This window comes from Ochotona princeps, chromosome 1 (genome assembly GCF_030435755.1).
Source record: "Ochotona princeps isolate mOchPri1 chromosome 1, mOchPri1.hap1, whole genome shotgun sequence".
Taxonomy (NCBI): domain Eukaryota; kingdom Metazoa; phylum Chordata; class Mammalia; order Lagomorpha; family Ochotonidae; genus Ochotona; species Ochotona princeps.
In genome coordinates this window covers 94,494,306-94,739,815 of record NC_080832.1, presented here as the reverse complement: position 1 = coordinate 94,739,815, position 245,510 = coordinate 94,494,306, and the positions used below count along the sequence as shown (strand labels likewise).

The window sequence follows — 245,510 nt, the reverse complement described above, 5'->3', positions numbered from 1 at the left end:
GAGGATCCAGGTGTTATAGATCTCTTACAGTTTTGCACAAGCAATATTAACTGGGGAACATGTTCTGACCTGCTAAAATGAAGTCATTAAATTACTCAGCACCTTTGAAATTCCCTGAAGCACTGAAACTCCAGTTACTGTTTACCTGAACATGATTGCTTTATACAATTCAATTTCAGTTAGATGTTTTCAACATAACTCAAGTATTATTTTTTTTTGTTATAAATGAAATTATACATATGGGCTGTATCTAATCTCACATTAATTTTTCCATTATAGAATTATAGTTCTAATTATAGTTCTGTAAGTCTATAATGGAAAAATTATAAATGAAGGATTTTGGAAAGACTCAATTTGAACAACCAAGGTTGAGCAAGGTAACATCCAAGTGAGGTCAGCGATTCCGAACTGTAAAAACTATAGACCGAACGAAGTCTAACTTTAGGAGAATATGGACTGCAAGATAGACCAGATATTGTATGATCCTCTGCAAATAAGAACACCTAAAAGTAAATCATATTTTTAAAAAGATATGTTTTTTATTTAAAAGGAAGATTCACAGAGAGGAAAGACACACAGAGAAAGATCTTTCATCCATTTACGCCCTAAACGGTTGCAATGGCTGGAACTGTGCCTACCTGAAGCCAGGAACCAAGAGCTTCTTCCAGGTCTCTCATGTGAATGCAGGATTCCAAGGTTTTGGGCTATCCACTGCTATTTTCCCAGGCCATAAGCAGCAAGCTGGATGAGAAGTGGGGCAGTCTGGACACCAACAGACAGCCATAAAGAATGCAGGTGCTTGAAAATCGATGATTAGCCAGTTGAGCCATTGCGCCATCTCTGCCCCCAGTAAATTTTATTTCTTACTAGTTTTATGGTTTGGAAGAATCTTAAAATTTCATGTCCCAATTATTTCAACGTAATAGTAGTTTTTTTTAAGGAGGAGCCTTATAAATACAAAAAAATGTTAATAGTTTTTAAATATATCTAATCTGGAATTATCATAATTTGAATAATTTAAAGTATATTTCTTAGAACTACAGACATCCTTAGTGGGCCAGAGAGGTGTCCCCACTTCAGTTAAGCTCTGCTCTGGCCATTGGAGCCATTTGGGGGTAAACCAGCAGATGGAAGAGCTTTTCTGTCTATCCTCTCTGTAAAAAGCAGAAGCAGAAGCAGAAGCAGAAGCAGCAGAAGAAGAAGAAGAAGAAGAAGGAAAAGAAGAAGAAAAATCTGCCTTTCAGGGATAAAAATAAATCTTTTTTAACAAAGAAAACCCTTTTATTGAGAATTCTAAATTATATGCAAAACCATTCAGTTTTGTCTCTTCTGAATTTTTCTTGATTGCCTTCTCTCTTTAATCATTTACTCCAAACCTGTCCAAAGGGAAGTTAAACAATTTGGAGTCATCTGTTGTCTCTGTTTCATACAGAAATATACTCAGTCTTATTTCTCCTTGGAAGGCATTTAGCATGGGAAGAATCTAACAGCTGGTTTTATATTACCAGTGATGAAAACCAAGCACAATCAGTGTGTGAAAAATCTGTACTTAAAAAAAAAAAACCTATTTATAAATTTCAGAATGTTTGCTCCAAAATCAATTTATCTTCTAATTCTACATTTCCATATACATTTTGAAGTCCCCTTGAATTTAATAAGAACAGTGTTTACAATCATATTCTAAGGTATGTGATATTAGTTAGTCTTCCAGAGGGAAGTAGGGGGTTGCAATATGATGATAGGGTTGATTGAATAAATATTTCCCTAATTCATTAACAAAACGACAAGGCAGTTAAAACTTATCACTACTGTTCTGTTTTACTTCCTTGGCTTCTCAAAGATTTAATAATGAGTTTGGTTTGACATAAGATTATTTTATGTTATCACATTATCTTGGAGGACCATTTGGAACTTGAAGCTGTGGCTGATGGCCCTTGCTTTCAGTTTTCTTGAGGGGGCTTAAATAGGTGAAGCTCTTCTGCCTTGCATTATAGAAGACCCTTTTAAAATCCATGATTCATGCTCATGTCTCAACCAGCCACCTGTGCCCACGTGGCCTTAACTCTCAGCCTTCACATGGCCTTACGATCTCAGGCTCTCACGACCTGTACCTTCCTGCCAGCTTCCTTGAAGTCACATTTAGCCCTGGAGATGGTCTTGATTGCTGCATTTATTTATTTATTTATTTACTTGCTTATTAGAATTTTTACTCCATTGGTTTTTTTTTATTTTATTCCATAATTTTATAAACCTATTCATTCTAAAAAAAAAAAAGTAGAAAAAAATGAGATGTTAAGGTGAACTGAAAATCAGGAATTTATCTCTGAGAGCCTGGGAAACTTCACTATTACTCTGATGTCTTGACTAATTCACACACAAATAAGAACACATAGAAGCCATATAACACTTCTAATTTTCTTTCTGTATGGCATAACCACAGAAAATCATTGGATTATTCTTTATCCATGTATGAAACACTCTCAAAAATAAAATCATGAAAGATTTGTGTTTTGGAGACCTGTCATCTCAAAACTACTTAGACTGATGCAATCCTTTCAACTGGAAAGTACTTCAGTGAGGAGATTCTGCTTGAAACAGTATCTTATGTCTCTTTCATACCAAAAATCATTATTTAAGAACCTGTACACTAACATTATAGAGAGAGTGGGAAAGAGAACACAGAAAATTTCTTTAAACATTAAGTGTAAAACTGGTGTGAAGCCGAAGTACTTACTGGGCTGGGATCGAAAACATATATGGTGGAACTCAAACTGTGATGCCCTAGAATTTTGGCAAACATTGCAGGGGTAATGTGCTCTAGTCTTTTGCAATAAAAATGGAAGAACGAGAAAAATGTGGTTATCAGTACTAAATGACACCTACAGGGAAGAAGAGCTTTCATCATCCCAGTTTTAGTGCTCAAACATTTAGATAACTTTCCACATATGTCATGTCTGGCTAACCTAAACAGATGGGAAGGATAGCAGAGAATTTGGAAACACTCTCGGTGGTTGGTCACTATAACAAAGTTCCACTGAAAGCAACACTGTTCTTACATGAATAAGTAATAAGCTCTACTGTATGAAAATAATACCCTGCTACAGGTGATGGATACAAGGCTTATACACTGAAATCAAAATGAGACCATAAGCTTATTTACCCAGGTGAGGGAGTCAATTCATTCCCTCACTAAATGTAAAGAACTCCAAAGCATAAGCTTTGGCATTTATGTTTCAAAATAAGATATAAACATTCATTTTTAATTTCATTAGATTTCTGTGATGTGCAATTTTTTGTCAATAGATACATAATATCTTCCCATTCCACGTAACTACTAAAACTATATCTGGACAGTATTTTTATCAACCTGTTGATATACTTTGATGTGTTATAACAAATGTGATTTTAATAGAAATCACATGACCTGTGTTATTCTTTGAAACTATATCAAGTACTGTTGAATGAGAAGGCAATTATATACCAATGACAAATATAAACAATATTTTGCATTATCTATACTTAAGAGCAGATATTCAAATATCCTTCACTCTCTATAACCTTTGCTTTTTGTCAGTTAAAATTAGGCATCAATTAGAATTTATAAGAATATATATGAGACAATGTCAAACTCAAATTTCACAATATCTATAGAACATTTTTGATGCAGTAAAGATATTTTCTTAATCTGAAACTCGATGCTTGATAGAAAAATAAATATAAAACTATCCAAGGCATATATTTTGGAACTAAGGACCTTACATCAGAAGTGATAACATCTAAACAAAACTGTTTTAAAAGGAAGTTAAAAAGATGCCTACTATTAGAAGAGTTTAAAAAATTAAGGCCCGAAGTTGTAGGATATGGATTAAAAATCACAACTACAGAGTTTTTTGCCCATGGAACTAATGTTTTTCAAGTTATTAATTAACTATAATAAATTGAGTATGTTATACTACTACTGCTAATTGGGAGCAATGATAAATTTGAGGGAGTTTTTAAATATTACATTCTAATGTGAAGCTCTCATCTAATATTCCTCAAGTATCCACTGAAAGGAAGTATATTGAGAACTGCAAAGTAAATATATAAGTTCAGTGCTGTAGAAGATACAGGAGTAGGATAAGATAATGAGAGAATTCAGGACCTTCAAGAGGATGATGAAGGGTAGACACAGCACAGACTAAGAAGCAACTGATGCCAGCCTTCATTACCAACAAGAAAAAAGACATAAAACTAATGTGCATGAGCTGGCATGGAGGCACAATCTTCAGCCTGCAACCTACATGGGCAACGATATGTGTTCTGGTTGCTCCACTTCTGGCCCGGCACCCTGCTTATAGAATGTGAAAGCAGTGGAGTTTGACCCAAGTCCTTGGGCCCTTGCACTCATGTGAAAGACTCAGAAGAAACTGGTGGCTTCCAACTTCAGATCCACTCTGCTCCAGACATTGTGGCCTGAATCAACGAACAGAGTTATCTCTTTATGTCTCTCTCTTCTTTAAATCTACCTTTCAAGTAAAAGTAATCAATCTTTTAAAAAATGTTCAATTAAAATGCTCATAGAAGCACTTGCCCTAATATAAACTTGCATTTCTTTTTTTACTGTGGATATTACAGGTAAAATGATGGTTTTTAATTTTGTTACAGATGAATATGAACACCTAAGTTCATCAAATGGTGATGTTAAATTATTGACTTGCAAAGTAATGAATCCACATTGATACATTTCCATTTGTGCATTAAGGAAAATTTGAAGCTAGCAAAATTCAGGGCATTGACCAGTGCCAGTAATTCAATACTTTAATGAATTTCTGCTCTTGCAGAAATTAAATTGTTTTTGGAGTGATGGCTTTCAAGTAAGAAAAAGACTCTGTTTTCCAATCCATTTTTATGAATTCTTTAGAAAATTGTGCTTCCAAGTGAAAATCTGAGAAATATTTTTGGCAAGGATTTTTTTCTTTGATGGAAAAATTTCTTTAGTAATAGAGTGAAACTTCGTTAGTCTAGGAAACAAAGCAAAACAAAACCATATGAAATGTAGGGAAATATGTTAATGAGTGTGCCAACCCACAAAAAGAGAAAAATTAAACAAAACAAAACAACATAGCTGTGATCAGGAACACAGAAAGTATAATTTCTAACAAATATATGAATGTTTTGATACACATATAATCATAAGAAATCCGTGCTTTAAACAATTTGTGAGAAGATAAATCTCAAGAATTGTTACCAAAAATAATTTCCCTCTGTGAATAACTTTTGGAGCAAGTCAATAATTTAAATTAAAATTTCAATTATTTACAAAGTTATAATCCATTCCAGAAACCTGGGTTGAAAGTTGTCAAGGGGGTGTGGCTTAAAGTAATATTTCCCAGATTCTACTGTCACAATCCAGTTTCTACCCAACATCTCTTCCATTTCACCACTTCCCCTCAAGAGTAGAAAACACTTTTATTGATTTGATTATTACTCCTTCAGAATCTTTTTCTTTTTCCTGCTGGTATAGATATTTCTGACTTTTGGTAATTCATTTTACCTAAGAGAATCTTAGAATACGCAAAATTAATAGAGTTGATAGGAATTATTTGCAACAATTGAAATGTCACCTTGCACTCAAGGCGTGTCTTAAATAATAGAATCACTCAGATCAGTGTTTGTTAACATAAAGATCCTTGATATTTGTGTTCTGATAATTCTTTGTGGTTGGGGCTGTCTTATTCTTTACAGGGATTTTGGTAGAATTCTTGGCCTCAACCCACCAGGTGCCAGTAACTTTACGTTCAAGATCATGACCAAAATTCTCTTCATATCCTGCTGTGGCTTCTGCATGCTAGCAAGCCTCTGGTTTAAATGAGGATGTCATGTTCACAATCTAATTGTGATAAGAAAGTTGATGATAACAGACATTTATTGAGCATTTTTCAAGTGATAGGCATCACTCTTAGTATTGAAAAGCATATTATCATGTATGTGAACAAAGCTGTGTTGTACTTTTGCTAAAGGAAAGAAAATCAGAGCATAGTAGAGTCAACTATTTTACTAATAATGTTAGTAATAAAAATGCCAAAATTCAAATCTAAGTAGACTGATTTCATAACCTATATTTAAATTCTCAGGCTTCATATACCTTGCTAAAAATTATAGGAACAAAGATCGGAATCCACAAAAATATTGATCATTTTAGGTCTCATATTTCAATTCTTTCTCATATTTCAATTCTTTAAATCAGAGGAAAGGCTCCCTTCACTTCCAAAACCTCTCCAGATTTTCTTATGCCCTTAGTTCTATGCATTGAACTGTTGAAATTCCTCCAAGAGTGCAGTCCCCAGGCAGATATTTAAAAATCAGCTCAAACCGTAAGACTCAAAGTTCACATCCAGACAACCATACCGTATTTATGAGACTCAAATATCAGAGGACAGCTTCCAGTTGGTACTACTCCACAATAATCCTTTAGATGTTAAGAGAATTTATTCTTTATAAGGAAGTATGAGAAGTTCTGAAGAATGTCCTTTAAATTAGATTAGCCCTATATCTCACAGCATTCACATTTCACTTTGTTTCTTTTTATTTCACAAATTCTAGGGAGCAAAAAAACCTTTTCAAGTCTTTTTTAAAATCAGATATGGCAGTGATAGTATAAAGGGTATTCAAAAATTGTATAAAAATGAATATTATGTCAAGACTATGCATGGATTTTTAAACATTTTGCGCCATGGTAAGTCAATATTTTCCATTAAAAATTTCCACAAAGTGCCTTCCTAGTTCTAAACAAAGTTAACAATAATCACAAGCCATAATTTATAAAGATTTTATTTTTTAAGATATTCTTCAGGAACTATGATATCCCTTACTCTAAATCCCCATTTTAGTTAGTGTCTATCTGTGCAAAAAAGGCTAACAAGAACATAGTCTAATAATTAAAGTTTTATTTAGATAAGCAACTAATCTGTAAAGCTTGAAATAAGAAGGTACTTCAAGCTTTCAAATAAAATGGAATTAGAATGCGCTTACTGTGGCAGATCTTACAATCCATGTATACTTTTCCTCATAATATGTAGTTTTTATAAACTTTTTATTTTAAAGATTTATTTATTTTTATTGGAAAGGCAGATATACAGAGAGCAGGAGAGACAGAAAGGAAGAATCTTCCATCCGATGATTCACTCCCCAAGCAGCCACAACAGCCATAGCTAAGCCATTCCAAAGCCAGGAGCCAGGAGCGTCTTCCAGTTCTCCCCCACAGATGCAGTTTCACAAAGCTATGGGCCATCCTCGACTGATTTTCCAGGCCACAAACAGGGAGCTGGATTGGAAGTAGATTAAAACTGGCACCCCAATTCTGTTAAGTCAAATGCCAGAACCACCTGGAAAGTGCATAATCCAGAAGTTGGCGTGGCCTAGTAGAGAGATAGTGGGCACTTCCCTCGTGGTTTATCACTCCCACTGGAGAGCACAAAAACCATGACAGGGGCAGGGGTGGCTAGAGAGAAAAGCACCTGCCAGTATGTGTGTGGGCTGGATAGTAGATTGGTTGGGTTGAACCAGGCTTCAATGCCCATTGACAAGTACGAGAGCTAAATGGGATGTGGGACAGACCCAACAAGTCTGCAGTACATACTGGCATGCATGGGAACTAGAGAAGGGAACAGGCCCAGTGGGGGTTATGGGGTGTTGTCCCAGCTAGCTGTAGCTCCCACTGGTTTGCGTGAGGACCGAGTATGAAGTGGGCAGGATCGAGCTGGAACACAATACCCATTGGTTCAAGTGGATGACAGGGCAGGAAACAGAATTGACCCAGCGAAGACCAGTCACATTGGGCAGGGCCATTGACATTAACAAGCATGCTTGAGAACCATATCAGGGGGAATATTCTGTGGGGGAAGTGAGGCCAAACCTTATGGAAATTCTAACCCCGTGAGTTAGTTCGAGAAATGGAGTGGTGATAGACTAAATGAGGTGTGACCAAGGAGCCTGCCATCAATCACAGATTAAAGAACAGACAACAGTCTGGACTGGTGAAGGCAGCAGTACCCGAATGTGCATCCTGAATAGGGTGTGGGGTCGGCTGGGCTGCAACGTTCACCAGCTCATGCAAGGCCAAAAGGAATGCCAGACTATGCCGGGCACTGGCCTAAAACCCAATGGCATGTATGAGAACTGGGTCTAGGAGGGGATCTAGTGGAGGAACTTGGGAAACTACCCTGGTGGGCCATAGTTCCGGTTGGTGAACAGGTGGTCCAGACCTGGGGGTCAGACAAGCTGGGCAAAGTAGCTCCGACGGCTGGTCAATGTATGAAATGGCATTGGAATGGGCATAATGGGAGGAACTGAGCAAACCTTAGCCCATATGTAAAGTTAGAAACCAGGATGGCGCACAAGACATGCCCAGCTAGGTTCTTGCACCTACTGATTGATCTACCTGAGCCACGGACGCTAAACCACAGTGTCTACAGCAGGGTCAGGACAGGTGAGGGGCTGTGCTAAGCTGAGTCAGAGCAACCAATAGCATGTGCGTGATCTATGGCTGGGAGCTAAGGCGACAACCTAGCTGGGTTGAGGTGCCCACCAAGCAGTGCATGAGCTGGAATGGGAGCTGCATTCTGGTCAGGATACAGTTGTAGTCCCCCTTGGCACAAGTGTGGACTGGATGCACCGGGCCAGGCCAGACTGTAATACCTTCTGGTGTTCTGGAGGACCAGGGTAGATGTGGGACTGACTAGGCTGGGTCTCAACCCCTACTGAGCCGTGTAGGAGGTGTATGGATGATCCGTGGCTGGGCTGAAACATCCAACAGCAAGAGCCAGATTGGGTTGAGGGCCAGTCAGGAAAAGCCACTGTTCCTACTAGGAGAGGAGGTGAACTGAGTAGTGCTGGCTCGTGGACCCACTGGTGTGCGCTAAATCTGGCATTGGGAGGAGTTCTGATGGAGGAGCCTGGGCAACTCCTCTGGCGGGATACAGACCCTGCTGGTAAGTGCAAGAAGCATGAAAGGAAACAGCCAGGAACAGGTCATGGAGGGAGTCCCACTGGCATACATTTGGCAAGGGTTGGGGGCAGACCAGGCTGAATCAATTCACGTCATCCACTGGCAAATCCGGACGCCAGAACAGTGTGGATCGGGCCACGTCCGGTCACAACAAAAGCAGTACACAATACGGAATGCCAAGGTGAGGTTGCCTGTGCCAGATGTGACCGCAGTGTCCAACAGCACATGTGAGAACCAGGAAGGGAGGGGCAGAGCCGGCAGGGGGAATAAGGGGTGGTTCCCTTGCTGGACAGCTACTCCCACTGGAGAGCGTGAGCTGGGATGGGGACAGACCAGACTAGGCAGGGCTTCAGCACCTGTGCGCCTCATGTGGACTAGATCAGGGAAAAGCCAGGCTGGCCTGATTGATCCTACTGGTGTAATCTACAATTTGTGTGGGCGAGGGTTGTTTGGGCTTAGCCACAGCAGAAGCTGACATTGGGGACTAATTCTGTCAAGTTCAACCACAGAACCACCTGAAGAGTGCATAATACGGGAGTGGGAGTGGCCTGGGAGGGAAATAGAGGGCTCCTCCCTCTTGGGTTACCACTCCCACGGAAGGGCACAAAAACTAGGACAGGGACTGGGGTGGCTATACAGAGGCAGCCAACAACATCCGTGTGGGCTGGATAGTTGAGCTGGTTAGATGAAACTAAAACTTTAAAACCCATTGACACGTACAATTGCCGAACGGGATGTGGGACAGACTGGACTGGTCTGCTGCACATACTGGCAAACCAGGGCAGGGGGCAGGCCTGGTGGGGGTTATTGTGGTTGCTCCGACTAGGCTGCAGCTCCCACACTGGTCTGCGTGAGGGCCGAGTATGTGCTGGGCAGAACCAGACTGGACTGCAGCACCCATTGGTTCCGGTGGAAGACAGGGCTGGAAACAGAACCAACCCAGCAGTTGCAACCACCAACTCACTGCAGCAATGATCTGTGCCGGGCCCTGTGCTTGCTAGTACATACAGGAATCTGATCTGGGAACACCTCAGACAAAGTTTCTTTGGGGATCCCTCCAGTTGAACTGCTGGACTCAGAGCCCTAACCATGAAAAGACAGAGGACAGAACAAGTAAACCACTTCAGCTATATGTTGGCGGCGAAAAACTGGGCAAATGGAGACTCCAAGATGGACTATGTCAATCAAGATTCTTCAACGACCTCATCATGCTTGGAGTGGCGAGATTGGCAGCAATTCATAACTGTTGAACTATCAAAACCACTTGAGAAAGATCCTCGGAGCATGCCCCACATCAGGGACTTGGAGGGGGAGACTGGGTGGGGCTTCTCCCTTAAAACCTGCTTTTACATCAGACATATGAAGGGAACAATATGGAAAAAAAGTTACAAAAAAAAAAAAAACAAAACTGGCACCCATATGGGATGTCGGTGCTGCAAGGTGAGGACTTTAGCTGGCAGGCTACCACGCTGGACCCACATAAAGTTTTTTTTTTGAGGCCTCTTATAAAAAACATATTTCATTCAATTTCAAACTTCTTGGAAAATTGTAGATACAATAATAAGAGGAAAACATACGTTTAACTTACATGTAGTGATTAGGGTTGATTCTCATGTTCCACGGACAATTGCAATAATTCTTAAAATAATAGCTCATTTTAATTGTCATAACAATTATCATGTATGCATACCTTTACTAAGAGAATTAAAACCACAGAGAAGTAAGCAGCTTAGACAAACTTACATAGCTAGTTGGTAATTTAGCTGCTTATAAATCCAAGCAATTTGGCAACAAATCTGTACTACTCATCGCTAATGTAAACAATTCTCCTAAACTATAGGAATTACTGTCAAGTAATATAATATACTGAATTTTAATAGCTTTGTGAATTAAATTACATATGTATGCCTTACATGGACATTATGTATAAATTTACTTGGTATATGTTAAAATTGTGTCACAAAAAAAATATTGGGCAGTGGTTAAGATTTTAATCAGTGAAGACCATTTTGTTATAAATGATAGAAAACCATTCCTTCGAACAGCTGGACTGTACTCCATGGAGTAGATGTACCAGTTTTTCTTTATCCATTTCTCTTTCTACTGTGGGCCAAATGTTAAGTGAAGTAAGCCAATTCCCAAAGTTTCTCTGCTACATAGTCTCACAGATGAACTATATAATGGAGAATAGCATGTTGATACATTTCAGTGGGTATCTCTACTCCCTAATTAAAGAGCACTTCAAGTGAAAGAGTGAAATGTACTTTGATAATATGACACTAGATTTCCTACCTTTACCATTGTTTTACCATTGTTGCAGGGAATATGTTCCAGTTTTGAGATTCTTTCTTCTGCCTCATTCATTCCATTACTGAGCCTTTCTACTAAATTTTAAATTTGCTCCATTGTGTTCCATATATTTCAGTGCACTTTTCAAAGACAACATCTTAGTGTAGGCAATAAAATTATATCATCATCCTATAAACTAATAAAGCCACAGAATATATTGAAAACTGCATTACTATTTTCTTGGAGTTCTTTTGCTGTCTATAAAATTATCACAAGCAAAGTAGCTTAAAACAACACACATTTAATACTTCATAACTTCCCTATGCTGGGAGTGTGGATATAGCTTAACCCAGTCCTCTTCTCAGGGCTTTACCAAGCTCCAGTCAAGGCAAGTGGCTTTACTCTCAGTTATACCCTTGGTAGGGAAATAATCCACGTCTAAATTAATTCAGATTGTTGGCACAGTCTATTTCTTTGTAACTCTGTGGATAATAGGAGTTCATTATGTGCTGGTCAGACTTTGGAAGCCACCCTCCCTTCTCAGCAGCCACCTGCAGTTCTTTGCCAGGTAAGCCTCTTCTACCTGGCTGCTTATCTTAGCGAGTCCCCAGCAGCGTCTCCAGTGCCAGTCAGCTAAGACAATGCTGCATTTGATGTGTTGCAACCACTGAAATGACATCCCACAACCTTTGCCTTAGTCTGTTCGTTAAAAGAGCAAGTCACAGAGTTGGCCCACACTCCCAGAAAGGGGATTGCCCACAGATTAACCACCAGGAAGTTAGCATCACCACGTGCTAATTAAGGATCCTGTAGTGACAATGTTAGACATTTTAAAAGGAAAAAAATAGTGAGATGATATATAATTTCACATTACTCCTATTATGGTGGTTTTAAAACACACAAATTGCTTGAAACTAATCCACTGAGAGGTCATGTCTGCCTGATTTCTTTTGGAAAAGCAGCCATAACTGACTCCTTTCTAATGCACAAAGTAATGAGCATAGTGACTTCTGGGGCTACATCAGGAAAGGCCTTTCAGTTTTACCTAAGTCTTTTCTATCACTCACTCTTGGACCTGCTCTTCCCCAAGCAGACACGCTGGGGCTCTGGGGAATCCACAGCTCCTGGAGAAGTTCCTTGTAGGCATTCCAGTCAGCAGTCTGAGCTACCCTTCCGGAGGGTGAGTAGGAACCATCCTACGTGGACTCTGGCTTTAGCTGCTCCAGCTCACAGCTACGTGTCAGTCATTCCAGTGGAAGCCCCCGATACAATGAGAAAAGCATGATTTTTCCACTTTGTGAGCTTTCTGAGTTATTGATCTACACAAAACATCATAAAATGGTTGTTTCAAGCTTCAAACACAGGCTCCAAACTCAGCAATAGTTATACAGAAATTATACACATATGTGTAACGATTTACTGAGTGAGTGATAGTCGGTGTAAGATTTAAGATCATAAGAACAGAAAACTCTTATATAACTCAGAATATCTCTGATTAACCTGCTGAACCAAACAGACTAAAAGTTTGTCAACTTCAATGATCAGCATCTTAAACTTGTCTTAAACACATTTATTCATGCACTTAAGTTGCATGTATACTTCAAGAAACATTTTTCTCTTACTTCTATAAAAGGTCAATTTTTCATTAGGCTATTATTTGCCAAGATAGTATTATTCATTTAAAACATCTGCAACAATTCCATTTCCTTTGTAGATATTGAAAATCAATGACGAATATTAAAACATACATAACCCATAACTCAAGCCAGTTATTAACTTATCAAAAAGGAAAAAAACAAATTAAATACTACCATCCAAATGAAAGATATAACATAAGTAAACCATTCTATGCTAAACAGAATGATTCTTGTGACCAGCAACCAATGTGGGTATCATTTGCTTTTGCACATTTCATTTGGATTTCATTTCAAGGTTGAGTTGTAGCATTTAGATGTTATGAATAATGTAAGATCTTCCTTGAAACCTAACATATGGAAGTGAAAAATATTGTCATTTTTGGCTTCAATTACAAACGGCATGTCAATATATTTACTAATATTTTAATCAAGAAACTCTTAAAAACATCTTGGCATCATGCATACTTTTCTAAAGTTCAAAATGTGATTCATCTATCAGACATCCTCTTTCATCATAAAAGTATGAAAATGTATTAAAAAATGGATAAATGTGATTTACAGCCACTATCTATAAAGACGTAGTTTCTTCCACAACAAGGCAGTTCTATGCAAGAATTAATCCCAGATTTTCAAAAATGCTGTTGAAAAGGTTACAGAAGTTGATAAGAGAAAACTGAAATACAAAATATATTAAGTTGTAAAAAGAAGAGATTATAAGAGCTCAGGGCACGTGGCCCAGAATATTGCAGGTCTGGATCCCATATATAAAACCAACAAACAAATTCCTGCACTGAATCCAAGAGCTTGGAGAAGTGGTGGAAAGGATCTACTGATGCTAAAAACAAAATGAATTACCCTCAAACTTAAGGTGATATGAATTTCAGGTACTATGATTGCTGAAATTATTAATGGTGGATTATCTATGACTAGAACATGAAAATGTTCATTGTTACAGGCAGAGCAACTTCACAAAAACAAATCCTCTTAAATTAACCTCATTTTTATGCAGCATTATTAGCCTGATAAAATAATTTTTAAACATAATTGTTGCAGATGTTTTAAATGTATTATGCTTCCATGGCAAGTAATGGCCAAATGAAAATTGACCTTTTAGGGATTTGAGAGAAAAATGTTTTTGAAGCATATATGCAATTTAAGTGCATGAGAAAACAGGTATATTTCATCTTAAGTGAAACGGCATATTTCACCTTAAGTGAAAGGTGATAATTTAAACTCTATGTGAAGATGATAACTAAAAGGCAAAGTTTATGGAAATCCATAATGGAGAATGGAGAAGAAAGGTCTGTGTGATTAAGATTAGAAGTTGGACCAGTGGGGAAAAAATAAGACAAAATTATAATGAAGATTGTGTTTCCTCAAATAAGACTACTACAGTCAACTAATCTGCTCATTTCAGGACATATAGGGTCCTAATTTTTGGTATGTTCAAATATAGGATGAAAATATATTTCAAAGGCTCAATCAGCTTTTACTGCCATTAGAGCTGCCAAATTTCCTGTATAAGTGCAACATATCAACATATCCTATAAAGATTTTGTCCTAATGTCTGTATAGCTGCTCACGTGATGCACTAAATGTCCTTAATGTTGCTTTGTGCAAATCATGAAAATACCACACAGCTATTACTGCTACAGGTAATTAGTGTTTAAATCATTTTCACAAAAGCATTTATTGAATGGCATACTCTCTACAAACAATGAACTAGACAGGAACTTCGAATTTCTCCTGTGTTTTTGACTGTGAAAAATCTATTGGAGGAAGGTGTGAGGATTAGAATTAAATTGTTTTTATAATCAAAGAGAGGAAAGAAAAAGCTAGTTTTGGCCCGAGTCTCCAGTCTTGACAAACAACTACCATTAAACAGAATGTGCTGCATATGTGCTTGATACCAACCAGTAACAATGAAGGACAAATGACAGTCCAGAACTCCTGAAACTCAGCCATGGACTGTTCCACATAGCTCCTAAGTCAGCCATTGTCTTGTGCCAATGACATTGATTTGGAATGTGGCTACTAGACAACAGTCTCCCCACCAGGAATAACCAAGTCAGGTGACAGTTCTTCAAAATGCGCTCTTCATGCAAGTCCACAAATCTCTAAACCAGGCTTTTCAAAACCTTATGGAAAATTAACTTTGACTTTGTTGTCATGCGTTACGAGTACAGCTGATTTCTGTAGGAAAATGCAATGTTATTTTTTTGCGGTAGATATCAAGCTCACTTATGATTAGATTCTGTTTACCACTCTTTTTCAGGATAGAACCAAATTGCAGTTAGTTGTAAGTTTTCTTTCATGGGTAATTGACACATTCTTGTGGCTGTTTAGTTATTAATGGATTCCTCTGAATTTCTGCCATCATTATAATTATCTATATATTTTTAAAAGATATGCTTATTTTTATTTGAAAAACAGTTTCACAGAGACAAGTAGAAATAGAAGCATCTTCCATCTGCTGGTTTACTCAACAATGGCCCCAACAACCAGATCTGAGATGATTTGAGGCCAGGAGCCAGGAGATTCTTCCAGATCTCCCACATAGGTATAGGGACCCAAGGACCCAGCATCCTCAATTTCTTCAGTCAATAAGCAAGGAACTAGAACTGGCACATAAACTAGTGCTCATATAGGACACGGGCACCTCAGACAGAGGAGCAGCCTGATAAGCCATCGAGCTGGACTCAATCATTAGCTCTTCCAAGAACCCATTAAGTAAGGGGTAAAATTACGGCCTAGAATGTAAAAGACACCCCCTGCATTGCCAGCATCTCATACTATTGCTAGTTCCAGTCCTGGCTACATCGCTTCTGATCCAGCTCAATGCTAGTGTTCCTGAGAGAGAAAGCAATAAAATATGGCCCAATTGTTTCTGCTCTTAAAACTCATGTGGGAGAGCAGAAAGAAACTTCTGGCTCCTGGCTTCAGCCTAGGACAGTCACATACTCTGAAACCGTCTGGGATTGGGGGGCGGGGAAGCAGAGAAGGTGGGTGAACCAACAAATGGAAGATTACAGATCTCTGCGTCTCTCTCTTTCTTTCTCTCTCTCCCCCTCCCTTAAAAATTAATAATTCATTCAGTGGAATGCAGATTATCTTTTTTTTAACTGCACTTTTTAGAAAATGTATTTATTTTTTATGAAAGGTCAGATTTACAGAGAGAAGGAGCGACAGAGAGAAAGATCTTTTAACCATTGACTCATTCCCCAGGTGGCCACAACGGCCAGAGCTGAGCCAATCCGAAGCAAGAAGCCAAGAACTTCGGTGTCTCCCACGTGGATGCAGGATCTCAAGCCTTGGGGATGTCCTCAGCTGCATTCCCAGGCCACAAGCAGGGAGCTGGAAGGGAAGTGGGGTATCCGGGATATGAACTGGCACCTTTAAGGTATCCCAGTGCTTGTAAGGAGAGGACTTTAGCCACTAGGTTACAGCACCGGGCCCAGATTATCTTTTAACAATAGGATAATGCAATGTTCGTGAAGTACCCTTTGATTTAAAAGAAATTAGTTTCAGTGTTAAAAATAACTGTAAAACATTGTATACTTTGAAGTGTCTAGCCTATACTAAAGAACAGCAATTATAAATGGTAAAATAAACTTCAAAAGGCAGCATTGTCATGTCATCTCTCATGGCTGCCATTAGTTATAAAAACTCATTTAAATTTTTGTGAATAGATGTTAGCAACTACTCTTCCAGTGTGAAAATAAATGAAATTGTGATGAGTAGTATTAAAAACAGAAAACAAAGTACCTTAATGCTTTTTTTGAAATATAACATTGCAGAATGCAAAAGCATATTAAGCCATGACAAATAGTATTGTGTATTTTTATAAGATTGTATTTAGAAACCAATTCTTTTATTCCTACTATTTTGAAAATTACCTCAGTATGTATTTTGTGTGCCAGAATTGAATGTTAATGCTGAGTTTTTTCTAAATATTAGAAAATTCATTAAAGAACAAAGTATTAGACATGATCATTGTTATACAAGTGTAAATGAACTGCCGTTATAACTAAAAATGATCTCACAGGCAATTGTCAAACAATAAGAAACAAGTATAACAAAAATATCAAGAAAATAATTTATAAAAGGCATGTGGTTTAAAAGCAACTTAATCAAGATATATAGCAAGTACTTTAGTATGAATCTGCTCTTCAAATGTGTAAACATTTTTTCTTGCAATGTACTATGTTTATCTAATCAGAACTAATTCTAACTGGGGATTCTGTATTATATATGGTAAAGCTGGCAATCCCAATTGCCTGAAATGACAAAATGTCAGTGCCATGTTGTAACAAATTAAGTTTGTTGTGACTATTGAGCCTGAAGGTCAGGTGTACAGTACCGCTCATCTGGGCCTGATTCAGCTGATCTCTTTTGATCTCCAGCATCTGGGTCCCCGAGGAGGCAGGAGCATCACTGTTCTAGGAGGGCCTCTCAATTTTTGTTTATCTGCCTATTTGTCAACCACAGAAAGAGAACTGTGAGACACAAAAGGATAATGGATCAGATGTGCCTCATTCTGTTTTCCAGCCAGTGCCCTGGCTCTGTTCCAGGCTCATTACCTGCCCCTGCCCGGGGATGGGCAATTGTCAGCAATAAAGTTTCTTACATACACTGAAAGTAAAGAAGAAAGAGACAGAGAAGAGACACAGAGAGAATATTGTGCGAGTAAGGAAGCCACATGGTGAGATATTCTGTAAGTTTGTGAGACAGCCTTAGTTTGTTTTTAAAGTGACTACGAACATTTCAGAGAGAAAATGTGCATGCACATAAAACATTTACACACGATCAACCCTAAAGCATTCTGTTAGCTCAAATGAAGTTCCCGCTTAACCCAAACTTTAGAGATAGGACATCTATTCCTTGAACTTACTGAGTTACATTGCAAAGAGCCTAAATACAGGAATGCATAGAGAATTGTACCATTTTGCAATTAACTTACTCTCCAGGAATGCAAGAAATCTAGCTCAAAAAATCTTTTTTTCCCCTAATGAATCAGATTACTTCATGACTATAAAATATTCTTAATTGAAATGTGAACTTAAAATAATTTAAGGTTCAGAAATATGAAATAGGCAAGTGAATCAGTGGCTGATTTTAGCCACATTTCTTAATTGTTACCTTTTATACCATTAATTTCACATATTAAATGAAGGCTAGACAATATAAATATTAAATGTGGTTTTCTGCATTCCCTTTTCAACCTAGAGTATTATAATTCATTTTACATTAATATTTTCCCTAAGACTTTGCTTACATTTTCCTTGAATGTTTGATCACATGAAAATAAGATATGTATGAGAAATAATATTATATTGGTGAACTATTTGCGTTGTCTCTAAAATGCTTCTCTCAGTATTAGCTATCTTGTTTTGCTAATTAAAGGTCACAAAGATTAAAATAAAACCTCGAATCCGTGATAACATTAACAGAAAGAGAGTTTGTAGGAAATGAAGCTAATCAGAGCTGGAATTTTATCTGAGTCAGTTACAAGGACAAATTTCATAGATTCCTATTTCCACGAATATTCAAAAATTAATGCCTGCAACTTTAATGGAAACCAGGAGCTTTTTCCAAATGTTTTAAGAATATTACCAATAAAAAAAGCACATTGCTGTCGCTGTGCCATGCATCATGTTGAATTGCTTGTATTTTCTTCCACACTTAAATACAAAGTCACTTGATCTGTCTTCAAGATTTTGGTATTTTTCTGTACTGCACTCTACATGATAAAGCACATAAAACGTAATGGAATAATCATATCAACAATTTAACAAATACTTTTATACATATTGAACAATAATCATGAGGAAGGGGAACTATTGGCTGCACCAAATAATGAAATAGAAAATGAATCAGATAATTTAAAATTCAAACATATGAAATTAGGGATCTCTGTGTTATATTAAAATTTCACTTCCTCCGCACAAACGCAGCTTAATAAGGCATAGCTGCTAATCTGTGCCTTGCATCAAAATCACCAGGAGGATCTATTAAAATGCAAACTGATAGCCTTAACTCATAAAATGCATCTATGGTGGTGCCTGGAAGTTTAAATTTTTTAAAAATTCCCTGGTATTGGTGATAATGTCACTCTGGGTACAGAATTTGGAAAAATTTTTAGTTGACAAGAACTGGGAAAAGAACATAAAAAGAATTCTACTTTGTTATTTTTAAGTCTTCAAAATACTTCTGTGGGTAAATTACCGCATTTTTCTGGAAACTATAGTGATTTTGATGAAAGTACCTGAGAATAGATGCTGCTATTAAAAATGACATGACAGAGAAATTTTTAGCTTTTTTCTTAAGCTAATATACTGACTTTAACTCGTTCCTTTTTTGGTAGTTTCAGATATTTGGTCATTCTTTTGAACTTCTTAAGGTTCATTTGAATATTAATTTATTTCATTTTTATTATTTCTATAATGAAATTATACAGAAGCTCAATACATATTTTGTAATATTTTCAATCATGTACACATTGAATAACATTATATCTACCTCATCAAGCTTTATCATTTCTTCATGTAGAAACATCCAAAATCTTTTTTATTTTTGCTTTTCATAAGTAAAAAGCAATACATTATCCTTATGTTCAGTACATTTTAAAGTAAAATATAGGGATATTCTTATGAACGGCCTTGCCAAATACATACATACATATATATCTATATATAGAGAGATATATAATTATGTTCATTTTACTTAAATATATAGCTTTAACTACTGTATTTGGGTGCAGAGTAACAGTTTTACTATTTTTTGTGTGCATTCAACAGGAGAATAGTCAAATTATGAGCAGCAAACTCTTCTCAGTGATATGATTTATTTCACCTCATAATTTAGAAACAGGAAATACTTACGCTTATTCAATCTTGAGTCACCATGGAAGGCAGCTTAGAGAAAACTGATGGCCTCTTTAGAATGCCCATCATTAATTTTATTACTTGATTACATCTCATTAGTCTCCCTTAATTCTACAAAAGCAAAACTTGCGCAGCATGTTTATGGTCCTCTAAAATCAATCATTTTTTTTATTCTTATAGCTTATGATTTTCCCCAGAAGAGTTTTGCTTTTTTATACTCGGGGCACACTAAAAAGCAACCATATAAGTTGTCTCCTGGTTCTTTCACATATTTAGTTAAACAGTTTTCTCAATTATAATATTGAATAATAATATAGTAACTTTATTCTGTGAGTACACATAAACGTTTTATTGATTCAATATCTATTCCTGTAGAAAAGTGGTGTTTTAAGTGTCTGGGGAATTTAGTGAGGAGAAAGATCATTCATAAAATTTGTTTCATCCATAATTTTCCAACTTTGTTTTTTCTTCTTCTTTAAAGGAACTCATTTTAGGAAAACTGCAGTGGAGCGAGGGAGTTGGCTCAGCTGCTGCGGGCTCCACCACCACTGAATGTTTTATATATAAAGCTCTTGCCAAGTTTCCTATTGACAAAAAACCTCTGAAATAAGAACCCTTACGTCAATTCATCAGAAAACAAATACTACATATAAATTAGTGTGCAGAGAAGAAACCAATGCATCCTCTTTAACTTCCACAGTCTGAAACAAAACAAACGCCTCCTGTCTTTGCCAGGCTGTGGCAAACACACATAATCAGCCGTATTTCATGTCTTAATATTGGATTTATATTTCCAGGTTAGTTTGGATATCTCTCATGCTTTTCAACTTTTCTAGATTCATATTTGTGACGTTAAGATCACATTTTTAAAGGATGCTGCATATCATTTCCAGAAGCTTCAGACTAAGGCAAAAACACTTCACTGTTAGTATATTTATACTAGTGGAATGTTTTAAAAGCACAATGAATAAACAATGGAATTTTCAAGGGCTATTGAGATATAAAGCCAGCAATTTTAACTTTTTTAAAGTTTTAAATCAGTGATAAATGAGTTGTTTTTCTTGAAAATATTCCAATTGGCAGAAAACTTATATTTATATAGTAATTATGATTAAGGTGATACCAGCAATGAAGATTTTTTTACCATCTATGTTATATAACATTATCAGTTATATTACTTATATGGGAGGCCTATTGCAATTTCTAAAGTTCCCATAGTGGGCACTAATTTCAAGTAGTCTAAGCTCTTTCTCAGGCATAAATTTCCAACAAACCCTTAGTATAAGTGATTCTTTTTAAACAATGAGGAGACTGAAGTATATGAAAGTCAATTAGCCAAATAGCATGAAAATGTAGTTTACAGTTTTTAATGTGCTGATATCAACTCACAGTGTGCCATGTGTGGTAGACATAGATCTACTGCCCAAATTCCATAGTGAAGAATTTGTAATCCCAGCTGCTCCAAATGCTGTTGCTAGACAGCCTTCAGCTGGCAACAGTTACAAGGATGCCTCTGGGTGGAGAGCTCTGCCCTTCCCAGTGGTGGCTCTACCCTCTAACTGACAGAAGCAAGAGTAAAAGACCTGGCCATTCCCTTCAAAATGGATGAATTATGGCTGTCTCAGCTCCAGAGACTCTGGGCACATTGCCATTGCAGCCTGATGGCCTCCTTGACTAAATCTTTCTTCCTTTCCCTCATTATCCTTTTAAATCCAGTAAATAAAGTACATGAAGTTTGTTCACTTATATAATTTTAAATTTCAATAAAAATATTTTGTACACCTATTTGTGTATACCATATACAACTCCAATGACTTTTTATACAATGTCTGTATTTATATAAATATATTTCTAAATATATATATAGATGTTGGCATAAAAATCAATATTCAAATATGTATATGTTTTCTATTTGATGGCTAATTTTGCTCAAGTTTAGGACTCATTATATTATGAAACCAGATATATGCATTCCCTATAGTAAAAACATTTTGCTTTGTAAGTTACATTGTACAAGCATTAAACATACATTCTTTATAAAACAGTATTTTCAATAAATGTGATTTCATTTTTAACAGAAACTCTGTACTGTTAATAAGAATAATGATTTTAATGTCTTTCCTTATTTTAAATTCAAGGCAAAATTATAAGGGTGGGACTTGAATAAGCTACCTATATGCAAAACAGTCAACTATAAGCATCGGATTTCTTAGTAAACCAGGTGTTGATGTATTCTTTGTAATGAATTATTCATATCTGTATAACCTTACAGTTTTTCACTAGGGAAGAACTTGTATAAAAATATGTTAAGATCCTGGTAACTTCAAATTTTTGGAAGCATCCACTTTTGTATAAGTATCTGTATAAAACCAAGATGCAGGACAGCCTTTCCGTGGCAATGCAGCCCAGGAACAGCCAGCATTCTATTTTGGAGAGAGAGAGAAACCCTGCCTCCCAAATGAATAAATAAATAAATAAGTCTTTAAAAAAAAGAAAAATCAGAGAGACATGAACTTTGTGCACATTCAATCTCATGATGGGTAGAAAGCTTCTGAGATTGGATACAATATTTAAAGCAATGAGTATCATGCCTGAACAATAAAATGTAGATGCTGGTTTAACAAAAACCATAATCATAGTCTTCCTCGGTCTGTGATAGACTTTTGGGACAGGAGATTTCAGTGCATGGCTTGTTCTGTGAATTTTGGCTGCTAGCTAGCTGAGAAACAAAATAGAATCATGCAAAGGCATGTCAAGGTTCTTCACATTACTGAGACAATCATGCCTTGCTTAAGCCTCCACATTTACAAAATTTGGTATTCGGGATAGATTCATATTTCACATGAAACATAAAGTGTATTATTTATAAAAATGGTAGAGGCAATTGCAAGCAGAAAAATAAAATAAATGTTTGGCAATTCGTTCCCTCACATGTGAACCACTAGTCCACAACAGTCTCAAGGCATATGTTATTCAATTTTATGCCTCACCAAATTACCCAGAAAAATTAAACAAACGTGTATTAGTGCCCAAACTCAAACCCACTAATAGAAGCATGTCTCTACGTTACAGAAACAACAAAAAGAAGCATTGGGCTACTTATTAATTTTTCTCAGAAATGAAATTTTCTGAAAAGCCTGAGATAAAAGGTATGTTTGAATAATCAGAGAAAAATTTTTAAGTAGATAAGATAGCATGAAATAAGATCAAAGATTTAAGTGACAATACTGTACCCATGAAATAAAAAAGAAAGTAACCTAAGGTGAATGCCAGAGAGATCTATGAAAAAAGGAAGATAACTCAAGAGTTATAGAGAAAACATTTGGGTAATTAATGTTCATTTGAGAAATTTAAACTTGGTGCAGCTGTATCAATGAATAACTGATGGTTTTCTAGCAAACTAAATTATATAAATAAACAGTGTTTTTGAAACAAAATCAATGAGCATTTCAGACCTAAGAGATAAAAATTTTACAGAAAGTATAATCAATAGGAAGCCATGAACTGACAAATTAAAATGGGCAGTCGCAACAAAGAAGAATGTACAAAATCTTTTAAAAGATCTATAATGTTACCAAAAGTTCATCATGGAGTTTGAGGAAGGACAAAAATGTCAAAAAATTAGATAGTTCAACAGTTTCTTCACCTGCCAGAAACATCATTCTGAGTAAGTTCGTAAATATAAACCTATAACAAATTTAGTCACAAATATCTAACTCATAGCAATTATACCTTTATTAACTTGATTTACACATATTGAAGCTCGACTTTTTCTAAGTTTTTTGTCTATATTTGTCATTACTTTCTTTTCTTGTCATTACTTTCTTTGACAGTAATGTGGAAAACAAACCTGAAGCCCATCTTTAGCAATACAATGCAGTATTAATGTGTAATGATAATATTAATTCAGTATTACATGGAACTCTCAGAGCATCAACCAACAACTGCATGCAAGATCATTAGTCAGATGACAATGTTAATAAAACTGATAGAGTCAGACCTTTGTTTAAAGTTTGTTTCTTTGTTTCATTGTGTGTGTGTGAGATGCAGTGTTGCCAAAACATCTGTTCAACCATGACATCAAGGAAAAACAATGCAATAAATGATGAGCAAAGGGAAAAAAAGAGAGAGACATTGTATGTTTGAAACTTCAGATTCCCTGAGTAAGTTATTGCTACTTGACTTTTCCACTCTTTCTTCAGGATGACTACTGTGAACCCAGCAGGTTTTCAAGACAAAGAGGAATTGGAGAAATGACTTGAAACATCTTATTGCTTGGGACCAGAAGTGATAAATGGCACGCCTATAAAGACTCCATCGCTGCCTTCCAACATGCTTACAGCTGGATGCCGACGATAATGAATGTGAACACATCAAAACTCTTTCCCGTGTAGATCAATCTGTTGATGTGTTTCCCAAATTATAAAGCCTTCCTTGATTAAAATAATAAGAACCCTTCTGGCTTATTGAGTAAATTATTCAGCCATATGTGGTCATATGTGGTACATTATTCATATCATGGAAAAAAAAGATTTCTCAAAGAAGAACTTCAGGCACTACAATGTTTTACTTCTCTTGCTCGCCACCTAACAGGCCCTTTTGTAAATAAAATTAGCACCATTTAATGTGCAGATGGAAAATGGCATCCTGCAAATGCAATCTGTAGATGAGCATTTCTATGCACTCCAAAAATTACCCAGGCAGTTTATTATCTGCTAAGGCGTGTGTGTCATGAGTCTCCAAGTAAATAAACCTCCAAATATAAAACACAAAATCTTCCTAAGGGAGAGTTGGATGTGGATATAAAGTATAAATTAAAAAAAAAAGTAGACAAAATACTTACACCTCCATTGTCTGGATAGATAATATTATTTGATTGCAATAGATTTTTAAATTGTCTAAAATTACAGTAAAAAAAATCACATGCTATGGCAAAAGAAATAGAAAAGTTAAAGTATATGAATATTTCCTAACAGTGAAGTTTATCTCATTGTCCATATCTTGCAGCACAGATAACAGGCAACTGAGCCCAGGTTTTGAATTATACGTGATTAAATGGCTATGGGAAATGCTGACAAGGTCAAGTTCCAACTTATGACTTAGTTTGAAGCATCACAGAGCTAGGGAATGCCAAACGTTAGTTATGACAAAGATCGGACTGTTACAAAGCCCTAACCAAAAGTTAGGGGTAATAAAAACTGCCTTAATTCTAGTGGAATATACCAGATAAAAACGAAACGCTATGTTTCACATAAATTCTATTTCTGTTTCTCTGGTTGAACTGGTATTCGTATCACATTACTAAGACTATGTGCTTTCTTTACAAAACGGATGAAACTGTCAAGAAGACACCATTCTTACAAGAGTCAATGTTGAAGGTAAATATTTGGCATCATTCACTGGGCATCTCAGCAGATTCCCTCTTTGTCCTTACTCCAGAGCTAGAGCAGAAGGAAGAAACAGCAAAGGGAGTACATGTGCTAGACAGAAGGCTTAAGAGGAAGAATCTCTTGCAGCTCTAGTAATACTGGCTATGGCTGGACGCAGACAAGGGTGACGTTTACTAAACGTGTCAGCAGAGACGTGGAGAGTAAGTTCTGAAGAATTGGTCATAGTCAAAGAAATGATTTCAGAAACTGCCCTCACAGTCCAGCTTCTCATCTAGTATTTGTCCTGTGACTTAGACATTAGTCTGATAAGAAGCAACCGAGAGTCCTAACATACTGTGTTAACTCCAGGAGAGGAGAAAATTCTGGTTTGAAAACACTGAAAATGTAAATCCTTGAAGCAGGACAGCACTGGCGTTTAGGGTGCCTTTGGGGTGCATTTTTATAACAGTTCGCTAATATGACTTAAAACTTCATATAGAACCTAAACCTACTCAGGCAAGCATAAAATGGAAGCCACCTCCAAAGGAGAACACAGTTGAGGAATGACTGAAAATATCTTAAATTACAGAAAAACATATTCTAAGCACTTTTAAAAAATTGCTATGTCAAAAATATTCTGGAATTATTATGTAGGGTAGACAAAAAAGTTCGGATAAAGACATGATGGAAGATCTATGAGACGAAGATGCTTAGTACAAATAATAACTAAAATGTTTTGTAATATATTCTTACTAAGAACACAGAGTTTAAGATTTCTACCTATGCTGCTGCAGCCCATGCCACTTTCCAGTATTGCTACAAATGCATGATTACTACAAATGCTTTGTTTCTAATGTAACAGCTTCACATCCTAACTCTTTGAAATTCATTTGCGGGTAAGCTAAATAGCTTATGGCTTAGTGCAAAGATTCATATTTCTTAACTTTAAGCAATGAATGGTTGCTTACAGGGATGTGTTCAACTACCACATGAGTGATACGCCTCTGGAGAATTCAGACAAAGGAGGTGTCTTGCATTCACACCAGGTACCCCATGTATTTTTCTCATTACAATTACAGGCAAAAATGGTATCATTTTAAAGTCTGTACAATAATGAGATAAATTTAGAGGCCAAAGTGATGAACTGTTTAACAAATTTAATAAAATGAAACAAGCACTATATAGAAGGTGCATTGAAAAGACGGTTCCTGGTATCATTATTCACTTCTGACAGACCCACCTGGGGTTCCACACAATATGGGCAGCCTCCTGCAGTGATATAAACTTTTAAAACCCTGATCCAGTTGTACTTCCAAAGTTAAAATATATATAATAATAAAATTACTTCTTCCACATAAACACTTTAAAAATCAACTAAGAAATGAAACAACTAAATCTTTATCTTTTATACTTTTAGCAGTATATGATATATATAAGCATATATTTAAGGAATTTCTCTGCTCTATGCAAACCTTTGTTAATCTCATTTAGATGTTTTAGTCACAGATTTAGTGTGCGTGTTTTTATTAGAAGCCACATCTAATCTTTCAGCGTCCTGTGTTCCTGCTAGGACAGTGAATACATTCTTCAAGAATCAGATGTGTATGTGTGAATGTGCTTGATTTGATTTAAATCTGATTTAAATTTATCCCATACACATATGTACATACAGCTCTCTTGGCAAGATTATTCAGTAAAGAATTCAACCCGAGCAGTTAGTCACAGCAGCGGCCTTGTGAGTCCAACGCCAAGGATACTGGGAATGCAGGTGGTGAGGGCACACTGTCAGTGTTCAAAGCATAACTGACTTTTTTAAAAAATTTCTTTATTCTTATTCTAAAGGTGATTTTACTAAGAGAAGCAAAAAGAGGAAGATCTTCCAACTGCTGGTTCATTCTCCAAAGGGCTGCAACAGCCAGAGCTAAGCCAAATCAAAGCCAGAAGCCCAGAGCTTCTTCTGGGTCTCCATTTAGTGCAGGGACCCAAGGGCTTGAGCCATCTTCTAATGCTTTTCCAGGTCATAAGCAGGGAGCTGAACGGGAAGTAGAGCAACCAGGACCTGAGCCAGAGTCCATGTGAGATGCTGGCGCTTGAAGGTGAAGGACTAGTCTGTTGAGTCATAGAATTGGTCCCAACATAATTGATTTTGTCCATTTTGCTGCCAACTCTTAAAATCACAAAATTTATCTTAAAGCATATGTAGCTTTGATGTTAGGATTTGACCCTTAAATTGAAAAAAATATTTCACTAGATTTTGTGTGTTCTGTATGCATGTATCAGAGAAAATAGACACTATTTGCCTTTTTGAGACTGATTAAGGTTAGTGGTTTCCAGTTGTACATATCTTGTTGCCAAAGACAGGGTATCATTTTTTATGCCTGAATAGTATTGCACAGTGTATATATACCATCTCTTCTTTATCCAATTATCAGTTGATGGACATCTGTGTTGATTCCATGTCTTAGCTATTGTGAATTATGTTTCAATAAATACAGGTGTACAAAGACCTTTGCTTTCATATTGTTTGAGTGAATTTCCAGGAGTGGGATGGCTGGGTCAAATGGCAGAGTTGTTTACAGATCTCTGAGGAATATCATACTGTCTTACATAATGGTTGGAATAATTTACATTATCATGACTTGTGGATTAGGGTAACTTTTTCCCCATAGCCTCACCAGCTCTTGTGTTTTGTTTCAGTTTGGGTTTTTGATTTTCACATAATAGTTATTTTAATTAGGGTAAAGTGATACCTCATTGTGGTTTTTAATTGCATTTCCCTGATAGCTACTGATCCTGGACATATTTTCTTATGGGTTTTTTTTTTTTTTTTTTTGGCCATTATTGTTTCATCCTTTAAAAATTTCTTTTACATGTCCTTTGCCCATTTCTTAATTGGGCTGTTTGTGGTGTTATTCAGTTTTGTGAGCTCCTTACATATCCCAGACACTAATCCTCTCTCAGTTGCATAATTTGCAAATATTTTCGCCCATTCTGTTGGCTGCCTCTTCACTTTGTTGACAGTTTCCATGGCAGTGCAGAAGCTTCTGAGATTGTTTTATTCCAGTTTGTCTATTTTCTTTTTAATTGCCCATGCTTCTGTGTTCTTTCCCAAGAAGCCTTCATCTTGCAGAGTTTCCCTGATCTTTCCCTCTAGCAGCAATTCAATGCTGTCTGGGAGTAGGTTGAGATTCTCGAGTTTTGTGCAATATGTAAAATAGATGTCTGTACACATAGATCCAATTTTCCCAACACAATTTCGTTGAAGATACCATCCTTTCTCCCTAAGCTGACTTGAAATTAGTTGGCTATAGATGTGTGGGTTAATTTCTGGAGTTTTTATTCTAAATTTTAATAAATCGTTTTTTCTATATCTGAGGAGGTTGTAGAAATTTTGTTGTGGATTATCTTAAATTCAAATTGCTTTTGATAGTAAGGACATTTTGATATTAATTCTACCAATCTGTGAATATAGAACATTTCCTAAGTTTTTGGTTTCTTGCTCTATTTTGTTCTTTAATGTTTCTATCATAGACATCCCCCAGTCCCTTGTTTAAATTTATTCAAAGTTATCTAAGCGTTTTGTGTTTTGATTTGTTTTGTTTTTACTGTTATTGTGAATAGAACTGATCTGACAACCTTTTGAGAACTCATTTTCTTGTTTCTGAAATGTCAGTGAGAAACCTGAGTCATTGTGTGGTTTTGCACAAATGCCTGGAAGAATGATAGGTGAAAAAAAAATCTGTTTTGATGTACTCTAGACATTGTTTTGTCTTAGGATAGGTTTCAAACATTTATGTAGTAAAACATATGAATTAAGTAATTTAGGGAATGAGGGAAATGGAAAATAGAAACAGGGGAATAAGTCAGGAGTACAATAAACTGTAAAGTTTTACCATATGGTCCTAAAGATTGTGAAGCACCCAAGGAAATTATATGTTTCCTAGCATACCCAGAAAAGACTAGGCAATTGCAATACTTAATAACATCTGAAAGATAATCATCCAAAGATTTTAGTTAACATCTAATCACTATGCAAACTCTAATTATAATTAGTAAAATTATTTAAACTATATTTTCTGATTCATGAAATAATTTTTACATGTTGCAAAATTATTTAATAAATTAAGAATTTATGAACACATACAATAATTCTTTCAGAAGTTCATAGGAATCTTAATTAAAATATAAATGTAATATATTTTAATACATGCATAGTTTTTTCGTGATGCACATTTTCCACCAACTTTTTGAAGCATCGTCTGTTTGCTGCCCTGCAGCAGTGGACTTGGTACATGGAGTCGATAATACACATGGATAACCAACTGGTGGTCAATAATCGAAGTTTATTAGTGGCATAAGCTTTTATAGACTGAGGTTCAGATAGGATAAGGCAGGAGGTTTTGAGACGTTTACATAGCTCCATAAGCCTGTATATGGAGCCCACCAATTGTTCCCACTCCTTGCCTGAAAATATCTCTTTGTTTTGTGTATCAATCAATTGTTCTGATTAAAATGCTGTCCAATCAATTGTCCTCATACAAATGGTATCTAATTTTCATGCAAATGATATCCAATCAATTGTCCTCCTACAATTCTCATGGAGGCCAATCTCAACAAAGGTATTCTATTTTTGTTATTGCTAATAGCATTGTCACCAGCACCAGCAACTGCAACTCCACTACCACTATTATTACCAAAAACCACAAATAGTAGCAAGTGACAAAATATGACATACATCAATGTGTTATATACAAACGGTTATGTATTTTCACACACATATTGGAAATACAATGCTTTTCTGAGGAAGGAGAAACAAATAATGGGATTATTCCATGGTTAGTATTGTTACTGTAAATATATAGAATCTGTACTTGATAATTGGCAAAAACATGAAAAGTTGAATTCCACAACTTTGAATTATTTCAGCCATCAGATGAAATATGCATAAATCTGTTATTTGGAGCCAACCACAGAAAAATATGTTGTAAAATGGAAGTAATTAGAATTTGTTTGTCTTAGAATTTTGTTTATTATGAGTAAGGCAATCACTCAATTCAAATAAAATTTATTTTCATATTTTTTTCATTTTTCCTACAAAAACTTAATTGGAATAAGGAATAACAGAGCTTTTAAAATTCATTGGTTAACAATAAGCAACATAAAATCACGGGTCAATATGAATGAACATTGAATTAACGAGGTTACCCGTTCTTCTAACAGTATATCCATTCAATGACTTTCTTCAATGAATCCCCTATAAAATGCTTTTGTGATAGAATCTCTCAATGTGGTCTTAGTTATAACAATATGATCAATCATTAGTGTAATTGGTTAGCTGTTTATATGTAAATACCAAAATGATTTCAAACTTAAAATGCTTTGATAGTGAAAAGTCTGGATTTACACAAAATTTTCATGTGCTGCAGCTTATCTGTGATCCTTCCTCTCTAACGTAACTTGAAATCCTCATAGCTGATGGTCAAAGGAATTTCAAGAACTTCACAAAACATATTCAAATCAAAGTTACTTGAAAACTTTGTCTACTCAGAGAAGCAGGGGCAGACTTTGCTTTTTTAAGTATTCTCCAAGCTATCACCAAATAAGGAAAATTTCATGAAGAATGGCTAGAAACACAAATTAAGACTGAGTTATGGGGCTTGGTACAATAGTTCAGTGGCTAAATCCTTATGTTGCACACACCAGATCCCCTATGAGCTCTGGATCCTGTTCCAGCTGCTGCACTTCTCATCCAGCCTGAAAAAGCAGCAGAAGATGGCCCAAAACTTTGAGACCCTGCATCCATGAGGAAGACCCAGAAGAAGCTCCTGGCTCCTAGCTTCAGATGAGCTCAGCTCTGGCCATTGGGGCCATTTGGGGAATGAACCAGTAGATGGAAGATTTTTCTCTCTGTCTCTCCTCTCTGTAAATGTGACTTTCTAATGAAAAAAAAAAATATTTTAAAAGACTGAATTATTGATTGTGTAATTCAGGGAAAATGTAACACATATTCTTTTAGACAGCTCCTTTCATTGATCTACAAGAAAAATTTTTATTCCTGTCTCATCCAATGAGCCGACCAGACCAGCTCATTTCTTCTCCTCCTGCCTCTTTCTTTTCTCCTTCTTCATCCTGCTTGCTAGCTGTAAATACATCTAGCTTTATTCTAAAGACATTTCCCTGAAAAGTCTCTTGTGGAGGTTAACACATACTCACATAGAAAATAATGAAACCCATATTCAGCTTGACTTAAAAAAATCATTCTGCACTGCCACATTTCCATCCCTGTGTCTAGCAATAAGCTTCCCTTGAGACAAAGGCCTTCATCACGCCAGGCCAAGAAACACAAGAGCGAAAAATTTTTAAGTAATCAAATGTTTATGTTGATTTTATTAAATCTAAAGCAGGAAAATAATTTTTGAAATCCAAAAGAGTTTGCATTTTTAAGAGCTAGGCATTGGAGAGGAAAGTATTTTTCTTATTGCCAAAAACGTACCTTCAAATAGTAATGAAAATCTCAAGCCACTCTATAGTTGGAAGTTAGATAATTAAAAAAGGACTTGGAAAAATGTGTAATACCTATAACTGATGAAATCACTACAGGTTAGAGAAAGAAAAAGATATTGAAAAAAACGAGCATGAGCAATAGAATTAAATAGGCTTTGCTGAGATTGCCTAAGAAGGAATCTTGTTTCTCATGCAACCCGCAATTTGAGCCCTTATTTTATAGCCAACAGGGACCTTGTGTGAGGCTGAAGGAAATCTACAGCATAGAAACCCTTCCTAGTGTATATTCTGAGACAGTCCACCTTCAGAATGGCACCATGATTAGAAATGGAACACAACACTTCCAGAATGAGAAGAGATGTGATTTAAAAACAGAGGTGGTCACAGAAGGTGGCTGGGAACCCGCATTTACTTTTAACATATTGGTTACTCATTACTATGTCAATTAATTCCATAATGATGTAAATTTTTGCTGATGGTATGTTGGAGCTTTCAATTGACTGGGATGATACTCTGCTGGCTCTGTCATCAGACCAGAGAGGGTATACCTAAGAAACCGTTGAACTTGACGGGACAGTAAGATGCTGGACTCTATGTTTGGTATACGCTTGCAATGGGGAAATCTCAACTGAACTTGAGCTGTGGTTATGCAATAAGGTGGAGGAATCCACCATGGTGGGAGGGTTTGGGGAGGGGTGGGGAGAACCCAAGTATCTATGTAACTGTGTCACATAATACAATGTAATTACTGAAGTTAAATAATAAATAATTAAAAAAAAAAAAAACAGTATGAAGGATCGTTAAAGTATTTTTCATTTGCTAAATAACATTGAATTTCTTTTTTTATTATTATTTATTTATTTCAATGGAAAGGCAGATTTGTACACAAAGGAGAGATGGAGAAAGATCTTCCATCCTCTGGTTCACTCCCCAAATGGCTGCATGTCCAGAGCTTTGCCAATAGGAAGTTAAGAGCCAGGATCTCTCTGCAGGTATCTCACATGGATGCAAGGTTTAAAAGACTTGTGCTAGCCTCCCTGTTCTCCCAAGCACATTAGCAGGGAGTTGAGTCAGAACTGGATCAGCCCAGACATGATCCATATGGCATGCCCATGATGTGCACCTATTAAGCCATGGCTCCAGCCACCTACTGCTTTTATTTTTAAGATTTTTTCATTTTATTGGAAAGCCAGCTCTACAGAGAAAAGAGTCAGAGAGAAAGATGTTCCACCTGCTGCTTCACTCCCCAAAGAGCTGCAAAGGCCAGAAATGAGTTGATCCTAAGCTAGATGCCAGGAGCTTTTTCCGGGTCATCCATGTGGATTCTGGTCCCAAGAACTTGAGCCATCCTCAACTGCTTTCCCAGGTCATAAGCAGGGAGATAGATGAGAAGTAACGCAGCTGGGATACAAACCAGTACCCACATTGGGTGCTGTCAGCTACAGGCAGAGAGCCAGGCAGCTGAGCCATTGTCACATCCCTTACATTGAGTTTCTCTTCGAAGAACAACAATGTGAAGTTTGCTGATGATAGGATAAAGGGAGGTATGTTCGTGGTGAGTATAGCATTTGTGTTCAAGATGAATGCCTTCAGTGTAACCGTAAACAACCAATTCTCCATCTCAGCAAAAGGATGCATGAGTAAGTGTGAACTAGGGATGTTTTTCCCATTTAGCATTCATACCTTTGAAATGATATAGTAAGAGACGAAGCTGAAAATTTAACTTGTCTCTGGCTTAATAACGAAGTTTCCATGGGGCATGCCTTGTTGCACAGGTCATTAAACTGCCACCCGCAGTACTTTGCTTTTGTCCATTTTATCTTTAGTTTACTTTTTGCGAAAGTATTGAATTACAGTCAAGTGTTATTATAGATAATCTTTCAACAGCATTTTAAATTTTTTAACAAGTTCCTCTTCCAGAATTCTCTGTTCCTATAATGCCACTCTTTTCTGTTTTAACTCTTAATTATACTTTGATTATCCCTTGAAATTTATTGTATTTATGTTCCATTCTAGGTTTAAATTCTTCTTAATATCCCTGTGGCTTCATATATTCCTTGACTCCCTGAAACCTATCTATACAATAACAGCACCCAAGTAATATCTCTTTCCAAAAACTCTTTTAAAATATTCTCTCCAAGCAAGAATTTTCATTTCGATATGTCCTTAAAAAGTGAACATTAACACATTCATAATGTTCTTTTTCTAAAGGTGCTCCTTCACTCAACAAGTATCTTCACTATGTAATTTATATCATGAGACATAAATCTAGATGCTATTCTTACCATATGCTCTTTCTCATATAAACCTGTATTTTCCAAACCTAGCACAATCGACCAAGGAAAAACTCAAATTCCACTCTGAGCATGATAGAAAATAATTGTGAGCAGCAATCGCTATTCATCAACAGGTGTCTTTTTAGTTTTCTTCCTCCGTATACAGTGTTGTATTGCTCATCTCCCTTGCAATTCAGTGAGGTAATGTGACCGAGATATTTGGTAGAAATTAAAAACACCATTTTCAGGCCTAATCTTTTAGATTTCTATGTATTCCATTCTGCTACACATCTGTAACAGATGTGAGCCAGTGGAAGATGTTGAGTCACACCAAAGTAATGGAACCATAACACTCAAGAAATCATGGCCACTGATGTGTGAATCATCACAGTTAATAATGCTCATTGAAACTGTGATGTGCTGAGGAATAAGCTATTATTGTGGTAAGCTATTGAATGCTTCTATTTTCTCCATTTAAAGGTGAATTGGAAGTTTCCAAGCATAGGAATGATTTTTAACCTTAAAAGGTTAGTATGGTGGGCTGGTACGTAGTGTGTATCTTTACCCTGTGGTAAAGATACACCTGTGGTGTCAATAATCCATATGAGTTCTGATTTGCATTCTGGGTTGTTCCACTTCTGACCCAGCTCCCTGCCAATGATCTGGGAAAAAAAACCAGAAGATGGCGCAAGTGCTCGGACTCTTGCCACCTGTGGAGGAGACTTGGAAGAAGCTCCTAGCTGTGGCTTGCTTCAGGCTTGGCCATTGTGACTGTTTGGGGAGTGAAATGGCAGAAGGAAGATTTTCTCTCTCTCTCTCTCTCTCTCTCTCTCTCTCTCTCTCTCTCTTTGTAATTGAATTTCAAATATATGAATTTAAAAACTACTGTGTTTTTTGGTAAAGGATAAGACGAAAATGGAGAGGAAGAAAGTGGTAAAAAGTTATTACAAAAAATTTCAACAAGGAATAATGGTTGTCTTGACAGTTTGACACAATGTTACCTGAAGAAATGATTAGAAGTGATCATATTCTTGATACTTTTCAAAAGAAAGGAATAGAGATTTGCTAGTGAATTAGCCAGTAACAGGGTAGCATGTGTGAGTGCAGTGAAAAGTTGTGAAAGCTCATATTTCTTAATTCCTATTTATTAAGATTAGGATAAAATATCAGTTTGAGAGAAGTAAATGAGACTTCAAAAGGTCTGACAAATTCTTGGATCCAAACTTTATCAGGAATTAATTTCTCTTCATCTTATTGTTACATATTTTCACTCAATAATCATTTTCATTTTCAGTAATACCCAAATTTTGCTTTCTTTTCCATCATGAATTTCTGTTCAAGCGTTTGTTCTCTTTTTTTCACACTTCAAAGAATAGTATCACTCTGATCATGATTTTAATTTACCCCAGCTTGAAACAACGCTTCTCATGCACACTGAGAGGAATAGGATAGAACCCACTGAGGGACATGTTTGATCATCAGTCACTTGGACGTGAGAATAGTATCGGTCCCATACAAGTCCTACAGGATGAGATTACAGTTGAAAAGTGAAGCTTATACTCTTCCTTTCTCTATGAAAGGACAATTCAGTCTGCAGAGATAGAACCAAAAAAAAAAAAAGTCTCAAATATAAAAAGTAAATGCTGAAGAAAATAACTGAGGTAATTGCTTAATTGCTAGTTGTCATGTAATGGAGAAGGGAAGCAATGCTGTTAGAAGTAGCCGATTTTGGGCCCGGCGGCGTGGCCTAGCGGCTAAAGTCCTCGCCTTGAAAGCCCCAGGATCCCATATGGGCGCCGGTTCTAATCCCGGCAGCTCCACTTCCCATCCAGCTCCCTGCTTGTGGCCTGGGAAAGCAGTTGAGGACGGCCCAGTGCATTGGAACACTGCACCAGCGTGGGAGACCCGGAAGAAGTTCCTGGTTCCTGGCACTGGATCGGCGCGCACCAGCCCGTTGCGGCTCACTTGGGGAGTGAATCATCGGTCGGAAGATCTTCCTCTCTGTCTCTCCTCCTCTCTGTATATCTGGCTGTAATAAAAATGAATAAATCTTAAAAAAAAAAAAGAAGTAGCTGATTTTTCCAGACCTCTCCTATCTATCCTACCTGTCACACTCTTCCTTTTTCTGTTCAAGAAGTATTCATGAAGCTAATTTTTCACTTTGTGGTTTACTTCTATATTTCAACTTTTCATGTTTTCAGATATACTGTTCTCGCATGTAGCAGTGCATTATCCTGAAGGACCATAGGCCTGTATCACTATTCTTCATGATGCTGAAATGGATGCTAGGTGATTCCTTCCTGAATACATATGAAAATTAATTTGCTTTACATTGGTAACAGATTTTCAGAAAAAAAATGTTTAATGCTACAGTTTAGCAATGTAGCTGCAAAATTAAACAAGACCATTCTTGGGCATTTTATTTTTCCTAAACATTTACGTATTTATCCATACTAAAATCAGCATTGCACAGAGAGGAAGAGACAGAGATGGCATTGAGGCATGAGCTAGGAGCCAGGATCTACAGGGTCTCCCACATGGGTGGCAGGAGCCCAAGCAGAACATTTCAGCGGCTTTTCCCATGCCACTCACAGGAAGCTGAATCAAGCAGCAGGGCATTTGCTGACTTCTATAGCTTTTTAGAAATACCACTCTCTGGACACATGCCGGAGTTAGTAATTCATTGATTTCACTACTTCCATGGACAAAATGGTGCCTAATATAATACAGGGGCAATTATACAAAATTTCTAAAACAAACACATCATGTTGGTGTTTTTACCTTGAATTGTTCCTCTCTCAGTTCAGGAATGAGTCAAGTCAACAATTGATTAGTGCCTCATGGAGGCACTTCACACCGTTGAATAACAAGTAATTAGTAATTTCTACACTCTATATTCTTTTTAACGTATTCTCATTGCTTTTCCTTTTTGCTACCTTTTATTTGGTCATGTGCTGTTAGTTACCTCTCTTCTTTCCATCTTGTATCTGCTGAAAAATTTTAGACTGTTATGATTGGTGTAGCTGTTCTTAAAATTAAACCCTAACTCAAACATTTTTACAAAGCATTTCCCAAGTCCCTATGAAATAACATTTATGAAGGGAACAAAAATGCATCTTTTAGTCATCTGTTTATTCTTTTTGCTGATATTATTCACCTGCTCAAAACATATTGACTGATCTAAGCATTGCTTCACTTTCATTCACAGACTTTGTATGACTCTCACCATCCTTTCAATGTTTGGAGGTTAAGCTCTCTTCATATTCTGTGTAAATCTTCCCAGAAACAGATTTTTTTTAAAATCATACACACTAAGGTTGACTGGGGGAAATAATTCAAACATATAAAATAGATAAAAGATCAATTTTATCATCTTATTAATGAAATGGTTCTACAGGTCGTCAGGATAAAGATCAGGGATCCGAAGGCTTATAAATATCAGCCTACGGCACAGGAAATACAAGTGAATATTATCCTGGGACAAATTAGATTTCATTTTTAATTCACATGGAAATTAATGAGCATTAAAACAAGAGGCACCACTTGTTTATTTAGACTCTGAGACTTAGAGATGTAAATGTTTTACAACCATGTTTAATAAAAAAAAATGTCTGGCACAGAGTAATCTTATACACCTGGTGCTCCTGCTAAAAGAAACAATTTATAGGGGAAAACTGGATACTGTGAGGGCTCTTTACAAAGTTCTTGGGAGGCCAGTGTTTGGCTTAGTGGTTAAAATGCACTTGGATGATGTGCATCCCATATTAAAGTGTTTGGGTTGAAGTCCAAGCTTCAGTTCTAATGCTGGTTTCCTGCCATTAGTACCTTGGGAAGTAGCGGTGATGACTCAAGTGGACTTATTCTTTCCACACATGCAGCAAAAATGGATTTAGTTACCAAGTCTTGGCTTCAGATTGGTCTATGTCTAGACATTGTGGACATCTGTGAAGTAAACTAGTAGATATACGTTGTTTGTCTGCCTTTGTCTTTCAAATAAAGAAATTTTAAAAGTAAACAGATAAAGACAATAAACCTAAATATTTTTATTAAATGTCTTCTCTAACAAAGTTGAATTATCAGGGCCCTCGGTTTCTTAGAGATGAACTAAATGGCTGATATAAACACTTACAGCATTGAAGTTGATGGAACTAATATTGAGAAATGAAATTTGTATTTTTTTGTATTTTGACTTCATTTTCTCACAACAGTTTCATTTAAAAATGTTATTCTTTCTGCATAAATGTAACAAACTCTTCGGGTCTGGATTGATGGTTCAGTGGCTAAATCCACGACTTGCGAAAACCAGGATCACATATGAGCACCGGTTCCTAATCTAGTTGCCCACTTCCTACCCAACTTTCTGCGTGTGGCCTGGGAAAGCAGTGGAGGATGGACGAGAGCCTTGGAACCCTGCACCCTCATGGGAGACCCAGAGGAAGCCCCTGGCTCCCAGCTTTAGATCAGCTCAGCTCCAGCCATCGTGACCACTTAGGGAGTGAATCAGCGGATGGAAAATCTCTCTTCTCTCCTTCTCTCTACAAATTTGCCTTTTCAAGAAAAATTAATAAGTCTATAAAAAGTGTTCTTTTCAATACTACTTATGATAGTAAAATATTATAAATCAAAATGTTCATGACCTAGGTACTTTTTGGATAAGCTATTACAAATAATAAACACAGAATAACTCTCCCAAATATCAGTAATTTAAGATTTAGCATGTGTGATAGTTATGTGGCTGGCTACCATCAACTTTTTTAGAGGACATACAGCTATAGGTATCTATCTATATAAACATGCACATCTAAAACACTTAGTAACAATGATTACCACCAGAAAAAGGAACTCAAGGAATGGGGTTGTAAATCGCAGAGAAAATGTGGCATATATGCATAAGAGAATATCACTAACTAATAGCAAAGAATGAGATCCTCACATATACAACCATGTGGATGGAATTGGAGATCACTATGACAGCAAAATCAACCAGATCTAAAATACAAAAATCAGATACTTTCTGTTAGTTTTGGTAGTTAAACATATAGAAACACCATAAAGACTGTGTGTATGTCACATCATTAGGTACATAGCTAGAAATATTGCCTCTCTGAATCATACTATGTAAATGACAACACACTTTTATTTGACACATTAAAAACAGACTCTAAGAAGGGAGGATAGTAACGACTCTGAGTAACCTGTAAAGCTGTTTTCTTAACTTGGGTGTTGGTCATGAGTGTGATCCGAGGTCTCAAAACTTATTTATCTATGCACTTTTGTGTTTGTCTTGCTATATAGATTGTATTTTAATTTTTAAAAAGCTGTTTTCAAAGTGTCAGATTTTTTATACATTTATTTACTTATTTCTTATTGGAAAGACAAATATACAGAAAGCTGACTTACTCCCCAAGTGGCTGCAGCGGCCAGAGCTAAGCCAATCCGAAGCCAGAAGCCAGGAGCCTCTTCTGGGTCCGCTATGTGAGTACACAGTAGCAAAGCTTTGCAGCATCATCGACTGCTTTCTCAGTCCACAAGAAGGGAGCTGGAAGGGGAGTGGAGCAGTTGAGACATGAAGAGTTGCCACGTGGGATCCCGGCACAAGCAAAGCGAGAACTCAGCCACTAGGCTATTGCACCAGGTGTTATTCTTCTTTTTTTAATAAAATTCAAATATTGTCACTTAACCCTGCATTTTTTATTGGGTTCCACAGTATGCAATTATTGCTAAATTTTCCTTGAATCAGAAATCTAAAGCTTAGCTGAATGTATTAGATTCAAGGTCTCCCATGTTACATGTTCAAATAATTAACCAAGACATTGACCTCTCAGAAGTGCATGAGGATTAAAAGATCCACATCCAGGCTCACCACGTAGGTATCACCAGTCCTTTGTGCTCTCCATCTATCATATGGAAACTGGTAATTACATGCAATCCATCTCATCTCAGAGAAAGTGGTGAGGAAAAAGGGACTGGGGGTACAATGAGGGAGACTTTAGAAAACTTGTCATGTCTTTATAAACTAAAAAAAAAATGCATCCTATCACTTCTGTCCTATTTAATTCATTTACAGTGAGTCAATATTGTTGAAACCATACGCAAGAGGGGAAGTTTACAATAGGGTCTGAATACAAGAAATGGGAAATCACTGGCGCCTCATAGAACCCGACTCCTATATTCTTTTAACCAGCTTTATTAGGCTATACACATATTTCAATAATGCAAGGAAGGTTTTGAAATCTTTAGTCACAATGTTCTTGTTTATGAGTTGATTTTCAGATACAGGCAAGTATCTTTTTAAGACATATTTGAAGAATCTAGTGAGTAATCAAGTTAGTAAGATTATTTTGTTTTTAAAGTAGGGTATGACTAAAGTAAGAACACGCCTCCTAGCTGAGTCATATGTTTTCATTCATCAAAAAACCCAGAAAAGAAATTTAAGTACACATATTTTATCAATTTAGTTATTATTTTATTTTGTGAACAGGAATATATTAGTCGGGTTGGTTGACTGATAAAGTAAGACTTAAGGGAGATTCTAAATCTGAACCAAGTAGTGCCCTCTCTTGTTGATTTGGCTAGCACATTATCTGCCTCCTTCCCCTGTTCCACAGCTCCACAGCTGTAGAAATTGCTTCCTCAATGAAAGCCAGCCAAAACTTTCCCTTTTATTTTCGGGAAAACCTCTTGGGCTTTTAACTGGAATTAAAACATTACTGCAAAATCATCTGTTTCCATCTCAGCTGGGCTACAAAAGGCTTTCGTGTACAATGAAATAGTTACATGAGGAAATTATTGAAATCTGTATTTCAAAATCCTTGGTGCAGCTTTTTCTAAAAACTCCTCTAGATAATGAATTGAACCATTCTCCAAATCATATTTTCTGAACTCTCAGATTTTTATTTTAAAGATAAAATAATATTAGGAAGCTTCGATGACGTCGGACAAATTAGGAAGCTTTTATTCATACAAGTTTACAAGTGATTGTTTTACAACCACTGCATGAGAAGCTACAGCCCCCTGGACTAGGACATGGGTTCTGAGAAAGAAGTCACAGAGAGAGGCAGAGAAAAGGAATCCCTGTGCTCATAACTCTTTTAACTCACAAGCTTTTCATAAACTTTGTGCTGTTCTGAATCAAACATGGACACCAAAGTCCCAACTGGATGTTAGAAAGCAATAGACCAAACATTGCATAGCTACCCAAATAGTTTTCTACAAAAGGTACCTAAAAAACAGCATTAATTCAACTGTACAAGATGTCAGAAAGAAAATCTTGCTTCAAGAACAAAGCAACTGAATACTTAGTAAGACATTCACCCTCTTCAAAGAAAAAAACATAGTTGTATATCCTTGAAGTATTAGTATTATATTCTGTAGATTGACTAAATTTGTCAAAATGCTTACTTTTTTAATGCCATAAGCAAATGCAACTGTAGTCTTTTTTCTCACTGCTTGTCATGTCAAAAAAAAAAAACAAGTTCCATGTTATTACATTTAATATTACATGTTAAAGGCTTGTAAAGATTAGAAAGTTTTTTTATTATTATGAGAGATCAGTCCATAAGTGATCATAAATTCAAAGCAAGACTGATTCACTTTAATTTAATCTTTTGTAACTAATGGACCATGAAGGACTCACCCAGATATTATTTCCAAAGTAATAATACTCAAATTATTTTCTCTAAGTTATCATCTTAAATGCTTGATTTACAGCAAAAGGAAAGAAATCCACTGCCTGGGAATCAGGCAGTTTAGAAAGCTTTACCAGTTAAACATTTCAAAATTTTTAGGAACATTACTTGTCAAAACAGCCTGGAGCACCTTTTAGCATGTGAGGAGAGCAGCAAAGACAGTGCAGTGGGCTCTTGTTTACAATGTCCTGTGTGGAAGTCAGAAAGCACTCACATTTCTTCTAGAGTTTCTTCCTTTCTTTCATAAGTTTGAACTTCTGAACACCATGTCCTTAAAAAGACTAGGTCATAAAAGTCATAAGCCAAGTTTCCATTAACCTTTGCCCTACCTTCTTAACTTTGAAGAAAGTTGTGCCTCGTGTAAAGATGAGCGTAAGAGGGTCTTCCCATAGAGGTAGTTCATATTCTTGTTGTCTGTGAGGGTGGCCTGCACATGGTTTAATATTTTATATTGAATTTTTATCAATATTTACAATTCAATGTTTTTATAATTTAATTTGTACTTAATGTTTGCATTTAATATTTAGAAGCTTTTCAATTTACTAATCACTTACCAAGAGGGCATTGTGAATCATCTATCATTCATTTGTTGTAAATGTTATTTTTCATTTTACTCATTTTTAAAGATACTTTGATTTATCTTAGAATGTAAGTTGGATTCATTTTATAAACACATTCATCAATGTTAATATTACAAATATATCTTTACAATTTTCTGAGAATTTACTACGTACTAGAGTTTATATTTATATCATTTAATCCTCTCAGTAATTCTTCAAGCCAAAACTGACATTATTATGTTCATTCGAAAGATAAGAAGGTTAGAGCAGAGGAGCTAAACAGATTATCCAAGGTTGTTCAGCTAAGGTACAGGATCATCTTTTTCACTTTAGAGTCTGCGTCCTCAGCTGCTATACATGAAGACATAAATTCCTTAGAAGGAAAGAGCCCATTTTGCATTTTCTGGTATCCATGATGGTTTGTTCACAGTGCAGAGTATAAAAATGAAACATGTGGCATGATGTATTCTAATCAAAGGCTAAGCTCCAACATACACACAATAACTTATTGGTCCACCAGTGTTCAAGATCATAGTAAAAGAAATTAAAACAGCAGTATTTTTACTAAAACATTCAGTCATATAACCAATGCTTTTATTAGCATATATTAAATATTATTAATAAGGTATGACTAATCTTGCATCTTGTATAATATATTCTAAATGGAACAAACATCTGTCTAAATATCCTTGCCATGCTTGGGGAGAATCTCTCTTCATGAGGTAGAATCCATTAAACTCATTTTTACTTTCTGGGTTACAACAAATGGCATGTGTGTGGCACTGAATAAATTAAGCTTTGATTTAGAAGTGAGTGAATTGAGCAACAAGGCACTGGGAGCTAAGCTGAATACTACTTTGAATTCTGGTTTTGAAGCTAAAATCCCATTGATAGCATGGCTGTTGAGGAAAAGCTGTTTTGGTGAACTACTAAGGAAACAGTAGGATGAGCAAACTCAGAAAAGAAAATCCATTTAATTGTTTTCTTGGCTCCTAGAGCTAGTTCCAAATTGTGGATGCTTAAATCAATTATAAATATCATGCCAATGATTTTTCCAGTTATGGAATGAATATGTTTTTCCTGGGTCCCAAATGGTTTAGTCAGTATTGTGCTCACAAATAAAGACTGGGCCCAGCACGACAGCCTGGCAGCTAAAGTCTCATGTTCCATGCACCAGGATCCCATATGGACTCTGGTTCTAATTCTGCACCACGTGGAAAACCTGGAAGAGGCTCCTGGCTCCTGGCTTCAGATCAGCTCAGCTCTGGCTGTTGTGGCCACTTTGGTGTCGGGGAATCTCCAAACCCGCGGAAGAAAACCCAACGCTGAGTGAATGTGTAAGAACTCTTTATTCAACCAGGCAGCATGCAAACAGGAAAGCCGTCTTCTCCCTCTTTCTCTACCCTCTTTCTCCCTCCCCTCCAAGACCCAAACTACTTATATACAACACCTAGCCAATCAGCCAAAAGGTCACCCCTGCACGCGGGAAGTGACCAATCAGCCAAAATGTCACTCCCGCACGCGGGACGCGTGGCCACGCTCCAATGGGAAAACACTTCCTGAAACTTGTTTACCGCTGCCCTCGCCAGGGCGTTGGTCCGTGGCACTGTCCTAGACAGCCCCATAGATCGTTAGGTGCTCTCAACACTTTGGGAGTGAATTATCAGATGGAAAACCTTCCCTGCTCTGTCTCCTCTGTGTACATCTGACTTTCCAATTAACATAAATAAAATTTTGAAAAGACTATGAATGACACCTCAACACCTTTGAAAATTTATTTGGGAAACAACTCAGCTAGATGAACAGATCTGACCCGTGTCAAACAAGTCTATTGTTAACCCTGACAAAATCTTAGTTTTATCCAAAGACTAAAGTGAGAGTCACTCTGCTCCCTCCACTTCTCACTTTGTTTTGAATGATATTCAAAATATCCAGTACATTATCAAAATCAGTAGAATTATCAAGGGAAAAATAATCTAGAATAGCACGGTGAAGAACAGATAGTACAAAACACATAAATGGCAAAACCTGTCATACAGATATTATATTTTCATTTTATTTGGAAGGTAAAGGTATCATTCATCTGCTAGTTGGCTCCTAAAATGCTCATCACAGAATTAGTTGAGCCACATCAAAAACTAAAGTCTGTAATTCAGTCCAGGTTTTCCAAGTTTGTATTTGGTACCCAAGTACTTGAGTCTCCACCTGCTGATTCCGAGGATATAAGTTAGCAGGAAACCTGCTAAGAAGCAGAAAGAATACTCTCCTTCTCTTTGAGTGTGCATAGAATTTTTTTAATAAGAGTGTATGTTCCTCCTCTAAATTTGCTGTGTTACACTGAAAAAGGTCTAATTCAGTTGTGGTTGAGATCATCAGAAAAGAGATCATCCAATGGGCCGAATTAACGTGAACTTTAAAGACTGATAGCTGTCTCTGCCTAAGAGAAGTAAGAAAGATTTGGAGCATTAAAGGGTAAGTTTTAGGGATGGACGTTTAGCGTGCATGTTATGTGCTTGTTGGGTCAATTATCTGGCCTATCAGAGTGCCCAGGCTTGAAAATGACTCTGGTTCCAATTGCAGTTGTGGCTAATGCACAAACTGTGAGGTGCCAGATGATGTTCGAAGTCGTTTAGGTATCTCTCCACCACTTGGGAGACTTGGATTGAATGATTAGCTCTTGGCCTCGACCTGGCTCGGCCCCAGTTGTCACGGGCATTTGTTGAACAAACTAACAGATGCCGTTCTTTGATTCTCTCTCTTTGACACTCTCTTCTTGTCTTCCTCCCTCCCTCTCTTCCTTCCCTCCTACCTTCCTGTCAAATGAAAAAGACATGATAATAATATTAGAAATACATCTTCGTTCTTCGGAGCAAGGAAAATCTTCCTGAATTTATGACCTACAGAACTAGGAGTTAATAAATGGACGTTTTTTATTCCTACAGCAATAAGAAGTTAATGAAAGATATGTCAATAAGTTTTGACATAAAGTAAAAGTTGAAAGAATTTAAAAGAGAATTAGAAGTTTTGGTTATACTCTTCAATGCTCCTCACTCTGCTCTTGTAGAACTGATAACTAGCAAAAACGCATAGAACCTGAACCTACAGATTCTTAATGTATCAATTCAATTTAAATTAAGTTCTTCAGTTTTTATGCTGGAGAGTTTGAGGAAAGACTACATAAATTCAACTACACAGGTTACCAATAGTGAATCTGAAACAAGAGTGAAAAATAAACTCTTGTGCCGTAAGCAGCTGAAATCCAGGTATGGCGATCGTGTAGCACTGCCTCCATTCCATAAAACCATCAGTACTGTACTGAGTGCTCACAAAATATTTATGTGAATATTAGGTCAGAGACTTCTCTATACATTCATAAAAGATGATAACCAGCTACTATAATTTGAAAACTATGTGGTGTAAATCAATGTAAAAGCATGCCCACACAAAAATCAAGTGGGGCTGGAATTATGGAATTGCTGGTAAAGGTACTGCCTGCAGTGCTAGCACCCCATAGTGGTATCTGTTAGACCCCCAGCTGCTCTATTTGATTCAGTTCCCTGTTTTGGCCTGGGAAAACACTGCAGGTTGACCCAAGTCCTTTATCCCCTAAACCCACATGGGAGATCCAGAAGAATCTCTTGGCTCCCTGCTTCAGACAGACCCAGCTTCAGCTATTAGGATCGTTTGGAAATTGAACCAGTGCATGCAAAATTTTCTCTCTGTAACTCTGTCTTTGAAATACATTAATAAACCCTTTTTAAAAAAAAATTAATGTGTGTATATTTATGTGTGCATATATGTTTTTTATTAGCTTAGGAATGTGGATAAACTGCAATAACTGAATGTTTTGTGGGATAGGACTACATGGCAGGAAGCAATATTAAAGTAAGAATTTCAGTGTATTTACCGTTTGAATTTTAAACCCTAATAATATGCTATATTTTCAATTATTAATCACTAGTCTCAAATTTTTAAACCCATTTATAGAAATGATAATGAACAGAAAAAAATAACATTATGTTTTGGAATTTGATTGTTTACTTTTTTGTACTTTGATCATCACTGTTTTCTATAATGAATCTAAATTGATATGGTAAATTTACATTATACAACTTAAAGTATTTTCCACAAATTGTTCTATTAAGAGTAAATCTTGAATTTCATTTTTGGTATCTACAGTTATCATGTTACCATTTTCTTAACCTATGTTCTTTTCCGCATAAAACAAGCTTCCATTACCATCAAACTGAAAACTGTTCTCTTCAGTTAAACATATCTTACATGTTTATTGGCAAAGAGCTCTGATACACTATGACTCATGGAAAAATTCTTTTAAAATGCAAATGTACTTAATAGCTGAAAAAGAACAACAAAGCTAAGCTAGGATGTGTTTGGTAGTTAACTTACCTAAAAGCTTGTTACTGCGTATTAGCATGAAAAATAACAGGTACTATTTAAACGTGTGCATAAAATAAATACTGTAGGTAGCTGCCCAGTATAAGAATGATGTATGGAACTCACATGTGGTGGAAGCGAAAGTTCTACTTGAATTTCCACTACACATTGTTCATAATTAGCTATTGTGCATTCCAAAAGCAGAATTGCTTGTTTACCCTTAGCAAGAACTTTCTGATCCTAAGTGCCTTTTACACATCAGCATGGAAAGCTGTCAACATTTTAAAAACTTGCTATCTAAATAAGATGACCTTTTCACCTCTTGCTCAGGAGATTAGAAAAAAGCAACAGCGATTTATTTATATATACATTATAAATAATACACAAGTTTCTTATGGAATGAGCGTGAAATACTCTTGCCAGCAGTATTTGAAAAAGTCTCTGTGCAGGGAAGCCTGTCTCCTCATGGTTCCTGCGTAAACAAGCACGGAAGCAGGAAGCTGAGTCTCCCACTGAGAAAACGGAAACTGAGACTCTCACTACAGTCAGCCCAAGTACTTGGTCTAGACGCAGAGCAAACACAATTTAGAAAGTTGTGTCTATCTTGACAGTGTGGGACCACAAGATTGCTGAGTTTGCAGCATGCATTTATATGGTGATCTCTTTCCCCTTGTGCTCCACAATTAATGATCCTAAAGCAAGCAAATTATATATATATATATATATAATTTTATATATATATATTTTTATATATATATAACTACTACACATTATAAATGGTGCATCATGATCCAAATGTGTTAACGCAAGCTGGGAAGAACACTTGAAATGAAAAAATACAAATAAACAAGTTTGTGAGTAAATAGCAAACAACTATTAGCAGAATTGAATAGGCAAATACAAATAAGTAAACAATTAAAATGCAGTTGTGATAAACCATTGTTGAAACTGCTGATATGCTGAAATTGAATAAACATACTGAAAAACTGCAAACTCTGTTTTGGTTATCATATAATTTAAGGAATGGTGATACTAACAAGAATCATGTTATGCAGTTTGGGGGTGGGTTATGTGGTTCAGCAGCTTAGAACACTGCTTGGGAAGCGTGCATCCCATATGAGACAGCTACCATGCTTCTAATCAAGATTCTACATAATACATTTTTGGAAAGAGCAGATGATAGCCCAAGAACTTGCATCCTATCACACAAATGGGAGACTCCTGTGACATTCTGGATTCTTGGTTTTGACTATTGCAGGCATTTTGGAAGAGAAAATCTCTCTCTCTCTCTCAGTCTCACTCTTAATTGCTATGCTTTTTTAAGTATACTAAAGTAAATATGTTTCAATAGGCATTTAAACGCAGCAGCATTATTAGTATTTATTTCACTGTCATTGTGTCTCAGCTACTTTACAAAATATTTTGAAAATGTTACCCCACTGAATTCTCACATCTAACCTGATGTCGTGGTCCATTTTGTTTTGTTTTGGGCATATTGTAGATGAAGAGACTGTGATTTTGAAATATTGATCATTACCTAAGATATCACAGATACGAAAACTCCCAGACACAAAAACCCATAACCTTAAATATTGTCCTACAAAAATTGTTGTTAGTACATACAAATGGAAAAGCAGTAAGATTCAGAATTTGGGCTAAAGAAGAGAAGTAATTGTTTAACAAAATTATTAACACCTTATAATGTTTGTAGGTGGAGATAATGTTTATACATTTACATTTGACAAACTCCTCTCCAGTATCACAGTTCTCACAGTCCTGATTCTCACTAGACTTCAGTGAATGAAAAGACAGTACCATTACTAAGTCTAACTTCTACTTTAAAAAGATAAATAAATAAATAAAAGATGATGAATGGCTTCAGGTATTTGGTCTAATTTTTGAGGCACTGGTAGTGACACTTGTTCCCACATTTGAGTGCCTATATTAAAGTGCCAGTGCCAGTTCCTGACTTCAATGTTTCCAGGTGACAGACTCTTGGAGGCAGCTGGTGACAGCACTTCCACTAATGAGAGACACTGGGATCTGTTTTACACTTCAGTTATCTCTCTGTGGGCCAGTGTTGTGCCAGTTGCAACACTGACATCTCAAAGGAGTGCTGTTCAAGTCCCAGGCACTCTGCCTAAAGTCTATCTCCTACCATTGTGCTTGAGAAGGTAGTGGAAAATGGTCTCAGGGCTTGGGTCCCTGCCACCTCTGTGAGAGCTCTGGATGAAGTTCCTGGCTCCTGGTTTCAATCTAACCCAGACCTGAGTATTCTGGTCATTTGATAATCAACAGATGAAACACTTTTACCTCTGCGTCTCCCTCTCTGTATACTCTTTAAAAGCAATAAATATAGGAAGAAAGGAAGGAAGGAAGGAAGGAAGGAAGGGAGGGAAGGAAGGAGAGAAGGAAGAAAGGAAGAAAAAAGAAAGAAAGGGGAGGAAAGATAAATTTCAGTTTGGCCAATCTGTGGACATTTTAGGCTTCTGGAAATGAAATAGCAGATAGGAGGGTTCTTTCACTGCTTGTCTGTCTCTCACTGTCTCTATAGCCTTGTCATTCTAAAATGAAATGAAATGAAATGAAAATGATTTTAAAATAGTTAACATACAGTGTAACCAATGAGAATAATTTTAAAAGCATGCAACAGAAAATCCCCAAATTTCAAAAAACAATGAAAGGATTACATGACATCTGTCAATTTAGCATTACTTCATCTTACTATGATGGTTCATCAACATGTATTTTAAATGAGCTAGGCAAGCATAATTTTGCTCGTCAGTGTTGCCTTTATGAAACTTTTCTCCCAATCTGAAGTTGTACAGATGTAAGGCAATGGTGGTGGGACTGTAGAATTGCAAACAAGAGTGTTAGCAAGGGTAATAGGACCTGAGAGGAAAACTCAGAACCTGGAGCTTTAAATGAGCTGAAAAGGAAAAAGTTAAGAAGGGACTTTTTATAAAAGGGTGATGTTGAACAGCTGCTTCTCTCTCTCTCTCTCTCTCTCTCTCTCTCTCTCTCTCTCTCTCTCTCGGGGGTTAGGGAACAAACAGGAAGAAAAAACAGGCTTCAGTTGTGACAAGAGATTTTTCAATTTGATATTTCCTAAATTGGCATAATAGCATCATATTCTTTGGGAAGCGGGAAAAAAATTCTATGTGGAAGTGGAAGAAATCCATGAGTAAGTCCTCAAAAGTATCATTTAAACAAAAATTCAGTCACACCAAAACTTTATGCAAGAGGAAAACAAAAACATTTACTTGTTCCTAAGAAGTATTTTTTTCTGTTGCATCATCTTGTAGCATGCAAAATAAATATTTTTGATGGGAGTATTTAAATCAAAAGTTTTGTGTAAGCATAAGCATCATCCCAAGGTGGAACAGGAGCACTGGAGAGGGTACAGAATGTGCTGAAAATCCTATTTACAGAAACGTCCAAGAATGGATTTTACACTTGGCTACAGGAAAAAAGAGAAATGGTAGAGGAAAGGGCATGTTTTGCCTGACTTATTCATATCCTCCTTTAATATATTGTTCCTAACACTATCTTGAACAAAGAAAGGTTTTCTACTTCAGAAATTTTTATAAATTTTCTTAAGCATCAGTGGCTATATTCAAATTGAGTAAAATACTGAATGATTCTTTTGTAAAGACTATGATATCTAATCATCATGATTCTTTAAATTTCAGATTCCTAAGGGTAAGTAGCAAGTTTAAATGAATTTTGGAGGTAGTACATATTATTGGCTTTTTATTTGTAATAATGTAAAGAGAACAGATTCCATTTATTTATTTTTCTCTTAATTTTTGTGCAAAAATTATTTTCAGCTTAACTTTGTTAGCCTTTACGTGTCCTAAATTTTATTACATCTGAATATGAAACAAAATGTTGTTATGAAATGAAAGTGTCCTTATTTTATTGCTTGTTTTCAAATTGTAACCTAATTTCATCATTTGTGTGTGTGTGTGAATTTGTGCTAATTTTTATGAGTACAAAATAAAATCAAAACATTTTGATTTTACTGTGAATTTTTGAATTGTTACCACAATTTTACAAATATTTCCCATTTCAAAATCAAAGTCTAAAGCTTCTGATCTTCAGCCCTTGAAACTGAAAAGTGAATGCTTCTCCAGCCTCCTACAGCCATTTTTTCCTAAATATTAGCTTTATGTGTTTGATTACTTCTACATATTTAAGGCATATGCTTTGTGAGAAGGCACACTACATATTTTTAGAATTTCATCACTCAAGGCCACAGCTGGTTAATACCAAACACCACTCATTTCCTAACTTTCAATGACCGCTAAAGTAAAAGTTGGTACGTCACGGAACACTTATGCTCAATTAACATACAGCATAAAAACAGGAAAATGTAAACAAAAAACAAGGTGCTACATATGTCAGCGACTGTAAACACAAGCAAAACAAACAAACAAAAAAAGACCCATTGGAAATTCTCATTCAATTCTCTTTATCCCTATCTTTTATTGAAAACATGGCATACCAAAACATTGCGAACATTCAAGCAGATGCCTTCCAAACTTTCAACACTACCAAAAATGCTTGGGGTTTAAGCCCATTCAACAGTCTTGCATTGAAGAAGTGCTGATAGCAACAGTGTGGTCCACAGTTCTCCCTTTTCCTCACCCGTTCTCTGTGACCCATGTCCAAGAATTTCCCCCTTATTATACATTTGCCTACACTTAATAATAGCAGTGCAGGGGCAGCAGAAGACCCATTGTTGTGCATAATCTCTGTAGTACTTGAATATTTCAGATAAGTCATAATAAGTTCCATATATTTTCCTTCAGAAGTGCATGAAATAAATAGTATTCACTAAAATTCTCCATTATACAAAATGTTTTAATTGTCCATGCTTTTCAAAAGCAAAAGCTTGGCATTAATAATAAAAATAGTTTCTTAACAAAAGCAACAGAAGAACAGTTCAAACTGCCTATCTTGATTAGAGTTAAGTTTGAAAGAGATGGTTCCCATATGCAGGTAAATGTATTGCCTGCTTTTGCATTTGCTTGGCACTGGAGATCTGTTTATTACTTTGAATACTTGGATGAAATGGCAGTTTGCACACAGTTACAATGGTGCAGGGAGGTGGATTCTAGTAAAAGTAATCATTACAAAATGCTTTTATTAGAAGATGTATTTATTTTTATTTGATTGGTAGAGTGACAGAGAGACACTAGAACCATCATGAACTGCCTGCTCAGCATAGTAAAAAGCTGGATACACAGTACGGCATAACTGGGACAATAACCAGGCACTCCGAGATGGGGCGTGGGCCTCCCATTCCTGCCACATCTCAGCTTCCACCACACAAAATACTTTCTGTACAACATCTTTTATCATGTGAGACAAGCTATAAGGAGAAATTCACTCCATTAAAAGTAAACTTCTGAAAACCAAGATTGGTTTTCTTGCAATTCTAAAAATACTTCATATGTACAGGCTACTGTTATAGAAGGGTTAAAAATTCAGACATTTTTAGATTAGAAATGCCATTTAAGTAGTTTATTAATTAAAATTTTCTGTTTTTAAGATTTTTTTTTTTTTTTTTTGGCAAGTCAGAGTTACAGGGAGAAGGAGAGAGAGAGAAAAATCTTCCATTCACTGGTTCACGCCCCAAGTGGCTGAAATGGCAACAGCTGAGCCAACCCAAAGCCAGGACTCAGGAGTTTCTTCTGCATCCCCTGACATGGGTGCAAGGTCCCAAGCCTTTGGGTTATCCTCGACTGCTATCCCAAGCCACAAGCTGGGAAGTGGAGGAACAGGATATGAACTGGCACCGGTATGGGACCCCGGCGCATGCAAGGTGAGGATTTCAGCCACTAGGCTGAAGCATACTAGGCCCTGAAGTTTTATTAAATGAAATACAAGAGGCTATAAATTTCATTTTGGACATCTAGCTATTACCAAGCTATTCTACAGTAACATATGTATTTTACCAAATGTCTTATTCCATTCTACTTACAGCTCCAGTTTATCATCCATTTAGCATAAGAGTGAAATTGAGCACAGACTAGAAATAATAAGTCTCAGTGCTGTTTTCCTCCTATTTAAAGCCAAGTCATATTTATTTCACTTGATTTTCACATTTACCCTATGAGACAAAAGTAGAAGATAAAGTATTTTATGTACCTTCTTGCCTCAATGCCCCTATCTACCATGAATAAGGATTTTTTGTTACTGTCTGATAATGACATAAGTGGCATGATGACTTGCCACCAGGCACTCAGTGAGACCATCATTGTAGCGATTACATTCATGCACACACTTCAGCATCCACATCCATCTCTCAAAACCATGCTGAAATCAACCACGCAACAGCTAGATTCATCAATAGCAGAGCAACTACCCGTAGGAAAATTTATTCACTACTAAACAGCAGGCTATTGGCACTTGAATGACCAACATTTGACAAATTTTAATTGTCGCTGAGATACTATTAACTAGTGGTATAAATACTTGACACTACCAAAAATATTTACTCTGGACAATTCCAAATTCATCTTTGTTTTTATCTTCCAAATTCTTATAACCCATCCCAATTAGCAATGACATATCAGCTACAAAGACTTTTGAACATGGTAACAAAATAGCCCAAACTTTGTGTTTCCATGCTTATCACAAAACCACAGAAAACCAGAAAAATTCAATGAAAGAAGGTACAGGGAATAGATTAAAAATAGGTTACTAATAAACATGATTTATGGTCATTGGGAGACTGACCTATGATTAATGAGCGGAAGTGAAGTAACAGTCAAATCGTACTGAAGTTGTTGGGAAATAGGCCCTATGAAATCTGATAAGCCCAGTGATACTGAATAACAAGAAACGGAAGTTATGAAGAAAATGGAATTGTTTTTCTATGCGATGCCATCTCATTATTTCAGTTATTTGGAAAGGGAGGAAGTGGTCTCATATCATTCAGAAAAAACAATGATCTCATTGAATTTCCAGTTTGTGATTGACATATATACAGCCTTAGGGGAAAACCCCACAACATTTCAAGATAGTTATCTTTATTAATCAATTAGAAAGTGGTTGGTTTGGAAGCTTTTTTCCCAAGTCTTTCTGGGCTGCTTAGGCGTAACTGGAGAGTCTGCGGCTCCTGTACATGAGAGTAAGGACTGTAATTAGACTGATACGAATCCATTACTATAGTCACCCAACCTTGACTCCCACAGTCTTTTTGTCCATGGGAGAAAGTTCTGAAGATACAGAAATGTCAACAAAAGACCCCTATAAGCTGATGCTAACCTTTCCTGCCAAATTTCTTTCCCTTGGACCAAGGGATCTATATTAGAAGAGATCCAAAAGGAAATTTGATGTGCTCTTCAAACAGAAAAAAAAAAAAACAATCAGAAGTCACGTATAAAGTGAAAAGCAGAGCCACAGACAGACTCTCGGGACATATGCAGTATTCGATATTATTAACATTTTCTACACTTTGACTATATTACTCCTGCTAGCATTACTAGGCTCAGTGCATGGCCGTCGGTCATCATTGTGGACAGGGGTGCCCTTGTGTTCCCGTGAGCAGTGCTTCTCTTGTTGCAATAGGTAGGAGACTTTGTGAGCCTCTTATTTACACATAGATTCTCATTTAAGAAATGCTAACGCTGCCATACAGGCATCACAGGCTCAGCACTACTGCTACGGGCAGTCCACACCAGCTTAACCGAAGGTCTGATTGAACAGCAACTTTCTTCCAGTGCCACAACAGTCTTTGGTAAATAAGATAAATATTTTGTTTAATTAAAATTCTAGGTTGACAAAGAATACGATTCTGAACTGATAGCATTATCACAGTGTAGGTGCTGAAATGAAAGTATGATTAATAAGTGCTGAGCCTTCTATCTCCAAGGTATACATTAAGCAGAATGAAAGATTGTTTCATAGAAGAATCTTCAAAGGGATTTATAGATCCAAAGACTGTATATCCATCCAGATGAACTTAATGAAAGATCTGGTTTTTTTCCTCAAATGAGTTTTAAATTAAATATCTTATTTTTCATGTTCCTCTCCCTATTCAATACCTACATATGTGACAGAGATAAATGGGAAAGAGAATTCATTTCCTCAAACACTGTGTGTAATGATGCCAGCAATCTTGTAAGTATCTCTGGGAAAAAATTCTGGTATAAAAACACATTTTTTTTTTATTAGAAAATCTCTGTCATCTTAAACCAGACCTGAGATGAGAGCCTCATACATAAAGCAAACCACAAAGTGTGTCTTTGCTGCATCATATGTGTTTTCAGCTCAGTTAACTGTGTCCCTTCCACTTCATTTACCTCATTGCCAACAGGGTTTTTGATTAAATGTCATATTTCAGATGTTAGTCCCCTAATGAAAGCTTCAGTGCTTTTGACTGGTTTGGAAAATAGCACATTCTTGTACTAACACAAAACTCAAACAAATTTTGGATTCAATATAGGTTCTAATTTACTTTCTTGATTCTTCTATGTTTCATTTCCTCTAATTCCAAAATAACATAAAATTAGTTGGAAAGAAATTTAGAAGTAAATAAGGTTAGATTTTGTCAAATGATCATGTTATGAGAAACAAATCTCCATTTTTCCCCACAAGTTACTTATTTTATTCTGCTTTTTGCTGGTTTTTATACTTGCTTCTTTTTAAAATTACATTTTTATTCAAATGCTATTGGCTTCTCTTTTTTCATAAGTTAAATGTGTTATCTGAATTAAGAAACATAAATTCAGTGGTGGCAAAATAAAATAAAAAGTTACAAATTAAAACAATGCCATGACATAGAGCAGTATGACGGAAGAACTCTGGACAACAGAAGGAAGGGTGAGAATAGCTCTCAAGCAACAAATCCTACTCTTCAATTTTATTATTTTGTTTGTCAATTCCAATTGACTACTACTGAAGTTACAAAATATAAAACAGTAACCAGCACTATAGCTCCACTGTATGGCACTCTATGGCATCCCAAATGGACACCAGTTTGTGTCCCTGCTGCTCTGCTTCCCACTAAGCTTCAGGTTTATGGCCTGAGAAAGCAATAGAGGATGTCCCAAACCCTTGGGACACTATACATACATGGAGACCTAGGAGAAGCTCCTGGCTCCTGGCTTTGGATTGGCCTAGCCCTGGCCACTGTGGTTATTTGGGGAGTGAAAGATTCTCTTTCTCTCTCTCTCTCTCTCTCTCTCTCTCTCAACTTTGCCTGTCTACATTTCCAATAAAATTAAAAGAGATTTAAAACATAAGCATATGAAAAACAAAATAATCTTATGATTCTATAACAAATGTGAGAAATTGGCAAATAAAAAGTATAAATCTGTTCATAGAAAGTCAACTATAACTTGCACATGGTCATATATCTTTCTAAATATACTTTGGCACAAATATGCTGTGGGTGGCTTTTTCCCAGACCGTGTCGTAAATATTTTCCATATGCAATCTCAAAACAATTTGAAAGAGTAATCATTATTTTCTCAGATGGAATCACTAAGGTTTGGAGAACTTACACACCGTTCTACTACACTGGTTGTCTCAGAGAGGAACAGGACGGAGAGGTAACAGGGAGCAAACACACAGCCAAATCATAATTATTAGAAATAAATCCAAACAAGGTGATCCAAAGGAGGAGCACGTAGCAGAGGCCCAGGTACAAGGCTGGGGCTCTTGTAACTGAAGATCTTCAGGTATTCAGAGGAGCGGCTGGTTCAGGGAGGTAGAGACGGTGGGCACTGGAGTAACTGATTAGATCTTGGTAGACCTTGCTCCAGCGCGCCGAGGTGGTTGGAAGAAATGCTGCAGGAGGGCTGTTCGTGGAAGGCAGTGCATTCATCAGTTAGACTGGTCTTTTGGAATGTAGCAGAGAATTGTAGCGGGGAGATTCCTAAGTGACTATTACAAGGTCATGACACTGCAGCTTGTGTCCTTATTTGCTCACTGTTCCCATCATCCTTTATTTGGCCAATCTTTGTTTAAAATTTCAAAAAACCTCTTCACCACCACAAAACTAACAGTAAGAATAAACACCCGGATCCACTTCAAAGTAAAGAATGAGCACAAACAAGAAAAAAATCATATTACAGTTTTACCAGTTCTTCGACTAAATGAAGCTTGCTTTCAAGCATGTCCTCAAGAAAGAGCAAAGGGTTGCCAGGGACTCCTTAGCAGCTTTGCCTCAGCTTTTTCATGTCTGGTACAGTATTGCAGCTTTGCCGTCACATTCTCCAAGGCATTTTGTGAGTTGGCTTATTCAGTTTAGTTCTCATAATAACCCTGGAAAGCAGATCAATTATTCCCAGTGTCAGAGGAGAAAACTACCAATCAGTATGGTTAAGCAGCATATCCAAAGCACTCAGAATTAATTAGCACAGGTCTAATTTGTTGCACTAAGTTTAAACAGGACAGCAAGTTGCCTCTCACTCCACTGGAGTCTCAGCAAATCACAGAAACATCAAATATCATCAAACTGACATTCCTCATCTCACTTTGCAAACTCCTGACTCGAAACATACCCTCTACTAAAATTATGACTGTACTTCAAAATGCTTAAGAAAATCTGTCGTATAGTTGGACTTAAGAATCTTTATATTTGTCTATTTTTTTTTCTTTCAGTCATATTTTAGATATCTGCATCAAAATGCTCAGTAAGTAAGTTGCCTTAATGATGGAGAAAATAATCAAATGTCTGTTAATGTTGGATTATTGTGATCCAAAGAATGAAGACCAGGCCACTTTTATTAAAAGAAATAAACTAAGATACATGATTTGGTGATCAAAAGACTTAGGATTCATTGTTTAAAAGATTCTATTTCTTCATTTGCAAGAGTTACAAGGAGAGGGAGACACACAGAGAGAAAGAACTTACAAAATGGTTCACTCCCCAAATGGCCATATTGTCACTGTGGATTAATTTCAATGTTGTTGAATTTTTAATTTATTTTACTGTTCTAGTAGATTAAAAATAGCAGCTATATAAGTTAAACTTTACTTTCTAGATTCTTTAATTCAGCATAATTGTTTTCAAAATCAGCCCCATCTGTGTCTTGGAGGATTCTCTGATTTCCTTCTTTCTTTTTCTTTCTTTCTTTCGTTCTTTCTTTCTTTCTTTCTTCCTTTCTTTCTTTCTTTTTTTCCTGTGATAAAACCCCACTGACTGCAACAGCTAATATTTTTCTATATTATTTTTATTTCTATAAAACTGCATTTAGAACGTGTGGTTTTACACTCATTAGGGAATGTCATCTACAATTTTGCTTTCTTCTCGTATTTTAATTTGCCTTTCATAGTAATTTAATGTTAGGCATATTGAATAAGAGATGGATATTGGAGAATCTGAACAGAAATAATACTGTTTTATGTTAAATATTTAGTAGATTTGCCTTTGAGGTCATTAGTCTTAATATTTTCTCATTGAGAAGCATATAATTCAAATTTTCTTTTGTATTTTCTGTGAAATATTGTAGTCTGTGCTATTTAAAATATTGCATATCTCATCTGATTTTATAAATCTGTCAGCATGAAATTCTTCATGATATTCTATTGTTTTTCTAATACCTGTGGCCATTTTTAGTGATGCTAATTTTTCATTCCAGACTATGAGATTTTACGCCTTCTTCTCTTTCTTTTTTACTCAAGTTAGTCTTACAAGAAGTTTATATCAATTTTAATGACAGTGACAAAGCAAATTTATAGGTGTTATTGATTTACTTCATTATTTAGGTTTTAGTAATTCATGTATTTAAACATACCACAGATTATTATTCTATTTATAAAGTATTTATAGTTTTCCTCTTCATTTCTTTTTTTCTTAGAGGTGAGTTAATATTCTATTTGGGTACTTTCAGATTTATTTCTGTTTATTTTTAATTGAATTCCATATTAACTAGGAAACACATTATGCATGCTTTTAATACTTTTGTATTCAAAGACAGCTATTTTACCTTATGATTCCTCATGGAATATAATGTGCATTCTGTTGTTTTAGGTGAAGTGTCTACAAGCATAAATTTAGTCAGATTGGTTGATAGTGTTATTTAAAGTTTCTGTATCAAAAATGAGGTTCTGTTATTGACTCAATTACTGAGATATATTAAGATCTCCAATAATAACTATGACTTTATCTTACTTGCTGCAATTCATAGTTGCTGTTTCATGTGTTTGAAGCTCTGTTGTAAACTTTAGCACTATTATTTCCTCTTGATACATTGATCATTTTATCTCTACAAAAGAACGTCTTTCTCCACCCTAATAATATTCTGTGTTCTAACATCCTCTTTATTTTATATTAATTCAGTAACTCCAGACTTATTTTGGCTATTGCTAAACAACACTTTTTCATTCTTTCAATTTTTCACATTTATTTTCTTATATTTAATACGTGGTTTCTTATAAGTAGCATGTTGTTGGAACTCACTTTTTTCTTCCACTGTGACAGTCTTTAAATTAAGGTTTGAGTTTCACATGATTTTTCCTGCACATGTTTGCAAATATCATTTAGTTATTTCAATATGTTCCTTTGTTATCTGTCATTTTACTTTCTACTACTGATTAATTGATTATGATTCTTCATTGATTGATTTATATTAGGATAGTATTTCAGTCAGTGCTTTAGAATTTATAGTACTTAACACTGTCTACATAAAAATTAGAGTATAGCATCCATATAGTAAAGGACCTTTAGGTGGTATATGTCTATTTCCTCTCTGTAAGATAGATGCTGTTGTTTCACACATTTTACTTAGTAAAATATTTACAAATGCCACAATACATTTTTTCAACAGTCAGCTATGTTAAAGAGGTTAAACTGTTTTTAATAGTCTGTATTTATCCCTGTAGTTATTATGTTTGTAATTTCTATTCCTTTTGAGAAAATTTACTTTTTCATCCTGTTTTATTCTTTCTCCCTGAAGAAATTTCTTTGACATTTGTTGAAGTATAAATTTGTTCATGATGAATTCTTTCATTGTTTTGCTTCCAAACAAGTGTTTTGAAATATATTTTCTATATATCTATTGCAATATTGAAATACTACACATTTCAGTATATGTATTAGCTGGATATATGATTTCTAAGTTCCTCCTCTCTAGATTGCAACTTGGACATTCTTAGTTGAAGTCCTCTCAAGGATCATCTTATCTTCTTTTTTTATTAATTCTTTATTTTATGATCACCTTATCTTTGAAAATCTGTGCTGTCACATAGAAAACCAAATTGAATACTGGCAATGGTGCAATCATACTATAGATTAAAAATAAAATTGTCAAACAGAAACAAGTGAAACACAAAGAAACTTCAAATTCAGATATATAAATATAGATGTATGAATATATGGAGATATAAGCAAAGTGCTTCATGCATTTTATCTCAACATCAAGAACAGAACTAATTATAATACTCCTATATGTAAATGTTTTATAGTAACGGCAAAAGCAGAATCTTTTTTTTAAATCTTTTTTTATTGGAAAGTCAGATTTTACAGAGAGAAGGATCTATCCTTCATCCACTGGTTCACTCCCCAAATGGGTGCATTGCCCAGAGCTGAGCAGACCCAAAAGCCAGGAGCCAGGAAATTCTTCCGGGTCTCCCTCATGGGTACAGACTCCCAAGACTGCTTTCCCAGGCCAGAGGCAGGGAGTTAAATGGGAGGTGGTGCAGCTGGGATTATAACCGCCTCATGGAATTCTGGCACATTGCAAGGCAAGGACATTAGCCACTGAGCTATCATGCCAGAACCACAAAAATCAATTCTATGCATAATGTCACTACCTCTGTAGTGCTTAGTGTATAGTATTGTATCTGCTTTCATGGTGAGCACCAAGTCTACTTATACAAACTCTGCTAGTTTTGCCACATTTAAAATAAATTAAACACAATGGTTTTCCAAGTAGCTTCCGTAATCTCATTTCTTTTACCAGTATACTTGAGATATTCCAAGTTCTAGAGGCATAATTCATTTCCTTTCTTTTTGTATGTTAATTTCTTCAGTTTATATACTAATACCTTCCCAGGTTTACACTCCAATCCAAATGCATTTGGGTGATTTCCTGTAAGTTAACAAAACCATTTTTAAATTGAAGTAAAATTGAAAAATCCTCTGCATAACTAATAATGGTCAGATTTATACCTTCAATGTAACTTACACTGCTGTTAAAATGAAAAACCTTGCCTTCAGGAAAGAACTAGCAATCCCATAATCATTGGAGACAAAACATATTCTATTTTATCTTAATCCAGCCAATAGAAAGATATTCCCTGTATATTTATGTGGCCTACATCAAATAAAAACATAGTAATCTAAGCAGAGTAATCACAGAATAAACCCATTGTTAATGTTGCTAATGTTAAAGAGGATGCCATGACTTGCAAGCATCCATGAGGTTAAACAGGCCATGAGGCTATGAAGTGCTGAGAGTGGTCATGTGGAGCAACAGGCCACAGGAATGCAAATCATTGACAAAGCCAAAAGTGGGGCTAGCAGGTGGCCTTGCCCATTCATCTGATGTCAACAGATACTTCAACTCGGGGACCCATTAACAGCTGGAATGGCCTACTATGGCTTTTAATTAAGTAGGATATAGACCATACCCTGTAGTGTTCATACAAGAAATCCAAGAGGCAGGGGGATGGGGGTACTACCTCTATCCTCGGAGGATCATTCTCATTATGTAAATACATATAAGCATTTACTTTTGATTGTGTAGAGGTTTTAGTTTCATGGATTTTTCAACATTATTTAACTATTTATAGAAAGTGCTTCCTTGGTTACTGGTGACTGACCGTATTTTAATGATTAATATTTTGTGCTTTTGAAATATGTCTACTTTAAGGAGTTTTAGAATAGAAATAACTTATCATTTTAAAATAAATTTGTAGAAGATTAACCTATAACAGTGGAAAGTGTCATGGTAAGGAATTAAGTCATATTTCGAAGTCTGAATCTGAAACCAAAACCATCTGTAAATGTAATTTTGACTGAAAGTGTATACATTCACAACACACACACACACACACACTAAATATTTCCAAGTTATGTAAAACAAGTCACTATGAAAAAGTATACTAACTACTACTCTTTAAGAGCCTCCTAATTGTGAAATCTCTTAAGATACTGATCATGTACAGATAATGTTTTAATTAGAAATGGCAGGGCCCGGTGCTGTGGCCTAGTGGCTAAAGTCCTTGCCTTGAATGCCCCAGGATCCCATATGCGCGCTGGTTCTGATCCCAGCACTTCCACTTCCCATCCAGCTCCCTGCTTGTGGCCTGGGAAAGCAGTCGAGGACGGCCCAAAGCCTTGGGACCCTGGACCTGCGTGGGAGACCTGGAAGAAGTTCCTGGCTCCTGGCTTCAGATAGGCACAGCACCAGCCATTGCACTCACTTGGGGAGTGAATCATTGGACAGAAGATCTCCTCTCTGTCTCTATTCCTTTCTGTGTATCTGACTTTCCAATAAAAATTTTAAAAAAAGAAATGGCAGCCAAAGTGGTAAAGATTTAAAGGCTAATTTATAAATTATTTACAAAAGTCTTATAACTTACTTTTGTCCATAATGTCCTTTTTCAAATCTATTAGGTTTCAAAATGAATTTTTCTTTCGAAGATAAAAGTTTTCACAAAACGGTTAAGTATTATTTTTCTTTTGAAATAACTTAAGCATCCATATGCAAATATTTCCAATCAAATGACTGATAAAAAATCAAGTATTTTAGGCCTGACACTATGGCTCAGTGACTAAATCCTCACTGTCAATTGCTGGCATCCCATATTAGTGTCTGCTCATGTCCAAGTGACTTCACATTTCTTCCAGCTCCCTGGCTGAAAGCAGTGGAGAATGGCTCAAAGTCCTGGGACCCTGTGCCCATGTGGAAGACCTGGAAGAGGCTCCTGGCTCCTCGTTCCTGGCTTCTGATCAGGTCAGCTTCAGCTATTGCAGCCATAAAACTTATCTTTAAAAACAAATCATCTATTTAATTAAAAGGCAGGGATGCAGAGAGATTGATACGGAAGGAATCTTCCATCCATTGTTCTTCCCAAAATGACAACGGTGTCCAGGGCTGGTACAAGTCGCAGCCAGCACTGAAAAATTCCATCAAGGTCTCCCGTATGTATGGCAGGGGGTGGGAAGGCACCCACTTTTGTCATCTGCATCATTTCCAGTTGTGTTAGCTGGGAGCTGAATAAAAATGAAGCAGCCAGCATTTGAACTAGCATGTGACAGCTTAATCTGTTGTGCTGCACATGAACCCACCACCAAAATAATGTACTTTAAATCTATATCCATATATGAAATATCTATTTTGAATACTTGCCTAATTCAAAATAGATATTCCATATATGCTTATAGGATGGATGGAAGGAAGGAAGGAAGGAAGGAAGGAAGGAAGGAAGGAAGGAAGGAAGGAAGGAAGGAAAGGTAGCAAATGGAAGCATAAGAGGAGGAAGAGCAGAAATAAATGAAGGTTTGAGGGTATTTCTGCAAGCGCTAAAGATGAATATCAATCTTAAATGCAAAATGTGCATATCCACAAAATAAACAGAGAAGGATGGAAAACTCTATTAGAAGTCCAAACTTTTAGGTAAAGTGTTCAGCATTTATTTTTAATTAATTATAATTATATTCAATACACATCCAATAAATGCTTATGAAAAGCAGTTGGTTTATTTTAAATTTTCTTATTAGTATAGAGAGGATAGATGTTATATGTTTCGCAGATTGAACACTGAATCATCCATAGTTCCCTGACACCAAACATATTTAACCCAATGCTATCTGGCTTTTTGGTAAAGTGTTAGTTTTCTTTGCTGATAATCCAACCCCACATACCTACGTGTTTTCACCTTGGATAGTACAGGAACCTTCTCAGTCTGTGCAAAGAACGGTAGTATTTCTTCTTCTGGATTCACTTACTTAATTCTCAGAATGAGTTTCTTAGTGGATTTCAACCTCCAGCATGTAGAATGCACATAAGGTATTATCAAGAAGCTCCGAAAATGCAGATGAGCTCTGATTTCACACCCCATTTAAAGGAAGCCTAGAAGACTGAACACAGATCTCTGTACTTTTGCCCTCTTTAAGGAAGTATATGTGCCTTTCACTGTTCCCTCTCTCCATGGAAGCAAAAATAAGCCACAAAATTACTTCTCCATGTATTATCCCACCATTGAATGTTTAACCAGTTAGTTACATAGATGTCCAAGTTTCTTTCTTTAGAATGTCAGGGAGTTTATCTGAGCTTTGTCACATTCATTTAGAATTATATGTTTTGACGCAACTACATTGTTATGAGCACTGTAATGAAAGCTGATGAGAGAACTATTAAATCGAAACTATTAAATGTGTTCTTTTGTGGCGCATACAACCTGCTGGAAGATTCAAGTGAGTGAACAGGCAATGTAGTTTGCTATTATCTGTAAGAAATATACAGAAGGTTATGAGTATGTATGAGATCAGGATCCAATCAAGGTTTCACCTTTAAGATGCAATGCCTCAGAATACTGATGATTAGTGTTGATTTTACAAATTAAATAACATGAGGAGACAATTTAAACATTTGCATTGCAGGCATTATTCATCTTCCATTCCTCAAGGAAGAGTTCAACTGTGAGCAAAATATGTTAAAAATTATAAAGCACTTAGAAAGATAGTTTCCTTCATCATAGGATTAAATACTACTGCTTTCACAAATAATATTTATGTTTAGGAGATAGAAATGTATAGAGAGTGTCTACAGTTATTTCCTGAACTTTGCAAAAAAATAAACAGTATCTAAAAACTAAACTCCTCACAGCCACTAGTATTTAGCAGGACTTGGGAAATGTTTTTCTGCCAAATTCCATTGGGATATTTATATCATCAATTGCAGATCATGCAAAATTATCAAGTTAAAAATTAACCTGTTGTTTGCACTAACCCACTGCTTGTAGTGCCAGCATTGCCTATGTGCATCAGTTTGAGTTCTGGCTGCTCCACTTCACATCCTGCTCACTGCCAACGCACCTGGGAAAGCAGCAAAGGACCACCCGAGTGCTTGGGACCTTGCTCCCACACGGCAGACCTTAAGGAAGTTCCAGGCCCCCAGTTTTGGACCAGCCTAACTCCAACCACTGCAGCCATTGAGAGAGTGAACCAGCAGATGTAAGATCTCTCTCTCTTCTGTGTCTCCCTCTTTTTGTAATCCTCGACTTTTGAATACACAAGTATATCATTAGAAAAGAAAATCAAGTACTGAGTTTCCTAAGGAATAAATACAAATATGTGTTTAGGCACTAGAGTCTGGGAAAATCAGGCAATGGCCACATAAAATGTAAGGCACTCCTTGATGGACATAAAAGTACCATGTATGGTCTATAACAATGGCTTCCCACACCATAACTCAGGTGAAAAATAAAATGCCACCCCAATCCCATACACCATAGAAAGGGAAAAAGGAGGCAGATAATTGGTGAGTCAAATTTACCTGGAAAATTTTACATTTCTGTGTCTGTGTTTCCTCATAGAGCTAATAACACTTTGTCAAGATTCAGATCAATGTGGAAAACAAGAAAAACAACACAAAGAATATAAACTTTCTACAAATAATAACATGGGATTGTACATATAGTAGATTATTCTCATCATGAATTGCAATACTAAGATTAAGTTTAAAATTTTAAATTTCAAGTTGATTCTAAATGGGCTTACTGAGAACATGTTGGCATATTAAGGATTTCAGATGTGCTGATATGATAATAAATAATCTAAAAAACATAAAATATGAAAAATTATCATAATAGAGCCATTTCTGAGTTTATATCTGATAATAATATTTATCTAATATGCCTTTTTATAAAATACTATATTCAATTCAATATGCTAATCTAACCTCTTAATGCTCCATCTCTACTTGTCTTTTTTTTTAAGATGATCTGTTTTTGTTGGAAAATCAGATATACAGAAAGGAGGAGACACTGAAAGACCTTCCTGTAGGCCTCCTGCACTGGGGTCCCAAGGTTTTGGGTTGTTTCAACTGCTTTCACAAGCCAAAAGCAGGGAACTGGACAGAAAGTGGGGTCACTGGGACACGAACCAGCGTTCAGCTGGGATACTGGCTCATGCAAGGCAAGAGCATTAGCCACTGGCTACCGTGCCAGGTCCTCTGATTGTCTGTCATATGTATTGTTACACAAGACTCTATTTATTTCTCACAGTTTAGCCATGATTGGTGGGTCATATGAACTGCTGAAAGTTGATTGATTAACATTTCTTCGTAGTGATCTTTATGGTGAATAGTCTAGAGTTGACTCTAATCAACATTAGGCTTTATTTATCAACCAAAAGAAGAATAAGAGGGTCAAGAGACTTCAAGTTTTATTCCAAGGATTTATTGACTTAATGACATTTTTTCCAGAAAAGCCAGGAAACTAGGACTTGAAGATGCAGAACAGAAAAAGAGAATGGAGTTCATGAATAGAAATTCCTACAAAAAATGAATTCTTAAGAATTGGAGTATCAGAGATTACAAGCTGGACAACTCATAAGATAGGAATAACTGCAGGTACTACAATTACAATACTAATGTCTAAACGTAACAATTCAACTAGTGAAAACTGACTAGAGAGAGAAAAAGGTGAATTTCACTAGAAGTGATTCCAAAATTATTATATATAACAAAACAAAACACTACTGGTATAATGAAAAGGAAAATTGAAAACTGTATCTGTAACCTATGTGCGAAAGAATTATAGTATAATAAGCAAATACTCCATCAAATTAATAAGGACAATAAAACATCTCAAAAAGGAATAACAAGAAAGAGCTTAGCCAATTCTCAAAATAAGAAATATAAGATATTAATAATTAATACAAATAATTATTTGAGCACATGAAGTATTAAATAGGCAAAAATGGCTGCAAATTTTAATATAAAAGAGAGTTGATTTACACTAATACAATCATTTTCATATAATACAAGTCTAATGGGCAAAGTATATGAACAGAAAAAGTTCTCAAAAAAAGAAATATCATCAGCCTTCAAAAAAGTTCAATTTTTCTAGCCATCAGGAAAATGCAATTCAAAACCACAGTAAGATATCACTCCAATCCTATCAGAATAGATGTTGTAAAAAACCAAGAGAACAAAACAGGCAGGGACGGATGTGGTGAAAGAAGAACTCGGAAACACTGTGTGGGGATATAAATTAGTGTCACTACCGTGGAAAACAGTATACAGATTTCTTTAGAAACCAGAGGTATACTTGACACATGAGCCTACAATCCCTCTACTGGGTATGTAACTAAAATGCGTGCCCTCAGTTTGTCAAAGAGATGTCTAATCTACCATGTAGCAGCATTGTTCATAATATCCAAAATACGGAATCAACCATGATTTCCACCATCAGATGAATGGATTTTAAAAAGGAGATATAGGGCCCTGCCAGATAACCTAGCAGCCAAAGTCATCACCCTGCATGCACCAGGATGCCATATGGGGGCCAATTCATATCCATGAGCCCCACTTCCCATCCAGCTCCCTGCCTGTGGCCTAGAAAAGTAGTCGAGGATGACCAAAAGCCTTGGGACCCTGTACCCTCGTGGGAGAACAGAAAGAAGTTCCTGGTTCCTGGTGTCAGATCTGCTCAGCTCCAGCTGTTGGGAGCCACTTGGGGAGTGAATCAGCAGAGGGAAGATCTTCCCCTCAGTCTCTCCTCTCTGTATATCTAACTTTCCAATAAAAATAAATAAATATTTTTGAAATGAGATATAGATAGAGACAATGAAATATAAATCAACTAGTAAAAAGAATGGTGTTCTTTACCTAGTGCAGTAGCCTAGCAGCTGAAGTCCTTCCCTTCCAAGTGCTGGAGAATCCCATATGGGTGCCAGTTCTAATCCAAGCAGCCCCACTTCCTGTACAGCGCCCTGCTTGTAGCCTGGGTGGGTGGTCAAGGATGACCCAAGACCTTGGGACCGGCATGGGAGACCTGGAGGAGGTTCTGGGCTCCTGGCTTCGGATTGGCTCAGCTCCAGCCACTGCAGCTACTTGGGGAGTGAACCATCAGACAGAAGATCTTCCTTCTCGTCTCCCCTCCTCTCTGTATATCTGACTTTGCAATAAAAATAAATGAATCTTTTTTAAAAAATGGACTTCTGTTATTTGCTTCAAAATGGTTGGAAATGGAGGACATCAGTTTGAGAAAAGTAAGTCACACATACAACACATAAGCTCTCTTATATGTAGAGAAAAAAGGAAGGAAGGAAGGAGGGAAGGAAAGAAGGAAGGAAAGAAGGAAGGAAAGAAGGAAGGAGGGAGAAAGAAAGGAAAAGAGCAAAGACCAGCACAGGAACTAAAGATCCATTTTTATCAGTTCCATTGCAAATAGAGTGCTTTGTCAAACTTTGATCTGTGTTTTAAAAATTAATATAAAATATATACTGCTACAGTTTAAACAACTTTGTGACCATTTTAAAAATGCATTTTTTGTAATTGAAATTAGACATCTTTTCATCTGATTGTTGCTTATAGCCCTGGCATATTTTTCTACTGGATTACATTCCTTTTGCTTTTTATTTGCTGAATTCTTCATTTAGTAAAGCCATTAAAGCTTTTGATTATAATGTAACATAAAATTTGCTACTTCAGAAAAGTAAATAATTAATCTTAGAAACATCTTCCATAAGTTCATCCATCTTTATTTACAGATGTTTACTTACAGAAAACAGCCTGTGATGTGATAAATCAGAGATTTCTTTGACTCAGAAGTGAATATCCATCTCTCATTATTGATTCAAAATATATGCATTGTATGCATCTGACTGTCAGGCAGTACTGATTTTGATTTTTGTTTCTATCATTTTTTTTTTTTTTTTTGCAGACAGAGAAAGAGTAATGGAAGAGAGGTCACCAGGGAGTACTTGCTCTCCCATCCCCTGATTCACGCCCCAAGGGTTTGAAACACCTAAAGCCAGGCCAGACTACACCCACAATTCCAGAATTTAATTCAGATCTCCTTGTTTGGGGCAGCCGGACCCCAACTACTTGAACTTTCACCTTGTCTATCATCCAGGGTGTCATTAACAGGAAGATAGAATTGGGAGCAAAATGAGAACTGTGCCATTAAGCAGTGTTTTAGGTACAGAGAATGCAATTCAAATGTAATGTATTCTCTTACAAAGCTAACTTTATGGAGAGCAAAATAAATAATACACAAGAGAAACACATAAAATATGATGATTAATGACAATGCCTACAAAAATTCACACAGTGACAATCCTTCAGTGTTGGTAACTAGGACTGTGATTGCTGTTAGAGACTTGAAATACAACCAGCTCAACTTCTAGCAAGAGAACTGGAGCTAGAATATGAGTTCAGTCATGAGGCTTGCATAGTGGAACCCTGAAAACAATACTGGACTCATTCAAATGTCTGGATTGGTGTATGAGATAGATTTGCTATGAGGTATCACAAAACAGGATTCCCAACCTTGGGGATGGAGCCTCTGTTTCCACTGCTGCCTGAGCCCCTTGTCTATGTGTGTCTTCCATTTGATTGCTCCTGATCTATATCCTTTATATAAAATTTTATCTTCAAATATGTTCTTTTTTGTGAGTTCCAGATGTCTCTGTGGCAATTAGCAAGTCTGAGGGGAGGGTCATGGGAGCCACAGACTTCTTACCTCAACAGACAGAAATGTAGAAGACTTTGAGATTTGCAACTAATGGTCTTACCTTCACAAGCATCTGTCCTCGATTTGTGAGTTCCATGCTAAATTCTGGTCTACTGAAGAATTCTATTGAATTGTAGGGTGTCTAGGTATATTTCAGGATAATATGTGTGGTCAATAGTAGGAACGTGTTATGTTTAAGTGAGCCCACAAGGGGTGCTGATCTGTCAATGTGATATTCAATTATTAGCTCAATTCTGTGTAAGCTGTTACCCCAAAAAGTGGAATTTTTTGTATGTATGCAGAGTAAATTTCACAAAAATTATGATAACTTTTACCAAAGCCAGGTTTCCAAAGGGTTTCCTTTCCTACCCACCTAATACGTAAAGAAGAAACTGTGGTTCAGTTCTTCCTCCCGCAGAGTAGAAAAAAATTGGCAAACGTCTAATAGACATGAGTAGTCTAAATGGTAAGCTTGGCTGATACAAAAGCAAACATTACTTCTTAAGACATCTTGTTTCATTGCTTACACATCTTTCTGGCATTAGTGCATCTTGACTTCATTTAACCAATTTATTCAGCCATCTATTAAATAAAAGTGTAAGGCTTCTACAAGAAAAAACTCAGAAAAATAAAATCCAGATATAAACAGTGTGCCTGCAGGATTCTTACAGCAATTCCAATTATAATGAAAGCAATGTTTTTAAGCCTTCTTGGCATTATGAAAATAATGCTCCCAGTATTCCAGAAGCTAGGAGTCTATTCATAATGATGTTGGCATCACCGCACTGAATCCTTAGCATGTGAACTGGAGCCAGAGAACAGAATCCAAACTACACAATGAAGAATGCCAATGCAAGTTTCTTTCCCATGTTCCAATGCATAATAAAGTTAAGAATTTAGAAAGACTAGCTAGAAATATCCTCATCTTTAAAACTTAAACTATGTAAAAATTAAGCATTGCTATTTTTTAATTTATTGAAGGACACTGGCCTAAAATAGCATTAAACTATTTGAAGCTGATTTTATTACAGGGAAAGAAGCACAACAATTAAAACTACTTGAAGAAATCAAGTCCACTGAAGCCTCGTTTCATTTTTTGCAAAATACACTGCTATTGAGAATTCAATCATTTCAAAAGAAGCTGTTATTTCATAAAAAGATCTAAGGATAAACTGCCAGAAAACACATACCTCCAATTGTGACAAAGGACTATAAATCTTGGATGGTAGAGAAACAGAACAGACTGCATTTTGTGACAATCACCAAAAAAAAATTTATATATATACAAAATAATGTAGCTCACTGAAGACATTCCTTTCCATTTATTTAATATTGTGAGCCTTGCTTTTATACATAAACAGCATTTACCCATTACACAAACTAAAATGTACCAAGTCTCAACTTGGTTTTGCCAGCTGCCATTTCAACTCTTGAGTTAGTACTAAACCACCATCAAATAGCTGTTTATTATTAACCGGGTTAAAATCTCTGAGGATTTTCATGATAAAAATATCTCATTTGCTAACAGTGCTAAATCTTTCCTTAGCCTCCAAATTAGCAAAGTTCTTTCTATACCAAACATGAACTCTGGATTTTTTATAGTCTTGCTTTCTTAAATATTACCTTTTATTTGCATTTTAAATTAGCTTTTAACAGATTCAATGTGATTTGTAGAAATAGTTGTAAGAACATAATGATATTTTTTTCATCCCGGTTTCCAACCCACCTTTTCTCCCTTTTTCTCTTTTTTTTTTTCTTAGCTTTTGAGCTAACATATTTTCCATTTACATTACAGTAAAAGGCTTAGTAGTTCACCAAATATAAACTTTAAACAGTAATCAAAAATACGTTAGTTTAGTAGGAACACAGACAATGTAAAAAAATAAGTGACTTGGAAAAAAGTGTCATATCACCTATATCCAGTGAAGTTGAAACAAATCACAAACTATTAAAACTGCAGTTAGAATAGCAATAAACTGTGTATCAGAGAGAGGCTTCTTTTTTATTTCAAGGGATATAGCAATACTTATCCTCCCCTGCTCAGTAGGCACAAAATTGATTAAAAACGCCTAAGCAAGTTTAAAAAAGCATGTCCCAACCGCCTCATGTGTCCAGTGAGGGAAACTGCAGGCCAACTGCAAGGTGAGGCAGATAAAGTCACAGCTGTGAAATTGAATATGCGCGTGCGTTGGTTCATGCCTTCCCAGGCCAATGAGTGTGAAAAGTGAACAAGACGATGGCTTCCCATGTAATCTTAAACGGAGTCCAACTATTATCATCTAATTTCAGCAGTAGACAGCACTGCAAATGGCAAAATGATAGTGGATAATGGTTACAGTAATCCATGGGGAAAAAAAAAAAGGCAGCTTCCTAATTCTGAGAATAACTCTGCCCTTTTTCCAGAACACCATGAATATTCCTCCCACTTAGCATATTTCTTTCTGTGTTGTTGAGTTGTATCCACAACATCTCTGTCCTCGGCAGATTGAGAAGCTGTTTTACAAGCTAAATCGCTTCTCCGCTCTGTGACCCCTGACTCATGCGCCTGCTCTTGGTGTGCAGCTTTGCTATGGGTTCCCAACTTTTGTCAGAGATGATTTGGCGATCTTTCCCCAATGGGAGAGGTGGTAATGATATTTCAAGTATTTCACGTTGGTTCACATTAGGTTATTTCTTCCTCAGCAATGATGGAGAAAATACAAGGTTAGCTTTTTCTCTGTAATTGTGAAGCTTAGAATTGATACATGACGATGACATGAAGATACTGAATTTGTTTGGTAGCATTCATTCTTTTTCGGGAGTGTCTTCTAGATCTAAAATATTTAGATTATTTCCTTTTTTTTCAATTTACCTACCTTGCCTTTACTATAATCCTTCTATGCAGTTCTGTTTGAATATGAATATTTAACCTCAAATATCTAGCTTTGTACATTTCTGTAGTTTTAAAAACTTAAATGACCTTATAAAATTGCAGTACAAGACAAATAGGTATTCTCACTCAAAAAATGAGACTTCCCAACTATTATTTATCTTTGAAGTAACAAACATTATTTGCATAACTCTCAGTCTTTTTCGGATAAACACATGTGACATCATTTAGCTTCAAAATATTGAGAGGTCTTTTAATAGTGGCCTAATATTTTCTGTTCATCTAAATAATATTTTATTGCGGCTACTAGAATCTGGCTAGATTAAATAGATAATCTTTTAGTTTTTAAGCTTAATATTTTTAAGTATACTTGTAGTACACTTCTGTACAATTGATTTTTATATAAGTAAATAAAATTTAACCTAACAAGATTATTTGAGTACTTAAAAAAATGTTTATGTTTTCAAAGACAAGAATACTTTTTAGGTACTGAAAATTAGAAACAGAAATATAATAAAGAGAAATGCTATATTTTTTTATTTTAAGACTCTAGCAATTCTGCAGCCACGAATAAGCAGGAATTTTGGTAACTGTATTTACCAAATCTATGTGGTAAATATATGTAGTCTCTACAAGCATATAAAAAGTTCTAACACAATATTTTCTTATTTGAGGAAAAGAGAACATTTACCTGTGCAGCTAACCCTAAATGTATCTAAATATATGTGCATATTTACACCTCAGGCAAGGTAAAAATATATATAACAATGTTATATTAACTTGGATTTAGTTGCCCATATTCACTTATCTTTGTTGCTTACTATAAAAACTTCTAGAAAAGTTACCAACTTTTCAAGAGAGAATAAAACATTGATAGACAGTTAACTTAACCAAACCCTTACCTAAAAATATTGGCACTACTCATTCCACGTATGTTAAACTATGATATCGCAATAGTTTTCCAACCCTAAAATCCTTTTGGCTACCTTTACTACCCCCACCTCATTCTCACCTTCTTAACCATTACTTTAGTATCTTAAAAAAAAAAAAAATCCAGCTTTGTCCATTCCCATTGACACATTGCCAAATCCATGTACTGATACATGTTCACAGTAACAATGAGTTTGGGTTTGTCTTCCTCTTGGTAATATTCTCTCACTATTTACAAGAACTATGGCTGGGCTAGGCCAAGTTAAGTGCCGGAAGCCAGGAATTCTACGCCAGGAACTCAAGTACTTTGGCAGTCATCCTCTGCCTACCAGGCAGATTAGCGGAGCACTTTAATTCACATTCAACATAGATTTAATTGAAAACATTTACCCACACACACACCAATACAACTATTTTGAAATTAAACACAATTTTTGACCTATAATTTGGAGTTGGTGGAAAACATACTTCTCAAAAAAACTCTTTGGAAACCTCCAAAATTACTACATATCGCCTGAGAACATGGAAATGGTTACCTGAGCAAAACGGCAATAAAACAAAGGACAAGATGTTTCATGTTATAAAAGTTATAACAGAAAGGATTTTTTTTCCAGATCACTTGAAAGGTCTAGTCACAGTGTTCCGTGTAGTATTTATGAAATTCTACCACAAAATGAAAGCCATTGGAAAAGCCATTGGCTGCTACGTTCAAAGGAGTTGGAAAAACTAACATATGTGATTGCCCATCTCCTTTTTGGAAAGAAGAAACATACACTGATACCTTTGAAAAGTGCTGTGATGAAAGTGCTTGTGGTGAGACCTTTCTAAAGTTTAGATATAAGCCTCCATTCATAACTCATCCCACAGGCCCATTTCATATCACCACAATGTTGCCTTAATGTCAGACCTCATACACTATAGTTCTGTTCAACAGTAATGCAGAGCCAAAATCATCCTTCTTAGTTTGAGACATGTTTAGATGTTTGATCAATGTGTTCTACACATTAAGCCAGCACAGATTACTTTGGTGAGACTCATTAAAGGAACGAAATGAAAGAGGGAAGGAAGGTTGGAAGGAGATAAGAGATGAGCAAATGGGAGATAAAAGAGAGATCACCTACAATTTATGAACTTTTACTAAAGAGTAAGGAACATGTTGAAACATGTGAACGACTACTCTGAAAAGGGATACTGAAAATGTTACATGTGTGTATTTCCATTTCCTAAAACTTCGAGGTCAAACAGTTATACAGAAAAATACACATAATAAAAATGATTGCTAATTCACTTACATGATGATTGACACGTCTTTAAAATAGTTTTAGTCTCCTCTGCAATTAACTTCACTATTCAACACTACTATTTCCTTTTTTCTAATTTATACAGTTTTGGGGCATTTGCATCGATAACATTTTTAATTTAATTTTTATTGCAAAATCAGATATATACAGAGAGGAGGAGAGACAAAAAGGAAGATCTTTTGTCCAATAATTCATTCCCCAAGTGACCGCAATGACCGGAGCTGAGCTGATCCCAAGAACCAGCAGCTCTTCCAGGTCTCCCACAGGGATGCAGGGTCCCAAGGCTTTGGGCCATCATCAACTGCTTTCCCAGGCCACAAGCAGGGAGCTGGATGGGAAGCAGGGCCATCATATGGGATCCCAGCATGTTCAAGGCGAGGACTTTAGCCACTAGGCCACTGCGCCAGGCCCAACAATACTATTTCTTAATTATGCTCGCTCCCAGGACACTCTGCTGCTGCTTATTTTGAATGTTGGCTTTATGCCTTGGGTACAAACACCTTTCTCTTATTAGCATTCAACTGAAACTCATAAATGCAAATAATCCTTGAAATCTTCTTACACAAGTAGATTGATTTGTATCTAGGTCATCTTTATGAATCAAAATGAGATAATATTTTTGAGTCTTGATACATAACTAGGAAATCATATAGATTTTTCACTGTATCTTTTAGTTTTTAATGATTTATTCATTTATTCATATGAAGGACAAATGAGAGACAAGGAGAGTGACAGAGAAAGAGATCTTTCATCCACTGGTTCACTCACCAAACATTTGCAACAGCTGTGCTTGGCCTAGGCCAAAGTCAGATGCCAGAGGCCAGAAGAGTCTTGAACGTGGGTGCCAGGGATTCAAGTACTGTAGCCATCATTTATTGCCTCCAATGCAGATTAGCACTTAAGCAAAAGTAAAGTAAAGTAGCTGGGATCCAAATTAGCATTCTCCTTTGGAATGTGACATTCCAAATGTCACCTTAGCCTGCTATGCCTCAAGGTCCACTCGTTCCATGTACTTTCCAGAGCAGGCAATCATCGCTGCAGGAGAAAGTATGAAATAAAATTCACAACAATTATGTTTGGACATATTACTGTTAACACACATCTGTAAAAAGCTATTACTTGAGAGCATTCTTCAAATTTATCAATCTTGGTCTGATATATTTTCTTGGATTTGGAAGATATTAGAAACTTCACTGGTTATTTGTCTTAAAGATACTAGTCGTTTAAAATTTGATCATTAAAAATTTATGACAAGTAAATTTTTTTCACTATTTGGAAAGCTGTTCAAGATTTTCCAAAATACTATAGTCAATTATCTTTTTTATTTTAGTTTGGAAGAAGGAAAATAAAGGCCACTTGGCCATTCATACAGTTGGCAAAGCAAAGGAAATTAGATCAAGATGCAATGTACAAATGAATGCAGTAATATGTTAAATGTGGTCCACTGCATGTCACAGGGATGCTGTAAATTACACTAGTGTAAAACACCACGTTGCAATAAGCAGCCCACCACATTTGACCTGTTTACTTGTGTAACCCCCACACTGATCAAACTGAAGCATGGATAATTCAGGGAATTTTCCCAAGGACAAAGAGCTGGAAGATGGAGTGAGGCCTTTGAATCCACTGATTTTCATCCAATATTCTGGTTCTTAAACTCTGAATTAGATTGTTATTTTTTCATTAATGCAGATTTCATTTGGGAAACCTTAAACATCTATTACCAAAAGCAGAATGAAAATAGTGTACAAAGATGAAACTGATGCATGCAGTATAAGCTTATGTAGTTTCCCTTGTTTGGCCTGTTTCCAGCAAAATAAAATGATTGATAGGTGATAGATAGATAGACAGATAAAGTAAAGTATCCCCATGTAATACCTTTGCAGTATGCTGCACAGATTGACGTAAATATAAATCCCAAATCTTCAAATTTTTAGTTGCTTAGGTTAGTACAGCTGCCTGAGATTTATTTATTCACATATAAAATTGTTTAGCTGTCATGGTAATTATGAGAATTAAATTGATTTAACTATGCAAAATGACTAACAGATAATAAACATTCAATAAATAGCTGTTACAATGCCAATAGTAGATGTTGTTAAGCTATTTCTATTTTCTTTCTATTTTTTTTCTCAAATATGAGAAGCTGGAAATGGAAAATAATGTGGTGGCCTTGAACAATTAAATATTCAACTGTCTTATTAGATATGCAGAAAAGATAAACGTATACAAAGTTCCTGTGGTCAAAGGAATAATTGATGCAACAAAATGAAAAATATATATATAGATAGTGCCCCCACAGAATACAAGGGAGTACAGTGCTAGGTGAAGCAGGGGAGGTGGAATTGAGGTTCACAAGGCATGCCAGCTATTAAAAGTTTTCTTTTCTAAATCATGAAGAGAAGCCAGGACATTACATGAGCACAATGTGGAAAAAATAGACACACAGAGGCAAAAGTGGCTATCCAACAGTAAGTTGGGAGTTTTGTGTAATAGCTGCCTAAGGAGAGTTTCATGGGCCTATGACGGTGCTGTGCAGAAGATGCTTTGGGAAGCTATTTGCTTTTACTTAATACTAATACATGCACATATGTGTATAAATTCCGTAACAAGCACCTTTTCTCATGACACTACTTTCTACCTCATGACACTCTCTTCCATCTAAGTAAATTATTCCTGGTGGATCAACCTCACAAGCTCTTCTCTCAAGCAATATATTTGTACATTTTTACAAAATTACATATTGCGTTGGCCTTACCAAATTCAAGTAAAATCTCAAACAAGCTCTAAAAGCAAGATGAAAATGTGTGATTTACAAAATGCAAAACAGCGAGAACTTTGCGCTCACATGTACTCCTTCTATGTATACAATGACACATTTGCTGACAAAAATCAAATGGCTTCTCCAACTACTTGACCTATTCTTTAAGGTTCACTGGGACTATTTATTTTCTAAATATTTATTAAACTTATTGAGTGCTTGTTTTGTACAAATTTCTACAGAATAGGAGAGCCAAAAGAACAAAAAATTAATTTTATCCTTAAAAGATGTAATTCTGAGGGTACATATTGTAGTGTAGTAGGTAGAACTGCCACGTGGGAGGCCAGCATACCATATGGACCCCAATTCAGGTCCCAGCCTCTCCACAGCCATTGCAGCTCGCTGCTGATGGCCATTCTCTCTCTCCCTCTCTCTCTCTCTCTCTCTCACTCTCCTCCACCTTCTCCCGAATGTGTGTGTGTGTGTGTGTGTGTGTGTGTGTGTGTGTGTGTGTATGTGTGTGTCTGTCTCTCTCTCCTTCTACTTCCAACTTTGGAAATCAATGAATAAATAAATAAATAAATCTTCACAAAGACGATGTCCTTCCCAAGAAGTTGAATTTCAGGTATAACTTTATTTAGGGAAATTCCATATTCTAATGCCTCCAAATAAAACACAGTCACCTAAAGAAGACACATCCTTCTTGTAATTGATCCAGTCACCAGACAAACCACACCAAAATAGACACAAGATTCCCGGAAGAGTCAAACCTGGTAGAGACTACTGAATCTAGGGTAGAAATGACTGAAATCATAGAGACAATATTCTACAGTTTAAAAAGTATTTGTTTTGAATTGTAGTAGGGTACCCTATTATCTTTCATTTGTCTTTTAGGGAATCTCATCTATATACAAATAAAAACAATACTCCTGTAGGCAACAAATAGATGGGTTTTGTTTTTAAATCCAGTCTACTGCTCTGTGACATTTGATTAAGCTTAAGTCATTTACATTCAGGGTTAATATGTATGGGTGGTAATTTGGTCCTGTCATTTTAGCAATGGGTTGTTCACTGATTTAGTCTTCTGTTGTCATTTTACTGGGATGTTCTTCCCGTTTCCCTTTGGTTTTGGTAGGGGCTATGCCTCTTTTCTGTCAAGAAAACATCTTTAAGTATCTTTTGTAGGTTTGAAAGAGGCAAATTCTTTTAGCTTTTCTTTACTGTGGAAGAATTTTATTTCATTTTCAAAGACAAAAGAAAGCTTTGCTGGATATGTTATCCTGGGCTGACTTGCCTGCAGGAGACACATTTCACCAACAAAAAGAAGCAGAAACTATATCTCATGGAATTTGATTTTTTTGTTGTTGTTTTTAGTTTCACCCCTTCAAAACAATTTGTTCTGATTAAATTCTTCAATGACTCATAGATCATACAGTAGCATCATTTTCTTCAATAAGATTCTTGATTTTCATTTCTTCAGTGACACATTAGTCATTCAGTAGCATGTTATTTAGCTTCATGGTGTTGTTAATTTCTTTTTTCTTCCTAATGTTGATTTTGTTTTGTGGCTTTTCACTTAAGGGGATGTATAGTAGCTGTGCAATGGAGGCTCTCGTATGTAGTAACATATTATTCAACCTCATGACATTGTAAATTTCTATTTTTCTTCCTATTGATGATCTTGTATTGAGGCTTTTCTTTTAAGGGGATGTACAGTAACTGTGAAATGGAGACTAACATACTCAGATATGAGGATACAATGCAGTATACATCTCTACTTCCAGATGAAAGGTGGACTTCCAATGAATCTGTTCACAATATCTTGACAATAGGATGCTGGACTCTGCCATTGTCCATGCCCACAATAATGGACATATGACTGTGCATGAAGAACTATACTTTAGTAATGATATAGGGGAACTCGGTGGGGGGAGGGGATTGGGAGGGGGTAGGGGAAATCCCAGGGGCCTATAAAACTGTATCTTAAAATGATAATAATAAATAAAAGATTTTTTTAAAATACTCAAAATTGTGCGAATTGTAAGAAATAATGTACTCTACTACTCTGTGTAAAGCATCATCCTAGGCATCTAAAGAACAATAATTAACATTGATTAACAGCTTGACACATGGGTCTAAATGGTACATCTGATTTTGAGGTCAGTACCTTCTGCGTCTCAGCCATGGGTCGGTTAGAGTAGCCAGCAATAGTGAACAGCATTGGAGTCAATATGTCTCCCCACATGTGGTTTTTCCTCAGATGAAAAAAAAATGAAGAAAAATTACATGTTTAGGATTAATATAAATTTGCAAGAGATACAACTTCTTCAAAAGTGAGACTAATCTTACCTGTGAAAGTTGTTTAAAGTAACAATTTTTCAAAAAAAGTTCTAACCAGTGGTAGTTCATATATTAACAAACTCCTCATGAAGTAGTTGCTGTAGATTTTCCTAACATTTTGGGTCAGGATTTGAGGCCAGAGAAAAGGGCAAAGATGATTCAAAACCCGTGGATTAATTTCCTTCCAGCCAATTATAATTAATATCACATAAAGGCTGTTTACATTTCTGCTGTCATCCATTTGCATTAGCACCAGGTTAATGTGCAAACCATGAACCAATGATAGCTCACATAAATCTCCAGCGCTGTCAGATAGCTAAGTCCATTGCCCTATCCTTACTTCCTGGGAATAACCCTTGATCTTCAGATCAACAGTAAAAATAATTACTGACTTTGGCCAAACCAGGATTAGTCATCTCAGTTCTGAGTAGATGCACAGCTGGAGACAGATGTGCAGGTCTCCGAGGGTAGATCCTAAAGGATCTTCCCCAAGCGTTTATATCACGCTTGTCATTCGTTTATCAGAGGCCAAATGTTTTTCTTCGTAAACGTGTGTAAAACATTCTCAGAATTTCAAACAATAACGAATTGGTAATAAATGTGGCTGAAATGCAAAGAGGAAATTTCCCATCTGTCCACATCAACTAGTTGTATTATCAAAAATGAGAGCTTAAAACTGTGTACATAGACACAGTCCATGCATTATTTTAATACAGACAGACAACAATTTGCTCAAGAAAAGAATGCCATTCAGAAATACAGCAAAAGTTACAGAAAGAAGAAAATAAAGATTATTACTAAGGAAAACTGAAACTATTTTAAAAACTATATAAAACTATTTTGTTTTATGTAGTAATTTTTGCATAAATTTGCTTTTACTTGCTTTTACGTGTCAATACTACTATACTATTGTTTAGAGAAATAGTTCACATTAGTGCAATGGCTCATAAAATTTTGTGTATATGGCTGATGTTTCTAAATGTTATTTATTCCATAGCAAATATTCATTTATTTTTTAATCAACATTTTGGTGTGCTAAGATAACATTAAGCATACAGTCATGCTCTTTCAGGCTCAGATCAAGACTCTTGGATTTTGAGACAACAATGAATAAATTAAAATACACAAATATCTGATAAGTACATGTTAAAATCAAGTAGCACTAAAAAGCTGATAAAACACATCATTGTGACTGCTGGTGGTTGGAAAGCCTTTAGGTTAGGTACTTGGTCAAGCAAAATCTCCTCGAGGTTGATATGTTTTCAGACGAGACTTAGTGATGAAAAAGAACCCATTATCAGCAAAGCTGGAATTAACTATTGCCGAAGTAGCATGCACAAGGGAAAAGTTTTGGTGGGAACCAGTTTAACTTTAATGAAGAGTGAGAATCAGGTATAACCAGAAGAAATAAACTCTTGGCATGCCCTTATTTTCATAGGGTCCTGCAGGCCCATGATAAGCAGCTTCAATCTTATTTTAAACATGCTTTGGGTTTCTTTCTAAACATATTTTCAGTCTTTTCCCTCAAGGACCATTGGAATCAGGAAAACTAGATCTCTCTTCGATAAATTAATGAGTAGAAAAGAAAAATAGATACGATCGAGTCTACCCTAACATTCACAATCAAGTGCATTCTAGTCTTTTAAAAGAATCCCTTAAACTTCCCATTTGGAAAAAGAAATATATAACTCAGCCAAATTATTTTCTGCCTATCTCCTTAGGCTGTTGTAAAACTCATGAGGAAAAGGGAAATTTCAGGTTGGATTTCAAAACTGTCAAAAACCTCTTGGGGTTGATTTTTAGATTTTTATTGAATTTGGCTCCTGGATTGTCTGATTTGACAGAATTGATTTTATTCGAGTGTCGCATAGATACAGACTAAATAAAGTTGTAGCATTTCGAGAAATGTTTTGTTTTGATTCCACTTGTTCCCCCAAGAGAGGCTGCCTTCTTGTTCACTCGAGAAAGAGCATCCAGAGGTCGCACCTCACTTGAACCTAGCTCTTGACTGACATCTTCCAAACCAAAGCAGTCAGTTTCCACAGAAATTAATACCATTATGCTAAAAAATTCATGAAGAGAATAACATCTTCCTAATGTCAACAATTTTATTCTGAATAAAATCTATTGAATTATTTGTACAAACAACTAGAAAATTGTAGAATGTATCAATCTCACCATTCAGATAAAGCTAATAATTGGTTCATCATTCCAGACAACTCTAGAAATAGTCTGCTTACTTTTTTATTGCCTGTTTGCTTTTTAGTTTTAAATTAATTTACTGTGCACAGATTTTCATATTCTAAGCTAGGGAATAAAAATTTACTGAGGAATAACAGCTTATATAGTCAACAGCCTACAACCAGATCTCAAATTGTGCTAAATTACCACTTTTTGAGAGGTTTATGCAAATCTCATTGCACATATATGTAGGGTACTTTAGATACAATGTGGGTTTTTTTTTTTGATGGTCAGTAGCTGAAGTTTATTTTTTGAAATTGTTTTATTTTGGTAATCTTTATATAGTTGATTAGGGCACAAAGGATCAAGGACTACAGGAAAGTGGGTAAGATCATTTTTTACATTAATTTTTTTTCTGTAGTTTGGGTATGGGGGGAGATAAAGAGAGAAGCCCAACCCAACCTCCCACCCATTCTAGGATCCCTGATGTGAGGCATGCTCCGACGGTCCTGTGCAAGTGGTTTTAATAGCTCATCAGTTCTGATTTGCTGCCAATTTCACTCTTCCAACCACAATGAAATCTCTCCAAAATCCATTGGCTGACAAAATTCGCTTTAGAATCTCCGTTTTCTCAGATTTTTCACTGCCAACATATGGCTGGTGTAGTTGATTGATTTGTTCTGTCCTCCATCCTCTGTTGTGGTACAAGGAGTCCTCTGCAGGTTCCAATGGCCTGCCATATCCTCCATGTGCACCTGGATTTGCCATCCACATGCACTCCATTGTCAGACCATGGAACCTGCACTTCTCTTCATGTTTGGGGTTCTGAAATCAGCAGTTCAGTTGGAGGGATCCCAAAGGAAACTTCATCTCAGGTGATCCCAAACCTGATTCTTGTGTGTTCATGCCAGTACAGGGTCCCACACAGTCCGTCACCCCAATCAGCTTATGCTTATGCTGGTGGTTGTAATTGCTGGGTCACTTCTGTTTCCAACCCTGTCTTCCACATGAACCAATTGGTGTTGCGTTGCAGCCCGATTCTGCCCAGCACACACTCGGCCCTTATACAAATCAGTAGAACCGGCAGTGTAGTCGGAACAACCTGCAATTTAAAAATAATTATCTGGAGTAGTACAAACTAAGGGCCATGCCAATACAAATAGATACTTCCCTATTCTCCTAAAAATTTGATTAATTCAATTGAGTGATTTACATGGTTAAATTTTATTTTTATATTAAGACCCTTAGAGATAGAAATACAAAAATAAGTGGAAGTGATATGATGTTTTACAGTTTTTGTTTTATTCAGTCTCATCTTTTGGTCTGACTTTCCTGTGCTAATTACAACCTAAGTTAAACGTTGAGGAACTAGTAAATATAATATAACCGAATCATAAACTTCAAGTTATTCTTACACTTTCTTCTCTTTAGAGTGTAAACATAAGGCAGTTAGTAAGTGCATAACATTAAATAGTTGTAATGCTAGCTCTTTACCTTTAAGGAAACCAAGTAGAATTCCCTTTGTGTGCAGACATTGTCCATTTGCTTTTCACTGGAGACAATCATATGAGTCACTAATATAGTCAACTTTCATATGCATGGGTTTCTCATTAGTTGATTTAACCAATGCTCAGATTCTTTAAAAAAATTCTTAATTCATCCATATTGGCCATGCACATTTTTATGTTCTTATCATTATTCCCTAAACAACACAATGTAATAGATATTTATTTAGAATTTGCACTGTATTTAAGTAGTATGAATACTCTATAGAAATGAGTAAGCAGCATTTAGCATCCCAGAAACCCCAAAGGAATCCTGCATTCCAAACTGGAGTATGCCTGGGTTCAAATTTGGCCTTCAACTCCCAAAACCACCTTATGCTATTCAGTACACCCTACTGCCTTACTTTGATCTGGCCCAGCTGGTTGCTGCAAGCATTTGGGAAGTGAACCAGGGAAGGAGGGATTTCTCTCTCTTTGTCTCTTTCTCTCTCTCATTTTCTCTGCTCTCAAATCACCTAAATAAATGAATAGTAAATACCTAAAAATAAAAACTGATATAGTAGGATGTGTATAGTTTTTACACATATTAATGAACTTTTCCTTGATGATATACGCATCTGAATCATCTCCTGTGTACATCAAGCGATGCTTGTATAAAACCATCTCAAGATGTGAAAGCTCACGATTGTGTGACAAAACTTGATGCTTGCTGTTTCTTCACTACCTTTGAAAATATGAAGTAAGCATGGACTTAGACATTATTAGTTTGGGGTTGTTTTGTGTTTTAAGCACATTTTCCTTATTTAAATTTTTTTAAACAAAGGGAATTTAAATCCCATTAAATACTGTCGGGGTCCGGTTTTGTCACTTTCCCATGAATGACAAAGAGCCTTACTGATAATGCAAAAGCAAGCAGAGTTTATTGTGCCAGCATGCTGGGGTCAGACCGATCTTGGGGCATACAGGCCAGCCAAGGAAGGGGTCGCACCCTGAACTAGCAAAAGACTAGAGATTATATAGGCCCCTTCAGTTGTTACATGCATCATAGCCCACGCAAATTCAAACACAGCAATCAGACACATCATCTTTAGGGCATCCAGGTGCACACAGTCCACTTTGCTCCCAGACACATTATCTTTAAGGCCCCTCCTGTTCCTGGGACCGGATGGTTGTGTGACTGTCCTCCTGCACCTGGATGCATTCTATAGATAAGGCTTGTGACACTGTTCACAAGGTCACAGAGGGACAAGGAACACATTTATCGCTAAGGTGGTGTTTTCCCATGGTTCAGACACATCCCAACCTAGCAAAGCAGCAGCTTCTTGGCATGAAAGGGCCTAACATTGCCTAACGCTAACATTCTAACATACTAACATTATACTAGCACTCTAACAATACCTTAATTATTATTTATTTGTCTCCTTTAGAGATCAGAAAAAGAGAGAGAGAGAGAATGAAATTATATCCTTTGGTTCACTATTCAAATTCTTATATGTGGTATCTGAGCCTGGCCCAGGATGAAGCGGGTAGCCAGGATTACTGATTAACTTACAAGCAAAAATAAAAGTACAAAATGGAAATTCTCACATTAAGAAAAAAATAAACTTCCCCGTGAAGTGGAAGGGGCAATTTAAATTATAAATCCGAGCTATCAAATGTAAAAAAAGGTACTTAAAATATATTTGCATTTGTCACAAAGACTATAGAAATATTAACCTAAAGACTAAAGTATTTCACCCTTATTTTAAATCTGTGAATTACATCTGCTGTGCCTCAGTTCCTTCATATTTAAAAGCAAGGTAATAAAACCCATACATGTTTGACTCTTTCACTTGAAGTAAAATAAAACCAACCTTATTTTATGAATATGTGACACAATCCTGGAATGCAGTAAGACAGAAGAGTCCTGGGCTTTGAGTTTGTCTAGGACAAGCCACATGTTTGTTGTCAAACCTTGAAATATCTTTCCCCTTCCGTCCTCCAGAATCATTGCTCCATCCCATTTTTTAAAGAAGTGTTTTCTTGAAATACAATTTATATGTCATAAAGTTTACCCTTTTAAAGTGCTAGTTTCAGTAGTTTTGAGTATATTCACTAGTGGAGCTATCACATCTAATTCCCAGAACATTGTCATCACCACAAAAAGAAACCCCACACCTATTAGTAATCACTCCCCATTCTACCCCCACCCCCGTGCTATCCACTGACTAATCACTTTTTTTGTCACTAGGGTTCTAGGCATTCAGGATAGGTCATATAAGTGGAATCACATTATAGATGGCCATTTGTGTCTAGATTCTAGCACTTGCCATAAAGCTTTCAAAGATTCATCTGTGTTTTAGGATATGCCACCCTTGGTTCCTTCCATCTCAGCTGCATTCCTCTTCACTCTGGAGACCACGGATCTCAGCTGCTCCACAGAGAGGCAAACATGGCTGCTATTAAAACCTTTAGTTCTTTCAAACTCATTCACCAAAAAGAGAATGGTTAGAATTTCTAGCACCGAAATGAAAAGAAAAGATCTCTAACTGACTAAACTTTGGCAAGGCCCATTTTCAGGGCCTGTGTCCCTTTATAGCCCCAATCAACTACAGCCAATGAAGGAGTCCCAGACTACAAAAATGTCTGATTTGCTTAAATCATGTGAAAATAGCGACGGAATCAGATTCGAGAGGTAAATTTCACAGGATATGATGAATTAGTGTGTTTAGTACAATACCTATCTGTCAGATGAGCAAAGAATAAAGCTTCAAAAATTATATTTTAAAATGATGTATATGTCAATATGAAACTTTGATTCTTAATTGATTAAGAAGAACGTAAATATCCAGCAGAAGTTACGAACAGACCATGAGAAAACTCCTAATCCCCAGAATTTTGATTAGCGAACATCTGTTTTTAATAGCCCATCATGGCTTTGTTTCATATTTCTATAGAATATTTGATTAACAATCATGATCGCAAATATTTTTTGCCTATTTTATGAGTGTGTTTGTTCACTTCTGCTATATGTGGGTATATACATTTATGAATGTAACTTTTTATGAGTATGTAATTAATCAATAGTGCCACCTGTCACTGTCCTGCAGTGATGGACTTGGTGCACAGAGCTGATAATAACACGCATGGACTCTGACTGATGGTCAATAGCCAAAGTTTATTAGTGGCATCAGACTTTATACACTGAGGGTCATATGGGATGAGGGAGGAAATACTGAACTTACCAACAAAACCCATCAACAATTTCTATACTTTTGTTTCAAACTCCTTTTGTTTTGTATATCCCACCAAGTGTTCTCATTCACATGCTGTCCACTCAGCTGTTCTCATACAAATGATATCCAATCAGGTGTGCAAAATGTATCCATTAGGTTGTTATCATACAAATATTATCCAATCAATTGTAATCCTGTGCTTGCTGACCTTCCAGAGTCATAATGTTCTTCTACAAATCCCCCTTCTGTGTTTTGTAAAATTGGGCCTGAAAGATGTAGCTAAGGAGAGAATGTTCTTGGAAGAGCAGACAAATGGGGAGAAACAATATTTTATATTATACAAAGATGACTTCACCAGGGACCACATACTCTAACTGCCTATCATTCCAACTCCTCAACATCCTTTTTCCCCAGAGAATGGACTTTGGCTACCTGTCAGGGATATGGGCAAGTGATCACTACTTCAAGCTGAGAAAGGGGCGGAGAGAGGGGGCCACAGCAGCCAAGTATTCTCCAGGGGATGCATCCAGGGGTCCTTGGTAGAAGGTAGAAAAACAACAGCTATAATTTCTCCCAAACTAGCATGTTTTTGAATTTAGCCTAAATCAGAGTGGCACAGGAACAGTGAAAAAATCAACATTAAAATCCATCATATATAACAGCTAGGTATGAAATGAACACCAAAGTTTCTATGCAGTTACATTTTGTTTAACATTAACAGTTGATGAAAGTTTGGGGGGAGAATCTTAACTTACAATTTAAACTTTGCCATTTATATCATTCAAGTATGATTTTACAGATTTTCATGCATTTTAGGATAATCAAAACAGTTTTATAGTTCTAACAAATCATATGTTAATAATTGAAAAATAAAAAAGTCTTAGGCAGGGAAATGTGCAATAACCTAGTGAATGAGGAAGAATTTAACTCTACAACCTATCTAATAAAGTCCAGGAAAAAAAAATAGAGAGCCTGATCAGTAAGTACGGGCTGAGCAATTATAGGTTAATTGGCCTTTGTTCTGGCTGTTCCAAATGTTCTATAACCGTGCCTCTCTGTCTATCTGAAAAGCCAAATGGGAAGCCTGATCAGTAAGATACAAGCTGAGTCATTATCAGTTAGCTGACCTTTATTAGTATCTGTCTATCTAAACTAATTTTGGGGCTCACAAGCAACCCTGATGGTCGGTGTAAGAGAGGGCTGGGAGCCAAGGCTGGAACTAGGTAAGGACTTAGAGAAAGCTCCTCTCCTGAGTCCAGAAGGAAATTTACAATCCTTTTATCTCTGAGTGCCACCCGGGGCTCCTAGCTGTAGTTACAATGTCACCAGACCCTGTGAGCAGGGTACTGGGCTGCTTTAATCTCGTGTGAGAGATCCAATAGGAAAGGACTGACCTCAGCGTTCTCGGTGGCCTCCGAGGGCACTCACCTTCCTTGGCACTCACCTTCCTTGGCAGTCGGGATACAGTTCTCGATGTTCTTGATGAGGCAGGTATCCACTGCTTCTGCAGCGAAAGCACATGGGAGGCTTCCGGGGGTCTCCGGGACTAGGATACAGAGCTCCTCTTATCCTCCTGCTCTGCCCTGAGATCCCCTCCTGCTCTGTACATACAACCTCCTTTTAAGAGGGCGTCAGGATTGTCCTCGGATCCCACTGCAAATTACTATGGTTTGTCTAATGTTTAAGGCCATTAAGAATCTGTTATCTGTAAATAATAAGTTGCACTTGAAGTCTTCCTCAAACATTCTAAGAAGGTGGAGAATTTCTCTGCACTCCTGACCTGTAGTAGAACAAGAAGGATATTAAATAAATTTAGTTTTTCTGTCCTTAGAGGCAGTTCCACTGGGGGTTCCATCTTCTCCAGGGGCAGCGTTGAGTTCAAGGGAGTTGCTGCACTTCTGAGGTCAGATGAGCTATAGGGAAATCCACAGTTTTGAGGATCCATCAGGAAATTCTAGGGACAAGAGCATATAGCCTTTCCCACAGGTTATTAGTGTCCCAGAATAAAAATCATTCAATTATTTTATCAGATACATCATGATGTCAGGGACAGTTGTGCTTGATGTGCCAATCTCTTAAAATCCCCCAAGTTCCTGGTATTGGGAGGGATCTGGCCTCTTCCTCCTCCAATGTCTCCTTGATGGTGATGGATCTTTCAGGATGAGGTCGCAAAGTTGTCTTACTGGAGGGGCATCCTCCAGTGGATTGGGTCCAGGACTTTACATTATGAGTAGGCACCTACACAGGCTGTGGCTCAGCTTCTGGGAAAACACAAGCAAGACCTCTTCCCACAGTTAGCAAGGGGTTAGGACCTCTCCACTTTTGAGTGGCTGGGTCCCTCTATTGAATCAAAGGCATCTGAGTTGGGCCTCAAACGCAAGTTCTACAGAAAGAAGGAGAGCAGAGAGATTTTCCAGCTGCCGGTTCACTCCCAAGATGACTAAAAAAAAAAAAAAAAATCACAGATGGGCCAGTCCGCAGAGCCCAGTTCTGCATGTGGATATGTGGGCCCAAGGATTTGGTCCATAATTTGTTGTTTTCCCAGACACTCTATCAGGTAGCTGGATCAGAAGTAGATCCAGGACTCACAACAGTGCCCACATGCGGGGCACATAAAGGCTTAGCCTACTCCACCATAATGCCGCCCCCAAGATAATTGCTTTGAATGTCAATACAGTTTAGTTATTTTTTTTTTTAGTCTGAGTTTCTAATCACTTGTACAGAGATTGGGATTGCTTTCTGGTTTCTGAATATTGAACATAACATTTACTAAAATATATGCTACACAGATTTTATGGGTGATTGCATTTCTATGCAAAAAGGAAAAAAGGAAATGAATTTAACAGGATGAATCATTGCTAATACATGAACTGTGTAACTATGATTCTTAAGTCATTTGGAGTTAGAAACCTTGCATAACCACTTCATAGTTTCATACTTTAAATACTGATTTTCTCTGGCAAACAGTTTGAGAGTTAGAGGAGGCACCAATTGATGGATGAAATTTTCCTTGAACTCCTAGGACAGACAGGTTCAAACCATCTTTTTAGAGTCACTCTCTACTTATAGAAGCTTAATTAGAGTTTTAATTATTACATAGTTTCACTATAGTGAGTTACAAGAGTTTATGTGTTTGACTTAAATCGGTGAATACTGACTTCTTTTAAGAGAAACTGTATTAAAATCTGAGCTAGGAAAAATTGAGAAATATTTTGACTGATCAGCAGTGCATTTATTATATATTAATATTTTGCAAAAAGTATTTAGAACAATCATGCTACATTGACGATCCTTACATTAGATGAATTCCATTGTCAAACAAATTTTATACATGACGGATATTGCATTCCCTTACTAGAAATTTAAATGTGCACTAGTCTAGAATTCTATTTATTTCTAAGAAGAAATAAATATTTTTAAATTTCTTAATTTCTTCTTTCTCAAACATATACACATAAATATGTGTATATATGCATATATGTATTTTTTTCTGGAACACAGAAAATCGGTTTTCTAGGCAACAATATTCTAGGGAAGGCCATGTGTGGACATTTTGGTTATTAAATACTCTTTGAATGTACTCTGAGAAAAAAAAATCATGGGGAGGAACTAAATTATCCTGAGGAACTAAATTACCCTTATGTAAATCAATAGGCTGTGTTGAAGCTAAAGAAAGGAAATTAATTTTAAATCAAATTATTTACCATGTGTAGCTGTCTTTTTTACAGTAAAAATGTTAGTTCTAAATTGAGAGGTAATTTTTATGTACATTTTAAGAGGTGAAAATAGTTTCAGAATTCGAATATCAGTGACTTTAAGATGCAAACCACAAATTTGACTTAAACTAATTAAATAAAAAAAACTCATATTGGTGGCACAACCTTATGTTACTCTCTGTAGTATTAGCCACTGTAATTTTCATGTTAAATACCATGAAAAATCATTCATTAATTACAAAAGGAAGGTATTCTGATCTTGTAATATTTGATTCCAAAGAGCATTTTGAATTCCACCATAAATTGAATTTTCTTCAAATCACCATGTCAGTTCCCTTATTCTATGTTTCTAAAGTAATGTTTTTCTTAAAATCTACTCTTTTAATATAAATCTATTCTATCTACAATTTTCAGTCTTGAAGCTGTTCAAATGGTGTGGGAGCTCACCTCTGGATATCTGCCTGCTTACTCATGTGGGAGGCTGTAGGCACATGGCACACCCTGTCCCCATGGGAAAGCAACAGATGGCAGCCCCTGCCATCCATTTGGGAGACACAGATGAAGTTCCAGGCTCTTGGTTTCGGCCTGGTTCAACCCTGAGATTGAGGCCATTGTATTTTCCCTCGCTCTTCTTCCCTTCCTCCTTTCCAAATAAATAAATAAATAACTTAAAAGCAATTTAAAGAGCTGGAATGCATGCAAAACGTATGACTATGACCCACGATTCTTTGGAACTCTTTATAGTACTTCTCAGAACTCAATCCAGTTGTGTTAGTAAAGATTTTGCAAACACAACTTCTAACATGTATGGAAACACTAACTAGGAGTGATTTTCAAGTTCCTTTGTCTGTTATTTTGCTCTTTGGAAAAAGAGTTCCAAAGGAAAAAGAAAATCTGCCTCATTTAAAGGAGCCTCAGTAGCAGGGGAAATGTCTCTAATAACGAGGAAGGCATATTTTGTATCCTTTCCAAATGACTGCATTGCCTGAAATAAGGAACAACGTGACATATGAAGAATTAGGAAAGCACCAAGATGTAGAGGAAGTTACCAGACTGTCTTTTACCTCTGAACCATCTTTAAGGGATTTTCTGTAGGAGAAGGAAAAGGAAGAAAAAAGAGAGGTGAGACAGGGATGAGAGAAATAGCTGACTTTTACAGTCTTTTGGAACACACGTTTGCTTTTTGAGAACTATTTTTCCACATAGCCTCTTTCCTGTACAAATGTTATTAATAACACATTTATATTATTAGTATAAACATACCCCAAGACTGAGTAGAATATATAACAAGGTAGAGCTTATGAGTAGCAAGACAGAGGGATATGGTTGTTTATAACAGATGGTAGATTCAATGTTCTTTTCATACATAATGGAGTCGCGCGCATTTATTTTACTACTTACTTTGTTAGTGTTCTTTGAACAATTTGCTAGTGATGTTCACCCAGGTGTTTATAAAATTTACAGCTACTTCCTCTTTCTGTATACACCGTTATCATTATACATATACTCAGCAACTTAAGTTTTTGCCTCAGGCAAATTTAGTTTTGCATTTTTAACCTTGCATGTTGTTTACCATATATTTACATGTGCAGTCGCGGTGCTAAAATGCAGACATAGCAATGAACCACGCCAAAACAACACACACCGCAGCACTCACTACAGTGTAAACAGTCTTCAGAGTGCAACCCTGCTTTTATTTTCCTAAATGCTAGTTGCACAAAGGAAAAGGTTAGCTGAAAATCTTATTCTGTGATCTTGGCTTTCCTGTTTACAAGAGCGTATGTTGACAATCTGATACTAGATTTTATGCCATTGTCTATATCTACAAGGCCATGATACATTTAAATAGCACAAGGTTAAACTTATAACTGTAAATGGGAAGACAGGAAGGAGAATGGGCAAGGAATAAATAACCCTATGCCTGCAAAACTAAATCATGGAAAATAACATTTTAAAAAATGACTTAAAAAAAAAAGCAACCAAAAGAGAGTGTTGTTAATAATTGTGAATGTGAATCTTTGATTCAGTTTTGTCTCCGGCCAAAAAAGTTATACTTGGGAAGGGATTTCAGATCATTCATTATTTCCCCGGGGATAGATGGAGAGGGAAAGTGTTTTCCAAAAACCATGAGAGAGATTGAAGTAAGAGAAGCTTAAGATGTCAAATACTGAACTGAAAGCAGATTTGAAAGACTGTAAAGGTGAGTTCAGATAAGCAGACTAAAGAATATATCAACCAGTACTATACTAAAATCTGACAGTCCCGCCTTACCCACTGGGGATATACTCCTAACCCAGCAGATATCTAAGCTACAGATAGTATCAAAATGTGTAGATACTTTCTACACAATCTTGCTACAGTTCAACACATAAGATGCCAGGCATTGTGGCGTAACAGATTATACTACCTCCGGCCATGTGATTTCTTGCAAGATCCCTTAATAACAAAAACTAGTTCAGCACTTGATTAAATTATTCCAATGCTGTAGTCTCCACAATAGCTTTACCAGGAAAAATGTGTTCTGTTAGTCAAAGTTGATATATGCTCTATGTCACCTCTTAGACACTATTGTTCATTACAAGTTTTAAAAATTAGGCCAAATGAAAGTCAACTTTCCTGTCCAGTTTGAGTACTCTATCTCAAATCACAAGGTTTCAGCATATCAGAAGCTACCAGCTGAAGATAACCAATTTGGGTCTGGTGCAGTAGCCTAGTGGTTAAAGTTCTCACCTTGCTCACGCCAGGAACCCATATGGGCACTGGTTCTAATCCTGGCAGTCGTGCTTCCCATCCAGCTCCCTGCCTGTGACCTGGGAAAGCAGTCGAGGACGGCCCAAGGCCTTGGAACCCTGCACCCGTGTGGGAGACCTAGAAGAAGCTCCTGGTTCCCTAGCCTCAGATCAGCTCAGTTCTGGCTGTTGCAGCTTCTTGTGGAGTGAATCATTGGGTGGAAGATCTTCCTCTCTGTCTCTCCTTCTCTTTGTATATCCGACTTTTTGATAAAAATAAATAAATCTTAAAAAAAAAAAAACATGTTTTGCTTAAGTAAATGACCATACTTTTCAAATACTTGAATTTTCTCATTTCTTTTGGCTTTTTTCCTAAAACTGCATCATAGTAATGAAGGCTCATGTGTTTTGTTATATCCTACCATATATTTTTGAAAGTTCGTACTGCGTACCTGAAAATACTAACACAGGTTTCAAAATAATTCCATTGCCCTATTCCCCACGCTCAGATACCCTTATAGAACTGTCAAATATTGGCTTTGAACATTCCTCTTGCTACAGTTATGACTCTAAGTAAAATTCTATCACTATTTAGTTTGAATTAAAATTCACCTGTTGCTGGCCACTGCAAACTATCAGGAATTTATCCAAATTGCACTTCATTATCCTCTACCGCTTATTCACATCCCTAGTTTGTTGGTTATTGTAGATCTATTTTCTGAGAGCCCTTCATTAGGATCCAAAATCCCTCATTTACATCTTGATGCTAACTTTCCTCTCATCAAGATATGGAATGTTTCTTCGCTTTTCTTGACTCTCACAGGCTCATGAAAACAAAGTGGCTACTAGACGTCCCAGAGCACGTCATAAAAGACAATACAGCTTTCTCACGATGCTCTTGGGATGTTCATTCTTGGAACTCAGCCACCATGCTTTGAGGAAGCCCAGATCACAAGGAGAGACCATGTACAGATGTTCTAGCCAGCAGGTCCAGGTGAGGAACTAGATGACAACCAGGATCAGCTGCCAGACAGAAGAGGAAGCCTAAGAGAGGACTCGACTTCCAGCCTTTGTCTGACTGTAGCATTATAAACAACCGAAAGTGAAAACTCAGCTGAGGCTAATCAAGCCAAGTTTAATGCTTTATATTAAAATGTATTGTCCTATAATTCTATAAAAATTGTTTGTTTCATTTGTTTTATGCTTTAAGTTTAACATTTGAAAATAATAACAGTTTAGTTTATCATAATTATGTTCATGTAATGTAGAATTAAGAAATGAGATGAAGTTCACCCAAAAAAGGAATTTCATTCCTGCCTTTCAGTTCCTGAAATACAAAAGAGAAAGTTCACAACACTGAAGCCAGATTTATTATTTCCCAACAATTTCAGATTCCTTTGTTTTCATAGTCACAATCAACTACTATTCCCTAAAACCCAAGAAATCTTCTTTTTACAGTTTTTTTCATTGCTCTTTCTTTAGTCTTACTTGATCTGGGTATACTGTAGCTATTTTAATTTTTTTTTTTATCTCAGACTCATTTTCTTAATAGTTTGGCCTACGATACAATTGTAAGGTCAACGTATTTTTGAAAGACATTGAAGGCATTGCTTTATTTCCTCCTAGAGTTCCTTCTCATCATCGATTAATCATAATATCCTTTTATACAGACAATGTATCTCTAAGGAATTTTGGAATTGTTTCTTCTTCATTGGATACCAATATTTCACAAAGAAGTATACAGGCATAGGACATACTTTTAAAAAGTGTATGTATTTTAGTTGAAAGGCAGAGTTACAGAAAAAGTTGGAGAGACAAAAGACAACTTTTCAATTCTATATCTCACTTCTCAGAGGGCCACAATGGTAGGGACTTGTTGAGGCCGAAGCCAGGAGCCTGGAGCTTCCTCTAGATCTCACATGGCTGGCTGCAGCTTGAGCACTTGGACCAGCTTGCACTATTCTCCTGAGTGCATTAATGACAAACTGGACTAGAAGTGCAGCAGCTGGGACTTGAACTGGAATTCATGTGTGATGCCAACATCAGAAGTAGTAACCTAACCTGCTGGGCAACAACGGCCCCATAGGACACTCTCAGACTATCTTTTTTGATCATCATATATCCTTTCAAACTGCAGACCTATGCCTTATTGCAGCTTGAAAGAATTTTTTATGATTTATTGATTATTTTTATCATCTTTCATTTCTTCCTTACTTCTGGAAACGTTAATAAATGACCTTCAAGATCTACCTACCGCATCTCCTTTTTGTCTATCATGCTTTAGTATTTTTCCCTTGTGTGTTAGAAAAAGTTTTGAATTTTTGTGTTTAGAATACTTAGATTCTTTTCATTCCTTACTGCATTTATTCTGTTCTCTCAATTTTTAAAATTTTGTTTTCTATTATTTCTGTCTTGATATCAAATTGTTTATCTTTAGGAATATTATGATCTTAAATTACTGAGGTATTATTCTACAACATACCTCGGAGTATGCTCAGTATTTCTCTAGAAAATTCCTACCCTTACACCAACACTTCCTTCTCTCTCACAGGAATATTTGACAAAATCTGGAAACATTTTTGCTTGTAACAATTGTGATAGTTGTACTGACTTATAGTTAGTAAAAGTCATTAATGTTGCCAAATATTCTGTAATTCACCAAAAAGTGCATAACAGGAAAAATACATTACCCAGTTCTGCATGTGACTATTCCAAAGTTTGGAAACCCTGGATTAAATCTGTTAAAAATGTGGAGAACTATTTTTATTCCATATATCACTTTTGATTTTCTTGAGTTATTGGATATATTTCATTCATTTCACATTTTGTTTTTCTCCCCAAAACGTGAGTTGACTTTAGCACTTGGTTCACATTTACGCAAAAAGTACAATGTTGACTCATGGGTTTTTCTCTCTGACTGTGTTTATCTGTTTTCCCAACAGCTTTTCTCTTAATTCAGAGGCCAACTATTGGTTTCCATTAGCACATAGGGTCATGTCAACAGATCAGTTCCTTGGTAGGGAACTTGGGTTTAGAGCAAGGAGACCCAAGATTCCCTTCAATTATCAAATTAAAGAGACTTTTACACTGGGGCAGGAGTAATTTAATGTATTTCACTACCACATGGAACTTTCTTTGTGTTATCTTTTCCTCTCATTTTAATATTTTCTCAGTGTCTAATACGAAGTTGTGGAGTGATTTCAAGTCCTTCTCTACTCTCTCAGTCCTACGCTTACTCTAGAATACCTCCCCAGACGGGTGTTAAGTTCTAGCTTGGAGGCAAACATTACAGCCATACCATCTGTAGGAAGGGCTGAAAACAAAGCAGGCAGAGTAGACATTTCTAGACCCAGGTATTACTGAAGTAATCATTTAATGAGTTCTTTTCCCTGACAGTTCCCAGGATGCTGTGCTGCACTTTGTATTAATGTCACCACTTCAGAGGTTCTCATGAGCTCCGTTAATATTGATTACTCTGCAATCTTGGCTTGCCTTCTGCTTTGCTTTCTGCATGAATCCAATCCCTCATGACTTTTAGGACCTGTTTCCATTTTGGGGCCCACTCATAACTCTACTTTCACTTTATCAATGTTATTTAGTTTTAATTCCTTATTTTAAATGTTAACTCCAATCGTTTTTTTTTTTTTTAAAGCAAACTGTGGACATGGAGAAAAAGAAACTTTTGTCATATTTTATTATCAACCCCATTGTATTTGGTCATGTTCACCAGCAGTTAATTTTGGAGACAGAGATTCTTGTAGTAGCGAGTTTTTCAGAAACGCTGTTAGGGAGAGAAATAAAAAAAAACATCAAAACACATGGGATGCAGCCAAAACAAAACAGAACAAACAGTATGCATCAGATTATTGAAATTACACGTTCCATACTGGTTTCCTTGTATAAGAGAGAACATATTGTATTTGTTCTTTTGTGATTGACTCATTTCACAGAGCATAATGGTCTCTAGTTGGGACCACCTAGTTGTACGTAATTTCATTCTTCTTAATAGCTGAATAATATTTCATGGAGTAGATGTACCACAATTTCTTCAACCACTCGTCTTTGGGCACACATCTAGATTGTTTCCATGTCTTTGCTATTGTGGGTTGTGCTGCTGTTAACAGGGAGCTGGGTGAGAAGTAAAGCAGCGGGTCACGAAGAGGTGTCCAAATGAGATGTTGGCACCTAGAATAGGGGATTAGCATACCATGCCATTATGCCAGGCCCTAGGACTTCTCCTTCCACACATGCTCTCCAGCCTTTGTTACTGTTATTTTTATTATAGTCATTCTTATAGGTGTGAAGTAATCTCTTATGGTTATTTTGATTTATATTCCCTGATGCCCAGTGCTCTGAACATATTTTCATTAATCTGCTAGTCATTTGAATTTCTTTTTGTCTGTTTCTTAACGAGATTTGTTTCTTTTGTGTTATTGAGTCCTTTGAGTTATGGCTATTACAAATTAGTAGCCTGCCAAGATGATTTTCCAATTCTGATGGACATCTCTTCTTTCTATTGATTGTGCGTTATCTTGTGAAAAGGTTCTTGAATTGACAGAACACATACCCCTAGCTTTGTTTTGTTGTCTAAGCTTTTGAGAGCTTATCCAAGAAGAATTACCTGCCCCAGTGTCATGAAGTGTTCTTATGCTTTCTTCCAGCAATTTCATAGTCTTGGGTCTTATGACAGAGACTGATCTGTTCACTGGTTCACTCACCAATTGGCTTCAATGGCCAGAGCTGAGCTATTCTGAATCCAGGAGCTTCTTCTGGTTCTCCCACATGGCTGCATGGTCTCAAGGTGGGCTGTCCTCCATTGCTTTCCCAGGACTTAGGCAGGATGCTGGATGAGAAGCGGGGCTGCCAGGAATTGGTGCCCATATGGGATCCTGGTGCTTGTAAGGCAAGCATTTAGTCACTGAGCCATCATGCAGCAACCATCTGACATTTGATTTTTAGAGCTGTTATGACTGGGACTTCTTTCCTCTTGTTTGTTCTAAATCATGCAACTTGACTGGATTGCTTTTCTCAGTTCTAACAGCATTTCAATGTTTAGCAGTTTATTTAAAAGAATCATGCCATCTACAAACACAGTATTTTGCTTCCTCCATTCCAAATTCAGTGATTTTTTTTGTTAATTCTAATTTCCCTTGCTAAACATTTGATACTATAAAGAATAGGATGGAGCAGCCAGGACACTACTGCCATCCATATAGGATTCTAGTACATAGAAGGCAAGAATTTAGCCACTGAGCCAAAGGGTCAAAACCTCCTTTATCCAATCAGTCAATCTATACCTTTTTTTTTAGATTTTTTTTTATTGGAAAAGCAGATGAACAGAGAGGAAGAGAGACAGAGAGGAAGTTCTTTCATCCAATGTTTCACTCCCCAAGTGGCCGCAATGGCTGGTGCTGTGCCGATCTGAAGCCGGGAGCCAGGAACCTCTTTCTGGGTCTTTCACGTGGGTGCAGGGTCCCAAGGCTTTGGGCTGTCCTCGACCGCTTTCCCATGCCACAAGCGGGAGCTGGATGGGAAGTGTAGCTGCTGGGATTAGAACCAGTGCCAATATGGGATCCCGGCACGATCAAGGCAAGGACCTTAACCATTACGCTGTCGCACTGGGCCCAATCTATACCTTTTTTACTTGGGAATTTGGTACACTTATTTTCAGGATTCCTATGGATGAATAAAAAGAACCAATTCCTGTCATTGTATGGATTGGTTACAAAATGTGTCTGCTCAGTTAGTTAATCTGGTGCAGTCACATGGTTTCATGATAGTTACCTCTTGGCTTATGGTCCCTTTGGGATTTTCTATAAGAAAAGTTGATCTGGTGGTGTTGAATTCTATCCATATTTGCTAGCTATAAATACTTTATTTCTGCTTCAACGTCCTTGCCATTTATTCACTGAAGTATTCCTTTAATCATTCTCTGGAGTTCTAACTTTTTATGTATGGAAGCATTTTCCTAGCAAGATGGTATTCCCCTGACACAGTGTTGGTGCAGGACCAGCTGCCACAGCAATATATTTGTTCTCACTGCCTCTTTGCTGATTTTGTTTCAGCTGTTTACAGTTCATTTCATTTTATTAATAATAAACCTTTTTCCCCAGACAATCTCCTAGAATTGTTTTACAAAAGTATACAGATAATCATAAAATAAAATAAGCTCTGAGAACATATAAGGATTCTCCACCATGTGAATAAATTATAAACTGCCACTTATTTTCAAGATTGTCTTTAATCAATAATTCTCTCAGAACAAAAAAGGAAATATTTTTTTAATATTTCTGAAATAAAACTCAGTCTTCTATTCTCCAAAGTGATACTTTGAGAACTTTCAAACAGAAATACACAAATTGTTCTTTATTGCCACTAGTAATCATTAAAATAAATCAGAAATATAATAATACTCTGCCATGTACACACTTACCAACTGCAAAATTAGGAGATTAGAAATCAGGTTAAATTAGATCTGACTATAAGCCCTATTTGTTTAAAGAATATAATATACATTGTAACTTCTTGATTTTATAACCATAATGAAATTAATCTTAAAATGCAGCAAAATTATTGGCTTCTTTTGTCATATTGTAACATCAAGTGGAATGTGATCTTAAAACTAGTTTTAATTCCCATGAGAAGATAGATGTGTGTAGCCAGATGATAGATAGTCATTCTAGAAATAGACTATAAAAATCATTCCGTGTGCATTTTCAGATTATTCCTGAAAAGCAAAAGCATGATGTTCTGACATTTTTTAACTTTTCCAACATCAAAAGTATCTTGCAAAATGATGAAACGAGCCCCTGAATTAAAGTCCTAATACTAAGGACATAACAATGCTGTGTAGCAATCAACCCCAAAAACCTGAGCAGCATTGAAAAACAAGCTCTTACACGTCTTCCGTCTGCCTATGAGTCAGTTCATGTAACCTGGGAAAAACTGAGATTTCTGTTGGGTCTAACCATGCTCTTTCATGTTTGAGGTCTTTAGCTTTAAGAATTTCTCACCCTTCTTATAAAACCGCAGACCAGTCTAAATGTGTCCTTCTCATGACAGGAATCATTTAATCATGATTCAAACACGGTAAGACTAATACAAGTGAGATTCCAGGTTTTTTCATTTTATAACCAATAACCATCCATTGGACAAAGTACATCAATCATGTAGTCAAGTTCAAAAACAGAGAGAAGAGAAATATACTCTATTTTTCAATTTAAAGACATTTCTAAGTTAAACGGAAATAGATGTTTATTGTGAAAACTAGTCTCCCAACTGTCCTGTCAAACACTAGGAATTAGAAAGCTTTGTACTCTTTATCCCCCATTGTCTTCCCCGATTTTCCAATCTTTATTAATCAATAATATAAATAGTGATTAACTTTCATAATACTTCCACATTTGAAAGAGCAGTCAAGATTTGTTTTGCTGCACCTGACTTATTTCACTTAAAATGACTATTTCCACTTAGATTTTTATATTTCAAAAAAAGTTAGAAGAAACTGAGTACTTTTTATCACAAAATAATAAATGCTTGAAATAAATACTTACCAGATGTGAACCTTAGACATGTATACATGTATGAAATGTTAAATGGTATCCAGTGAATAGGCAGAATTTTATACGTTAATTAGAAATAAAATTATATGAGCTTAGGTTAGCCTGTTAGAGATTTATGCGTTAACCATCATTGTCACCCTGAACTGCCAAATACCAACACCAACCAATATCTTGTAACAACTGTTGGGCGTAAGTGAGGCTGTATTAGAACATGTGGTGGCATTGCATGCTAATCCTTTGTATGGGATGCCTGCATTCCATATGGGTGCTGCTTTGTGTACCAGCTGCTCTACTTCCTATCTGGCTCCCTGCTTATGGACTGGGAGAGCATCCATCGGTGGTTCGGGTCTTTGGGCCTCTGCTTTAAGATGGGAGAACCAGTAGAAGCTCCTGGCTACAGATCAGCTCAGCTCTAGCCACTGCAGCCATTTGGGGAATGAACCAATAGGTATAAGATTCTCTCTCTGTCTCTCTCCCTTTCTCCCTCCACCTCTCTCTGTCTCTGCTTCTCTCCATAAATCTGCCTTTCAAATAAAAAGATCACTAAAAAATCCACCTTAACAAGTACATAAAATAACTGCATCTGTGAAAATGAATCCAGGCAACATCACCTGCATAATCACTGAGCCTTGTTCAAATTGTTAGTCACAGAATTAACCAATACATCACTCTCGTGATGGGATGTTGGTTTACATATCCAAAACTTCAGATCCCCTTAATAAAACCTTACATGTCAGAAGAAAGTGAAGAGATATACCCCAAGTTTAGTAAGAAAAAAAGATTGCTAGCCCAGAATTTTATCCAGCAAAACTATTTGGCAAATGTGAGCAGACAATCCAAGACAAGCAAAAACCATACAGCACTACATAACTAGACTTACAACAATGTTTAATGATATGATACATTCAAAAACAAAGATAGCTTTGATTTTGAGTTTGAGAGTATTAATTCTAATAGGAAGAGAACAAAGTATATTCACAACAGAAGATAAATTTAAAAGCCTAGTTATCATTTATCTCTGAATGAAAATGGACTAAATTCCACAATTAAAAGAACCATTGTCTGTCCGAATTAGTTAAAAACTGAACAATCCAACAATATGATACCTACAATAGATGCAATTATACAGGAAACTTTGAAAGTTAAAGGATGGAGAAAAAATGTATATATTTAAAGATTTATCTATTTTTCTTAGAATGTCAGATTTGCAGAGAGAAGGAGAGACAGAGAAAAAAGATCTCCCATCTTCTAGTTCACTCCCCGAGTGACCACAATGGCTGGAGCTGAGCCAATCCGAAATCAGGAGACAGGATCTTCCTCCAGGTCCGCCACGTGGTTGCAGGGTCCCAAGGTTTTGGGCTGTCCTGGACTGCTTTCCCAGGCCACAAGCAGGCAGCTGGATAGGAAGTAAAGCAGCCGGGATATGAACCAGTGCCTATTTGGGATACTGGGATGTGCAAGGCGAGTAGTCCAGCCATTAGGCTACCATCCCAAGCCCAGAAAAATATATTCTGAAAAAGGGAATCAAAAAATAAGCAGAGAATTATTATGCATATTTATATTAGACAAACCAGATTTTGAGGGTGAAAAAAACTGTTAAGAGAAACAAAGGAGGGTAAACCAAAATTTGATTTGTCACATATATCTAAGGGCCTGAGTCTGAGCCACTCTCTACTTCTGATCAAGCTTTCAACTAATGTGTACCCTAGAGGGCAGCAGGTTGTCTGTGAAGTATTTGGATCCCTGTCACTTACAAGGCAGGTCTGGTAGAGTTCTTGACTCCTCCTTCAGCCTGGCCCAATCCTGGCTGTTGTAGGGATTGGAGAAGTAAACCACTAGATGGAAAAATCTCCCCCTCTATCTCCCTTTTTTCTTTCTCTCTCTCTCAGATATAGATTATATTCTAGGCCACAAATTAGGCTAATCAATATAAAAGAAAAAGAGTTGAAAATATGTCTCATAATTCTTCTGACCACTATGTACTAATGCTAAAATTTAACAAGAGGATAAGCACTAAGAATTACAAATATATTCAGAGACTAAATAACGTGCTGAATAAACAATGGTTAATCAAAAACTCAAAAGAAATTTTAAATGTTTCTTGAAACTAAAGTGGAAACAACATAGTAAAAAACAAAAGATATAGAAAAAACAATGCTGAGGAAAATATCTAGAATTCAGTGCTTACATCCAAAATTTAGAAAGGGATCAAGCGAACAAGCTAGCAATGCATCTCAAGGATCTTATAAAAGAATAACTCCCCCCCCCCAACAAAATTGGTAGAAGAGAAAAGAAAAAATGATAAAAACTAAAGAATAAACAAAATAAAGAATTTAAAATATATAAAAGTTAGTAAAAGGAGGAGTTGTTTCTTTGAAAAAATAAACAAATTGGATACATTTTTAGCCAGATTAGCCAAGAAAAAGGAAAAAAAAAACCTACTCAAATCAATAAAACACTACAGAATCAGAAAGAATAACCAGGAACTTTCATAAAGAATCCTGTGCTAACAAACTGGAAATGACACATTTATGAAAATACATAACTGAATGAAACTCAGTCATGAAGATAGATGAAACCTAAACAGGCGAATCAATGATGGTAATATTAAATAAATAGTGGTACACCTATAAAGAAAATCCCAGCAGTTTATAAGGAAAAAATCATAACTCTAACAAAAAAGAAACACAATAAGAAATAACATCATTTTGAAAAAGCCTTACCAAACACTTGAAGAGGAGGCAGTCTTTGCAAACACATTCTATGAGGACAGTGTGATCTCAATTCCGTAAGCAGTCAAGAATGTGTTCACACGCGTGCATGCACACACACGTGCACGCACAGTGCTAAAGGCCAATCACTGAAAAATCTGCTATTAGTTTTTACAGGTTGATTTTGCGTGCTACAACTTTGTTACAACGATATATCAGTTCTAATAATCCCTTACTTGAGTCTTTCGATCCGCCCCCCATAGGAAGAATGCTGTCATTTATAAATGATGTATCTGATAAAGGGTTAATATCCAGACTATATAAGCAACTCAATAATTTCAACATCATAACCAAATAACACACTTTAGAAATGGGAAATGAAGCTGAATAGACCTTTTTCAAAAGAAATACAAATGGCCAAAAAAACACATGCAAAACTGGTATATATCAGCAGTCCTCAGGGAAATGGGGTGTCTTCTAGCTCAAAATAGAATGGGTATTTTCAAAGTTAAAAAATAGCAAATGCTGGTGAGAATGTGGAGAAAGGGGAACCCTAATGCACTATTGGTGGGAATGTAAATTAGTACAGGCATTATGGAAAACAGTATGGAGAGTCCCCAGAAAACTGAAATGGATCTATTCTATGGCCCAAACATCTCATTTCTGGGAATGTATCCAAAGGAGATGAAGTCAGCACATAAAATGAAACTCCCAAGTTTATTGCCACACCATCCATAGCAGCAAGGATTGGAATTAACCTAAATATTCATCAGTGGGTGAGTGCATAAAGAAAATGCCATATGCATATACACACAATAAAATAAAAATAATCTATATTTTCAACACTTAATGTTAACATATTTTTTTTAAAATGGGGCCTGCACTGTGACTCCACAGGCTAATCCTCCTCCTCCAAGCACTGGTATCCCATAGGGGCACAGGTTCTTGTTCCTGTTGCTCCAGTTCCAATCCAGCTCCATGCTGTGTCACGGGAAAGCAGTGGAGGATGGCTGTAATCCATAGGACCCGGTATACCATGTGGAAGACCCAGAAATAATCTGGTGAAGATATGGGTAGTAACATTTAGAAAACAGCTTCCACTTATCGCTAGTACCTTATTCTGCAGTAAATATCTCCCTGATTACACAGCTTGAAGGCTATCTCATGATGTCCAAAGCCTCCGCTGCAGTCCCCACGCTCACTTTTCAGTCTAATTTCTGAAGTACAATCAGACATGCCAAAAATGATCGCCACTACTTCAGACAATGTCTCCCTATTCTACGCTGAAGCCCAGTAGATAACTTTCCCTTTTATTTCTCTAGTTATATTTATGAAAGTTACACTTAGCTTATCCCTCTCTCACATCCAATTAGCAAACCTTATCACAATACATTTGAATATTTCCGGATTACAATGAATTATCACCTCTACAGTTATCATACTAGTTCAATGTTGCATCATCTCCAGACCTGGGTCCTTTTGAACATCCCCTAAACTGTCCTCCTTAACTGTTGCTTCTATTGCCCTATCCAATATATTCTGTTAAACAAGTGACATTCTTTTAAAAATGCAGATTAGGCAAGGGTGGTGTTTTCTAGTAGCTATGTGACCTGCCTCTCCTGTTGGGAGTGCATGGCTCTGAATCCTGGCTCCACCTGATGCCAGCTTCCTGCTAAAAGGAGGCAGCAATGAGATTTTAAATATTTAGGTTTCTGCCACCCATGAAGGAGACTTGAATAATGACCGGGACTCCTGGCTTACGTCTGGTCCAAGTGCTGTTATTGTGGACATCTAAAGAGTGGACCAGCAAATAGTAGGTCTCTCCTAATCTATGCATTTCTATCACTCCTTGCTTGTTATATAAATAAATAAACATAGCAAGTCATGACCTGTCTGTATTAAACTCGACTGTCGATCTTTTCTGGGTAAAAAATAAAGTCCTTTACTTTAAGATTGTGATCTGCCTCTGCCTTTGGTCTGTGCTCAGCTCCTTGCTGTATTCTGCGACCAACTCTCTATCACTACGAAGAATGATATTTTGTGGCAACTCTTGTCCTCTCTCCTCTAAGTTAGGAGTTTAATGTCATATTTTACAGATCATTATGTGTTCCTAATTTTATCCACATCAAGATACTTTAGGGTGAAAATATTTGAGAATCACTGATTTAGAAATAAAAATTCTGTTGCCACATTATCTCAGTTTTTACAGTATGCCTATTATATGTGCTGTACATTTCTTTTTTTAAAAAGATTTATTTTTATTACAAAGTCAGATATACAGAGAAAGGAGGAGAGACAGAGAGGAGATCTTCCGTCCGATGATTTACTCCCCAAGTGAGCCACAACGGGCTGGTGCGCGCCGATCCGAAGCCGGGAACCTGGAACCTCTTCCGGGTCTCCCACGCAGGTGCAGGGTCCCAATGCATTGGGGCGTCCTCAACTGCTTTCCCAGGCCACAAGCAGGGAGCTGGATGGGAAGTGGAGCTGCCGGGATTAGAACCGGTGCCCATATGGGATCCTGGGGCGTTCAAGGCGAGGACTTTAGCTGCTAGGCCACGGCGCCGGGCCCATGCTGTACATTGCAATTCAAATGATACATTGTTTTAAATACTTTATTTTAAAAGGACCAGTGAGTGAACGTTGAATTATTTCTTTAGCGTACAATGTAAGAGTAGTTGGCACAGGGCCCAGCGCAATAGCGTAGTGGTTAAAGTCCTTGCCTTGCACACGCCAGGATCCCATATGGGCGCCAGTTCCTGGCCCCCGGCTTTGGATCGGCACAGCTCTGACCGTTTCGGTCACTTGGGGAGTGAATCATCAGATGGAAGATCTTCCTCTCTGTCTCTCCTCTCCTCTGTACATCTGCCTTTCCAATAAAATAAATAAATCTTAAAAAAAAAAAAAGTAGTTGGCACAGTGTAATGCCTGTTTCTGAAGTCAGAGTGCAGGGTTGGTTTACAAAGCACATCTTGTGCTGTGCATTTGGTTATGATGGTCATGAATCAATAGGATATCAGCAGCCAGAATTTAAGGAAGACACTTCTGGTGAATAAAATAATTTTTTACGGAGTATCCAAAGCTGAGAAAGTGTACTAAGGATACAGAAAGTAGTTTAACTCATTTTCATTTCATACAAGCCATTGGTAACAGAAGATTAGAGTGACATAAGATTCATAGGATCCATTTTGTTCATTAGCAAAATTTTAAAAATATTTCGTGCTTTGGAGGAGTGTTTACTCTCTCAGAGATTAGTTCATTTCCTTAATGCAACTCCCTAGAAAGGCTTATTAAAGTTAACATAAATAAATTATCTGGAGATATTCTGTTGGCTTATTTAAGATAAGAAGTCTGAGTAATCAAATTGTTAATACCATTAAGATCAAATCATTACATTGCCAGGAGAATTTTGAATTAGTTAACTTGCAGTAGACAATACTAAAAGCCACATAGAAAGTACTTCAGAGAAGATACGACAAAAATTGTAAAGTAATGAATAGCAAATCCTTACATTCCAAAGATTACTCAATTCTTTCAGGTACAATCTTTCTAAATGACATATTGTGCTTTTGTTTTTGACTTTGCACATTTCCAAGACCAAGAAAGAATGAATTTCTCCAACATAGTCATGCATTCTCCTTGAAAATGTGATTTTCTTTATCAGATTGATTTTTGAAGTTAATTGAAATTATCTATTTCACTTACATTGCAATAGTTATGTCTTTGTTATGAAGATGAATACACCGATGTCAAAAACAGTTTTATTAGAATATTCATTGGAATATTTTCTTAGCAAAATTTAATTTCCATTTTCATGAAATTTTAATTTCATTTGTAATTATAAATTTTTAAATATATCCTGTAGCTTCTTGAAAATGTTTATTCTTCAAGTGTTAACCCATATTTGTTTATTAGTCACATCTTCTCTTGCCTTTGTCTTTCTTTGTCATCTTATCTTTGGAAGGCAGATACTGAAAGAACAGGAGAGACAGAAAGAGGCACTCCCCTATGCTGACTCACTCCCCAAAGGGCCATAGTGGCCAGCACAGGCCAGATCCAAACTAGCAACTGGAGCTTCTTCCTGCACTGCCACATGGGTGCAGGGGCCCAACCATCTAGACCCTCTGTTGCTGCTTTACCAGGCACATTTGCAAGGCACTGGAGCAGAAGTGAAGCATTCTAGACCTGAACCAGTGTCCAGATGGTATGTTGGTTTTGCAGGCAGCAGATTTACCAACCTTGTATTGTTTTCAACTGGTTTAATGCTATTTTAATCAATAGCATCTTTTAACATTATTAACCGCTTTAGTGTTTATTTATGTATTTTTAACACTTACCATCTGTTTTCTCTTAGTTTTTGCATCTATTTTCTTTTTGGGGATGATTTTCTGTCCATGATATATGCAGAGGTAGCTTTGAAATTATTGATAAATCGTATATTAATTTGTTTTTATAAACTTGAAATGTCTTTATTTTGCCCTAAGCTTTGAAAGGTACTTTTGCTGGATATGGAATACAAAATGATAGCTGCAGTCCCTTAGTAATTTGATGATAATAACTCTATGTTTACTAAACTTCAGGTTGAGAATCCAGGTTCGTTTGTGTAGCAAAATGTTAGTCCAAAAGTTGCCCCCAGTTCTCTAGTATAATGGGTGGACAAATGTTAACATTTCTTTGATTCTCCTGTATTTTCAACTTTTTCAGGTTTTCTCTCTTTGTTTGTCTCAATGCTGTTTCCCTAATAATTTCTTCAGATTTTCTAAGTAATTAATTCTTTTGCATTTCATATCAAAATCCCCTATCTTTCATGTCTAATCCAGTTTTTGTCTTTCTTAGTTATTGGTTTGTTTACAATAGTTTATATATTTACTGTATCTTTTGAAAAATATGATATTCTTACTTATTTAATATTCAGTGCATAAGGCCTTTCTGAGTTTCTTCTGATCCTTATGCAGATCCTTTGTTTACTTATTTCATGGTTGTTTTCTTTCTTGTAGTTGTTCATTTTGTTGTTTTGGGTGTGAGTTCATATTCACCGCCAAGTTCTTCAGAGTTTTTTGCAGGCTAGGTTTGGTCTTGTTGTGAGTTTTTTCAATTTTTCCAATCAATCAGAAATGTTTAACATTGTGTTCGTATCATGCACCTGAGTGTATGTGTACGTGAGGACACCACTACAGGGCGTGATTTCTGGTCACAGTGCATGTGAAAGCTGGCCCATGGCCACTAATTCCCAGAGTAATATTCTCCTCCAGTAACCCAGAGCCAAGACAAACTTCCTTGTTGTCTAGCCTTTCCTGAGTTCCTGATTTATGTGAAAGTTTCTGATCTGAGCCCTTTGCTGCATAGACCTAAAATTTTGTCTTATGTCCCTAGGGTTTGGACATTAAAACCAAATTTCCAGTTCACTGGGAATCAGAATATTCCTAATATTCCTAATACCCTGAAGCATCCTGTGGTTCAACTATTTGTTCTTTAATGGAACAGAGCATAGTTGTAAATAGCTTAAATTGTCTGTGCCTCAAATCAGATCATTGTTCTCTCTGTGCTTCTGAGGTATGTGTAGGAAGATAGGTACAGTCTAGCTTTTTATACTGGTTGTACTGCATTTCATGACGTTCATGATATTTTAGGAGTCACAATGAACTGTAAAGAAAAACTCACACTGGCTAAATTATGGGGTCAGGTTGTATTTGCAGCCTGGCTAGATCTTGAGGCTGTCTATGCAGGGTTGGCTGCCTCATCCCCCTACAGGTAATTTTCAGAATTTGAGGCTGTAATACATCTATCCATCCCCTCCACATCAACTGTATCACTTGACCTTCCAGAATTGATTGTACATAAATTATCTCAAAACAGAAACTAAGATGCAAAAGTGGGTACTTATATTTCACAGAAATTCTTTGGGATTTTTGAAGACTATGTCTGATCTTATTTCTCCTGACATTGAAATCCTTGCAATTCAAGAAGCTTTTTACAAAAACCAAAGCACACTTGGTAATTTTTGTAGAAATGTTTCTCTTTTTAAAACCTCTAACTTGGACATAGTGTCATTTTATACCCACAAATAAATACTAACACTGATTGCTACCTTTCTTATTTTCAATAATGATCTTAACCAAACTTGATAAAACACAGCTGAAACACAGATGCATGCATGTACATTTAACAATATACATGCTTTATCAGTAAAACATCTTTCTAACTTTAAAATGTTGCAGGACAAAAAAAATGTAAAAAGAGAAACAGAAAAATAGACCATCTGAGACTGAAACTTGGTTGATGGAGCCAATGACTCATTAGCTCTGAGATGGTTGCTTGTGTTTGGAATGAAGATTGCTTCTGTATTGAATGTAACTACAGCACAAGCTGATCTCTGTGAATGTCTTCAGAGATACTTGCTGCATTGTAAAGAAGCCAGTAGACTCTGACTTAGATTCAGAAATGGAGACAGAGGGATTGTAAAATGACAGCTCTTTAGTGGAGGAAAAAATAATTTTGGATCTTCCTTCAGTGCTTTAGTTCTTTAGTTCAACATATACCATTTTTCCCTTTAAAAACTTGAGGATTTTTTACTGAGTATCCTCACCACAAAGATTAAGGTTGTTCTATAAACTCAAATACTTATAAAAGCAGAGAAATTAGTAACGACACAGAAATCTAAATAAAACTATTGCATTTACCAGAAAAGAAGACCTGATTTTAAGACTTATTAAAATGAGACACATTATCTTGCTTTCTGGTAGAAGTTTGAATATTCTCAAAGCTATACTAAGAAGTTATAGTAGTATTTTTTTGATAATACTGTGAGTATAACAAAAATATTGTTTCCCTCCTGATTAAAAAAAAGACAAGTGAATTTTCTCATCCTAATACATTTTTTAATTTAAAAATCCTAATAAATTTCTACTCTGTAGAAATGTCTTTGTTGGTTGAAGAGATTAATAAAACATGTGATTTATAAATTGTCATGTGTTCATTTAATAATGAATTATTAGCAATATGAAGATACAATTTTAACAATTAAAGATAGCATGTAAGGATCATGAAATCTACAAACATTTTATATTTGATAAATACTCTTATTGTGTGAATTTCTGAGGCATTTAACATTTTGTACATTTTGTATCTCTCTTATATAATCAAATCAAAAATAGCACAAACTATCAACACAAATTTAATATATTTTAAAATATATGTTTATACAGCACATTTAAAGAACAATATAATAGACCTCCATTTCTTATTCTCTCAATGGTACACCCTTATTAAAATATATTATTTGATGTACCCCCAAAATAATTGTTGGATTTTCTTTATGATAAACTGTATTTTAAAACAACATTGCGATACACCTGAATTATGAATACACCAATTATGTTTTTGAAGCCAGTTGTAACACAAGTTTGGTTGGAAAGATTCAAAAGGTTAATCAATAAATGATGTTCCACAAATATTTTAGGTGAATTGTAGCAGCCTAACCACAGGGCCACATTAAATAATACGTTATGAATATAAGGCCAGTCTTCAACACATCGATGTGCCAAAATAAGCCTTAGAAGGCATCTGAAGAGAGAGGGAAAATAAATTAATTTCAGAGGGAAGAAAATGCACACGCACATCCACAAGCCCCAGAACTTTGCCGTTTGGAATCACATGCACATGGAAGAACATTTACAAAATCCCTTTACAAAATAAGGTTTTCACTGAGCTCATTCTCACAAGATATGAAAAATGGATTTCAGCTGTTCTTTCAAAATGGCAATTCTGTCAAAGCCATTCTGGGATTGTTGATAGTTTACACCAGTTTAGTTTCAGTGCTTTTAGCCCAAACAAAATTCCTTGCATCACATCGATCAGTAAAGTCAGTGTTCAGAGAGAGTTAGAGAGTACGGCTGTGTCGGCATCATCTGTGCCTGCACATTTTACTCATTCGGTGACTTGTCTATGGGAAGGGAAGAGGAACACACGTGAAAGTCTCTTTCTTTTGGACAGAGTTTTTAAATCGGAAAAGAATGTGCAACAGTAGTGTGCTAGATAATAGACAGATGTGCTTTATCTGAGGTAAGAAGGTTGTACTACAATTTTGTGTGTGTGTGTGTGTGTTAACCTGGAAAGTTACAGACACAAGCTCAGGCTTGTTGCCACAGAATTCCTCAAGCTTTTGAGCTCTTTGCAAAATCTACAATCTGCAAGCCAAGAAGGAACATGCTCCTACAGTTACACCAATACTGTTAAAGCAAACAGTTATAACAATTATGTGCAATGTTTCATTTTCTATTTTCTGGCTACTGTTTATTTATTCAAATCCAGTTCAACATTTCACTTTATCTAATGAAGCAGAAACTCTCAAAGTAAAATCTATTCAAGCATTGTTGTTTGGGCTGCTCTTTTGTTTTAGCTTTTTTTTTCCTAAATAAATATTCTATCTCAATTTTCCTTGGCACAACATAACTAAATGTATTCAGTTTCTTTCAACAGTATTAAACAGTCAAAGAAATTCTGTTGAATCTCAGTAAATTGTAAAATTGAACTAGGAAAATACATGTTGAAATGGAGCTGAACTGGATTCAACATACCTCACTGAAGTTGAAGTAATCTACTCTATATATTATAATGGAATGATTTCTAAAATATATCTTACGAATATGACATTCACCATAGAGAATATATACCTTAAAATAAATAAAAATGGTTATATACATGATATTGTACATAGGAAGAAAGATAAAATGAATAAGACTAATTTTAAGAACATTCCCCTTTTGTCTGAAAGTAGGCTTTTTACACAGTCATGACCCTTAGTACAGATCTTTCTGTTATTGGCATTACTGTAACATTAGTGGCAGCCACATGAACGAACTACCATATTTCTGTATTTTTTCAAAATGACATTGGAGCTGTCATCAAAGTACAAAACGGATATAGCATTTAATTTGGTGGGTGCACAACAAGGCTTTGGTACGTGGTCAGGAAACATCAGATGAACCTGGGAAAGGAAAAAAATTTTTTTCTTTTTTAGAAATGAGATAAATATTTTGTTTCCAACTTTACAATAATATGATTGTCTCGCTATACAAACAAAAACATATACATTTTTTTGCCTCCCTCTTCCCATTTGAACTCAGTGACTAGATTTGAGTAGGAGACTGATAGTGACAGATATGTTCTTAAGCATTAAAAACAAATTCAACCCAACAGTGTGTTAAGGGTCTTGAAAAGTAGTTCATAAGTTAAATAGCAGGAATTCTCTCTGTAGACTATTCAGTGGAAATTTTCCTAAGGATAGAATATGGGACCAGCATTGACAGCTGTTAGTTGGAACAGCAATTTCTATTCCCATCAGGAGAAATATTGCGATTATAAGTGCAATTCAATGAAGACACAGTTGGAGTGTATAAAGAATCTAAGAATTGTTTCTCAAAAGAATAACTAGAAAATAAATCATAAATGTTGTGCCAAATCTTAAGTTTCCATGGCGAAAGACAGTTAAAGTCATGATGAAATAACAGCCAATACTTGCTTTGCAGCAATGATTTCAACTCCTCTCCACAGGACATTTTTTCCAGATTGGCTGAAGTTTAAGATTGTCTTATGTTTTTTCTCCCCTGCCCACTCCCTAATTAAGTGCCAAAAAGCAAGCTAAACTAAACCATAAGCAAGACGGCTAGATGTTTAACAAATTGAATATCCATTTCCCTAAATTAAAAAAAAAGTGGATGTGTATTAAAAGTGGTATCCTTAAATAAAGGGTTGATACTCATTTTGATCAGACTGGCAATCTGCCCATGATGCAGTAATTGAGCAAGGAGCCACAACATCATTTCCCCTTTCCCACCCAACTTCTTTGGCCCTTCCCCCAAAGGAGTTTATGGGAAGTTCCACTGATGAGCCTTAAGGGATCTACAAAAGCAAATACAGCCTCTAAGAGCTTTGGCTGCACGGCATCCTGGCTGAAATGACATAGAAGTTCTGCATGTGGACAGAAACAGCAGGAAAAATGAGGTGATCTGACATGAACTTGAAATATCCTAAGACCTCACAAAACTAAAAGTTGGATAGTTTCAGACGCAGCTTGTGTCCCACATCAGCTTCTTCTTCTATAACCCCACACACAAGATTGATAACCCTTTTGTTTCAATGGCCTTGAAAACCTTATGAAGCAGCTACTCCGGTAAAAAACAAAACAAAACAAAACAAAAAAACGGATTGTTCTTGAATAGGCTCAAACATATTAGTCACAAACATATTTCCTTTAATAACAAATGTTCCTGTCTTCTTGTTTCATGTCCTCGGAACACACATACATCATGCACAGTGCCAGAGGGGTAAAAAAAAATCAAGCTTTCATATACACTCAAATTTTGTATTGACTGATACCTACTTCCCAGGGCAGTGCAGCGGAGCAGAATCTCATTGCAACTTTATGTCTGCATCTTTTTAACGTTTGCTTTTCAATCCTGCTTTCTAGACTAGAGCCTCAAAAACTTAAAATAATTAATCGTAAGTATATAACAAGAAAGAAATAAAAATGAGAGAATGTGAGCGTAGTTAAGATTTTTTTTCAGGTGATCTGATTGTGTGAGTGTATGTGTGTGTGTCTCTAAGAAAGAAATTCTATTTAGTTATTGCAAGGACGATAAAATAAGAATTTTCTGAGAAATTGGGTGGCATTACTTATGTTTACGGAGATGTTTTTCAGTGAAACTACTGAAAGATGGTGATTGTGATTGTCCCTTTGCACACTGAAGCATTCAGGATATCTCCATACCCAATATGCTTTTGTGTTAAATTGAATTCTCACAGAAAAGAAGGGAGCTAAACTTAGAGACAGCTTTCACCGAAGGAAATTTGGATACAACACATCCATCCTTGCAGAGTACCTACTCCTTCATCCCTAGAAAACATACTGCCTATTGGAGTGCTCATATTTACTGAATGAGCAATTTTGTTGGTCAAGAATCAATCAAAAGAAGACCAAAATAGTTACTTCAGCTATAAAAGATAAGAAAGAGACAGAGAGAAGATAACCCACTCTAAATGATTGTCTTTCCTGCGTAAAAACACTTCACTGTTCGTTCATTGTAAACAATTTTAATCCTACAAAAAGAAAGCATACCAGAGTCTGAACTATAGCATGGTTGGTGGCATTCATGTGAGCATTCAGTGGGAAAGAACATTCTCCATCACAATAAAACGCAGCATATCCTTCAGGTGCTATAATCCAGTCCTAAAATGCACACAAACACACAAAAAGGAAATCACTAAAAGAAAAAGAAACCTTAAAGAAGGCTCAAGTACATTTAATCTAAGCAAGTTTCTCCTTTTATATTCTGATAGCTTTCCCTACTCCCTCAAATTTTTTTTTAGCTAATGTTTACAATAAGAGTATAACTATTTTTAACAAGAAATTGCCCTAATTTCTCCCAAGAGATTTCTATGTAAGATATTCATACCATTAATTCATAGTATTTATATATTCATAAATAAAACCTTAATCATGAAATAACATTGTAAATATTATTTAAACAGGAAATCTTGACCTCCTCCAGAAAGTTCAAATGAGCCAGAAAGGAAAAGGAGAGTAAACTTAATTGAGATAATTCTCATTACTTCTTAATAACTCATTCCTGGTTTTAGAAGCCTGACAATTTCCTAAAGGTTTAATATTTGTTCCAGGTGTCCCTTTTCTCATCATTTCCGCATTAAATTCACAGTCTCTTTAGAAGAAATGGGTTGGATAAAATTATTGAAAATTACATATGAAAAATTCAGGAAGTTAAAAAATTGGCACCCGGAGTGTTTGCCCTGATATTTCCCCCAAAGAAATACAAAATGGCACAAATGTGAAAACTACTATCTATGCTGAAAGTTCACCATAAGAGTCGAAAATATTTATACTCTAACATTATATCTCAATAAGAATGCTTCTGTACTGAGAATCTATTTTAATGGATTATTAGAAGAACTTTGAAAATTTCATCTTAAATGCACTGTTTGGAGCCCTTAACCATATTTGTAATTAAATCTTCTTTCTTACCCTACTTATAAATCATATGTAAATAATATTATTTTTAAGTTCAAAGGCAAAAATACTTATTTCTGTGTGTATATCTAGTGACAGACATTAACTTGAGTTTGCTTAGCCCTACAATGCTGGTGGGTTTCTTAGGAGGCTGATGGTATTTTCTGTAATGATCTAAAAATTTTCTATTTCTAATAAAAGGAATAGTTTGCGATATTTAAACAACAACTTTTTTTTCAGTTCCTAAATATCATAGAATTTTGTTTTACTTCACAGTGCTTTAAAGAAAGCTCGCTAATTATGCTTCAGAGATGAAAGGATAACAATGAAATGAAAATGTCATGGTTAAGGCACATGTCAAACAGTTATTCCAAAAGTCGTAGGGCACTGTGTTGTAAAAATTGTTGTAAAAAAGTATGACTAACCGAAGGACTTAGGATAAAATACAGAGTTGATTGAACTTTCTTACCTGCCATCCCAGATCCCGGAAACTCACATAAAGTTCATGTTTTTTGCAGGCTTGTTTCTGTTCACTTGTGTTATAATCTGAAATCAAACATCGCATTTTAGATAAATGGCTACTCATCAGGCTGGTAGTATTTCTTTGATGGGATTGCTGAGAAGAGGTTTAAAAAGGATTGTATCTGAAGTTACTGAAGATGAGCTTGAATTTTTAAAGCTACAGCAACTTCTTAAGTGAACACCAATCAAGAAATTTGTCTGAGTTCCTTCTTCCATTAAATGGAAGTTGTAAATGGGCTCTGTTAGACCTTCTAAATGGCAGGGCACAGCCTAGTATCTTCCATTCACCAAGTACTAGCTGTTGGATGTATGCTCATTCTTTGATGCATTCATACTATCATGCTACTTAACATAATCATACACATTAAGTACTGAAACAATATTTTTAAATCTATGAGGCAGATAATAGTCATGAATTCAATATATTTTCAGATTTGTTAATCATCTTTATTGCATCCTGCCAAAAATAATTTCTAACAATCCATTCTTGACTAATTACCATTGCCAGGGCAGGAAAAAAATAAGAATCCGAACACTCTTCATTCTCCTTAAACTCCTACTTCAAAACTGTCAAAAAAAATCTTACTCAATCCTTCAAATAAGTCCAAAATCAATCTATTCTCATCACCTTCATCACAGAGTCTAGACCAATCTCTTATCATCCTTAGCTTACATTACTGTAACAACCTCATTACTATTCCACCTGCATCTGTACTCCCTGTTTCACAAGAAAACAGCCCGGGGGACCTCTGAATTATCACTCCCCTGCAGGAAGTCTGCTTGTGATCCCTGTATTGCGAACATGCATCTTCACAGTGATTGCAAGGTTTGGAGTGATTTGTCATCGCTTCAGACAAATGTCCTACACCCTTCCTCTATTCACTTTGATCCAGCCACATCTCCTAATGCAGCTGGACTCGCTCCCACCTTAACATGTTTACTCTGGCTAGCCCTTCTAATGGAAAATCCTCTTGGATAGCTCCATGCCTGATTTCTATGTCTTTTCAAGGAGTTCTTCACCGATTACCATATTTATACAGCAACTCTCACCCAAATAGTACTGATTTCTCTCACTCCATTTTGTTGGCTATTATCTTTTTCACCTTAAAATGTTATCCCATTTCTTAATTTACTATATGTGTTGCTTTTTTTCAACTTTTCCCCCCTAAAATGTAAGCTCTACAAGGTTAAGAATGCTGTTTGTCTCTACTTAGTTCACTGATACAGCCAAACTGACAAAAACAGTGCCTGGCACACATCAGCATTCAATAAATATTTGGGGAGTTAATGAACAAATTTCTCACAAGATTCGACAATTAATTTTAAGCAAAGGAAACATATTACTTTCATTACATATATTAGAGTATAACATGAAATACCAACAATTTTTAATAATTGTTTAAAGGCATTAGGTGTAAAAGCAGAACCTGATCATGGAATCGGATACCGTAAAATAAGCATGAAATAGAGCTCTGCAGGATTTTTATACATAGTATCAATTTCAAAATTTGCTCATACTTTTGCAAATGGTGTTCTAACAGCAAACCCACTTTGACTATTTCCAGTATGAGATATAAAAGAGCAAATTGCTTATTTCAAGGAATGTTTGTTTTGTCAAAGTGTCCTAGGGATTCTGTCATCTCTTACCTTGGTGATTACTTCAACTAATGGCTTAATGTGAGTTAAAGATAAAAGATAATAATTAAACTTGGGACTCAGATTTTTTCTTTATTTTTCCAGCTCACTTATTCCTACTGAAAACCACTTTTATTAAAGCAAATTATAGGAACTGGTAACAGAAAAAGATTGGAAGTTAATTTATTAGAGAGCCAGCACGTTATGAAAACTTCTGCCTTAACTGAATAACAGCACTAATAGCTAAACATTTTTAGGCAATGGACAGATGTATTTTAAGAAGAGATTTATTAATTTTATCGGAAAGTCAGATTTACAGAGAAGAGAAGAGGCAGAGAGTAATATCTTCCATCTGCTGATTCACTCCCCAAGTAACCACAATGGCCAGAACTGAGCTGATCTGAGGCCAGGAACCAGGAGCTTCTTCTGGGTCTCCCATGCAGGTGCAGGGTACCAAGGCTTTGGGCCATCCTCTACTGCTTTCCTAGGCCAAAAGTAGGGAGTTGGAAAGGAAGTGGAGTAGCCGGTATACATACTAGTACCCATATGGGATGCCAGTGCATGCAAGGGGAGGACTTTAGCCACTAGGCAGGCCCCAGACAATTGTACCTTTTTTTTTTTTTACATTTCATTTTGTGACAGTTTCATAGGCTCTGGGATTCCCTCAACCCCTCCCTTTGCCCTCCCCTCCTGGTGGATTCCTCCACTTTGTTGCAATATTACAGTTCAAATCCAGTCCAGATTCTTTCATTGCGGACGTATTCCAAGCATAGAGTCCAGCATCATATTGTCCAGATACATTCAACGGTTTGTTGGGGAGACTATCTCTGGTCTAAAGGCTGAGTCGGCAGAATATCATACCGGCCAATGAAAAGCCATAACATATCATTCACAACAATTTACAACATTATGGAGTTCATTGACATGGCATTGAGTAATCAATATGTTAAAAGATGCAGGTTCATAACCACATCCTGTGATTACTTCATTGACATTTCAATTTTAGTTTATAAATAACTGGCTTCTATGCACCTTAATATGGCTATAAGGAACTATTCAGCTGTCTCATGTCTATTTTCATTTTGTAGTATTTAGCAGTTTATAGTTTTGAAACATCATTTTTACTGAACTTGACAAATTTTAGGGTAGTCCAAGCTGGCTTATAACTCTAACAAGGCATATATCAACAGTTGGGGTGCAAAACAGTTTTCGGAGGGGTGTGCAGAGAAATCTCCAAAGCCCTAGTGAGGAGTAACTAATCTTTGTGCCCTACCTAGTAAGGTATACGTGAGTCTACACTGACTGTTTCCTGTTTGGTTCCAAGCTTTCCTTGTTGTTCTCTATCTATTCTAATTTTTTGTTGTTGTTTATTTATTTATTTATTTACACAGGTAATTGGACTACCTTTGGAGGCCGAGAACTCTGAGGTCATCCACCCCCATTTGGATCTACCACCCGGGATGGAAGAAGCCCAAATCCTTCCTCTCAGGATCCAAGGTCATCACAACAACAGCCAGGAGCCTTGAGTGGTTCACAGAAACAGAACAGTAAACTTCCTTCAGGACTTGGAAAGGGAGCTTTCTCTGGTCCTTACTTAGCACCAACTCTGGAACTCCACCCTCTCCTGCAAGGACCATCAAGGTCGCTCCGGAACCCCCCTTAAAAAAATAAATAAATAGACAATTGTACTTTAATACAAAATATGAATGAAATGTTCCTACAAATTATTTAGGGGAAGGAAATAAATGATTTTGATATTGGTTTGATTTGATTACTTCCTAATATTCGAAATAGAGAACAATAACAGATAAGCTTTAGACAAGGACTAAGAAGATATTTTCTATAGATAAATATGCAGATATTACATATTTTAGGCTAAGTACCTCCTTGACCACAATTCAACTTTGCATGAGAGCAACAGTTCACAATTTGTTCATGCATAGATATAGCAATTGTTTTTCAAATATTCAGAAAAATGTTCTCTTGAAAAAATTTCTGTTCATTTCCTTCACCCATTTCTTCACAGGGTTGTTTATTTGGCTGTCATTGAGTTTCTGAAGCTCTTTGTAAATCTTGGATATTAGACCCCTATCAGTTGTGTAGTATACAAAGATTTTCTCCCATTCTGTTGGTTGCTTCTTCACTTTGTTGATCATTTCTTTTGCTGTACAGGAGTTTCTTGGGTGCAGTTCAATTTATTTTGGCTTTGACTGTTTGTGCTTTTCGTGACTTTTTAAAGAAATCTTCCCAATGCATATATCTTGCAAAGTACTTCCTATGTTTTCTAGTAATAGTTTAATGTTTTAGTAGTACAGATTTAGGTTTTTGATCCATTTAGAGCCTGTTACATTTAAAGGTGAGAAGTAGGGGTTTCTTACTTCGGCAGGCTGCTATCCACTTATCACAATAGCAACTGAGATCAGCCATTCCTCCTGCATTATGTTCAGTTCACTTGTCAAAGATTAGTTGGCTATACATGTGTGGGCTCCCTTCTGCGGTTTCTGTTTCTGTTCCCCTGATCTTCACTGTTTCTGTACCAGTACCAGATTGATTTAATGATCAGGCTCCTTAGTTATCATGGAAATCCAAATAAAAACCACATTGCTGTTCCACCTAATGTCAGTGAGATTGGGCTACATTCAGAAATCTACTAAAAACACCTGCTGATATGGATACCAAGAGAAAGGTACCTTACTCCACTGTAGGTGGGAGTGTAGGCTAGCACAACCACTAAGGAACTCAGTATGAAGAGTGTTCAGATAACTGAAAATTGATCTACCGTAAGACCCAGCTATCCCAATATGGGAATATATCCAAAGGAAATGAAATCTGCATATTAAAAAGCAATGTGTAATCTTACATTTACAGCAGCACAATTTAGAATAGCAAAGACATGAAAACAACCAAGATGCCCATTAAAAGAATCATGGAAAAAGAAACTATGGTATAAATACTCCATGAAATACTACTCAACCAATAAAAAAGAAAAAAAATTCTGCATTGGCAACAAAACTGTCCCAACTAGAGACCATTGTGTTCCTTGAAATAAGCCAGTCCCTAAAGAACGAATATTTTATGTTCTCCCTGATACAGGGCAACCTTCATACAAAATACATCACTGAATACATAGGTAAACATGTATATGCATATATTCAATTAGAGGAACTGTATAATGAAAACTAGCTTACCAAGGAGTGAAGATACATTTCAGTAGGCACCTCCACTCTCAAGTAAAAGGAGGACTCTGAACAAAACTGTGAAATATATCTTGACAACAGGATGCTGGATTTTCTACCATTATGTATACTTACAACGTCATGATATACTTAAATAGCAGGATGATAGGCTTGTGACTGTTGAAGGACTATACCATTATAATAATATTGAGGAAAAGAACTGGGAAATGGATGAAATGGGGAAGGTGCAAAGGGAATCCCTGAGCGTTTGGAATTGTATCATAAAAATGTTAAAAAAAAAAACAATGAAAAATATATAAAAAAAAACCTTCATAACTATTAAGCTAGACAAGAACAAGTGACAAACTAGATTTCCTTTGCTAACTCCTATAAGAGATACAATGGAATTGTGATGTATGCTTTATCTATGTATAAGATGAAGAGAGAAACAGACACAGAAACAGAGCACTCTCATTCCAAGGTTCAGTCTCTGAAAGCCTCCAAAAACAAAGTTAGGTCAAGTTAGAGCCACAATATTGGAATGCAGTTCAGATCTTCACTGAGGTTAGCAGCAACTCAATCACTTGAGCCACCCAATGCTTCCCATTTCAGCCTTGGTGGTCAAGTCTGGATGCAGAGCTTAAGCACTGAACTCAGGGTTTCCGACACAGAATGCAGGCATTTCTAGCTTTCCTTTGACACAGGCATCTTAACCATGGAATTCATCACTTGCATAAAAAAATTCCCATAATGGTGCCTTTTATTCACTCATGCTTTGTCTTAATTTGTAAAAATCTCATCTAGTACCAATTAAAAAAATGATAGCTAATGCTATTTATAAGCCTATGTGGAAAGTTGTGAACTATGTGTTTAATTATTTGAATTCCAAGTTTATAAAAAAGAAGTAACATATCTGTTGCATATATGTAACTTTTCAAGTTGATCAAGTGGTTTTTAACAATGTAACATCACATAAAGGTAATGAACAATGGAATTGATTCTAACAGAACTTGGTTCCAAAAAAACAAAGTGACAGGGCCAGGCGTATTCCTTCAGATCTTTTTTTTTTTTTAATAGTGCGTACACGGTGTAGTGCACATGGTGCCAAAATTACCAAAATTTGCTAGTAGGCTTACCATAAATTTCTGGTAAAAGGAGTTGTTGGAAGAATGGCAAGGAAATTAGAGTTACATCATCAAAAATACTGATTGGCATCAATTAGGAGATTAAAAGGAAGTTGACATAATTCCTCCATTAACAAACCTGCCTACAAATGAAGAGTAATATCAGAAAGATTAAAGTGTTCTGTTGCCACAGTCTACATTAGGAAAGTTATGCTAGCACACCGTAGCAAAATTGCAGGTATTATAAATAAAGTATTTATCTATATCGCCTATTAATGTCATTAACACTGGGAAATTACTGTCAAAATACTGAAAATATTGACAAACGTATGTGAATTTCCTTATGTCAGTTTTTGGAATTAAATCTTTTTTTTAGAGATTTATTTATTTTTATTACAAAGTCAGATATACAGAGAGGAGGAGAGACAGAGAGAAAGACCTTCTGTCCAATAATTCACTCCCCAAGCAGCCACAACGGCCGGTGCTATGCCGATCCGAAGCCAGGATCCAGGAACTTCTTTCAGGTCTCCCACACAGGTGCAGGATCCCAAGGCTTTGGGCCGTCCTCGACTGCTTTCCCAGGCCACAAGCAGGGAGCTGGATAGGAAGTGGAGCTGCCAGGATTAGAACCAGCAGCCCATATGGGATCCCAGTGCGTTCAAGGCGAGGACTTCAGCCGCTAGGCCACGCCACCTGGCCCTGGAATGGAATCTTACTAGCGACCTTTAAAAGGTGTGATGGCATTTGGGACAGTGTCTAAATTGCCCCTTGGAATGGCCACGTGCCATATTGGAATGACTGATTCAAATCCCAGGTGCTATACCCCAGTTTCACTCTCCTAATAACATTTTCTTTGGGAGGAAGATTAAATACCTGAGACTCCACTATCCACATGGGAGACCTCTGCTGAACTCTGATCTTCAGCTTCAATATGGCCCAGCCTTAGCTGTGAGCACTCAGGAAGTAAAGCAAAGGATGGAAGAGCTGTCACTCAGGAAGGAAGAAGGTTAGGGAGGAAGAGAAACAAAGAGGGATGTATAATTATCTTCTTACAATTCTACTTATGAAATACATGCAATATGTTTTGTTTATATTGATGCAGATATTAAAAATCAGTAAACACTGGGCTCATCTGTGGAAAAAAAAGTGCTGGAGATGTTCAAAGGCTTTCAGTGGCCTGTGTGCCATTTCCTAGGCAAAAAGGGGCGCTAACCTCACTATGTAGACAACAAACCAAGTCTAGATAACTTTGGCATGACACCACGAGTTTCTTTTGGCTTTGAACTGTAATAGTACTTTTAGATTGTTAAATATAAGCATGTCTACAAAAGCAAAATCCAAAATATAATTTAACATTTAAGCATGCCAACAGCTTAAATGAACCAGATATGATTGGAAGCTATTTTTTTTCGAAGCAAAGAGCTGCTGTTCACCACTCTCATTTCCCAAAGGGCAAAGAGCGAAAGCTGAAACCCACAATGTTGTAACAGTAGACACTGTTTATTGAAAATTGAAATGTCATGTAAATGAATGTATAAGGCAAACAATAACCCAAAGCAAGAATCTTCCTTTAATAGGATATTCAATGAATGTGAATCAATGATATATATCCTAAAATTCCCTTGATGGTAGAGAAACTTATGTAAACCCAAGCTACTATTTTACCCAAAAATGAGGAGTTTTAAAACACTGTTACTTCTCTGGTTTAATAGCCATTTTTACCCCCTCCCCTTCCCAGGGAATTACTCTCTTGAATTTATGCACAACCAGGTTGTTCAACCTGGTTGAAACTACCATTTACGTGGGGATACTTTTTGTTTTTCTTGTTACGGATGTGTGGCATAAAACACACCACAAAATAATGATTATCTAATGTGTGTGCTTAATTATGCTTAGCAAATTCATGTAGATGCTCCATTACCATCCCTCATTAGAATTCATTGACCTAAAAATTCCGAATTTCACAAAATCTGGAAATACACAAACTTGAATTTCCATCTGTCTCCAAAACACCTCAAATCAAAAATCCCCTTGTTGCTGTGACCTCACTATTTCTCTGTTCTGCACTCACTATTGTGGTGTGCAGGATCACAAGTCATCTGATGGCAAGTATAAGAAAACCCGTAAATTTCTATTCTTTGCTCATCAAATATTACACAAAGCCAACAGGCCTTATTAACTAATCATTTCAATGACCCATACAGTCCTTTGCACTCTTGGCCATCTCACTTCTCCTTAAGTCCTTTTTAGGAAGTTTGAATCCTAGCATGCATCTTATCCTGGCTCTCCTCTGACACTGATTCATTGTGTAACATTCTTTGGGTTTTGCCTCCATAACCTAACTGTTGTGACACTCATTTCAGTAGGATTGCTTCATAATCAAACCGTTCCACACTGCAGCATGGGTGCATATACCGACTGAAATGGTTTCATCCACTCACCCATCTCTTTATTTTCATTTCATTTATGTATGTATCCATGTATTAATTTCCTTTGATTTGCATTTTATTTAAACTGCAGAGAGACACAGACACACAGATATGTCTTCCTTAGCACTAAGACCGGTTGGAATCAAAGCTGGAACTCAAAACAGGTACTCTGGCAGGGGAGTACAAAATGATTAAGCTATTATGTCAAATCCACTAGTCACACAGCTTTTGTTTGAAAAATTTTTTGTCATTTCTCATCTAAGTCTTCCAAGACTTGTCCAAGGGTCTACAATTAATAACTTGTGAGCCTGTATTAGATGATAAATGAACAGACAGATAGAGCTAGCCACATTTTATTCACCAAAATATTTGTTTCTAAAATTGTGCCTGATTCAGAAAACAAATATCAGCTTTTAATGTTAATTGTTATAAAATTAGGTGCATTAGAAACGCAGTGACATGTGGAATATTCTAGGATTTTCAGTGCAGTATCAGTTTTGAAAACCTAATTGGAAACAATTGAAACATTTCTAGAAGTGATATAATTAAATACATTTATAACAGTAAAATTGAATAAATAAACACTTAAAGAATGAGGTCACTATTGGTAAATGGCTAAGACACTTTAAAAAATACATAAAGTAGATGATTTATGCATTTAAAAGCACATAATAAAAATATTTTCACCCTCGAAAGAATTGTACTGTGGAAGGAAATGTTTAGGAGCACAACACCACGTTGATATCAGCTTCTCAGGGTTAACTATCATGGAAAAATTAGTTGAGTAATGGAAAGCATTAATTTTTATTTCTTATTGTTTTTAAATACTGGCTAAAACAAACTATAATGAATAATTCTAGCTAATTCTATTTTCTTATTTTGGTTAAGACTTATGATCCCATGAAGCCTAGAATTATAACATATCTATAAGTGAAGAGATAGTGCATATCAGAGGTGAGAATAAGTGCTTGATGATTCAAATCTGGTACCTGCATGCAAATCAGCCTGGATTAGGCAGGGCCACCATATGATGGGATCTTCCTCTAGAGAGCCGTACTGGCAGCCATGCCCCAACAGTCTTTTTGAACAGATCTGTGATAAACCTAGAATTTCCATTTGCCCTGTTAGTTCTTCCAGATGTTCCTTTATTTATTTGTTTATTTATTTGTTTGTTGCAGAAAAGATAGGGAGAGTCACAGAGAAAGGCATCTATGATGCAATGAATCACTCTCCAAATGGCTACACGCAGCTGGGCATAGACTAGATGGAAGCCAGGAGGGTTGAATGACATGCGCATGTTGTCTAACGGTGGCAGCAGCACAGATCAGAAGTGGAAAAGGTGATAACCAAACCATGTCTCATATGGGATGCCAGTATCACAGACCGTTGTATCATACTCAAGCCCCATTTTCCAGATGTTTAATATTGTATTGCTTTCAGCATGGATGCAATACTTAGGGCAGTATCATGTTACATAGAATCTTTAAAAATATAATCAGCCATGTGCGTTTATACCATGGGTGGTTGTAGGCTTAACATACAACAGTTACCTCAATTATCTGCTGCCCACACCCATGTTCAAAGAAATAGCCACGATAGTTTATAAAGAAGCAATATTCCCACAACGTTTCTACTCAGTCTTTTTTCTTTAAATAAATATTAAAGCACAGACACACATACATTTACTTGTTTGGAAAGCATAGGGAGATTTCGGGAGGAAGAATAGAGAGAGAGAGAGAGAAAGAGAGAGAGAGAGAGAGACAGAGAGACAGAGAGACAGAGACAGAGAGAAAGCCTATATCTCTTCTTTCAGTCCACAAATGCCTGTAACAGCTAGGCATGTATCAGGCTGAAGCTGCGAGTCCAGAATGCAATCTAAACATGTCACCTGGCTGGCGGGGACCCCAATATTTGGGCCATCATCTGCTGCCTCCCAGGATGCATTAACAGAAAGCTGGAATCCAAAGTGGAGTTAAAATTCAAATTTAAGTTCTCCAGTGTCAAGCATAGGCATATCAAGTGGCAATTTAACCACTACAAATTCCCACCTAAGCTCAATCTTTCCAAAAACCTGAACAACAACAAGCTGGGAGCAATGGTTCCATGTATACTCATTTGATGGGTGGGGTTAGTTCTTCCCATATTCTCCTACTACTTTCTTTGACAAGTATTTTCGAGGCTCCCACTTTGTGCTAAACATAGCTGTGGGCTCTAAAAGGAGTATAGGGCAATGAGAAATCAGAGGCATCAATATTTGGGATAAGACAGAAATGGAGCACATTTGGCGACAATCACCAGGCTTTTACTTCTGCTGTACTCATTCGAGACTTCCAGCTGTTGATGATATGCCCTAGGGAAAACACCATCAAGTAAACAGCTAAGACTCCTCTTTAATTCTCCCACTCCACCCTGTCTTAGCCAGGGAGCCTTTGCACACTATTTTATGTTAAAGTCTGGTACTATTACAGCACTTGTTATTGATATTTGGGTAATTTTCAAACTTAGCTGGCATTTCAAATCTCCTAAGTATCAAGTTTTCTATTTATATTAGCATTCCCTTTCCTCAGACCTCTGTCTTTTAGACTAAATCCTGTGAGACCTTTCCAGTCTGCTTGATTACTACCTATTGAAAGGTTAAGTCTCAGAGACACAAGCCAGCTACTTTTCTTTCTTCTTGCTATCAAAATATGAATGCGCTCCAAAAACATCTACCACATATTTCACAGAAATGGTTGCCAATGACAAACTCTTAGAAAGAAAATATTGGTCTATATTAAAATAATTTTGTACCCTAAATGGTGTTAGGAAACTGGTGAAAGGTTACGTGATTTCTCTCCGTGTGTTTTATTCATCTATGGCTACAGAAGTACATTTGTTGCTTGTGGTCAGGAAGAGAAGATAAACAGAGTTAACCAATAGGGAAAAGGACTTTGATTTCAGTTACTGAAACGCCTCTGCCAGAGTAATTATGGACTTTCATAAGAAGTATATGACATACTTCTTGCTTTGTAATTTCCTCAAAAATTATTTACTCTTCCCTCCAAGGTTTAGCAAGCCTTTCTCAATGCAGTCTGCTACATTAAATTAAAAACATTTCAACCAAATTCAGAACTATTCTACATGAAAACAAAAATATACAAGTTTGACAGGCCAGTATTTACAAGGAAGGAAAGGTCTTCGAAATTTATTTTTCTTGGGGCCCAGCACCGTGGCCTAGCAGCTAAAGTCCTCGCCTTGAACGCCCCGAGATCCCATATGGGCACCGGTTCTAATCCCGGCAGCCCCACTTCCCAAGCAGCTCCCTGCTTGTGGCCTGGGAAAGCAGTCGAGGACGGCCCAAAGCTTTGGGACCCTGCACCTGCGTGGGAGACCTGGAAGAGGTCCTGGCTCCTGGCTTCGGATCGGCGCGCACCGGCCCATTGCGGCTCACTTGGGGAGTGAATCATCGGACGGAAGATCTTCCTCTCTGTCTCTCCTCCTCTCTATTTATCTGACTTTGTAATCAAATAAATAAATCTTTAAAAAAAAAAGAAATTTATTTTTCTCCCTCTTTCATATTAAGCAATTATAACTTTTTGCCAAACTAAATACCATGTGAAATTTTTACAAAATAGCATTGTAATAAGGCACTAATGTCATGTTTCACTTTTAAGTTAAAGAAGTAAAGGTCTTTGTTGGAAAATTGCTTCAAAATACTGCCTTACTACAGCAATGAATCCATTATAATGTAATTCTGTATAGAAATCATCTCTCCTGTATCTATGGCTACATATAACAGAAGAACTTTTTTAGAGCATGGTACTTCTGTTATTTACACTTTCCAAAGTTTCTCATCAATTCCACTTAGAATTTATATTGAGAATCTCAGGTGCAAAACCAACTATTGGTTTCTCTTTTATTTATAATCCTTGTCTTATCTAAATAATTAAACGTGCTCAATTAATAAATAGTTGTTGTATAATTTCAAGTAATCAGGAATAAATGAAGTTTTCAGAAATAATGACTGAGGCTGTTTGAAGTTATAATTCTGAGGTCTGCCTTTGTCATACTGCTAATTAATCTGCTACTTGCAATACCAGCATCCCACACTGGACTGCTGGTTCTAAGTCCTAACTGCTCAGATTTGAATCCAGTTTCCAGCTAACACACCCAGGAAGGCAGCAGATGGCGCTAGTACTTGGGCACCTGCCAGCCATGTAGGAAACCAGGATAAACTTCTGATCCTCGTTTCAGCCTGGTCCAAACCTATCTGCCGAGTCTATTTGAGGAATCAACTAGCCAGTGGAAGATGATTTGGCTCGCTCTCTCTCCCTCTCTCTCTCTCTCTCTTTATGTTTCAAATAAATAAATAAATATTTTAGAAAAGGAAATTAGAATTTTGATTTGTTGAATACTGTGTTCAATAGCCTTACCTTTTCTGTACAACAACTTGTCCATTGTGTCTCTTGGAGTACTGGGTATATGAATGCATTAACACAGAACATAAATTTTACAAATAAACCACTATGATTTTTAAAGTTGATTTTTAAATGCATTTAAATGTTAAATCTATTTAAATTTTAAGTTTATTCCAAGAAACTGAAGTGGAAGGCAGAACGGTATCCTAATGCATCCCTCTTGGAATGAATAACATGATTAAGTCACTTCAGATTTGAGAAGATAAATGTTTCCTGATCAACAGCAATTTTATCTGTTTGTATATCAATAAACTGCAGGTACATTTACCTTAGCTATGCATTTGTAACATTTTGTTAAGGATTTTATATATGTGTGTGTGCAAACATACCCAAAGAAAATTACCTCGGTAATAATCCTCTGCATAATTAAGGTAAATGTAAGTTTAATCTTACTATTCTTATAATCTATTCTGCCCTCATTTACAGAAAGAGTGTGAGTGAATATCTCCCATTTAAGTACTAAAGAAAGGATTTTATGCTGAATTTACCTGGTTGACCATCCATATTTGAGAGGCTCTCGGGAAGTTAACTGAGCAGGATGTGTAGCTTCATTTGGGCTAGACTTTGTTGATATAGTCATTTCATAATTTTATTACTGCCAACTTGATTTTAATTTCAGCTAATCTTTCAACATAAGAAGGCAAGCCATACTTATTTGAAAATGAATTACTGAGTGATTCACTGATGAAACATTCCAGGGATGCTTGAAAAATCACTGAAAGATTTATTGCACCAAATGAGGGTGTATGCAGAGGGTAAATTTATTGGGACTACTTGATTTGCAGCATATGACCCCATAAGTCTCTACTGCTCTCATTATATCTTACCTCCAACACTGGGCATTCTGGAGGAGTCCTGATGAGAGCTGGATTTATTGCGGTTTTGATTTTTCCTTTTGCTGGCTGCTCTCACGGATCGCAGAAGAACCTCACTTGCTTTGAAAAAAGCCACCATAAACGGTTGTTTTGATTGCGGCCCATGTCTTCCCACAAGACCAGCAGATTTTACGTTGATACTGCGTCCTAGAACATAATGTACAGGCATTTGGTTTAGGAAAGGAAGACAAAGTTGACCTGACATAGATGCATGATGCTGATCCTTTGAAAAGGGGAGATGTTAAACCCTTGCATGACTCTTTTCTTTACAAGCCAAGACTCTCATAAACTTGGAGGCTCTACCTCCTGCATCCACCTATCCGTGTCAAGTTTGATTGTTTTCAGTGTGTATCATTCTTGCTTTCTTTCACCACAGAACACCCTCCATCTGCTTTCACCCACTAATAAAAAGTCAGAAACACTCTAAGGGAAAGGTTCCTCCACCCATCAGCCTGGGTATCTCCACCTTAAAGAGTTTCAAAACTAATAACGGTGGGCTCCTCTGTACTTCATGCCCTGTGATTTTCCTGGAAGTGAGAAAAGCTGCATCCTGTCTGTCTGGAGCCTTTCGGATATTAATTAACACTGCTAGCCTTTCCCTCTTCACCTCTGCCCCCTGCTCTGCAAACTTTGCAAAACTGTGCTCTACACACAGTGTTTCATGAGTTATTCTGGGGAGAGAGATTTGCTTTAAACTCAAGTTCAACTGTAGATACAAAGCGTTTTCAAGACAGAAATGTTAGAATTGCTTCCTCCCCTGAATTGTAGCACCCTTGGAAATTACTTGAAAAGATTTCAAAAGAGTCAAACCAAGCCTGCATTCTCAGAGAGGAGGAAAAAAATCCATACGAGGCTGGAGCCTCACATTTGCTTCTAAGCCAGCCTGCAACTTAAAACCCCAGGAGCGCTCCGAGCTGAATGGTAGAGTATCAGAGGAAAGTGATACTCCTCGTAATAAAGAATGGAGAGCAGACTCCAGGTGCCCTAGAGCATGAAGTCCATCTGAATGAGGCATCTCCCCACCGGTGTGGCAATGATAATATTTACAAGCACATCAAATATGTTGGAATACCCTTTATGCATATGTCTGGCAGTTTGCCATGCATTATTTTTTTAAGATTTACTTATTTTTATTTGAAAATCAGAGTTACATGATAGAGACAGAAAATTTCACCATCTGCTAGATTACTCCGTGAATGGTCACAACAGTTTGGAGCTAAGCCAATTTGAAGCCAGGAGCCTGGAGCGTTTTCTGGGTCTCCCACGTGGATACTTGGACCAGAGGTTTTGTGCTACCCTCCACTGCCTTTCCAGGCCACAAGCATGCGGCTGTATTGGAAGTGGAGAAGCCAGGATTCGTACTGGTACCCATATGGAAGACCCCGTCCCCAACACTGTAGAGGGAAGAACAACTCACTATGCCACCAGTTTAGTCCCAACCAAACACTATTTTTTAAAGATGTGTTTATTTTTATTGGAAAGTCATATCTACAGAGAAGAGAAGAGACAAAGTGGAAGGTCTTCCATCTGCTAATTCCCTTCCCAAGTGGCTACAATGACCAGAACTGAGCCAACCAAAGCCAGGAGCCAGGAACTTCTTACAGAGCTACCACGCAGGTGCAGCGTCCCAACGCTTTGGGCCATTCTCAACTGCTTTCCCAGACCACAAGCAGGGAGTTGGATGGGAAGCAGGGCTGCTGGGATTAGAACCAGCACCCATATGGGATCCTGGCACATGCAAAGTTTTAGTTGCTAGGACTTTAGCCGCTAGGCTACCGTGCCTGGCCCCAAACATTATTTCAATTAGTTTCACATATATCTTAGCAGTTAGGTGTACTGTTTTCCTTGCATTTTATAAATGGCTTTTGTTGGGCTCTTCTCTTTTAAAATAAGCATTGAAAATTGAACATTATATATATATGTATATACACACACACATATAAATACAGTCGTGTATATTAGTATGAAATATACTTAATAACATTTGTGTTTATTCATATCACATTCAGAAAAGAGCCTTGATCTGATATCTGCTTCCATGTAAATCATCCAAAGAGGATGAACTATTTACATTGTGAACATAGCTGAGAATTATCCAAAACTGGTGCAAATTTTCTATTTTAGATAAAGAAGTTATCAATCTTTTAAAAGTAATATATCCTGTGGTTTGAAATACATACATGATTCACTCTGGCTGGACCCCCTGAGATATATGCATGTTTTCTTAAAATATTTATTCAGTAAAGACTGTGGAGCCACCTCAGTCCATTATCAAGCCTGACCCAACTCAGAAAAAGAAAAGGAAAACAAGACCCAGAAACGGAATCCATAGCATTTTAGCAAATAAGACCTTGCTCTCGGCAAAATTTATTTTGGCAGCATAAACACTTTTATGTTTACTTGCATTGTGCCGAGAGCTTCCACCATCAGAAAACCAGACCGTGTCATGTGAGCTCATGCAGCTGCTGGAAGGGACACAGAGGTCCTTGAAATGTGGAGGTTTCGGTGAAGTGAAAAATAGAAGCCCACACCACCTCAGGCAGCATGGGTGCCTTCTGTAACTGTTCTACAGCATACTGGGTAAACTTCTCTAATTCCTACAAGCATGAGAACGGTCATTTGCCTCACAAATGCCACTACATTCAGTCTTACCAGAAAAGGGACTTACAAATAATCAAAGCAGTAAACCTTGAGCAAACAAGCATATAGGTTTCTCTTTTAAACGTGAACTTACAGTGGCTCTTTGCCAGAGTCTATATTTCTTAGAAAAACTCTATCACTGGCATAAATGAAAGAGGCAGTTTGATTTGTGGTCAGAGCAGTTTCCATTCTACTTCCACTGTAACAAATGTATTAATTCAGCTCAGACTTCCTCCTTCTGGCAGCCCTTTTGCTGTAAAAAGAGAAATTAGAAGTTCCAGCCAAATACCATACCTTGAACTGACCCACTTCAATACATAAACACTTTTACAACATGTTTATTCAGGTGTAGCGCTTGAAATTGGTTTAAGATGTTTCCAGTGACAGAAAACTCAGCAAAAGAGAAAAAAGAAAAGCAGGCTGAGAAACTTAACTGTTACGGAATAGAATAACTGGCAATCTGTTCTTCACATTTAAAAAAAAAACTCTTTTTCTGTCTTGGAATACAGCATAAGTGTTTGTCAAAGCTTTTATTCTGATTTTTAATGGGGTGTTAATTTAACAGGAACTAAATTTTTACCCTTATACATTGATGACTGCAGAAATCATTTTAATATATGCTCTTTTTAATACTAAGATAGGTTGCTGCAAGATGTTCACAAATGGAATACAGTAAAATCAGTTTTCCATTCATTACAACACATACTGACCTTTTTATAGTTAAAAAAGCACTTAACACAAAGTTCCAAGTTTCCTTTGGTTTGCAAGAGGATTTTTTTACTATTGCAAAAACTTCCAATCTTTTAATTTTTATCTGTACAGAAATAATACTGTTCTCAAGATTTATGTTCTTAAAACTGTGAAGGTAAGTGTGTTACAAATATGGATTTCTTTCGTTTTACAAAGATGGATATTGTATGTGAAGCAAAGTATTCTTCAAACCAATGTGAACTCCCTCTAAAATAACTTTTAATATTATTAAGTTTTCCCTCGGTTTCCTTTTTACTTCAGCAATGCAGTGACTATTAAGATTCCATGAGTTAGTGCTTTCTGTTTCCCCTGGTCCTGAGCCACTCCATAGATGCATGATCTACCTTACTTTCTCCTTTAGGTACTCTGTAGCTCTACTGATCCCACTGTCTAAAGGTTTTCATGGCTAAGCAAATGTTTTTATTACAAGTACTGAAAGGAACCCCAACTATATGGCATGTGATAAAAATATAAGACAGAGCTTGGTTTGATCTACTGGGCAAGATGCTAGTTAAGACACCCATGTCCAAGAGCAGAATCCTTAAGATTTGCATTTAACTCTTGCTCCTGACAACAGACAACAGCTTCCTGCTTAAGTAGACTCTGGCAGGCAAAGTGATTGGAAGACCTAAATTGAGTTCCAGGATCCAGCCCTATCCAGCTGTGGCTGCACTGTGGGTATCTGGGGAGTGATGCAGCAAATGAGAGAGGTGTGTGTGTGTGTGTGTGTGTGTGTGTGTGTGTGTGTGTGTGTGTCCCAGAAAGTGATTAAAAAATAGTGAATTCTTTATAAAATTGACCAGAATGTTTAAATATATCTTACTAATGCAGGGATTTTAGATTTTGCAAATACATACTTTAAGAAGCTAATTTGAAAGCATTTTACTTAGGAAAATGGTGGATTTATGTGTGTATGATGATAAAGTATACACACTTATACATATATCCACATATATACAAGTATATATATGTACTTTTATACATATGTATACATATATGTTTATACATATATGTGTATAGAAGTATATATAGATGGGGAAAGAAGTGAAGTGGGAGGGAGAGATGTGAAGTGGGAGGGAGAGATGTAAACCTTAAAAAGTTCATGGAGGGCCCAGCTTGTGGCCTAGGAGTTAAAGTCCTCACCTTGAACATGCTGGGATCCCATATGGACGCCAGTTCTAATCCCGGCAGCCCTGCTTCCCATCCAGCTCCCTGCTTGTGGCCTGGGAAAGCAGTCGAGGATGGAACAAAGCCTTGGGACCCTGCACCTGTGTGGGAGACCTGGAAGAGGTTCCTGGTTCCTGGCTTCGGATGGGCTCAGCTCCAGATGTTGCACTCACTTGGGGAGTGAATCATCGGACAGAAGTTATTTCTCTGTGTCTCTCCTCTTCTCTATATATCTGACTTTGCAATAAAAATAAATAAATTTTTAAAAATAGAAAGTTCATGAGAAGTGGACAAAATTTTTTGTGTAGAAATTTTGAAATCTGTCAATGCATGAGTCTTCAAAAATTCATGGAAAATACTTATCATAAAAACTATGCATGATTTTATGGGTACCAAAATAAAACTTTAATTAAGTACTTTCTCCATGAAATTTTTAAACTACTCTTATGCTTTAAAGACAGTAACATTATGGGCAAGAAGTTATCCTAGGGAAGGTGGAAACTCAAGATGCATAGATTTTATGCTAAGCTTCAGGGAGTATACAAAAGTAATGATTGTTTCTGAGTCTGCAACTAAGAATCTCTTCTGTCAAAGCTCTAATGTTTGCATTTCAAGTTCCTAGAAACCAGGAGCATGCAAAGAAAATGTAATGGATATTGTACCCAAAGTGTCCATAAAATACCAGGAGGGCAAGTCACCACTACTTTGGACCTTGGCTAACCCAACTGGTAGAAAAAAATTATCCCTACGTGGGAGAAGTAACTTCTGAGCAGTTTCATGTTCCGCAAGGATGACAGAAACTGAATGAGTTCCTGAATCAAGTTCTAGGCATGGGCATTTGGCATGGTGGTAGAGACCCAGCTTGGCATGCCTACATCCCATAGTGCAGTGTTTGGGTTGAGTCCTGGCCTTGATCCTGATTCCAGTTTTCTGCTAATATGCATCTCAAGAAGAAATTGGTGATAACTCCAGTAGCTGGGCCCTGGAAATTATGTGGGAGGCCTCAACTGAGTTCCAGTTCATGAAATAACCCAGCCAGTACCAGCTGCTGAGGGCAGTTGGAGAATAAGCCTGCAGATGAGAGATCACTTTCCTCTCTTTCTCAGTCTCTCTGCTATTCAAATAAACAAATAATCTCCTGTACCAATGTTAACAAAAGCCTTGATTTCAGAGACTGTCAGCCCTAGTAGGTGAACAGAGCAGCTCTCAGACAGCGTTGGGAGTGCTAATGTGCAATGACAATTATGCTATAGTAACAGACAGTGTTATTCATGGGATGAAGTGACTCAAAGATCAAGAGAAATTCTACGTCATATAAAACCCCTGTGTTTTTACAGTGGGAATGACTTGCTAGATGAGATGGTTTGCTAAATGATTGGGGTGATTAAATATATGTCAAGAATTTGGTTACCAGGTGTTATTTAAGCTTAAAGGCCCTTGTATTCTCTTACACAAATGACCTGAGAGGGGAAATAGCAGAGAGGAAACTAGAAGGCTTTTCTGAATCATTGTCCAGCATTCCAAGTGATCTAACCAGCGCCAGCTAGAGCCAAAGAAACACTGGGTTGTGTGTCATGCGATACTTGGATGATGAAATTCAAGGAGAAATGAGGAACAAGCTTAAGAGGCTTTGTTTTGTATTAGCACAGATAATGTATTTCTGCAAAAGAATATCTATTCAGTGTTTTCATGTGAGAGGACCAATAGACCTATTCATATTTTGGTCATCTTGTTATCACCCCAGAATTACTATACATACACCAAAATAAGAGAAAAAATTGAACAGTAGCTCTGTGAATGTATTATCTCTGCTTCATTAGCTACAAAGTAAATAAAAATAACATTGGGTTGATATCTTGAAAAGAATGATCATTTTTTTACACCCAGGAATAACAAAAACGTATGTGAGCCTGGGACTCTGACCAACTAAACTTTGCCATAATTAATACTGGAGAGTCAAGACTTTCAGATCCACCATTCTGACCCCATTGTCTTTAAGTAAGAACTGTGGTCAAGGTGTTGTGTTAAATTTCTTAAGGAAGCAACCTAGATTACTTATGATTTTAGTCATAGAGGGAGGTAAGCTCAGGAATAAAAAAAAGCATATATTTCCCAAACTTAGTGCTTTCTTTTTTCAGACCAACCCATTTGGAAATTTTTTTTCAAAATAGAATTATTAAAGGGTATTCTGAAATAACACAGCCCTTTAGAGACATGTTGATTTAACAAGGAAAAATAGCTCCAAATAGGAACGTTTAATAAGTTAAACATAGTTCTACAAACATTCATTTTAAGATTTATCAAATTCTGAAGGGGGATACACTCAAAGATGTTAACATAAATTGTACTTTGTTATTTTTCCTTCTATAAACCAACAGCAATTGATTGCTTAGCCTATAATACCTGTGATAGAATTTGTGCAAAAGTACTTTGCTTTCATTTAAAGAACTCTGTAGCATCCTCCGTGAGTTACTTCATAAAAGGTAAACCAGTCTATTGCTTCTCATTCACATTTCAATTTAACCCTATTTTTAAGGTATGATCAAATTATGAATTCTATGACTCCAAATTATATTGGAACTTCACCATTATTTAGAAACAATCATTCTAAATAGTCAGAGTTCTTTACCCAAAATACAGACCAAAAATTTTAGACTGAATTTTAAGGAATATTGGAAAGGCAGATTTTTTTCAACTTAAATTGCACACACATATAAATACGTACATATATATAACATTATATATTATATAACATATATGTAATGATATACATATCATTACAGACTTAAATTAAGCATACTATAATCTAGCTACACATTTTTTTATTTGTTCTATAAATAGTTTACACTGAATTTAAAACAATAAAAACACTGTGAATGAGCCGGGATTGTAGCACTCCATATAGGGTGCCAGTCTGAGTGCTGGCAGCTCCAATTCCAATTCAGCTCCCTACTAATGTGCCTGGCAAAGCAGCAACACATCACTTAGGCGATTGGCTTCCTACAACCCACATGAGAGACCCAGAAGAAGCACCTGGCTGCTGACTTTGATTTGGCCTAACCCCAGCCTTTGTGATCATTTGGGGATTGAGCCAGCAGATGAACGATCTCCTCTCTCTCACTATTGTTCTCCGTCTCTCTTCTCTATCCCTCTCTTTCTCTGCACCTCTGTCTTTCAAATAAGTAACTAAATCTTTAAAAGAGTAAACCTGGAGGGGCCAACAAAGTGGCACAGCAAGCTAATCCTTTACCCTGTGGCACTGACATCCTATATGGGCACCTGTTCATGATCTACTGCTCCAGTTCTTATCCAGCTCTGCTTATGGCCTGGAAAAGCCACAGGGAATAGCTCAAGTCCTTGGGCCCCTGCACTCACCTTGGAGACCAAGAAGAAACGCTTGGTATCAATTTAGGATCTGCTCAGCTGTGGCCACAGTGGCCATTTGGGGAGTGAACTACTAATAGAAGAGCTTCTGTCTCTTTGATGTAAAAATCTATTTTCCAAATAAAACGAAATACATTCTTATTTTTTAAAACAAAGAGTAAAACTGGAATGGAGCTTAATGTTTAAGTAATTCTGACAATATACAATTGAGATTTTGTAATACTTTCAGAAATTTAGAGTTTAAGGTAAGATTTGTAAACAATTATTTGAAGTAAGACTAGAGTTCTGGTTGATAACAAGGTTTGTAGTTTAGTGCCTTTGCAGAATATTTCTACGGTTTTTATATAGACATATTAAAGGATAATTTATGAATAACACTTTATATAAAATATTATAGATATATAATTATTTATAAAATGCTTAAAATGTGTCAAAATTTTAAAAAGAGAGGGATATAATATTATGTGCAATAAGCATAGGATTCTGGGTCTCAGACAAGGAAAAATGACACACTAGAGACATAAGCTCCAAGGAGAACAATTGGTAACGTGTCCTTGACACACTGTTAGCAACCATGAATTTTCAGTGGATTACAATTACAAATTCAGTGGAATTTTCAGTGGATTTCAGTGGTTACAATCCTGCAGTACTGAGCAGTAGAAGTTACCCATTCTCTTTTTTGTTATAGAGAAATTTAAAATGCAAGATCATAAAAAAAAAAGAAGTGACTTTTTCTGGAAGTTTTGCAGAGCAAATGTGATGTTTTAGAATTTGAGAAAGAGTTCAGAAGTAGAAAAGGAAATAGGGATATTCGGTTATAAACATTGCCAAACTGACTAAGGCCATGACATGGGAAAAACACAAACATTTGAGAACCGAAGATCATGAGACTCAAGAATGGAGGGCCTGGGAACTGAGAGGCTAAGGCTCTACATAGAAGCAGAAACACAGGTTTGTACCCAGTTGGAGAAACCTTCCAGGTTGTTCAGAGATTTATTGCATGGAAGGTAGGACTGAGACCATGGAATATGTCCAGTTTCTTTCCCTGGGACAGCAGTCAGAAATGAAGGTCTTCCTGTCTCATATATGACAAGCCCAACAAGTGCTTTTCACACAGGTCCTATTTTAAACTGATAGAAATATGCATCTCATGCTGAGAGCTGTAGTTCACCTCCACAAAAGCACTTACTTTGTAATAGCCCTTGTCTTTATATAGCACCTTCTCCCCAAGGTTCTGGGAGCTTTATAGAGATCATCTGTCACATAACCCAAAAAGATTGGTTAGCAGTTACTTCTATAACCCTCGTTTATTTTGAGAAATGAGAAACATTCTTTTCACAAAACTGTGGGAAGAGTAGATTATTTTTAGACTTTTTCCAGTTATTATGTGACTTGTACATTTTTTAAGTGTGTACAATCTTTTCCTTTAAAAGCATGAGGATTTAAATAAAACTGTTTAGTTATGCAGTTTCATCTTAAATTACCAATATGTGTTTTAAGAGTCTATGTATTACAATATCAACAAGGAAGATGTTTTACACCTTGAATTAATTTTAATTTGCTCCAGAGCAGTGAAATTAATTTAATGTAATACTATGTATTTTATCAGTAATGGTGAAATTAGTCTTTGAGATACACTGAATACAATTACCCTAAGAGAAGTGTTCATTTTTACCACTTTAGATATTATTCAAAAACTGTCATATGGAAACTCAAGTTTGTTAAACATTTGACCTTCTTTTCAACCTGACACATCAAATTGTAAAATGATTATAAGACACTTCCACAATCTTCAGAAAATTCTAGTACCAAAAAAATTAGAATAAAAATTATTCTAATATTTAATTAAGAGAGTGAAAAATATTTTTGAAAATTTGCAGTTGAGATCTGATACCATAATACTAACTGTATTTGGCAATAATGAGTCTCTATTTTTCTTACAAATGTGAAGGCTGGGATTTAATTGCAAAACATCCTTCAGAGGAAAAAGAAAGCTTTTCTTCACCAGTTATTCATTTCTATCAATATGGCAAGAATGCCATCTGGCCTGCATCCACAAGAGACTATCAGCATGTAACGTGCAATTTCATACCACAATTCTAAGGTGGCTACCTGGAGAAAGCGTCCTCAGGAGCCACCAGCATGCAAAACAGCAGTTGGTTTCCAAGAGTCTTCCTTTTACTCAAATGAGTTGGCAAAATCATGGCAGCCCACACACATGTAGTTCTGTCCTATTATTTCTACCAATGTGAGAACTACTGTGAAAAAAAAAATCTCTATAGAAACATACTGGGTAACTTAAAGCATACTTCTCAACAGACCAGGAGAATTGAAAATTGAGGTTTGTCAATCTGGTACTTCAGAAGAGGTCAGATCTCAATCTCATCAGTTAACAGAATCTTATTCACTGCTCATAGCAAGGCAATAGTTACAGTTTTAAAAGGATTTAAAAAAAAGACTCTAAGAAGAGTCAGATTTTCAACTCAGCCCTGTCAACACTAAGAACACAGAGCTCTACTTTACTAAAATTGGCCAAGGCTAATGTTTCCACCTTGGATCTTGGGGCAAAAGCTTTCCACCTTGGGAAGAAGTGAGGATATTCATCCATTTCATAACCTGTTGGAGGTACTCATAGAAGAACTGTGAAAAGCGGCTGTAGCAGTTGGTTTCCTTCAGCTCAAGATCAAGAAGATGAGGAATCAAAGCACCTTACCAAATCATCAGTAGGCCAGTGGTTTACGGTTTATATTCCACTGAAATGGAACTGGGATACATCACTCCCCTATCACTGTAACTTTCCATTAATGCCATATTTTAAACTACACTTGAAATATATACTATTGGCTTTAGGCTTTAGTTGTTGGATACTTTCAGTTTGCTCTGTTTCGATTTGCTCCTCTCCCTTGAGAGCTTATACGATATGTGTGCCAAAATTTAACTCACGACAGAACCACAATAAATGCTCATGCCTTATATTTACTGATGTTCTCTCTTCTTTCCACTAATGCTCTCTGTACAGGACACAAACTATTGCTGTATTTGCAATATATCCTTGGGAAATATTGACTAGCAAGAAGTTAAACATAAATGGAAAGAACAGAAAGGATAGAGTTAAATAATGAGCATTTAGTATCTTTCATGACTTAAGTTGATGTTAACATGAAAAATATTTACTTCTTAGGTTATTCGTTTAGCTATAGTTGAGTCAAGAACACAAAGAATAAAAACAGCAAAAGCTGGAATATGTTCCTGACATTGGCATTTATTTGGCCAGATTGGTGCTTCATGGTTACTGTTCTGAATTAGCGAAAATCAAAAACAGAAATACAGATGTAGTCAAACACTTTCATATCCCCTTTCATTAAGAGAAATCTTAAAAAAATGGTAAAGCACATTTTTTACCAGATAATGAACCACAACTAACTTCTACCTGTCAGTGCTTACTTTAAATAATTTAAAACCATTTTTCATGTATGTTTTTAAGTTTATTGCTAAAATTTAGGACAGCAAAATGTGTTATACATGCAACTCTCATTGATATAAATAATATTACAAATTAAAAGAAACTGTTTCAAAATCTTTCTAAATGGTATATATGTAATTAAATGATAAAGCAAAAAATTTTGGCCTTTTAACTTATTATTAAATGTATCCTATATTTAACATCTCTTTTTAAAGGCGAATTATTTTCTGCATATGACTGAACAAGACTGTGAATACAGTATATTTCAGAGTACTTATGGAAGAAACATACACATGAAAATACCCATTTACATATATATTATTAATCAGAATCATGATTTTTATTCTCAATGGAACTGAGGGATCCATAAATCGTATTTAATTGTTTTATTCAAAATCTGAGATTTTCAGAAAATAGATGGTAGAATGAAAAGAGAGATTTTTTGGTGAATTATAGTGAAAAAACAAATAAGCTTTAAAAACTGCTCAAGTAATTATTCTCAAGGTAAGTTGCTACACTTTTGAACTAGTTGCCATTCAAGCTGAAAGGAGGAGTGGTTACCAAAGGCACAGTTCATGCAAGAAAGATTTCATAGCCTGGACTTCATTAAAAAAAAGAAGAAGAAGAATCTCTGCTCTGCAAAGAAAATGAAGAGGCAAGCCACATGACAGAAGCAATAGACAACTGATAAGTTGTAATTGTTTGAAATATATAAAGAATTCCTCAAATTTAATTGCAAGAGAACAACTCAGTTACAAATCAGAGACTTTAACACACCTAATAAAAGATAGTATACAAATATTAAATAAGTCTATAAGATGCTCCAATAATGCATCTTCAGGGAAATGCTAATTATCAAATGCTACAGTGACAGCACCAAATGCAAATGAGTGTGTTTAAGCAACGGAAACTTTCCTACATGGCTGGTGGAAATATAAAATGTACTGATACCTGGGATGACGTTGCAGAGGTTTCCATGCTCATTTTTAATTACACATAGGAGTTAAAACTTAGATCTTCCGGAAAATCTACAAATCAGTAATTAAGAAACCTCTATTTATATTTGCCATTACTTAGAAGCAACAGAGGTGTGAATAAAGAAATTGTGAAACTTCTGGACAATGGAGAATTATTCAGCACTAGAGGATATGAGCTGACAAATCATGCAAAGGGATGGAGAACACTCAAACACACATTGCCAAGTGAAAGAGGCCAATAGGAAAATCGTTGATGTGATACCAACCATATGATATTTTGGAAAAAGAAAAACTGAGAGACAGTAAAAAGTTGAGTAGTCTCTAGGGACTTGGGGAGGAAAGAAGAAATATGTACAGATTTTACTGTCAAGAAATGACTGATTAAGATTATAACAGTAGATTCTTTTCACCTTTTTATGTATCCAAAGGCATACAATGTGCAATACGAAGAGCAATACCTAATGTAAACTGTGAGCTGTGGGTGTAATGATGAGGCATAATATTTTGATCAGTTATAATAACATACCACTGTATTCGAGGACATTAAGGGCAGAATCATTAAAGGATATCTCTATACCTTCCTCTCTTACTGAGAACCTAAAACCTCCCTATACAAATTAAAATAATCTAAAAAGAGTAGGAAAGTAGAGTGGACATACTGATTCCATGATGGGTAGTATGCATTGCAGGGGTATACAACAGACAAAATAAGTCAAAGAGAGTGATTCACCACAATAAAATAGTAAGCAACACAGGATATTCACTAAAGAGAGAGAAGTTCATTATCAAACTCAAAATAATACATTAAATTTGTCTAAATGTAACTACATGTCGCAGTGAATCATGGTCAGAAGTAAATCACCTCTTCTTCTCAATTTATGAGTTTATTAAATTGTAATTCTGTAAGGGGTAAGAATAAGTATTAAAGTAATTAGAATTTTTTAATGCAGGAAAATAGCTGTTATTTTTTTCTGATCCAGATCAAAATTAAACTCCCTACAGAAAATATAAAAACCTTCAAGAATTCTGAAAAGATCCCACCTAAACTAAAATTCTTATTATTTTAGCATTATTTTATTTAGACATCATACAAATGTATATGTTCTCCAGTTTAGAAAATGTATTAAGATCAATATAATTGCAAGAATCGGTATATAAGAAGGTGGTTCTGAAAACAGATAAGCTTTATTTTTATGAGAAAGCTCTCAAGCTTTCTGACTCCATGCTTTCATATGGACAAAACGCAATGAAAGAGTGAGTGGGCAAATCATCTCAAGAGCTTGGTAAGATGCCTGCCACTTTGTAAAATTTAAGAAAAAGTTAGCTGTTGTAACTCATTGTTAATGCAAAGCCATTTGTTCACACAGCAAATGCATGGCTTCAATACTTACTTGAAATACTCTAGCAAGTAAAACCTGCAGAATTCCACAATTACAAAAAGTGTTAGTTTGAGAGAACAAATGATACTGGAAAAAGAACTGTCAAAACTACAGTATAACAAGTAGCTATCTGTGTAGACAGAAAATAGTAATGTGGACATACATAAAATACGTTTCTTGAAAATTGCATATGCTTAACAAGATATTAATAGTCATGGGTTGAACAAAGTAGAAATTTAACAAGCTTCTAGTATTTTTGCCTATTTACTCTAGCCATGAATGATTGAATGTTTATTTTCCTCATTTTTGATTTAGTAGGAAAATGGCAAAAAACTGAAGCATATAAGAAAGATTTATGTGCTATGTATGATCTGCTTTAAGTCATTACACGAGTCAGAAAACCCATGGGTCACAGCTTACATTGGTTGAAAAATTAATGATTGCTGATTTGAAACCCTCTGGGAAATTTATGTCCTATTTATTTTCAATAGAAATTTATTCATTTTTGACACAAGGGCAGAGAATTTTTTCCAATGATTACATTTCTAAGCATTCATACTAAAATATTAACAGTTATTTCCTCTAGCCCCATTTGAAATATCTTTCTCAAAGCTTGATTCACACAAAAATAATTTTCAAAAGCAAATACATGATTAAATATTAATTGATTTGGTAATGTCTATGAAATTCTATATATGTATAGCAGAAACAGGAGTTACTCTAAAAACTACTGCAGCTATTTAGATGGAATTTTATGCTTTGCTATGACAGTAAAAACTTATTGTGATACTTAAAGAAAAGTATAATCTTGCTAAATGATGTACTAAAAGTTCTCTAGAAATTTGACCGTTGTAGAGTTTTATATTTGATCCTCCCATGACTTTCTGAGAATGTGTAAATGCCTGGCTATGCTGCCTGCTTCACCTCTCCTCTGGCCTCATCCCAGAACACAGAGAAAGATGTCACTTGCTTGCCTTTACCACTTTTCTCCATCTTTGATTTTGTACAGTATGATGAGTTTGGGTTTGAACATGAGTATTTAAGATCAAGTTCTTTTGAAGATCGTGTGTTTGTATTCATTTTACTCTTTCAGTTATTGGTATTTCTGTATGTACAATGCTTAAGGCTTAATTATATTATTTTAGATTAAAATTGGTTTACCATTGTATGGTATCAGAACATTGTAACTGACCCGAAATACCACATGAGAAATAATTGTATGCAGTACAATAATCCACAGACAAAATGTCAGTTAAATGATGAATTAGTCCAGTCACTCCATAGCTCATTCCCTCAAAGCACAAACAATCCCAAGATCAGTAACATCCAGTTCTCAGGCACTTTTTTTTTCTGCTATGGGGTCCTAAATCTGCCTTTCAGCACAATGATTTAACTTCTGAACTACAGATAAAATGCTCAATTTTCTTCATGCGTTTTGAATCTTAAAATGTTGGAATATCTTCTCTTTCGATATTATAATTTATTTTCAGGCACTCATCCAAAAGTCAAACTGTAACTATCCTTAGACAATTACATACAGAACTACTTATTTATGATAATATTTATCTAAACCAAATAAGTTTCTTTTTCCTTTTGAAATCTCTAACAAGATACCTGACTCTTGCTGTTTCTTGGATATAAAGCTTCTCTCTTTTATTTACTTGAAACCAACTGTCATCACCATAAATTCAGCAGAAAGAGAGCCATATGGTTTTATGAGCAAAAATGACTTAATTGCTTTATAAGATAAAGTAAAGGGGAAACAATATTATCAAATTTTAAACTGTTTAAAAGATCTTCTGATAAGTAGATATAATGCAACTTTTTGAACTTAGATAAATAATGAGAAACTACAGTCAAAACAGCAGAATTGAAAGAAAAGTATCACCCTTGATCTCCATATTTCTTCTGTTTCTTATTAGCACTTCCAGTTGATATTCAGATTAACCAGCCACATAGATCAGCTGACCTTTAACACAGATAGCCATCTGACAACACAGTGGCTTAAAGATTTTTTCCCCCTGAGGTAAAATTGACCGTCTTAGTGATCCTAAGGATAACCCAACAGAAGTCCTGATCCAAAACTCTGATTCCAAACAAAAGATTCCAGGCTTTATGAAGTTTAACATAGATACTACATTAAGAACGCATATCTCCTTCCTAGACTAACACTTCCTGAAGATAAGAGTCGAAAATCAGTAAGCTACATAATTGTTTAATGTGCATTCACATGAGCACTTTATGTAACAGAATAAGCATTTCTTTAGTGCTGCTTTGTTTCTTTGTTATTGGAGGGCGGAGGGAGTAAGAGAGAGAAAGTGGTGAGAGACAGAATAAAGTGCTATCTGCGGGTTCCTTCCTCAAATGCCTTTACCTGCATGGGTCGGCCCAGGCAAAACCTGGGATCTGAGAATTCAACCCAGGATTTCCAGGTAGCTGGCAGGAAGAAGGTAACTTCAGCCATCACGCAGTGCCTCCCAAGTGTTCATTTACAGAATCCTAGCTGGATCTAGCGTAACAGCTGGGACTCAAACACAGGCACTCCGGTGTGGGACATAAACATCTTAATCTCGGAGACATCTTTGGATTGGAAACTTTTTTCTGATGGTAATATACACCAATCTTTAATAAATTAACCCTGTATATACAACCTGAACTGTGAAAGAAATTTTGTTTCCCTTATTTTAATGAATGCTGTTAGTTATGCCAAGACTAACTAGTAATTATTTAATATTTATGTGAAAAGGTTGAATCTTAAGAAATTCTCAATAAGATACTGATAATATTGTATCCAGTGTTGCCCATGAATATACAATCAATATAAGCATCAACTGGCCATCACTCATATCTGTATATTCACTTCTAATGGCTTAACATCTAAGCTTGGAACATATTCAACAGCTTCTTGTACTGTAGGATAATTATAAATATTATGCTGTGTATTTTTCCTTAAAAATACTACACGATAAATTTGAAATGCTTTTTTGGTAGGAAAATGCTGTTCTGTAGGGTAGCTAGTACACTGACCCTAATTAGATGTTATACATGTATCAAAACATCAGTTGGTACCCCATACATATGCATAACTTTCTGCATCTGTCAAAAATTCTGATTAAAAACTGTTTACTTCTCTTCTTTGAACTAACACTGGTGTTATCTAAAGCGCTAAATTATCTCTAAGTCTTCACTACAAAACGTACTATAGAGGAGGTATTTAGCCTAGCAATTCAGATGTCTGACATCAACATTGAAATTTACTTGGTTTAATTCCTGGCCCTGTACCCAGACTCCAATGTCTGATACTATAGACCCTAGGAGGTACTCTCAATGGCTCAAATAATTATACTCTACTATATACAGCGCTAGTTTATTAAAAGTGGGCGTACATCACTATCAGAAAAAGAAAGAAAAAATTCCAACCCAAAAATATCTCCAGCGAAAGTCCCAGCTCTTGGCTTCTGCCTGCCTTAACCTGTGTGTGGCAGGCAGTTGGCGTGTGAGCCAGTAGATGGGAGCTCTCTCTCTCTTTTTCTCTGTGTGTGTGTGTGTGTGTGTGTGTGTGTGTGTGTTTGATTTTCAAAGAAATTTTTAAAAGAAAGTGAAAACAAAGCATCCTATGTTAAAGGAAGAGTACTCAGAAAATCAGTGAAAGATCTCAGTACAATGTCAAGTTCAGAACAGCAGGTAAACATTTATTTCTGATCTTCCACATGCCACATACTACCACTGAATGCGACATCATACTTCTTCTAAGGCAGTCACTATGGCAGTCATTTCACTGATGTTGTGGTTAAAACATTGTTTTATCAAAGCCAAGATTTTGACCTATGATTGCTGATAATTTTTGTTAGAATTTTTAGTGCTACAATGGAGTTATCCTATTCATCCTCATAATTGAAATTAAATATAAAAACTTTAAATCTAAGTTTTCTACAAAAAGATACATAAAAATTACTATTTTACATTTAAAATCAGTTTAGAGGGCCTGGTACGATAGCCTAGTGGCTAAATCCTCACCTTGCATAAGCCAGAATCTCATACTGGCACCAGTTCATGTTCTGGCTGCCCCACTTTCCATCTAGCTCCATGCCTGTGGCCTGGGAAAGCAGTAAAAGTTGGCCCAAAGCCTTGGGACCTTGCAACTGCTTGGGAAACCGGGAAGAAGCTTATGGCTCCTGCCTTGGATTGGATCTTTCTCTCTGTATCTCCTTCTTTCTATATATCTCCCTTTCCAATAATAATAATAATAATAATAATAATAATAATAATAATAGTAATAATAAATCTCTTTAAAAATCAGTTAGAACGGGGCCAACACAGTGGCATTTCAAGGCTAACCCTCTGCCTGCTGTGCTCATAGCCCATCTAGGCTCTGAATCTAGTCCCGGATGATCCCGTTTCCAGCCAGCTTCCGACTTGTTGGCTGGGAAAGCATCTGATAGTGTCCAAGGCCTTGAGTCAGGTGCTCATGTGGGAGATCTGAAAAGCTCCTGGCTTCCTGCTTCAGACCAGCCTAGCTCTGGCCAGTTCCACTGTTTAATGAGTAAAACAACAGATGGAAGATCTCTCTCTATGTCTCTCCCTCTCTCCCTGAAACTCTTGTCTTTCAAGCAAAATAAATAGTTCTTTAAGACATCAATTCAAGAGGAAGCTACGTTGAAATTTTAATATCTTTCGACCCGGCACCATGGCCTAGCGGCTAAAGTCTTCTCCTTGAACGCACCGGGATCCCATATGGGTCTAATCCCGGCGTCCCCGCTTCCCATCCAGAGCTCCCTGCTTGAGGCCTGGGAAAGCAGTCGAGGACAGCTCAAAGCCTTGGGACCCTGCACCTGCCTGTGGGAGACCCGGAAGAGCTCCCGGCTTCGGATCTGCGTAGTACTGGCCATTGTGGTCACTTGGGGAGTGAATCATCGGAGGGAAGATTTTCCTCTCTGTCACTCCTCCTCTCTGTATAACTACAAAATATCTGATCTTTTAACCTGAAATTTTTACCATGATTTGGTTCAGGTTATGACTTTGTTCAAGGGAAAAAAAGATGGCTTTTAGTGTCTTTCTAAAAAAAGAAACTTACAATGTCTCCTGGACGCTAAACAACTCTTTGACAACACAACACTTTGTTGGCTTGAATACAGATGGATCAGAAGCATACAGAAAGAATTTTCCTTAACGTATAAGTGGCCTTAAATAAAAAGAAAAAGTTATTGACAAAATTCATTCTGAAAATTGCCATATCTAACATGTCTGAAAACCGGACTTTATAAAATAAAATAACTTTTAATGAACCAACGGATTAACTTTGCTTTTTAATCTCTAAATATTTTACATAAAGCTATGTTTGAAAAAAAGAATTAACTTACTGGAAAGTTTTAGACCATGTAAAGAACCAAGCAATAGAAAACTAACAGCCTGCAGAAGTAAGAGGCAATACCCCCAGCTCTCATCTTACACAAAAATCAGCTTTAAAGGGATCAAGAATCTAAATCTGCACCCAGGAACCATCACACCATGAGAAGAAAACAGAGACTGCTCTCTATAAGACCTCTGTAAAAAGTCACCACAAGCACAGGTAGTCAAAGTCAAAATAAACAAGCGGGACCACATCCAACTAAGGAGCTTCGTACAGCACAGCAATGCATTGCCAAAGGAAAGAGGTAACCAGCAGAATGGAAGAAATGATAGGAGTGTAACATCTAGGATTTACCAAGAGCTTCAGCAAATCAATGACAGCCAAACAAACAACCCTGTGAAGAAATGGGTGCAGGAAACGAGCAACCGTTTTTCAAAAGAACAAATTCAAGTGACTAATAGATACATGAAGAAAAGTTCTGTTTCCCTGGCTCTTAGGGAAATATCAATCGGTTTAGGAAGAACACCCAAGTCTTCAAGTCAAGAGTGAAGATCTTTCTTTATAATAGCATTCTATGTTAATGTGTGTAAGAAAAAATAATCACTACCCAAAATTTATTAATCATATTAATAAAGTCATCCAAAATCAGATAATTAATGTATTTCTGAAATTCAGAGAAAAGAAAATTTTAAAATAAATCTAAGCCTATTTATTTGTTATTGAAAATAATATAGCACGTACTTTGGCTAGTAATGTCTATGACAGAGTGCTAGATGAGTTTGAAGCCGATCTTACAAAATTGAATGCCATTTTTGTGGAATCTTGATCTTAAAATCAAAACTCTTGAAAAATAAACCTTTTATATTCACTCGCGTGTATTTTGTTATGTTTGTCCTAAAAACTGACAAAATTCTCAGAAAATTATCCATTCATCATAATGAAGCAATAAAATATCAAAATTTCGTGCCAAATACACTGTGGTTTATTCAACATATTGCTAAAAAGGGTATTTCAAGAACTGACATAATGTTTCCACAGGTTCTCTAAGGAATACCAATTCTACTTATCGTTTTTGTAGCCTTTCATTTCTAAAATATTTTAGCCTCTTTGTTATTTTGTTTTCTAGACACAATAAACATGATTTAATAATAGACATCACTCACATTCTCCTCATCTTATGATCCAAAACTATTTAGTTATTATATTGAGGTTTGCCCCCAAAATTATGCTCCTGTATTATAGCACGTGAGTTTGATTAATACATTTCCCAAATTCAGTTTGCAATATCTCCATTGGAACTAGCATGTTCAGTAAAAGATGGCTTTGATGGGGCCTGGTGTGGTAGCCTTAGTGGCTAAAGTCCTTGTCTTGCATGAACCAGGATCCCATAAGGGTGTTGGTTTGTATTCTGGAGGCCCCATTTCCCATCGAATTCCCTGCTTGTGGCCTGAGACAGCAGTTGAGGGTGGCCCAAAGCCTGGGGACCCTGCACATGTATGGGAGACCTGGAAAAGGCTCCAGGCTCCAGGCTCCAGGTTCCATGCTCCGGCTTCCATTGGCTCAGTTCCAGCTGTGTGGCAACTGGGGGAGTGAATCAGCAAACAGAAGATCTTCCTCTTGGTCTCTCCTTCTCTTTGTATATCTGACTTTCCAAGAAAGATAGCCTTAATGCATGCTTTTAATGCAAACTCTTTCAATGATAATTCAAAACATTTTACAATATCTATTACATGCATTGTACCAAGCACAAAGTGTACAACTGTAACAGAGACACATACACATCATGAAAATTATACTTTTTAGATAGGTACTCACTACGATGTTAATGTGATTGATTATTCAAATTTATTTCATGACTTGAGATCAAGCTACCTAAAAATATATTGTATTTAACTTAGATATCATATAAGTTCCGTGATTTGCTATGTCACTCATCTTCAGCCTTGTTTCCATACGAAATGTGTTCTAGCCCATTCTAAACTATTAACTTTTGCCAGAATATACCATTGTCTTTTTGTCACGCTAAGCTTTGCTTGCATTGTTCCTTATCTGGGAATGAATTATCTCCCCTGTTCCACCACCACGTTCAACATCCCCATGGCTCCCTCTCTTTTCATCTCTGTTTCTTAAAATCCTCTCTTTTGACCAACTTAAAAGCCACTTCCACTATGGCACTCAGGGCTCCATCCCATTTTCCTTTGGCCATCTTGCTTCTATTTTTCCAGATAATCTTGATGGTAACATTACAAGTATCAGATTATTATTTCTAAGCTTAGCTAACTGATATCTGTCCATGGTTATACTAATTTTAGAGATTTCCTTTGGCAAATATAGACACTTAGTAATTTTACATTGGGTAAGTGAATTAGTTAATACTAATCAACAGCTGAATTTAAAGAGACTTTGTTGCATATTCATTCTGTCATGATTTCCAAATACTTTTTCTGAAAAGTAAAGACATTTCAGAATGCCTTATTAAAAGCGAAATACAGTGGCCAACATGGTGGTATAACAAGCTAATCTTCTACCTGCAAGTGTCAGCATACCAAACGGGGACTGGTTCTTGTCCCGGCTGCTCCAGTTCTGATTCAGTTCTCTACTTGTGGCCTGGGAAAGCAGCAGAGAATGGACTGAGAGACCTTGGGATCCTGCAACCACGTGGGAGGCCAGTAACCTGGTAGAAGCTCCTAGCTCCCAGCTTAAGATCAGCACAGCTCTGGTCATTTGGGGAGTGAATCGTCAAATGGAAGGCCTTATCTCTATGTCACCTTCCCTCTCCATAACAAATTTGCATTTCAAATAAAAATACATAAATCTAAACAAAATGGAGAAGGCAGTCTGTTTATCTGGCTTGAAGGAATGTCACACTGAAAACAACAGCAGAGGTAATGAGTGAAGATGGAATAAAGAACTAGTAATCCATATTTATAAAGAAGTGTCACATATATATTCTGCACAAGATTGCAGTTAGTAAAATACAAGGTACCAGGAGAGCCACTTGCTTTTCCATGGCCATATATGCTCCATCCATAGTTCAAATATGTTTAAGAACTGCATAGCTAGCCTGGCACATTTAGCAGCTTCAGTATTCTACATACTAGGCAATATTAGAAAGACAAATGCCTCAAAAGGGTATATATCTGAAACTTAACCTTGGAAAGAGGACTTTGGAGACCTTTGAAAAGAGTGAAATAATATTTTAGGCTCAAAAAATATCAATAATATAATACTAATATAAGGCAAAATTACTCATGAAATGTAAGAAAAATAAATCAGAGACATGGAAACTGAAAATATAGAGTACCTCTTAGAAAAAAGATAAATTGAAAGTAAGGTAGGAGTTACATAAATAGTTAAATGAAAGATTGAATAAACACACAAAAAAAGAGAAACTTCAGAAAACTCATGTGGGGTGGGAAGAGGACAGAAATCAAAACAGTCTGATCATATTTCATAGATTTTTTTTATTTGTTTAGTTAGACATTTCAACTATATCCCCAAGGAGAAGACTGGGAGAAGTACATGCCACTACTTTAATTTTTCTTCTTTGGGCCACATACCAGGGAAGAAACAACTGGCTCACCCCCACAGTGCTGACTTTCCAGTCACATTTCTGACCATAAATGTACAGTAGTTTAGCATTGTTAGAATTTTTGGAAGATTATTTAAATATGTACCTTTCTCGGTCTGCATGTATAATGCCTGAAGTTTAAGGATCTTTAATGATAATCTCAAAGCCTTAATTAGAAAATAACCTATAATCCAAAGTACTCTGTTTGGAAAAAAAATTAAAAATTCAGCACTGTAATTAACAGCTATGGAAAATCTGAATTTGGGGACGAAGAGGTAGTCTGGAACTGTCTATAGCACTTGCAGTAATTTTTTTCTTTTTTCTACATTAGGATATGAGATTCATGAATCTTCCAGTGAACTACGATACATGTTACTTGTGTCTATCAAAATTATTCTATCCACTATACACAACCCTTGTAGTCACAACACTCGCGATGATTTCTGTTAGTTGTGAAACTGCTTACATATTTTTTTAAAAGTCACTGTGAAATCTTATTGCTTAAAGCAAAGGCAATGCATCTCTTTCAGAGGCCAAAAAAGAGAACCAAATTATATTTCCATCACTTACTAAACAAGGCCTGCTTAATACAAAGGAGAAATGAATAAAACATATCCTAATAGTAATGTCTCTTGCTTATGTGGAAAACTAAATGGATTGAAACATAAGGTGTGTTCTCCTACTAACCAATTAAAAAAAATAGTCTCCTGAGACCTAGCTTTGGCATTTATAAGTGAGTAGGAGCATAGTGAAGATCAACATGTCATATTCCCATATATTTGGAAATTATGCATCCAAGTAGCATATCAATAAAGGTGTTCTTTCTTGCCAATGCCAAGTGCAATTCTAACTTTCCTGGAAGTCTAGATTTAAATTTAGAATGTTTTGTGTCGGAGTGATTAAACACATAAAATTCTGAAAATATCCACCTTGGCTTCCACTGGATTCTTGATAAATATGCTAAGATCTTTCTGTTTATTTGTCTCAAGTGTGTTCCACCAGCTTCTTCCATAATCATATAATTTTATATTTCAAGTCGTTGCTCAAATCTATGCTGTTGTATTTTCATAAGTCCATGGCACATTCTTCATGTGTGCTGGAATGCATTCATGAACATCATTGTGTGGTTACAACCTCATGCCATCCTTTACTACTGTGCTTTTGAAGACATTTGCATTTTCTCAGCTACAGAAGCTAGCCAAGTTCACAAGGTGTATAGGAGTTCAACAAATACTTTAAACATAAAAATTAGAATCACTTAGGGAGTTTCTTAAAATTGGAAATATCTCATAGATTCTCCTAGAGTGGTTGTTTTGTTTAAATATTTCCATATGTTCATATTTAATTGATATAATTTCTGAAGTTTTCCATGGCTCTGGTTTTGCATACCACCTCTCTTAATCGCTTCATTTGTTGTTGGTAGCTTCTTTGTTTCTGTAACACTTTTTTGTTACACATGTTTGTGACCTATTAGTTTTCCAGTTTAAAAAAAAGTTCGCATAGTAATATCCATTCTTCCTTGATACAAAGTTCTACAAATGTTTGCATGCAAATCATATAGCTGTGTAAACATCACCTTTTCAAGACAACTACATCACCCTTGTACAGTCTTATTTATTTCCATTACATTACAAAAGAACTACTTGCTTATGTAAAAGTCTACAACACTAGACTAAAGATTCCTTGGAAAAACAGTACCTACTTCTTCATTCAACCTCAAAGCCTGGTAATAAATATGTTCATAAACTAAGTGATTAATATACTGCAATATTCTGCCTAACCTAAGAAATGTGTTACATAATACTTTATAATTATAAAGCATATATTCCTGAAATCACACTAAACAGTAACTTTCAATGTGTTGAGAAAAATGCCCATGAAACATGAATAAAACAATACAAAATTTAAAAAATAAACATGAAATGTAGCACTTACCATCCCCAGTTTCTGCACAAAGCTGTAAACCCAAATTGTTCTGGGGATTAATTACCCAGTGATTGCTGGTCACAGTGATATCAAACACAAGCCAACCCACATCTAAACCTTGGGCTTTTCTTGTGTCTAACAGGAACAGATCTGCATCCCTGAGGAGACAAGAAACCAAAGAAAAAAGTCAAGATTTAAATAGAGATCATCATTTCCTACCCTTAAGTGAAAACATTCCAAGAGCACACTTTAAACTAAGCAGAGTTAATTAAAGAACAAGAGGAACAAGTGACTTCAGAGATGAGGAATAAGCCACAGAACCCTGACTGTAAAGCTCCCAGTCCAAAAACCTGGTGCATATTAATAATATCTCAAAGTAATTTCCATTTGCCTGGTCTTTTGAAACTTAGTTGGGTTCCTAATTTGGTCCCTGATATCAGTGTTCCCTGAAATGACCAGCATTAAGAAACCATCAAAATCAAGGATTGCACTGGATTGAGACAGAAATGAAAGTATTTGCTCCAGTTCGGATAAATGTGTGTTCTCCAAAGGAGACTATACAAGCAGGGTATGATTCTAGCTTCTGTAATATCTGCCATTGTTTTCTATTTATTTTAGGAATACCAAATGCCAAGAGAGGATCACAGTGTGAACCATTAAACTAAGAAATAAATCCCTTAAATTGAATTAAATCTACTATAGCATTCAAAAAAAAACCTCTTACAGGCAGAATGAGAAAGAAAGAATCACAGAGACAGAGAAACTTCCAAGATGACCCTCTGACTAGGCTAGGCTGGGCTCAGAGGCAGGATTTGGGAACGCAGTCTAAGTGGGTCCAGTGGGAGGCATGAACACAATTATTTGAGTTATCACCACTGCTTCCTAGGAAGTTGGAATCAGGAGCCGGAGCTAGGAACTGAACACAGGAGTCTGATGTGGGACACTGGTGTTACACTGCAAGCTGAAGTGCTCATTTATGCCATGGGCTAATTTAAAGTCTGGAAGCGTCAGTTTCCTAGGGGAAGTATGGACAGTGAATATGAACTTACATGTTCCAAGATAAACTTACATGTTACACATGGTAAAAGCATTAAAATATATTAATACATTTCAATTTTAATTTTAGTAATACATTTACAAATATGTGATTTTGAAGTACACTAAATAATTTTATATATTTTTATTTTCTTAATAAGACAATCTCTGAGTTACATGTTACCAATCTTTCTAATGTTAAATATATAAATAGCTCTCACATTGATGTAATTGAGGGTCAGACAGGATAATTATAAAATATTGGAACTCCTTCCATAGAGAAGAGATAGCATTATTTGTATACTGTGTTGAATCTGCTTGAAAATATACTATTTATATTAGTTAATAACAATTATGTTGTATTAGATTATATTACATACTACCATATTTGCCTTATCTTTCATTCACAGAAGTCTCCTCATAAGTGGCTTACAAAATGTTATTAAATGAATTTCAATAAACCAAACTCCTTGTTTATTTTAAACTACTCTGAAATTTAAAATCAATCTATTTTGGAAGAAAATAAGTATAATAAATCTCAGCACATTTTATAGGAACTGCAACTATTTATAAAAACTATTTTAATTGTATTTCACTAATCTGGAAAACTTAAAATAACTGCAATACGATCAGTTAAATCATCTCCTTATTTTATTCCAAACTATGCATACATTACTTTGTTTTCAGAATGCTAATCTTGTGTTTTACAAGGGGAACACTACATTCATTTTTTTTCATATCAGAACTCATTTTGAGACATTACATCCAGATAACAAGGTTATAGCAAAAACAAAAATCCACTTAGTTCCCAATTGAGCTCTAAATACCCATAATAATCATGACTGGGGAAGAATGTCAATTGGAATTCTTCCACTTTCTCTTAATTTGGAAAATCCACCAAATTAACAAAGTCCTGGACAGTGTAGATTGTCTTTAAGGCTTTGAGATATTTTGAAAATACCTCTAAAACTTTAAGCTTGGAATTAACCTGATCACACTGTTCACTTAATCAGGAAAAGGAGGCATCCTGCTGCTTGGACATGCTCGACTTTCACACAGCGTTTCAGTTTGCCTTCATTTGGATTATGACAAAATGGCCTAAAGAACTCTGGAAAGCTTATGATGCCACTGTTTGCCACAACATTCATAAACACTTGGGAAAAACAAAACAAGACAAAAACACAGAGGTAAAATTTGAGGAGAATTAACAACTATTTTACTGTACTTTTTTACATGATGTTTTCAATCAATTTCACATTATGCTCTCTCAGAAGAAAAGATTCAGGTATACCATCAATTCTGAAACCTTTATAACATGTCTAAAATGGTTCTGGTTTCAGTGACTATATTTATGACAACTAGCCTCCAAAAGACTCATAAAAGCACATTATCTGAATTTCAGTGATGTAAAACACAACTCACTGGGTAGCGAAGCTAGAAAGCAGCTTAGTCTAAAAAATAATTTGTGTTTCTAATTTATTTCTGAAGAGTTGGCAGATTAACTTCCCAATCATCATGGTTTTATTTTTCACTAACAGTGTCTTCATTGTCTCTTTTGTTTATGGAAGTTCTTTACATACAACAAAACAACAGAATAGACTTTCAGAAAATCGAGCTTATTATTAGAAAACAAAATGAGAATAATTTTGGAATTTATACTCTTTTAGTATCTTCACTAACATAACCTTTTGAAAAAGAGAGAGATGTATTTATTAGAAAGACAGAGTTCCCAGAGACATAGCGAAAAACAAAGCGAAAGACATTTTTCCTCTGCTACTTCACTCGGAAATGGTTGCCGTTAGTACAATCCTATATACCAGGTGTCCACCCGGGTCTTCCCCAGGGAGAGGCAGGGCTCTAAGCACACAGGTCACCCTCTGCTGCCTTCCCAGGCACATTAACAGGTAGCTGGAACTGAAACTGAGGAGGCTGGGCTCCAACCAGATATCACAGGGGCAACTTAGCAGCTGCACTGAAACACAGGGCCCACAAGAGCATTTGAAGAATACAATACCTTCATACATATTGTAGAAAATTAGATGTGATTTATTAGGAAGTATAGAATATCTCCACTCAAATTGTGGCACTTACAACACTGGGAATAGTAAAATATCTAAGTATTTCTTATGAATGGTATAAAATACACTTGTTAAAATTTTTCTGTCTCCACATTTTTATTTGACTTTTTAAAGAAAGTTTTACAATAGCTAATAAGAGATATTTTTATTTTTTAAATACTGTGAAGAGCAAAATATGAATATAGAATATATATTCACTTGTAGTATAAACCATTCCAAAATAAAATTCCCTTTCAATTTGTGCAATTACAATAATGAAACTAAAACTAAAACTTCTTTTAATCAAGAAAAATGGAATCCATTGACACAGATTTGTGTAAGCAAACATTGCTTGACTGTATCTGTGTTACATTCCTAAGGCTATTGTAACAAGATGTCAACAATTAGATATTTGTAAGCAACAGAAACACATTGTCTCATAGTTCTGGTGTCTAAAAACCCAATATCAAGGTGCCAGCAGGGTTGAATCCTTCTGAAATTTGTTCCTAGCCTTTTTTTCCATCCTGTAAGAGGCTGACTTATCCCTGTGCCACTTTATAGCATCTTCCATTATGGAAGAGCTCTGCTTAAATTTCCACCTTTTTATGAAACTTAACATCCTGGATTAGGACCGTTTACTCTGATCTTAATTCTACTTGGTTACTTCTACAGAAATCCTGTTATTCATATAATGTACACACAAACGTGAGGAGAGGTAAACACAAGTACATCCAAATCCTCACTTAAAAATATTTTTAAGAGACAGAAATAATCCTAGTCCATATTGTCCACCTTTAGTGCCACTTACAGCATTTATCAACAAAAAAAATTTTAAGAACAGCTATTTGAAAATAAATTTATGTAAATACAAATTCATAATAAAACATGTATTTTCTGCTTTAGGTAAAGATTCATCTCGAACGCATAACAATGCCCTTTATGCCTAATGAAGTTATCTTTTAGTTTTTAAATACCGAATCATGTTTATACACATGTGAGAAGTATCTAGATAGAGTTGTAACGGCATGAAATACACAGATATTCTAACTATATGTACTCAAAATTGACACATACTATGTAATGTGTGTATGTAATCATTAAAGGTTGGTTATAACACATTTTTTTAAAAGATGTATTTATTCTTATTGGAAAGGCAGATATACAGGGAGGAGGAGAGACAGAGAGGAAGATCTTCCATCCGATGTTTCACTCCCCAAGTGGCCACAATGGTTGGAGCTGAGTCGATACAAAGCCAGGAGCCAGGCACCTCCTCTGAGTCACCCACTTTGGGTGCAGGGTCCCAAGACTTTGGGCCATTCTTGACTGCTTTCCCAGAGCACTGACAGAGAGCTGGATAGGAACCAGGACTGCCGGGATTAGAACCAGCACCCATATGGGATCCTGATGCTTGCAAGGCGAGGACTTTTGCCACTAGGCTACTGTGTCGGGAATTACATTAGCAGATCTGAAATGAGTCATGACTACAAGTTTAAACATGCCCAGTCACATTTGAAAAACTAACATTTTATATACTTGTTTGCTTTTGTTTCACTAAGAAAGGGAATCGTTCTATATATACAAGTCTTAAAATACCAAAAGAGGAAAATTTCACTGAAGTCTAAGCAGCGGGAGCGCAAATTCAGTCGTTTCGTGCACCAGCTTCATTATAAGTAATGAAAAATACAAATTGGCAAAACGGAAATTTTGAGGCTGCTGATCTCAGACCATGATAACAAAAAAGAGTGAAGGATTATCAATATTGAACAATAACATTAAAATGATTAGATCTTACTCTGTGTATTAAAAATGTCATGACAATCCTTACCTTAAAAGTTTTTGTGAAGAACAAATGTAATGTTGGATAAATGACAGGTAAAAACATGATAAATAATAGATGATAGATGGGTGATGGGTAGATATAATAGAAAAGAAGGAAGGGGATAAGGAAGGAAGGCAGTTTGATGGGAGTAATGGCTCAAAGCTCGGATTAAGGTCTTGGCTCTCTGTTCCAATCTCGTCAGCCCGGGCTGTTCTGGGCTGCAGGCCACTGGGGAATGAAGCAAAAGATGAAAATGCTTGCCCACTTCTCCCTCTCACTCTTTTTCTCACCCAAATAAATACACGACTTTCAAAAATTAAAGAAAAAGATAAAGGGAGAAGCAGAAATGTTAGATAGTTAGAGAAAAAGAAGACACAATGAAGATTTTATAATTTTTCCTGGAATGCTGTGTCAAAAATCCAGTTTCACCATCCTTTAAAGTGATTCCTTTAAAGGTCACTTGCATAGCCAGAGTCAGAGAATGCATTATGGATATAAGAATTGTTTATCTAAATAAATGCTTAAAAATGATCAGCAACAACAAAAACCACCTGTAAGTATCTGTGCTTTAAAAAACATATTATTTGTGGACCCAACACAATAGCCCCATGCCTGAAATCCGTGTCTTGCATGCACCAGGATCCCAAATAGGCACCAGCTATACCTCCCATCCAGCTCCTTGTTTGTGGACTGGGAAAGCAGTCAAGGATGGTCCCAAACCTTAACACCCTGCATCCATGTGGGGGACCCACAGGAAGCTCCTGGCTCCTGGCTTCAGATCAGTTCAGCTTCAGCCTTTGTGGCTACGCAAGAAGTTAACTAGCTGATGCAAGATCTTTCTCTCTGCATCTCCTTCTCTCTGCAAAGATGACTTTCCAATAAAAATAGATAAAGATTTTAAAAACCACTATGTCCAGTGACAGAATAACACACAAATTTTTAAATGATGTTTTTGAAGTATTTCAAGCAATATACGTAGTCCTGAAGATCATGTACGTTTTAATACTATAACACGAGTCAAATTTTAATGCATAGAGTTCATGTGGTAAGTTTGAACAAAATTGTCATCTCTATATTCTGGGGGAGATGAAGGAACATGATTAGATGAGGCTATTCCCAATTTTGATGAAAAAAATGTGTATTATGAAAAATGCATAGGAGGAAGCACTGTGGCAAGTTAAACCACAGCCTGGGATGCTTGCATCCTGTATCAGAAGTTTGGGACAACATTCTGCCTCTGCTGCTTATTGAACTTCCTGTTAATCCACCTGGAAGGCAGCATGTTATGGCTCTTGTACTTGGTGCCTGCTGCTTGTGCAAAATCTGAAAGCTATTCCTAATTCATGGCATGGTGTAGCCCAGCCCTGGCTGTTAAGGAGATCTGGATAGTAGGAAGCAGCTGGAAAAACTGTCTCTTGTTCTCTCCTTGCTGTCATTCTGCCTTTGAAATAAATGAAGCTTAAAAAATTATGTGGGAGGATTTCAAAGAATTTTGAACCATATTTAAAATTTCCATGAATTTTTTCAAATGCTCTTGTATGGATGAGTCCTGTTTATAATGTAATTTAAAATGTATTCAGTTTCTTCCTCTACTTTGGTTGTTCTTTTACTTAAGAAGGATATACTTTTGAAATGATTATACTATAATAATATGTTCCCCTTATAATCAAGTCTATAAGCAATGCAAACATCCTGATAATACAGCACACTAAAGTATTTAATTTTTGAAATATTAACTCTCTAAACTTAATATTCTACTAAGGAAGTAGGATAATCTCATTATAAAACAAAAAAGTGCATGATCTGATATGTCTTTGCCTCTCAACATGTCCAAAACTTCTAAAAGCTGTGTGAATATAAAATTAAAGGAACAGTTTACTTTGGTGCAAAAATATGTTAAAAATGCATTCATAATTTTTTTCACAATTCATATTTTTACCAGTCTTTTTGAGGGATATGCACTACTTAGAAAAGCCAATTATTAAACTGATTTATCTTAAATTGCTATGTATTAAATTATTTTATTTCTTGGTGATAATTGATAATTGTTAAATTATCCCCAAGAATATTTAAAGGGAAATAATACAATTTCCTATGGACACTCAGTCAGGTTTCCATATCCATTTCCAAAAAACTTTCTCTCATAAAATAAGAGCCCTTTTTATTCCCAAACCATATTTTAATCCATTTTCTTATCCCAAAAAAATCTTTGGCTTTTGGATTGGGGCACTAAAGATTTAACTGAACCCCTAACCTGAAACAGCATGGATAGTAATGGAGTCAAATTTCCCTGAGTCAGTCTCCAAATTCATCCATTTCTTCATTCACTCATCCACTCACTTTTTCAATGAACATTTATTTAGTCCTTGTATGACTTTAATCTACAGCAATTGTGGTAAGCTGGCCTTATCCCTTTCTGGATTAGGGCTGATTTATAAAAGAAATTTAGACAGTATTTGGGAGATAGAAGTAAAGCAGTGGCCTGATTTGTGCTTGGAAGGAAGCTGTCCCACCAACTCTTTGAGCAATTCAGGTGTGAGACGTAGCTGGACAGTACCACCTTTATATCCCACTCTGTTTTTTTTTTAAACTGGATATTTTCTTTTAAATTAATTTATTTATACAAACTGGACAAATGTCATGTGCTTTGTGATACAGATTTAGGAGATCAGCCACAATTCCCATCCTACTCCCTCCTGCCCTCATTCCCTGCCCTTTCTTCTCTTCCATTATTTCTTTTTCATTCTAATGCTTACAATGTGTATTTTCATCCTTTGAATCCAGGACAAGGAAAGTGAGCACCTCCAAGGAAAGGAAGTCACTTGCATGACGAAAGTTGGAAGTTTGGAAGTAAGTCCCAACTTGTCTGCATTGAATACTGGCTAAATCCATACGACCAATGGCATATATGAGAACTGTAATACAGTAATTGTTCTTCTTTATATATCCATGTATTTATGTACATATTAAGCAATTATCTTTGTATCTTCTTCTTTCTCAGTTGCTGTTTTCTCCTTGTTTCCTAAAACTCACATCGATTTTCAGTGCAACTGTACAACCTGTGATTTTTTTAAAGTTCAGACTCAGAACTAAGCAACAACTTTGCATTTACTGCTTAGTTCCACAATTATTTATGACCAAATCTCTTAATTAATCCTTATAAAAGCATTCTCTGTAGGAATTACCCAAGGAAAAGTCACCTTGTGTTTGATTGATTATATGGGAACACTTTAAACAAGCACTAGAAAGCTAGCACTTTGTACTACCTGAATATGAACTTGACCTTCTCTGCTGCTATTATTCTCCCCAAATCAACTTACAGGCTACCTTATTCACTTTTTTTTTTCGTGGATTTCCACAAAGCATTGATAGATGAATTTATTTTAGAGCAAAAGAAGTTCAGACATTTGTAATTGTTACTGTAATCAGTTTTGGATACAAAAAAAATGCATCCATTTTCTGTATTTTGGGGTCACTTACTGATCTAAAATTCAAACATACCTCAACCATTAATTTCACTGAGAGCAGGCCAGGCACAGTAGCCTAGTGGCTAGAAGTCCTCGCTTTTACATGTGCTGGAATCCTATATGGGTATCGGTTAATATCCCTGCTGCCACATTTCCCTTTCAGCTCCCTGCTTGCAGACTGAGAGAGCAGCAACTGATGGCCCAATGCCCTGGAACCCTGCACCCACGCGGGAGACCAGGGAGAAGCTCCTGTCTTCTGATTTAGGATCAATTCAACTCCAGCCATTGCAGCCATTTAGGGAGTATACCATCAGATGGAAAATCATTCTATCTGTATCTTCCTCTCTGTAAATCTTACATTCCAATAAAAACAAATCAATCGGTTAAAAAACCTCACTGAAATAATTATGAATTTTGAAAAATTTAACAGAAACAATTATTTGTGTAATCAATAGATATAATATAAGAGAAGCAGTTCTGTGGTGGTATGATTTCAAATATATATATATATTTTTTTTTTTCAAATATATATATATATATATATATATATATTCCACATATTTAAAGGTAAATTAAACAGATGGTTAGCCAAGAGTATGGTCACCTCCTTAATCAGGACAGGCTAAACCTTACTACAAAAATATTCTGGAAGCCACACAGAGAAAAATTATCATGCTATTCCAATGACATTTCCACTTTTCCTAATGATGTTATTATCATAATTATTTTACCTGCCTGCAGATTCCTTTATCTTTGCTTAGCTTATCACATTCAGACATATTGTAATAATACCTATACAAGGAACAAGCATACATCACAGTATCACAACACATAAGACCTCAATTTGCAGGTTTAGTACTGAACAGTGTTCTCTAGAGTTTGTCAATAAGCAGCTTTATCTTGAAAATCCAAATGTAGATTTTATTACAAATTCATGTTTTTAACTAGCAATTATTTTTCTCAGAGAGTGTAAAATTTGTAAATATTTCTGAGCATAATTTTCATGCTATTTGATTCTGAATTGCATTTAAGAGGCAACGATGAGAATTTTTAAATAGTAATCATATTAGATGAACACTGAATGAAAGCATGGCAAATATAGAAAATCAAGTTGAATTCTCATTAAAAAAAATCACTTTTTCCTCAGTAGAATTCTTTGATTGCCAAAATATTTTAAAGATTCAACACATTTCCTAGCCTTACGCCATCTCATGTTTTTCTCCTGCAGAGAAATCTGAACAAGTGCTATCAGCTATATAAATAGAAGGATTATTCATTCAACAGCAACAAGTGGACCACCGTCCGGAACTCAACCATTTTTCATGCCTCTTCTAAACAATGCAGTCAGTACAAGTTCCTAAGAGCCGTTTCTTATGAATCTTAGGGCATACCTTAATTCACATTTAGGAGTATCAGCTATTGTCATGTTCAGTTAGATAACTCAAATCTTGAAAATGCATGGCTTTGTCAAACTTAATACTTTGAATTTTTTCATTCAGCTTCTTCGCAGGATGAAAAAGCTGTTCCATCCACTTTGGAAAATTCAGCGGCATCCTTATCCATATAACCAGCCTAGCACATCTATGCACCAGAAGGTCCGTCACCAGCAACCAAGTGTGACAACTGAAAATGCTCTCCAGCAGTTGACAAATGTCTTCCACGGGAAAAAAATCATCGAACTTGCACCTAGAGGCTGTGAACGTGATTCCTACTCGCTGAAGGAAGACAAAGCACGGTTTCCCACTGTCTTAAATACTTTGGGGGAAGCATCATCTGCCATCCAAGCATCTTGCTTTGGTACATTGCTCTCAGGAGCCCAGGAAATCTTCCTGAGTGGAAACTGCACATGTGCATTCTGAAGTAGGCACACAGGAGAATCACAAATCATAGAGAAGCACAGGGAGGGCCATGATGTAAATATGAAGCCACCTGTGAACTGGGATGATGACAGGAGTGAAGGTGGCTAATGACATTCAGCAGGCTAGCTTAAAATGTTTTTACAATGGGCAGAAATTTATAATCCTAACAGAGCATTAGGGAAGGCTTGAATTATACATAGCACATTTTCTGCGAGCAATATATAAATATGTGTGTATACCTATGTAAAATTTAATTCAAGTGGAGTATTTAGCAGAAAACTAGACTCCTAATGAGTGGTCATAATGCTACTTGCTCTTCTTGCTAGTACAAATACTGGTCTTGATTATTTAATTTGCACAGTATTGTTTAATTCTTCTTAGCTAAATACTTAACGACATAGGAACATCTGTTTTAAGATCTCTCTATCTCACTCACTCTCTCCCCATTCACTCTGCTCTCTCTCTCTCTCTAGTTCACTTCCCTCCCCCCCCTTCTGTGCTCCTTTCTTTTCGCCTGTAGAAAGTTCCTACTCATCTTGAAAGGCTCAACTCAGAACCTTTCCCTAAGGCCCGTCCCCCTTCCACATGAAGAATTAATTTTCCCTTCATTTGTATTTCCACAACACTTAGTGCATACTTACATCATAGGGCTTAGCACATTGTATTACAGTTATTAAAGTCTGTGTGCGGCAGGCCCACCACAGCCCCTGGCCCCCAGGCTATGAGCTTTTGAGGTCTTATTTATTCGGTCTTATGTCCTCTGTGCCTGCCACATGGTAGGCGCTCAACAAAAGCATGCCAAACTCAGTTGAATTATCTGGAAAATTCAATCATGTGGAAACCTCATTTCCCAATAATGCTAGATATATGAGGTGTGACTGAAGAGTGATGCTTTCTACTATAGAATTTAGGGCTGTCAGGTTTATATGAAAAGATTAAATAAGTGAAATGATGCAAAGTGTGTTAAGTTTTTACCAAGAAAAATAAAGATTTGGATAAACATCAGAACACTTGTTAAAATGTCACACATTCAAATGTGAGTGGGGGAGGTGGGAGATGGTAAAAATCAAATATATAATTTTAAGAGTTGTAACTTCTGCTAACATAAACAAATGGGTAGAGAGATGACATAATGGCTCTGCCATTTCTTTAATTTGATTACATGACCATCTCAAAAAATTCATCTTCTAGATAGTTAACAGATAATATGATGTGTTGAATATAAAATACAGCCATGAAATGGACTTCAAAATCAGTACAAAGATTTTCTCTAAGACCCTCCTAGGTAATACCTTTTTGGGAAAGTGAATTTTGTATGTGTAAAGTGGATATGCATTGTAAAATTCACTGCATCAGGGAACAAAATGTGCTCTGGCTTATAAGTGGCTTCTGACATTACCTGAAGATACTAAGTAGATAAATCCATTAGTTACATCACAGGATTTTGAGAGGTGAGCCTCACCATGAAACAACTAGAGGTACCAGGTTTTCCTACTTTCATTTTGGTTCTTTAGAAAACAGAGCATATGAAAGCACAATCAATACCAAAAATCAAATTTACTTTTCTGAATTGAAATTTCATTTGACCATAATCTTGTGTTATATGAATGAAATTCACTATTTTTAACCTCGTTCTCTTCTTCAGAAAATTAAAGCCAAATATTTGAATCAGCAGGGAATGTTTTCATAAAGGAAGGAAAAGAAAAAAATAGCTTATCTTTGTTTTCTGTGGAAAATTACTGCTGTACCTTAAGAAAAAAAAAATAGAACAGTTTTTTAAAATCCTCAGGTTTTGCTTTGATTTTTGCTTCCTCCACCTGAGAAGAGTTGGAAATACTATTTGGCTTGTGAAAATATGTGTGGCATAAACTTAGGCATTTGATGAACATTTTGATGTTTTCCTTCAGCTTCTTTTATATGTGAATGTATTTTAAATTAGTATAACAATAAATAAAATTATAGTTTCTGCTTTGGATAAATTAGTATTATAATCTGAGCATTTCCCAGTGTTATTACATACTTTTCAAAAACACAAATACTGCAGAGGTAAACTAGATAGCATAAAATTAGTAGATATTTTCGCCCTCTGTACAGCAAAGGAAACAATCAACAAATGAAGAAGCAGCCAGCAGAGTGGCGGAAAATCTCTGCACACTACACAACCTGTAGGGGACTAACATACAGGATTTACAAAGAGCTTCAGAAACTCGGAGAGCAAAACAAACAACCCTGTGGAAAAAATGGGTGAAGGAAATGAGCATCCATTTTTACAAAATAGCAAATTCAAATGGCTAATAAACTTATCATAATAAGCTCAGGTTCTATCAGGGAACTATAAATGAAAACCACATTGAGGTTCTACCTAACTCCAGTGAGTTTGGTCTACATTCAGAAATCTACTAACATCACCTGCTGGTGTGAGTGTGCGGAGAAAGACAGTCCACTTCCCTGTCGGTGGAAATGCAGACTAGTAGAGTCACTATGAAAGTCAGTATGGAGACTGCCATATGATCCAGATATCCCACACCTGGGAATATATCAAAAGGAAATGAAATCTGCATATTAAAAAGTGACTTGCTACCCTATTTTTATAGCAGCACAATCTGCACTACTGAAGAAATGGACACAATCCAGATGCCCATCAAAAGAGGCATGCAAAAAGAAACTGTACAAATACTCCATGGAGTACTACCCAGCCACTAAAAGAAATTCAGTTGTAAAATTGGCAACAAAAATGGTCCCAACTAGAGACCATTATGCTCAGTGAAAGAAGCCAATCCCAAAAGGACAAATATCATATGTTCTCTCTGATACAAGGCAACCTTCATGCAAAATACAAGATAAATAGATGAATAGCTAAAAATGTATATACATATGTTCTCACAGATGAACTATAGAATGGAGACTAACATACAGAGAAGGCACATTTTAGTGGACATTCCTACTCTAAAATAAAAGGAGGTCTCCCAATGAAACTGTTAAAAACAGCCTGGGACCCAGTGCAGTGGCCCAACGGCTTACGTCCTTGCCTTGCATGCACCAGGATCCCATAACCGCACCAGTTCATGTCCCAGCAGCCCTGCTTCCCATCCAACTCTCCACTTGTGGCCTGGGAAAGCAGTTGAGGACAGCCCAAAGCTTTGGGACCCTGAACCCTGAGGGGGATCCTGGCTCCTGGATCCTGACTTCAGATCAGCTTAGCTCTGACCTTTGCGGCCACTTGGTGACTGAAACAACAAATGGAAGATCTTCCTCTCTGTCACTCCTCTTCTCTGTATATCTGACTTTCCAATAAAAATAAATAAAACTTTTTAAAAAAGACCCACCTTGACAATATTATCCAAAATTTCTACCATTCCTGGACATATAAATCCATGATACTTTTAAATCACAGAATGTTGGACTTGTGACTGTTGCTGACAGATTGCACTTTGTTATAGGTAGGAAAATAGTTGGAATGGGAAGAGAGAATAGGGAAGGAAGAAGGGGAGGAGAGAGAGGTAATAACTATAGCTACAAAAGCTAGCATGGAAAATAATTCTTTAAAAAAAAGTCATTCTAAAATGATAATGTTATCTATGTATGGGGAATGTCTTGGAGAACGTGTAAGATGGCGTATGGCCACAGAAGATACTTAGCTCTTTCTTAGAATTCCTTAATGTGAGGGAGAACAGTGGGGAGGAGGTGGAGAAACCTCTTGAGCCTAAGGAACTGTTTCATGAAAAATAAAAATTAAAAAATTAAAAATATATGAGAAGAGGACCTCAGAGAAGGCAGAATGGCTGTTTCAGCTACTTGTCCTGGGATAGGTATATGACACAGGGATTATTTCCACATGGAATAGCCGCATCCTGTATTGAAGTGCCTCACTTTGAATCCCTGCTCTGCTAACTCACACTCGTGAGGCAGGTATTGTCAGTTAGATACTTTGGTCCCTGACAGCCACAGTGTCAAGTAGATTGACCTCTGGGCTCCTGGCTTTGGCCTGGCCAAACCCAAGCTGTTGAAGACACTTGGGAAGTGAACCAGAAGACGGGAAAGTTCTCTCTCCTCGCTCTTGCTTGCTCTCTCTTTCTCTTCTATCTCTCCATCCTTCTCTCCTCTGTTTTGCCTTTGAAATGAAATAAATACAAAATAAAACAATTTGTCTTAGCAGAGAAGAACACAGTATTTCAACAAAAGTGGTCTGTATCTGATGAATGGAAGTTATTGAAAGACAAATTTCAATTCAACACATATGCATGAGTAAATAAAAAATTCTTGGAAAGAGAAGCTAAAAATTGTTTTGATGCAAAATATTGAAAATCAATGGATATTTTTCACAATATGAATTTTTTCCATGAATCTTTAGGATCCTTTGCACACATGAATTTCAAATTATTTCGCACAGAAATTCCCGAACTTTAATTTAATTTTTCAGAAACATTTCACAGGCCCCTACTGTTTGTGTGTGTGTGTATGTGTGTGTGTATGAGCTGCCCAACTGATGTGACTAATGTGCTACAAAACATGTTAACCAAATAATTTCAACACTGAGTTAAAGGTCAGAAATTAGCATGAGCGCTCCCTTTTCACTCATCTTTGATGGAGCATTTGTAATAGTTATCAAATAAGGTTACCATGCACTCATATTTTCAAACTGTCAATCTTTGTACCATTCTAAATTGAGCATCTCAAAGATTGAACACAATCAGGTTGTGAGAAACTGTTGCAAGCAGTCTTAAACACGCATATAACAACATTTGTACAGTTTTTACTTGTGCCATGGAAAAGTAAAGCAATTTTCTAACTACCAGAACACCAGGTGGATTAAATGATCTTCGATATAAATTACTAATGGGAAGAATGCAACAGAAAACTTCCAGGGTGACAGAAAATTTACAAAAGGAGAAACAGAGTAGAAAGCACTATGTGGAAGCTTAGGCTTGGTGCACAGGATAGTGTCAGAAAAAGGGAAAAGCTTGAAATGTAGGAGGGACTTTGAGATCAATTCTTCAACGAGTCTCTCTGACTCTAAATTTCATTACATCCAAAGAAAATATAGATCACATAGGTGACAATATCTGTTCCAAAATTTACTTCTATCTGCCAGAATAGTAAGTTTCCTATAAAACTGATACCTATTTGTGTATTCCTTGATGATCTGATATATGCTAATCTTAATTGTTTCATTTTCAAATCGATTATTGCTTCGATCCTTGTATATCCGAAATTCAGCAGCGGTCACTGCTTCTCCATGAGGAATTTGAGTAAGATCAAATCGAAATTCTTTGTAATGCCTTCTCTGGTGAGAAAAATCCTTGTCTCTTTCAACTGAAAAATAAGAGAGAAAGGAAGGGAAAAAGTTAGCCCTTATAAAATATGGAAATTAAAGATAAGTTTTACAGCTTGAAAAATGAAAACAAACAAGCAGGATAGTATAAAACTGGGAAAACACTGAAACCACAAACTCATATGTATTTCCAGTTAAAGGAAATTCCACAAACCAACTGCCTGTAGTTCAAAAGCAACATAACCTCTGTGGTTTTATTCAAATTCCTGGCTCCTAAATGGCGAGGCTATCCAAAAATATTCTAAGTAGTGAAGGGTTGTAAAGTAGTTACTAGTATATATCATGTAGCAGAGCACAGAAGTTTCATATAGGAAGAAGGACTGTCTTATAGAAACTTTCTCCATTCCAGGTAAAGTTAGCAGTGGGATTTAGCACAACAATGGAAGAAAAAATATAAAGCAAAATTTAAAATTTTCAGAACTGTGTATTTAGAATACAAGAACTGTGTTTATGGAATTTCAGAGGCCAAGTAAATAGGGCAAATTATTTTTTATAAGACATCATTTTTAAAATTTTGTAGGAAAATTTTTTCTCTTGCACAAATGAAATATTCTGATTTTTTTTTTAAGGGAAGAAAAGGCATTTTCATATGTTCGTGTCCCTCGAGCAGCATGCGTCCCCCAAAGATTTGTTTCTATTCATACTTAAAATTGAGAAAACATATTTCTCTCTTCTGGCTGACTTCCTACTAAGTAAGTCTGAAATGTTCTCTTTTGGAAATATCATGAAAGGTTTAAAATTTTAGGCCTGGGGAGTAGCCTGCTCATCCTCAGCCCGCAGCATATCATCCCCTGTGGGCCTCAGTTCGTGTCCCGGCTGCTCCACTTAAGATGCAGCTCCCTGCTTTTGACCTGGGAAAGCAGCAGAGGACGACCACATCCTTGGGACCCAGCACCTGTATGGGAGACCCAGAAGGAAGCTCCTGACTCCTGCCTTCAAATCGGCTCATCTTCGGACATTACAGCCATTGTGAAGTGAATCTATGAATGGAAGACTTATCTCTATGTCTTTCTCTGCAACAGTTGCCATTCAAATAAAAGTAAATAAACATACAAATCAGGACAATAAATACCATGCATATGAATTTATCATCTCTTTTTATTCACTGCCATATTTTCTGGTGTTTATATCGAGTAGATATCCAAAATTCTCTTAATGCACTGCTTATACAAATGTCTTATTTATAGAAATTTAATGTTATTTCATGAAACGAAGTATCTCAGCATTGGTAAATTTCTCAAAATCTGAGTTATCTCAGCATTCATAGATTTCTCAATCTGAGTTATCGAATGTAATACAGCTTATTATTTCAAAACAAAACATGCTCCATGAGACACTGTATACAAAGAATTGCAATCAGAGTTCATAGCAATGTTTTCCTTTCATTTTTGTGATGGCTATTCCATTACTAATATATTGGTATAAAATGCTTAAAGTGGGCACATGGCAAAATGGGTTCACAGGATTCAAAAAAAATTATTAGAATAGAAAATAAAAGATTAATTAAATTATGTCAACACTGCTCTAAATTTATGAAGGCTGGCATCCTAGGTTACAGGAAGAGTTCAAATTAAGGAAAAGAACAGGATCATGGCCAACCAAGAGGAGCCGTTGTGCTCCAGAGCCAAATGTGTGCTGTGTCTGACAGGACCTCATGACAAGCAAACCCATGCTCCAAAATATCCGCTGACTTATTATCTCACGAATAATAGGAGGTTGCTTAGGAGACCACAGAAAAACGTAAACCACATTCGGGAGCGTTTTTGCTCCACCAAGGGTCTAGTTCAGCAGGAGCAGTGCTCTTAGGCTGTCTGACTACACTAACACGACCTCATGTGATTAATGAAAGCTTGTTTATTAAACCGTTGTTATCTTAGTGCTAAGAGAGGTCTGTTTCCAGAGAAATCATTGGCATATTTTCCCTTAAATTAGGATGTTTTCCCCAATTTTAGCATGTGATTTTGTTTCATAATTTAAACCTCTTCTTTGTCTAAATTTCTTTGGGGACTGCTGTGAATTCTTCATCTCTCTTTTATGTAACTCTGAAACATAGGAAAGGAGAAGTGAGAGACAGAATACCACTGCTCATTGGACACCAAATAACTCCTAATGATACCCGCAAATGAGTGTCAAAACTGGCCTCATCTTTAGTTTCATAGAGCGAAATTGAAATTGCTGGTTTTCCTACATTGTGAAACCAAACTTGAGTGAAGTAAATGACATTTCAAAGGCTTATGAAAACACAGAAAGAGGTGACAATTTCATAACTGCTAGTTCATTCCCCAGATGTCCACAATAGCTGGGCTAGAACAAAACTAACAGCCAAGGGATCTATTTGTGTCTGCCACAAGGATGACAAGGGAACCTGCTACGTAAGCCATTTTGGTGCTATCCCTCGGTACACATTACCAACCCAGACTTCCCCTGTGAGAACAGGTGTCTTAAGAACCCTCTTAATAACTCATTGAAATGTCCAGTCTTTAAAACAATTTAAATAGCATGTTTATATTAAACATTATTCTAACAACTAAATAATTTTACTAATATTAGAATATGACATTACGGGCCCGGCGGCGTGGCCTAGCGGCTAAAGTCCTCGCCTTGAATGCCCCGGGATCCCATATGGGCGCCGGTTCTAATCCCGGCAGCTCCACTTCCCATCCAGCTCCCTGCTTGTGGCCTGGGAAAGCAGTCGAGGACGGCCCAAAGCACTGGGACACTGCACCCGCGTGGGAGACCTGGAAGAGGTTCCTGGTTCCCGGCATCGGATTGGCGCGCACCGGCCCGTTGCGGCTCACATTGGGAGTGAATCATCGGATGGAAGATTTTCCTCTCTGTCACTTCTCCTCTGTATATCCGGCTTTCCAATAATAATAAAATCTTAAAAAAAAAAAAAAAAGAATATGACATTACATAGCAACCTACTTCCATCGTTGTCTTTACATCAAACTGGAAACTGTAGGAGTACAAAAAATGTATACTAAAGGACAAGATTCCAGGCTTTTGGCATTTTACCAAGCTATGATCTTTACATGCCGGGACATATGACTTCTGCTTATCGTCTATCACTTTGTCTTATTTCATTATTACAGTTCTAAAATATTATATTTATAAGCCCAATATCCAAAATCTTATGAAAAAATTAAAATTCCACTTCAAGCTCATGTAAGAGAAAACGAAAATTAAAAAAGTTATTTGCAAGCCATGTTACATGATTTAAAGTATCTGTCCCACTTTCTGAATATGTATGGTTTCACCAGGAGAATATGCATGTGTTTGCCTAGGTGACATTGCCCAAGCCTTGCTTGAGGAGTTCCACATTTAATGATATAAGCACTGACAAGACATTCAAATATACTGATATTTCCTCCATTCTGGAAAAATATTCATAATTCTATCTGATAAAATACATCATGTAATTTTTTATTAATGATAAATTTGTATTTGAAATATAAGTAAATAATAAAATATGGTATGGGAAATAAAATACCAAAGACATAAGTTTTTCAGGATTCAATCTGAAGTGTACACCTGCATAATGCAGATGAGTATTAAATTCATGTTATGTAAAGCCATCTACTGTTCTGGAATCCCCTGTGAGATGTTAGTGTAATAAAGTGGAAAGCTAGAATTTCAGCCATTATTATAAAATTTCAGTTTTCTAATCCAGACTATTTAACTTAAACCCTAAAGGGGACAGATTTTCAAAGGGTTTAATAAAATTTTCTATTAAACACACCACACAGAAAAAAAAAATGACATTGCAGATTTGTCTAGTGATTCAAATTCCTGTATCCCATTGCTTTGAAACATAATTGCAACAATAAATTCCATGGGACATGTTGGAGTGAGTAATGGAATAAGACTTGCATTTATACAGCCTTGCACTCCTAATGATACCCACAAATATTCAACAAGGTAATCTCAGATACCTCAAAAGAGTCATGCTAAGGAGGTGGCAAATATTAATATCCCCATTTAAAAAAAAGAAATTGGGTGATGACAGTTAGGCCGTAACAGATGCCTCTCTCTTAAAGCTCATTATAAATCCTTGTTTAATATTCATACCACCTACATAATGATGTCCTACTCCCTAAATTTAGATAGTAGTTCATGGTTAACCTATTTAAGCAATGTCTCTTAAAATTATACAAGATTGGGGAATAGGCAAAAGAATAGATTTAATCACCAATCTGTAATTAACATCTCTAGTAATACAACTGCTAATCCAGAGAAGTTTTCTAAGAAACTTTGTTTGAGAGAAAAATAGCAACAATGGATCAAAATCTTGTCCTCTCCTGCCAGTCCAAATCATCCTGCTAAAGATATGATAATTAAATAGATAATTTTGAGGCACATATTTAATTTCTCAGCTCTATGTTTGTATGTGAGTTTTATGGTCAAAGAGGCAAAGCTTGTTATAAATAGAAGACGAAATATTTGATCAAACGGTCTCCATATTTTAATTCTCAATGTCTTATCAACAAAATCCTGAGTTTGTTTTGCTAAATATAGCTTTTTCTTACATAATTATTTATTGAAACACTTGATCCTTTTCAATACCATTGGCTGTAAAGAATTCTCCTCTCTAGGATGTCGCTATAAAATAATAGAAACTATGTTTTCTGGATAATGCTCTAGGACCCACCTCCTCCAATATTTCTCTCAGAAGCATGTTGTAATAATTCAAGCATTTATTGAATATTTACTTCATTTCAAATTAAAGTGATTTCAGTGAACAAACAAGTGATTGCATTCGTAACTAAAACTAATATCACATGTCTGAGTGCAACATCATACATTTCTAAGTGATTTTTTAAAGTAACTGTAATTTTTAAATTTGAAGTTATTTTAATTCATCAGCTGAGTTACCTAATCTTCACCAGACTCACCCCCAAAACCCAAACTCCAAAAACAGGTTGAAAAAGAATATAGAGAGTCATTTCATATTCCTTCAATGTGAATATTTATTACAAAATTATTCTTCATTTTATGGCAGTTTTGACAACTAATAAAAATTCTTTTTTCACATATATCACCATGAGTTATAACCCATTTCAGTGATAAACAATGTAAAAGTAATCAAGGTAAAAGAAATCAGAAGTGTATGTGCTAACGCTGACTTTCCAGATTTTCACTCTATTAAATATTTGGGCCACTTAGTACATACACATACACTATATCAACCGTATATATGTGCTTTTTCTACCAACCATCTTGCTTTCTGAATCTTCTTTACTAACAGTTTTAGTAAAAAAAAAAAATCAGGTCTCTAAATTTTCAGAAGGTGAAAATAAGCAAAACTCTATACATTCTGTTATTATATTCCTAATGGATAACTAAAAGTAGTCACTGAATTATTGGAGAAAAGCAACAAATAAAATGAAACAAAGCTCTTGGTTCATTTAAGTCAGTCCCAGATTTGTCAAAGGAGAAAGGAGTCACAGTGTTAACACTGAGATCATGGGTTCCCACCTTACATTAGCAGAGCATTCCTTCACCCTGGCCGGAGACATCAGTTCTCACGTATGGGAAAGAATGTTTAGAAGCAAACTAGATTAAAAACATGCCTTAAGTCATTCAATTAACCAATCAATAATCATTATAGTTACAAAGACAACACAATAACCTCTTCAAACATTCCTGTCTGCTGGGATATATCACAAGAACAATACAACGGACAGTCAAACGTCAGTGTGACACATAGTCTTCCAATTGCATTTATGAAATAAACATGTTTTGAAAATTGCAAGTCTTGGACTATCCCCATAAGAATGAATGATCAAAATTTGCATCAGTTCAGTTTCTGTGTTCTCATGGATGGAATTATGTAGACCATGCTATTTACTACTCTATGAAATTATTCATATAAATAAGCCCATTAATACAGATTTGTCTATTTAAGGTGACAGTTGCCAACAAACATGCACATATATAAACTCATAAAAATAAACATCAAAGGCTTTATAAAGCATAAATTCTACTACACAGTGATTACAGCTTGATGCTGAACATACTTTCTTCATACTTCGCAGCTTTTTGTATTGTTGAAATACTTTCGTATATGTGAAAATATAAGTGAAACTGTCAATCCAAATGGAGCGTCAGAAATTTTAACTCTACTGACTCTCAGAATCAATGATTTGCTATTATATTTTGATCTGAAAAGTGGATACGTTGGGCCCTGTGGGGCAGCCTAGAGGCTGAAGTCCTCGCCTGGCGTATGTCAGGGTCCCCCAGGGGTGCCGGTTCCTGTCCTAACTGATCCACTTTTCATCTAGCTCCCTTCTGGTGGTCTGCAAGGGCAATGGAGGTTAGCCCAAAGCCTTGGGACCCATGTGGGAGACCCAGAAGAAATTCCTGACTCCTGGCTATGGATCGGCTCAGCTCTAGCCATTGCGACCACTTGGGGAGTAAACCAGTGGAGAGAGGATCTTTCTCTGTAGCTCTTCTTTGTAGATCTGTTTTTCTAGTAAAAATAAATGAATTTTTAGGGGGAAAAAAGTAAAAGTAAAACCATCAAGGCATACATGAGGTAAAATATTAATTAAAAGATTCACAATCCATGATTAATAGGCTGACAGTGAGAAGAAACAGGATTGCCTTTTTATAAGCACCAAACTATATCTTACATGCCCTGAACTGCATACTTCTGAAAATATTAAACTTTTGTTTAAGACACACACTGAAGTCTTTTATTGTTGAGATAGATGTAACTTAACAGAAGTTCATGATTGATTGAACTCTATTTTTCCCCAAATACATACTTTTCTAAATGACTTTGCCACTAAGAGAAATTGGATAAAAATGCCCTGAGCTGAATATTCTCATGTCTGCAAATAGCTGAAGAATGGAATGAATTAGCACAGGATTACAGTTTTATCTATTCGGTGATTAATCTGCAGTTTTAAGGAGATGCATTTGTGGGCAATAAGTCTTAATCTCTCACGCAAGAGCTATAACTTGGAAGACACAAATAAAATCAGAAGCTGCAAATGAGCAGATAGCATTGTCCCAGGAGCACAGCCAGCTGTTGAAAGAACACAGATCATTGTTGCTGAGCACACACACACAAAAATCATTGGAAGATTACTCACAATATTGTTACTTTTCTTTTGAAAGTCAAAAAAATTAAAAAGAAGCAAAGGTATCTTGTGACTACCATGATGTAACATTTCACAAGACATCTTTCACGGACTGGCCCAGTGAGAAACATAAACTTGGTCCTATAAAGACCTATTTATTGGTCAGTGAATGAATCTGTACATGTTTTCTATGAATGGATAACCATTCCAGGGAGTGTGGTAAACTCTAGATTCCAGAAGTCCTAAGAGTCTCTTAACATCACAGCAATGTGTGACCTGAAGGAAAGAAAATTGTCCCTCTGAATGTTCTGTTTCTAAAAACAATGACAGCTGACTTTCATATCCTCTACTGCTGTAGAACTGTTACCCAGAAGTGCTGCATTAATGCAATTTTATTAACATGGAAATTTTCAAAGGAAAGCAAATTGCTAAATAATTTAAATACTCTAATAAAAGAATGAAGCATATTGATTTCCAAAATGTCATGCATATAACCTCAAAATTTAGGAAATTCTGAGATCCAATATTTGTAATTTATATTGCTTTAAAAAGTGAATGGTTTAGAATGATGAAGAATTAATTAGTTTTTAAACAAAGCCTTTTTTTTTCTTTATTTAATTGGAAGGCAGAATTAGAATTGAAGAGGGAGAAATTTTCCATCTGCTGATCCACTTCACAGTTAGCCACAACAGCCAGGGCTGGGCCACAACAAAAACAGCAAGAAATAATTCTTGAATAAAGGATGCTCTGATATTGCAATGAAGGCTGCCTCAGTGTCTTCCTACCTTCCTTAGATTGAATGAACTCAATGCTCAGCCTTCAGGGTTATAAAGAATGCAATAGTGGTAACATTTGCCCACACTAATCATTTATATAAACATATGTATGTCCAGTAATTAAGCTGAAAATAAGTAAGAGTGATAACATGTTAAAAGTTATTGAATTAGTAAAATTAAATTTTTCAAATTGTGTTTTCTTCTTTGTTATTTGAACCCATAGGCAGAGTCTGAATGGCACAGTTATCGGTCAAGATGCCTAGGAACCACATCTCGTTTTACAACTCCTGATTTCGTGTTCTTTGCTCTAGAGTTGCATGTGGTGATGAGTACTACCTCGTTGTCAGGACAGAAATTGTCCCCTGCCATTCCAAGGTCCATGTTTTTACTTCAACCTTGTTCTCAATAATCTGGCTCATTTCACCATGTTTTCATCCACTGTATAATTTGTTTCTCCCTCTACCTTTTGTCAGTGTCTTGGAAACTACAACACTCTGGGAGACACATTTTTGACAGAACAAACTTCAGTTTATTGATTGTTATCAATATATGTTATGGGTGGATGACATAGGGCATCCCAGAAAAGGCGTCAGATGAACTTCATTTGAGATTAAATGAGATGAATTACCAGAATTTTCCATGAGGCAGAGTTTTGCTCTACTGGGTGCTCTGAGGAAGCAAAGAAATTTTATTATTGTTCTCATCAATTTTTGTAGAAGTTAGGAGTAAGGAAAGTTGGATAAATCTGTGATTAAAGAAGCAACAATCAGTAATCCCAGAAAAGGATGCTTAGGCATTTTCGAGATTTCAACAATGATCTTGTTTAACACCTGCGCTCAGATACAAGTGTGGGGCAGTTTTGCTTTTGTCTCCAGCTACCCGCTATCCTACACTGTCATACAGAAGTCTTGTCCAAAGTCAATGTTCTTTGAGTTCTGTGAGTATGTGTATCGTTTCCAGTAATTCGAAGAAATAGCTAACAGCACCAGGCCACCTCCTAGCTATTGGGTAATATCATTTTCTTCCTCACATTCCCGATAGACACATCTTGATTTTTCCAAAAATAATAACTTTGCTGCATTTACTTTGTTCCAAACCTAATATATATGATATTTGCTTAGGACCAATAAGTAAGGCTATATAAGACACAGAAGCTCAGTGCAAGATAGTATAGGCCTACTTCAGGCTACATTTCTATAATGGTTGCGAGACAGAATAAATGCACTTACTTAATATCTTATTTGAATATTTCATAAACACAAAGTGTGCCACAAAGAATAATATATTTTAAGTTTTCACATCTTGCCCAAAAACAGTAGTCCAATAAAATTTACTGATTCTGGCATAGTTCTTTTCAAAAGATTACAAATATTGGTTATTTTAAATGCATGTTGACGAATATAAAGTAGAAATTACTCATAACAACTTTCTATTTCAGGTTTTATTTATTTCTTTGAAGGGAGTTGGGGATTTTCCACTTGGTTTTTTTCCTAAGGACTGGAGGAGTCAGGAGATGACAGGACCAGTCCAAAGCCAGAAACTCCATCCGGGTCTTCCATGCAGAGGAAGAGACCCAAGCACCTGGAAGCATCATCTACCCAACACAGCAGCAGGAAGTTGCATAAAAAAATAGAAAGGGTTGTCCTGATGCACATTCCAACCTGCTGCACTAGAAGACTGTGTATTTTATTGTTTACTTGTTTGAAGAGCACATTTAGAGAGCAGAGAGAAAGAGAAAGATTTTCCATCCTCTGGTTCATTCTTCAAATGGCCACAATGGCTGGGTCTGGCATAGCCCAACAAAGAACACCATTGTGATCTCCCACATGGAGGGAAGCAGTCCAAGCACTTAGGCGTTTTTTTGGACTGCCTTCATAGTATATGAGCAAGAAGCTGGATTGAAATTTGGGAATTAAATGAGCACTCATGTTCGATGCCAGCATCATAGGAAGCAGCCCGCTCCTGGTGTTGTTTTAGTAGGAGCAATTTATACAAGAAGAAAGAAAAGAAAAGAAAGGAAAGAAAGAAAGAAAGAAAGGAAAGAGAAAAGAAAGAGGAAGGAAGGAAGGAAATCAATGAGTAGTTAAAACAAATATTCACTTGTTTTAGGTTAAAAATTAATAGTAAGTCTAGCTAGGACACAAAGATTAGTTACTCCTCACTAAGGTATTGAAGATTTCTCTGCACACCCCTCCTAAAACTGTTCTGTGCCTCAATTGTTAATATATGTCCTGTTAGAGTTACAATCCTGTTTAGACTATCCTAAAATTCGCCAAGTTCAGTTAAATCATGCTTCAATACTATAAGCTGCTAAATATAAAAATGAAAATAGACATGAGACAGCTAAATAGTACCCTATAACCATTTTAAGGTGTATAGCAGCCGGTTATGTATAAACTAAAATTGAAATGTCAATGTAGTAGTCACAGGATGTGATTAAGAACCTGCATTTTCTAACATATTGGTCACTCAATACTATGTCAAATAACTCCATAAGGTTGTAAATTGTTGTTGAGGTTATGTTGTGGCTTTTCATTGGAGGGAATGATATTCTTCCAGCTTTGTTTTCAGGCCAGGGATGGTCTCCCAGTGAAACTGTTGAAACTATCTGGACAATAAGATGCTGGACTCTATGCATGATACATGCTCGCATTGAAGGAATCATGACTTGATATGAACTGTAAAACTGCAACAATGTGGAGGAATTCAACATGGGGGGAGGGTATTGGGAGGGATTGAGGGAATCCCAGAGGCTATGAAACCGTGTCATAAAATGAAATAAAATACATGAATAAATAAATAAAACTAATAGTAAGTGACAAAAATAAGTTCTGAACCAATACAGAAAAAGATGAATGAAAAAAATCACTTAATGTAAGAAAAAAAAAGATTGGTTAATCCTGAGTGAACACTTACTGGCAAATAATAAATTCCAATCTTACTGCATACAAATATTTGTTTTTAAAATATTTTGTTTTCTTGAAAAAGTAAATAGAAAGGCATATCCATCTGATAGTCTGCTTTTAGCAAATATTTAGTTCTAGTGTTATCTTCAGTGAAAAAAAAAAATCTATTCCTTTTATAGATTGCCTGGCAGCTAGAGGTCAACCGTTCTAATCTCACCAGATTTTTCTCAACGGCCTTGTGAATTCTTCTGCTCCATCAGTAAAATAAAACAGTCCATTTTTAACCACCTAAAGGTGACAGAGGTTACAGTAAGTCAATATTAACAAAGAACCTTCCTTTGCATCTTAAAATCCATGAAATGATAGTTTATCTACAGCAAGCATTTGTGATTATCTCACAAAAAATGGGCCAAAGGTTTTGCGAGTTTTCTTCTGAAATTGCTCAGTGCCTTCTCTAATGACTGATAATTGAAAACAGAGACCACAACTGTCAAATGTAGTGGGTGACAGATAAGCAGTGGATTAATGCCAATTCTTGCTTACAAGACACTAAAAGGTCAGGAGTCACAGGGATTAGCCATTGTGCTACTGTGAAAAGCCAGGCATCAAACGTCTATTATCCCCTTAATAGCAATTCTTCTAGCCTGAGTCTGTTCTCACTTCCTTCAATTATAATTTAAACATAATGATGATGTCATTTTACATTTGATGTCAGTGAAACCACCCACCTTAAATATATCAATTCCTTCTGTTTGCATATTTTTATATATGTTATAAAGAAAGTTGCTTTATATTGCATTTTTATTGCACATGATGTTCATTCTGCAGAATTTTTCAACATTGTAATCAGAAAAACAAAATTATACTCAACTGCAAAAAATCCTTAGCAAAATAGAAAAATTTACAATTATATTAAATTTATTCAAATTTCACCCATGCAGAATTTAAAAGGGAGTGAAATTTACAGAATATTTACTTACTTGAATGGATGTGAGAATTTCTGAAAATGAATAAATGTCTTTCTCAAATTAACACTTTTAACTTCAAATCAGTACAGTAGCTTTAACAAAGTTCATTCAAATTCAATTTGTGTTCAATTTGTGTTCAATTTATCATTTTGAAACAAAATGCAAACTATAAAGCTTTGTGCCAAATTGGTCTGTATACATGATATTCGATATATTGAAAATGTCACAGGAAAATGCAATTATACTTAATGATGTGCAAAGTTAATTAGGACACAATGAGTGGCTTCACAAGTTTCTACGAGAAATAAATGATTATAATAATACACTACACATACATTATGAGTATCTGATATCTATCGTGTTCAGTAAAAGAACACAAAATGGCAACTTGTGGTCCATTTGTTTCCAAGGAGTGATTATTTTCTTTTCATCTCCTGCAGTAGATTTTAAATTTCATAGCAGTGTGTAATTTCTGCTTTGCTTACTATTATCCATTTGGCTTCCATCTCAATCCTTGGCACACAGCAGGTGTTTAGTAGCTACGTACAGAGGAATATGAGTTTAAAGTAGATATGTATAGGAATATGCGATACAATTTGTTGTTTAGTTTGGTTTGATGGGAATGGTTTTGCTTCATTTTGTTGGTTGTTTCAAGAGGGAGAGTGAATCTAGACACTGTTATTCCAACTAATCGAATCATATATTCCTAAGTGAACCCTGCCTTTAGTACAAAATAGTATTCTTTCTAATGGCTTTTTTTCTTTATTCTTTGAAAGAAATCCAAATAAATGACCATAGCTGAGACAGAATCCTAATGTCATATATTTATTTTCAGTTTCACACAACCCATGTTGGTACTTAAAATGATATACTAACCTAACAGACTATAATTCTTTAATGGCTGCATTACTCTTGGATAGAAAAAAAGATAATTGAAAAAATAAATAGTGCCCTCCTAACAGACTTACATTTAAAATAATTTACAGCAGGACTGATATGTCAGGATATAATGAGGATTTTTTTCAAGTATAGTGGAAAGTGCTTATTATATTCTCACATATTTTTCTTTACAAATAGAAGAATACTTAAGAATTTCATTACTTCAAAATTTGAATGCATAACACATTCAAATATTCGGTAATATGGTCTTAATCCAAAAACGTCTTTTAAAATCTTGAGAATAGTTCATCTCTTTAAAAATTGGTTGCTTTGGTGAGCATTGATTTGGCCGTTAAATCACTTTTACACAATTTAAGATTTTCCAACATCAGCCTTGAAAATGAAACTTCATCTCATCAGTCTTTAAAGTGTTTACAGATGCAAACTGGAGTATACTGTACAGGATTTGGTTAATGTCTTTTTATAGCACTTTATTAATATTTTGAGTTATATGCAGCAAGACATGAATGAAATAACGTTTTTGATCATCTGAGACCTACTTTACAATATGTGTAGATTTAACAAAGATGCTACAGGTGCCAGCATAAACAAAGAAATCACAAAACCCTGGGGCATTTTATTGAATGAGACCACATTGTAATTAGCGTCATGAGATCCTCAGTGTCAGAGAGCATTCCCAGCAACAGCTTCATATTTTGGTTGATCTGGTTTCACACTGCTGGCTTCCCCTGTGTATTGGGATTTAATGTCAACCACAAAATGCAGCAGGATCTAGTTAAACTTTTTGAGTAGTATCTTTGTTTTAGTTCTAATATGCAAACACTCAAAATTTCTTTAGACACACCTGGAAAAAGCAGTAAGTCTTTTAGGATCCATGCTAAAACCATATTATTTTTGTATTCAAATTTAAGACTTTCCTACAGTTCCATTTCAAATTTATATTAATTATTAGATAAACAGTTTTCTGATTCTTTCGAAAAGTTCTGTTTGTTCTTGATATTATTTAATTATCTATCCAATGAACCCATTGTCCTATTACATAAGATCCAAGAGTAGCATCAGAAAAGTTGAGTAACAACTAATTTTAAATCGTACATCCCTTCAAATGCTACAAAATATCTCCAGAAATGACAATAAAAAGCAAAAATACGTGTCATGCTTAGGTAAACATGATTCAGTAAGATTACAAAGTAAATGAAATTCATAAGTCTCCTTCCCCATGCTATTTTTTTGTTGTTGTTGTTTTCCAGGATGAGCAGAGGCTTAAAGCTTCGTTGGAAAGGGAAAAAAGAGGGTCTAACCTGGTGCTAACAGGCACACCTCTGGTAGCACTGATGTAACAAAAGCAGAGAAACTAAAGAAATACTTGCTAATGGGAAGCTGAGTTCCCAATCACTTACCTACAAGTTCCCCAGCACATTGACAAGCAAGCTTTTGACTTTTAACTTTTATGCAAGAGAGTGAGAGTGCTGTCTTTGAAATATGACCATTCCAGAGGGAAGATTTAATTCCCACAAAATAGCAAAGAATGCTTTAATGAAGAAGTGATCCAAGTTACATCCATGTGCTAAGAGTTTCTCAATAACTTTTAAATTCACATTCTTAAGCAAGAATGAAAAACCAAAGATCACCAGGTAGTTGAGAAATTTTTACGTATTTTTAAGATTTATTTTCTTGAAAGGCAGAGTCACAGAGAAAGAGAGAGAGAAAGAGGAGACAGAGAAGATGGAGGGAAAGAAGGAAGAAAGGAAGGAAGAAAAAAAGAAACCTATGGTTTATTCTCTAAACAGCTGCAATGACCAGGACTGAGTGATGCCAAAGACCACTTTTGGTTCTCTCATGTGAGTGCAGGGACCAAGTAGTCCAGCCATCTTCTACTGCTTCCTCAAAAACATTAGTTAGGAGTTGAATAGGAGAAGGAGCAACCAGAACTCAAATTAGCTAGCCTCACAGGCAGAAGTTCAGTCTGTTCTGCACATTAGAACAGAAAGCTCTATATTCTGATGTGCAGAGACAAATCGAATTTTTAAAAAAGATTTACTGATTTTCATTGGAAAGTCAGGTATGCAGAGAGGAGGAGAGATAGACAGCAAGATCCTCTGTCCACTGGTTCACTCCCTACGTGGCTGCAATGGCTGGAACTGAACTGATCCGAAGCCAGGAGCCAGAAGCCTATTCTGGTCTCCCACATGGGTGCAGGGTTCCAAGCCTTTGGGCCATCCTCGGCTGCTTTCCCAGGTCACAAACAGGGAGCTGGATGGGAAGCGGGTCTTCCTGGACATGAACTGGCTCCCATATAGGATCCCTGAGCATGCAAGGCAGGGACTTTAGCCACTAAGCTATCTTAATGGACCCTGGAATTTTTTAAAGAGAGGAAATTTGAGGGCACTAGTAAGAAACTACTTTACTATCCCTTGAGTGCAAAGAGAAGCTATTACACCTAAAAGCATGGATACGGTTCTGTATAAAAAGGAAATAATCAATGTTATAATAATTTCTTGGATGCAAAGCAGAAATCAATCTCAGTTTGAAATTTTGGCTAAATTTCCAAAAGAGAAGATTCATAAAACAAGTAGAAATTAAGAAAGAGAGATGATGTAAAGAAAAAAAATAGTCTAGAATTACCACACAGGAGAGTGTTGCCACAAGAAGGGATATGGACAAAGGAAATCACCAATGAAATCTTGCTTCACCCAGCTGAAGTGGAAGAATTTCATGACTGAAAATCATGCTGTGCTCTGCAAAAAAAAAAAAAAAAAATACAAGATTCTTGCAGGGCCTGACAGGATTGCCCAATTGGCAACTCCTCCACCAGGCACTGGGATCCCCTTTGGGCACTGTTTCGTATCCTACCTGCTCCACTTCCCATCCAGCACTCAGTCCATGGCCTGGAAAAGCAGCAGAGGATGGCCGAAAGCCTTGGCCTCTGCACCTGTGCGGGAGACCTGGAGGAGGTGCCTCTCTCCTGACTTTGGGTTAGCTTAGCTCTGGCTGTTCTGGCCATTTGGAGGGTGGACCAGAGAATGGAGGATCTTTCTCTCTGTAAATCTGCCTTTAGAAAAAATAAATAAATCTTAAAAAAAGATTTCAGAAAATACAAAAAGACAAAATTGGAATCACACATGTAGAAATCAAGACTCAAAACTGATTTAGCCTTCCTGAAAACAATTATGCAACATAAAAAAAATAACAAGGAACTAATGCCTTCAAAGTCATGATGTAAAATTGCTTCTATCCTAGGCAGTAATTAACCAATCTGTCCATCAAATATTAGTTTTCAAGTAAGGGTTTTTCACATATGGAAAATATCAAAACTTTGAATCTCAAAAGATGTTTTTCAAGAATTTTCTGGAGAGTTTATCAAAACAAGGAAGAAAGTGATAAAAAAAAAAAAAGAGGAAGACATGGCTACATCAAATAAATGCCTAACACAGAAGGAAAAAAACAGATAATGCTCAGAATGCAAGCTCTGTTCCAGCATACAAGGTACCTACCGAGTGTGACTCAACAGAAGACAGGCTAAATGTTAACACGAAAAAAGATGCCATTTAGCATTCTTGCCAACTCTGGACCCCTGATGAAAGCTTGGGAAGCCTGCACTAGACTTCATCCCGCAAAAGGCGTAACTGATGCATGTTTGCAAATTTCCTGAGGACTTCTCAAAATCACATTAGTCGGGTCACTTAAGAGCACTCACTTCTCTGGGAGCTGGGAAGCTGTTTTTCTTTTCCTTTCCTACTCCTGATAGCTAGGTGTTGATCATGAGTGTAGAGAGTGGCAATGCAGAAAAGCTTCCGTTCCTTCACCGGGTGTCAGTTGGCTGGACGGTACCTGGTCTTCTCACACTGCAGTTTTCCGAAATTCCTGAGAAACCATCTCCACTATAAAGGAATTTTTAAAACTGTCAAACTGAACCAAAGTTTTACAAAGTGTCTTCTTTATCTTATGTTCTGGAAGCATGCACTTGAACACTTAAATACCTCGCTTTGTGCTTCTCATCTATGTTATTAGTGACTGTTGTCACATCCACTTTTTATGTAAAATACATCATCTGATAAAATGCAACATATGAAGGTGTATTGAAAAGCAAATGAAAAAAGAAATGTTAGACTTTTTTGCCTGTATAATATTTTGAAATTCATAAATATTTGTCATATTCTACATTTATCATGACTTAATGGAAGACCAATTATGCGTGGATTTCAAAAATGTTGGCAGCCAAATAAAATTATCTTTTATTCCATTGTTCCATAAACACTAGACAGTAGCCTATTAATAATTAAGGCAGATAAAGAAAATCTAATCCAAGTTTATATATACAAATCTGTGAAGCAAAAATTCTAAGTCAGGCCAACTTAAACCAATGCTTCTCCTCTTTGAAACATTACAAGAAATTATTAAATTTATTTTTGTATTTTTATCTTTTTACATTACTCCAGTGTTCATATTAATTTTAAAAATCTACTGTTTCTTACTTTTCCTTTGAGATTCTTTCCAGTAAAAGTAAATCAAGGCAGGTATTGAAAAGAATGAAAAAATACCTTTGGCAATCAAATGGCTGCAAATGCAGACTGTTATGCTCAGTGAAACAAGCCAATCCCACTGGGACTAATATTATATGTTCACTCTAATACAAGATAACCTCACTGAGTATGCAAAACAAAAACTAAGGTAAACAAACACACACTTGTAATCTCACAAATGAAGGATGTAATGTCAGGAACCAAAGAAAATCGACAGAAAACATGTCTACAGCTGAATAAAATTAACTCCCCCAATGAAACTTCTAAATATACCTAGACAACCGAATATTAAACTTTCTTCCCTTTCCTATGCCAGCAGTGTCAGGACTCACGTGAAGAGCAGAAAGTTGGAATCAGGACTACACTTGACAGACTGTCTTATAGTAAAACACGGAGCACAATGGAGGGGAGACATCAAAGTCCTTCTCAACACTGTTTTTGCTACATTCCAAGGGATCTGATAGTTTTGTTTTCAATTTCCTTTCTTCCATTTTTTTCTTTTCTACTAGTTTCCTCAGTAACACATAAGTCATACAGTAGCATCATTTTCCTAAGGAAGGTTTTTTATTTTCTTTTTCCATTTCTTCAGCGACACATTGGTCATTCAATAGCATGCTACTTAATTTCATGTTGTTATAATTTTTTTATTATAGTGTGTTGTTGATTCTGGTTTATAGCTTTTCATTTAAGGGAAAGTATAGTAACTGTGTAATAGAAAAATCATAATCAGTTGGGAAGATGCAATGCAGTATGCATCTCTGCTTCCCAACCAAAGATGAACTCGCAAAGAAGCTGTTAAATATGTCTTGACAATAGGATGCTGGAGTCTCTGCCATTGTCCATACCTACTATGTAGAGTTACTCTTACATAGCAGACTGATGGACATGTGACTGTTTGTGGAGGACTATACTACTATAATAATATTGGGAAAATCAGTGAGAGGGAAGGGAATTGGGGAGGGGAACTTCAGAGCCAATGCGACCATACTGTAAAATAATACTAATACTAATAACAATTATTAATAATAATAATAAATACAAAAAAGAGAAAGAAAATAATAAAATAAATCAATGGGGGATAGACATCATTGTTCAGCAAGCTAATCCTTCACTTCCAAGCACCAGCATCCCAAATGAGCATCAGTTTGTGTCCCGGATGCTCCACTTCTGATCCATCTCTCTGCTATGGACTGGGAAAGCAGGGGAAGATGGCCCGAGTTCTTGGAACCCTGTACTCACATGGGAGACCTGGAAGAAGCTCCAGGCTCCTGGCTTCAGATCAGCTCAACTCTGGCTGTTGCAACCATTCGGGGAGTGAATCAACAGCTAGAGTATCTTTCTCTCTGTTCCTCCTTCTCTTTGTAAAGTCAACCTTTCCAATAAAAAAATTAATACATTTTTTAAAAATCAAATAATTATTTGGACTGTGGTATTGATCATCCTACTGGTTACTGGATTCTACCTAACCTTAGTTATGATTATAGTTACACTTAAGTACACCAAGAATTGATTTTGTATCGAAACAGTAAATGTCCATAAATTCTATTTTATTTTCTTCCTCCTTGCAGTTTATCCACAATAGCAAACTAGGCATAATTTTGAAAGCATGAGGAAAAAACTCCGTAGTCTACATGCCCCATTACATATAGTAAAAATGAAAGCTTTCTCCAACCTAAGGTATATTTCACATATTTACATACTTTTAATTGCAAATAGCTTTCTCCTCCCCTCTCCCTCTATTTTAGAAGGCAATCAAGTGAAACTGAAAATCACTCCAGGAAGACACATGAATAAAAGATCTGGCAATAATAATGGAGCAAGAATATATCTGAGACAATGGTGACTTAATAAATTTTGTTAGCATCCATAACCTAATAACTTTAATTAAGTGATGTCATAGAATAATTCAACAAGGGAAACACTCTCAAGAGAATAAAACAAAATGTGTGTCATTCCCTAATAATGAAACAGAAACTAAGAACTAAAATGTCTTTTTCCTTATCCAAGCTCATGCAGGATATCCTCTAGTAAATCAGGAATTTGCAATGAATTTTTGAAGCATAGGTGCATATTTAAAACTCTCAAAAAGCAGGCCTAGCACAATAGCCTAATATCTGAAGTCCCTGCCTTGCATGTGCCGGGATCCCATATGGATGCCTGTTCATGTCCCGACGGTCCCGCTTCCCATCCAGCTCCCTGCTTGTGGCTTGGAAAGTAGTCGAGAATGGCTCAAAGCCTTGAAATCCTGCACTTGCCTGTGGGAGACCCGAAAGAAGCTTCTGGCTCCAGGCTTCGGATCAGTTCAGCTCCAGCCACTGTGGCCACCTGGGGAGCGAACCGACGTATAGATGATCTTCCTATCTGTCTCTCCTTCTGTCTGTATACCTGACATTTCAATAAAAATAAACAAATCCTTTTTTAAAAAGTCTGAAAATGCTTGGTTAATTTAAAACTGATTATTCTTACTATCATAAAATGATAATTAGTATTTATAAGACATTTTGCATGTACACATTATATTTAATGTATATTTAATGTATATTAATTTAATGTATATTTATATTTAATGTATATTTCGGCAAGGGAGACAGATGCAGTTTACATTTATTGTTTATCATCCAGTCACTGTTTTAGGCACAGAGACTAGGGTACAAACAGGAAAGACAGGGTAATTGGGAAGTATAAATTTATTCTTTTTGCAGAGGATTAACCTGTGAAGAGATTTCATTCTAGAATAAGTACAGGTTACGGAAATCAAAATAAAATTGATATTAATTAAGTGAAGCATTTTTCATCTCTGATTAGTAACCTGCTTGTAGAATTAATTTGCTAATTTAAAATAACTGTGTCTAAACTTTACCAATAGACACTTCTTTCCACTCTCCATTTTTATTGGTTTCATTTCTATTTAGTTGTATTTGGAGAATTCAACAACAGAAAATAAGTTAATGCTATCTGTATATACTAATAAGCGAAGGCACAACTCATGTGCTTAGCACTGTATGCAAGATTTGCTTTGGAGGTTGTGAACTGCCTCAAGGGAAAACTTTCACTTGGTTGATTACATGTATTCTCTTTTCTAGGTCAATACCCATTCAGTTAGACAATGGCCATTAAGTTCAATCCAACCACCAATTCGATAAACTTTTGCATTGTGTAGATACTGTGTGAGGTGTCAGGAGTAGTATACCAAACTCCCGGGTAATTGCATAGTGTAAATAGTCTTATTAATATCTAAATTTATTAACTTTTTGCATGCATTGGAAAGGCAGAGCAACACAAACACAGAGAAAAACACAGAGGTTTTTCTATCTGCTGTTTAATTCCCAAATGCACACAACAGCCAGAGCTAGGCCAGCCCAGAGCCAGGAGTGAGAACTCCAAGTGACAGCGAGCCAAGTGATGGAATGATCACCTGCTGCCTCCAGGCCATGAACTAGCAGGAAGCTGAACCAGAAGTGCATGCTGTACTCAATCCCAGCTATTCCCATTCAGTATACAAGCATCACTAGCAGCAGTCAAACCTACTTCAACACAATACATAATTTCAATCTTTAAAGAAGGTAAAATCACATTTTGTTAACAGAAGCACACTGTGCAAAATCTATAGCTAGTGAAATTAAAACCAGTTTACTTTTCCCCCCAAATTAAAAATGATTCTGATTATTCATGCTATCCACTTCCATAAATTGATTGAAATTACTTCATATATGTGGTCAGATTGATCCCCACAAATGATTGTGAAATTTGCATGCAATTTGTCTAAGAAGACCTTATTGTGACCAGCAGTTGCCATTTTTTGCACTTTGGATTAGTCTTAATTATAGGAAATGTTTATTTTATTTTCTTATTTAATGTTAAGCACTTTGACTAAGTATTTAAGAGTGATTTTCAAAAGGCTAATAGACATATGGAAAAAAAATTCTCAAACTCCCTAGCTATCAGAGAAATAAAAATATAACCCACATTGAGATTCCATCAAACTCCCATGAAATTGGGTTACATTCAGAAATCTACTAATAACACCTGCAGATGAGGGTGTGTATAAAAAAAAAAGCTATCCTACTGCACTATTGCTGGGAATGTAGGCTAGCAGGACCACTTTGGAAGTCAACATGAAGAGTGCTGAAACAACTGAAAATCAATATACCATATGACCCAGATATCCCACTCCTGGGGCTATATACAGTTAAATCCACATATAAAAAGTGACCTGTAGCCCTACATCTATAGCAGCATAATCTACAATAGCAAAGACATGGAAACAACCCAAATGACCATGAAAAGAGGCATTCAAAAAGAAACTGTGGTACAAGTACTCGGTGGAATATTACTCAGCCCTTAAAAGAAATTAAATTCTACCATTGTCAACAAAATGGTTCTAACTGGAGACAATTAAGCCCAATGAAATAAGCCAGTCCCCAAAGGACAAATATCATGTGTTCTATCTGATATGAGGCGACCTTAACTCAAAATACAAGATCAATAGATGCATAGGTAAATGTATATACATTCTCACAGATGAAGTGTAATATGGAGACTAATATACAGAGATGATACATTGTAGTACACATTTCTACTCTCAAATAAAAGGAGGACTCCCAAGGAAACAGTTGAATATATACCTTGAGAATAGGATAATAGACTTTCTATTAGTGTTTACTTATCATACCGTGATACACTTAAATAGCAGAATATAGTACTTGAACTTGCTAAAGGACTATCCTACTGTAATAATATAAGGGAAAGCAGTGTTGGGGAGGGGCAGAATAGAGGTGGGGAGAGGAAAAATTGTGCCTTGCAATGTGCAAACCTGTCCCCTTAGTATTCTTATTATCCTGTCTACAATACAGAATACCAATGACATATTAAAAAGATGATTTTTATTTATTAATGTAATTTCATTTGGAAGGCAGAGAGACAAATATTTCCCATTTGCTGATTCACAGTCTACACACCTGCAACATCCTAGGTCTGAGCCAGGCAACCAGGAGGTGGGAACTCAGTGTGGGTCTCCTATTTGGGTGGTGGGGACTTGACTATTTGAGCCATTAACAGCCGCCTGCCAAGGGACACATCTCCGGGAAGCTGAATTCGCAAACATTCTGGTATAGAATATGGGTGTCCCAAATGATGTCCAGTGCTGCCAAAGCACCAATTCCTATTTTTAAAAATATGATCAAAACACAATTCCATGAGATTCAAGGTCCTGACCCAATTTTCTCTGAATGATTCTCAAAAAATTCACAACACCTAATAGAACAAAATTTACTGAAACAACTGTGCAGTGTTGGGGAGTCAAAACTGTACCCATGGATGAGTCTAACTAAAGAGGGATTATATTTTCTATTTTAAATGCTAGAAATAACTTGGAGAGAAAAACTTGAACTTTTTAACTTTTACTCGGTTAAGCTATGCTATTTTGTTTGTTTGTTGTGCTACATACTAAATTGCAAATAAGCTCAAAAGCAAATTTAGTTGAATTCAGAGTTGCTAAACATCCTTTTAATTACAATGTGCCCAATTTGAATTCTGAGTGGAAAGTAGTTTTAATTGTCAGAAATATATATTATACACTACTTTTGTGCTTGATATTAACCTACGTTACTCGTGATTCAGCTATAAGATTCTATTTTTCATCCCTCTCAATCTGAGGCTTGAATTATGTCCAATTTCCAGTACCCTATATTTCCTCTCTAAAATGCAAGCTTTAGCCTTCATCTTATTCAATAGAAAAGGCAATAAATAGAGCGAATTTGCAACACTTGAAAATCACATTAGTATTAAGGGACTACAAAAATAATTTTTGACAAACAATTTGGGGAAAATAGAAACAGTTCTCGATTTAAATTTAAACTAAAGTGAGAGATGAACTGCAAATTTAAGCAACACAAGTCTAGAATTTCAGAATAGGCATATAATCTATATCACTGCTGAAATGCTTTCAATGTTTTGGTTTAACACAATGAAATACTGGCTTTTTTTTGTAAATGCGTGATGAAACCATAACACCATTTGAATATTTATATACTTGTATGCTACACGTTTCTATTTCCCCAGTTAAAACAAAACACAACACTTAGAAAGTAGGATATTAAAAGACTCAATAAATATGAGAATAACTATTTTAATACAAGTGTTGTTCATTGAGTGCTTAATGCATTCAACAGATTAAGGTTTAAAAATACACTGTTTGGGGAGTTGGTGCATGGCATGGTAGGCTAAACCTCTGCCTGTGGCATAAGCCCTGGCAGCCCAAACGGGTGCCAGTTTGTGACCTGACAGCTCTGCCTGTGGCATAAACCCTGGCAGCCCAAACGGGTGCCAGTTTGTGACCTGACAGCTCTGCCTGTGGCATAAGCCCTGGCAGCCCAAACGGGTGCCAGTTTGTGACCTGACAGCTCCATTTTCAATAAATCTCCTTACAGCTTAAGAAACTCAGCGAGATGGCTCAAGTCTCTGGGCAAAAGTTCATGTCCCAAATAATCCACTTCTGGTCTAGCTCTCTGTTTATGCCCTAGGGAAGTAACCATGTATGGCCCAATCCTTGAACCCTGTATGTGGGAGACCTGGCAGGATCTCTTGGCTCCTGGCTTCAGACCCATCCAGCTCTGCCCATTGCAGCCACTTCAGGAGTGAACTAGCAGATGGAAGACCTCTCTCTCTTTGCCCTCTTCATCTTCTCTGTAACACGTCTTTTAAATTAAAATTTTTTAAATCTTAAAAAAATAGATTGCTTTTTAAAATTATATGAAAGCAATTACTGAATTTCAAATAACATAAAAAGTAGTCCTTAGTTAAATTCCGCAACAAAATTATTAGAAATCAGTAGTAAACTTAATTCAGTCCTTGAAATAGAATTTGGTTTTAATATGCAGGGGTTTTGTTTAAAGATTGATGCTATAGCATAATAGGTTAAGCCAGGGCCTCTGGTGCCAGTATCCCAAATGGGTGCTGGATTGAATTTCTGGTCACTGTACTCCCATTACAGCACCAAGCTTATGACCTGGAAAAGAATCAAAGGACTGTTCAAATCCTTGGGCCCAAGTATTCATGAAAGAGCATCCTGGCATCTAGCATCAGAGCAGCCCAACTCCAACCACTGCCGCCATTCGGGGAGTGAACCAACAATGGAAGATCTCTTTCTGCAACCCTTTCAAATACATGTACATAAATCCTTCTCTTAAAAGAGCTTTATTTAACATAGCACTTTGATGAAGCAAAGGCTATGATACAGTATAGACATGCATGTATGTATGTGTATATAGTGTGTAGAAACCTAAAAAGCATACCATAAATACACATATTCACTGTGTGCACATACAATAAGCTCTGACATATTTTTCTAAGCCAAAGTGTTTTATAACTAGAAAAATGTTCACATTGTTTGAAAGAAAATCCAAGATCAAATGCCAAAATTAATATGCTTAATTAAATGCTGTTTCAAATATTTTTAAATTTTTATTGGAAGGGCAGATTTACAGAGAGGAGAAACAAAGATCTTCTGCACACTGGTTCACTTTCCAACTAGTCATAATAGCTAGAGGTGAGCCAGTCCAAAGCTCAGAGCCAGAAGCTTCCGCTAGGTCTCCCATGAGTGTGTGGGGTTCCAAGGCTTTGGACCACCGTCTACTGCTTTCCCAAGCCATGAATAGACAGCTTCCTTGGATGGGAAGTAGAACAGTCAGGATACAAACCAGTGCCAATTTGGGATCCTGGCACTTCAAGGGGAGGATTAGCCAATCTAGCCATAGCTTTACCCCCACCCCTTCTTAAAAGGATTATTTATTTTTATTGGAAGCACAGACTTGTAGAGAGAGAAGAACAGAGAGGGAAAGGAATGCATTAAAAAACAGATTTTATGCTAGGATTGAAAACTATTCTCAGCAAATGAAAAAAAAGTGAAATCATACCATGCACCTTTTCTGACCAGAGTGGAGTGAAATTTGAATTAGCAAACACATAGAGGCTGAACACTATGCTTCAAAATGAACAGCTGATCAAAAAGAAAACCGAAAGAGAAACTGAAGTATTCCTTAAAAAATGAAGATGACAGCACAACATAAAATAAAAAGTTATAGGATTCAGCAAAAGCAATATTAAGAGGCAAATGAAGAGCAGCTAGGCCATACATCAAGAAATTGTAAAGATATCATATAAATTAGTAGAAAAAAGAAATAGTTAAAGTTAGTGGAAAAAGAAATAAAGTTAGTAGAAAAAGAAATAGTTAAAACTATAGACAAAATTAATAAAATTAAAACAAAAATATAATAAAAATCAGTGAAGTGGAGAGCTGGGATTTTTTAGAAAAATAAACAAATTAATCCACCATTGGCAACAAACCAAAAAATGAAGTAAAAAAGAAGGATAAGACCCAAATCTATAAAATCATAGATGAAAAAGAGCATGTAACAGCAGATAACACAGAAATAGAAAGAATCCTTACAAATTACAAATTGCTACACACAGTTATATACCAATATGTTGGAGCACCTAGAAGAATTGACTAAATTTCTGAATGCAAACTACCAAATTGATTTATGAATACATGGGAAACTTAAACAGATCAATAACCAAACTGAACTTTAATTTTAAAAATCTTCACCTGTGTCTTGATTGGATTATTTCTTTGTTCTGAAAATAGAATCACCTTATGACCTATTTGTTCCATTCCTGGAAATTTATTCAAATGAAATGAAATCAGCATATGGACAGTTATCATTATCCCCATATTTATAGCAGCTCAATTCGCAATACTCAAGATATAGAATCAGCTCAGATGACCATCACAAGTGTTGACTGGATAAGGAAAATGTAGTATATACATTCGATATGGGATATCACCATAAAAAAAAAACATAAAAAAAAAAATGAAATCTTCTCCTTTGCAGCTGAGTAGATACAAGTAGGAACTATCCAGGTTAGGGAAATAAATCAGTCCTAGAAAGGCAAATAATGCATGTTTTCCCTGCTTTGTAATAATTAATACAGAGTATAAAATGTAATCTAGGTCCTGGCACAATAGCTAAATGATTAAATCCTCATTTTGTAAGCACCAGGATCCCTTATGGCACCGTTCTGTGTGCTGGCTGCACCACTCTCATTCTTTATAGTATCAGATATTTAGCAACTAAAATTAGAATAAATAAATCTTTTCTTTTAATGTTATCCCAGGCCTGTTGTGGTAGTCTCCTGGCTAGAGTCCTTGTCTTGCATGTGCCAGGATTCTATGTTGGTATCAATTCCTGCCATGGCTGTTCTGCTTCCCATCCAGCTCCCTGCTGGTGGTCTGGGAAAGCACCTGAGGACAGCCCAAGACCTTGGGACCCTGAAGCCATAATGGAGACCCAAAGGAAGCTCCTGGCTCCTGGCTTTGAATCAGCTCATCTCCAGCTGTTATGGCCACTTGGGGAATGGACCTGTGAATGGAGGATCTTTCTCTCTATCTGTCCTTCTCTCTGAGAATCTGACTTTCCAATAAAAACAAACAGATCTTTAGAGAAAAGAAAAATGTTATCTATTGGACAAGTATGACCTTTTGGATTAATTATTGTTTACAACCTTTGTGTGTACCCTGAGGCACAGTTGTAACATATTTTCTCTACATGCTAGGTGTTGTTTTCTTTACCTAAGGAAGTGTTAGGCCTATGATTATGAAGTGAGATGAAAATATGCCATTGTAAAAATTAGGGGAAATATGAAAAAGCAGGGAATTGGAGGATGGGTAGGGAATGCAGTCAGGAGGGAGGGTAAGGTGGAAAGTGTCACTATGCTCCCAAATGTACATTGTGAAGTAGATTAAATATATTCACTCTACCACAACCTCCCAACAAATAAAAGCCCAGGGTTGGATGTTCACTGCTAAATTGTACCAAACTGCTAGGAAGAATGAATCCCAACCCTCAAACTGTTGAGATTCAATTCTTGTTTACCTTTCTTGTCTATGCTCCTGAGAAATAGTCGTTTTTCTAATTACTATTTAATTATTTTTGTTGCTTTGTTTTGGTGGTTTTGTTTGTTTTGTTTTGTTTTGTTTTTAAGATTTATTTATTTTCATGGGAAAAGCAGATTAGCACAGAGAAGGATATACAGGGAGAAAGATCTTCTTCCAACTACTGGTTCATTCCCCCAAGTAATTGCAATGGACAGAGATGAGCCAATCCAAAGCCAGGAGTCAGGAGATTCTTCCAGTTCTCCACAAGACATCCATCCAGGGTGCTGTTTTCGATACTGAGCAACTGTGACGCAAAATGGCACCTATATTGGAACCTGGCACTTGCAGGGCAAGTATTTAGCCACTGAGCCATTGCACAGGGCCTTATTTGCTTAATTAATTATTTGGTTAAGGATTAAGCTGGAGATCATAAGATTAATGAAAGCATGTCATTGTAACAATAAAGAAAAAAAGGAAGGCTGAAGGAAGATGACAGCATTGACTGGAGGAAGGTTAGAATAAGAGGTATCGCCATGTCCTTAAATCTGTAATTTTGAAACACAGGAAATGTATTCACCTCTTAGAAATTAAATTTTTTCAAAAAATTTTTTTGAAAATCAAGGTAATACTGAAGTGCAGTGAAATATATAGTTTTTAGATCTTCAGTCTAACGCTCTCCCAACTGAGCTATTTCGGCTCGTAATATATAGTTTTTAAATGTTCAACTTATCCATGTCCATCCCAATGTCCTGAAGTTTGACCTTGTATCACTGATGCTTCATAGTTTCAACAATTATATTTTTCACTTTAACCTGCTCAAAAGATAATTTTGGTGATTAGTGAAATAGACAAATTTAATTTCATTATTCTGCATGTGAATAACAGTTTTACCAGAGGGGTTTTTTTTAAGTTTTCAAAGCCAAAGACACAAGTGAGAGAAAGGAAGAAAAATTAGAGTCTACAAGAGATTTTACATGATCTGTTTCATTCCCAAAATTTGCAATATCCACTGTAGAGCTAGGTCAAAGCTGGGGATGCAATACTCAATTAACATCATCCGTGGGATGCCAAGGACCCAAGTATTTGAGACATCATTCACTGCCAACAACAACAACAAAACTGCAAGGAAATGCTGGCCGCTCTTTTGTCTTTGGTTCATCTGGATGCTGAACGGTTATCCCTCCACTATTACCCTCCCACCATTAACGTGTGCTTTGGCAGTAGGGGTGTAGGAGGTCCTTTCAGTCTTAGCTGGAATGTGCACATCTCAGCCATGGCCAGGCTCCACCATTGAGCCAAATTCTGATGCTTACAGGCTCAGCCACTTGTATCCAGAAAATTCATGGCAAGCTGGAGAAGTGAGCTGAACATTTGAGGTCAATGTACATAAACAACCACACCCACAATTTGGAACAGCCCCAGACCCTGCTAAGGTAAGAGCACAGGGCACTCAACAAATCCAGAGTGGTTTAATTTTTTTTTTTTTTTTTTTTTTTTAGTTTTCTGAGTCTTCTAATTTGATTCTGCCTTCCTGTTGGCTCTTCTGTATAAACCCATACCGCAGAAAAAGTGTCCAATTTGAAGACTGTATGTGTACTTCATCATCAATCTCTGAATACTTTTTGAAGTACTGGAGATTAGGGCTTCAATGTATGAATTTAAGCTCACCACAGCAACAGAAACGATGGCAGAGAGAGGACAGATGGATTTGGATAGACAGAGGACAGACATACTTTCCTACACTTAAATGTGTTTACACATTTGAAAGTTCTTGTCTGCTACTTCAAACTTCTTTCGATTCTTGGCATCAACTCTCCTTAATCAGTGTGCTCATCACTATGAATCACTTTCATTCCAGTTTAATACTATGTTGTGGGGAGTCTGCATGACTTTTTCTACTTTAAAGTCTTGGGGCTTTTAAAATTTATTTTGTTTTTCTGGTGGATAATTGCACGTGTAGTGAATCCTCTTACACTTGTAAGGATTGACTTTATTATAGCTTAGGGTTCATCTAGTTCCCTTTTTTGAGCGGGTGGCATGACACTATCTTAGATAATCTTACTCCACTTTCTAGAATTGTCCCTCCAGCCCCAGACACATACACAGGAGCTCTTTGAGATTTATCTATTTTTATTGGAAAGTCAGATATACAGAGAAGAGGAGAAACAGAGAGGAAGATGTTCTGGCAACAACAGCTGGAGCTGAGCCAATCCGAAGCCAGAAGCCTGCAGCTTCTTCCGGGTCTCCCACACGAGTGCAGGGTCCCTAGGCCTTGGCCCGTCCTCAACTGCTTCCCCAGGCTAAAAGCAGGGAGCTAGTTGGGAAGCAGGGATCCCAGCTCACAAACCAATACCCATATGGGATCCTGGCAAGTGCAAGGCAAGAACTTCGGCACTAGGCTACTGCACTGGGCCCCTTTCTAGGATTCTACCTGAACATCCAGGAACCCAGTTGTATTTGCTAGAAATCCACTGTGATTTTCTAGATCAGTCATATTTCCCATGACTTGGCTTTTGGTATAGCTACTCAAGAGACAGCCCTACAAAGGTTGCTACTGGCATCATAGTTTAAGCCCGCACATTCAGAGCCCAATCCTTCAATAAGTTTTCGAAGGATTCTCAGTGGAACAACACTGCTCATTTTCTCCCTCCCCTTCCCTTCCTCTCTCAATTTCTCGGTTTCATATTTTCCCTGAAAAGCCAACTGACACAGACACCTATCACTCCCTCCTCAGTTCACTGCCTGCTGCTCTTTCTTTAGGTTTCACCTTCTTTTACTTAGTCGCATCCACTTTTCCCTCACACCAGCCAGTAACGAAGGTGTCCAAAATGAAAAGCTAGACAACTGTGTGTCTCATCTTGCATTAACTTATTCTGCTGAAGAATACAAGTTTTTAATTCTTCATTATCCATTGTGCAATACCTTAAAAAAGTACACCAGGTGCGACCCTCCCAAGAATAAGCATCATTAAATCTGTTTCTCCAATATGGCTACTGATTCTTACGAAAGTTAAAACAAAAAAGCAAACATTTGATATGTTTTTCCCATAGGATTAACAAATTTAAAACATCTAAATTTCATAGTGACATTACATTAAGGGAAAGAGTTTTACTTATCTCTTCAACATCACTCATTAAGGCATATGCAAATTGGACTCACTGATAATAGTTGACTTTTAAATTAGACTGGCTATTTCCTATGTAGATTGATAGCTATATACATATATGTGTATGTAACATATATATAATGTATATAATATATTGTGTATTATCTAATATATTATATGTAAATATAATACATATTTCCTATATATAACTTCTCTACATATATATCTATATAGACATAGATATATATAGATATGTAGATATATAGAGAGAGAAATTTCAGAGGCAGTGAAAGGCACAGAGGCATAATGAGTAAAGAAGCCACCTGCAAGGCCAAGATACCTTAAGGGTGCTGGTTCGCGGCGAGCAGCTCCACTTTTTTAACAGGTTTCTAATACCTGCATGAGAGACCAGGATTCAGATTTTGGCTTCTAGCTTTGCTCCTGATGCAGTCCCGGGCATTGGGGGGATTTTCTCTTTGATTATCTGTTTCCCTCTCTTCCCAGTCTCTTAAGTGAATGAATGAATGAATGAATGAACGAACGAACGAATGAATGAATTTGAGAAGAATAAAAATATTTTTCTCTAACTTTTTAGGCATTTTAAAAATAAATGAGCACACTTATAGAATATAGGTAAATATAACAAGCTAAAAATTAAGGGTATGTATCTATAATGATAGCTTAAGCTAAATCTTCAAATATTTCCACACTATTGAGCTGTTTCATGATGCTTGTTCTAGTGATATTTTTATCCCCAAATTTGGAGTTACATCATTTGCTGCATAAATCTAACATAGGAGCTGTATTTAATATGAATTTCACTGCTTTCATCCCTGAAGGACTAGATGAACCTGCACAATCATTAAGAAATATACAAAAACAAATAAGCTATACATATATTTTGAACATAGATCTATAAAATCAACTTATTCCCTAGAACTAAACTTGAAAAATTAATTTTTATGCAGCAATTTTAGATTTTATTATTTTGATTTTAAAAGTGAAAAAATTAACTAAGCTACTTCCTTCTTTGCCGGAGCATCTTGTTCTAAAAATAACTCTAAAATTAGATACTAATTTAACAGGAGGTCTTATATAACAAAATAGAAGAATTATTCTCATTATATAATGGAGTAATTTGAGATTGAGGAAAAATCAATCTTTTATCAGGTGTAATATTTTATCAAATAAGCATGTGCTCATACATAATCCAAACTAGAACTAAGTCATTGTTGGCCACATTTGGGCTCAAGATGAGGATGCATTTTCATAGCAGTGCCAGGTACGCAATGAGAAAGTGAATTGTTCCAGGTAGTGTTCATTCTCATTTTCAAAGACTTGCAAGCAGCCACTGCCTACTTTCCTCGGGAAGCTTTAGAAGGGATCATTCTTGGAACAGACGAATCTTTCCACTTACTTTCCAATCACCATGTTAGATAAAGCATCAGTCACACCATTTGTCCCAGCACACACAAGTACAAGAGGTGCTTCACCTGCTGAAATGAGCGATTTCTACCACTGATTTGACATTCAATAAAGGGGTTAGCCTTGTGACAAGTTTCCTGTCACTATTCTATTTTTGTTGCACTTTTTAGTCTAATTTTGATTTGAACAAATAAAACATTGTCAGATTTTCTTCCCTAACATACTACTATAAAGATAATAATCCTTTTTAAGTGGGGCCCGGCGGCATGACCTAGCGGCTAAAGTCCTTGCCCTGAATGCCCCGGGATCCCATATGCGCACTGGTTCTAATCCCTGCAGCTCCACTTCCCATCCAGCTCCCTGCTTGTGGCCTGGGAAAGCAGGAGAGGATGGCCCAAAGCCTTATGATCCTTCACCCATGTGGGAGACCTGGAGGAGGTTCCAGGTTCCTGGCTTCGGATCGGCACAGCACCGGCCGTTGCGCTCACTTGGGGAGTGAATCATTGGACAGAAGATCTTCCTGTCTCTCCTCCTCTGTGTATGTCCGCCTTTCCAATAAAAATAAATAAATCTTTAAAAAGAAATAACCCTTTTTAAGTAAAATAATTAAAAAACTGTCAATGTTATGATGAGTTGATACATTATTAGAAAGCTATACAATATTAAAGCTATAACAGATCATGTATATTTCTGAAATAATTTTTTAATTATTAGTTCAAAAAAGGAAAATTTCTTTTTTAATAGATTTTTTTTCTTGAGAGTGAGTTTATGAGTTTTCTAAATTACTTTGTTTTTCACACCTGCTACTCCAAAATAACTATGGAGTCCTGAAAGTCAATGTATACTCAAAAAATAGAATATCAAAGTTTCATTACCACCTTATAAATGACACACTCCACTGAAAATTTGTCTTCTTGACCTTTAAAGCTACTAAGTGCACAGTTTAATTCTTGCCATAAGTAATTTTGAAGCTCTGCAAAACATACTTATGACCTCATAAAAATGAAGTATTTAAGAAATAAAACTTATCTTTAAAGGTTCTGTTTTATAACAATGCTTCACACCAACTAAAATATTTTCTAAGAGATGTGTATGTTTGGCTAAAAATGTGCATTTTGAAATATTGACTTTGACACAGTTAATTCACTTTAAGTCCATTTCAAAAGCAAAAAATGACACCTTGTATATATCACATAGCTTTAGTTTAATTCACCATGTACATGACTGTCAGTTGTATTTATTGTTTCCTATACACATAAAAACCGTAAACAAATGCTATTCTTCATGTTATTTGAAACATACTAAAATTTGAAATCCCCTAGAGGACATTCACCAAATTTTATGGCTAATATCTTTACACTGCACATGTACGTAATAAGAAACAGAGCTGTCATATTTACTTCAATGAACAGTCGTAATGAGATTCATATTTTTGCCAAGAAATTTGAGTTTCACAACAAATCAGAAATCCTGAAGCAGTGAAAAATAAACATAGAACTTCAAGTATTATTGTAAGAAATGATTTTATCGTACAAATCACTTAACATCTGCAATCGAATAAATCACAGTGCAGTAAGTTCACCTGAAACCTAAGTTGGGTATGTGAAGTTACTCTTGGAGCAAAACAATGCCGTAAATGCTGTGGACATGGTGATTTATTCAGAAGACAGGTAGAGTCCTTGGCTTGTGTGAATAATCAGCACCCTACACTAACTGCAGCTGAGGGCCTCCCATAATCTTAGGTTGGTTTTCAATGTCCATGCAGATCTCCTGGTGACAACAATATTGTATTGTTAATATTACTTAAACATTCCCTACACTCAGCCTGGTACAAATACAAGGCTGAAATACTGTAAAACATTGCAAGGAACCTCAAGGGAAGAAACAAGAATTGGTGGAAAACTGTGGCTTTTCTGTCCCCCTGCAATTTGAGGGTTATGCTATCATTCCTTTAGATTCAGTTTACCAAATTTTACTGTGCCCATTTTCTTAGAAAATATGCATCGTATCATTGGATAGCTATTTCTTGCCATGAAGTTATTTAATTTCCACTTTCTGTCTAATATATTAGTAAAAGACCATATGTTTATAATAAGCAAAAAAGAAACGGAAGAGAATGCATTGGCTTCATGATTTCTCTCCCATAATTGGAGGTCTCTATAATTATTAAGTAACAGAAACGGAAATGCAAGTATGTATTTGATCATCTGCATTTTCTAATAGTGTATTGTCATGAGCACTTGGTAGTTGTGCTTGGTAATTCTCACTACATTATTAGGCAACACAGAATAGTTTTGAAAAGGTGACTGCATGATGGATTCTTGAAAGCATTACTTGCACTTTCATCTGAAAAACCACAGCCTTTCCTTAATTCCATGTCAGTAGTGGATCTAGTCTGCTGTAATGCATTCCTTCTTCATCTAACATTACATACATATATACACAGTTTACAATTATCCTCTTTTCATTATGCGCAACTGATATAATTTCTTGTTACTTATTTTCACTCCACCTTACACATGCAAATCAACCTGTAAGCCTGCTTTTTTCTAGTTCTGGTTTTCACTGCCACATCATAATTGTGCATACTTAGGGGACAGGGGACAGTATGATGTTTTGATTACATGGGTACATTGTTTAACATTAAACTCAAGGTATTTAAATACATGTAGAAATTTGCCTAGAAGCATTCAAATCATCAATACATAGAACGTTTGTTATTATTGGATGTTAGTAAGCAATACACCAATGATAAATGCCAATAGGCTGGAAATGAAAACTGCACACCAAGACTTCTAAAAGGACTCCTAGGGCAAACCATGGCAAAAAATTCCTGCAATTTCCACATAAAGATTATTTATATTTTGCTATAAACAGTTTTAATTATTTTCTAACCCATTTTCCTTAGAACAAATGCTTCTAACCTACACAGTTAAATTCCTAAGCTATTATTCTCAAAGCAACTTCTCAAGCACTCAATGTGCTTTCCTTGACCAAAACTGCTGGTATAGCCTAAGTTACATTTAGATTTCCTTGTGTGAGGTCGAAAGTTTCCACTTTCAACCAAAGTGCTTCTCTGTGTATATTTCTATAACAGTGCTTGTAAAATGTTCTGTTTGTTGTTCTGTTTCCTGGAAGACCACCCCAATGGATGAATAAATATCCTGCAAAAATTCAGCTGACTCCTGGTTTCTGGTTGACTGACCGCTACCATTTTGGTATAATCACTCAATGGCCCAAAGAATGCAAAACTGTAAACAAGGAAAACACTGCATCCCAGACACTACAGTTTATTTCTCATCTTCTTCAATGTAATAATACACCAAGTTAAGCAGATTTGGTCCACTTCTCAAAATTCAACATAGTTGAAATATTCATACACACACATTTATACCCGTATGCGTAAATGTTAGGTTTAGCTACCAGATAACAGATAGTATTAAAAGAGAAACCAATTCTTTATCTCATTTGCTGATGTAGCACTGGGGGTTTTAAAGAGTGCTTGACCTGTCACTGAACCTTGATAAATGTTTATTGACTAAGGAGTTAAGAATGTATTCTCTGTTCTACGTACAGCCACAGTAGGATTTGGTACATGCAGATAATATTATTTCCTACTTTTCAAATTTGTGCCCTATTTGGTCTCTTGGTTCTGTTAACCCTAAACAGTCTTGTTTCTAAATATAATTCAGGCATCCAGTGGGACCAATATGCTGCAAGAAAGCTTTTCTTCTCTTTCTGGTCATAAAGTGAAAGACTTCAGAATAAACTAGTTCTTGAAATTCATGTATTCTAAGAGTGATCCCATCTAAAGCTTACCTAGGACCTTAGAAAGTGGTTACTTGCAGGTCTTTGATAATGTGAATGAACACCACCCAAAATAGTTCACTTCTTCTTTGCATACTTGGGACTGCTACAAAACTTCACCCTCATCTTGTGCCCAAATGTAGTCAGCAAAAATCTATTTTTACTTCAGATTATGCAGAATCACAAGATGAGCAGTGATCTAATGAAAGGGCTAAGAAAAATATTGGAAAACTAGACAAAAACTACATCACTTAGAGCACAGTGGAAGAGAATAAGGAATTTAGATCCTGTAGGATTTCCTCCAAGTGCTCTTAGTTATACATCTTTAGAAAATCTTCGTAGGCTGAATCTATCTCCTATGGACTTGCTGAAATTTCTCTATCTTTTAAACCGTGGACCCCAGAAGTGGAAAAAAATCACCCTAGATTTCTGAAAAGAATAGGGGCAGGGAATAAGAGTGATACACACAGGCTTAAGCCTCCACTTTGGATCCTAAAATTGAGTGGCTGGAAGTGCTGTCTCTGCTTCCAATACAACTTTGTGTTAATGAGCATCCCGAGTGGTAGCAAATAATACTAAAGTAGGATGGCCCCTGCTGCCCATGTGAGGAACAGAGTGCCCAGCCTGCTGGCATTGTCCAAAGCTGGTTGTTACAGTCATGTTGACGAGTGAACCAGCAGGTACATCTCTTTCTCTCCCTGCCTTTCAGTAAACAATCAGTAAAAACTTTAAGAAAGAAATCAGAAAACCAGAAAATGTTTATATTTTCTTTAATATCTTATTGATGAGCCTAAACTCACAGTACATTTTCTGGTGAGACTGTTTGCTTCCTCTTGAATTTGTGCTCAAATAATATTTTGATATTGTTTGTACATTTGATATCTGTCATTGACTATCATTGCAATATATTTCTCTAATAAATCATCTTTTCCGGAATAACTATCAGAATTGACCTGGTTACTGCACATTCTTACACTTAATTGAATCATCTATAAAATGAAGACTAGTGATAACATTTGCCTTATAATTTGTCAAGGAAGTCTTTAAAAGGCTTAACAGGTAAAGATAGCTGCAAATGTTTAAGAATCTAGAAAATCTACCATCCATATTACTCTTTAGAAAAAATTACTAGATAATAACTCTAACTTCGGAAATAACTAGTATAACTACTTCTTTTATCAGTCATCTGCTATACAATACATAAAATGTTAGAGGCTGTTAATATTAACAACTCTATACTCAGCAAAGCACATCTTGTTCAATTAAAAATCAAGGTATTTTAAAGATTTATCTACTTTTATTGGAAAGGCAGATATACAGAAAGGAGGAGAGACAGAGGAAGATGTTCCATCGGATGATTCACTCCCCAAGCAGCTGCAATGGCTGCAGCTGAGCTAATCCAAAGCCAGGAGCCAGGAGCTTCTTCCAGGTCTCCCATGTGGGTGCAGGGTCCCAAGGCTTTGGGGTGTCCTTGACTGTTTTCCCAGGCCACAAGCAGAGAGCTGGATGGGAAGTGGAGTAGCCAGGAATAGAACTGGCACCCATTTGGGATCACAGTGCACTCAAGGAGAGCGCTTTAGCCCACTAGGCTATCGTGCTTGGCCCAAAAACAAGGGTTTTTTTCTCCCATCCTTCTTTATATCTCTTAAAATGTTTCTTAAAATACAACGTTTTGCTGTGTTTTGTTTGCCCTTTTTTACCACTGTAACAGAAAAAGAAAAGGAAAACTACTGTCATATTTTCTCTTAGCTTTCCTTTCTTAGTTTAAACAGCTAAACAGCATACTGGGCTGCTTTCTTTCAGAAATCAATTGGCTTAAGACAGGAAAAAAAGAGATTACTTGTTAACAACTTCTTGCTAGATCTTTTGGGCATATAATTTAACACAATGGTGCGTATTATCCTAAGTGTATCAGAGAGAAGAGAGGCAGATGTGTTTCAAAGAGGAAACCAAGACAGAGAAAGACCAGAAGGGGCACAGAGTCAGTTCTCTCATGGAATTGGGAGGCTATCCTGGAAGGGACGCAGAAACAGGGGTAAAGTGCCAGAATATTTCCAGAGAGAAGAATGAGCAGAAGTGCCATTGGACTTCAAAGGAAGCTGCGGGCTTGGAAAATAGGATTTCAGTTTTGTTTAACAGGATTTCAGATCATAATTCATAAAACACCTCCTTTTCTTTATATTTGATTATATTAGACTTTGTGTTTTGAGTGTTTGAGTCTATGAAAGAAAAGAAAATTCTATTGATTCTGTGTTAAGAAAGAAAGATTAATCCCAAGCTCCATACCTTCCATTACTAGAAAATGTGTGTGTGTGTGACTATGTGCAGTGTATGCAGGTGCCACACATTTCTTAGAAAACAATCAGAAATGTATCTGTTTATGTGTCTATCCTCACTTTATGGAAAATAATCCAAAACAGGAAGTACATTAAATGAAATATTGTTTGACAAAAAATAATATCCAATAATAAAAAAGTTAGGAAAGCGTATGTGAAAACTCTAGAAACTACATAAAACACAAAAAGGAAATAACGTTTTTTCTAGTGGTGAAAATGCACACTCCTTATATGTCAATTACAAAAATGCTAATGAGCTATCAATAAGAAAATAAAAAATGCAGCTTCAAGAGATGAAACTAGTAAATGATATTGCTTCATTTCTTCCCAAGGTATTTTGTTGTAAATTTTCAAAACTTAGGCATAAATCACTGTGCATTCCTGAAAAGTTGCTTCACCCATTTGTCTTATATTCTCTACAATTATCTCTACTAGAATTTTAATAATTTTGTTAGTTTATATAATTTCATTGTATGTTTAGTTGGTAATGCTTATGTTTCATTCATCTCCCAGTATTTTTAACTCAACTTGTCATGTTCTAATACTTCCGTTTTACTGGTTAGAGAAGTTGTTCATTTGTGTTTTAGAGAAATAGAAAAGGGTAGAGATAAACCTATCACTTCTTCCAGTACTTTCCTTCTTTTTTATTGAAATATTTACTTATATTTTGTTGGAAATGCAGAATTACAGAGAGACCAAGAGTTAATCTGTGGATTAACTCTCCAAATGGCAGCAACTAAACCAAAGCCAGGAGCCAGGAGCTTCTTCCGGGCCTCCTACATGGGTACTAGGTCCCAAGACTGTCCAACACTGCTTTCCCAGGCCACAAGCAGGGAGCTGGATGGGAAATAGAGAAGTGAGGATACAAACTGGTGCCCACTACCACATCCAGCCCCAATATTTTTCTACTTAAACTAGAAGTAGAATTTCTTTTCCCAATTACTGCTTCAAAATAAATATTGTTAAATTAATTAATTAAACCCTTTAGCTTGATTTATAAGTATGCATTTATTATATATTAGATTATTATACATAGTTTTGTTTGTTGGTTATCCTGTTATACAAAAAATACTATTATATACAGTTTATCCATGAACTCTTTCATGTTCTTCTTAGAGATTTCCTTTTAAATTTTTACATTGTTATGTTGCTGTGTATTTTTACTTTTGCTGCATTGGTATGTAACTTTTTCATCATGGTCTGGTTGTTTATATTGGAGTAATCTAGTGGGTGTTTTTTTCATTTTTATTAGTATGTCTGCCCATTTAGTCACGCAATTTATTTTACTACATTTTCAGTTTATTCCTGAAGTAGTATTAACAGTTATGTACAATAAAGATTTGTGGCATTTTCTATAACTCGCATATCCATGTTAACTGTTAATGATTGCTGGTTTCTTTTCCTTTCATGTTTTTGTCATTTACTTTGCATTTTAAAGTTTTGTTGAATACATTTAACTGTTAAAATATTTGCTAAAACTCACAATAGAAATCACTTATTATATTGTAAAACCTTTCTATTTCTGTTGTTCTAAGTCTTGTCTTACTATCTCTCTCCAGTGGTAACAGTAATGAATTTCCTATTTTCCAAATTTTGCATTAAAAGCATTGGCATACCAAGCGTTGAAGTTTAGAAGAAGTCATTCCAGGTGCAGGAAAAAGAGAGATTGTTTCTGTACAGAAATTTAAGGATAGTAATAATAAAGAGGCAGGCATTTGGCATAGTAATTAAGAAGCTGTTTAGATGCTTGCATCCCCTGTGGGAGTCCCTGGGTTCTTGTCCTGGCTCTACTTTCAATCTGGTTTTTAGCTAACACACACTTTGGAACACACTGAGTGAATAGCTCAAAGACTTAGGTCCTTGGCACCCATGTGGCACAGTCCATTAGCGCCTGGAACTCAGGCTTGGCCAACAGAATTTACTGTTTCAGGCTTTTGGAGAATGAACCAGCAGACAGATCTTTCCCTCCCCCACTCCCTGTATCATCATTTGCCTTTTGAATAAAAGAATGTATGAATACCACAAATTAAGTAAACAGACATTTTTTTAGAAAATCAGCTATTAATTACTTCACTTTGCATTATTGCATGTCTTTTCATTTCTTAACAACGTCAGTGATAAGCCAGCCTTCACAACACACACACACACACACACACACACACACACACACACACACACACAATTTGCTAGAAAAACTTATGGTATAAATGTTGTATTTTCAGTATAGTCTCTTCATTTGTCAACAATGTCAGTGGCAAACCATCCCTTGCAGAAAACACACACAAAGACACACACACACACACACACACACACACACAATTTGCTAGAAAAACTTGTGGTGTAAATGATGTATTTCCAGTATAAGTACATGTGCTTTCAATTAGCACATTTGATGTTTATCTTTCAATAAGCATCATATTTTGCAGAAATTAATGTAGAAAAGGTGTTATTTGCATAAATTCAATAGAAATGGAATAAAATTTTGAGTTACACTTCATAGTTTTTCTGTATAATTAGTATACTATCATTTTTATATCAGATATGTGTAAGTGCCAGAAAATATAGTTTCACATGACTTATAGCACAAATAGCATTCTAAGGAAATTTGAACATCTCCAGAACATTGTGAATTTCAGAAATTTTTAGCAAGTATAGAAGAATCTTACCATAAATTTTTATTGAAGGCATTTTAAATGAAAATCTGCAAACATGCAAATTTTTAATAACCATTAAAATATTCAAAAGAAACAGAAACAGCTGGTATTGCAAATTCTGATATCAACAAGAGATTTTCCATTTATTAGCATATACTTAATATATTAGTGATAAACTGTTAATGTCAATATCTATAATATTATATCATTTCTCCTTTATTTTCTTTAAAGCTGTTATATTCTCATTGAAGTTGCTATTTATTTGTTCTTCCTAATTAGAAATTCTTAAATGAATTAATTCTAGAACCTGTGTCTATTTTCTAATTCAGTTTATAAATTTTTTAAAATCAAGATTTCTTTTTTTAGTTCAAATGTTCCATAGCCATTGACATATCACTAAATATAGCTTTGCAATCATTTTTATTTATGATAATACTTTTAACATCTCATGTTTTTTAACTCTCACTTCGTAAGCATTCAGTTTTCTCTCTTAATTTAGTTATCTATTTTTAAAATGCAATTTTATTCATGCTTATGTGTGAAAATGACATGTACAATGCCTTCCATTTTTAAACTTGGCTTTACCGATGAATCCTACCATTAGTTTGATGATTTCTCACAAATAGAAAACAGAACAGATCTGTCGCCCACCATAACTCTGTTCTCATCACTTGCCCTAACTGTAAGCCTTGACAAGCACTGATCTCTGTCCCAGTTCTAACTCTTTGCTTACTGGAATTCAATATAAATGGAAGTGTATGATACTTAGCCTTCCAAGTCCTGTAGTTTTCACTCAGCAAGACATATTTTAGATTTATGTATGCTTTAACATTTACAATTGCTTTCTGCCTAAAGTCGATTAGTCTAATAAATGAATACACCTCTGTCTAACCATTCAACCACTGAAGGACATTTAGTTGTTTCCAATTTGTGAAATTACAAAGATCTTAGCTATAAACCAGCATTTAAATGGCTTTGTGTGAATCTAAGGTTTCATGTTTCTAGTGTAAATAATTGGAAGTTGAATTTATGGGTCACAATGACAATTGTATTTTTATTATTATAAAAAGGTGTATCATCTTGAATCCTACTATAAATTTATAAGTCTTTCAGATCCCCTACATCTCTGAACACTACGTATTCTGAATTCAGAATACGTAGTTCTGCCTTGTTCTGTTTCATGTGTACTACCGTTTCCACTCTAATTACTTTTGCTCCATGTAGTGGTATCCCACTGGTGTTCAGTTAGCCTTTCCCTACATGTAGGACATGCTGAATGAAACGTTCCAAGAGCATAATGATTATTTACATTTTTAATGCTTGTAAATTTTAGCAAAACCTGATTAGCAATTTAGTACAATGTTCCATGAATCACACACAAGTATGCTTCTACGTGTGTGAATGTCAGTATATTTTTTAAAGTTAAATCCCTGAAATATATCAGTTAACTTGATTCTGTTTTTTCTATTTCCAAAGTGTATCAATATGTTACATTTACATCTGCCAGTGTTCTACTATGAAATTAGAATTATGTGGTAAGATTTCATACTTCAATGTTTCTATTAAGTCTCACACTTCTAATAATTTTTCTCTCACATGTTTTTTTTTTTACTTTCCACATGGAGATTTTGCAATATTGTAAGCTTTTCAAAATTTTATTTAGTTTATGATCACAGCTTTCTGTTTCATTTGATGTGTTTTCTTTTGAATCTTACACTTCTTAACACAAGAGACCTTTCTCTTCTGATTGATAATTCTGATATACTTAATATGATTTATAATTATAATTTGCATAATTATTTCAATGTCACCAATCATTTTTGTAGTTAATTACTTAAATTGAATTTTTAATTGTTGCTTGGATGTCTTGAAATACTACTCTTTGAATCTGTATTGAATTTTAAAATGTGCTTGCATATTTTAGAAAAGTTTTCAAAGATCAGGGATTGATGATAAACATACATAATTACATTTCAGCATCCCATTTTTGTAAAAGACGCACTTATTTATTTGAAAGTCATTAGAGTGAGAGCGAGAAGGAGAGAGAGGGAAGTTTTACCTGGTGATTCACTCTCTTATTGACTGCAAGACATTGGACAAAGCTGTAGCTGGGAGCCAGGCCCATCATGAATACCTCGCACATGGACTGCCAAGGCTGGAACCAGCACCCTTATGCGACGCCAGGGCTGCAGGTGGCGGCTGAATCTGCTTTACTACAATTTCAGCACCTACAACCCATCATGTAGATACCAGACTTACAAAATTAGTGATAAACACATCCCTGGCTGTCTTCCATGATCTCTGGAAGAAGCTACCTGCCTAGATAATCTTTCAGAAGTCCAGAAGAGGAAATTGGGTTGTGATTATTCTGTAAACAATATCATCATTCTAAGAACTTCCAAAAGCAAAAAAAAAAAATGATTCAAAACATATTGGGATTCTATGAAATAGATCTGACTACAGACTAAATTAGATATTAAGCCAGAAAGCATTTTTTTGCTAAATACATACAGTTGAGATGTGATTTAATATAAATATACACTTATTAATATTCTTTCTTTCTCTTCTCAAAATAATGCCATCTTCAAAAAGCACAATAAACAAGGAATTACACCTCCAGCTCTCAATGATCTTCAGTCACACAGATAAAGCTATCCACTGCAACAGAGCATGAGACAAGTCAAAACTGGGAAGAATGACTAACAACAAAATAATTTTGTAAAAAGAAAAATGGTTAACTGTTTAGTAGATGAACAAATTAGAAATGTGTTATACTAAAAACTCAAGAATAAATTAAGAATACAAGCTTCCATAAACTTCAATCAACTTGGAGTATAGGCCAATCATTATGTTTAATTATGGAAAAAAATATACAAAAATACCAACAATGGTTGGCCCTAGCTAATGGAATGTTTACTTTTTTCTTGTTTGCTTTTCGTTTTCTTAGGTGTCCATCTACTTGAAAAGCAGAACAAGGAGAGACAAAAGCAGAAACATCCCGGCATCTTAAGTGTCTGCTTAACTCCCTGCACCCTAACATCTTCTGCTTGTTAATGTTAGATATAACGTGGCCACAGTGTCAGCAAATTTAAATATCTTAATGTCTTGTGCGCCTTATTTTCAAAATGACTTTTATAGAAGTGTGTTTCCTCACAGAGCAGTGCATCTTGGAATGAATTTCCTGTGACATTACATGCAATTGAACCTTTTTGCTACAGGCCCCAATGTGTATGTACAACATTCTAACCATATCCTCCTTCCAGATACTACAACATTCATTAGCACAGAAACAACGCAGGAATCCTGTCCCGGAAATATTTAAAAAAAAACTACTTAATGACTATTTCCTCTCAAAATTCATATTATGTCTCTTAAAACCATGGTCATATTTTCAATGACACACATCTTAGGAAATACAAAAAATTCTAATTAAAAGTAGTAAATGATTGTGTATAAACAGGCAACCTTAATAATTAGGATTAATCGTGCCAGGCACCACAGCATAGCGGTTAAAGTCCTCGCCTTGAACGTGCCGGGATCCCAAATGGACGCCGGTTTTAAACCCAGCAGCCCCGCTTCCGATTCAGCACCCTGCCTGTGGCCTGGGAAAGCAGTGGAGATTGGCCCAAAACTTTGGGACCCTGCACCCACGTGGGAGACCTGGAAGAAGCTCCTGGCTCCTAACTTTGGATTGGCTCAGCTCCAGCCATTGTGGTCACTTGGGGAGTGAAGATCTTCCTCTCTGTCTCTCCTCCTCTCTGTATATCTGCCTTTCTAATAAAAATAAATAATTTTTTTAAAAAGTAATTAGGATTGGGCCTGGTGGCATGGCCTAGCGGCTAAAGTCCTCGCCTTGAAAGCCCCGTGATCCCCTATGGGCGCCGATTCTAATCCCGGAAGCTCCACTTCCCATCCAGCCCCCTGCTTGTGGCTTGGGAAGACAGTCAAGGATGGTCCAATGCATTGGGACACTGCACCCGCGTGGGAGACCCAGAAGAGGTTCCAGGTTCCCGGCTTTGGATCGGCGCGCATCGGCCCGTTGCGGCTCACTTGGGGAGTGAATCATCGGATGGAATATCTTCCTCTCTGGCTCTCCTCCTCTCTGTATATCTGGCTGTAATAAAATGAATAAATCTTTAAAAAAAAAAGTAATTAGGATTAACCATGGGTTTAAGTTAGCCTCCTTCGCCTCTTTTCTGTTTGGTAAATGATACTGCTGTCTTTCTAAGGTAGGAAGCAACAATAGAGATCACCTCTCCACTGTTTCTCACTGGCCAGTTAACAATGCACAGCACAAAATCAGAACCCATGGTGTCCACAAAATGTTCCTCTTCCTTTGTGCTTTGTATCTGCTTCCTTCTGAAGACCACAGCAACACAACTCAGGTATCAAAAGATTTTAGGGGAAAGATTGTGGGTAAACTAATGGAGACTTTAAAATGTCCACATGTCATTTTATAGCATGTTGCTCACTACTAATGCTATACATAGCAAACTGGGTAAATCCACAGAACTTTGAAAACAATTCAAGCATTGTCTCAGTTGCAATAACATTTATAACAGCAAAAAAACACAGCAGTGAATAGCTTTAACCCTGAATCCAATGCTTCCAATTACACAGTGTATGATTTTAGACAGATGAGTCGGGGTCCCAAGGCCTTACTTACCTCATCTGTAAAATATGGCCAATTTAGGAGAATTAAATAATTCAGCACTGCAAATCCTATTTGTATGCCATCCTGCACTTTATGAATACTGAGTACCTGCCTATGACTTGTGGAAGATAATATTCAATAACAAAGCAATCATTACAAGTGTCAAATTTCAATTTTATTATTCCGTTGATGATTTGCCAATTTGTGGGTTTTTATTGATAGTTGGGCACCAACAGCAACAAGAGGACAGCAGCAAAATGAAACGCATACTTTGCTGCAGTCTTTTTCTCAGCAGCTCAATAAGAAGTCAGTAAGAGTAAAGCAATCACACAGTACTGGTCAGTAATCTTCAACAATGAACTTCAAGTAACCATTTGTATCTTTCACTCTGGGAATTCTCTTCCACGTTATAAAATATATCTCCATGAATCCTCATTAGTATCCAAGACTACATCATGTTCCGTATGTACAGCAACCAACACTGAATCAACTCTTTTTAGCAAAGGAACACAGGTGAAAAGCTTTATCAAATACAATTGAAGAGGTATATTGGTTCAGGGATCAAGATCTAGACCATAACAAAACGTAACCTTCAGAGCCAGAGAGTGAAAGGTTAAGGCACTGTATGATGTGCCAGCATCCTATACTGGTGCCAGTTCAAGTTCCAACTGTTTTTCTTCCTACGTAACTTCCTGCTAATACATCTGGAAAAGCAACGAAAGACGACCCAAGTAATTGGATCCATGCACCCATGTGGGAGACTCCAGGTTCCTGATCTCAGACTGGCCCAGCCCTGGGCATTGCATCCTTTTGAAAAGTGAACAAGTGGATGGAAGATGTCTCTGTCTTTCTGTTACTCCTCTCAGTAAATCTGCCTTTCAAATAAAAATAAGCAAATACATTCTTTAAATCTTCCAAGATGAGTATTTTTACCCCTAAGTCAGGAGTTCAACAGAAATCAATAATGAGCATTTAAGTCACACCCATATAATGGAAGGTGCAGTATTCAGTGTAAAAGGTAAACTTTCTTTTTATGCATTTCCTTCAAAGTTACTGAAACTTCATAATGGTAGTTTGGCATTCCTCTAGCTACATAAGCATGTTTTTGACAGAACCCCTAGTCTTTGCTGCAACTTGGTTCTGTTTTCTACGTACTTTTGGACTAAAGGATTTTCCTCAACTCCATTTATTGGCATACAAAGTCACTTCTTAAAGATTTCCTTCAAGGGATTGAAGTGTGAAATGTACTTTCTCTATGGATAGAACGTTAATTCAGTCTGGCTACTTAAACAACAGCCAAAAAAATGCTTTTAATTAATATTTGTTAGCTTTTACTTTTACTTTGTCCTGCATTTTGGTGTGAATCATTTACAACATGCAATGTTAAGTGAAAAAAGTTCTGGCACAAGAATCAAAGATTCCGGGTCTAGCCATCGCTGCTTTGCTCTGGGATCTTGGCTGGGAAATAATCACAATCTTCCTCGGAGAATTGATCCAATAGTAAGTAATTATCTCATATGTGTAAATAACTGAATGAAATATTTTCAGGACTAATTTCCATAGATTTCTGTTATCTACATCCTTGAGTGCTATGTACTTCAGTAACATAGTTGAAAATACGTAACATACTTAAAGATGATTTTATGGGTTGTTATTATTGCTGTTAAACACTGTATCATTTTCTTCACAAATGGATTAGCAAGCTAATAAGTGATGGTGAAGAATGTGAAATTTGTAATCAGACATACCAGGGTTCCAGGGTTATAAATCCCACCTCCCCACATCAATACAGTGAGGACAGGAAAATATTTGCCCATAGAATTGCAATGCACATGAATTTAAATGAGGCATGTAAATTACTTAGTCCAATTTCTGACCTGGGAATTGCATCTACATTTTGTTTTATGTCTTCTCTCTGTAGTTCTGCCTTTCAAATAAATAAAATCAGGCTTTGTAAAAAAGAAAACTCGTTTATAGATTATGCATGGTCCATGTCTGTGCAGTCCCGTATCCTCTAATTTGGCTTGAATCAGTGTACTTTCTCCATAACAAGCAAGGGAACTAAAAAGGCAATACTGGAACTAAGCAATGTACTATGCAATGTACTAAGAAAAGCATCCTCAGCAGTTCATCCCAGGGATCACTGCCTTTGGGCATTCAGAGGGAAGCACTATATATAGTCAGGCTTATAAAGGCACCATGGTAGATTGACCTTACCTAGACACACTACTGGCAAACAAAGTCCATCAGCCATCCAACTCAAAAACAGTCAAGAAAGCCAATGGCTCATTTTCCTTGGGAGAGGAAATACTGTGTGCATAATACTGCAGAATTTCAGCAAAGCAATTATTTCACAAAGTCTGGTGAACAAATTCAGATCTACTATAACCTTAATATCCATAGATCCTATTCTAGGGGAAGCAATTGTAGTAATGGTAGGAATCATTCATTGAGTATTCATCCCAATAGGACAAAAGACTATGCCCTTACCTTATTGAGTCTTAATCTCCATTCTGTAAATATAACCTACAGATTACAAATGAGAACACAGTCCCAATGAAGTGCATAGCTTACTGAATAGCATGCAGTTGTTACACTCAATATTCACATTCACACTAGTTGGACTCCAAAGGCTAACAACACTTAAGTCCTACCAAGACAGATGAAGGGGGAAAAAATGACTCCCCTTTCCTCCATTCTCTCCCTGCTAAACATTAACCATGAGAGCTGTTTAATTGATGACCTGCACATTTTGGCGCTGTGCATTGTTTCAGTGCCCGTGTCAAAGTTACTTGCAGAGGAGCCTACTACACAATTTCTGAGTTGAACCCTCCTCTCTTCAACTCTTAATAATTATAGACGTAAAATTGTCATCCTCAGCAGCTTTGAAAAGGAACATAGGCAACCCTGGAAAGGAGCTGTTCTCTTCAGTGCTTGTCTGTGATTAAAGAGCAAAGGAGATAGCTCTGCCCGAAGGCTTAGTGGTTGATTATTTATGAGAACTAAATAGCTGACATAGCTGATCCTCCACTAAATTCTCCTTCTGAGTCAAAAGAACTCTTCAAGGAGAAAGTAAAGGCAGTGGAGAAGAAAAACTATAATCCCAATTTACCTCATCGTAACATTATTTTCACTTGCAACATTAACAATGGAATGTGAATGTTACATGTGAGAATATCATATTATTCCATTCAGAATTCAAAAACTTTAACACACAATCATGGGTCGTTTCAGAAGACAGGGACTAAGACTAGAAATAAATAGATCTAAAGATTTAAAAATGTGTTGCTCTTCTTAGCGCTCTACCTGCTTGCATAAAAGCTGAATTTGCAAAGCTGAATTTTTATTGGCAATTGCAGGCTCTTATATTATGATCTAAAAGTGCTGCTACTTCTCCCTGTTTTGGTGAGGTATTTGAATTTTTTTTTATTTGGTTTTAATTTCAATTTACTCTAAAATGGTTTTGATATATCACCTAAATGACTGATCCATATGCACATACAATTTAATTTGGGGGGGATGTTGCTTTATCACTTTGTTTATTATTTTTAAAGAGAGAGACAGAAATAAAGACTGATTTTATCTCCTGATTTACTTCCCCAAGGGCTTGCAAATGCTGGGCTGAGAAAAGCTGGCAAAGAGAGCCAGGACACCATATGGATCTTCTACCTGAGTTACAGGAACCTGCCCATTCCTCTCAGGACTCATCCTGGCACGGAGCTTGAGTTGGAAAGTAGAACTGGAACCTGGAACCATGGAGTCTATACGGAAATTGGGTTTCCCGAGCGGTGTCTTAACCACAGAGACAAATGCTTGTCTCTGTTTTCAACATTTTTAGAGCACCAAATTCTGAAACAATTATCTCTCATACTGAATGATAGCACTCTTGAATTTACAATAAATGAGATAAAATATAAAGCATGTATCAGGGACTTGCATTAAAATTAAAGCGATTCTAGAATTCCTATTGACTGAATATACGGTTTTTCATTTATCCCCTTGTGCCAAATTATTCAAAATTGCAACTCAAGTTCTATATTCCACATTTCTTTACTCTGTCCCCCTCACTAAGAAGTGATTTTTCAGGAGCTGCATTAATGAGAATCAATCAACGGAAAATATTATTAAAAAACCTTTCATTGTATTTACTCCCTGGTTTCCATTCCTTGCAGAGTTCTGACTGCCAGAATGTCTTCCAGCAGACAACAATTCCTGTCAGGGTAACTGCCCCATGTGTTTCTCCTCGGAGGTTTCCCAAAACTATTTCCTCTTCCAGCCCAAGTTCAGAAGGAGTGAGGACTCCTTTGCTGAGCCCATGTCTTGCATAATTGCCTGTTTTGATGAAAAAGTTAGTCCATTGAAATCTCCAATGACTGAGATTCTATATACTGTCTCTTCTAGGACCAAAACATGACATGATTTCTGCCATCATAGCACGCAGTTACAAATGTAGGGTTGATGGCATGGGCCCTGCTTGGCCCAGTACTGTGCTGTCACCATCTTGAAATCAATAAAAATATATACGTATTTTTAACAAGGGGCTTACATTTTCAGGTTGCATGGACTCTGTAGATGATGCAACCACCCCTAGAACCATAGTAAAGTTCCTAAATACCAGGCCAACTCTAATAGCAATAAAGACATTCATCTAAGTCTTACTATGCTTCAAATACTGATCTTAACATATCATGGACTTACATGTCTAGAAACGATGTTACTCCAAAGAAAGGCTAAATGCAGAGTTAAAACCAGGACAGAAAATCTGCACAACAAATAATAAGCTCTCATATTAAAACACATAAAAACAGTTGGAGCATTTTGTAAATGTTACAAAAGTCAATCAATTATCTTTTTGGTTTGACACAAGTTTAACAGTCCTAAGTAAAATTCATGCCTTACAAAACTATTACCTTTTATCCCTAACAGCTTCACGCAGCTTAACGAAGACACTAAAAGTTGGTAACATATTAAATTAGTACAATATTTTAGAAATGATCTAATCAGACTTATTTTATTTCCAAAAGACAGAGTCATACAAAATACAGACACCTATAACAAACATTTATGAAAAACAAGATGAACAGATTTATCATTATGAACACAAGCATCTTCATTACCTTAGAAATTACAAAATAGTATACACCTGAGTGTAATGTCTACACGAACATACTCAAAACTGCATAGAGGTTTAGCTTTTCCAGCTCATTAAATGTATGTTTAGTATACTGCCTTCTAACCAGAAAATGATGTACTTGCTTTGGTGTAGACATTTTCCATTATTAGCTGCTCTTGTTTATTGCATTACACCCCAAGAACTATTATTCTTCTGAATCTCAAATAATTTCTTCCGATTTTAAATATTCATAAATGTTGTTCCTGCTTTTCAGACTATAATTTTACTTTCAACCCTTTAGACAAAACTCATAAAAACTAGGAATTGCTACTTGCTATATGCATTTTTTAAAACAGCTCCAAAAAAAAGTAGGTAGATACTCCCACCATTATTTTTACGGTCAGTTTTTGTGAGCTAAATCTTAAACATCCCAATCTGACATCAAAATCAAAACAGATCTCTTCCTCACTCTCCCATCCCCCAAATAAATGAACTGGTTGTCAGGGCTGAATGGTGTGTTCAAGGATATCTTTGCCAAGGGTATTATTTTAAGAGATGAGCAAATGGGGAAACCCCACAGTCCAACCAATAAAACATGAACTTGAGGTGCAAAGAAGCACTCATAAATATTACTAAGAACAAGGGATTCATTGTTTGCCTGCAGCCCTCTCAGTGGCTCCTCTGATCTTAGCCCTCTCTGCGTCAGGGAAGGCTCTTCCTCCAACCTGTGGGTTTTTTCTAAAGCTGAGCTACTACATTATTTATGACTGTGAATGTGAGTAGCCCGTCTGTGGGCTCTCATCCACACATACTGAGACTCCCCCTCTTTTACCCACGTTGGCATTTTAGTGTGTGGGATGAAAGGGTTTCCCGGGAGCTGCCGTGGGTGCGGATGTTGAACGAGCTGCGGTGTCAGTGTGAGGCAGACTGAGGAGTTCCTCACACCCCCTCCACCTGCACAGCTCAAAGAGCAGTCTTCAATGTCTCATTGCATTTAGTTCCCTCCGTTGAAGAACTTTTTGAAAATATAATTTCTGTGTTTCTCTGTCTCTTCATCATTTTTCTTTACCTCCAGCTAGGACTCTTGCTTTTATCCTGCTCATCAACTTTCTCAGCTTAAAAGAAAGAGTGATTTCTTCACAAGAATGATATAAATATTAAGATGTTATATGTAAAAGTTGCCTATACACTAAATGGGAATTACATGTTTCAGTGGTGTTATTTAGTTCAATGTTGTTGTTTTTTTTCTTTTGTTCTTCTTTTCCATTTTGACTGTTTTCATAAAATAGAAAAGAAAAAAGCAATTAAATTCTGTCAATGAAGACAGAAGAGATGAGGAGGAAAGAATGGGATGGTGGAGAAACGATTATAGTGGGTGGCCAGAGCCCAGGAGTTCTGATGCCCTTGGGAGCTTTTCTCCCAGTGGGTGGAGGCTGCAATTGGCACGTCAGAACCTTTTCCTTCTCAACCAGAGAGAAAACAGGAGACTGAACCTAAATTCTCAAACTGGAACTAATTGATTTCCAACTAATCTAAGCCTCCAGCTATGAAGGAACTAGGACTAAAAGCAGACCCCAGGAAGGGTGGGGGTGGTGAAGGGAGGGGTGCCAAAAGAGCCTGGGGCCAAAGAGACCACAAAACCGAAGAGCCAAGCCCCTAAACATGTGAGGGGTTAGAGAGAGAGGGAAGACAGAAGGAGGTGATATTAAAGAAAGTGGAAGATTGAAAGGGAAGGAGCTGGGGGTGGTGACTGAGGCAGTCCCAGGAGCCTGTGTTCAAGGCTCCTTGTGTAATTCCAGCGATTTCTTTTTACTGAAGTTCTGAAACTGACTATTTGTGGGAGCATTAAATCTTACAGAAAGAAACCTTTCAATTAAGCCATAATTATAACTACCTCTGACATCCGAATGACATCCGAAGGGTTTTAAGGGATTGTTTCGGTCACTTACATGAATGCTAGGGTTGTTGAAGAACACAGTAAAAGGTGTCAGACTTCAACAATGCCATATGCTCCAAAAGTTAAAAACGTATAAAAGTGGTGGTTGTTTTAACTAACATTAGCACTAGTTACTCTCTGAGCAATTCATGAATATATACTATAATGACTTCAGATCATTTCTTTTTCCATGCCATCTCTCCTTCACAAAAATTTGTGTATGTGTTTATGGGTGTGTTTATGTTACACAAGTGTTAATCACCCTGCTGGAGAGACTACATAGATAGGTATCTTAGGTGCATATGTATATAAATTACTCTCTTCTGGGTACTTGAATCAGCCAAAAGCAACTATAAATATCAATGATGTCTTTCAAATATGTCAACTGAGGACATAATCATTTTATTCTTTCAGTACCAGGAGATTTTTAGGATTGGGAAAGCCAGAGTAGAAGGGTTTAAAGTTTTTAAAACATTTTTCCTTTTGCATCTTATACATTAAATATACTATTGTAAAAACAGGGAAAAAATAAAAATACGATTTATATTATAGAATTAATACATACTATTGAATAATATCTAAGAAATATTTGACTCAAAGCCAATTGATAAAATCAGTAAAGAACCTTTAATAGACTGTTTTTCTCAGAAAAATACATGCAGACAATAATATAACATAAATCTATTTTGCTGTTTTTGTAATTTCTTCTAGAACACTACCATATTATGGTATCCCAGTCAAACTATTACAAATAGTCAAAAATTATTTTGTAATTAAGGAATCTTGGGAACAACTAAATGTTTATCTTTACATAAACAAGCAGTGTACTAGTTAAATATTGCAAACAAATGATCTAATCTTGTGCATAAGGATTTGACATATAAACTAATCCTTCACATTTTGTGAAGATGCTGGAAAGGAAGAAATTTACGAGAAGGATATTTTTATTAACAAAGTGGTTTTAAAAAGGAAAACCTCCACTGATATTTAATATTTTTAGAGAAATAAAGACAGATAACCTGCAAACCTTTGCTACTGAGAAAAAGTTTAGCTTAAGAATAATGAATAAAATAAACTGGAAAATTTCTCTTCCAACAATCATTTATATTGATTTCTTCAAAATGAACAAATCACTAAAATAATTTCAAAGTAAAAATAACATATTTGGTTTTATATTTTGATATTTACATGCTCAAGGTATTTTTTGTGTATCATTTCTCACTTTCAGTAAACTCTATTTTTCATTTACTCATTAAATCTCTTCTCACTTGAAAGGTAAGGAGTGTAAATATCAATTATGAAGCTGATTGTATTACACAAAAATTGCTATAGTTACCAAAACCTGGCATCTTTCTGAATAACAAAATAAATGCATAAAGAAGATTATTACCTTGAAAAACCTAACATACAAGAATTCTTTTCCTATAATTCATCCTATTATGGGAAGTGTCAACAGATTCTTTTTTGTATATTTAAGTGCCCAGGTGACTGTCTCAGTAAAAACCCATTGCTTACTGCTATTTTTAGTTACTTGCATTGAGTCTCTTCTGTGAATATATCTTTTAAGATATTGAAAATAATTTCTTTGAGGCTTCCAAGAAAATCAAACAATAGCAGGGAACAATAGTCAATAAATGTTAGAGTAAAAGACACTGAAATTCTTGGTGCAGTTAACAACGGTATTACTCTTTTGCTTTGCATGGAAGAGACAGAGCAGTCAAGCTTTTACTAAGTACTGATTGATTACAACTTTGGGATAAATTAGACAGCCATATCTAAGGATAATGGTACTGCAGACTTTCCTCATACACGACTAAGAAAAACTCATCTAGGTTCAGAGCTATTTTCTCAGTATTTCATGTGAGATATATAGTTTGAAAGTATTAAAGAAGAACAATGACACACTTTGGTACTGAACAAAAGTCACCATTCACATGTTCACACATCATGGAAATAAATACATTTTTTAAAACCTCGTATTCAGTGCTGTTAAGGTAGATTAAATGAATAGTTACATTTTTGATATAAGTAATAAGGTAAAAGACTGCTATGTTACCATAGTCCAGTCAATATAACCGAAATTTTATTGAATTTAAAGACATAAATATTCACTGAAAAAAAATGAAAAGTCTAGAGATCATGGAATAAAACTATTTGTTATTGTCTTTGGTTTTCTTACTCTTTCCAGATTAATTAAAAGTACTGGTTCACAATTTTAAAGAAAAAAAAAACCTTCTTTTCTAAAATATCTACAATTCTTTCGTGAATGATCAATGTGTTCAACTATACTAAAAATACATTATTTTAGAACAAATTCTGAGTGCTTGTTTTTTAAAGTGTGTAACAATATATGTTTTCTGTCAGATTTTGGTTGCCTTCAGCTAATTTTTTTCTGTAATTTATTTTATGAATGTATGAATTTTCTACAAAACATTAAAACTAACTTAAAAGCCTGAAAGATAAAATAAAATAGTCCATGCACTACATTCATGTGCCCTTTATGCTAGGAAAAATCAATTGAACTAATTATGAATTAACCTATATCTCAATGACTTTAAGTTTCAAATGAAGTCAAGTAATTGCATGCAGAAGGGCCTCTGAAACACTGATTAGTGCAAGAAAGGATAACTTACCAAAACTTAATAATGCGAGCTTTGTTTCAAGTAACATAAAACATATGATTTATTAAGCACCTTATCCTTCATGCTAGAATTGCTAAGAGCAAAGGAGCAGAACGTATTAAGAAGCATATATTACGAAAGCATCCATGTGTTATTAAGGTTTGCTATCTGACTTTTCAAGGAATATTTCCTTTGAGATACCGCACAAGGAATTTGCAGTTCAGAAATTTTAGGTAAAGGCAGATTGTATTTTTAAAGCAAAGTTGAAAAAGTTCTGACATTATGCAATTCTCAACTATTTCCAATTGATTAAATTTATGTATACAATTTTTAATTAGACATTTATGTGCATATTCTCTAAATATCTTAAGACAGTAAATGTTCACATTTGACTTTAAAGAAATATTAAAGAACACAACAGTCCTATCTAGATTATTTTCAATTGATAAGTTCCTGAATGTTATTGTAAGAGGGACTGTTGAACACTAGTTTATCATTTGATGTTACCAATATTTAAAAACCATCATGATTTACTGTTGTGAGGAAGATATGTTTTAAAAAGATTATTCACTAATATCGTTGCTATTCACAGACATTTTCTACTAAATAGTTTATCTCAACTGACAGAAAACTTAGGTGAAGACCATGACAGATTGTTTCACATGTGTCTGAGGAATTAATCATTAGGTAGAACACACTGTAATTGTGACATGTGGGAAACCTTAGCTTCAAACTCCTTTTCTAAAATCCTTTCAAACGAATTTCAGAATCTCTCCCTGGATTTCTTCTTCCCCCTCCCCCTCCCACCTGGATTTTTTGTTAATAATCTTTACAGTGTTATTGGCTCTTAGCTGACTTAACATCAATATTTTTGACGTTGCTGCTTCTGCTACATGAGAGCTTGCCTCGATGAGATTTTTTAAGCAGCACACACTGATACACATCCTTCAAAGTGCTAATGAACAGAATGACTCAGAATGTCACTTGTACTTTTCCCTTAGTAGGTGCTTGCTTTTCTACTATTCCTTTTAATCCTCCCTTTCTATAAACTATCGCCTTTTCATTCCAAAGTTGAAGTGAGGTTGAAATTTTAACAAGGTCCCACACAGTCAAATCTAACTGAGATATAAGTGTTTAATTGTAAGCGTTTCAAATTAAATATAGTGTGACTGTGCTGCCTGAGGCAAAATCCAGCACAGCATCAAAGAAGGGAAACAGAAGCCAGAGAGGAGAGTTATAGAAAATGACTTCACATAAACATGACCACCTACCAAGTAGCTACTTTAGCATTAAGAAAACTTCCACTTTGTAAGAACATAGATTAACAAATAAATGAGCAACATACCCAAGTTGACAAAACTCATGACCATGTCAGCATCATTCAGAAAGTTGGTATCCTGCAGGCTGGCTAGAGGAGGACTCTGGGTGGTCAGAGGAGTCGATCGAGATAACTGTATCCGCCGAGGATACCCATTGGGAGAGGCTGGGTATCCCTTTCTCGCCCCTCCGGTCTCTCCTGCTAGGTGGGATGCCCTCACTGAGTATTCCGACTCTTCTGGATTCTCTTCATTGGCCATGGCATTGTACAAGTCCAGCATAAAGAGAGGTGCTGAGGAAGCTTGTTTTCCTGGTGAAAATGGTCTGGGTCTGTGAGGCAAACCTAAGATAGAGAGAATTTCCCTCTGTATTTCCCGTCTTTCGTGGTTCCGCAGTCTTCTATAAATAAAACTGGAGTGAACATGATTGTCTCCCAAACCTCCGTTTGCATAACCCACTAGAACCCAGCAGCTCCAGAGAAAACCCACAATGCCCCGAAGTAAAAATACAGTCAAATGCATTTTTGTCCAAAAGCAAAAGTTAATATTTTTAGTCCTTCTTGTCCTCTTACAAATGCACACACACTCACGCGCGAAGCTCCTAAGAGGTACAGTTTCCCAGTAGCTGAAAAAACAAATTTACCTATTCTTCATGACAGTGACATTTCTGAACACAACCTTCTCAATGATTCTCCTTCCCTATTTCAAATATTTTGGAATGTGTCAAAAGTAGTTATTTCTAGGAGAGCTGAAACTCGGATCTCCAATTATCCACAGTTGTTAAAAGTTTTTGCTTCATTGATGCAGCAGAAGACGGCTAACAGTATTTGATCGGATGACCTATGCATTCCTATATGAACTTAGGATGATGAGGCCTTTAGGATTTAAATGAAGGAGAGCTGAGCTGATCTTCTGATAAACTGAAGTTCCCAAGTTATCTTCACTTGCTCTTGAGTTCTTCTCAACTCTTGAGCTCTTTCCAAGACAGATTCTGATTTCTGAATCACAGATCTATGCTGGTCTGCACCTTGGTGTTGAAATATATATTTGTTCCGCAGCTTGGTGATAAGTTTAACATCTTTTGTGTCCTCCTAGTGTGAAACACTCAAGGTTGTACTATTCAAGTAAATGTGTTTCCCTGAATTTACTTGAAGTCCTTCCTGTAAATCCATTCAATCCCTCTCTCCTTCTTACTGTTAATTCCACCTCCAGCAGGCACAAATATACCAGCCCTCTTCAAGAGAGATCTAAGGAGTAATGTAAGCACAACCCTGCTGGGAAAGAAGAGGCTTCTCATTGTAATTTGAAACTGGTAAAGCAAAAAGAACTTAACCCTTTTGCTACCAGGAAAGCCTCCATTTTCACAATTTCCTAACCACACATGAAACAGAAAATAATAATAAATGCAGCATAAAAATTCTATGAGAAATAAAATCAGTTTTCAAGTTGCAGACTGATGATTTTGCCACCCATTTTATTTCAGGCTTTTTTTAAAAAGCATGTAGCATGCACTTAACACACTTTCTATATTAAACCTCAGGTTTGGGATGAATTAACATGATAGATCTCTAGCCTATATTTGAGATTGTTTCTAGATTTTACAAGTCACTAGAATTTAGTTTAAAACAAAAGCAAAGGCTGTAAACAGAGGTTAATTTGTTGTTTCTTAATGACAGTCTTTTCAAGATAAAATGCATGAAGAAGTAAGCACAAGTAAACATAACCCAGCTCTTAAAGCATCTGTTACAATAATTCAATAATGGTGATTAGATGACACAGCTTTCAATGTATTTAAATATCAAAACTTTAAACAGAATTGTGTATTCATAGTGCTGTTATGAAGTCAGTAGAGTTGAAATATTAGTATCCTGACAGATTTTGGTTCTTAACCTGAAGTCTATTTAGTAGAAATGTAGACAGACTTACAAATTAGAGACCTCCAATAAATTGTACTAATGCTTTGATTTGTTTTAACCCATAAAAATAAACACAAAACAAATCTTCTCCATGTCTACATGCAGAATGAAATTTGAGACTTTACAATTTGATGGGTAAAGTGGGAAAAATGCACACCTTTCTAAAATACTATACTTAATCCAAGGAAATGAGCAAAGTATGTGTTTATCCTTAATGTTTAATGCCTTTAAAATTTGGAAGTCTGCAATGTTTTTGTGTATCAATAATTTCCTTTATAAGCTCTCACTTAACCTTAGGGCTCACAGAACTTTCAGTATCTGGGATAACATTCTGATATTAATGTAAATGTATCAACCAATTGCTATAACTGTTAAGAAATTTAATGTTTTTTCTTTACCTGGAGGCACCTGGTTTCTTGTTTAATTCCTTTTTGAATGTTCCCACTGAGAGTATAAAGCAAACTCATTCTTCTCACAAATGTTCAATTGATTGATCAAATCAAGATACAGAAACAGCTTACAGAAACTTATTCTATGCATCATTTTTCTTATATGCATTCACTGCCCTAAAACATAGTGATGATGTTTATTATTGGTCCTACTGAATAGCCTTTATTAATGACCATGGGATACGTCACAGGAGCAGACTCCTATGCTGACATACAGACATGAATCCCTCTGCAAAATATACATCACAAGAAGTAGTAGCAGTACAACTTGGGGATAAGTGAGGAAGCAATATTTCAATAACAAGTGGTTTAAACTGCTAAAATTCTTGAGATTGTTTATGTAATACACAAACCAAACTAAGAATTTTTGGGCACCGGTACAGAGTCAGATCAATTTAAGACAAAAAATAACTTCTCCTCTACATTTATAAAACCTATCACAGATAAAGCAAGCTGCACTTTCCCTCTACTTCTAAAAAAAATTATTAGCTTATGGATTTTCTTCACGTCTCATGAGCACAGCTTGGGGTTACAAAATAAAAATAAAAATAGGCTACATTAGAGGAAAAAAAGTCTTTTTTTTCCATATGTGCAATTTTTCCCCAAGACATGTTAGAAAAGAAATTTATGGCAAGGTGTTATGAGTCCTAAAAACTCATTTTCTGAAAGCATGATTTATAATACCAATCAGTGTAATCGTAAGATAATTGCCTAAGCAGGCATAAAGCCTTCCACTATTTTGAATATCAGTTGATAGTATTCTTAGTCAGAATTTTTAATCTGCACCCTCCTCTTCCCTTTGAGTTCACTCAGGCTAAATTTGGCGAACATATATTTTTCAAAAGTTCAGCATGCAACAGGAGAGAAAGACAAAAGGACCAACTATCTTGCAGGAGTAAAGGGAAAATGCCAACTCAAAAATATCAGATTCATTTTCAGTTAAAAAGGATGTGTCTTTTGCTATATCATTTGAATTCCCAAGTAGATTTGTATCTAAACATAAGGTAAGATTTGTATCTAAATAAAGAGTGAGAACACTTTGGAAGATGAAAATTTAAAGAAATGCAAGGTATAAACATTCCAACTTTTTGAGCTCATCTTTAAAAATTGTATGGGACACTGAGTGCTCTATAAGCACACAGGGGAAAGAAGAGGTAGCAGAGGGGTAACATTCAGGGTCTCACAGGTTATTCCTAAAGATAACTACAATAGGGAGAGCAGGCTTCATAAAAACTCATTTTCCATAATCTGGTTGTTGGCTGGGTGTATATTCATGTGAGTGACTTTTGTAAAGAGCACATAGTCAGTAGATTCCAAATAAGTATTCCTTTACTGTCTTTTGTTTCAGTTCATTTTTCTATTTTCTCACTAAAATTTGACATTATTTGACCATGGATATATAAACTACTGATGTTCCATTGACTAATATTATTTTTGATGGTTTTCAAAAAAAAATCTGCTTAGAACAAATGGGAGTGTTTTTAAGCCTATTATGTTCTAGAACGAGCTTCCTACTCCACCTCTGGGTTATTTTGGCTCATTTATTCGTGTCCTATTGTTTCTGCTTGAAAAAAAAAAATCCTAACAGCTAGGTATGACACTAGCAAAAGATAGAGGTCCGTGTGAATTATAACTGCCTTGCTATATTTTCTTTCAAATTTGAAAGCCAATTCAAAATCATTTGTGCATGATTATAAAATTCTGAAGCGGATGGTATCTGAGATGGTGTTGAGGGGAGAAGGGGAAAGGGTAGGCAGAAGGCCACTAAGGACGCTGAAGCAGAAAGCAGCAAGCAGAAATTGAGGGAAAGTATCCTCTCTAGAACTCCAGTCAATGTGTGCTCAAGAGCAGAACAGAGCCACATCTGTGATATCAAATTCCCTTCAATTCACTCTCATTTGCAGCCAAAACATAGGCTACATATAAACAGACTATAGTGTGCGTAACAGGGTCTGAAAGAAAGCACAGCGGTGCTACAACACCACCATCTGACTCAGATCTGCCTGCAGCAACCTGAAAGGGATTGGAATCAGGAGCAACTCGCATATTTTTTGTTGTTGTTGATCTGGTTACTAGCTGCTGAGCGAAATTTCTAAGTCATAAAATATGGTCACCAAAAACTTGGGAAATGTTTGGTTCTTTCAATAGATAGTCACGCCGTTGAATGGTTTGAATTATTACAACTTCTGAAGGGGCGGACACAGTGAGTAGATATAGTTACTTTTATGACAACCAACCAATATCTAACAATTAAAGATTTGATGCTGGTAGGGAAGAAGCAATCTGAGATGATGTCTGACCAATGTTACCCCAAAACATTTGAGCAGTTCAATTCCATGGCCACATGTTTTATTCGTAAGACAAATCAAGTAGAGTGACCTTTAAGTAGTTGTGTTAACCGTGAAACCATGCCTTACTTAATAGGACACTTCTTAAGTTTCGAACTCATTTATAACAACCCACAATCTAAATCATTTGCCAATTCATTTATTCATTCAACAAATCTTTACTGTGCACTTGATGCTGTATACCATAGACATAACAAAACAGCACAAGGTCTTGATCTTTAACAAGTCTAACCATTATGTGGTTTTATCATTTCCGTTTATTTAAAGAAATGCTTATTAATGTACACAGATTTCCTTTTTTAAGATTTATTTATTCATTTTTATTATTTTTATACAGAGAGGAGGAGAGACAGAGAGGAAAATTTTCCGTCCAAATGATTCTCTCCCCAAGTAACTGCAACGGCCAGTGCTGAGCCAATCTGAAGCCAGGAGTCTGGAGCTTCTTCTGGGTCTCCCACATGGGTGAGTACAGGGGCCCAATGTTTTGAGCCATCCTCAACTGCTTTCCCAGACCACAATCAGGGAGCTGGATGAGAAGTGGGGCTGCTGGGGTTAGAACTGGCTCCCATGTGGGATCCAGGCATGTCCAAGGCGAGGACTTTGGCCGCTAAGCCACCACACAGGGCCCAAGAGGATTTCTTATCACTTGAGATACTAGCTAAAATTCAAACTGTGAGAAAATGAGGACTGATTTTACTTTGTTCACCAGCATGAAGAAATGTATATTTGCAGTTCAATGAAACTGTTTAACAAGGAGCAGTGCTGTGGTGCAACAAGTAACAGCTCAGCCTATGACACTCAAATTCATTATAGGTGCTGATTCATGTGTCTCAGCTGCTCCACCTCCCTTCAAGCTACCTGCTGACATGCTGGGAAAAGCAGCAGCAGATGAACCGAGTGTTTGAGCCCCAGACATCCACAAGGGCTCCTGGATCCTCACTTAGGCCTATGCTCTAGGCTGGCCATTGTAGCCATCTGAGAAGTTAACCAGAGGCTGGAAGACCTCTCTTTGTCACTCTGACTTTGTGAAAAAATAAGTATTTTCTTTTAAAAAATGTGTCGAACAATAGATTCTTTAACAAATATGAAGAATATCTCAGGAACTTTTTAAGAGCAATTCTTACTGGAAGCATTGTTGGAAGGATTCATGAAATTTACAAAATGAATTGCTCATCTTATAGTAGGTAGGCTTTCCTAACCTTTTGTAAAGAAACTCAAATATTGTATGTCTCTTCCCTCTCACCCCATGGTTACAAATCTTAGCACAACTTTCTATCATTTCTAGAAAATGGCAATGATTCAGAAGGAATAACATTACAATGACTTGCATCAACACTTGAACGACATATTAGTCTGTCCTTAGAAGGTAGGTCTACTGAATTGAAGTTCCCCCAGTCCCTGAACAGTTGTTGTTCTTGCCAATTAAGACCTCATTTTAAATATTGTAATAGCTCTTTCATATGTTTTGTTGATGCTTTTTCTGTGGTCTGTGTTACAATGTAAGCAGCACTGAAAATGTCTTCCTTTTGTTTAATAAATATTCACAGTTAATACTACATCCACTACACCTTAGCAGGTACATACAGAAATGAAACAAACAACAGAGACCAGGATGAAGTAGGCTTGAAGGATGCCTGAAGCATAAGCAAATGCACACAGTAGGGTGTGTTGGAGAGCAACAAATTAATAGCTTTTAGATTCATATTTTCTATTCTTCCCACTTTTGCAGATGGCTAATTTTGACTGCAAGTATCTAGCTAAGAGAGTTATATCTCTGGATCCTCAGGTTCCACATTCATGAGCTCAACCAACCACAATTTAAAATATATATCCAAAAATTGCATCTGTACTGAACTACACATGTAGTCTTTTTTCTCTGTGATTCCCTGAACAATATGGTATAACAGCCATTTATAGACCAATTAGATTTTATTAGGTATGATAAGTAATATAAAAATGATTTAAAATATAGGGGAGGATGTGCACAAGTTATATGTAAATATTTTACCATTTGATGTAGAGAAGTGGAGCATCTGTGGATTTTACAATCTAAGGTGTTGCTGCAATTGACCCTCTGTGTGCACAAAAGGATAACTCTGTTGACCAATCGGAAACCTATTGGAGTAAGACAGATCAAAGAAAGACACTAATGCCATTTGACACCCAAGTATTCTCATTTATAGTTCATCAATCCTTTATTGGAAAAATAAAATCTATAAGTACTTATAGTACCTTCAAAATGAGATAATCTGAGGGGATTTTTTTGAACTCCATAATGTAAAACTGCCTTTTTGGAATATTCTCTGTAACACTGAAGTATGATAACCCAACTTTGTTCTCCAGGAAACAGATTATAGCTCATGGTATTTTCTCCAAATGCTCTAAATAAATATAGAGCTTAAAAATTAATACCAATTGTATCACAGAACATAAAATGAACTTGTATATGTGTCTTCCATGACATTAGTATTCTGCAAGATGAACATGCACAGATTTTGCTTCCTAAGGCATGCCACAATGAGGAAATGTGGCCAATAATGCAAATGAATACTCATTATTGATATTCAAGCAATAAACACATAAGATCCCTTCAACACAATATTCACAAGCCATGTTGCACATTAAAATCATGCATTCCTGACAGGATGACATTTTAAGAAATACTAACACTTGACCCACACTCAAGAACACTTAAATAACTCCTGGGGTTGAGAAGAATAACCCAAGTTCAGTGCTTTAAATACCCAATTAAAATGTATCCCAAACTGAGACTCCTAACAGTCTTGTTAGCATGTAAACTGGTAAACATAAAAGTGTATGTTCTAGTTTATAAGGAAGTTTATGAAGAGAGCAAATTTTTTTGCCTTAATTGCTGCTGTTAGTCCATGATATATGACAAGTTGCTGTTTAAAATAATACAGAATCCAGAAAACATGTACAAACTCTGCTACATTTTTTCTGCACCTACAAGATCAATAAATACAATAGAAAAATACTTTCTGAAAATTAGGGGCCAATTATCACAAAACAGTTTTCTTGCATGTATGCATTTGAGTGCTGGGCTTAAAATGTAATGTCATATGCATAAAGTGATATTGGACTGCAGAGTAAGCAAGATATATTTTTTAAAAATATCTACTTATTCCATAATCCTCTTTGCTCTCCTTTTTGCTGCTTTCTTGGAGTAGAGCAAAATGGAAATTCATAGGCCTTCTCCACTACATATCTGTAAACATACAAGTTAAGGAAATTCCATCATCTGAACTTATGTCATTGGTGCCCTTGATGCCTACATTGGATTTGTTTAGTTCTGACATGCTCCTGACTGCCTAGTTCGCGCACGTGTGTGTGTGTGTGTGTGTGTGTGTGTGTGTGTGTATGGGTGTATACCTCTGTATGTTTCCATCCTCAGAGGTGAATTGTTGTTTGCACTGTTTTCTCACATATTGAGTTCCTTCTCACATCCCATTTAGAAATTTAGCATATCGATTTTTCTCTCTGAAACCGTGGCATTCTCTTTGGATTTTGTTTTTCTGTTTTTGCAATAAATGCTTTATCTCTTGTCCCCATTTTTAAAAGCCGTATCCCTCCTGGTTTTGTTATCTAGCACTCCTTTTCAAGTGTGTAACTGTTTTCTTTATCTCCCACCTTTCACCACTGCTCTCCCTACAGAGGCATTTTACCCTCCCCTCCCCCCTTCCTGATCTCTGATCCTCTCTTCTTCCTTAGAAGTCAGTTGCATTTTCTGTAGTCAAATGTTCATTAGCAAAACAGTGATGGTACCGAACCAACTATTATAATATTCTCCTTAACTGATAAATGGATTCTACTTTAAAATTGCCTCCATGGAAACATATGTAAATATTGCAGTATATAAAAGCAGCTCTAGAAAATCAATATTTACAGATGTTGACATGAATATTTGGAAATATTCACAACTTTTAAACTATGGTCAATATAATAATAAGTTTGTAGCCTCATATTAAATTTTTCAGGGAACAACCTTAATATCCACTAAAATAATGTCCTAATGCTAACCCACATGTAATTTAGTGGGTTATCAACCTTGAATCCCAAGTGTCAACGTATTGCCCACAATATTTTTATATTCTGACACTAAATGCACTGCTCTTAATATGAGGCAGTAATATTACATGCAATATCCTTTAATATTATATTTTCTAAAATGTTTTTTCAAGGCCTTATTCCTTTCCTTTTTTTTTCAAAGATTTATTTTATTTTTATTGGAAAGGCAGATATAGAGAGAGGAGAGATAGAGAGGAGGATTGCCAATTTGATGATTCACTCCCCAAGTGGCCACAACGGCCACATCTGAAGACAGGAACCCAAAGCCGCTTTCTGGTCTCCCACGTGGGTACAGAGTCCCAAGGCTTTGGGCTGTCCTCAGCTGCTTTCCCAGGCCACAAGCAGGGAGCTAGACGGGAAGCAGAGCCACTGGGATTAGAATTGGAGCCCACATGGGAACCTGGTATGTGCAAGTCAAGCCCTTTTACCTGCTAGGCTACCATGTAGAGCCTCCTTTACTCCTTTTCTAAGAAAAATTCTTTAGAAATGATGCTTATCTATTGTGTGCTATCTTCCAGCCACATTTGTAGAAATGCAGTTAAAGCACATTATCTACAATTTCTATCATAACCCAAGGATGAAACCTCAGGTAGCTGAGCCACTCACTTACATATATGCCCAAACATCCTAAATCAATGAGAAAGATATTAACAAAAATCAAATATACTTTAAATAGACATGAATAATATCAACACCTAAAATTGTTCATGTTCATAAGCCACAGCGCAGGGCCCTTATTTCTTATTTTCACAGTAAACAGGAGCAGCTTGAATACTCTGATGTTGTATTTCTTCTTAAATTTAGAGATTCTTATCAGTGTATGACTCTGCAAAGGTAAGCCAAAGGCAGTGCTAGTATGCTTCCCCATCAGAACAAAGCAGAAGTTATCCAGTTACACAGGAATCAGAATCACTTAGAAAGACAAAGCCAACAACTACAGGGCATTAGTTTTGCCTAGCGGATAAAGTCCTTGCCTTACCCGTGCCAGGATCCCACATGGGTAAGGTTCTAATCCCTGCGGCCCTGCTTCCCAGCCATCTCCCTGTTTGTGGCCTGGGATAACAGTCAAGGACAGCCCAAAGCCTTGGGACCCTATACCTACCCATGTGGGAGACCCAGAAGAAGCTCCAGGCTCCTGGCTTTGGATTGGCGCAGAACCAGCCATTACAGTGTCTTGGGGAATGAATCATCAGATGGAAGATCTTCCTCTCTGTCTTTCCTCCTCTCTGTATATCTGACTTTGTGATAATAATAAATCTTAAAAAAATAATAGAACAAAATAAAGTAAAATCTATTGCCGTATGATACGTACGTTATCTTTCATGACAATCCAAGCATTAGGTAGTCTTTGGAACTGCATTCACTATAGCTTATCACTAAACATGTGGCCAAAGAATGTCATAAAAATTCCTCAGTCCCTGTTGCTTACATTTTTTTTCCACTTATGTGAGTTATACAATGAGATGTTTGAGGATGGGCTGGCAAGGAAAATTTGCAGCCAGGAAACCAGATTTATATCTTGGTCTTGTCATTTTAAAAAAAGTCTCCATGGAAACATACCACTAACAGATAAGTAGAAATAGTCACTTTTGTGAATAAACTTTTTATCTCAAAAAGAGAAAAAGAATACCTTCCTTTTGGCTTCTTGAACTCCTTAAATAAGGGAATGTATGACAAAATACTTCGTAAAGTCAATGTTTTCCATAACTTATTATCACAGGCACATGTCCAATAAAATTGAAATTCTTATGAATTTTTCCATTGATTGGTCCACACTGACAAACTGTGACTGTTTGTATTCCTGCTTAATACAAACAGAGTGATATGGAGAAATAGGATCAAGAATTACCGTGAAAAAGTCATTCCCCAAAATAAGGTTGTTATGTCTACAGCAGACAAAGTTAGACAAAGCCAGTGGTTTTGTACTATTATCTTTTGGTACAATCTCCTGACATCTTGAAGGACATACAGCATTTTTATCCTTGATAGTAATCTCTCATTGTTTTCTCAGTCCATCCCAAATCTATTCCTATGGTTTCTCAGTAAGAGGCAAAAAAAGAGAGAGAGAGAGAGAGAGAGAGAAGGAGGGAGAGAGAGAGACTTCTTTCACTGCACAAGGAAAAAACTACAAAATGCTCATCTACTCTAAAGTTTCCGTTTACTATTATGGAAAGTAGTCTGTTTCTAAACACGGCGAATGAAGATAGAAAGTTAGCTTTGCCCTGCTTTGATGCAAGTAAGCAATATACAATCAGCTAAGAGCTACCGAAAGATCATCATGTACAGTGTAAGCAATTTTTTAATGTGATAACAAAAATAAGATAGGCAATTGCCAGCCAGGCCACAGTTTTTGACAACAGAAGTATTTATTTAACTGACAGCATTGCATTTTGTATCAAAGGAACTGATTGAAGTACTCATTTTGCTGCTGCCTACTTTGCAACCTGTGAAAAAAGTACATCTGCATATTTTTGCATGTAAAGAAGCCAGTTACTGATGGCATACACTTTACACAATTATTATGACACTTCGGTGACAATTTATATATTTTCTTTCATAAGGTAAAACACTCATTAGCCCGCACGTCTCTTTTATGATATGCAGAACTTTCATCCTAAGGTAAATAATTTTCATACTTTCATAGAGATTGCCCAAAGCATTTGCTACACTATTACACATTAACCTAAAATAAAGATGTGGTGAAGGGAGAGTCATTTCTTTTAAAAAAAAAGATGATGATGATTATGTAACTCTTATCCCAAGGCTGCTCTTGCACCAATGCATTTAGAAAAATCCAATCTGTCTTATAACTGGAGAGGCAAGATAACACAGCGATAAAAATCTAAACCCATAAACCAGACAGACTGAATCCTAACTCCACCTTTCATACATGTGTAACCATTCAGCTCTAAATTTCCTTATATTTGAAGTGAGAGTGCCTATTATACAGCATTTCATAATGATTCGAGAAATGAAAAAAAAAAATAATGGGCCAGACACATAATAATAAAAAAAATTAGGTGCTATTAGATTTTTTCTGAAGGACAGACTTTTCATCCTATGTATCGTTAAATCTCCATGCTCAACACAGCATTTGCCATAGAATAGTTATTCATTCGATTATTGCTTTTCCCCTCTGGGCCAATGTTGTGCAACAATTTGACACCAGCATCCCACGTGGGTGCCAGTCCATGTCTGGCTACTCTACTTGTGATCCAGCTCCCTATTATCATGCTTGGAAAAGCAGCAGAAGACAGCCAAAGTGGTTGGGCTTCTGCCATGGGTATGTGAAATTGAATGGAGTTTTTGTCTTCGCCCTGGACCAGTCTTGGCCACTGTGGTCTTTTGGAAAACGAACCAACAGTTGGAAGATCTTGTCTCTCTAGCTCTTTGTCTCTTCCTTTCTTTGAAATTCTGACCTTCAAATATATTTTTAAAATCTTTGTTTAAATTTATTTTATTTCAGAATCCATCTATAGCAAAACACCAGTAACTGTTAATAAGTTTTTGAATCTCTCATTGCTTTGCTAACACAGTATCAACATCCAATATAAAAGTCTTAATCATGACTGGTTAGTATAAATCATTATAATATTAATAATAGAGCTCAAAAAGTATATCCAGCAGTTCATCACATGCACAAGAGGTAATAGTGCATACTGTCTAAGGAGTATTTTTATGTGAACATGTTTCACGCTGTTCAGTGCTTGATCAAGTGTACCAGATGAGCTGAGGTAGATATGAATATAGAAACAGTGCTTTTCGTGCTAGCTGTCTTAAGCTGGAGACTTGCTTTAAGTTTTTCAAATTATATAAATTCTTTAAGAAGCACACACCATCCAGAAATGGGTAAACATAGTGTAAAACTATGGTATACAAATCACTTGTTACTTTTTCTCTTCTTCTCACTGAATGGCTAGGGACAGATTGACTGCCATTCACATTCTTCAGATTGGAAGGCAAAGGAATACAGAAATGTAAAATTGAAACTGGTCTAACCACTCTGCTCCAGAAAATGTTCTGAGGTTAGGTACTAAAGGAGTTTAAATGAATAATTCATTTTAAAAGAAAGCCAAAAACACAGAAAATTCAAAATCAATGCATTTTATTTGTTTTTCATTAAATCAATTAACTATTAAAAGCTTATTTTGGTTTACCAACTAAAAATAGCTCTCACTCAAAAACATAAAGCCTTTAGTTAAAAGTTTGTTTTAAACTTACACGTGGCATGAATGGTTCACTAATTTATACTTACTGTTACTTGCCAAATATATTCAAAACTTCTGTATATAGCAAATGGGCATGGGAAAAATTTTCAAGTTCTAAAGTGGAGTCATAATAAATGACAGTTTACTTTTCCCTATGTGTATAAGGCTAAAAGTGAAAGTCTTTTGGTGTTAAAAAAGACCAAACTCAAAACAAAGTCCTGAAACTTTTGTTTTAGAAGCTTGATGCCAAACATTTGCTAAGGAAGTAACAATCCACAGCACTAGTGCAAAGTCTAAAACAAAATAGTTTTTCTACCAGTACTGACAGGCGCTGACCATCAGCGCCGTTAGAAGGCGCCACCGTAATTGCAGTCTCCTTAAGACATAACTTCTTTCAGGCTAATTAGGAAAGCCAATATTTTGTAATTTAATTAAGGAACCTGGATTTTGTTTGTAATAATTGACTGTTATGTCAGTTTTCGCCAGGATATACTTGCAAAGCAGAACCTTAACCTCAAGTAGGCTTGGAGAATAGATTTAGAACCTGGAATTGAAATCTTTCTCAGTTATCTGTTTTATTTGTTTTCATTATTCACAATCGAAAGACATGGCTTGGTACATTTTCAATCAATGGACATTAGTGTGAAACTTTATTATTTACCATTTACCTCTTGAGCCAAACATGAAAGCATAGTGATGGAAGTACATCATCGGCTAGGGAGATAAAATCCAAAGTGTCTCCTTCACTAACCATTTATAACTGAAAATAAATCACTGCTCTCAGTGTTATAAAATGCATCAGTCCATATGCAAAATAGAACAGAACCACCAATGAATTCATCTAATAATGAAAAAAAACCTCAAACGTGAGACACCTAAATAATAATTTTGAAAGCATATCAATTTTTTGCTGTTTTTAGATCAAATCATTCTACACAATGAACACATTAATGCTCCTACATGTTCTCTGCTCAGTCATAATTATTTTGAAGGAGATGCGGTCATAGTAACCTTGTTTGATATTTGTTTTAAAAGCAATTAGGAGGCTGCATATATATCTGAAAATCTCAAGAAAAATAGGGTTCCAAATGAAACCAAATGGAACACTGCCACCTTTTGGTTATATAAATTATGAAGTTGTGTGACGTCATGGTAGCATTTTTGAATGGACTCTTTAGATACACTTTGTCCCACTTCTAGATACTGTGATCCTGTCACTCTCGGTATGAAAATATCCATCCCTGAAGTTGTGTTTCCTTTAAGCACTTCTGTTTTCATTTTTCTGTTTGCCCCAGAACTCTTGAACTTTAAAACGTGGAAACAATTATTCCAGTTTATTTTGTAAAGAACGGCCAAGTAAAGACTTAGCAATGAAAAACACAAAGGGACTTTTACATCCTACAGCTCTCTTATGAAATTTCTATTACTTTTCTTCATACTAAACTGCACCACCACACCCCAAAACAGGAAGTTGGGGTGCCATATTCAAATTCAGCAAACACTAATTGTATTTTATACAGTTAAAATGTATATTTCTCCTAAGTACTTTATACAAACAAGTTTTAATTATAGTGTAAAAACTGATACACTGGGTGCATAAGTACTTCCAGCATGTTACTGGTAGGTGAAGAAATGAAGCATTTCATATCTCCATAGATTTTTTTTTTTTATTTTTGAGGGCAGAATCAAAACAAAAGGGGAAAAAATAAGAACAGGAAAGCAGAGGCCAGCTTTCAGCAAAGTGGGCTAAGCTACCCTGTACGGTGCTGGTATCACATATGGAAACTGAATCTTGACCTGGCTGAAGCACTTACTGCACAGTTTCCTGCTAATGCACCCGGGAAAGAAACAGGAAAAAAAGCCACAGACCTCATTGCAGCCATTTGATAAGTGAACTACCAGATAAAGATCTCTCCCCCCCTTTGTGTGTATGTTCTTTATTATTATGTCTCTTTAACACTTTATTTCAAATCATTTTTTATCTTTTTCTTTTTTCCCTTTTTAAATTTTTTCTACTTTTTAATAATCTTACTTAGTTGATTAGGGTACAAAGGGTCAAGGGCTACAGGGTAAAAGTAGGTAATACCATTGTTTCCACACTAATGTTATTTTTCCCTGTATCTGGGATTAGGGGAGTAACAAAGGAAAAAGCCCCACCCAACCTCCCACCCACCCTAGATCCCCAATGGGAGGCACGCTCTGAGGGTCCTGCTCAAACAGTTATGACAGTTCATCAGTTCTGGATTGCTGCCAATCTCGTAGTTCCAATCGCAATGAAACCTATTCAGAGTCCACTGGCTAACATAGTCTCTTCATGGTTGGGGTTCTAAGATCAGCAGTTCAGTTGGAGGGATCTCCAATGAAACTTCATCTGAGATGATCCCAAACCTGATTCTTGCATGAGTTTGCTAGTACAGAGTCCAACACCATCAGTCACACCAATCAGCTTATGCACATGCTGGTCGTTGGGATTGCTGGGTCAGTTCTGTTTCCAGCCTGTCTTCCTCGTGAGCCAACGGGTGTTGTAGTCCAGCTCAATCCTACCCACTTCATACTCGGTCCTCATGCAAACCAGTTGGAGCTGCAGCCTGGTTGGGGCGAATCCCCATAATCCCCACCAGTTTTGCCCCCTCCCCTGGTTCCCATGCATGCCAGTATGTACTGCAGACTTGTCTAGTCTGTCCCACTTCCCATTTAGCTCTCATACATGTCAATGGGCATTGAAGCCCAGCTCAACCCAACCAACCTACTATCCAGCCCACACACCTACTGGCAGGTGCCTTTCTGTCTAGCCACCCCTGCCCCTGTCCTGGTTTTCGTGCTCTCCAGTGAGAGTGGTAACCCCGAGGGAGGTGCCCACTATTTCCATTCTAGGCCACACCCACTCCCAGATTATGCACTCTCCAGGTAGTTCTGGCATTTGACTTGACAGAATTAGCTCCCAGTGCCAGCCTCTGCCAGTTAATGCTGTGACTAAGCCCAACCAACCCTCACCCACTCTAATTTTTGTTTGCACCAGTCGGAACAGTCAGCCCACCGTGGCCCTTCCCTTATCTAGCTCACATGAGGCCCACAGGTGTTACAGCCCTGCCTAGTCTGATCTGCCCCCATCCCGACTCACGCTTTCCAATGGAAGTAATTGTCCAGCAGGGGAGCCCACATTTCTCTGTCAGCTTTGCCTCTTCCCCCTGATTATCACATGTGCTGTTTGGGCGCTGCAACCACATCTGGTATGGCTCATCTCACCTTGAATTCCTTAATGTGTACTGGTATGTGTCACAACTGAACCTGGCTCAACCCACACTCTGTTCTGGTGCTCAGACTCGCCAGTGGTTGATGTGAGCATTCAGCCTGGCCTGCCCCCAATCCATGCCATGTGTATGCCATTGGGATTATTTCCATAGCCGGTGCTGGACTGTTTCCTATTGTGTTTCTTGCGCTTGTAGGGACTTTGTCCTGCCAGAGAAGTTGTCCAGGTTCCTCCAACAGAAACTCTCCCAGTGCCGGATCTCGTGCATACTAGTGGGTCCATGAGCAAGCCCTACTCAGTTCACCTCCTGTCCTAGCAGGAACAGTGGCTCTTCCTGACTGGTCTTCAACCCAATCTGGTTCTTACTGTTGGATGTTTCAACCCAGCCACAGCTCTTCCATACCCCCATACAGCTCACACATGATTCAGTAAGGGTTGAGACCTAGCCTAGTCTGTCACACATTTGCCCTGGTCCTGCAGAGCACCAGATGGTGTTGGGAGTGAAGACAAACATAGGAAAGACAGAAAAAATGGAAATGAGCTAAGCAGAAAATTATATATGTAATTTTAGCTCAGTTTCCACAACTGAGCCAATAGTACTAACAAAGGGTCCTTTTAGCTATAATCCATATATGAAAACTAGGAAAATAATGGGTGTACCTTGAATGATAGAGGATGAGTCACTACTTTGAGGAGTACCAAGGATATCTAATTAGGCCCAAGGATCTAAATAAACACAAAATTTTGTTTTGAAAAGTAAAACAAAAGTCATTGTGGTACTATGCTTTTCTTACAGATTGTAGACTAATCTTTAAGACCCACATTTCAAAATTGTTCTAAAACAATTAAATCAGCAAGGTGCTTAGAATCTGCTGGACAACTTGAAGCTCAGAGTATCTCAATGAAGGGAAAATAGATCATTTTTGAAACAAAATTCTAAAATCAAGAATCAAAAACCTTATGAGGAAACAAACTAGCATGAAGCAAAAGTCATCACACCAGGCAGCAGGAGGTATTTATTGTACAATCCAAACTGGAAAGAAAACCAACTACGGCAGACTTTTTAAACCATGTTTAGAATGGGTAAAAAACAACAAAGCTATATAAAAAATGAGAATCTTATAAAAGCAAAGAAGTTACTGCATTTTTAAACAATGAATAACTATAAAACAGCAGTTCAAAGAAAAAATAATTATAGATCTAAAAATGTATCTATATGTGCTAGAAAAATTAGAAAGAAAAAAACGATAAAGAAATTTAGAACTAATTTTTGCAAAACTGGTCAGGTTCCTCCTTAGTAAAGCCATGATCTTGTCATAAGATGACGTTTGCAAACAGATCAACAACACCTACTGCTATTATACAAGCGTTACTTGAAAGAATGCTAGTAGGTTTTTCTGTGATGAAGAAAACAGAGTGACCTTAAAATTTGTAAAATTTAGAAATTGCACATTGCTTTCAAAGTAGACACTCGATTTTCTCAAAAAAATTCTTTTTCTTTTCTTTTTTTTTGTTTTCTAAAAAAAAATAAAACATTTATTTACTTTTTTTATTGAAAAGGCAGTTTTACAGACAGAAGGAGAGACGGAGAGAAAGATCTTCCATCTGTTGGTTCATTTCCCTGGGGGCCGCAATGGTTTGGGCTGAGCTGATCCACAGCCAGGGGTCAGGAGTTCCAGTGAGTCTCCCACCTAGATGCAGGGAGTCAAGATCCTTTGCTGCTTCCCCAGGATATTAGCAGGGAGCTGGATGGGAAGTGGAGCAGCCAGAAATAGAACTGAAGAGCATTTGTGATGCTGATGCCGCAAGGCAGAGGATCAGCCTGTTCTGCCACCACACTGGCACGTAGCTGTAAGTTCTAATGATTATTAATACACAACCTATGAAATGACTCCTGGCTTTCATGCCCTAGTACAATTCCTTCCCCTTAAGTGTGAGCTAAACTTCTTGGTTTGCTTCTATGAACACCATAAAAAAGATACATATTGCTATTTGGAATATATAAATACACTGGCTTCCACACAGCCTGCTTTTTTCTCTTGAATCACCAGCTATCCTGTTGTGAGGACATCAGGCAGCCCATGAAGTGGCCCACACTGAACATAACCAAGACTCACTAAACACCTCAGAGGGAACAAGGAAGCACACCTAATAGTCAATTAAGTCAGTTTAGAAGCAAATTCCTCTCTTCATCCACCAGCACTAATCAACAGATGAGAATACAGCCATAATTAGCAAAGAATCTGCAATTTTATGAGACCCTCTAAAGTCAGGGGCATATGCTAATGCTATCATCAGATTAATGATCCATGAAAAGTATGGAATAACACATGTTTATCACATTTAACTTCTATATTTGAGCATATTTTATGGGGGAGTGATAGCAGTCTATTTACTTGGGTAAGACGCAACCTGATTAAAAAAAAATATTTGGGATTAGCATGTCAATATTTGCAATGGAAAGTTTAATCATTTCACCTAATATTTTCTTTTCTAAAGAATGTGGATCTGTTATAAATCTATAGTTTATGTATTAACATTTTGTATTCAACACAAGAAAATATCAAAATCAGTTTTCTGATTTTTAAAGATTGGGGCTAAGAAGCCTGCTGTTTTTAAGAAATTTGTCTATGTGTGTGTCTGAAACAGAGTGACAAGCAGACAGGGGAAGATGAAGAGAGTGTTCTTTTATTCTCTTATTCTCTCTCCAAATGGCTGTAACAGCAGGAGGTAGCCCCAGCCAAAGCCAAGAGCCAGGAATTCCATTTGGTTTCCCATGTGAGTGGAAAAGGTCCAAATGCTTGGATTGTCCTCTTCCTTCCCAGGATCAGAAAGAGAGCAACAGGGACTTGAACCAGCAACATGGGAGTCAGGTATTGCAGGCAGTAGCTCAATTTACTGCACTGTAACACCTGTTCCAGAAACAAATTAGTTATCAAAGACAATGCATCTTACTCCTGGAGTAAAATGGCCTAGTTGAATATATTTTTTAAAAAGCTATATTAGCCTAAAACACACATAATATTGATGGTAAGACAATTGTCCATCTTTAAATATATCCTTTTAATGTACCACATGAATTTTTTCTTTTAAATTTCATTATCAGGACATCAAGTACTTTTCAGAGTTAATCACTCATTCAGTCAATAAGTACTATATTTGTCACCTTACCATAAGTTAAGTGTTTGATACTGAGAATAGATTTGTTGAGGGGGCTGTAGCAAATATTATATGCTAATGACATATAACAAGTGACCAGGTGAATGGTTTATAAACATTCCATATGTCTGATACAAATATAAGAATTCTCATTAAAACATTTGTATAGCCTTGTGACTAAATCTTTGTCTTTCATCCTCCAGAATTCCATATGGTTCCAGTTCATGTTCCAGTTGCTCTACTTCCCATCCTGCTCCTTGCTTTTGGCCTGAAAGCAGATGACTAAAAGTCTTGGGACCTATGTGGGAGACCCTGAAAAAGCTCCTGCCTCCTGGCTTCAGATCAGATCAGCTCAGCTCCAGCCATTGTGGCCACTTGGGGAGTGGACCAGCAGATGGAAGATTTTTCTGTCTCTCCTTCTCTCTGAAAATCTGCCTTTAAAAATAAAAATAAATAAATTCTTTTTAAAAAGAAGAGGTTTATATAAACCCTGTTAAACAATCCATCAGTCCCGCACTCAAGTGTAGGAAAAAGTAAACATTAGACACAGATGGCAATGT

The 245,510-nt window shown here is 36.3% G+C and overlaps 1 protein-coding gene across 1 annotated transcript; it reads right to left on the bottom strand.

Moving 5' to 3' along the window:
• Window positions 1–111,806: 111,806 nt before the first annotated feature.
• BMP5 (bone morphogenetic protein 5) lies at window positions 111,807–226,790 on the bottom strand. The gene is made up of 7 exons (XM_004580486.2): window positions 225,564–226,790; window positions 169,263–169,455; window positions 153,915–154,063; window positions 129,251–129,445; window positions 115,550–115,626; window positions 114,175–114,285; window positions 111,807–112,044 (listed from the first exon to the last, which is right to left on the bottom strand). The coding sequence occupies exons 1-7, from the start codon at window positions 226,054–226,056 to the stop codon at window positions 111,895–111,897; spliced, it is 1,368 nt and encodes a 455-aa protein (XP_004580543.1). The 5' UTR covers window positions 226,057–226,790; the 3' UTR covers window positions 111,807–111,894.
• Between the last annotated feature and the right edge of the window lie 18,720 nt (window positions 226,791–245,510).

What these genes read in the sequence shown, in the direction of transcription:
- BMP5 (XM_004580486.2), bottom strand. Translation starts at nt 226,056, where the DNA reads ATGCATTTGACTGTATTTTTACTTCGGGGCATTGTGGGTTTTCTCTGG. An exon ending in ATCAAGGAATACACAAATAG is followed by an intron (nt 154,064 to 169,262) that starts GTATCAGTTTTA and finishes TTGTCTCCTCAG; the next exon opens with GGATGCAGATCTGTTCCTGT. An exon ending in ATGCTATAGTTCAGACTCTG is followed by an intron (nt 112,045 to 114,174) that starts GTATGCTTTCTT and finishes TTCCTTTCCCAG; the next exon opens with GTTCATCTGATGTTTCCTGA.